Source organism: Eulemur rufifrons, chromosome 1 (assembly GCF_041146395.1).
Source record: "Eulemur rufifrons isolate Redbay chromosome 1, OSU_ERuf_1, whole genome shotgun sequence".
NCBI lineage: Eukaryota > Metazoa > Chordata > Mammalia > Primates > Lemuridae > Eulemur > Eulemur rufifrons.
Genome location: NC_090983.1, coordinates 68,981,210 through 69,269,567, shown reverse-complemented (window position 1 = coordinate 69,269,567; position 288,358 = coordinate 68,981,210). Strand labels below are relative to the sequence as shown.

The 288,358-nt window shown below is 34.5% G+C and overlaps 1 protein-coding gene across 1 annotated transcript; it reads left to right on the top strand.

Annotated features, from left to right (window-relative positions):
* Positions 1-91,829: 91,829 nt before the first annotated feature.
* KCNJ3 (potassium inwardly rectifying channel subfamily J member 3) lies at positions 91,830-242,907 on the top strand. Its single transcript, XM_069472509.1, has 3 exons — positions 91,830-92,531; positions 102,555-102,771; positions 242,321-242,907. Exons 1-3 carry the CDS (start codon positions 91,830-91,832, stop codon positions 242,905-242,907), a joined length of 1,506 nt encoding a protein of 501 aa, XP_069328610.1.
* The last annotated feature ends 45,451 nt before the right edge of the window (positions 242,908-288,358 follow it).

Below are 288,358 nucleotides of genomic sequence, written 5' to 3'. Positions count from 1 at the left end.
TTGCAATTTTAAAATTCAATTGGCTTAGGTATATCAGAGATCGCCATGCCAAGGGAGGAGACTGATTTTTTAACCAATTGTCTTTTAAGAAAGTGAAAGAGCAAAGAAATAACCTTTGGCTTGCAAACTGTAGACATGGAATATTTGTTTCAAAAATAACAAAATAGCAACAACAGTAACTAGAAAGCTCAGCCTTGACTTAGGAAAAAGTATATTGAGATCTGTCTAAACAAACTATTAGGCTTTGTTAGAAAATTATTAGAGGATAACTGAGGCTAAGATAATATTGTTTCTGTGGCAAAAAGATGAAGGGTTGGGTATTTACTCAGTTATTCACATGTATACTCATTTCTTTATTTACTCATTAGTAAACATGTATTAAGTATTAATCCTTAGAACTAGTTATAAAATGTAAAACAGATTACTAGCAATCAATTGCATCAGGTGGCTAGTACCTAAAATGGTGAGAATCATATAATAATCACAGAGTAGAGAATAACTTTTAAAAAATTTACAGAACAGTTTCTATGAATTGCTTTTCATTAAATATATGTAGACATATCCATTCATATCAGTATAGAGATATAATAACACTTGGTTAGTTTTTTTAAATATTAAAATTTTACATTTCACTTAGATAGAAATTGCTTCTAAAATATGCTCAGAATCCTTCAGCACCAAATGACATCACCTCTGTCCAGGACCCTAGAAGTGTGGATTGAAACACTGTAAGTAAAATATATCGAGCTTTTCTTTTTCTTTTCCCCAAGTCATGAGCATCCTCATACTCTTTCAAACTGAGTGGTACTATTTCAGAAGACAGTATATATTGCCTCTTCAAAATCTCTTGATCTTTCATGAAATATTTAAATAATTCTAGAGCAGTTTGGTATTTCTCAAGTCAATGTATTGCTTCTATTCTACTTCACAGTCTTCCTGAAATCTTGTCGATTTGTACTGTATGATCAACTCACTACACATTCAAACGAGCAGGTATGATATCCCTGCTGCCTAAATTATTCTGTGTCCTTCATATATAGATAAGTAACTCTCATTAAAGGCTTCACTGTTATGTCCCTTGTTTGTATGCATCATTAAAAAAGGAGCAACTCTGTTCCCCAAAAAATGGTTTCACTGACAACTTTAGGGAAATTAGAATGCAGCAGGCAATATTACTGTAGGAAGGGGAGTGACTTTACAATATATGTATTTCTTTCTTTATTTCCTAAGCCATAAAAGTATATCAAGTGTCAATTTGATATTTGATTTTTACTGCATTGAAAAATTTCAGAAGTTATTTTCGCCAATAATGTTTTATTCTTCCTAATGCATGCTGGTTGAAAGTGAAGTTAATCAAATTCTACCTTTATATGGATCTCCAGACTTAATGAAATAAGTGTTTGGCAACTTGTGTCTTGCCTTTAATTCTTTTTCTCCCTTTTTTATCTACCTCAGGAACATTAGACTTCTCTATAGTTGATTTTTTTAATTTTAAATTTATGAGTAATACATTTCCCTATTATATTTCTTACTGAATTATATTCTATGCTGCTTTTATGAGTTGAGATGGTCAAGTATCATTGGTGGGGCACCAAATTGCTGCTCTATGAGGCCATTTTAACAAATTACCTTCACCTAGAAAAGCTTATACCACCAGAGACATTCATACTTTTGTCCTTCAGCAACATGATGTCAAAATAAGCTATTAGTATATCCAAATGATTCATCAAACACTAAATTATCAAATTACTTGGCTTTACTGGCTAGGCAATTAAATGTTTAATTCTTTAGCATCTCACTTTTGTCCCCTGGAGTTTAAATTTTTGCCCAGGTTTTGGCAGTATGACTTCAAGCAGTCTCTTGATGGCTGCCAAAAATTACAGCTCTTTATTGTGTTGCCGTTTGAATCACCTAAAACAATGGCTGTCTTCCTCTTTTGAGGAAAAAAAAATTCAGCTTCTGAATGCTTAGCTATATCTGCCTTTAAATAAACATAGTAATGATAGCCTTCAGTGTTTAAGTAATTCAGCAATACAATTATGTTCTTATGTCATCTAAGTCAACATGTTTAAGAATGGAAAGGGTGGTAGTTTTGAATTTAACTGTATGGAAACTGTTCTTATTATGTTTAACCATTTAGCTTTGATGCTAGCCTATTATGGTTTTCAATAATATCTAGGATCTGCTCTACCTATTAAAAATTTAGTGTGTCTTAATGAGCCACCTGAAACTTTTGTAGGAATTGGAGGGCTTAGGAAAGAAAAACTTTGACTCTTCACTTGCATGACTTTCTGTCAGAAATTCTTCCTTCCAGTAAAAGCATACTTTGAAAAGCTGGTTACTGCTCAAATCAGGTTTCTCTGGGAACTCATTAGATAAAGGATATTTGTGACAACAGTTGAAAGAATAATAAAAAAGAATAAAAAAAGAAAAAGAAAACAGTAGTTTACACAAAAAGCAAAAATAATGATTATAAAATATATGCTTTGTTTTTAAGGAAAAAAGGACTCCCTCCAAGTTAAATGTGATTTCTGTTCTCTGTGAGAGTATTGAAAAGTTTAACATTTTTATCTCTGAAGTTTTTATGTTCTACTCACAGTATTTCCAAGTTAAAAGTTCAAAGAAAGCCTTTTAAGACAAAGCACGCATATCATTTAGTTTAAAGATGACTGTTTTAGCTAAGAAACAAAAAAATGATATTTATTGAAGAATTTTAATGATCTTATCCTCAGATAACTTGTGATAACATGCCAGAATCAAATAAATAACATTTTTAAAGAGCCTGAAACAGTACACTTAATTCTACCAGAACTGTAAGAAAATGCTATTCAATATATTTGTCCTTCATACGTAAGGTGCCCTGAATCAGTATATTTCTAATTAAGGAGGTTGTTCAGAAAGGCCAATGTATGTACTGTGTTTCCCAATTTCCAAGTACATACTCTGCCCTGCACTAGCATTAGAATACTGAGGTCCATTCCTCCTAACCATTTCCCAAAAATCTTTTTGAGGATAACGTGCATCCATTCATTTTTTCATTCATCCAACAAATATTTATTGAGTTCTGACTATGTTCTTTGTTCTGTGTTGGGGATATAGCAATAAACAAGAAAGGCAAAGTCAGTTTTTCCCTCAAGAAATTTATACTCTAACTAGGGAAATCAACAATAAGCATATAAACAAACTAATAATTAAAATAATTTTAGATATTGAAAAAAATCCTAGGTGATATTAGCTAGGGTGACTTGGCAAGGCCTTTTCAAGACAGATACACTTGAGCTGAGTCATGAGTGAGAAAATGAGCCAGCCAAGCAAATGTCTGACGTAAGAAGTCCCCAGGTGGAGGAAACTACAAGAACTAAAGCTCTGAGACTGGTGTGAGGTAGTTTCAGAAGTAGGCAGCAGTGGCCAGACTGGAAAAGATCTTATAGGCCTTGGAAGGAAGGAGGGTTTTTGTTATTTTTGTTTATTTTCTATTCTAATAATATTATAAGGATTTTTATTACAGGAAACACAGAATCTGATTTATACTTCTAAAAGATCATGAACAAAGAATGGACTCAAACTATGTGGAGTGTGGACTAGCCCTGGTCAGGTATAGATTTGCCTGTGTGATTCTATCCTAGCATTGCCTCTATTTAAAAGACAATATGTTGTGATAGTGGAATTCTTTGTAGAATCTTTCATATTAGAGGTAAAAAAAAAATGTTCTAGTCTGTTTCAGGAAAATCCTGAGACAGTATAGAAACACCACTCTCTGAACTGAGATGGTGTTGAGAGAACAAAGAATGACTCAGACAAGTCCAGCTTGGTGAGTTAAATGAGTTTATTAGGGTTTATGTACCCAGGGTGCTCACTCCTGGGTGGCCCAGGATTTATCCAGAGAGTAAAATTCGCACAGCCTCCCCCTTGTGTGAGTGACACACTGTTCTTTCATTGTGTCATTGCGTATTTACATGTAAAACAGATTAAGCATGCATAGTCTTATAATTATGTGTACTTCATATAACCCATGTTATATTAATGACATTGTAATTTTCTATTAGGTGGAGATTTTAGTATTACAATTAGCTAAAGGGTACCATGGGATAGTTAAAGCACTTAGGGCTGGTTTAAGCTGGTCACTTCAAGTAAGTGCTGAGGCATATCTCTTGTGCCTTATAGTTATCTTTGGTATTTGCTTAATCTGTTTTGTAACAATATTGACCACTCCCGGTTAACACAGTATTTTTCCCTGTGTGGTGGGGAACTTATATTTTTCCCTCGCAGTCAGAAGCCTATAAGGTTGTTTCTTATCCCTACCCTTTACTAAGATAGGCTTTTCATTTCTCTCCAGCCTTTCATGCTGGAGTAGGGAGAAGCTTCCACCCAATGACCCGGAGACCAGTTAGTTGGTCCACGACTCTAGTAATATCTCTTCTTACTCTATCAATCCCAATCAACAAGTTGGGAATATGCAGGCATAGCGTTCAAAGAGCTCACAGTTGCATTCGCAGTCAAAAATATTTCAGAGGATACTCTGCAACAAGAGCTCTACCATAGTGTGAACACATTACAAGGACAGACAGAAAGGAGAGAACAATTCTGGTTAGGGAAGGTTTTAGAAAGGATGTTGTATTTGAGCAAAGCCTAAAGATGACTGCAATATTTTAGGCAGGAAAAGTATGAATATAAAATTTTATCCAAATTACAAGGAGAAGCAGCAGCATGATTTAAAGCATGTATGATCATATATGATTTAAAAAATAAAATGAAAAGCCCAGGACATCATCAGAGTAAAGTATATATTTTTAAGTCACTGGCAGTGGTATGAAATGAAATTGAAAAACTTGACATTTGTAGCCGTGGTAAGGAATTCGATCATTAATTTTTAAGCCCCAAATGGAGAATCAGGGAATAATTTTTGAGCAGGATATTGACTTTACCAATTTTTGTTTAAAAAGAATAGTGCTAAGAAAGAGTGTGGAGAATAGATTGAAGAAGCAAAAGAGCAAAAGATTAGCAGCAGAGAAACCAGTTAGAAGTCTTTGAAATTTTCTAGATTAGATATTAAGGGCCTGGACAATGGGAGATGGAATACAAATAGGAAACAAAGATGGATTTGAGAATTATGTTGGTATAGAAATGATAGGGATAATAATTGACTCAGGTTTACTTGTGAGGATAAGGGAGGTTAGGAAGGTTTATAAAGCTTCAGACTTAGACTACTTGCAGGATGGAGATGCTAGTAACCAAATCATCTAGCACCTGACTCACCCAGGAGAGGTCTTCCAAAGATTATAGTCACCTGATAGTCTAGAATTTCCTACAAATCTCCCCATACTCAGTCTAACTTTTGTTTTGCATTTGAATAATGAATGATTTTAAGGTACAATATACTTTGTGCTTTGAGTTGGAAGTATCTCCTGCCTATTAGTTTTGTCAGTATATTTAATACTTGTTGTCTCCTTTGTAGATGAATTAATTTTGATTATGCTATTGCTTCTAATAGGCTATAGAGTCACATGTTGTTTTAGGTCCTGCTTTATAAAGCAGGCATATTTTTCACTTATGGCTGATTCACATCATCTACTCATGAGTTTAGTTTTCTTCCATTTACAGCACCTATCTAAATGAAGATGATATGGAGTTGCAATATTATATCAGTGATATAAATTGGCTGCTATATAAAGTTAAGATGTGCTCAGTTACAAATAGCAAAAGAATAAACACAACTATTTTTTAAATGAGAGATTTTTTTCTCTCATATTTTAAAAAATAGGGCAACTCCCAGTTTGATTAATTAAAAGGCTAAATAACAAGGATACAGTTTCTTTCAATCTTTTTGCACTGCCATTTTCATCATTACTGGATTGTCTTTTTAGACTAACTACCCTTACAGTCCCAAGATGATTCTCAGTTCTGGATATCATAGAAAAACTAATAGTTCTTGTACTGTGTCCCTTTACAAGAGTTAGGAAACTTTCCTAGGTGGTGTCAACTAGACTCCCCCTCACATGTTATTGGTCACATTGGTTATTGAAACCCTTGCTCTATCTAAGCCAGTCAAGTATAATGGCAAGAATAATAAGACTACCATGATTGGCTTAGACTCATTCTCCTCTGAAATGCATGGTCATGTAATTCCTGAACAAAATCAAGGTTCCATTTGCAAAGATGGAGCAGCATGGAGGATGGTCTTATAAGAAGGCAACCAACAATATTCACCACTGCAGTATTCAGGAAGGATGTTTCTTTTGGAATATGTTGAGGTTTGTTAATTATACAGCATGATCTCTGGGTAGATAACCCTTCCTCAATACCTGCTCCAACCTTGTATCTTCCAGTATCAATTGGTTACTTGTTTGGTGAAGTGAGGGGAGATCAGACATCAGGGCTGCAACCTAATGGGACACAATCTCAGGAATCTGAACTGTGCATTGGCAAATTTCCATATTAGTCCTTGTTCAACTCCTCTACTATGCCATCGATTTTGCTATTTTGAATCTGGTACATGCATGCTATTTTGTGGTTGCTCAGAGACTTCCCCAAAGCACTTCATTTAAGCATTTTCTTCCAATTTTAGTACCTTTGTGTTTCAAATTTATCTCTTTCATCAAAGTGTAACAGTCTTCTATTCTTAGAACTATTTTTGATTAACCCAAGAAAGTGAACTCTATCTTTGTATTCACTGGGAGTAGTGGGTTAAAATAAAAACCACGTCTCTCAAGCAATGAAAGTCTACTTTGATGATGGTCTGAAGCTTCCAAATATTATCCAAAAGAGGACACTGACTGAAGCAGAATTTTCTAGTTTGCTGCCTATTTGACATTTGATCATGCACTGGTAATATCAAGTCTCAAAATTAACACTCGCCTACCTCCATCTCTGTAATCCCCAAGTGAAAGAACATGTGTGAGAGGGTACTGCCACTGTGAGGAGCTGCCCCCAGGAAGTTCTTGGGACCTGGGGCAGAAGCTGCAATGCAGAAGCCCATGACCATGACGAATGGTACTTCAGGCACTAGCTAGCTTCGTTTTCTAACAGAACTGAAGTATGGAAACACATGGTGGAAAATCTTTGATTTATGGAGTGATCATCCTCCTCACATCTCTGGGAGACCATGGAGTAACTATTTTACAAACATTGATGTCCATTTACCTAAGAATGGATCTGACTAATTTCCATGATTGATGAGCAGATGTAGTATAGTGATACCAGCCAGTAAATGAGTACTATAGCAATTACTGCAAATGTAGTCTCTTCATGTAGGAATACAGCATTAAAACAATTAGAGATCACCAGCTCTTTATGTATGTAGAGACAGAAGGAAATTCTGATGAAATCGCACACTGATACAATAACTATTATAAGCTTTTCAGTCTATGTATTTCCTGAAGTTCAACAGAAAGTGTCAACTGAAGTGTCATCAGCATTTAAAACAAGAAAACTTTATTTAAAAGATTTTGATGGCAGAAAGATGAGTTAGGGTTTCCATTTATTTTATCTGTTTTTCTCTTTTAGTTTTTCTGGACTTCATATCTATCTTTCTACTTGGAATACCAACAAAAAAAAATTGCTGTTAACTTGATAGAGTCTTAAAAATGATTTGAATTTTTAAAATGTATCTCCTGCAGTTATAAAGAGTTCATCTATGCCACTTTGTTCTTCACTATTTCAGAATGACTTCCTGCCCTCCTACCCACGGTGTGGCCTTCTCCGCTTGTCTGAACACAAGTGACATCTTTTATGTATAAAGACTAAAGTGAAGTGCCATGAATCATTTCTTTTTTAATGTTTCCCAACAGAGCATTTCCTCTCCCTGTCAAATAGAAATCTACATCATTCTTTTTTAGACTTATACCTTAATGTATTTTCTTTTTGCTCAGAGTATTTTTCTATTTTACTTGGTTTCTGCATTGCTTCCTACATCTGGCTTCTTTGCTCCATGACTCTACGTGCCCACATTATTTCTTTGTAACCTGGCCTTGTGCAGGGATACAAGTGTGCAGGGATAAAGCCCTAAGTGTCTAAAAACATGACTATTTATGATGGAGTGGCATAGTGTAGAGGGTCTAATAACACAGGATTGTGAATTATAAAGTTTTATAAAATTTAATAAATGAAATTTGAGAAGTAACCATTATAATTGCCAAGAACAAAATAAAAGTTTCATTTCTTTTCCAACCATGTGTGCAGTGTTATAGAACGAACACTAACCCTGGAGACAGAAGATGCTGCTAGCAAGCTCTATGAACTTATACAAGCCACTTTCTCAACCTGGTCCTCTGCTTCCACGTTTATCAATATGTGAATCTTAAGCTAGATGATCACTATGACCCAATCAAATGACCTCTGATTATGGAAATAATAGTAGGTTATTTTATTTTTGGCTTATTTTATTTTTATCTTAATTGGAAATGGACTTTTTAATGGAAACATTCTTACATGGAATGTTTCTTTTTCTTACATGGAAACAATTTCTAAAGCACAAATTTGTGATTATGTTACAGGAGAGTATTATCACAGGCTGTAGATTTTTAGGCAGTTTTCTGTAATGAGTTAGAAATTATCTTAGGAGAGCTTAGGGTAGGGGCAGTTACTTATGATGTTTATTTTGTTAGAGAATATAGTATACATATTGAGGAAATTAAAGCAATTTGGGGGGAGGATATCACCCTATTCTCTCATTCAACTTTTCAGAAGTCTTTCATTTTATATTTACTGTCTGAGTCTTAATATCAAAATTTGCTAGTCATGCAGAAAATTTGATAACCGTCCATTTGCTCTACCCAGTCTGGGTAATATTATAGAAGAGGTTCATTCTCCATACTGTATCCCTCTCTATCCAATCAATTTGTCTTTAGTTCGAACAATGAACACTTAGATAATTTGGATAGAAATGAACATCACTAAATTTATTCAGTTCTGGAATTTTGGATAGTGAGAGTTGGAATGTGAGGGAGGGGGAGAGGGGACTACATGCTTGAGAAAGTACAAAACCTTAATGAAAAGAGTACGAGAATTCATGTGAGGAGAGGTGGGTTCATTCAAGTCCTTTTTCTGCCATTTACCATCTGTGTGACCTTGCAAAAATGAATTAACATGATATAATATGTTAGGATTCATATTTGTAGGTAATGGAAACAAATTCTGCCTAACTAATGAAACTTGTTTTACTGGAAGGATTTATATAAAGCAAGAGATGTAGGAGAAAAATGGACTGGAACCAATGACAATTCTGGAGGACCAGAAAGCAAGAAACACAGAAACTATTTGAAAGCTGTGACAGCTGAAGGTATAAGACACAAGACACAATGAGCTACTGCAGCCATGTCCCCATGGGATAAATTACCTCTAAGTACTTTCCCATTTTTGCCAGATGCTCAAGAGAGAATGTCCTGGAAGAGAGAAATGAATAGATTATGACGTACATGAGACCCAGGTGTACTGAGAGGGGAGGTGGCCCCTTTGGCATTCACAAATGTCAGTTGTTCAGTCCCTCCAAGAAGACTGAATGGAGAAGTGCATCCTTAACAGAAAATTGAGGTGTTACAAAAAAGCAGGATCCTTGGCAGATAGAAATTGACTAATGTCCATTGCACAGCAAACTAACATACACAAATTAATTTCTCTTCATCTTAAAAGTTAGGTATTCAGAATAATAATTATAGTATCCTATATTTAGCTCTAGAGTTCTAGAAGTTCTATTGTAAATTGCATAAATTGTTAATAGTAATTATGATACTATCTATACTCACCAATGAAGATATTTTATAGAAAAAGATAGACTATAACTTATTGAATTAAAAATTATATATTTTTTCTGAAACCTTAAATAAATAACAGAGAGCTTGTTAATGGTTTATGCGAGGTGTCATAAGGTTATTGTAGTAGGGAGGAAGGTTTCCCAAAAGTTCTATAATTTTCCCGGATTAACAAATAGACATAGACCAAAAAACATAACAAGAAAATGATTCCAATGTATAATTTTATTCTTACCTCTTAACAGTAGTCCCATGTTGGAATCTACATTGCATGGCAGTTAGGTTCATTGACTTTAGACCAGGTCTGAATCATCCTACCTTGGTGGCTTATTATATGTATAACCCTGAGCAAGCTCTTTAACTTCTCTGTGCCTTAATTTTGCTCATATGAAAAATGGGGATGACAATAGTTATGCATACTTCAAAGGCTACTATGAAGATTATGTAAATTAGTGTGTGTAAGCACTATGTAAATGTAAAGTTAAAATGGACTTAGATGCTATTCTTCCAAATGTAGACTCTTACAAATTCACAAAGATGATGATATATAAGATTATTGTTTCTTTTTTCAATTTCGTGAGTATTTAGTATAAATCTCCATGTTTAGTAGATGCTTAATAAATGTAGATGAAAAGTGAATGGGTATGTAAGTGAAAAAAAATGAATTTCTTACTGCTTGCATTTTCATTGTAATAACATGCAATAGTAGTAATAGTCGGTGGTAAATATACAAATTTTGAAGCTGGTATTATACTATTTGACAACTAGTACTAATTCTCTGTTAAATGGCTATTTGATAAGAACATGAAGAACTTCATTTGGTCATTAGGTAGTGACTGACTAGAAATCTTACCAGAATCTGTTCATTTAATTTTGTCTTGTTCTTTCAAAAAATGAATCTATAATTTATAGCCCTCAGGTGAGAAAACAATGTTGAAATCTTCATGTAACTCTATTGAATCAAATTCCATTTAGGGGATATAGATGTTAAAACATCCTCATAATAAAATTATCCCACCCCTAAGACAGATACAAGAGATAAATATTTCATTAACTCTTTATTAGTTTATTTGTTTTATCTTTTCCTCTTAGTTTTTTACCAATCTCTAATTGCCTATCTACAGACATCTTATTCAGTTTTGTCTACACACATTTACTCAGAATCCCATAAGAAAATTAGGTTATGTAATACATGGTTGATTTCCCTTTATGTGAGCTTGACAAATAGCAAGTGACAGGATTAGCCATCCAGGAACCCACAATTAAAGGATATGGTTCAATCATAACCATATTAATCCGACTGGCAGAAGTTTTTGTCCAGTCTTCTGATAAACCAGTCACCAAATTACCAAAGTCTTCTTTGGTATGAAGAGAGGCGAGACTAATTTTTTAAAATGATAGCTCTGGCTTGAAGGATGTAGATGTTTGCCTATTATGTTTTCTAAAATGTTTGTAATAATATTTTACATCATGCAATGACTAATCATCACATTGATATAAATTCTTTGAATTCTTGTATTTTAAATACAAGAATAAAAGAGAAATAGATTAGGGTGTGAGATTTGGGCTTCAGAATTTTTCAAATATGTAACTGCTTTCAATCAAAATGAAGCATTTATTATACACAGTCCTGTTGGGTATGATAGTTTTATCTGATGATAAAGAAAAAGGGAAAGTTCTTTTTTTTAATGAAGTTGGAGTATGTTGATGATGATGTCATAACTAGAGTGAATAGGAGTCAACTTTAATATTAATATGCTTTATCTGCTTGCTAAAAATGCATATTTCTGGGTGCTACTTCCAAAGGTTCTAATTTGGTAGATTTTCAAAACCATCTTTAGGAGATTCTGGTGCAGAAGCTCAAGGACCACAGTGGAAAACAGCGTCTTAGTGTCAAGGGTACTCATATGAGACATTTTTCTTGATGTATTTCATCCCTTTTGGTAATTGTAACTGGGTGGGCAACCCATCACCTGACATGTAGCTTTCACTTCAGCCTCACTCTTGGGAGAAATTCATCTTGTTAACAGGATTTTGACTATAATAGCAGATAGCATTCTCCTCTGGCATTTTTGTCCAAACAATGACAGCGAGTGCTTTAAGTGATGATCCTTGGCACTACCCAAGACCTATGAAGCTGCTATTATTGTCAGTGAAAGGATGAAGAAAATCAAGTGAATGTGGAAAATAGTAACCACATACCTTTAGTCACCCACACTTCCTCGTGATAAGATGATCTGTCAGTGGCTGTACTTATTATCTCAGTGTAAATGACAGTGTCTTGATTTATTCAGACTCTAAGTTGCAAATGTGCAAATTGGAGAAGGCTACTAGCTAGCATTCTTTTTCACCCAAACTGCAGAGGAGAGATGTATTGGCTCTATTTCTTATATTACTACTTTGCTGAGACCATTTAACACTTATGTGTGCTTTTTATCTTCATTCATCTTTTTGCTTTTATTCTGCTAGCATAGAGCCAGTTCAGTTACCCTCCTCCTCGGGTGTCTCAGCCTTGCTATTAGAGCCATTCACTGCACTGATGTATTCTCTATTTCCCTAGGAAACAGACATGTACAAGTTTAATGATACTTTATGATATAGCAAAAAAAAAAAAAAAAAAAAAAAAAGCCCTGTATAGACTTCTAAACAATCCTTTAAAAGCACATAAGAATGACATGTCACATTAGATGATAAGAATAGTTAATGATGTGACACAATTAATGGTCTTTGATAGAATTGTCATTAGTGAGGCTTGTTATACTTTTCTAGTCACCAGTCAGTGACTATATATTAATATAGCTGTATTAGTCAGAGTTATCCAGAAACACAGAGCCCATAGCCTAGGTGGAGATTTAAAGAAAGAGGCTCTTGGCTCATAAGATTTTGGAGCCTGAGAAGGCCCATGATCTGCTGTCTGCAGGCTGGAGGCTCAGGGAAGAGGTGGGATAGTTCCAGTCAAAACCTGAAGGCCTGAGAATCAGTGGAGCTACTGATGTAACTCCCAGTTCAAGGCAAAGTCCTGAGAACGAGGGAACTGCTGGTGTAAGTCCTGGAGTCTGAAAGCCCAAGAACTAAGAGCATCAATGTTAGAGGGCAGGAGAAGATGGATGTTCCAGTTCAAGCAGAGTGAGCAAATTCACCCTTTCTCTGCCTTTTTATTCTGTTTGGACCCTCAGTGGATTAACTGATGCTCATTTACATTGGTGAGGGTGATCTTCACTCAGTCTACCTATTCAAATGGTAATCTCTTCCAGAAACACCCTCACAGACGCACCCCAAAATAACGTTTACCAGCTTGTGAGAATTCCTTAGCCCAGCCAAGTTGACATATAAAATTAACTATCACACCATCCCATCTCTTTCCTTCTTTACACACTATTATCTGTAGAGTCCAAAAATAAAAGTCATAATCAAGTATTTTGGCAGAGAGAATATTCTAAATTTGGACGGACCTATGTTTGAATCCCGACCCCTTCTGTTACTAGCTTGTTTACTTAGCCTCTATGAAATGGATTCTAACTTGTGAGATTATTCTGAGGATGTGATAAATTGATAAGCTTAAAGTGGCAAATTGAGTCTCACTAAATCTGTGTCCCCTTCTTAAGTATGTAGAGGTGAGAAATAAGCTGCTTGCTGATGCTCTGATGCAGATATGTTTAAGCTGTAGACTCCCTGTAGAGGTAACTTATATTGCCAGGATAAGGGTGCTTGGTGGCAAAGACAGATCAGTGACTTTGATGCCATGGGGTTAGCATCAAAGGGCCAATTAGGGCAAGTGGCTTCATTCTGTATATAGCCACAGACAGGAGGAGATGGATATTCCTTTGGATGCTTATATTTTGTCATTTTTTAAAAAATTACATTGCTACAGAAATTATTTTTATTTCAGAATTTATACTTCTTTTTCTATTAAGGAACTTTAGGCACATACAACAAAATTCACAATGATAATGATAATAAAAATAGTTAGAAAATCATATTCAAGTAAATACAGCAAATGGCCAATATGGTAAATGAAAAAAAAATTGACCTTATGTTTGTTTCCAAGCTCCTTTTATCTGGGGTAGTGCTGCAAAAGAAAGTTGCAGTATTTTATCAGAGGAGAGGATACATATCATTTCTTCAGTTAAAATGAGAAAATTTTTCACGTGGGACTTACATAGGATGATATAATGGCAATATCATCTATGATAAATTCATGACAAATATAGAAGCAAATTGATTATGACTGTTTTAGATACTTAATAAAATCTGAAAATACAAGTGTACATAATTCAGTGAAAATTGTCATGTGATCCAGGCATATGTCTTTCTGCTTGTCCAAGTAAGAATTGGATCCAAATGAGAAGATATTCATAGACGTGAATGGAGGATGGAAAGTATTTCCATTAAACAACTCTTCCTGAATATTACTTCCTTCAGCTGAGATTTTAAGAGTGGTGGTTTGATGTGGGCTAGTAGTATCAGTGTTCTGCAGTGCTTACTGAAAGTAAGATCAGATTCTTTAGAGACAAGCTAAATGTGTTATAAGACTGATATGATATTAGGAAAGTCAAGAAGTATGAGTCCATTGTTTCCTCTCCATTACTATCTCCCAACCTCTATACTCACGGTCCAAGAGACTCTCAAAATTATGTTTGATAATTAAAGATTTTATAAATTGCTTTTCTGCACTCTCTATTTCAACACTAAGTATAATTTAAAAAAAAACACTGTGTTTGATTGTCTCCCTTTCCTGTTCCTGGAGCTTCTCTCTCTGAACTCTCTCTCCTCTGACCCTCAGTGATTATCTACTTCATCAGAAGATGGGCCCATATTCTTTATTTCATCAACTGCTTATACTTCTACCTACAGATTTACCTATTTCTCAACTATCTCTATCTCTTTTCCTCTAAATCACAAACAATGCAGGGTAGTTCTCTTTTTTCTAGTCAAACCAGGTCAACCCAGATCAATCCTCTGTGTCCCCAACTTCTGTCTCTGACTAGACTGAAAGCTCTTCAATGCTGGTTATTGTGTCCTAACCACTTTGGGTGTTCTCCAGCAGATGGACCGGTGGCCTACTTATACCCTCTGGTCCTTAACATTTTAGTGCACTAAACTCCACACCCTTTGCCTGGGCTCGCTTTTGCAGAGATCCTAGATCCACCAACCTAGGTTCAGGCCTCTGCTGGTAACTTATAAAAGCTAATGTATAAATAGTCCAGCTCTCTTGCTTCTCAGGTAGGATAAATATAATGAACATGCTCTATATTGGCTCCCAGAGTTCACCAGCCCAATTAAATTCTATTAACCCACTGTGGTAACTGGCTTAATCCTCCCTTCATTGGCTGCCATCTTTTCTCTGTCTTACTCTACTTTCCTCTTCTCCTACCTTGGCGCTTCCCAGGATCAGGGTTTGCTTTTGAGGAAATGTGGAAACAGTGTGCTCTATACCCAATTCTGAACCTATCACATAGTCAGAATGTTATATGTGTTTGTTGAATGAATGAATGAGATTAGCAAACCATGAATCTTTCCATTTTACTTGAATTCATAAGAGCTTAACTGTATTTTAAGGTTTTAAATAACTCAGCCACTACTCTTGCCATATTTTTGCACTACAAATAATTCAGAATCTTGTCTACATTGCAGTAAACTTAGATTATCTTTGCTATAAATTGCTTTATCATGTCAGTACATATTCTCTCATGTTGGTATTTTTTGAGATTGTAAAAGGTTCCCAGAAGAACAAAGTATGTGCAGTCTACGTACCGGGAATGGTTCACAAATAGCAGAAATTTAAGATAGTGATGCCAGCTCTATCTTCAAAATGGATCATGATGGCAATTGCAAGCTGTTGATGTTGAAAACATATCTTTGCAGTGTCTCCTAAATAAAAACCAAAAACCTTGTGAGAGAAGGCACATCTTCACTAGGGAAAGGCCTCATTGGAATCCTTAATTATTTCTGGGCTCTCTGGTGCCATCATGTCCTTGAAGTTTTTTGTGATCATTGTCTCTCTCAATTTCTCAATACTTGTAAAGAAAGTTTGGTACCATGTCAAACTTCAGGATTTAAAGATGCTTTTCTCTCTGTCCTCCACAGTCCAGCAGAGGGAGCAGTGTGTCACCCAGAAAAGCTTCAGTCACATACACACCTGAGCATTGAATTCTGTGAGCTAGACAGATGCTAGGATTTCAGGGAGAGGCTATCCTTCACAGAAGCTAGGAGCAGAGATTTAAACAAAAATGCTGGTGAAAATGGAAAAGACAGTCACTTATGTGGTGGAATTTTAGAGACAGAGTCAAAGTTAATCTGAAATCTCATTTATAATCAATTCTTTCTATCAATACAGTAAAGATTCCTCTGAGAAAAGGAAGTATTGGTCAGGAGAAGAGAAATACATTGTAGAGTGTTATAGCTCATAGACATCTTCATGTGGGTTAGTCGTAAACCCAGGACTTATGCTGTGGGCTCAGTTCCTGACTCTTTCACTTATTAGCCATGTAACCTTTATTCAAGTGATAGAGCACCTTGAACATGTAGACTCTTCGCCTTAAAAATGGGAATGATATTAATAATATCGACTTCATAGTACAGTCATAAGTACTAAATGAGATAATGCCCATAAATGGCTTAGCCCAGGTATATTGATAGTATTCCAGTAAATGTTAACCCTTGTTATTAGACTGATTACAGTTATTTACCATGACCCTCAGGAAAAGAGACAGGTTAATGTGAATTTCAGAGTAAATAAAGAATAAGGGGAAATTGCAAAGGAAGGAAATTCTAGAGAGTAGATGAAATGATAAGTATTAAATTTTGAAGGCTACCCATTATGTCCACTGGTATTAGGCACCTGACAACTGAAGTACGAAGGTAGGAGAGGTCACCAGAAGAAGCAGGGACGTAATACTATTTAAGTCAAGCACTGCCTCCTTTATATGTTCAACTGGCTTGATTCTGGCAAGAAATTCTCTTTTCACTAGAACCAAAGGGTTCGAGAAGAGTATGAAATAGCTAAACTCAATACTGAACTTTCTTCAAGTCGATTTTTCTTTAGAGCATACAAAGCATGAAAATGTTGGCAAAGGCATATGAATACTTGGCATCAAAGGCAGCTGGGAGTAAATGTAGACTGAGCTTCCTGTTTTGTGTATCAATCTCACTTTAGCTCTGTTTAGCTATAGGCCAGCCCTTGAGACATAATTTGTCCCCCTGCTCCTACCTCAAGAAGCATCTTTGTTTCCATTCTCTTTACTCATCTCTCAGGAGCAATATCCTTCTGTGCAAGGTTTTCTGTACATATATCCAGAGCTGTGTGAGACCAGAGATGACCAATGCCAAAATAATTTGCACGTTCTGCAGTCTGATCCTTTCTCTTTTTTCCATCTCCACTGGATATCTTATTCCTCCCTTGAAAATCAACTATATTACATTCCATGGTCCATTGCATGTCACCTGTATTTTTCCCTTCAATTTCATGCATGTATGTCGAAGGATTGTTGCTGTGGCAACCTTCTGCGAGGAAGCTTTCGAGCTGTTCTATTACTATATATTAAGGTAGATTATTGCAGAGAGGATCATTTTGAAAACAGAAATTTAACCAAATTTATGTCTAAAAATTTTAAAGCACCAGGACTCTGAGTATAAAAATATTCTGTAATTGAGTTCATCATTTACAAATATTATTAGTGTTATTACTCTTTGTGTTAATTTTTAACTTAACTTTGGAAAATTATTTTTGGTGTTTTTTTTTTTTTTCCTTTTTACCCTAGAGCACACTGCAAATTGGCATCTGGTACAATTGTTCTCAAGTGTATTTCTCAGTGTGTGCTATAATAAGTGCCTCTCTTTTTATTTTCCTTGGTTTTAAATAAATAGTAGCTCATAATTTTCCATTTCCTCTTCTGAATTACTCTTTGTGAAGCAAAAATCCCATCTATAGAAGGTGAATTTCATCCTCTGTTAGGTGAGTCTGTTGTGTTCCAGTCCTTCCTGGACTCAGTGAGTTGAGGAAAATCTATGATTTCTAACTGTGACTCCCAAATGGGTATCAAGAAATAGGAATGTTGGAAGTGAAGTCTAATCTTCCATTGTATTGTCTTTTCCTTTGTTTCCATAGCGTTTACTCATGAACAGGTGTTCTCATGTTCTTCCAAGAGCAGTGTCTATAGCACATGCACAGACACTCATATATACACCACTCATCAAAGAATTGCAGAGCACATTAAAGAAATTACACATTGTTTTCAGTGCCAAAAGTTTAAAGTGACTCTTACTCATGGTTTCTTTTCTATGGCTCTCTTTCGCCCTCACAATCCACATGTTTTGAATCTGTGTTTTTTGATTCTCATAATTTTTAGGTGACTAGACTGAGAACTCCTGAGAGGAGACATTATCACTTGCTCATTTTCATATTCTATACACAGGATCTGGCACATTAAAGGCACCTAATAAATGATTTATTGTGTAACATAATGAATGCCATATAGACACTATGTCCCATAATACATATATACATTATTATTAAGGATCATGGCCATTGTATTATAATCCACTGGAATTAACAATGTACAATATAGTGTGCACCTTACATAGAGTGGAATCAAATATATGGAGGTTAATTTGTTTTGTCTTAATAGTTGCTTCACATTTCTGGGCTGATTGGATATCGTAAATAATTTATTTTGTGCTAATTTCTATTCACTGGCATTTTTATATAGATTTATATCACTACTGAAATGTGTTTAAGTGGTCTGGAGCTTCAAAGAATATTGCATGAATTCTAAGGAGTAAGGCCATTATCCTACCTGGCGTATTTGTTTGGTACAGATGTTTCAATCTCTAAAGAATAAAACTTATTAAGTTTTTCCTTTAGTTTATGGCTATATTAGAAACTTCACTTTCTCAATTCTTGGAGTTTAATGAAAAATATGGCTTCAAAATATCCCAAATTTAATAAACCCCAAATTTTATATTGATGTTCTAATTTTAATTTACCGTTTTAATTCTAGAGTTAACCATTTTCCTACAGAATTCATCAATATCAGAATCATATAATTGCTATTTTGGAAAATATAGATTTATTGCATATTCATAAATATCTTTCCTTGTAATATTCTTGTTGTGCTGGACAATGTGCAATATTGTCCTATGTGCCGGCAATATGCAGCTAGTGGGAAAATGAGTTGTATAATTCTATGATTTAAATTTTTTATTTCTCCTCTATTCATTTTTCAATAATTAATTACCTAATTTATGGTCATGATGATTGTTTCCCATTACACTCTTTTTCCCCTAGGTAGTTATACAATTTTACCAATATCTGGGCTGCGTCCTTTACAATATTTTTGAGAACATCAAGCAGAAATCTTCCATTTTTTCTATTTAATTCACATAAGTAGTTTTCAAACCACTAGCCTCGACACCCGGGAACCACTATCAATCCGTGGTTAAGAAAGAGATGATCTTCAAGGTCAAATAATTAAAACATGACCTCTGACTCTTCCTAATTATTCTGAGTTGAATCAAATCTCTTACTTCCTATTTCTTAATTTTCATACCTGAAAGTAGAAATAATACTTACCTGTTTGGGGCCATTAAAAAATTCTTCTTTTTAAGTTTGTTCATAAACTGAGCATAAGTCAGAATATTCTTCCCACTTTCTTTTTGTCTGTCTGTGATAGTGAGCCTCAAACTTTAGCAGGCATGAGAAAATCCCTAGAGGGCTTGTTAGAGCCCCTGATTGCTGGGCTCCACCAACAGAGTTCTAATTTAGTAGGTTCGAGGTAGGGCCTGTGAATTTGCTGAATTTACATTTCTGACAAGTTCTCAGGAAATGCTGCTGCTGCTGGTCCCTCCTGGTTCCAGGACCACATTCTGAGAACCTTTGCAATATGATTTTTGGTTATTGTTGGGATTTTTTGTTTGTTTCCAAAAGATAGAGCACATAATGCATAATTAAAACTTCTGCCTCCTAATAAATTATGAGCAATAATACAGTTAGTGAACTTTCTTCTGCCTATTGACATATGATTTTAATTTTATCTTTTGTTCCAGTGATATTATTTGGTTTTGCCTTTTTGAATTTATTCATAGACATAGTACAGAAAGTATGGAGGACAGGTATTAAAGCTAGAAAACCTTGTTACCATATTAACTAGGGATGTTTATATTTCTGTACAAAATTTCATCATATGTGAAAAGTTATTTTGTCTCTTCTGATCATAAGTTCACTGTTACAAAAGCCATGTCTTAGATCCAGGTAATGATGTATTGTAACTTAATGCTGACAAATAGTAACCAAAAGTAATTTAAAAAAATATTTTACATAGCATTTGATAGTTTACAAGTTGGTTTCACACATGAAATCTCATTTTATCTTCATCACAAACTTGTTATTTTGGTTTTATTTTCCATATTTAAAAGTAAAATTACTAGGTTGATAAATAGTAGCACATTGCAAAGCCAAGCATATGTCCATATTTTCTGATTCTAATCCAATGCTCTTTCAACCACAGAGTAGGTAGTGTATTACAGAGTCCATATAAAGACTGTGGGTGGAATAATCCCATTGAAAAATTAATTAACAAGTTATGCCATGCTGGGGTACAGAAATAGATGGGGTGCAAAATAGCAGGGTGCAGAACTTATATTTGCTACATCACATTTGGCTCTGTCCCCAAGAGCTTTCACAGCACGGAGCCTCCATGTAGTCTTTTGTTACTGTGTAAGCCAATTTAAACTTGAAGGTTATATTTATGGTGATGGGCACTATAAAACCTGAAAACCATACTGAACAACTTATATGACTTCCAAAATGTCAGTTAAGACTATGTGGACTATTTGTGTGTGCATATAAAATTTATACATATTACTTTTGTAGGTATATATGTTATGTGTATATGTGTGTGTGTGTGTATGTGTGTGTGTTTCTTTTCTTTACTTCTGAACAAACAAGCCCAGATTGTCCTTTTGGTGGTTTAGCTCAGTGGTCCGAAACCTTTTTGGCACTACAGACCAGTTTCATGGGAGACAATTTTTCCGCAGAAGTGGGGGGCATTGGGGGCATGGGAGATAGTTTGGGGATGATTCAAGTGCATTATATTTATTGCACACTTTATTTATATTATTATTACATTGTAATACATAATGAAATAATTATATAACTCATCATAACGCAGAATCTAATGCTGCCACTCATCTGGCAGGAGGCGGGGCCCAGGTGGTGATGTGAGCGATGGGAGCAGCTGTAAATATGGATGAAGCTTCACTCCCTCACCTGCCACTTACCTCCTGCCATGTGGCCCAGTTCCTAACAGGTCACAGAGCAGCACCAGTCTGCAGTCCAGGGGTTAGGGAGCACAGGTTTAGCCAAATCAAAGAGGAGGCATTATAGCATATTAATCAGGTTTAAGATTTGTCTCTATTTTCCTTAATCTTCCTTGGACCTAGTTCAGTTTCTGTGGTGGAGGGCCTTCTCCTCTTTCTCACCGTGTCAGTGTGGAAATTCCATTTCTAGCCTTTCTTTTTCTTTTGTATTGAGCTTTGTACTGTGTAAACATTTCATTCTCTTCCTCAGCATGACTCATAAAAAGAGCTTTTCCCTACCTAATATATTAAGTGAAGGTGGAAGTTGGACTTGATAAATTATGAAAGGAGAGCATTAAGGGTTGGATTTCTGATCGTGTTTTTGCTGATAAATGGAAATTTCAAGCTTTAATGGCATGTTTTCTATCTTAAGCTCCTGGGATTCTCACTATTTAGCTTTTGCGATTGGATGAGAATATGTAGTTTTTATTTGCTAACGAAAGATTAATTTTGTTGCTATGAGGTTGATATCATTCTGCTTCTTGAGCATATTTTACTTCTCAGCTCCTGTAGGAAGTAGAAAACTGGATAGCATCCCCTCTCGTGGTGAGTTGGCAAGGATCCCTTAACTTGATATGGTGATATTCTAGCAGTGAAAGCAAAGTGTTTTAATTCATATCCCCCTAAGCTGAAATTTTCTGCCTACTTCTCAGAGTTACCTCTCCATTGCTCATATAGGGGCAAGCTGGTCCTTAAAATCCATTAATTATAATTTCAATTAGATGATTCAATTGCACATAAGCCATTACAGACTCTTTTTGGGGGTGACTGTATAGCATATTCCTCTCTTCTCTGAGAACTGTTCCTGTAGTCTCATTTGTACCACACAATATTGTCCACCTGATCATGACTTATTAAGTTAGGCTTCTGCTGGACTTTGAAATAACTTTGAATAACTTGCTGATTTACTTTTTTTAAGAAAGTGTTCAAATTAGTTGTTTGAAATATTCAGGCCTTTGTTTGTTTTGGTGTATTTTCTGGATTAGTTTCACATATATAATTCAATGATTAGATCTAGTTAAATTAATAGTGATTAGTCATTTACATGTAAACAACTCTTGAATATTTATGACTTGGTTATGCACAAGTGTAAATGGTATGATTAAAAGCTAAAATAAATTTTATAATTGGACACTATGTCTTGACTTCAGCAATGTGCAATCAATTTTTTCAACTTTTTCAGAAAGTTAATAAGTTCTTGGACGATAGTAAAATACAGGCAATTTGCATAGTGGTCAGATCTGTAGGCTGTGAAGCCAAACAGAATACTATCGCTAGTTCTGCTATGTCCTACCTGTGTGCCCTTGGACAAGTCGCTTTTATACCCTATAGCAACTTCTCTAAAATGGGTATAATAGTAGTATTAATACCTTCTTAAAATTCTTGTGACATTTAAATGCATTCAAACATTCAAAGTGCTTAAAATAGTATAGTACCTGACACATAGAAAATTTATTATTACTATTACTATTATCATTATTATGAACATAGAATTATTTAGCCTAGATTTTCCCAATTGTTTTTCTTAATAAAAGTATTTAGAATTTGGCTACAATTTATAAATATGCCACATATAGACTATGAAAATTTACAGCTTTCTTCCAGCGTAGATTCATGAAGGAACATGTGTTTTACTCAGAATTATCTCATGATAACACTTTCAGTTCCATTTCAATCTAGTTAATTTAATCATTTTCATAAATGTGCCAGGGCTACATGAAACCGCAAAATTATATTCTCATAAACCATAAAAAGCTTCCTGATCCATGTGCCAAGACCTTCATGCAAGAAAGGGCAAAGCAACACTTTAAAAGAATTTAGCACCATTACAAAGCTACTTAGAAGTACAGCAAGTGATATTTGGCTGCAAACCATCATCTCTGTTAGGAAGCTTGGAAGCAGAATATCACTGTGTCCCACAAAGTGTTATAGCACATATGGTGAACTGTTCTTTATGAAGCTCCTGAGAGGTGATCTGTGTTTGGGTCAAGATAAGTTTGGCTCTGTATTTTCTACTCTGCTCTGGCAAACAGCCCCCCTGCCCTTATTTCAAAAGGATTTTACACTGGGAAAAAAAAAAAAAATCCCAGTAAAGCTGTAACAGAGGGACATAAAAGGCATTATATAAATTTGTGTCTCAATTGATTTTATTTCAACCCTCATTACATTTTGTGGATGTGCGTATCATTCATTTTTTTCACCTCTAACAGCCTTAGGATGTGATAGGTTGTTTATTAGAAATGAATTCATGATTATCTTTATTTTTCCCTTTAGATCTAGGAGATAACTATACACTTTTTCAGCTTTTGGCTGAAACAGCAGTTTCCTAGTTATGTGTCCTTGAGGATAACCTGGAGGGTGAAGTGAGACTGCCAGTGATAAAGTGATGATGAAATATGAGTGTAGTCCACAAACTACAGTCAATACAAAATCTAAACCATTCCTGAGAAAGCATGGGTCTCCCACTGCATGGAGCCCTGAGAGATCCTGCAGTTCTTTTCTTCTACAGACTTTTATTGAAACACTATTACATGCCAGACATTGTGTGGACTGGTCTGAAAGATCCATGGGTGAATCATGCATGCTCTTTTTTTCAGAGTGTTCATGGTTTAAGAACAGATCTAGACTCACAAAATATAAATAAGAGTATGACGTGAGAAATGCTACATAAGAGGTTATTTAGAACTTGTAATTTCAGTACAGAGCAAGGAGAGATTACTTCTGCCTGAGAGTTCAAGTTGCTGATAAGAAGAGGTTTTCAGAGGACTTACTGAGCTAGATGTTGGGGAATAAATAATAGTTTTCAAGGCAGAGGAATGGGGTCAGGACAATTGAAGCAGAGGAAGAAACGTATAACTTCATGAAGTCAAGAGGAAGCATGGCATGCTTGGAGAAAAGTGAGACATTCAAAGTGGTCAGAACCTTAGAAATATGTGAAAAAATGGTAGTAGAGGAAAATCAGCTCAGAGAGATGGATTAGGGTCTGGTCATGAAGAGCTGCAGAAGATGTACTGAACATTGTGATTGTCCTGTTGGCAAAGTGAGTGAATAACTTTTTGACTTAGAAAGATAACTCTGGCAATTGTATCTCAAGAATAGCTAGAAGGGGAAGAAATTCATGGCTGCATGTTCAAACAAGAGGCGATCGTAATACTCCTTGCAATTGATGACAAAGATCTTGGTGTACAAAGTTACATAATACAAGGCAAAGAGGAAATGAATTCAGAGATATTCTAGGAAGTAGAAAAGATATATATGCATCACCAATTGGATAACAGCTGGAAAGAAAAGTTGAGAATAAAACTTTCAAGTTTCAAGCTAAGTAGATCACAATACAATTAATGAGAATGTCGACAGAGAAAGACATAATACTAACATACTGAGAATTTCAATATTAAATTGTTAGTTTGGATAAGCTTGTTGTTGACTCAGAAGGAGATGACTAATGGCATTTAGAAATAACAGTTTGGGGCTTAATAGTGAAGTCCGACATGGATATGTCAACACATAGAAGATCATTAAAGTCTTAAGAATGAATGAAATCAACCAAGGAGGTATGTAGATTAAGAACACAAAAATGACTGATCAGAGTGATCTGGTCTGATCAGATGATTGGAAAAAAATTCAGAGAATGGTTTTGTTAGTTGAGATGCTTTTGTATGCAGTGCACAAAAAAACTGATTTAAACGGGCTGAATCAGGAGAGGAATTATCTCAAATGGGAGAAAGTCTAGACCTTAACTTCCCAATTCTGGTCACAATGATTTTTCAGCTTTAAACTCTTCCCCATTTGGCTTCCCTTATCAGCACCAAATCGCTACCAGTAGCAATTGTGGTTTTATGCACAAGGAGAGAGAGAGGGAGAGAAACATTCCCTTCACCATGAAAATAAAAGCTTCCCCCCAGACTGATGGGTCCAACCAAACTATGTGCTCATCCCTGGTCAAATAATCACTAGGAAAAGGCCATTTCAGCTCATAGACATGTGGTATAGGATTACCATAATTGGCCGCAAATAATTAGGATCTACTGGATATGACCTATACTAGAGCCGAAAATGCTGTCAACTTCCTCTAGTCACATAGCCTGAACCGGGAGAGGTACACAGCTGGAAAAAATGCTGATTACATTAGTAAGGAGTGATAAAGGGGATGGTTTCTAGATAAGCAAGCAATAGTCTCTGTCACTCTGGTATTCTAAAGGACAGAACGTGACACTTTATGTTTATTGACAATTACCAAAATTCAAGTTTCTTGGTTTTTATTTTAATACAAGATTAGGTATTTTTAAGGGATTTTTTTAAAAAAGTTTTAGGGCAGAAAGGAAATGGGGCAGCATGTGGGACAACATTATGACACCACATTACTTTTCTGAGAGCAGGACTTCAGGCAGTATTTGTAGATAATATCTAACATTTGTTAAATACTTTCTCAACCCTAAGTACCTTGCAAAGTTCTTTACGTGAGTTATCACAATCTCTCAACATTCCAATGCAATAGATACTCAGTGTGTCACAGGATCATGTCACCAGCATGTGGTGGAATCAGGGCTCAAACTCAGCCCATATAATTCTGTAGATCAAAAACTCAGGGTCTATTCTCACTTCTGACATTACTGCCATCATGCACCACCACCATCCACCAACCACACACAAAACAGGGGTTTGAAACCTATGTGAGTTATCTGGTACCCTGACAAATGGGTTGGAGTTCAAGATAGTTGGGACTGAACTCCAGCTGAAAAAAGAAGCAACAGCCAACCTGGCTGGGGTTAAGAGAAGGCTACTGCTTGATAGGCACAGAGGTTCCCAGGGCTTAGCCTCACATCTGAGACCAATAGTTGTTAAGACTAATGCCAAATCCTCCTGCTGAGGGATGGAAGTTCTTATTTGAACTTGGATTGGCTCAAGGACTTGGAAAGAACTTTTCATGTAAAGAACATAAAAGCCTATAGTTGAGGTCTAGAGAAGGTGAGTTTTGATAATACACTCAGTCACCAGTTGCTAAGCATCTCCAACACTGACTAACTGCCAACTACCAGCCTTTGTCCTCCCCTATTGAAGGGGTTTACTGATAATCTCACCTATAGGTTGAAAACCATGCCAGTTCCCAAATCAAATCTTTTAAAGCACTGTTTATGTTTTTTTGGCATCTTTACTTCCTTGCTTCTGGTAAGACTTTAATATTTTATTCACAAGCCCTATTTAGATCCTATAGTGTAAGGCAGATTTTATTTTGGTATAATTATGACTTGGAACTTAAGATACTAATGCTGAGTCCTCCATTGTTCCCTGAGTTGCAACTCCATTGCCTTCAGAGAAAGCCTCTTCTGATATCTTGGCCCCTGCTTCATGTTCCTAAGCCTGAATTTTCCTATGTTCTCTAGTTCATGATTCAGACTATATTTGGAGCTTATGTTCCAAAAACTTATAGTGTTCCTCAATCTCCTCTTCAGAACTAGGCTTTTTCTGGATCTCACCAATACTCTCCCTAGGAACTTGAACCCTGACTCCTACTATAGTCACATGTCACTTTAATGATAGGGATACACTCTAAAAAAGGTATCTTTAGGCAATTTTGTCATTGTGCAAAGATCATGGAATGTACTTACACAAACCTAGATGGTATAGCCTACTCCACACCTAGGCTATATGGTCTAGCATATTGCTCCTAAACCCCTGCAGCATGTTACTGTACTGAATACTGTAGGCAATTGTAACGCTATGGTAATTGTGTATCTATACATATCTAAACATAGGATAGTGCAGTAAAAATACAGTATTATAATCTTATGGGACCACTGTCTTATATGAAATCCATCATGAATGAAAAGATAGCTATGAATGTATAACTGTATTTCTGCTTGCCCTGGGTCTGCATAGTGAATGGAGGTTACCAAACAGCTCATCTGTTGTGTTGAATATTCATTATCCCACAGGCCTTTTCTGAGTACCCATCCTAGCTCAGTGTGCAATTCTAAGGCTAAGCCTGGGCTTTTCCTTGTACCTGAGATATCTGACAATAAATAAACTGCTCTGCCTCATTTCATTGTCAACTCCACTGCCTCTGTATACTTAAATAGTTTTTCAAATAGTTCTAATAGATCCAAAAGAGTGTATGTATCACTAATCATAAAGAATGCATATTGTTTAACATATATTAGTGGTTTAATATTTTATTTATTTATTTGCATAGAATTGAATCAACTTTTAAATCAAAGGCAAAAAATAACTTGTGGAAGGAATTCAGACCTTCCTTGGAGTTAGTCTATAAGTTTATTTTATATGATTGAAAGTGGAGTAATTATGCAATTTATAGAGCCAACACAAAATTCAGCCTTGCTTATACTCTTGAAGAATCATGACTATTGATATCTATCAGATAGATAATCTTAACAACAAGATTATCTTGCAAACTAAAAACTCTAGAGCCCATCAATAGGATATAAAGAAAAAGATACATTTCCCAAACCACTCTGATATTTCCGCTCTGCAATCTGAATTGGTGTCACTAATTTGGTTGCAGATGAATTTGTATTACTTCTGGCTTGTCAGGAACTCAGACTGCAATAACTTCAGCTCTTTGGGGATTCTGATGTTGTCAGGAGGCCAATTTTTGTGAAACATTTTAGAGAAGTAATGCTTATATATAATGGGGACATTGTTCATGAGATTGATTGTACTTGATTTATGTTCCTGTCTTTTAAGTCAGGTAAATGTCTGAAACTGAATATTGTGAATAATTTTCATCTCCCTAGTCCCCATTATATATAGGATAATTCAAAAAGAATCAAACACTTTAAAAAATATATTAGTGAGTAAGTTGGTCACATATGAATATGTAGTCAAAACCAATTTGAAAAGAACTGACATGCATATTGTTACACATGTTCAATGCGTCCTTCATTTCACAGGGCATACATCAATTTTATGATCTAATTCTTCCCATATCCCTTTATTACACATTGCCTTCCATTGCTGAATTAAGATCCACCATATATCCCTTCTGTTCTTTAAAGCGATGAGAAAAAAGTGTTACAACATCAAGTTATTTATTTATCCCTCTCAGAAAGTCTTGTGGTTTGCTATCTGAGGATCTGGGTGGCTACTCTTCAAGTATTTATTACATAGAGATAGTATATATGTATTTTTATTTTTCAGGTATATTATTTATCATAATTAGAGATGATTCTATTTTATTAAAGTAAAATAAAATTGAAAATTTTTATATTTCTTGATTAATGTGAGAAGATATTGAAAAAATGTTTATCTTTCTGATTTAGCATACAAGGTAAGTAATTCGTTGCATATTGAAAGCAGATAATAAAACTCTAATTATAAATGTGCTACATATAGCAAGAATAAGGAAAATAGGAAAGCTATAAAAAGTAATGATTTCTGAGACGGTATGAGAAATTAGCACTTTTTCATTATATGTTGATGAACCTAGGACATCTCAAATATGACCTTTCTCAATAAGCAGTCCTGATCCAAAAAGTGCATTGTAAATATGAATTTAAAAACTAGTAAGTGAAAAAAGCAGATCATTTTATATCACATAGATCTTTAGTTTGTCACCCACCAACATAATGTAGATGAAAAATAGAAGTTAGCAATGCAAAGATGACTAGGAGGAAAATCAAATTTGTTATTAAAATGCAAAAGAGAAGTATATATACTGTACCATGATTTATAAAGAAGACTTGATTAATGGAAACCCCTCAAAATTATAATTTCATATAACCAAGCGCTATACTATATTTTGGAATCAGTGTTTTGGTATAGTAGATAAACACATGGATTGTTGTATTAAAGTCATGAGAAAAGATGTCTTTGAATCAACTTCAACTTCACAATGTAATCACTAATTATTATATATAATTTATTTTTTATTTGATGATTTTCTTAAAGCAATATAAAATCTAGACTTTGTCTTTGAAGTACCCTAATATCTTAACATTGGAAATCTTAAAATTATTTTACCTAAGGTTTATATTTACATAATAACATTTACTTATAAAATATGATTGATTTCTGTTTAATGTCATAATACAGAAGCCGTTATGAGATAACTTTAAAAAATTATAATGTATACGGTAAAAGATTCCAGCTGTAAAGTCAGAATAGTCTCTGAAAGTCAAATGAATGGATTTAGCTTTTCATCATGCTTCATGGAAGGTGCTCATTTTTAAAGGTTCTTTTCTAGGATATGAAATTCAGTGTGCTGTTAGAGAACAGAGGGAAGAGGCACATTAATATTTAGAAATGGGTTTTAAACACACATGAGGTAATTATTATGAGCCAAAGCTATCAACCTTGGAAAACTTGGAAAATCTAAAATGTTCTCTGGAAGATCAGAATAAGTGGATGGTTATTGAAGTGTTATGGTAAATGAAAATATGTTATGAAAGTGAAAATATGTTATGAAAGTGAAAATATTATTTTAGTTTGCTAGAAAGAGAGTAATAAGAAAAATTACAGTTATTGAAATGAAAACTAGTGCTACATGCTTGCAGAATTACATTTTCTGTCATTTCTCCTCTTCTAGGGATAGATTCCAAGTATAAGCTGTATATAGGGTTACCTAAAATTATCATATAAACCAGGACACATCTGAACATGAATGGAAGTGCTAGTAACAATTACTACAGGCAAACTGAGAAGTGTTCATCCCCAGAAGGTAAAGGTATGTTCAAAGATTGCCTATCTGTTCTAGCTCTTAATAAAGGTATAATCTCTTTGGATATGTTCTTATTCTCTGTATGCCTGAGTTTTCTCCCCAGTGTAATAGAAATAAAAATAACATCTGGGGTTGTTGTGTGGAGGTCTTCTAAAGTTACTATCTAGTTTCCAATATTACTTTGTTTTGTTGTTGCATAGTATTCCATCAATAAATGCACATAACTTATTTAACCAGTTTAGATTATTTCCAATATTTTACTATCATAATGCACCAATGTCATTGCATTTATGTCATTTCACATATGTGAAATACATATATCTATAAATTCCTAGATTTGGCATTGAGGGTCAAAGGATATATATATTAAAGGTGTGTAATTAACAAACCCTCAAAAGTTTGTTCTTTGTTTTGGAACACATAAAAATACATATTTAATTGTGTGAGAGGTAATCTATTCCAAGAAACACATCATGTACATATCCATTTCTGAAAATTCCCTGTAATAATGATTATTGAATTTCTTACATGCAGAGAATTTCTCCATGGCTTTCATATTGCATTGCTAACTGGTGAGTTCTCATTACATATTTCCCCAGATTTTTTTTTTCACTCGTTAAACCATCATTTTAAGCTTTTATTTTAAAGAAGTATCAAATAGAATTTTGTGTTTGGAATAGGGAAAAAGGAACAGAAAAGGAAGGTAAAAGAACGTAGCAAATTGGTTGTAGTAGAAGAAAAATGATTTGATGGTAACAGTAACTACCTTTTTAATTCACATCTTTGAGATGGAGCTCAGGAACAATTCATTTTTTTGTGCCTGGAAGAATCCTTTACATTTATTAAGTGGTGTCTGGAGCCTTGCTCATATCACTCCTAAGATGGCACTCTCATCCCAAAGGTGTGCTCTTCCTGCAAAGTACCAATTTTCAGCAGATCATAGTAATTAATGCTTGTTACTATTTAAAAGGAAGCAAATATACTGAAACAAAAATCAATAAATCATTATAATTACTTAAATAAACTTTAATTAGCTGGGCAAACTGAGGCTCTGGGTGGACCTGAGTCCATTCACATACATGTCCTTTCTGGTTGAATTCTTTGTTAAGAATGTCAATGCATTCAAGCCTTGTTTTGTTTTTGTTTTGTTTTTAATTTTTTTTATTTCAGCATGTTATGGGGGTACAAATATTTAGATTATATAATTGGCTTTGCCCCATGCCTTGTTTTTAAACTTTCTTAGTGAGGCCTAGAGTAGCTTTTACCCTAAGGCTGGTTTAAGTACTAAGATATGACTCTAATTGGATTTTTACTGAATGTTCCATATGTTCAACAAGGTCTCTCCACTTTGGTGGGAATTCAAGTGCCTACTGATCCTATGTGAGCTCTTGAAATTATCAGACTTCCAGTGGCCTGGTAATGTTTCTTTCTCTTGAAGTTCTTTTCAAGCCAGACTTGTGAGCTTTCACTTTATACATGTGCAGATTAACATTTGTCCATGAACTGTAGAAAATTCTGTGACCCTGATGATACTTACTTCTTGGTATTAAGCCCTATATAATTCTTTCTTGAATGGGAGCAGGACTTGTGATTGGCTTCTAGCCAATAGAATATGGCAAAGGTGATGAGATGTCAAACCCATAAATATTTACATTACATAAGACTCCCTCTCAGGAGGCTAGAGAAGAGACTCACTCTTTGACTGGTCTTGAAGAAAGAAACAGCCATTTTGGGAACTGCTTATCAAGAGGGCCATGCAGCAGGGAGCTATGATGGCTTCTAGGGTCCAAGGGCAACCTCTAGCAAACATTCAGTAAGAAGCCAGGGCCTTCAGTTCCATGGCCACAAGGAAATGAATTCTGCCAACAACCTGAGGAACATTTAAAGCAGATCTTTCCCCAGTTGAGCTTCAGATGAAACCACAGCCCCAAGTAGTTCCCTAGATTGCAAGCTCGTGACACTATGAAGCAAAAAAATCCAGCTAAGCTGTGCCTATACTTCTGATTTACAAAAGCTGTGAGATAATAAAAGTGTACAGTTTTCAGCCACTAGGTTTGCAGTAATTTATTATGTAGCATAGAAAATGAATACAAACCCTAATGTAGACTTGTGGAGCCCTATATCTGCATAGTTACCTCCTTTCTTACACACTGCGCTGCAAATTCTAGCCACCTCAGGTACTCCAACCTCCAATCTGTGTCTCTGCAAATCATCAAGATCGCCTAGCTTTATTTTGGTTCCCCTTGACTATTCTGCATGCCAGAAATTGTCTCCAAGTAGAAAACATAAGCAAATATAGGTAGGGTTCACTGTATTTGCTTCTCTTCCTGCAGGGGTCATAGTTCTATGCTGCTTGTTGTACTGTGTTTAAAAATAGTTGTTTATGGGCTGGTCATGGTGGCTTATGCCTGTAATCCTAGCACTTTGGGAGACCAAGATGGGAGAATTGTTCGAGGTCAGGAGTTCGAGACCAGCCTGAGCAAGAGCAAGACCCCATCTCTACAAAAAATATGAAAATTAGCCAAGCATGATGGTGCGCACGTGTAGTCCCAGCTACTCATGAGGCTGAGGCAGGAGGATCACTTGATCCCAGGAATTTGAGGTTCTAGTGTTCTATGATGATGCCATTGTACTTCAGCCTAGACAATAGAGTGAAACCCTGTCCCAAAAAATTGTTTATGTATTTTGCTCTTATTTTTGTTTATATCAAAGTTTTAAGTTCTGGTTCTATTACTCCTTCATGTCACAAAGCAGAACTTATCTTCATTTTTGGAAAATACATTCTCTGAATATTAAATTCTAGGTTGAAAGTATTTTTCTGTCCAGTGCTTTTAAAGTCTATATATTTTATCTTCTATTTTATCTACTGACACTTCAGCTATCACTTTTTGTGGTTGCCCCTTTGAAAACGGTGTCTCTCTTTCTAAATACAGTTGTTATTAACATTCTCCCTTTGTAGATATAAGATTATATCGTCAGCAAAGATAGATAGTTTGAACTCTTCTTTTCACAACCAAGAGACTCTTGGAATTGATAAATGAATTCAGCAAAGTCGCAGGCTAAAAAATCAGTGCATGCAAATCAGCAGCTTTCATATATGCCAATGATGTTCAAACTGAGGATAAACGACACAATGCCTTTCACAATAGCAACAAAGAAAATAAAATACTTAGGAATTCATTTAACTAAGGAGGTGAAAGACCTCTATAGGGAGAACTATGAAACACTGAGGAAAGCAATTGCAGAGGATGTAAACAGATGGAAAAACATATCATGCTCATGGATCAGCAGAATAAATATTGTTAAAATGTCTATATTACCCAAAGTGATTTACAGATTCAACACAATTCCCATTAAAATTCCATCATTATTTTTTTCAGTTCTCAAAAAAATAGTTCTACACTTCGTATGGAACCAGAAAAGACCCCAAATAGCTAAAGCAATTTTACATAATAAGAAGAAGTTAGGAGGCATCACTTTATCACACTTCAAGCTATAGTACAAGGCTATAGTAACCAAAACAGTGTGGTACTGGCATATAGATCTATGGATCAGAACAGAGAACACAGATATGAATCCATCTTTGTATAGCCATCTAATCTCTGACAAAGTAGAACAAACATACGCTGGGTAAATAATCCTTATTTAATAAATGCTGCTGGGAAAATTGGATAGCCACATGTAGAAGACTGAAACAGGATCCCCACCTTTCACCTCTCACAAAAATTACTTCACAATGGATAGCAGACTTAAACCTAAAGCATAAAACTATAAGAATTCTAGAAGAAAATGTTTGGAAAACTCTTATAGATACTGAAGTAGGCAAAGAATTTATGAAGAAGATCAAAAAAGCAATCACACCAACAATAAAAATAAATAAATTGGACCTGATCAAACTAAAAAGCTTCTGCAAGCCAAAGATACAATCAATAGAGCAAATAGACAACCTACAGAATAGGAGAAAATATTTGCATGCTATACATCTGATAAAGGGCTGATAACCAGAATGTACAAAGAACTCAAGCAAATCTGCAAGAAAAAAAGTCAACCTCATTAAAAAGTGGGCAAAATACATGAACAGAAACTTTTCAAAAGAAGATAAGATAGACCAATGGCCAAGAAACACATGAAAAAATTTGCTCAATGTCCCTAATCAACAAGGAAATGCAAATCAAAACCACAATGAGGTATCACCTAACTCCAGTGAGAATGGCTTTTATCAAAAAGTTCTAAAACAACAGATGCTGGCAAGGATGCACAGAGAAAGATACACTTATACACTATTGGTGGGACTGTAGACTAATACAACCTCTATGGAAAGTAGCATGGAGATACCTCAAAGAATTAAAAGTAGACCTACCATTTGATCCAGCCATCTCATTACTAGATATTTACCCAAAGGGAAAAAAGATTTTTATAAAAAAGAGATCTGTGCTTGAATGTTTATAGAAGCACAATTCACAATCGTGATGTGCAATCAATCCAAGTGCCCATCAATACATGAGTGGATTAATAAAATATGGTATATGTATACCATGGAGCACTACACAGCCATAAAATAAATGGTGATCTAGTATCTTTTGTAACAACCTGGATGGAATTGGAGGCCATCCTTCTTAGTGAAGTTTCACAAGAATTGAAAAACAAATACCACATATACTCAATACTAAAGTGGAAGTAATTGATCAACACTTATGTGCACATATAGAAGTAAAACTCAAGGGAACGCAAATAGGTGGGAGAGCTGACGAGAGAGTGGGTGAATTTACACCTAACTGGTACAATGCACACTAATTGGGTAAAGGACACACTTACAACTTTGAATCAAACTGTACAAAAGCAAAATAGGTAACCAAAATATGTGTACCCCGTAAAATTCTGAAATAAAAAAAAAAATTCTCCCTTTGGGATTTGTTTTCAGTGATTTTCCTCTGATGTTATTAATGTGATTTTTCTTTGTATTTATTGTGCTTATTGTTTGTATTGCTTCTTAAGTCTGTGCCTTCGTGTCTTTCCTGAATGAGGAAATTATCAGCCATTATCTCTTCAATTATTTTCCCAGTCTTGTGTTTTCTCTCCTCTCTTTCTGGGATTTCAGTTATGTTTATGCTAGACATTTTCACTGAATCCCATGCTTTATATATGCTTTTTTTGTATATTTTTATATTTTATATTTTTTTTTGTATATTTTCTGTCCTTTTTGTCACTTTAAGCATCATTATGGATATTTTCTTCCAATTTATATTCTAGTTCACTAAATCTGTTTTTAGCTGTATGGAATTTACTGGTAAACCAATACTTTAAGAGTTTAATTTCAGTTACTGTGTTTTTTTTTTAAGTTGTGGAGTTTGCATTTGGTTATGTTTTATGGTCCAGTTGTCTTTTATTTCCTTGAGCAAATTAAATACAGTTGTGTTTAAATCCATGTCTGACAACTCCATTATATGTGTTTTCTGTGTAAACAATGCTAGCAGTGTTCTGCCCATATCTACTAGGCATTTATCTCTACATATCCAAGTACTCTTCTTCAAGCATTATTTTCTTCCTTTTGTTTTTCTCTCTTTCCTTTTCACTATTGTTTTGTCTGTGTGTGGGTATATGTTTGACTTATGCACAGTGCAAGCTGGAAATGTTGAATAGGGAATGTCTACAGAAGTAGCCCTCATCCAATGATTGTTGGGAGGCTGATGGGTAAGTATACCATTTTTCTCCTTTGTTGGGATAATTCCGAGACATATTTTACAACATCTCCTTAAGTTCCCCAAGGAGATTAAACTTCAGTTATCCTCAGAAGTAATTCGTTCAATAATTCATCCTTTTTAAGTTTTCTCCCCTTATCCTTCTTTTTTACCTCTCTACTCCTCTAATAAAGTTTTCTGGGAATATGTTTTCTCAAAAATATTTGTACTTGATGTCATTTCTCAGGGTTTGCTGCTGGGAGGAACTCATTTCATGTTGCTTTCTTTCTTCCTTTGTGCATCGTCAATGTTGATTGAGAATTAGACATTGTGCATAAAAATTTATAGAATAAAATAACTGAGGCTGTGTGAATGACATCATCTTTCTTTAAGGATAATTTAAGTTATTTGCTAGCAAGGAACACTTGTCTAGAATAGGGATTGATAAACTTTTCAGTACAGGTTAAGATAGTAAATATTTTAGGTTTTAAGAGTCATGTGCTTTTTGAAACCACTCAATTCTGCTGCCACTGTAGCAAGAATACAACTATAGACAATATACAAATAATTGAATGTGGCTGTTTTCTAATGAAATATAATTTACAAGTATAGGTAGAAGGCCAGAATAGACCTATAGTCAAATCAGTTGTAGTTTGCTGACCTCTAGTTTACAGGAACTTGAAATCCCGGATAATTTTAATCAAATCAGGGATTGAGATAATTTCAGGGTGAGCTTCTGTTTCTGTGAGGGTCAGTGTACTTCAGATTTACTTCTGTTAGACTTTGGAGCCTCTTATCCAAAGCATGGGAATTTTTTTTGGTACCTCTCCCAATTTTTGATAGAATTTGAATTTTAAATTTGTAATTTTAGCTTCAGGAATATTATAAAATCTTTACTTACCTGCTTGAGCTACCTTTTCAAATATTGGTAGGCTTCTCTTTGGGAAAAGCAATCCCAAATTCTGGGGTAACCTCACTGGGTTTTCTTCTTATCCCTAGTGGTCTTGGCTCATAATTTGTCACTGCCTTGATAGCTCTCTAATTCATTTAAAGAAGTTTATTTTGTTGTTGTTTTTAAATATTTTATAAAGTTCTAGCACTTCTCAGTGGGAGAATTAATCCAAATTACTGAATCTTCCATTATTGCCATTGGAACTCCTGTACCCTACTTGTAGTCATCTGTGGTCAATATGATATAGGGGGTGTCCCAGTGAAGGAAGGAAAGCCCTGTGAACTCGACAAGTGGGTTCTTGGCTTCATGTGGGAAAGAATTCAAGAGTAAGGCAACTGGCTACAGGAAAGTTTTATTGAGACAGAGACAGACATTAGATCCTACTCCATTGAGTAGGGGTCCTTTCCTGAGCAGGAGGGGAACTGCTTATGGGGAAATGGTAAATTTTTAAGTGTTTAAAAAGTTCCGTTGGGAAACAACCATACATGACCAGCATTTTCATGTGGTCTGGCCATAAAGGTTAATCATAAACTGCTGTCACAGAAAGGTAAGAACAAACAGTTTGTAAGGCATCTGGATTAGTAATTCATCTCTCCTTGGGTGGTCCCAGGCTGGAGACTTGCTGGTGACTTCCTTGTTCAGGGTGGTTTGGGTCTGGTATCAATCAAAATGGCTGCACTAAGGCTCTCTCAACCTTCCTTTTCTGCCTTATCCTTAGATTACATATCTCTTATTCTTGAAGATTTCCTGGCTCTCTGTCATTAATTCTTGGACTTCAAAATTCATATATATGATTTTTCCAATATGCTGGCCTCTCAGACAATTGACCTTGATTCTGCCAGTGATCATGCTCTCTACTATGAATCCACTGCTCATTTTCATGGTTACAGCTCACCTAGATTTTGTCATTATTAATAACTACATTTCAACTCCAGGCTAACATCTTTCTTTCTAGTTTATTGTGTCTGGAACCCCTTTTTGACCTTTAGTTAATCTGGTTCTTCCTTATTTCCTATACCTGTAAGCACTCTACTGTCTCAGATTTCAGTGCCTTCTTCTCTGTCTACACTCACCTTTATGATAATTTCCAATCCTTTGCTTTCCCTTTAAGGCAAGGCAGAAATCCACGGGAAAGGCATTCAGAGCAAGTCAAGGAAAGTTTCCACAATTCAGGAGCTGGATATTATTAATAATTTTGGAGTTGTGGGTTTAATTCTAAACCAAAAAAAAAAAAAAAAAAAATGCTCAGGAGACAGCAAAGAAAAGAGAAGCCTTGAAACTGGAGGAATTCCTGCCTCAGAAAGCAAGCTTTCTAGATACTCTTTGTTTCTGTGGGAGCAAATTACTGAAATCTTAGGGCATTATTCCAGAATAGCAATCATTTAAATGTATTGGGAAAATAATGAATAGACTTAAGTAACATAAAAGTACTTCTAATTGTTGGCAAACAAATATTTTTCCCCCGACGCTTAAAAACAACGACTAATTAGGAAGAATCCTCTTCTGTAGTTTCAGTTCTTGGAATTTCCAGCATATCATACTGAAGACAAATAAAAACATTGCAGATATTACCTCCATGAAGCCATTTAGCTACATTGGAGCAGGTGCTGAGTCTTCTAAAAGTTCTAAAAAATTTTTCACTGTAACATTTGAAAACTTTTGTTCTAGTTGAGTCCATTTCCACTACCATAATAATAAAACAAAACCAATCTATAACAGTTACTGTCTAGAGAAAAATAAGAATTAAGTTCTCCATGTCACTTTGTACCATCAAGGTATATACCCTTGTAGTTCTCAATGAAGAATCTTGCCTTATTCTTGTGAAATTTTGAAGTATTATGGCACCCAGTACCATTCCTTCCACCCTGGAAAAGTTCTGGATCCATCTAGGCACTCCAACACTTTGGCTTCAGTACTCCTAGAGTTTTTCCCAGGAATATCAAAGTATTAATTTCTATATGTCAAGTTGAAGATTCTCAAAATGGAGTGTAGATTATCATCTTTTAATTCTATTTATTGGAATACAGGGTTATACAGAAATGTATACATTCTTATTTCTACAAAGATAGGTGAAAATACTAATGAAATCACATTTGACATCACAAATTCTTCCCCCAGCCCACCCCCTCAGATTCTAATGAATAATTACCTCTTTCTCATCTCCACAGCAAGTTTTCATTATTTAGAAAATTATGATACAACAGCTTGCAGAATCTACCTGGTATAAAGGCCTGGTTTCATCACAGAACAGCATGCTTGAGTAAATATTTAAAGTCTCTGCCCAGATAAACCCATCTGCAAATTAGTTGTGAGGATTAAAAAAGATAAACACTACAAAATGTTTCCAACAGTGCCAGGAACACGAGAAGCTCTCAATTGATGTAATCAATCACCATCTTCATGATCATAATTTTTTATAATCATTGCATTATCACCAAATTTTATAAAAAGTAGGCAAAAAATTACAAAAACATTCCTAATATGTTAACTAGGAGAAATCAAAATATAGTCTACTTAATGCAACTACATAAAACATATTAGCAGGTGGGGAATAACTACATAGCTATTTGAAAGAGTAAAAATAGTTATGTTACCATGAATTTTTTCCTAACAATATTTGTTTTTTTATATTATTATCTGAATTAAAAATCACAGAGTCTCTCCTTACTTTTAAACTTATCTTCCTCGCCTGCCAATTAATTTTGCTGCATTTCATTCTCAGTTTGATCAGTGAAAATGTGCAGTAAAATTCCTTTTTGAAAACCTCTAGATTACTGCTACTGCACTAATCCTCTATTGACTATCCTTGCAAGATAGTTCTATCTCCAGGTGAATACTTCCAAGTTACACATCCTAGGACAGAGAGTTCTAATTGTTGGAAAATGTCTCCTTATGCTGAGCTTAAATCTCTCCGCCAGTTTTGGGCATTGATTGCCTTTTGCTTTATGAAGCTGTACCAATAATTCTAACATGTTCTGAGAAAAATATCCCTTCACTTTTCTAGTAGGGGATTTGAAGCAAGCCTAATCAAACAACATGTCTGTGGATGAGCATGTGTCTGTTTTATTCTGAACTTCAATAGTGAGAAAATAATAGAGCATTAAAATAAAATGTTGTGGCTACTTTTTATTCATTTTAGGATTCTAATTTTAATGTGATTCATAACATTAATGATATAAATAAATTATTTCTTTGGACGCTCTTGGCAAATACATTTTTTTCTGTTGTTAAATGTAAATTCAAAATGAAACTTAGATCTGTAGTTGAAATATTTTGAAAGCATTTCCTGTTATTGATTATGCATGATGTTCATATTAAGGTGTGTGTTACAAGTTTCCAGTTTATAGAGAATGAGGTTTTTAATCTTAATGTCTGGGTTTGTAAAAAATGTGTTTAAATTTTTTTTTTAGCTTTTGAAAGGAGAAATATTTTTTGGTACACCAACCTTGCAAATGTCAGCCCAGCAGGAGAATTTTTGGAGAGCTCTGAATAATATAAAACACAGCTTACTAATCATAGTTATCTTGCTATTAGGTTTTTCTTTTGCAAACACTGTTATACACAGTTGTTCCAAAGATTACTAAATTGCCAAAAAGGGTCATATATTGGAACTGAAGTATTTCTTCTCAATTTTTGGCAGTTTATCTTTAACCTGATTTTTATTTTGGAATATACTAAAATTGTAACACTATCTGAACTTAAAATACCTATTGTTAAATACAGTGTTTAGCAGGCGCTTAGTGCATTTGTCATTTTAGACAAAGGACATTTTATTTAGTTATCCATTTTTTTTATTTTTTTTAAATTTCAGCATATTGCAGGGGTACAAATGTTTAGGTTATGTATATTGCCCTTGCCCCACCCAAGTCAAAGCTTCAAGTGTGTCCAACCCCCAGACGGTGCACACTGCACTCATTAGAAATGTATATACCCATCTTCTCCTCCCCTCTCCCATCTGCCTGACACCTGATGAATGCTATTACTATATGTGCACTTAAGTGTTGATCAGTTAAAACCAATTTGATGGTGAGTACATGTGGTGCTTGTTTTTCCATTCTTGGGATACTTCACTTAGTAGAATGGACTCCAGCTCTATCCAGGATAATATAAGAGGTCCTAGATCACTATTGTTTTTCGTGGCTGAGTAGAACTCCATGGTGTACATATACCACATTAATCCACTCACGTATTGATGGGCACTTAGGTTGTTTTCACATCTCTGCAATTGTGAATTGTGCTGATGTAAACATTTTAGTGCAGCTGTCTTTTTTATAGAATGTCTTTTTTTTCTTTGGGTAGATGCCCAGTAATGGGATTGCTGGATCAAATGGTAGTTCTACTTGTATCTCTTTGAGGTATCTCCATATTGCTTTCAACAGAGGTTGTACTAGTTTGCCATCCCACCAGCAGCGTATAAGTATTCCTATCTCTCCTCAACCATGCCAACATTTATTGTTTTGGGACTTTTTGATAAAGGCCATTCTCACTGGAGATAAGTGATATCTCAAAAGAATTTATGAAAAGACCCCAAAGGCAATCACAGCATCAACAAAAATAAATAAATGGGACCTGATCAAATTAAAAAGCTTCTGCACAGCCAAGAAAACTATCATGACAGCAAACAGACAATCTACAGAAAGGGATAAAATATTAGTATGTCACACATCCAATAAAGGGCTGTTAAGTAGATATATATAGAACTCAGGAAAATCAGCAAGAAAAAAATCAAACAATCCTATCAAAAAGTGGGCAAAGGACATGAACAGAAACTTTTCGAAAGAAGATATACTAATTGGTAATAAACATATGGAAAAATGCTCAACATATCTAATCATCGGGGAAATGCACACCATTTTTAAACTTTTTAAAATTTAAATAAGTAGTAAAACGATAAGCCTACAGCATTGTGATTTTACTTCTTGGCAAGATTCTATGACCCTTACGTCCTATTTAAAGATTTAGGAATTTTTTCTTCCTTGAATATATATTAGATGAAGCAGTGTGGAGAAAAGAACTTTAAGAGTCTCTCAGAGCTTCTCCTGTCCTCCTTCACTGTTTGAAGAATCTTGACAATTTTGTGTAACTACCATGTACCTTTACATAGAGACCTCTCTCTCTCTCTCTCCCTCTCTCTCTCTCTCTCTCTCACACACACACACATGAGTTTTCTTGACTTCATAACTTGGATTTGGACATGGTACCAGGCTGTATTAGTTTTGGTAAGAAACTGTAGTGGATGTGTAGAATTTCTTCTTTAGAAGTTGTTTAAATTATTTATGGAAAGGTCTATAAGCAAATTTGATATTTATTGTGGTTGGTATTTCAACCTTCAACTTGTGTGACCACACACACTTTTAAAAATTCATCATAATTTTCTTAAATCAATATAAACTCAAAGTAATTTGCCATGGATTTATTTTTATAGATAAATACAAAAAGATAACTGTAAGTGTTTAGAGATATTATGGCTTGAGTAGTTATTGTTCAATTATTCTCCTTTTGGATATGTTAATAGATTTGAATTTGGACACCTCAGCCACAATATGACCCTGACGTAATGTTTGATGGAGAAGGGCATTTGGCCAACAGATCCAAGAGCCTTGAAACAAAACTGGAAAGCACTTAAAAAGTATTCCTTCTTTTACCTTCATAAATAAACAGTGGAATGCAAAATGACAATCATGCCTTAGGTATAATTTTGAAATTTTCTTTCTTTCCCCCAAAACTATTTTTGCCACCCACCCGCCAGAACTATTTTTCTGAGTATGCATTCCCAGCAAATATCCTGCCCTTGTAGACATGGCTGAGCAATTCAGATTTTTATTTGGTTGGGTAATTCCCTAAAATGCTTCTATATTTCAAATGTAAGTTTCAGTATGGCTTATTTCAGGGCCAGTGAGCCTCAGGATATCATCCAGGAATGAGTGGAATTTAGTATATTCTGATACACAGAGCCCACAATATTCTAGTTATAATAGACATAAAGAATTTCATATTGCTTTATTGACTTTTAAAATTACACTCAAGCAAGCACTACCAGCTCATCATTTCCTCACCTGTTCTTAATATTCTGAGAGCAGAATATTAAGATTGAAAAGTGGAGTGAGCCCTATTTTTTTGAGTGTCAAGAAATACAGGCAAAATGACTGGTCAAAGACAATGCTCAAATAACAGTGACGCATATAACTTTTTCATGGTACCTGGACTTTTTTGTCTATTGGAGTAAAAATAAGAGAATCATATTGTACGTGTGGATTTTAAACCACATTTAAAATATTGATTTTTTTCATGAGAAATTACTCATTAGATTAACAAATATTTAGCAGGCACCTTCTACGTTCAATACATTGCATTCATCTTTATGAGAATGCAAATATAAGTACTAATGAGTTTAAGAGGAAAACTTAGCAAATATTAATGTCATGAGTTTTGCAAATAGGTAATCTTTTGAATGTCTTTGGTAAAATGGGATAAAAATTATAATAAATGACGAAATAAATTCTGAAAATCCAATGTCTTCATTTTAGTTATGCAAAGTCTTCTTTTTCAAATAAATGTTTACTAGATCTGCTATAAGGCAACACATATATTTGATATGAATTTCAAATTTTGTGCACCTTCTCATGAATATTAATGTAAATATTGCTTAAAAAATTCCAGAATGAGCAGTGTAGAAAAAAAGAAAAGTTGTTACTGGCTTGAATAAATCTTAGTTTTACTGATAGAGTGAAACAAAAGTAAGACTGATTTGTGATGTAGGCTATCAAGGAGTTCACAAACCAATGATGAAAAAGGAAATGAGAGAGATAGTCTAAAATTTTTTTGTAGTATAATAATACATCAGAAACTTTACTGGAGCCTTGACTCTCAAAGGTCCAACAGGCAAACTGGGAGAAAAAGAAAGGGAAGGGTTTTTCTTGTTTCTTTCTTTTCATTTTATTTTAATTTTTAAATTGACAGATAAAGTACATATTTATTATATAGAACATGCTATTTTGAAGTATATATGCATTGTGGAATGGTTAAATCTGGCTAACTAACAAATGTATTGTCTCACATAGCTATTCTTTTTGTGATGAGAACACAATATCCACTCTTTTCATTTCTGAATACAATACATCATCATTAACGATGGTCACCATGCCGTACAACAGATTACTTGAATTTATTCCTCCTACCTAACTGTAATTATATATGCTTTGACCAATATCTCCACAACCCCTTTCCCCCAACTGTCCCCTCCTCTAATAACCACGATTCTACTCTCTATTTCTATGAGATCAACTTTCTTAGATTCCACATATGAGTGAGATTATACACTATTTGTCTTCTGTGCATGACTTGTTTCACTCAACATAATGTCTCCCAGATCCATCCATGTTGTTGCAAATGACATAATTTTGCTTTGTTTTATGGATGAATAGTATTCCAGTGTGCTTGTGTGTGTGTGTGTGTGTGTGTACACACACTACATTTTTTTATCCAATTATTCATTGATAATCATCCATTGAGGATTCCATATTTTGCTATTTCAAATAAAGGAAAAGATTTTTCAAGCAGACATTAGGGATAGGTCATTGGGGATTGTGGGAGTGGGGCTAGAAATTGGGTCTTGTTAATCAGATAATCCTCGGCATTTGGCATTATCTTCTCTAAAGGTTTCTGTAATGAAGAGGAACCAGTGGAGGGGAAATTTTGCTCCTTTACCCCCATCTTCACTACTTTGACAATCTACTCTAATCCTATAACTGGAAACCACAGTTACACAGCATGGTACCACTCCTGTAGAAAACAAGATCTGGGGATTATAATTCTGTTTGTTGCTGTAGTACTTTTGCTTTAATTCTGCTTCACTTCTGCTTCTGATAATCCTTTGCTCTATTCTCGTGTATAACTGAATGCTGCACCTAAGACTTTGTATCCCATTCTTCACCTATGCTCACCATAAAATCGCTTTTCTGGTTTTAATCTATTAAACTTTGTTTCTAAGATGGTGCAGCATTGGCTCCTGGCAACTTCATGTAGTCATCATTAGGGGATGAAAACCCACTATTTTGCATCAAATCCCACTTGTCTGGCATTCTCAGCAACCCATCCCAACCTCAGGAACCTGTCACCTTCCTCTTCCATTTTGCCTACACAAATGCCACCTAAAAATAATCACATACACAACCCAGCAATCTCTCGTAAGTCCAGCTTCCCAAAATAGGATGAACTGGAACGTGGTGGGATATCAACACTTTTGGGTATGTAACTGAAAAGCGACAGGTTTTCAAAGCAGCAGGCAGAATGTGATATGATTGGGGAAAGTTCTTACAGAGTGAAGTAAAGCTTTCCAGGTATATATGTGTATATGTGTGTGCACAGAATTTAGGGACAATTAGAAGGACTATATTCTACAAAAAGCCAGGCCATTACATTAGATGATGTTGGAGGTGATAAAGAATTAGACTAAATATATGACTGAAGAATTGGAGACTAATCTAAATAATTTGAACTCTGAAAGAGTTTTTATGTTTTATTCTAGCCACCTATTACTTTTCTCTATTTACTATTAAAGCATTCATTGCTTAACTGGCAGAAAGGAGTCATTTACATTTAATCCCAAACTGTTTTTGCAAAGTATATACCAGGCAGTTTTGGATGTTCAATCTATCGCACATTTAAAACAAGGATTTTATTTCTATTGTAATTGTAGTTTAAGTTGCTAGAAGTTCACAGTCAAATGACTTTTGTATTAACTGTTGAAGTCAATTTTGATTTTATCCAAATTGATTTGAAAAGGATATTGCATAGAGAAATATACACTTATGAGTCACCAATTATTTCATTTTTATATACCACATTTTATTTTTGCATTTTCTTCCCCTAAATTATCTTTATAACTCTGTAAATATGTGGTTTTACTTTTGTAAATGAGTGTCTGGAAGTAGTAAAGTTGTCAGGATCTCATATTCAATAAACCTTGCCAAAATAGAAAAAGTAGGATTCAGTGTTTTTTGGTAAGATCCAAGATTTTGTAGATGAAAAAGTTGAACTATTCACTGGCAGGGTAACTTAGGGCATTTTGGGAAAACTCTCCTTTGTAACATACATGACTCCTGGGTCTCTTAGATAATCTTGTCAGTAAGAATAGTCACCGATAATATTTGATATAAAAATTAAAAATATGAAGGTGAAATTTATGCATACACTAATTGACATATTATGAAAATTTTTAGAATTGAGTATATATTTAATAAAATGAAAATATAATATTCATTTTAAGATGTCATCTATTTCAAAAGTCTAATTGTTATATATAAATGAATCCTATTGATTTAATATTGTTAAATAAGTCCTGGTATTTACAATACATACTACACATTTGGGAAAAGGATGGCCTTTAAAACAAATAGATTCTGTGCTACCCAAGAAAAACAGGCCCAAAAGATAATTATCAGAATTCAATATATTTCTGAATACTTATTTGATTTTCAAAATATTTGGCAATATATTAACAAAACTTGTGCCTTTAAAGAATTGTGTAAGTGAATTAAAACATTTTCAAAATTAACCCAATTTGATAACCTAAATTATCTCTTGTCACATTATCACATCAGTTATCTCTTATCACATCAACTTTCATAATTCCATGACTTCGCTCACACTATTTTACATAACTTCTAATGACCCTTCGACTTTTTTCAGGGTTTGTAAAACCTACATATCTTTCAAAGAGTAGTGCAGATGCCAGTTCTTCCTGCAGACACTTTGTGATCCATCCTAAAAGACAATATTTGTATTTACTTTTAATTTCAAGAAAATCATGATATAATATCCTTTGTAAAGTTAAAACATCACACATGTGACCTCTGTTTTCTAGAAGGATGTAGTGGGTTGCAGCAAACCAATGTTCACTTTATATCAACTAAAAATAGCCCAGACACATTATAAAAAATATTTTTAAAAAATCAGAGAGCTGTGGAAACAATGGAGACTATGTGAACAAAAGTTCTGGATAGGGGAGAACTTTTCTGAGGTCAGCTGACGATTGCCAGCCAGGTTGCCTTTGAGAATATTGGAGATTACATAGGGCAAGGACCTCTGCTGAGAAAAAGAGAAAACAGAAAAGTGATAATATTATACAAGGTTTAAGTGAAAACTTTGTTATAGGAAGAGTTGCAAATACCCCAAATACATGGCTGATTTTCATCACTGAATACTTGCTTTTTCAAAAAGCTACTAGAGAATTTGGGAAGTTAGACTGAATGCTTCCAAAAGACAGAGGAAATATCTTGTGGTTCTATGGTATTCAAGAAAAATTGTTTGGGGGAACATAAGTTGGTTCAAGGACATGATAATGTTCTCACTCAAAATATGTGCCAGATTTCTAAATTGTATGGGCCAGCAGGTAGAAGAGCTGGACTGGAAAAATCTGAACTAGATAGCTAGACTTCTGGTACTCTTTCAGGCCTGGAAAAAGCTCAGAAGAGTTACACCCTAGGAACTAAAGCAAACTATAGGTAGACAGAAACTTACTGGAATATATCACAACCCCTTCTCAGCTTAATTACTGATAGTGTTCAGCTGATGATCTTACCTGCTTAAAAACACAAAGGAATAATCTCATTTGTGGAAGATAATATCACAAAGAGCCTCTTTAATTTTACTACACACAATACCTGGTATAAAAATTTTACTAGACATATAAGAAAACATGATAAAATAATCAACATAAATATACAGGAAATAGTAAACTCAGATGATTCTGATGTTGGAATAAATGGAATAGATATTAAAATAATTGTGTTCATAAAGCAAAGGAGGAAAAGATGCACAAGACAAAAGAATGAAAAAATTTACTGGTTAAATTAAATTTATAAAAAAATGAACCAATGTACATTCTAGGAAAATAGTACATTATTGGGAGTTAGTAACAATATATGTGTTTAATTGCAGATTGGATACAGCAACAGACAGGGTTAATAAAGTAGAAGAGAAGTAAGTAGATATAATCCAACTGAAGCAGAGAGAGAGAGAGAGAGAGAGAGAGAGAAAGAAATAAACAAATTCCACAGTGTAAGAGACATTTGGGATCTGTTCAAAGATTTTATATATAAAATTGGATTCTTGGAAGGAGAGCAGAGAGAAAATGGGGCAGAAGCAATATTTAAAATGTAAATGATTAAGAATTTTCCCCAAATGATAAATCACATATGTCAACAGATTGAATAATCTTAGTGAACCCCAAGCAAAATAAATACAAAGAAAACCACACCTAATTACATCATAGTAAAATTGCTAAAAACCAAAGACAAAGAGAAAATCTCAGAATCAGCCAGAGAAGACAAATGATCTTAAAGAGTAATAATAAACAGCTGGCTTCTCAAGAAGAACACTAAAAGCCAAGAAAAAATGGAATGGTATCTTCAAAAGGCTACAGTAAATCAACTTTGAATTAATTACTTAGTAAAAATATCAAAAATAAAGGTAAAATAAAGCTTTTTTTAAATAAGAGAAAAACTGAGAAAACTGCCAGATTCCTGAATGAAAAAGAATTCTTCGGAGAACAAAAAAAATAATCTCATTCAGAAATTCCAAATGAAATGAAAGGGTAAATATGTAGGTAAATATAAATGAATATTGATAGTATAAACAATTATTGTAATAGCTTCTCAAATTTAAAATATATACAGAAGTAAAATGCATACTAATAATAATGTAAAGTGAAGAGAATAAGTTTCTAGTGATAACAGGGAAGTATTAAAGTAATATTTTGTTTGAGACAGTAAGTGATTAATTGCAGTTGTCAACTGACTAGGCTAAAGGATACCTGAATAGCTGGTAAAGCATTATTTCTGGGTATGTTTGTTGCAGGTGTTTCCAGAAGAGACTGACATTTGAATTAATGGACTAAGAAAGATCCACCTTCACCCAATGTGGATGGGCACCATCAAATAGGTTGTAGTCACAGATAGAACAAAAAGGCAGAGAAAAGGCAAATTTGCGTTTTCTGTTCTGGAACTAGGACACCCATCTTTTCCTGTTCTTGGACATCAGAACTCCAGGTTCTCAGGCTTTCAGCCTCAGATTGAGAGAAATACCTGGTTCTCAGGCCTTCCAACTTGGAGTGAGTGATGCTTCTAACTTCCCTTTCTCCAGCTTGAAGGCATCATATTGTAGGACTTCTTAGCCTCCAGAATTGCATGAGCCAGTTTCCATGAGGAATTTCCTTTCATATATTTAGACCTATATCTATGTATCTATATCTGTCTATGTCTATCTCTATGTCTACTATTGGTTCCATTTCTCTGGAGAACTCTAATGCACTGTAGTACAATAAGGCTGCATTCCTGGGTATGGTAGTGGTGCTCATAGTCCCTAGACCAGCAGCAACAGCATACATAGAAAATTTACTAGAAATGTATATTCATGACTCCATCCCAGACCTCCTGTATATGAAACTCTGGGGAAGGGCTTAGCAAACCTCTATTTTAACAGCTCTCCAGATGATTCTGATGCATGCTAATATTTGATATCAAATCAAATATATTGTATATAAATAAAATACGTATAATGTATAATATGTAATAATGTATAACTAAAAAGTTAATAGAAATAAAAAATAGAATAAAAATAATGTATCCAAATGAAATAATATAAAAAAAGGAAAAGGATGCAACCCAGATCGACCAAATTAAAATTAGATGCTAATATGGTAGTAAAATCTAAAATGTATTATTATATTAAATATAAGTTTAACAAAAATACTGTAAGTCAGAGAGATTAGACTGGATTAGAAAATAAAACTGAACTATATGTTGCTTACAAAAGCCAAACTTTAAATATAGGACACAAAAAATTTGAAAGCAAATGAATTGAAATAGATATGGTATCTAAACATTAACCAAAAAGAAGTTGACATTTCTATTCTAATACCAGACTAAGTGGCCTTTCAATCAAGAGACATTACTAGGTATCAAAAGAGACATTTTATAATGATAGAAATTCAACTCAAAAGATATATATCATACACCTAAATCTATATGCATGAAATAACAGATCTTGAATATACAGAGAGAAATAAATAGACAAAGCTATAATAATAGTGGGAAACTTTAATATACATCTCTCAGTAGCTGATTGAACAGACAGTAAGATATAGAAGATACGAAAAAATTAACATACTTGACCTAAATGGCATATATAGAACAATGTATTCAAATATATTCAACATCTTCAGAATATACATACATACGTACATACATATATGACATTTACCAAAATAGACCATATGCTATATGTTAGGGTACAAGAAAAGCCTCAAAAGATTAAAAATATTCAATGTATGTTCTCTTAGTGCACTGAAATTAACCTAGAAATAAATAACAAAAAGAGGACTTAGAAAACTGAAACTACCAGGAAATTAAACAGTATACTTAAATAATCCATTGATTGCACATAACATCAAAACAGAATTAGAAAATATTTTGAACTGAAAGTTAATGAAGGCACAAGATATTGAACTATTGAGGTGCAGCTAAAGCAGGCATTACAGGGAAATGTATAAGCTTCAATTAATCTATTAGAAAGCAGAAACTGACACTGCTATGAAGTTTGCAAAATAATAAAACATCTAAGGAAAGTAGAAAAAAGTAATGCAGATAAGTTCAGAAATCAATAAAATAAAAAATATATGTCTTATAGTGAAAATTAAAAAAGACAGTTGATTATTGGAAAAAAAATAGATAAACCCCAGTGAGTCTGGATAACAACAACAACATAAAAGATAATAATACACAAAGCATCAATATCTAGAATAAAAAGGTTAATTTTTTGCAAATTTTAGAGACTTTAAAAAGAAAATGTTAATAACATCTTTATATTAATGAATTTAAACAAATGTATAATGAAGACAAGTTTCTTAAAAAAATACAAATTTCCAAAGTAGATAAAGAATAATGTCTTAGGAGGTTTGTATTTATTAAAGAAACTGAATTCATTATTTAAGAAATTCTAACAAAGGGAAACATAAGCCTGGCCTCACCAGTAATGTATTCTAAAATTTTAGGAAAGAAATAACAAAAATTTTGTTCCTAATATTTCAGAGAAAAGAAAAATTTGGAACACTGCCTCTTTTTAAGAGAATAGCAATAACTTTTATTCAAAACCTAGCAAAGATGTTAAAAGAAATAAAAATTATAGATTAAATTCTTAACTAAATAGATTTAAATATTTGATCTAACTAAATCTAGGAATACATAAAAGAGGAAACTATACCATAACCAGATAGCTTATATTCTAAGAATTTAAGATTGGTTTAACATTCAAGAATCAATCAATGAATTTCACCCTATTAAGAGAAAAATCAGAAAAGCATATTATCATGTTGATCGATGCAAAAAATATGTTTTGATAGAATTCAACATAAAGTCATAATAATAATGGAACCATTTTTAACAAATATATACAAATATCTTCCAAATAAATCTACAATATGATATGCAATATTCAGGTATTGAATTCTTTCTCCTCAGAGACTTAGAACAAAATAAGTAAGCCCACTATCACTCACGTTGTCAATATTGTACTAGAAGTCCTAGCCAGAGCAAAAAAACAAGTAAAAGAAATAATGTATAAACCAGAAATTTAGAAATAAAACCATTATTATTATAAAATGATATGTTTGTATATGTAGTTGTTTGCAAACTATTAGGGTTATTAAGTGAAGTTAGCAAATTTGCTGATACAAGGTCAATGTTTCATAATCAATTGCATTTGTATATGCTAGTCTCAAACAAATAACAGTATAATTTAAAATAGTAACTAAAACCATAAACACGTAGGAATAAATAAAACATGTGGAAGATCTTTATATTAAAGTATATATTGAGACAAACTACAGAAAACCTAATTAGAGAAGGTATATACCTTATTTATGGATTGGAGGATTCAATATTTTGGAGAAGCCAAATCTCCCTAAATTATCAATGCATTTAATATTGTCCCAATAGAAATTACAGCAGATATTTTCAAGGAAATTCTAAAACTCACATGGAAATGCAAAGATCAAGAATAGCTAAGGCAATCCTGCAGAAGTACAACAAACCTGGAAGATTTATATAATCAGGATCCAAGCACACTGGAAAGCTATTAAGAATATTTGGTTTGGGTTCAAGTTGGAGAGGGGGAAATAGCCAATAGAAAAAAATGAATCTAGAAAGACACCTACTATTGTCTGAATGTTTGTGTCCCCCTCCCACACCCCGCAAATTCATACATTGAAATCTATTCCCCAATGCAATAGTATAAGAGGTGGGGACAATGAAATGAATAGTGCCCTTATCAAAGAGACCTGAAGGAAATTGTTTGCTCCGTTTGCCATGTGAGATGGCAGTAAAAAGATGTCAGTCTATATGGAAGAGGGCCCACCCCAGACAGAATTGTCTAGTGCCTTGATCTTGTATTTCCCAACTTCCAGAACTGTGAAAAACAAATTTTGGTTATTTATAAGCCACTCATTTACTGTATTTTTGTTATAGCAGCCTGATACCTTCATGTGCAATTACTTGATTTATGACAATGCAGTGTTTTTGATGTGCTAAATCAATTGGACATTCATATGGGAAAAAAAGAATGTTGACTCTTTCTTCGTATCATATGCAAAATTTAATTCCAGATAGATTACAGATTGGATTACAGGTTTAAATGTAAAAGATAAAACAATAAAGATGACATAAAGGAAAACATAGCAAACTATGTCTGTGACCTTAAAACAGGCAAAGACTTATTATGTAGTGCCTACAAACCACTAACTATAAAAGAAAAAGTATTAATACATCAGATTATATCAAAATTAAGAACTTCTGTCATCAAAAGTCACAATTAAGAGTGAATTTGTAACCCCAGAGTAGCAGATATTTGCTATTTCTGATGAAGGGCTCAAATCCAGAATATACAGATTAGCCTCAAAAACCAATAACAAAAAGAAGGAACACACAAGAGAAAAGTGACCAAAGACCCAAAGAGACACTTCACAAAAGAGTATTTTGAAATGTCCAATAAGTCTATGAAAAAATGATCAACTTCATTACTCATCAGAGGAATGCAAGTTGAAACTATAATAAGATGCAATACACACCCACAAGAATGAATAGAATGAAAAGTCTGAAAATACCAAATGTTGGTGAGGATGTGGAGCAATCAGAACTCTTATACACTGTTGATTGGAATGCTAATTGATTGAACAAATATATGACAGTGTCTACTACAGCTGAACACACACATACATACACCGTCAACCAGCCATTCCAGTACTTGTTATATGCCCCCTCCTCAAATGCATGCATTTTTTTATTAACCAAAAGATATGTTCTAAAATGTTCATAGAAGTACTGTATGTAATAATCTCAAACTGAAACCTATACAGGTGTTCAACACTACAATGGATACATAGTGACAGATTTACACATGGAATAGCATCTATTCAGCAAAGAGAATGGAAAATATGCAACTACATGTACCCTTGTGGGTAAACATTACAAACATAATGTTGAGAAAAAGAAGACAGACAGAAAAAAGAACATTTTTTACAATTCCATTTAATTGAAATAAAAATTAGACAAAGTTATCTATGCTGCTAGAAGGCCACATGACTAGAATGGGACATGAGATGGATTTTTCTAGTGTTAATATCACATAGGTGTGTTCAGTTTATGAAAATTCATCAAGCTGTACACCATGGAATGCTCTTTACCTATGTGCATTATGCCTCAATAATGTGTTAAATATCAGAGATAAAGCTAAACTCTAACTTTACCACCACCTCTCATAGTGATGTCTTCCCTTCCTTTCTCTGGGTAAACTATTTAAGCAGAACAATTTCTTTGCAGTTAGATACAGGTGTATGTACTCCTAGAAAAAATATATATTATTTCTAAGTATGTAGATCTTTATTTTATATAAATGATATAAAACTTTGTCATTTATATATATATATTTTAGAAATATGTTTTAATATATAGAGATCTACTTCATTCTTGGATAATTTAGTCATTCACATCCTGATGGATATTTAGTGAGTAAATATTTACTCTTTTAAAAAAGTCTGGACCAAACACCCTTATACATTCTTTTCTGTGCTAATATAGGGCTGTTTTGCCAAGGTAAACGTCTAGAAGCCAAATTGCTATATAATAGGATATGTTTATTTTCAATTATGATATATTAAATATATTAACAATTTCACCACACTCAATTTATACTCACAATAGTAGTATTTAAGAGTACCAGTTTCTTCACACCTTATTAGCCTTTTTTTTCCTTTTTTGGGTGGGGAGGTTATAGCATATTTATTTTAATTTGAATTTCCATATGCATGCTGAGTAGCTTTTTATTTGTTGGCCTTCTAATTTCAAGACTGAGTCTATACTGGAATCTTCTACATTATATACTAAATCTATAAAAATGATAGAAAAGAATATATAAATACTTAAAGAGCTGAGATACAAAATGAGAAGAGGGATTCTTAGCAGACCAGAGGCTAAAATATACAAACCAGATTTAATCCTCCACTCATGTTCCTTCTTCCAGCACATTGCTTGAGCCTATATTTTGGCACCAATTTAATTCTGCTTACAACTGTAGTTGGCTAGTTTTAAGTCTATCTGGTCCCACTGGTTGGTAAGCAGAACATGAAAAACAGTTTTGCATTATTCTCTTCAGGAATTATTGAATATACAATAAGGCTTTGCCCATTTCAGACATTTAGCAGAAGTGTTGAATAATGTAACATGAAGATTGGGAGGATACCTTTCCAACTGGATATACTAGTTTTAAAGTTCTCTGAATTTACTTGCCAAAGCCTATTAATATTTTTATAATTTAAAACCAGAGCTATTGTTCTTGAAAAGACCACACAAAGTAGTTGCATGGAAACATATTATGTTGTTTCATAATACTAAAATGATAGTTTTCTGAGTGTGTAATCCATAAGACAAAGGAAAACATAAGAAAAATAACCCTGTTTCAAATAGGCTCTGTGAATTCACTTTTCCTGAACAAAATTTGCTGAAAAAATTTAAATGTTTCATTTGTGATGTTAGTCTATGGCAGAAATACCTGAAGAATTTTCAGAGGACTTCTCCACTATAGACATTTCCAATAAATATTTTCATAAAATACTTACCAAACGCACACCACAATTGAGATATGGTGAAACTTTGCACTAAAAGGGAAGGCATATGTTGAGGTGACTAAATTGGATGAACATCTGTCTTTGAAAATTATTATCTAATAATTATGTTACCTTTTTTTGGTCCCCAAATTGTGACCTAAAAATAAATTGCTTTTTTATCAGTAATAGTCCAAGCATAACTAAAAATGTTGACCCTAAAGTGTTTATTAACATATCACACAAGTAGTTGTTTATTTTAGAAGTTATTTTAAAAGCATGAAAGGACAGAAAAAGTTTTCAGTCCAAATAAACATTATATTTTCAGCACCATAATTATTGTCATTTACAGTGCTGTAAAGCTTTAATCCAGGGGAAACTCATCAGTGGAATATGACTCAGTTTGATCTAAAAGTCCTTGAGAAGAGAACTATCTGCAGATGGTTGCTCATCTGCATCTCGTAATTACAGTATATGTTCACACTCTAATAAACCTAAAAATGTATAAAGACCAATATAGCCAATCTTCTGAATAGGCAATAACTAATGAACATCTGGAAATGGCTACATGACTTATAACTGAGCAGATAATTTGCAAATCAATCAATGAAGTGCTGTCTGTTAATCTCCTAGTATAAGTACTATAGTACCACCTAGACGTTTAAAAATCACTAGGCCCATTCAAAACATTTATTTGTGTAAATGATAATCTCTAATTCTAAAGTCTGTATGGAAGGGTAGTTTTTGAAGATAGACAACCACATGATTTGATGAGTGACTGGAAACACTGGTAAAATAATTCTGGGAAAACAGACTAGTTAGTGGGAAGACAAGTAAGTTCTGTTCATACGCTTCCTAGAGCTGCAGCTGAGCCATAGTGAGAAGCATCCCCAGAAATAAAAGCTCAGATAGGGCCACTCGGGGATAGCCTCACTTCCAAGGACACCTCACTTTCTGGTGCCTTTCTAATTGGGTTGCACTCAACATTATTGTAGCCTTTGGGTAAAATGAATTGTTAAACTTATTCACTGGGAAACCTGACATTCTTAGGTAATGGTTTTCTAAATTTGCTATTTTGGCTTAGTGCTGTGGGCTCCTGGCTTTCTGACCCTGCTTCAGGTAGCTCTGCTTTTACTTGTTTTGTATTTTCAACTGCCATTAGTGCTTTGTGTTAATAAGGCATTAGAAAAAGGCTTGAAACCTACTCATATATTTATATATTAAGGAAGGTAGATAAATGCTGGAAACCAACTGATGAATACTTAAATATAAAATTACAGGAAAATAATACAACAAGCCTTAAGTGTAGCTGGTATATTTTGAAAGAAGACTTTTCTAGTACTCCAATGAGTTTTACATTGGAGACAAACTTTTTAACCTACAGGAAACATTGGGATGGCTCTTATATAAAGAAAAGGCAGTATGTAGAGTCTTTGAAAAAATCAAAATAGGACTACCATATAATCTAGCAGTGCCTCTTCTGAATATAGCCAAATTCAGCCAAATAAAATCAGTACCTTGAAGAGTTATCTGCACTAACATGTTCATTGGAGTAATTTTCACAGTAGTGAATATATGAAAAAATGTAAATGTCCATCAATGAATAAATGAATAAAGAAATTGTGTTCTCTCTCTCTCTCTGTGTATATATGTGTGTGTGTGTATGTGTATACATATATGTGTGTATACACACACAGTAGAATAGTGTTTAGCCTTGAAAAGGGAGATACTGCCATTTGTAGCAGTATTTATGAACCTGGAGGACATTATGCTAAATGAAATGTCATGAAATAAAAATACTACACAATATCACTTATATGTGAAATCTTAAAAAAAAATTACAAACTCAAGTACATAGAAACAGAGAGTAGAATGGTGGTTTCCAAACATGGAAAGGGGGAGGAAATGGAGAGAGGCAGGTCACAGGGTACAAGCTTTCAGTTATGTAGGATAGAAAAGTCTAGAGATCTATGGTATAGTGGGAGGACTATAATTAATATCATATTTTATATTAAAATTTGCTAAGTGAGTAGATTTTAGGGGCTCTTACCTACCTATACACACACACAGAGCACACACAGATAACTATGGAAAGTGATAAATACGTTAAATTGCTTATTTGTAATAATCTTTTCACTATGGATATACATATCAACATATTATGTCTTGTACCTTAAATATGTTACATTTAAAAAGGCACAAATATACCACATTTTGTTAATACACTAATGAATTGATGAGCACTTGGGTTGATTCCACATCTTTGCAGTTGTTAATTGTGCTGCAATAAACATTCTAGTGCTGTTGTCTTTTTAATAAAATAACTTCTTTTCCTTTGGGTAAATACCCAGTAGAGGGAGTGCTGGATTAAATGGTAGGTCTACTTTTAGTTCTTTGAGGAATCTCCATACTATTTTCCATAGAGGTTTTACTAATTTGCAGTCCCAACAACAACGTATAAGCATTCCTTTCTCTCTGCATCCACGCCAGCATCTGTTTACTATTTTTGGACTTTTTAATAAAAGCCATTCTGACTGAGGTAAGGTGATATCTCACTGTGGTTTTATTTTGTATTTCTCTGATGATTAGTGATGTTGAGAATTTTTTCATATGTTTATTTTCCATTTGTCTATCTTCTTTTTAAAACTTCTGTTCATGTTTTTTGATCACTTTTTAATGGGGTTGTTTGTTTTTTCTTGATGATTTGCTTGAGTTCTTTGTAGATTCTTGTTATTAGCACTTTGTTGGATATAGAGCTTGTGAATGTTTTCTCCCATTCTCTAGGTTGTCTATTTACTCTGTTGATTATTTCCTTAGCCCTGAAGAAGTTTTTTAATTTAATCAAGTTTCATTTATTTATTTTTGTTGTTGCTGTGATTTCCACTGGGGTCTTCTCTGTAAATTCTTTGCCTAGGCCAATATCTAGAAGAGTTTTTACAACATTTTCTTCTAGAATACTTATGATTTCATGGCTTACATTTAAATCTTTTATCCATCTTGAATTAATTTTTATGAGTGGTAAGAGATATGGATCCTGTTTCATTCTTTTGCATGTGGCTATCCAATTTTCCCAGCATCATTTATTGAATAGGGCTCCTTTCTCTAGTGTATATTGTTGACTGCTTCATCAAAGATCAATTAGCTTTATGTGGATCATTTTATATGTAGGTTTTCTGTTCTGTTCCATTGTTCTATGTCTCTATTTTTGTAGCAATATCGTGTTTTGGTTACTATAGCCTTGTAGTATAATTTAAAATCTGGGAATGTGATGTCTCCAGATTTATTCTTTTTGCTTATGATTGCTTTGGCTATTTGGGCTCTTTTCTGTTCCACATGAAGCATAGAATTATTTTTTCTTTTTTTTGAGACAGAGTCTCACTCTGTTGCCCGGGCTAGAGTGAGTGCCGTGGCGTCAGTCTAGCTCACAGCAACCTCAAACTCCTGGACTTAAGCGATCCTACTGCCTCAGCCTCCCGAGTAGCTGGGACTACAGGCATGCGCCACCATGCCCGGCTAATTTTTTTTTTGTATATATATATTTTAGTTGTCCATATAATTTCTTTCTAATTTTAGTAGAGACGGGGTCTCACTCTTGCTCAGGCTGGTCTCGAACTCCTGACCTCGAGCGATCCACCCGCCTCGGCCTCCCAGAGTGCTAGGATTACAGGCGTGAGCCACCGCGCCCGGCCGAATTATTTTTTCTAAACCTGTGAAATATGCCATTGGTATTTTGATGGGTATTGCATTGAATCTGTAAATCACTTTGGGTAGTATGAACATTTTAATAATGTTGATTCTACCACTCCATGAGTACATGATTTTCCACTTGTTTGTGTCATCTATGATTTCTTTTCTCAGTGTTTCATAGTTCTCTTTGTAGGTGTGTGTGGAGATCTTTCACCTCCTTGGTTAAGTATATTCTTAAGTATTTTATTTTCTTTGTAGTAATTGTGAATGGTATTGAGTTTTTGACTGAATGCTCAGCTTGACTGTTATTGGTGTATAGGAATGCTACCGATTTATGTACATTGACTTTGTAACCTGAGACTTTGCTGAACTTACTTATTTATTCTAGAAGTCTCTTGGTGGAATCTTTAGAGTTTTCTAAATATAAGATCATATTGTGGGGGAATAGGGGCGGGGGGAGGGGATGGGGTATAAACTACATGATGAGTGCAATGCACACTGTCTGGGGAATGGACATGCTTGAAGCTCTGACTCGGGGGGATGGGCCGTACATGCGCAATATATATAACCTGAACTTTTGTACCCCCATCATAAGCTGAAATTAAAAAAAAAAAAAATCATATTGTCTGCAAAAGTGACAGTTTGACCTCCTCTTTCCTGATTTGGATACCCTTAATATTTTTCTCTTGTCTGATTGCTATGGCTAGGACTTCCAGCACTGGTGACAGTGGGCATCCTTATCTTGTTCTAGTTCGAGTGGGATATGCTTTCAACTTTTCCCCATTCAGTATGATGCTGGCTGTGGGTTTATCACGTATGGCTTTTATAATTTTTAGATATGTTTCTTCTATGCCTAGTTTGTTAAGGGTTTTTTATCATGAAAGGGTGCTGAATTTTGTTGAATGCTTTTTCAGCATCTGTTGAGATGATCATATGATCTTTGTTTTTGCTTCTGTTTAAGTGGTGAATCGCATTTATTGATTTATGTATGTTTAACCATTTTTGCATCCCTGGGATGAAGCTCACTTGGTCATAGTGAATTATTTTTTGATAAGCCACTGAATTTTGTTTGCTAGTATTTTATACTACTCAGCCATAAAAAAGTATGAATTAGTGGCATTGCAATAATTTGGATAGAACTAAAGGCCATTATCCTAATTGAAGTATCTAAAGAATGGAAAAAGAAATACTACATGTACTCAGTATAAAATTGGAACTAACTGATGAACACACATGTGCACAGAGAGAAATAAAATTCAGTGGAAATTAAGCATGGGGGTGGGGGAGTAAGGGATTGGCAAAAAACCTATATAACAGGTACAACAAACACTATCTGGGTAATAGGCACACTTATCGCCCTTACTCAAGCATTACAAAAGCAATCCACATAACTGAAAACATTTGTACCCCCATAATATTTTGAAATTAAATAAATAAACAAAAAAGTCTGTTTAAAGGTTTACATTTTTAAAAAATAATAAAGGCACACAATGAAAATCATAATGAAAATGGTAATAGTAATTATTTTGGACTTGGATATGATTACCACATTGTTGGTTTTACAAACTTGAAATCTTACCTGTCCCCTAGTTTTTGGACAAAAAAGGAGAATGTGAAGAAATTAAAGGACACATTGCCCTTTTTATAAATTCAGTTGTAGACGTGTTTATCACTTAATAGGCATTATCTTATTTAGACTTTACAGCAACTTGTTTAATCTTCATAAAAATAGTAGGTAATATTTCTATCCCAATTTAATAAATAGAAAAAGTTGGCCTGGACAACTAGATCCTTCAAAACCTATGAGCAATGTCATCTTGGTTCTAAAATCATCTCTTTTTGCCTTCTCTTTATAAGCAGATGATACTTTAAAAGGATTAAGGATGTGGCACTATGTGAATAGACTATGCCTGTTCAATCTTATGTTCATATTATTTTTAGGAATATGAAGAGCAGCAAAACTCTGCTGCTCTTATAGTGAATTCAAAACTAAAGTACCTTTTACTTTAGATATATAAATATGACCGAGAAAAATCTTTTTAACTAACATGGTGGTCAATGCTTATGTTTTTTTCCAAGTAGGCAGTTCTCGCTGCATCATTTATTTTGTTGTAATAGATGATGCAAAAGGCAAAACATGCCTTTTTCCTTAAAAATTAGTATGAGCTTTAAATTCCATACTTTAGGTTTTTATTTATTATGAATTTTAATTTAATTTTAATATTCACCTATTTTCTAATCTATCAACTAGTTGCTAAGAAATAAAAATATTTGGCTTTATTTGTTTAGAAATAGGTGATTTTATTTCCTTCACCAGATGTGGTTATCATTTGGGTCTTTACAACAATTTCCCTAGTCCTAAATCTAATAAATTAGCTTTGGATGTTATTTAAAAGTAATTTTTTTACCTGATAAGAGCAAATATTAACAGCCTTCATCTAACATTTTAGACTTGATACTCAAAATATCATGCTTGGTTTCTATAATTACATATATTCTCCTGGCCAAGTGGTGCTGCCTCAATTTCATGAAATTGAAATAAATAACTTCTCTCGTAAGTTATAGTTTACACAGTGCATTAGAATGGCTATTGTTATAAACTGAATTGTGTCCCCTTTAAATTCATATGGTGAAGCCCTGACCCCTCAGTGCCTTAGCATGTGACTGTATTTGGAGATAGGGCCTTTACAGAGGTAATTAAGGTCAAATGAGGTGAATGACATCATGAGACTGGGTCCCTGATCCACTATGATTTGTGTCCATCTATATGAGAAGTTGAAGTGACACCAGGGACATGTGTGCATGCACAGCACAAACGTCATGTGAGGACACAGTGAGAAGGCAGCAATCCGCAAGCCAAGTGGAGACCTCAGAAGAAAACAAACCTGACAATACCTTGATATTGGGCTTCTGGCCTCCAGAACTATAAGAAAATAAATTTCTGTTTTGAAATCCACCCAGTCTGCAGTGATTTGTTATGGCCACCCCAGCATACTAATACAGCTATACATGGCTTATTAAAATTCTTATTTGTATAAGTAAGTCTAAATATATAAGAACAACCTGCATTTGGACAAAACAAATTAACAGCTTAGTTCTCTGCGGTTCCTCACCCAACAACTTTTAAGGCAATGTTTAAGCACTATGGAAAGATATCCAAATAAAAGAGTGCTCTTCATCTATAAAATGTGTATTTTATTTTTTTTTCTATTCTATTTTAGAGGAGATCATCATGATAAACATTATGTTCAATTACTGAGTGCCTGAATTATGTGACATTAAATTTGTTAGACTCCAAATCCTAAACATATAAAATCATCAAACATTTAAAAAAACACCTAATAATGCGTGGTATGCACTATAGTCCCAAATAAGACAAAACCAATCTCACCCCTACATTCCCTCCAATCCATTTTTCTCATTCAGATTTTTCCAAAATGCATTTAATCATGTCATTTCTTTGCTTACAATCCTTTCACTTGTTTCCCCATCTATTCCAGATAAACTACAAACTCTTGAGCATGGCACAGAGTCTACAGTAACTCACCACCTTTCCATCCTCCCTCTCAGTGCTGTTCAACTCATGCTCTGCAGTCTAGCCATGCTGAATTCCCTGCACCTCCGACTCTGCTATGTTCCTGGGTTCTCCCATTTGCCATTTTGCCACTTCTCTCTCTGTTTGAAGTTGTTTTTCCCTAACCACATCATGCTTAATGAACATATGTAGTGGCTAAGATTATGGACTCTAGGGCTTAGACTTTTTGGGTTTAAATCCTATTCTGCCACTTATTACCTGGAGGACCTCTCTCTGCTTCTGCTTTCTCTTCTGTATGATAATAAAATATCAAAATTAACATCTTAGGATTGTTAACATAATAAATAAGTTCATGCCTGTGAAAAGAACACTAAACCATTATAAGCACTCAGTGTTAGTCATCAAGTTCCTGCACAGGGGTCTCCCTTTAGGGAATTCTCCCTGATCCCTTCCCTCAGCCTGGGTTAGGTGCCCTGCGTGTGTTTCCATGTTTCCATGTACATACCACATTCTATTTCATTACAATAGTCTCTGTGATACAAACTATAAAGAGAAAAATAAGTTCTTATTTTTCATTGCATTCCCAGAGCTTACCATTGTACCAGACATATAGTAAGTGCTCTATAAACGTTTGTGATAATTGCGGATAAACAAATAAATCAATGGAAGAGAAATATTTGATGCAAAGATTGAAAATGCTTAAAATAAATATTAAGAGAGATGTGTTTATATAATGTGTTACATAATTTATCTAGAGTGATCATGTCCAATTCTGCTACCCACCAGTGTTTTTAAATATTGGCCAACAGACAGTAATTTCCCATTATGAAACCAATACAAAGTTTATTAGTAGAAAGTTTGAAAATATAAAACAGCAAAAATAAATGGTAAAAACACCCATAATCACCCAAAGATAGCCATTATTGAAAATTTAAGGCCGGGCGCGGTGGCTCACGCCTGTAATCCTAGCTCTCTGGGAGGCCGAGGTGGGCGGATCGTTTGAGCTCAGGAGTTCGAGACCAGCCTGAGCAAGAGCGAGACCCCATCTCTACTAAAAATAGAAAGAAATTATATGGACAGCTAAAAATATATAGAGAAAAAATTAGCCGGGCATGGTGGTGCATGCCTGTAGTCCCAGCTACTCGGGAGGCTGAGACAGGAGGATCACTTGAGCCCAGGAGTTTGAGGTTGCTGTGAGCTAGGCTGACGCCACGGCACTCACTCTAGCCCGGGCAACAAAGTGAGACTCTGTCTCAAAAAAAAAAAAAAAAAAAAAAAAAGAAAATTTAATATACTTATTTTTCTTAAATAGGAATTTAATGTATGTCTTTAATCAAATTATACCTATAATTTTTGTCCCTTTATTCATTTAAAAAACTAATGTAAATATATTAATATAATATCTTTGTAAGCATTGTTTCATAGTCCATTTACAGATGAACCATTGTAATCTTAAATATTTTCTTACTGTAGATCCTTTGAATTTGACCAATTTTGTTAGATTATAAGTAAAGACCTTAATAACAACATTTAAAAAGGAACCTTGTTTCTGAATATAGAATTATTCCTTATAATGCTGAGTAACTAAATTTCCAGTCCAAAGTTGGTGAACATTTTTCAGAAACTTCAAACCTACTCATAAATTTATTTCCAAGAGATTTCTACTAATATATATTTCTATTAGAAATGTATCTTCATTTTCATGTACATTCACTAGAGCTGGATTGTACATTTAATGCAAATTTGAAAAATGAAAGCAAAATTTATCATTGCTTCTATTTTTCATATTTTAGATCCTCCTCTCATTGTTTTGTGAATTTTTCTAGTATTTCAAATTTTCTTTACTTATCAAATGTATACTTTCCTTTGAATCAGTAACTTTACCCCTCCTTTCCTAGTCTACTGTGCTGTTTACTTACATCTTTCTAGTAAAGAATTAATAATTTTCTTGTATATTATGCCTTCTTAAGACAGTTATGAATTAACAAGAATGGCATTTAATTCCATTATTGATAATGATTTTTCCTTTGGTAAATTGGATGGGAGAGTAAAGAAAATCAGAAAACCAAAGGTACAAAGGAAGAGAATGGAACGCTACCTCAGAAGGATGTCTTGCTGCCTCATTCCAGTGTCTGTCCCTTCTTTTACCAGGATTAGAAAGTAAGTGAAATTTAGCAAAAATAAGATTGTGGGGAACAGTCTCCTGCTAAATACATTCACAAGGAGCTGTGTAATGATTAATAATTGATAAGAATAATTATATTCACTGCTATAGGAAATTCTATGTGAGAAGCCAAATTATTGTAAAAAGTTGCAGAGTTACCATGAAGTTAGAAAATGCAGAGGTAATTGTAACATCTTTATGGTCAGTGTTATTGAGCCATGAATAGAATGAAGCCTTCTCTTCTGTACATACAGAACCTATGATCCTGTTCATGGAGTGGTCTATTGTTATCTCGACAGTTGCCCCTTTATTCTTACTTTTTTCCTACATTCACAGAAGAGAAATCCACTTCCTGATAACGCATTCTCACATTAGGTAACTTGATATTTACAAGTTGTAGAACGTAGTTCAGCTCTCTGACAATCACTTTGTCTTAGGATAAAGATAATGATCATGATAATGATGATGCTTTGGGGGCTAAAATGATGATGATGAGCTAGTGCTTTGTGTTTTTCTGTTTTGATCCTCATAAGGTATATTTATAGTTTAACTCAATAATGACAATCTGGTTTTCTTTATGAATTCATGGCTAGAATCAAGAGGGAGGCAAGGCACCTCACATTGCTACCATGAACTTTTTAAAAAAGTCCATGGATATTAACTTTTTTGATCAATGTAATACTGATATGATATGATATATAATAAATGCCTCTTGTTTTGAATTACAGAAAATTAAGACTCTATAGTTGAGATCATTTTTTTTTTCTTTTGCCTAGTTAAAGGATAAATACAGGTTCTGTCTTCAGAACTCTTGTACCAGCACCAACTGTTGATTGTTAGTGAGTGACTTTCCTTGACATCTCTCAGATTCTACTGCAGACAATTTCAGTTGCTAACTCAATATGTCTGTAACTGAAGCCACCCAAAACGCCTCTCCCATCATTAAACTTTCTCTTTCTACCTTTATCTCTGGCTGCTTTGGCTGGAATGGATTTATCTTTCCATTGTGTCATAATTCCTGTTTCTAAGTTGTTGCTGATGATGAGCCTGTCAGTCGGCGCCACACATCTTTGCAGCAGAAAGCAGTGTGCCGACGCAAGTCATTACCCTGGCAGCATGTGTCAGTGAGCACTTTTAGGAACAGCCTCACTACAGTTGTTCTGACTACAGGGATAAGCTAATGATGCATCTCCAAGAATTTTTCTCAGAGAAAGCAATTCTCTATAGGGATTGAATAACAGCTGATCGTGCCACTCTTTATATTAATTTTTAAATTCTATGCAGACATCCAATAATATGGGCAAGATCTTATTTGGTCAATTTGTTTTTGTGTACCCACTGGATCCTAGGTCAATAAAAATGCTGTAGCAAATTCTTCTTTTTAATTTTTTTAATTCAGCATATTATGTGGGTACAAATGTTTAGTTTATGTATATTGCTTTTGCCCCATCTGAGTCAGAGCTTCAAGTGTGTCCATCCCCCAGATTGTGTGCACTAACCCACTAGGTGTGAATATACCCAGCCCCTCCTCCCCCCTCCCATCTGCCCAACACTCAATGAATGTTATGTTATATGTTATATGTTCACTTAAATGTTGATCAATTAAAACCAACCTGCCAGTGAATACATGTGGTGCCTGTTTCTCCATTCTTGTGATACTTCACTTAGTAGAATGGCCTCCAGCTCTATCCAGGATAATACAAGAGGTGCTATACCACCATTGTTTTTTGGCTGAGTAGAACTCCATGGTACACATATACCACATTTTATTAATCCACTCATGTATTGATGGGCACTTAGGTTGTTTCCACATCTTTGCAATTGTGAATTGTGCTGCTAAACATTCTAGTGCAGATTTCTTTATTATAGAGTGTCTTTTGTTCTTTTGGGTAGATGCCCAGTAATGGGATTGCTGGATCAAATGGTAGTTCTACTTGTATCTCTTTGAAGTATCTCTATATTACTTTCCACAGAGGTTATATAGTTTGCACTCCCACCAGCAGTGTATGAGTGTTCCTATCTCTCTGTATCCATGCCAACATTTATTGTTTTGGGAGTTTTTGTTAAAGGCCATTCTCACTGGGGATAAGTGATATTTCATTGTGGTTTTGATTTGCATTTCCCTGATGATTAGGGATGTTGAGCATTTTTTCATGTTTGTTGGCCATTACTCTATCCTCTTTTGAAAAGTTTCTGTTCATGTCCCCCCTTTTTGATAGGGTAGCATACTGTAGCAAAATTTTGGACTTATTGTATATTTATACTTACCATCATATTCTAAAAAAGTGACAAAACATTATTTTTATTCCATTAATTTTTCTAACTATTGACTGCTCTTATTTTTGCCTTTAGTTTTAACATACATAAGAAAATTGTTGTGTAACATAACAAAATAAATACCTGTAAAGAACATAAGGCTCTTTCTTCTGAATATTTCAAAATATTGACAAGGATGGCATATCAATATGAGGATTATGATTACATAAAAATAAGTCTAACAGCACTTGATTTCTTATTTTCATTTACCACTAATGTCATTTCTGGTCCTTCTTCTAATCAAAATTTGTTTATTTCTTTGTGCAAAAAGATAAAATCTACTTCTGAATAAAGAATAGAATCTTAATCTACTAGAACTTTTGAGGCTGAACATCCTGATATCTGGTATACATTGGCTTTCTTACTGGCTACTCTTCCAGGATCAAGTGGACCTTAGCTCATAACACAGAGATCATTTTTGTATCTACTTGTATATTTTCTTTGAAATATACTGCTCAACTGAATTAAAGTATAGCATACTATATATTGATGGTATGTGTGTGTGTACACATGCACATGCCGAGAGAGATGGGGTGCAAATGTGTCTATCAACTTGTGATTGGCTGAGCGCAATGGGTCATGCCTGTAATCCTAGCATTCTGGGAGGCTGAGGTGGGAGGATCGCTTAAGGTCAGGAGTTTGAGACCAGCCTGAGCAAGAGCAAGACCCTGTCTCTACTGAAAATAGAAAAATTAGCCAGGTGTGGTGTTGTGGACCTATAATCCCAGCTACTTCGGAGGTTGAGGCAAGAGGATCACTTGAGCTCAGGATTTTGAGGTTGCTGTGAGCTTGGTTGATGCCATGGCACTCTAGCCCAGGTGACAGAGTGAGACTCTGTCCCAAAGGAAAAAAAAAAAAAACTTGTGATTATCCATGGTGAAATTTTCTTTCATATTAATTAGCAGCATTTATATTTTAACATAATTGACAGTTCCTAATCTGTTCAATTACCTGTTGGTTGACTTAATGTTTTAACTAGGAAGCCTTAAATTGCAAAAAACATAAAACCCAACTTTAATTGGTTTAAAAAATGAAGGAAATTTTTGGTTGAGTGTGTGTATTTGTGGAAGGGGAAGGACTCAGGTATGACTTCATTCAAAGGTTTACAACATTATGAGGCATCCAGCTCTGTATCTCTCAGCTCTGTACCTCTTTATATATTGGTTTGTCCTCATGATGACTATATTAAAATGATTTCAGCAGGCCTAAGCCTCATATCCATGTATGACATCACCCAAAGAAACCTTAGATGTAACACTTTAATAATTCTGAGATTTACAGTTATTAGGCCAGCTTAGATGAATATTTGGATCTGAACCCAATGACTGTAGTAAAGGGAATGGGATGTACTGAACAAAGGTCATACTTCTCACACTTGAAGCTTGAAGAACACCTAGGTCACCTTATCCATACCTGAAGCTGAGCTGAGCCAATTTTCCTGAAAGCATTAGGATCTCTAAATAAGACCAGAGATGGTTGCAAAAGGATGAAAGTAAAATGCATACTAAAGATATAATCAACAAAAATAGATTATAGGTACTTTTAAAAAATGTGCATTGCAAAAAGAGGGGGGGAGGTCTGTAGTACTCAAATTCCTCTCTTTTATTCTATAAGGAAGACTGACATTATTCTAAAAGACATTTTAGCTATTTCTTATGGTGTCAGAGAATGGGTCTCAAAGAGGAGTTCAGCAGGGAAGCAGAATGAAGAAAAAGCTGGACAATTTCCCAGTTCTCCTGAGTCAGGTCTTCACAGCGTGGCTTCATTAATCTCTTTGAAGTTATTTCTCAGAACATCAGACATACATTCAAATATTAGTACAAAAATACCTTTCAAAGCCAAATATGAATACTTTTTATACCATGTATCATTTTGGATTGACCATATCCTTTTGGTTAAGGTATACCTAATCTTCCAGGTTTTAACCAATAACAGCGTTAGGTAAGCTGAAGAGAGATATTAAAAACATTTAACAATTGTTATGTCGTGAACTTCTGCCAATCGTAATGCCCTCAACCAGGCAGAAAGATGGGTTGCCAGCTGATGTTGCTAACCTGTGAGTCCTGAGTGAATGACAGCCCTGGTTAGGTACTTTCACTCTCTTGAGTTGTTACAGTGAAGTCTAAAATGATTTATTATTTTAAAAAATGCAAATCTAGTGGTAAAAGTGACTGTCAAATGACTTGATATTTGTAAATAAGAGGTTTTCCTTTTGGTCTTGTCTAATCATTCTGGGGTTACCTGCTCTCACTGTTGGTCTTTATTGATGTCTGAACTTTTCTATTACAATCAGTAACTAGAATTTGCTGATTTTTAACGAGATGGTTATCAAACATGCTTGTTGACCTGTAAGAACAGATAAATAAACTTCTCAATTACAAATTATTTCTCTTACAGTCATAACCAATTTTTCATTTTGGTTTGTTTTGCTTTTTATTTTATTTTATTTTATTTATTTATTTTTTGAGACAGTCTCACTCTATTGCCCAGGCTAGAGTGCTGTGGCATCAGCCTAGCTCACAGCAACCTCAAACTCCTGGGCTCAAGCAATCCTCCTGCCTCAGCCTCCCGAGTAGCTGGGAGTACAGGCATGTGCCAGCATGCCCGGCTAATTTTTATATATATATATATTTTTAGTTGTCCAGCTAATTTCTTTCTATTTTTTTAGTAGAAACAGGGTCTCACTCTTGCTCAGGCTGGTCTTGAACTCCTGAGCTCAAACGATCCGCCTGCCTTGGCCTCCCAGAGTGCTAGGATTACAGGTGTGAGCCACCACCGTGCCTGGCCTGTTTTGCTTTTAATCTGTTGCTTCTATAGCAATAATCTTTCAATAGACTTTCTTTTATCTTTTAGGAGAATGTATTTGCTGAAAGAAAGCCACCATATCTTCTTTGTTTACCATTCACCAATCATTTGCCTGCATTTATAGCTCTGTCAGCTTCCTAGATAAGTGATTATAGGTCCCATACCTGGTATCTACCAAGCCATAAGCAAATGTTGATTTTGTTGGGAAACAACTTTTCTAGGAGACGCACTGGTGATAACTTCTGGAAAACTCTTGGTGACTACCGTTTTCCAATCATCCATAGTTCCTGGAACTTTAGTCACTGTTTTCAGATTCACCACAGAAGTAAAACCTTAGAGTCATGAAAACTAGTACTCTTAATAGATCAATGACATTTAGAAATATTCATCTAATACATTAAGAATAAATCATAGTAGTACATGGAGATCTATTGTTATCTTTAATAATAAATTTTTTGCTGAAATGATTGAAGCTGGATTATTATTGACGTTAAGTATTACTAGGAAGTGCTTATTAATTGTGACTGCCCTTAAGTTCTGAGCAAAATAAAAAACAAACAAACAAAAAAAAAAACATTGCTTTGAAGGTTTGTCACAAAATTTTTTTGATCTCTTCTTTTTTTCCTTCTCAGACCAGGCAATGCACTATTGCTAGGGTTTGAATGTGTCTCCCAAATTTCATTTATTGGAAACTTAATCCCCAAATTCATATATTGATGGCATTTACAGGTGGGCCTTTGGGGATAATTAGGATTAGACCAAGTTATCAGGGTGCAGCCCCCATGATGGGGATGGTGTTATGAGAAGAGGAAGAGAGACCTGAGCTGGCATGCTCTACTCTTGGCCTCTCACCATTAAATGCCATCTGCTATGTTGTGATGCAGGAAAAAGGCCCTCACAAAATGATAGCAGCATGCTCTTGGACTTCTCAGCCTCCAGCACCATGAGCTAAATAAACTTCTTTTCTTTATAAATTGCCCAGTCTGTGGTATTCTGGTATAACAATAAAAAATGGACTGACACAACTACCTTAAGTATAGTTAAAAGAGGTATATCTTGACCTTATTTATTTATTTATTTAATTTTGAGACAGAATTTTGCTCTGTTGCCTCGCCTAGAGTGTAGTGGCATCACCATAGCTCACTGCAATCTCAAACGCCTGGGCTCAAGCGATCCTCCTGCTTCAGCCTCCCAAGTAGCTGGTACTGTAGGCACGTGCCACCACACCCAGCTATTTTTTTCTATTTTTAGTAGAGATAGGGTCTCACTCCTACTCAGGCTTGTCTTTAACTCCTTACCTCAAGCAATCTTCCTGTCTTAGCCTCCCAGAGTGCTAGGATTACAAGCGTGAGCCCCTGCACCAAGCAGACCATGTTTTAAATGAGTAAACACACACACACCCCTCTTACCACTGAACACCTCACACTCTTTTTCTAATTCAGCCCTTATATTAGGTTATTAAGTATGAAATTTCCGATTTCCTTAAGTACTAAGTTTGGCAGTTTGATACCTCTGACATTTCACTTTGACACTTCTTGTTTTATTTTTATTGCGAAGGTACACCCTCATTCTTTCAAATGCATGGCTCAGCTTGTGATTATCTGTCAGAACTTTTTAGAACAATTTTTGTGAAAACATAGATAAGTCAAAAATTCATATTATTTTCAAATATGAGTTCTGTGATGGAACCAGTGCAGTGCAGACAGTTCACAATATCAATGAAGTGTTTGGGAAGGATGTGGCTAATGAACACACAGTATGTCAATGGTTTGAAAAGTTCCATTCTGGTGATTTTAATCTTAAAAATGAGCCACATGGGTGACCTGACACCAAGGTGGATAATGATGAGCTGAAAGCTGTAGTGGAAGAAAATCCATCTCAACCTACATGTGAATTAACAGCAAGGTTTGATATTACTATTCCAACAATATTGGACCATTTCAAACAAACTAGCAAGGTGAAGAAGCTGGATAGATGGGTTATGCATGAATTAAATGAGCATCAAAAGAGAAATTGTCTCGAAGTTTGCCTTTCTGTGATGTCGTTACATATAGGTGAACCATTTCTACACTGTATTGTTATGTGTGATGAAAAATGGATTCTCTTTGACAATTGCAAGTGTTTGGCACAATGGTTGGATAAAGATGAGCCAAAAGACATTCCAAAACCAAATATTCATCAAAAAAAGCTAATGGTGTCTGTTTGGTAGTCCAGCACTGATGTTATCTACTACAACTTCATGAAACCTGGTTAATTGATTACAGCATATGTCTACTGCAACCTACTGGATGAAGTTATGAGGATGCTTGTGATTAAGCAGCTGAGATGGTCAATAGAGACAGGCCAATCCTCCTGCAAGACCACATGTACTACAAACAATGGTGCTGAAACTATAGCAGCTGGACTTGGAAACTCTTTGTCATCACCATATTCACCAGACCTTACACCAACTGACTACCACTTCTTCCAGGCGTTGGACCACTTGTTGCAAGGAAAAATACTCAATTCTCAACAAGATGTGGAAAAACGCCTTTCATGATTTTATCGCCACTCACTCTCTAGGCTTCTTCATTGCTGGCATATACCAGCTACCATTAAGATGGCAAAACTGTGTGGATAGTTTAAGTACATACTTTGATTAATTACACTGCTTCTTGTTTGAGATATAATGAACTACACTTTTGATTTGAAATCGAACATTTCATATTTAATGACCTAATATCATCTCTGTGATAATTCATTGTTCCTGGAACCAGTGTAAGTGTTATCAAAGAAGAGAGAGTACTGAACTTATCAGTTTGATACTGACTGCCAAATTTATATCTGTATTCTAGACATACCTACTCAAACATATTGCACTTCAAACTCATATACCCAAAATGGACTTCAAAATTTGATCTTCTTCATTGTTTGCTGTTTAGTAAATGCAAGCATCTTGTTGCCATCATCTATTGCTTATAGAAATGTAAGACTCTGACCTCCTGTCTCTTTCTAATGACCACATTCAGAAAATCACTTGGTAACTTCCTGTCAGTTCTATTTCCTAATGTACCTTGAATCCATATACTTTTCATTCTTTACATATACTTCCCACATCCAAGTCACTTAATCTTTTTATATCCACACTTGTCCCCTTTGCCCAATTCATTCTCCCCTAGTTGCCAGAATGAACATATCAAAAAACTCAATCCTGATAAGGATAACTTTTTTATTTAAGAACTTTTAGTGGTTTCCCATAGCTCTTAGAACTAAATACAAAACAAAACAACAAACCACAAAAAATCACTGACCTCGACATGGCACACAAGGTCCTATGTAAGTGGTTTCAAGTCCGAGCTTCATATTATAAATAGATGGGATTCTTTTAGAATATCCAGGTGCCCCAAAGGAGACTGACTTCAATTTCTCAGTTTTATTTATGATGTTCTAGGGGAAAAGTCTGGAATAGACATATAGGGTAGAGTGAACAAGCAGAGGAATAAATGGGATGGGAGTTCCCAGAAAATTTCTGATGGGAGAGCCCAGGAGGTTGGAGACTCAGGAAAGAGTTAGAGTTTAGGTCCAAAGTCAGTCTGTTGGCAAACCAGGAAAAGCCAGTATTGCAGGTGAAGTCCAAAGGAGGTTTGCAGAAGAATTTCTTCTTGCTCAGGGAAGAAATTCAAGAAATTTTATTCAGCCTTCAGCTAATTGGATAAGGCCCAACCACATTATGAAGTGCAATTTTCTTGACTCAAAATTCACCAATTTAAATGTGAATTCAGTTAAAAAACATCCTCACAGAAACATCCAGAATAATATCTGACCAAATATCTGGACACTGTGGCCCAACCAAGTCGACACATAAAATTTAACCATCCTACTCTGTTCTCTTTTCTCTGTAGAGCCTTTTAATAGACTGTTAGAATTGAAAGCAGATGTGTACTTGTTACAATGTTGTCTGTGAATACATATCAATGTATTTGTACAACCAATATGGATTGATGGAATTAGAACTCGCCTCTTTCAAAAAGCACAGTAAATCATTTTTCTACCTAGTGACATTTGAGAATGGTTTGTGTTCATTCTGTAAGAACCTAATCACATAATAGTTATAATTATTTCCTTGGCTTGTTTGTTTTACTACATGCGTAGTAATAATCAGTATCCTGCTTTCTGTTATCAGCTTTACCCTGGGTTCTCAATGACTGGAACCAAAATTTTCATTGATGGCATGAATAAAATTCAAAAACAATATTATACGGTCTTTTATTTATATATTATTGTTGTATGGAATAGGAAATCCATAGTATTTGCTTGGAAAGGCATAGGAAAAGTAACCTTGCCTAAGTTGCTTTCACCTGCCTTGCATAATATTCTAAATTTAATTAGAAGAAAACTGTACCTTTGGGTCATACTAAAGATGATCCTGAAGAATAAAGATATATGTGAGAGGAAACTATCCTTATTACCTTTGTACGTAAATTTGTTTATAAAAGCATTTCCAAAATCATTTTCTTAAAGCACTGCTCATTTCAAAACTGGTCCAGTGGTCAAAAAGTTCAGTTAATGTTGTATTCTACATTGTTTTTTTAAGAGACATACACATTAAAGAATATGAATGATTCTGAGAAGTACTCCAGTTAAAACTTTATTTCATATTTTTCCCAAAACACCTCAAACTCGCTTGTCTATAAAATAATATTTTTATATTACATTGTTTAACATACTTGTTTAACATATCTTAGAAGATTCTTCTTTAATTATTAATTTATTTAATAGTGGCCATTTTTAGCTCCCACCCTGGTCTAGGCAATGTCTCATGCTCTGAGACATAAAAATATGAATATTATCGAGTTCTGATTGTGAGTGAAGCCACAGTTTGGACTTTCCAACACAGAAATGGATAAATTGCAAAACTATGATCTAGATGTTTAATAGAAGCCCACATAACATGGTCCAAGGGATTGAGAGCTATATATTTGTCTCCTAGGTAAACTTGAGGTTAAAAACAAATCATTGTTTTAAAAACCCATAATCCTACTGTGAGGAGTAGAAATAAGAAGAGGTTTTAAAGCATGGTCAGGACACATTCAATTAAAAATGTTTTTAGAAAGATTACTTGGCAGGAATGGGTGGAGAGACTATAGTGAGGAGAATCTGGTAAGAGAAAGAACAGACAGAAAGCTATTACAATAGATGAGTGATCTCGAGTTTCGGAACCAAGGCAGTTGGGGTGGAATTGGAGAAAGGCCAGATTTCAGAGACTTTCTGAGAAAGAACCTATAAGAGAGGCTGACTTCTTGAATATGGGAAAGGAAGGGAGGGGGAAGGGGGTGTCTTTGCTTACCCAAGATTTCTACCATAGAACATGTCATGGATTGTAATTCCAATAACACTTCAGGACAGAGAGGAAGGAACGATGATGTATCCTTGGAAAGGGGGTATTGATTTCAGATTTGAGCCTTCAAAGTCTGATATGCCTGTAAGGCATCAAGACAGACATATTCAGTTACAGGTAGAAATATTGATATAGAACTCAAAAAAGGTCAGGGTTGACAAAACAGGTTTGGAGCTCATGAACCTATAGATAATTGAATTCTGGAGTATGGACAAGAACTTTAGAGAGCGTAAGAGTGAGACCTCCCACAGAGTGAGACCTCTCCACTCCCACAGAAACAAAGCAGGGATTTGGCTAAGAGTAACACATATAGCACAAACTACTGAGAGAGAACCCTTGAAGGAGACCAGGAAAAAGCAATTCAAAAATATATAAGGAGAATCAGGAGAGAATAGTGTTCTGGATGATAGCAAAGGAGTTTCAAGAAATGCGTTAATGCATGCCTAAGTGCTGCACAGAGATTGTACTTCCCTTTCATTTTCTTTTACAGTCTCTTCTGTTGCTGGTATGCTTACAATCTCTTCTCTAGACACATTAAATATGAATCAATTGCAAATTGCAAAGGTGTAATTTACCACCTTTCTATTTAATAGTTTCATTTTTCTATATTTAATTCTTCAGGCCACTGGCATTTAATTTGGTAAAATGTCACATATAGGTTTAAATTGATACCCTTCTCCCACCCAAAAGTCCATTTATCCACTTCAGATATGCATCACTGCATAATGGTTCTGCCTCAACTGTTCTCTCTAAACTGTTTTATTTGTTCCAGCCCCAGTGACTAGTGTCAGGACCAATTGGGGATAGATTATGACTAACATCACAACACAGGCATCATGCCTACTACCCTAATCCTTCCCTATTGATGCAGAGGAGTGGGGAGGTCACCATTCCTGCTGTGTAACAGTATATTTGTCAGTTGGTATCTGGAGTAATTAATCACCTTGTGGAATACTGTTGACTAACCACTGACAAACAGGGAGGCCTGATGATCAATTCTTTTGCCTCTGACCTCAGATAGAGAGATGTGAGAAGCTTTTATTGCCTCTTAGAAAGTGGTCTTCTGAGATCAAGCAGTCAGTCAACCTAATGCATTCCTGTGCCCTCCATTGGCTTTCTCCCTTCCTGGCCTCATTTCCCTCTCCTTCACTTTTGCTGTCTGGAATTAGGCTCTCTAATAAAGGGGCATTCCATAAGGTTTTGCCTCAGGATCGGCTTTCCATGGATCTAAAGATAAGACATTACTCAACACTGACAGCAACAGCAGCATTTATTAAGAACACATTATTTTCTCACTGGTTTGTAATTTGTTTATGCAATAATAGGTTAGCAAGTGGGATTCTGGGTTTATAATCTGTTCAGGTGACATCTCTTTAGCCTGCTTACTATAATAATACAACATATTTTAATATCATGTATACCAATTCTCTCCACGTTATCTTTCATTTTATAGGGGAGGAAGGTTTCCTCAACCCTCTTAGCGTCCCTGGCTAGACCTAAAAATAAAACTGACAAAGTCAGATTAACAGGAGAAAAACATACAAATTTGTTTAATATAAGTTTTACGTGACACAGGAGTCTTCAGAAATGAAAACCCAAAGACCCAGGGAAAGCTGTACTTTTATGCTAAGTTTGATGAAAGAAATGAATACTATGGAGAAACATAATTGGACAAAAAGGGGCACGATATAATGGAAATAAACTAGAGGGAACTCAGCAAGACCTATTTGTTCAGAATTTTTTCTGCATCTCTGTGTGACATTCCTTCCCCCCTGGGTATAGAGTAGGACATCTGTCATATTATGGTCTTACAGGAAGAAGGGAGGGAGGAAGTCTGAGAATGACCTTCCTAGTTTTATGGCTTGCTTCAGGGAGGAGGAATTCTTGTTTCTGTGATTCCCCTCGATGGCGAGGAATTCCAGTTTATATAACCCATTTTAGTGGGCAAGACAAAGTCAGGCCTTCCTACTTCTGTTTTTTCAATTTCCTTCAGTTTAAAATACTCAGTCTTCTAAAGTGCTATATCTTGGGTTATCATGTTCTGAGCCATCACAATTTTTCAAACGTTCTTACTTATTTCCATCAATGTACAATGTTTTCATTATAACATGGTCAATATATGTGCCATGATTTGAATGTGCCCCCCCAAAGTTCATTTGTTGCAATCTTAATCCCCAATGCAACAGTGTTAGGAGGTGGGGCCTAATAAGAGATGATTAGGTCATCAGGGCTCTGCCCTTGTGAATGAATTAATATTATCATGGGAGCGGGTTAGTTATCAAGAGAGTGAGTTTGTTATAAAATCAAGTTCAGCCTCCTCTTGCTCTCCTGCCCTCTCTTATCCTTTCACCTATTGCCATGGGATGACACACTACAAAGGCCCTCACCAAATGCCAGTGCCATGCTCTTGGACTTCCCAGCCAAATAAACTTCTATTGTTTATAAATTATCCAGTCTATGATATTATATTATAGCAACAAAAATGGACTAAGAGAATATGTAATCAATATAATCTGTATAGTAATATAATGTGATGAATATATAATGTGATCAATGTATAATGTGATACATATGTAATATTATCAAAGTTGTATCTGCATTTCATTCACTATAGGCTTCAAAAGCCATGGACAATGTACCAACTGTCAAGTTCCTATATTTATAAAAAATGAGGTGCCAGAACTCTTTGAAACAAGCTCAGAGATTATGAAATTGGCTCAACCAACATTACTTCATGAGCCATTGCAAGCTGGATATAAGAAAACAAAACATTATTTGAAGTTAAAAATTCTATAGTGAAAATTGCTTTGCAGAGTTCACAGATTACTACAGGTCCTCCTTACAACTGCTCATGGGGAAAGTGGAAGAAAAAATCAAATGGAAGAAACTTCCAGAGAATATTTTGGAGCTCTTAATATTGGTCCACTGGAGCTTGAAGGACACTGGAACAAGAACTTGAATAACACCTGAAAAGTGTGAAGAGAAAGGGCTGTGCCTGGATACGGTGGCTGAGAAAGCCAGGTCAAAAGGCTCTCATGGGGACAAGCTGTACTTGGTGGGGAAAGTATTTGTGAGGAATGGAACTGGCTGTGTAACATTTCAGGAAGGACCCCCACAGGTGCTCCTGCTAGGAAAGCAAAGGGGGCAGAAGATGATACTCTCAGAGGCAGGAGGCCGAGGGGGGAGTTACAGGCAGTCAGCTTGGTGTAGCAGAATTGGAGGTCACCAGCAGTGGACCCTAAGGGCACTCAAAGTGGAAAAGCTTCCATCAAAGAGGCTAATGCCCTTGAGGTTCAAGTCCTTTTAATTCTCTATCACTTCATGCATATGAGACAGTGAGACACAGGCTCTGGTGGATGCTCGCAGTGGGGCACGTTGGAGCAGCTGAGGGGAGACAAGGTGGCTCAAAGGGAGGCATTGCCTGAACCAGCGTCTGGAGTACACCTGGGAGACTATTTTCTCTGCGCAGTGTTCCAGTCCTGGTGACTAAGACTATCTTATTATTCATATGAACTCAGAATAAAACCTGGCTTCTGCTGCCCCATCTGTCATCCTCGTGGGGCCACAACCTTTACCAAACCATGGCTAGGGCCTCTTGGCCACTCCTAAGGAAAGTAACTGCCAGTTGCTTGAGGCCAACAAGGATTTCCCTTCTAAATCATTCTATCCTCAGTTATTTCATTGTAACTTTCCATCTTTATTTAATCTATAATGTAGTACCAGTACCAGCTTTTCCCACTAAAGAAGAAAGGGGAGGGAACCCACACATTCAATCTCTTGCTAGACAACAGGGCTGAAAAGGCACCCACTACATGTGTGCTCCAGAGGGCCATGGCTCTCTATCTAGCAAAATTTGGAATAACTGAAAAATTCCAGGAGGGGCAAAGACAGAGTGTGTCAATGAATAGAGGAGGACTATGGACAATTCGTTTCTTGAAACTTGAAAGAGTAAAGTTTATAGTAGTACAATCGTGTTGTGTACGGCTAACTTCTTTTTTATTGTCACGTGGTCCCCACATTTTCTCTTTCAATTAATACAGCTTCCACCATCCATCACATTCTTTTGTGAATCTTCCGGTGGCCAATCCTTATTGTTAATGTGTAAGTTGATGTCAGGTTCAGTAACACAGACTTGTTTTTTTTCTTTTTCTTGCCCTGATTCCTCAGGGAAGGGATGGTGCCACACAGAGAAGAAACCTCTGTACGCTGCCAGCTCTGTCGCTTCTCTGGGGTCCGGCCTAGGGAATTAAGCGTGGAGCTGCTGCTACTGGCATCACTTGCTCCAGCTGTGACTTATTCCCTTGTTGAAACTGAAATCAAGTCCATTCCCTCCCACAGCAGCTAGGCTAGGCATTCTTTGGATACCCCAAGTGACCAGACACCAAGCTTTTTCTAAACAACTCTCTCCTTTACAGTGTTATACTTTTCTACAGGGGTACCAAAGTGTGCTGCTTATATGTAAACTTTTTTTTAAAGAGATCTTAATGAAACAGCCTTTTCCCTTTTAGAATCCCACCAACCCTTTCCCACACCTGTACATTTGCAAGATTCATGCATTCATTATAGTAGACCATTAGTGACTGGATGAGAGAATTTTCATGTGACAGGCAGAATTGCTCATCCCTCCAGTGACTAAGTCTTGTTTACTAGATTCTCTGCCTCATTTCCTCTTGCCTTCGAAGGAATGAGTTGGTCTTTCATGAGACTTTCAAGAGCCTCAGGCAGTTCACTTTTGTCAGGTCTGTCTCATCGTTCATCCAACTGTGAGAGAATTCCAGAAGTGAGCATAGCTTGGGATAAAGTTGGTATCTCTCCCTCATCCCACCCTACTTCCATGGCACCTACTAAATTATAGGAAGTGATGAAAAATGAACTTTGCCCTTCAGAACCCTGGAGTTTCCTCAGCTTTTCCATGGTGACCACCATGAAAAAGGAGGAAGGGTCTAAGTTGGTGAGTTTTGTGCCCCAGCTTCAGCAGTAGTAGTAGCTCTGCGTTTATCTGCTTTATTTTTCCTCCCTCAGAACCTTTATTTTAAAGAAAGAATTCAAAAAATTTTATTCTTCTCAAAGTTCTAGAAGGTGGCTGGAGTCATAAGTTATTTTGGATTGGTGGCGATTAGCAGTAATCTTGGTAGTAGTGTAGTTAACCCTAAATTCTTTGAAATAGATGGTGAATGAAAGGCCATTCTGGAGGACATGCTTCCAGGATAAAAGTTCTCTTGCCCTGACACTTTCATCATAACAGTTGCATGAAACCAGTTTATTACTTGTAAGTGTCCTTGCTTTTGAAAATTAAATTCTCTTGCTCTAGAATGTATGTATAAAGATGTTTCTCAGGAGATTGTATGTATTAATATTTATCACTGCTATAAGTCTTTGCTTTTTTGAGGCATACACTGATGTTACAGTTTTTCATACTGTTTGAAAGGCATGTAGAATTGATATATCAGTGACACTTTATATTTATAGTACAGCTATTTTGCCTTTAAATAGCACCGATTTAAATGTTCATTATTATGTTAGGTGGGTTTAGTTTCTAAAGTCATTGTTTGAAATACTCTGCAAGTGTTGCTAGATTATCGGCACAGCTATTTTAATATCCTGACCTACGCTTATCTCTAAATTTCAAAATGCTCTTTTTCCAGTTGTGCATTTTGTAAGACACACAAAGTACGGTGAAAGATGAATGGTGAAAATGCTGATTTGGTGCAGCCCCTGTTCTCTTTGACTTGGTGAGGAAAATATTTTTAAATTAACCAAAAAAAAAATAAATAAATAAAATAAAATCAAGATTATAAAGCAAGAGTAATCTTGGAGGCTCCTTGCCCTTCAGAGAACTATTCCAACTTGTCTTGAACCTATGACCTTATCCAATCCAAAGCCCTCTAAGAGATTTCTTTGTTTTTAAGAATTATCTCTTCCTGGATGTCTTTACCTTTAAGCCCTTGTACCTGCAAGTGCTGCTTTGGCTTTGCCTTATATCAAGGTGACTGTGAAGCCCAGGCACTTCATTGGCTTCAAAAACAATCACGACTTAGTGATTATTGAAGACTATCACCACCCCGAGGCGATTGGCCCCCTGTCCTAGTGCTGACACTACTCCCAACGCTTCCTCTCTTCTTCTTGACTTCCTTCTTCCTTGCAGAAATACAAAACAATTCTTGAGGTCTCACTCTGAGATTATTCTATTTAGTTTCAGATGTCCCAGAGTCTGATAGGTTCCCTTCTTCAGAAGTGTTCTGGTGAATAAATCTTTTACCATTTTATTACAGGAAAAACTTAAGGGAGGTTTTTGTTTGTTGGTTTTTTTTTTTTTTTAAATTTATTGTTTTTTCTTTTTTTTTAATTTCAGCATATTACAGAAGTATAAATGTTTAGGTTATCTATATTGCCCTTGCCCCACCCAAGTCAGAGCTTCAAGCCTGTCCATCCCCCAGATGGTTTTGCTTCTTGTAGTAGTTTCGTTGTTATTGAGAGTAGGAGGGGGTTATAGTTTGGTTGGACTGCTAAAAAGCCAGTATTTTTTCTTATATAAAAGCAAAAATTTCCTAGAAGGTGGAATAAGGTGGTATGTGGATTTCTCCTCCCATCCATACGCAAAGGTCTTATGAATAAGAATCAATGAAGGCACCTATTAGACCAGAGACAGTAGAGTCAGCGTAAGGTAATTTCAGATACAGCCCACACTGAGAGAGTAACAGGAATATGGGAGCACCTAGGGAGTAAAAGCAAGCACATTCTTATTTCTATTGAGTTGAGTTGAGAAAACACAGTTTGCAATTTATAAACCTGCAATGTTATAAAGGAGGGAAAAATCAGAACTCTTTTGCATTTGGTTATTGCTTTAATTTCAGTTTATTTCTGTGGCTACAAAATCATTATAGGCTAATTAGCAAATTAGAAGTTCTCTGTGTGGATTTTATTTTAAAGTAATGATAACTTTTGAATTTATTTGTTTTTCACTGACTTTGGAAATATTTTGTGCCAGATCTTAGGGTTTATGCTTTATGTAGATTTTTCTCATTTAATCCTTTCATCAAACTACCTCACAGAGGCAGGTGCTATTTGTATTTCATTTTAACAATGAGAAAATTCACGAACAGAGAGGTTAGTAGCTTGCCTAAGTTTACACAGCCAAAAAGTACAAAGTAGGATTCACACTGTAATAATTCCAGGGCAGTATCAGAGGTCTTTTTCAAGATCCTGAAGTTATACTGATTAAGGGAGCTTCAAATTGTGTTTTGAGCATCAAATATTTCAATATGATTACTAAAACAATACCTTTATATATTCTTTAATAATTTAAAATCTGTGATAACAAATTCATAATTACTTTACAAATTTTACAGATTGACTTGATAAAATATTTTTACGATACATGTTTTTTTACCATTGACTAATGCTATACCCCTTATTCCTCATTAGTGGAGTTGGAACAGGAAACAATATGGAATTTAGGAATAACAAAGGCGTTAACCATCTTAGTTACTTTGTGTACATTTCGCTAAGACATTATCATTCCAGGTTTTGTTAGTAATTGCAGTATCCTCTAAAAATGTAGACTTCAAATTCAATTCCAGAAGAAAGAACACTGTGAAACAATGAACAATTAAAGAATAAAAATAAATGACACTTCCCTTTCAGAATGAATGTCTACTTGATAGCAGAGATTCAGAAATGCATGTTAATTATTAAATATTTTGCATTAAATGGTTTAGGCAATATTTTTCTTTCAGGGGAATCACAGTAGTGTTACTGTGATGACCACTGGTAACATATCTAATTTGATGATATAGTTTAAATGAATTCTGATGACCACATTGTCCTTCATCTATGTTACTTCTAACAATTGGTATGCAACCTTTCCCAGCCGTGGAGGCAGCCTTGTCATTCACTGGTGTTGTCAAGAAGCATAAATAATCACTATGTGACATTTTGATACGAGGGTTTATTTAGTGATGTTTGCATCCTGACATTGACAGAATATGTGAGGACATTTTATCAGCAGCAACTCCAGCCTCACAGAATGCAAAAAAGAATGTGCACTTCACTTATAACTAGAACTGGGAGGTGACCTCCCTCTCTCAGCTTTCTCCTTTTCTTTTCCCCACATTCTCAAAATGTTTTTATTTGTTTTTTGATATGTCAGCTTGATGCAAAACAAAAACAATACAGAATGTAAGTGTTAAATAGCAGGTTTCTTCTTTACATTACGTGTATAATGGAGTGCTAACACCCATTCACTCTCTAACAGAGAAATTCTCTTATTTTTTTAAATACTGTCAATCATCTAAGCTCTGTTTGGAGAACAGCCTTTCTAATTAGTAGAGATGAGAGAAGGAAAGGAGTAGCTTTAAAGAATCATTACATTTAATTATTACTTTAATACCAAGATACTTATAGAGCCACAGCATCACCTATGGGGTCATAATAAATAGGTAGATGCTCCCTATAAATGATTTGGGTACAATTTTTATTTTCAGATTAGTTTTAAACAATTGCTACTTACTCAAGCTGATATTTGAGTTGCTTAAGCATGCACTTTGTAAGTTGGAGGAAGGATTACACTTTTTTCTTCTCTCTCTCTCTCTTTTTTTTTTTTAGTAGAGATGGAGTCTCACTCTTGCTCACAGCTCCTCTCAAACTCCTGATCTCAAGCCTCCCAGAGTGCTGGGATTACAGGTGGGAGCCACCATGCCCAGCCTGGAGGAGGGACTACATAACAATGAAGTTGAGAGTTTTAATGTCTTCCTACTCCACCCTTAAAATAATCCCCAAGGCCTTGTCCCTTATTGCCTGGAGAATCATGAAGATGATCTGGAGACTGCTGGGCAAGCACGAATGTGGGTGAGTTTATGCTGCCATTTTACCAGGTAAATTTAGAATTGTTTATCTTTCCCCAAGTGAAAAGTTTAATGAAAATTACTGTGAGGCTTCTCTGGGTAAAAACTGAAAGAAATTCTACTTGTGATTGTGTAAAAATGATATCCTACTTTCTCGTAGTTATTGTTTTTATTTCTGTAATTCTTCTGTACCCCTCTGTCTCTAAATAATCACACTCTGTAAAGCAAATGACCAGCATAACTGATCCCAGCTTGACTGTCATTGTGGCCACACAGTGATGTGCTCTTCACTGTCTTATTGGTAGTCTTGGTGAGAATTTTAATTTTTGTGTCCTTCCTTCCTTCCTTGGCCAATGCAGGAAAGTATGATGCATAGTGGTGAGAAGGATTATAAAGATAGAACATTTACCTACACATACATGGAAAGCAAAAACATTATTAATGGAAAAACTTTAAAAATTTATGAGCTTTACAATTCAGCAGCTCCAGATTCCCCCATTCATGTTCATTATTTATGGCTGTGTGGGTGGGAGGACTGGATGAGCCTGCAGTCAAGGCATAGCGTGTCCTGCTTTGCCCACGTGCTTTTCCACTGATGGGAAGATCCTCCTGTCACCAAAAGTTTATGTCCACACATATTGGACTCTTCTGATTTATGACAAAGCAGGAACCAGGGTTTACTAATCCCAACTCTCTTTGGTGCCAAAGGATGAGGGCTCTTAGGAACAGGGAAGGAAGATTAATGGTACTTCTGTGCGTGATATTTCCCAGGGAAGCTCTTCTACTAATAGGCATGCAGCTCCCATAGATCAGTGTTTCTCAATCCTAGCTGTGCTGTCAGAATCACCAGAGGAGCTTTTGAAAAATACCGATGCCTGGGTCCTACCCCCAGAGAGTCTGATACAACTGATCTGAAGTCCCGAGGTGATTCTAATGCACAGCTCAAAACCATAAACGTGGTAATTCGATTTCAGAAAATTCTATTCATCATTCTCCCTTCCTGTCGAACCTGGTTTACGTGCCATGAAATGTTTGAGTTCTCCTCCCCAATTCTTTGTCACCAAGGGTCTTTCTTGCCTCACTGGCTTCTCCTTTATTCCTCTCTCTGTCCTATTGTCCATCTGTTCCATTACTCTCTACTCTCCTTCCCCTTCATGCAGTCTTACTGTAGCCTCAGTGTTGGAGGATGCTACAGGAAGTTAAACAGATATATTCCTATCCTCCAGCCAACTATAGTCAAAGTGTAGATGAACGTGGTCATCGGCTATATCCTCTCTTCAACCGCCCCCCCAAAAAAAGTGGGATTCACGTGACTCTACCAGGAAAAAACTGAAGATATGCCTACATTCATAATCAGTGAGTTAGACTATAGAAGCATTTCTGGATATTTGGAACAAAACTTCCGAAGAGACACTCATAAATTCTTTTTCTTCTCTGTCTGGCAGCCATGGGGGTGTGACACTGGATCTCTCTTCAGGAAGAACTTGCCCTTCAGCTGGAAGAAGTGTATAGTGAGCTTAGGACCTCCAGCCACAGCACCTTTCTAGATCTGATGCAGCATTCAGCTGAAGCCATGCTCTTCCAAGGACAGCCTCCAGCCAATGACAGCTCAGTGGGCCATTAAGGCCAGTCTATCTCTGTCCAATGTGGTACTCTTCTAACAGGCAACTTTTGTTCTGGAGATCCCCACTGGGCTGATCAAAATTTTATCTGATTTACATCAAAGCCTGAGTCTCTCTTTACTCAATTGTTTCCTCAAATTTCCTTTCATGGGTGTCAGCTCAGCATCAGCGTTGAAGGCTCTCTCTGCTTCATTCTGTTCCTTCTTCCCCTTGTATCTTTCACAGGGCTTGCCCCCTAAGATAACTTTTGCCCTAACTTTCTCTCAGCATCTGCTCCCCAGATGAGCTGTACTGATATGATCTGCCTTAATCTTCGTAAGCATTTTAAAAAATTACAAAACTTGTATTACTACTTTCCAATTATTGAAAAAATAATTTTAATCTTTTCTATATACTAACACAGAAGATTAGAGTGAAAAATTTACTTTACCACCTTTAAAATACTACTGTTTGTATTTTTTCTCCCAGTGTTTTATTAATAATACGTGTTTGTAAGGTTCTATTATATGGTTATGATTTATTTCTTATCTTATTCTAATTATGTAAAAATATTACCTGCTAAAAATCTTGCCATTAAAAATCTTTCTCAGAGTTTTCAAATAAAGTAGTTTGGGAAGAGGTAATTTAATGCTAAACAAAATGTAATGAGTCCAATTTGATAGGTTTGAAAAACTCCCATTAGCTAGAGCAATAATTCCTAAATGGGCTTCTTCTGACTGCTAATAAAGCAGGCCTCTTCCTTTAAGTGCTTACCATATTGTATTATTATTATTTTGATATAATATATATTATAATATATAATCATAAGATATTTTGTTTGCATAATGTCTTCATCACTTCTGACCCACACAACCTTTGGTATAGTGCTAGGTACATGGTTTGTAGATACTAGCTAGGTGTCTACTGTATTGAATTAAGCAACATTTATACATATTTTAACATCTGGGACTTCATTGATGTTCTTAGAAAAGAAATCCTCAGAAGTATATTTTTCATGGACATGGATAAGGATAAGAAATTGTTATTTTTCCTTGAGGGCTGACAAAATAGTTATTTCTTTTAAAACAAACATTGAGTTCTGGAAGACTTTTTAAAAGGCCTTATTCTTTCATAAACCAGAATACTCCAATGTATAGCTTTGCAATGAAGAGAGGGTTTAAGTCAGGAAAACCTTGCTAAATAAATGGCCTACAAGTTACAATGGTGTGTTGCCTTTCTCTGAATCCTCAGGCAGAGGCCAGGGTTTGCAGCCAAGATTAAAGGCGGGATGAGTCATCTGCCATGGTATGGCAATGCCTCTGTTCTCACGTCTGCGCAATCAAATCTCAAACTGATTTCTCCTTCTCATTTTTTTCTTCTCTTTTTGGCAAGAGAGAAAATAACTCCAGTATTCTTTTTTAGGAGGGTAAAAAAAAGGAACACCATTCTATTTCCCAAAATTGCATATAGAATTTCAAAGAGTGACCTCTTCCCAGATATAGCAAAACTTATGGTGGCAATGGGAATGTGTCACCTTTTGAAGCAGGAAAGCTTTAGATCCCCAGGCCTGCCCATCTCTTCATTGTACTTTTGGAGAATGGTAGGATTAGGAGTAAAGGAGTATTAAATATAATACCATTTTCCCCAGAGAGTAATTAATATTTCTGACCATGCAGACTGTCACATGGTGTGTCACAGTGGCAATAAGTGAATGACGAGAAGACAGACTCCAGGGATACTGAGATGTTCAAAGCCTTGCTTTTGTCACAGTCGGCCGATTAAGTCATTTTTAGAATTTAGACTTCTCAGGGGCAGAGGTTTTTTCTTTTATATTAGACGTACTCTTTTCCCCACACTGTTCAGTTACATAATGGGATAAGTACATGTACAAAGTCATACCTTTTTAGTATAAACACAGAATCATATCCTTCATTTTTGAAGTTACAGTTATTCATGATATTACTAATTTTGGACACAGCAAATAAGACATTGCCAGAAGTACTTTCCAGGCAGTATAAATATGTAGCCTTGCTTTTAGCTGAGTTTGTTGTTAAATATAGCTTTGATCCCCCTGCCCCCGCAAACTGTATGGTACTTTGCGTATAATCTACCACCCTATCTTTCAGTGTTAAAGTCCAAATGATAGTGTATTCTGCAGTTACATTTTCCAGATTTTTCTGGCTTTGTGGCCTTGCCTGAGATTGTGTCTCTGCCTCCTTTGACCCATTCTGCCTGCAGTGTTTCACTTCAGTTCATCAGACGGCACCTGATTAGGTGGCCTTCTATCATCCGCTCCCCACACATCTGCTTGGCCTCCATGCTGTGGGGCTGGCTGCCCTCCAGAACCTCACCCTGGAAGCAGCTGTCCTCACAGGGAAAGATGAGTGTGGTTCATCTGTAAATGTTTTCAAGGAGGAGGACTCAATGTCACAAATAGGTCAAAGCCTTAGTCACCTGTAAAGTGTGGCAGAATGGCATCCTGAAAAAATATTTAACTTCTCAGGCAGGACTGTGTCTGTAAAAGAACAGAGACTTTGAAAATGGGCAGATGTGTTTTGGAATCCCTGTTCCACTGTCTTTCTTGTTATATAATACAAATGCTAACCTTGAAGTTCTAAGTACATTGCCTGGCACATTTAAGTTGCCTTTTAATAAATTCTAGTTTTCTCTGAAACTCTATCAAATGTTTATCATAGGCAAGGCTAGGTTGGATCGCTGGAGTTCTGGATGACATCAAAATATTAAGAGGTAGGTGCTTGGGGTGCTTGCCCTTTCATAGAGGGAGTCTTGGTGAACGCTAAGCTGCAATACAAAGTAGAACATGAAAAATGCCACATTGGAAATATAAGGAAATGAGAGTGGGGAGGGAGTAGATTATTGTTAGTCGGACTATAAGGAAAATTTTCACGTGGAAGTGATGGCAATTGAAACAAAATATGAAGAAATTCTTCCCTTCCCTTACATACTATTGACTGTGATTTGGACTTTACAGGGATAGTAAAAGGATATGTTAAATGGTGAGAAATAAATGAGCAAATTTATTTCTCATAAATAAATGAAGTCAATATAAGGCATGGTTGGGGAATTGCTAACAGTCAAAGTTGGCTAGAGCAGAGCCCTATTAAAGGGAAGGTAGGCGATAATTTGGAAAGCTAGGTTAGGCCATATTTTGGAGAGTGTTAGCTCCCAACCTAAATGAGAAGTATGGCTTACAGAGGAAGAAAGTCCTGGCTATGATCAGGAATCTTAGACTCCTTTCTCCTTTCTTACTCTGCCACTACCTGGTAAGAGATGGCAGATCACCCAGGTTCTGGAGACATATTGTTTTATGGTCAAATCTGTTTCCACTTAGCTCTGTGACACTGAGCAAATTATTTCGTCTTTCTAGCCTCAGTTTGCTCATTTGTAAAACGAGAGGATTAGACTAGATCATGTCTCTTGAGGTACAATATTATTTGCTTATAAATTTGGTGTTGGAAAATGGCAAGTTTTTCATGGAAAAATGCTCTTTAAAAAGTGAGACTGTTTTAAAAGCTTGGAAATGAAATAATTGTTGTCTATTCCAATGCTAATCTTACATGATTCCAAGGTGATAGATCTAGCAATACTATCTAGAACAGTTTGAAGGAAAGAAAGACTAAATAAAGAGAAGGAAATCATTTGCGTTTGGGCATAAATTGAAATGGGGATTTGAAAAAGGTTAGTGATTGTTTTTAAAGAGATAGGGGGAACTATATGAGAGATATTATAGCAATACAATCAAATGATTTGGAACCGGATTGAATATCGGTTCCAAAGCTAACAAACACAGGAAGTACTGTTCTCTTTTAAAAATTTACATGTTCTTTTATATGAAGTCATATAGGTGATCTGGTTTAGTGATGGCTTTTAATTTTGTAGTACTCAGAGTTTCAGTGCATGTAGACTTTCTGGTGACATAGATTGGCACATGTTATTGATCCAACCAGCATTTATTGCAGACCAAGTATGTGACAGATACTTTTCCAGGTAATGGAGACATAACAGGGAATAAGACACAGTTCTTGATCTCATAGAGCTTACATTCTACAACTGGTAATGGCGGAGGAGGGAGACAACAAACAGGTGAAGAAAATAACAGTTAGAAAAAAGTGCTATGAAGAAGATGAACCAGGTTGATGTGACAGGGAGCACCTGGGATGTGAAGCAAGTCTTCCCTGAGAAGGATGCGTTCAGGTTGAGAGCTGCATGATTGAAGGAATGGCAGGGCAAGAACATTCTAGCTGGAGGGAATGGATAGTGCAAAGGCTCAGGGATGTGGTTATTGTCTTGGAGTGTTTTAGAAAGTGAAAGAAGCCAGCCTGGCAAGGGTAGTATGCTGGGGAAGAGTAGTCCGTGATGAGATAGTCTACAGGTGTTAGTTCACAGCATGGTGCCAATTCCAAAAACTCATCTGTAATTTCTTCTTGGCCTTGTTGCCACTTTAGAGTCCAGTATATATCATCCTTTACAGCAGAAATAATAAAACCACATTCACTCCTTTTTTTTTCATTCCAGCACTGGGAAAATCTTAAAACTCCCAGTTTTTCAGTGGAGGAAATTGGGGCTCAAAGTTGTTCAACTACTTGCTCAAGGTCACACAGCTTGTAAATGGCACAAACAGGACTCAAATCAGGTCTTATGATTCCAGGACCAGAGCAGTTTCCACAGTGTCACTTTCCCTTCTTATGTAATCCTGAAAAGAATAAACAGAGTTACTGACCTCTTGTCAGAGGGCCTGCAGGAGAAGCATCTGCAACTAGGGATAGATGTTTTACCCAACTGACAGCAAAAGAGTCATATGCTTATGGTTGACAAGCTGGCATGTGCTTGCCTGCACTAAGGTTTGCAAGGCAATACCTGTTGGCAGAGAACTGATAGAGTGATTATGTACTTACTTTACTTTGCATGGTAGTCTTACAGCAGCCCCTTGCTTTTATAATGCCACGATTTGGTAATTTTCCAACAAAATCAGCTTTATGTATTTGAACTGAATGGAATATGCTGTAAGATACCATGGCAATTTAAAACAAACATGAAATGTGGTAAACAAGCTGGTATTTACTCATGGGCACTCTATTAGCTATTTCTGCACTTTGCCCCTCATTAAGTTAACTGTCAGGCCGCGGCCATTAAAATGCAGGCTTCTTCCTTCAATTACAACCGCACATTAACTCTAGATATTCTGAACCTTTCTAATAGAACCATTTTTAGGAAGGATTGGGAGCTTTTCTATTAGTGTCTCCCCTCCTCTCCGTGCTCATCCTAAGACTCCCTCTGCTTCATGCAACTTTGAGTTCTGAATATACCTATCTCATAGCCAGTTGGGATCTCTGTTTATGATGCAACCCCAAATCCAGGCATCCGTTTAAAATGAGAGCCCTAGTTATAGAGACATATTGTACTTCTCTCCTTTCAGAGAGCAGCGTTTGCGGCTTGCTGGGGGCTTTCTGACTGATGCAGGGGGCGAGGAAGGAGAGTTGGCGGGCGTTTGGGAGCAGATTTAGAGCCGCTTCTCATTGGAGGGGCTAGCTTTTCCTGAGCTGCCAGACACTGCAGGCTCAACTGAGGCTCGGAGGTGCAATTCAGGCTGGTGGAGCAGCGGGGGAAGGCAGGGACAGGCGGGGCTAGCGCGGCTCTGCAGCTGATCACACGCACCACCACACACACCACATTCCTGCCGCCCCGGCTTGCGCCTCGCATCCTCCACCCCGGGCCACCGCGGCGCGGACAGGGAGTGGGAAACCAAGGAAGGAAGAGGCAGAGGTTTCCACCGCGAGGCAGAGGAAAAGCTAGAGAGGCGCTAGTGTTTAACCTGAAAGTCTGACCGGCAGCCCGAGGCTCCAACACCGTCCAGCAGCACCGCTGTCTCTTGGAAGGCGGGCACAGCGCCAAGGAACCCACGATTCCCCCGCTCGAGTCAGTCTGTGCTCGGTGCGCCAGGATCCTTCTGGAGGGACAGAGTGGTGCCCTTAGGGAGGTGCAGATCTTGGGGGACCTGGATTGGCGCCCATCGTGGTACACCAGGAAAAGTGAGAACCAGGAAAACAGCCGTGAGCGCAGAGTGCGAGGCCAGGCTGCCGCTGCCGCCCGCTGCGCCGCCTCCTGCCCTTTCCCGCTGGGTGAGTGCCCAGGCTTCGCGCGCTGCCGCGTCGCTGCTGAGCGCAGGGGTGGCCTGCGGGCCCTTGAGGGTCCGCCGGAGGGCCCTGGTGGCGACCGCGGGCACTCGGCGGCCGGAGGACGCCAGGCGGACAGGTCTCTGGAGTCCGGCACCCGGGACCCTGAACCCAGAGGGCTTGGGTAGGGGGCGTTGCACCAGTGCCGGGCAGACATGCCTTTGGGTGGGATTTTGGCTAAAAGATAGGAGGCGGGAGCGGCGGGGGGAGCCGGGAGCCGTCTGGGGGGGCGGGAGACTGGGGAGCGGCGGGGAGGGGGGAGGGTCTGGTCCAAGCAGGTAGAGGCAGCTTCGCCAGCCTGCGAGTTGGCAGGTGGGGTGGAACTCGCTTGTCAACTCATTAATTTTAAACGGTCAATTTGGGGGTATTGCAAGATAGTCAGAAGGGCTGTGGGAAGGCAAGAGGTGGCCCGGGATGCCGTTGGAGGGGGAAGAAAGGAGAAGCCTCGAAAAGCTTGGAGGCAAAATTGCGCTTGGGTTTCTGGTCCTTGCATCCCTCCTGCCTTGAGTGTGGGGGAACACTTTTTTAAGACTCACCTTGGAAAGAAAGCCTCGATCTCAGGGGAGAAGAAGAGGTGTCTGCAGGGGGCAGAGACGGCAGCTACCTGCCGGGTGCGCCCCCCACCCCAGAGCACTCGCTTTGCCCCCCCTTTCTCCCCCGCCCCCACCTCCTTATTGGTGCTAGTTTGCAGCGCCCAGCTCCTGCGCCTTCGCTTCCGTTTGAATCTGGCTCGCCCCTCCGTATTATGTCTGCACTCCGAAGGAAATTTGGGGACGATTACCAGGTAGTGACCACCTCGTCCAGCGGCTCAGGCTTGCAGCCCCAGGGGCCGGGCCAGGACCTGCAGCAGCAGCTTGTGCCCAAGAAGAAGCGGCAGCGGTTCGTGGACAAGAACGGCCGGTGCAATGTTCAGCACGGCAACCTGGGCAGCGAGACGAGCCGCTACCTCTCGGACCTCTTCACCACGCTGGTGGACCTCAAGTGGCGCTGGAACCTCTTCATCTTCATTCTCACCTATACCGTGGCCTGGCTCTTCATGGCGTCCATGTGGTGGGTGATCGCCTACACTCGGGGCGACCTGAACAAAGCCCACGTCGGCAACTACACGCCCTGCGTGGCCAATGTCTATAACTTCCCCTCCGCCTTCCTCTTCTTTATCGAGACCGAGGCCACCATCGGCTATGGCTACCGATACATCACCGACAAGTGCCCCGAGGGCATCATTCTCTTCCTCTTCCAGTCCATCCTCGGCTCCATCGTGGATGCCTTCCTCATCGGTTGCATGTTCATCAAGATGTCCCAGCCCAAGAAGCGCGCCGAAACCCTCATGTTTAGCGAGCATGCGGTGATCTCCATGAGGGACGGAAAACTCACGCTCATGTTCCGGGTGGGCAACCTGCGCAACAGCCACATGGTCTCTGCGCAGATCCGCTGCAAGCTGCTCAAAGTAAGTGCTACCCGCCCCTTCCCCACCGGGCGACCTCTCTCCCCGAAGCCAGGCAATTAACTCATCTGAGAACCACCCCAGCCCCCCTCCTGGGTCTTACCTATTGCCACAGGTAAACTTCCTTTTGCGGGGGAGGGGGGAGTTTGGGCAAAGAGCACAGTTGACAGTTCTGTTCTTTTTCACTCACTCTCGTGCTCTTATTTATATTCACCATTTCGGATGTGCTTGTATCACTTTCTGGACTAGTAACACTTAAGGATCGGTGTTGGCTTATGGAGCCTTAAGGGAAATTTGTGCTCTGTTCCCTTCCTTACCCTTGCTGCTTTGCTCTTCAGAACGCTTCTGATTATTGTCCACACAAACACACTGCTCCCTTCAGTGTGAGGTACTAGATAGAGCTGAGCAAAACAGCTTTTATTTTGAAGAAATAGGTGCTGAACTTGCCTCAACTTTCGCTTTGGGCTTTCCCCCCCCCCCTAATCATATTAGCAGGTGGGTTATTTCTCTACACCCAATAACTTTAACTCTATCGTAATCATTTCAAGAAGCATAAAGATACAGGAAGCAGTTAATAAAGTGGAAGGAACCACACTTAGTTCTTTAAATTTTTATTTTTACTAAATATTTTCCTAGAGAAGTTTTCGTGAAAGCTTGAGTGCTTTTCCTGTAGAGCCTCTTGTTAATTTTATTCTTAATTGCCTGTTTCTATGAAGCCTTTGTCAATTACAGATTTCACTTGAAGCTTTTCAACATCCATTAAAGAAGATTGCTTCCTACCATCAGCGGTGTAAATGCTAAAACAAATTGCGCATGGAGTGGTTATTAAAGCAAGGTCCATCTAGTCCTTAGAGGGCACCACCACAAACAAGAGAAGTCCTCCCTAAGGCTCATCCAATTAGAGACTGGGAATGACAGAGTAAAATCCAGTGCTCTTGCTGTGTGCCATTTACAATTCATTTTTTTTTTTTCTGGAGGAATTCTCCTTAGTAATTTTCAAATTTTTAAAAATTGAAAAAGATGAGCTCAAATAAATAGTTCATAAGTTGAAAAATACTGATCTGAGATTGCATAGAGAACTATAGCCAGATTCAGAATTTAGTATTAATAAAACGAGGATCTGATAAATATCTAAGTGGAGATTTTGCCTTCAAAATTTCAATTTCCATCCTATAATTATATGTTGTGTTATACAGCTCCAACTTAAGTTATAATTAAAAGTAATCCAATGTGCTTTTAAAAAGTTTTGCTCTCATGTAATTTTCATTATTCACTTATAAGATCTTACCCTAATTACTCTTGACCAAGTTGCTCAGTGAAGTGTTTGAATTAAAGCAGTTCACTTGTCCTGTCACTTCACATTATATGCATATTTACAATGCCATATACAGTACATAGACTAAATTTTGTAGACCATAGTGGAAAATTATCAGCCTGGCTCTGATGTATATGTTCATTAAGATTACTATGAACAAAGAATTTGAGTAGATTATATTCTTTTATAATTAACTTCAATGAACTGCATACAATTTCTAAAATTTAACTTAGCATATTTTTATATGGACCACTGTTTGAACTAAGTGGATTATTGGATCAAGCTGAGCAGTTGTTTTAAACATGCTTATTGCAGTGGTAATTATGTGTCCCTGTTTCTATGCATATTCCACAATACATCATCTTTCTTTAGGTTAGGCCCACTGGACAGATATGAGCACTTTAATTGTTAATACAGTGCCCAGGTTTCTGTGAGGGAATCCATGTTTATGTATCACTTTGAGACTCTTATTGAAGAGTCATTTATGACAATGATTGGCGTAATGGAAATGAAAAGTTAGACGTTAAAGGTTATTTATTGCCATTCTCTAATTTTGAAAACATATAAGATTATTATTTATTAAAGCAGATATCTTTTCCAGCCAACATATTTTCAATGTTTTTAGACATTATCAATTTTATTTTAACAAAGCCAGACATAAATAGAATTAATCTACATATCAGTTTTTTTTTTTTTTTTTTTTTATACAAAGTTGCAATGAATCTGAAGCACCTAGTCTCTGTAGTGGTGCAGAGTACTGATAATGATTTTTCTGTATAAGGTCATGTACTACATATACCATAAAGAATGTCCTGATTAAAAAAAATACAAGATTTATACTGTTGACAAATTTGGAGCAAGGTGCTATATTAACACAAGGTGATAAAAACGTCTAATTAAAATATTACGTAATATATTCCTATAAAGTTCTTTACTTTTGATTTGTTAGGAAGATAGTTCTAGAAGTAAAAATGATTGACATGTAGCATCAATTTATATTTAAACAAAATTATGGTGAAATTCTTTCCTGTTTTTTGTGAAGGGAGAGAATTGATCAGTGGCAGTGCTTCAGACAGCCAGTTAGTGTAGTTTGTTTAAAGTTGATTTTTTTCCTGTGGCCATGGTAATTAAAATGGATTCTTATAGTTCTTATCATTTCATAGAGTTCATTGAAAAGTAGTCATGTTTTATTGGGGAACTAATAACATTCAGAAAAATTACAGGGAAGATTTGCCTTTAACAAGTTGCTCTCATTTTCTCTTAGGGACAGAGATGAAGTGACCTAAAACAGTCAACTATATTTTTAAAGAGAAGCTATACCAAAATCTTAAAGTAATAATATTTCCCTATCAGTTTTTATACATCTTTCTTATTAAATATTACACACTTTCCTCTTTTAATCTCCATTTAACATTTTAAATGTAAAATTTACATCTTTAATACAAAATATATAGAATTTTTAAGATAACAAAATTCAACATAATAATGATAGTAATTACAGTGCATGTATGTTCTTCCTATTACCTAATTAAATTTACTAATATTTTTATATTGCTGTTTTCTTAGTTGCTGAATAAAAGCTTCTTTTCCATATAAATATAAAGTTTTATTTAATAATTATAAGGAATTTTCAATTCTCGGGAAGACATTAAGAACATGGATATGGCTTTCTAATGATTGTTACTATAAAATTTCCATCCGTGATAGTTTAGAGTTGTCTAACTTTTGAAGAAGGTTTTTTTTTAACTTCTCTACCTAATTTTTAGCTATGCTTTTCTCTTATATGAAAGCAAATTTTATTTCATCTCTATTCCTGTCTTCCCACCTTAAAAATACTGAAATTTCTTATAGTGATCAAATATAGATCTTCTAACTTTATGCGTGGAGGGGTCAGTCCTTTTTCTACTCAGATAAAAAGAAAATAGATTAAGTAAAAAGCAAAGGAAATACTTTGAAGTTCTTTGTTAAAATCTATGTTTTAATTGTAAATATAGCTATAGAAACCTCTTTTAAGATGAATATTCTTTCTCTTTTCTTATTCTCACTCCCACATTGAAATTTTACTTTAATTACCAATTGATTTTAATTGTCTTCTTTTTTTTCAACCTAGAGAATAGGGACTAACTAATATGATGGCTATGATAATTTAATATCCAGTTGAATGTTTTTATAAAAATGCCTGAATTAGGGAGTTGAGACCAAAGGCTGTTAACGCTGGATCTTATAGTTTAGCGCTGAGTTTAAAGGATCTGGAAATCTTTTTTGCTCCTTTTTATCAACATGATGCTAATGAGTGACTGAATTAGACATATAACTTGTTAGGGCAAGAATTAAATTATATTCTTTGATATACCATTCAAGAGTTTATAAATTTATTATGTAAATGCCATTATATATGTACATCATATGTATGTTTATATTCATCTAGTCAGCACACAATTTTTTGCATAAAGTAAAAAATAAAATTAATTATTGGATTCATATTTTGAAACAAAGAGATAAGGATAATATTTTTTATGGAAGCATAACCTTATTTCTTCATATTCCTATTTGTTGCCAATAGTCATCATCTTTCTGTCCTAAGAGGTCAGCTATGCAACCCTTAACTTTCACTTGTTGAAAAGTAATGGAATGCATTCTTTTCCTCTTCTATCATTACAGATATTATTTATCTGTAATGTACTCACTTTTTAAAAATTCTCCGTTTATATGAATACTCAGAATTGGATGTTGTCTGGTTTCCCATGTGAATATGATCAAGTGTAGATGCAATGAAAAAATTGTGGTTGAAAACCATTAAGCTTTTTATCCTTCTCCTATGTCCTAACATTTTATTACTTTTTTAACCACAATGATTTCTGGACCAGGATTCCTAGATTTTTCTCACGTATTTAGTGGTTTGTCCTCATTCCATATCTTGCACTTAAATGCTTTTAACGTTTTTGACTCTATATGATCTTAGTTTGTATGACTGACTCTTTTTACCACTTGACCTTGGCCAATTCGAACTTTACTTTTAATCTTAAGACAATCATTTACCTTCCTTTAAAAAATTAAATCCACAAATGAATATCTATAAAAAATACTGTTCTGCTGAACACCTTCTAAGCTGTTAGTAAAAATATTCAAGGAGTTTAAGAGTGAGCACCTCAGAACTCTCAAGGGCTAGGTCCCGTATTCATTGGTGAGTTCTTTAGGTGAATTCATTATATCTAAAAATTAGCACAGTTCCTATTTAGTCTAGTTTTGCTTTCTTTGACACAAGTACAATAATTCTCCAGTGAGTATAGAACTTATGTTCTTTTTAAAATCTATAATTACTATTCTTTTTTTCAATAGCTTAGTAATATGTTTTGTTTGTTTTGTTTTTTTATTTTTAATATGGTTACTTCAAAGTACAGGGTGGCTTGTGCTTAGGGAATAAAGAGTAAACAGAAATAAGGGACATAAAGACCCACAAATAAACAGCAGTAGGTAGGAACAAATGAGAAAGAGAAGCAGAAAAAAGCATTTGATGGATGGAAGAGTGTTTGGTGAGTAGGAGGGGAATGTGGAACTAGGGTTACAAATCCTGTCCACAGTTATTATAAACTCCATAAAGGGACCTCTAGGAATTATAAAGCTGCTCTTTCATTTGAGTGGTACTAAAGCCTCACATAATCTTTTACAAGATAAGTTACATTTCATTCTATAAGGATTGTTCTTTTCATAAAAATGAGTATATTTTTATGGGTTGATTAGCATAGCATTAAAAATCTTTATTTTAAACTTGATGTCTGTTGTAGTTTTTCCTCCTGAGTATTAAATGGAATTTCAAGCTTAAGAAGTCTAAATAAATGTACAATGTAATTGTAGATGATCCAGGTAAAATTCTAGGTCTATACACTCCTTCATCTGACTTGAATTTTGGTCTGAGTGTCAAAGCCATTGTCATTGCTGTTTTGAGTCACAGGCATTTTTGTTCCTGATCCTGGTACCTGCTTTGGGCTCATTTCCTAATGTTAACTTCTAGGTGGTATTCTGACCTCACTCCATGTAATTTTCTTTCTGATTTCAACATATATTCAGCACACAAACACACAGACAAACACACACGCACACACACGTTTGAAGATGAAAAGTGAAATTACAGATAAAGTGGTGGGGAGGTGGTAGGCAAAACTGGCTTGCACTCCCCCCTGAGCTCCCTTTCCTCCCTTTCCCTCTGCTCCCCTCTCCTCCTCTCCTCTCCTCTTCCGTTCCCTTTCTTCTGGCCCTGAGAGCCCTTTTCCAGTGAGGACCTGTGGAAGGTGCTGAGGTGTGAATCAAGGCTTGAAATATGGTAGGGGCAAATCTCTAGTGTCAGATGGTAGTGATTAAATATTTTATTCAAAATTCCCTGAGCCTCACTCTGAGCTAGGAAAGAACACAGTTACTGGTTAGAGAGATGGGAGAAAGGCAGCAAAGATGTGGATTCTGTTGGTGAAATGTGGCCCTGCAGAAGGAATGTGGCACTTGGCCACATATCCCCCCAGAAGGATGGCCAAATGTGGATCTGCTTATGCCATAACGTGCTAAATGTGTATCCCAGGGTTATGCGTATGTGTGTGTGCCTATTTATTTGTCTTTGGATAGCACTCAATAGTCTTATCATATGTAATCTGAAGCTATTTTTAGGTAAAGTTCATGACCCTGATGGTCCCTTCCAGTACTCTGTGACTTCTTTTTCTACCTGTAGTCAGAATTGTAGTTGATTTTCTTGTAGGCCTTTTCTGGAGGGGGTTCAAAGTCATTTGACATTAACTGCTTCTTTGAAACTAGTAAATATGACTATAAAATATGGCATAAGCCTTAAATTCCACACATAGACCATTTGCATATAATGAAAATGTGTATAATTGAAATATTATAATTAAATAGCATATGTTTCCTTGTGAAGACTAATTTCAAAATTATTGCCAATATCTAAATTACACAAAATCATTTCAAAAATCCATGATGTTCAAATTATAAATTTTTGGACAGTAAGTTTAAACAAATTTTAAGCTTTAGATTTCTTCAATTATTATAACTCCCAGATGGAAGTCAATCTCAGGTCATAGTTTTTTCAAATTATGTTCTAAATTTTTAAGAATTACCAATTTTCTATCCACTGTCTTTCCTTCCACTCTTTCTTACTTTCTTGTTTGTTCCACAGATTTTTTTGATTCCAAAGGATTTTTTCATAAAATATGAGTCAATGTTAGTAATCAGCTTTTTAGAAATTTAAATAGTTTACTGCATTGATCTTAACTTTTAGCATTTGTTTTGAATTTGAAAACAATTTAAATTTTGTTGATCCAAACTGTATCTATTTACACATTTTTATCTAGGAAATGATCATGGTCTTGTGTTCCCTTTGGAATTAGGAAGTTTATAGAGCTAAAGGAGCTAATTGGACCACCAACAAATTGCTCTATCAATGGAAGGTTTCTTCTTATATCATAATTCTTAAGAAAGATTAAATTGGTTTTTATCTCTCAAAATATTCTGCCTATTACCAAATATTTCTGGATGAAATATTATAATTGATATCTAAATAAGACAATATGAAACTGATGAAATGTCAGTACTACTGAATTATTATATATTGAAGTTACAGATCAAAATTAATTTTATAAAGGAACATGCATGGTTCCTCTTTTTCCTCTGTATTTTTCCCTTTAATGTGCATATCACAGTTCCTTGAACAAATGTTCTCTCATTCCATTTATACAAGTTGAGAGACCTAAAACTAACATAGGCTTTTTTTTTTTTCTTTGCTCCAGTTAATCTCCAGAATTGCACCAGAATTAGGATGGCCTAGATTAGAATTATTTACAAGACTAGAGTAGAATGTGTATGCTTCTAAAAATGTATTTGGTAGGTATATGTAGGTTTCTGGAACACCAAAAATATTTGAGTACCCTTAAGATAACTTGGCTCTAGTCAAGAGTTCAGGCTTCAAACAATTCCAGCATTCCAAGCACCTGCCATTCTAGAACCACACCCTTCACTGTTGACCTGAGCCAAAGCCTCCTATTTAATCCCAGTAATTAATAGGCTTCCTGGTCTATTTCAGAGTCAAAGAAGCCAACAGCTAGGGAGGTGAGCATATTCATAGTTGAAATATTTGATGGCCTAACATAAAGGAAGAGGACCTGGACATTAAAATGTAGATATGTGTAGGATCTCAGTCATTTAAATAAAGGTTAAATTATGTAGTATCCACTGGAAAATAATTTTTAGTGTATATGTAGGAGATTTCACTTATCTGAAAATATGTAAGCATGAAAAGCAAAATGAATGATAAATACTTTTCCTATAGTGTCACATAATAGGAAGACCTGGATAGGATACAAAGCAAGCATGGGGGTTAGAAGCACATAAGTGTAATTTTGAGTATATGGAACAAACATTTAAAATCAGAAGGTATATTGTGTGTGAGTAGAACAGATTCATGTATATTTAAATCTAAATTTCTTATATCTGAATAAACTAATTTGGTAAAAATAAAATATTTCTTCTTCCAAATTGGCATTCTCCTGATAGCCTCCCTGTTTCTAGGCCACTTCTTTTCATGGGTTGTTGAGTGATTAGGGAACACAAAATTTCATAGCTTACTGTAAAGCCTTTTAGAATGAGGCACAGGTATAAATAACAAATACATAAAAAAGGAAGACAAATTTTAGTATTGTTGTATATCTGTAAGAAAAATGTATCTTGTTTGGGAAGATTATGTTAAAAGGGATATTGAATTTATAAAGAATTATCATTGTTGATATTGCCGTATAATGCAGGAAAAGCAGAGCTTAGAATAGTCATAAAAGGACCTAAATTCTGGTCATTAATTATAAATATCATAATACCACCTTGTGTTTATATAGCACCTGTTTCTTCGTAGGTGAAAGACCAATGATACAGGGTTTTTGTTTTTATTTATTTTGTTTTGTGTTTGGCTTTTGTTACATTAATCAATAGTAGTTATATAACAGTGTAGTTGGAAGGTTGTTGGTCTCATTAATATTTTACTGATTTGAGAATAGGTTTAGAAATATAGGTGATTTAACAAAAGCTCCAGAGCTTTTTCATGCTGGCTTGGAAATGCTGAGTTTTTCTCCAACATGGGTTGCTAGAGCTGCTGTTTTTATTTTTGCACCATCAGGTTTTTCCATGAAATTCTTTTTTTCAGTAATCATTTCTTCTTCTTCTTCTCCTTTTTTTTAAGCTACCCACAAGGTAGAGAATAAAAATAGTCTCAAAGTTTTCATTAGATATTTTTTCTACACAAATACCATTCCTGAGTATCCCTATCTACAAAGTAGCCTCTCTAATTGACTAATTCTGCTGTTGAAACTCTTTGCAGCAATTGCTTCCATAACAAACCACCACCAATTTGAAACCCTTCATTTTGTTTTGCCTCAAAGGACGTGTTACTAAACTGCATTTCTCAATATTTTCAGACTCATTTGCTCCACATAAAAAGCGAATGTATTTTTTTGAACTCTAAGAATAAGAATTTTATCTTCAAACTACCATTTAATTGGACAGACTAGTGTTATAAATTCTGTTTTGTTTATTAAATTATTATTATTTGTAAGCATTCTGTTAAAATATGTTGGATTCACCAAAGTCCCATCTAACTAGCAGTAGGGTCCCTCTTTCACCCCATTTTTTTCTGTATTTAACTCGTCACTACTCAGCTCTTATTTTACTACCATAATTATATAATTAAACATATGTTTGCTTGTACATGATTATTATATGTGACAGATATGGAATATAAAATTAAAATATAGAGTGAAGGAAGATGAGTAAGTTTACTCTTATGGCTTGCTGATTTTTAATAGTCATATTTAATTTTCTTTTACAGTCTTTACATGCAAACAGTTTATTGAATTAATTTTTACAGTGATTTATACTGAAACTAAATGACCACTACCTTATGAAAGTTTTACTAAACTATGTTTCTCAAATATAGATTTTTAAAATTGCATTTGGATTAAGGAAAGTTCAATTTAGCACCAGTTTTCACTATGTTTTAAAATTAATAAGATAAACAGAGAGTAAACATTTATAATACAGTTTATTATTAGGAATTTGAAAGCCACTAGCTAACAGCATTTGCCTTTTATTTTTATTATGTGAGCTCTTGTGTACGAAACATGATTTAATACGATGGCATCTTCACTCTCCTATTCTACCTTATATCTGTTTGTTACTTTTCAAAAGTCTGGAAAAATAAATTGTTGTGTTTTGTTTTTTGATAATAAATCTTTCTAAATGATGGTCAACCTTTCCCAGCTTTAACAAATACCCTAAGAATGCCTACTTTATTTGCTTCATGAGGAAAAAAAAAATCTGGTGTGCAATGAGTTATCATGCAGTGATTTATGTCAAGCAGTTGCACATGTACTCAGTTCCATGGTTTGTGCTAACAACCATTGTTGGACCAGGCATTTCTCCAAAGCTCATGAGTTAGGGAATGGTAATTATAGCAAGTTGTATATTATAAATAATGCATGTATGTTCTGCATGAGCTATGTGGGATTTTGGCCCATTTGCTAGAACATAGTTGCATAATGATTTGTTTGGATTTTGTTGCAGATGATTGATAGTGCAGAATGTTGGCAATGATGTAAATTACTGTTGGGCTGCCTTGAAAATTTCAGTACAAGTGGTGATTTCTTCTCTTTTTCTGTGTGCTTGTCTAGTCTCGGCAGACACCTGAGGGTGAGTTCCTTCCCCTTGACCAACTTGAACTGGATGTAGGTTTTAGTACAGGGGCAGATCAACTTTTTCTTGTGTCCCCCCTCACAATTTGCCACGTGATCGATGCCAAAAGCCCCTTTTATGACCTATCCCAACGAAGCATGCAAACTGAACAGTTCGAGATTGTCGTCATCCTAGAAGGCATTGTGGAAACAACTGGTGAGTAAAAACATAGATATGTCATCAAGTTTCTTTATTCCATAATGACATTTTATGATATGCACAATACCTGTTATGAACTGGGCTAAATGACTCAGAGTGCACAGTAATGAAAGGAATGATTTGCCTCTTATTTCTTTGTAACATTCAATTGATACTACTTGAAGTTCAAGATTTACTGTTTTGATGGTTATATACGTAATATTAACTCAGGAATACTCTGTAAAAAAACAAAGGAAACTGAGATGACTCTTAAAAATGATTATAATGTTCTATTTTAATTACAAACTTGACTTTCGTATAATCATGATTTTCCTTTAAAAATTTAAAGTTAAAAAAATTAGAGTAATTTAGTGAGCAACCTGTACTAAGCATGCATATTCTTGCCTTGGAGATGGTGATTTGGGGAGTCATTGATAAAACTTTGATATCTACTATGTGCAGCCTCAGTGGAAAATTCCCTGTGTGTGTGCTCGTGTGTGCTGTGTGCGCTAAAGCAGTAGTTTAATTTCAAAGTGGGTCAGTAGATTTCCCCAGCTGAACCTTGACTGAAATTTTCTTTTTTAAAAAAAGATTTTTCTTCTTTTTCTGCTTCGGTATAGCTATGAGCTATATGTTCTTACTTAAAATGCACTATAAGGTAGATATGCCCCAAATACTTAAAATTTGCTACTTTCTGAGGAGAGAGGTTGGCAAGGGAAAGAAGCAATAAATATGAGCATATTATTTAGGGCCAAACATTGGCAGTTGGTTTAGAATCTGCTGGGTGTTTGAGACTAATGATGTAGTATCCATATAATTTTATATATATATATATATATATATATACATGTATACGTATCTTTATATACATGTATACATGAGTGTATATTGAGTTTTACATTTTCTATGAGTAATGAGAAAATAAGAATATATTAACTTTTAGTTTTTTGTTTACCAATATCATCTGAATGTTAAAATGCTAATTATTATGAATAAACTATAGTAGTATTGAAGTTAACATTAGCAGTAACATAGATGAATTCAAGCTTTATACCAAAGTGGAAGATCTTTTATGATGTAATAGTCACTTTTGTCCAAGGAGCAAGGGTAGGCAAGCCATTGTCATTTAAACACATCTGTCACATAACACCTATCTGAAATTTAGGGAAGATATTTAATCTCTAAAAGCTTCTTTCCTTCTCTTTAAGGTGAGGATGATATAATAACTACCTCGAATCTGCTTGTAGCATTACTATTATTTAATTATTACTGCTTCAAAAGTAAGATTTTAAGGACAGCAAGAAAAGATTTAATGCATCTATATATTAAATTTTATTTCTGTCTACTAATTTATGATTTAAGTCCCTCATCCAATTTTTCAACTTGAAATTGAAATGTTGTAGTATTTTTTTTTTTAAAATAACGTATTGGTAAAGAATACAAATAATTTATAAAGGAAATCTTTAAATTTCAATTTTCATTTTTATCCATCCCATTTGTTAAAGTAATAATGTATTATTAGAGCTTAAAAGCAGATGTTGACACATTTACTTATTTATTTATTATGGTATATGGTTCTTTCTTTTACACACCTGCTTATAGTTTACCAATTGCTTATTATCATTCTAATCACTGACATAAGAGAATCTTTGTTTCACTTGACAGCCTTAAAAATCTGTTATTAGATCTATTAGATCCATCTACCTACCTATCTAGCTAGCTATGCACTCATTTTTTTCCTGTTTTTCCCTAAATACTAAATGTATTTCTTAAGAGTGAAAACATTTTCCTATAAAATCACAGTCTAAAGATGGAATAGAGCTATTCCACTTTTTTTGGAGACAGAGTCTCTCTCTGTTGCTTGGGCTAGAGTGCTGTGGCATCAGCCTAGCTCACAGAAACCTCAGACTCCCGGGCTCAAGCAATCCTTCTGTCTCAGCCTCCCAAATAGCTGGGACTATAGGCATGTGCCATCATGCCCAGCTAAATTTTTTTATATATATTTTTAGTTGTCCAGATAATTTCTTTTATTTTTTTAGTAGAGACGGGGTCTCGCTTTTGCTTAGGCTGGTCTACGAACTCCTGACCTCAAGTAATCCTCCTGCCTCGGTTTCCCAGAGTGCTAGGATTACAGGCGTGAGCCACCACACCCGGCCAGCTATTCCACTATAACTTACATTGTGTTTTTCAACCTTTATGTACTTGAAGAACATAGGCCAGGTATTTTGTGGAATGTCTCTCAATTTGGATATGTTTGAGGTTTCCTTATTCATTAATTCTTTTGATTTGGGGCTTCTACATGGGTATCTGAAGAGAATATTGAAGCAGATTATTTTTAAATTTTCCCTATATTTCAGAAGATCATGGTTAGTAAATAATGTCCTACATAAGGTCATGAGGAGTTTTCTAACATAAATTATGTGTTAGATTTTCATACTTCCTCCTTCCTACCTTTTTTTTTTTTTTTTTAAATAATCAACTGGCAGAGAATACTCTCCACAGAAAATGTGAAAACTTGGCTGGAGACTGAATTTCTTATTTAGAAGTTGCCTTTAATGGAGATGAGATTAAAGTCTGCTTCCTCTTAACCTCTTTATATAGCCTGTTTTCTAGATCTAGTATAGCAAGACAAACAACACAACATTGCTCACGATTTATAGAATTTATTTCGTGGAAAATTTATCTGACACTTTGTGTGTATGCCCTAACCAAATCCTACACTGTTCAAACTCTGTAAAATCTCTCTATATTTTCAGCCCTCCCTGAGTCTGGTAAAAATAACATGGACATTTTTATGTCCATTTGATCATTTAAAATTTTACTGAGATTTATTTAGATTCATCTTTAAGGATGTTTCCTCCTTTATCCTTTCATTCCCAATAACTTTTACTTTCTCATAACATTTATTGCTTGGAATAAGACAGATATGTTCTTTGGGGATTGTTTGAGGCAGTAAAAATACTGTATTTTCTTTTTATTTCTCATTACTTTGTGAATAAACCTTTGCTCTATGTAACTTTTTTAGCATTAAAATACTAACTTTTTGTCATTCATTCATTTATTTGATAAACTATTTATTGAATATATTTTATGTGCTTGAAAGTATGTGAGATGCTCGAGATATAGTGATGACCTGGATAGACAGAACTTCTTTCCTCATGGGGGTCTCAGGAATATTCTATTTGGTGGAGGAAAAACTACAAACATAAATGGATAATGAAGATATTATCAGGTAATAAGGTGTCAGGGATAAAAAACAAAAGAAAACAGGTGAGTACATGCAGGCTATTTTAGGTTGATGGTCAGGGAAGGTCTCTCTGAGGAGGGGATGCTTGAACTGAGGCCTGGCTGTCCAGAAGGCCCTCCTGGGCCAGTCCAGGGCAGGATCATGGCAGGCATTGTGGAACAGCTGGTGCAAGGGCTCTGAGTTGGGAATGAGCTTGGTTTATTCTAGGAACTAAATGAAGGAGGAGGTGGTTGGAGCAGAGTGAGCAATGTGGAGAGTGGGGTGAAATGTTGGCAGGAAGGGGCCACCTCTGCACTATAGATGATTTTATGCACCCACGGGAAGCATTAGGATGTCATTAAAAAACAGAGCCTATATTTATATGAAAGAGTAATAATTTAGTAATCTCAAACTGTATTTAACAAAAAAAAAAAAACACCCACTTTTTTTTAAGTGGGTTGCATGTCGTTTGTTTAAAAATTAGTCACTCTAATGTCTCTCATGTCTTGGAAATGCATACAATTTTAGACAGTTCGCACTTTTGTATTAATTGCGTTCCTTCCTCTACATCCCTACCCTGGCACACACACCCAGTTGCTCCCTTCACAGCAGTGCTCTGTTAAGAATCTTCTCATTTCATTTAGTTTTTGCTTAGTCCTATTCCCATGGGCTCAGCAGGAGTGGTTGGGGGAGGGAAGTGAGAAATGAGAAGCTTTCTAATTTCCTTGAAAGTTTCAGCTTTCATCCCAGGACTCACAATTATTACTTTCCCTGATTCCTTGGAAATATTCCTCAGTGATCAGACTCGGAGATTGTTCCCTTCCTTGCTTCAGATGAGTTGGATTTTCACTCCCAAGCTTTGCCTCTTCATTTGATAACCTTTGCATTCTAGCTCATCTAGCAGATTTCTAAACGTAGGTTACCTCTAACTCTTGCTCTCTTTGCTTCTTCTCCCAGGAGAGAGAGCACTACCAGAGGCAAACAAAGCATTGCAGATTTGGCTCATTAGAACTCATGCTCTCAAACTTCAATCTGGTTTCTGCTGCTATTTGGCAGTCTTTTTAATTGTCTTTTCTGTACTCTCAGGCTTGCTCCCCATGGGATCTATTTTAGACCTTTTCTCTCTTTCCATGCCCCCAGTTCCAGCTGTCCCGTTCCTTCCTTGGCATGTCATCTCTCCACCTATTCTATCAAAAAAAAGTGACACTTCAATTTTTATACATGTATTTATCTTCTTATCTTTACCCTCTAGATATCTTCTCTTTCTTTTTCCTGGTGTCTGTGGGGGAAAGTGTCTTTATTCTTTTCTCCACAACATCTCTCTTTTTTTTCTTTTCCAGCCAGAGTCTCCCTCTGTTGCCCTGACTAGAGTGCAGTGGCATCATCATAGCTCATTGCAACCTCAGACTCCTGGGCTCAGGTGATCCTCCTGTCTCAACCTTCCGAGTAGCTGAGACTACAGGTGCATGCCACTACACCCAGCTAATTTTTTTCTGTTTTTAGTAGAGATGGGATGTCCTTGCTCAGGCTGGTCCAGAACTCCTGACCTCAAGCAATCAACCTGCCTTGGCTTCCCAAAGTGCTAAGATTATAGGCATCACCCATGGTGCCTGGCCTCAAACCATCTCTTTTATAGCAAGTAGTGTTTTTCATGCATTGCTTCCCACCATCTATGACTCAAGCTCCAATTCTTACCATCCCTGACATGTGAAATCCCTTTAACTCCTTTCTATTTGCTCTGAACTATTTTCGGGTCTAAGTGGAAAAAAAATAAAATCCCATTATTTGTCCCTTTATACTTCCAAGGTTCCTCCTGGGATTCAGAGGCAGCCCCTTCCCGCTGACTTTTCCCTCCACTCTCCAAAGAAGGAACCACATTCTCCCTCACCCTTTCTTTTCTTCCTTATCTTCTTTGTCTTTATATTTTTCAGTTGTTCCTTATATCCTGCATTACTGCCCCTTCCTACTCCTTTGCTTTCCTGTAAATAGTTCCGAGCTCTCTGCCCTTGCCTTTTTTCTTTCTAGTCCAGATATTTGCCTTTTTAGTGAATTCACAAGGTACTCACAAAACTGCCATTCCTTTTATCTTCAGCTATGAAACCTTCCCCCCAGCTATGGTCTTATATTTGTTTTTCGTTTCTAGGCCATTTTCCCACTTGGATGTCACTATTTTAATTCAGAGTCACCTTGTCCAAATACCACGTCATCATCTTGTGATAGCTATTTTATTCCAGCCCTTCTTTTCCTTTTATATCCATCTAATTTGTTCATTTCACAAATACCTATCAAGCACCTATCACAGGCCAGATACTATTCTAGACCCTAGAGGATGCATTAGTTAGCAAAACAGAATTCTTGCCCTGTGGGTAATTATATTCTTATGTGGGAAACAGACAATAAGCAGAATTTAAACATATCACCTAGACTGTTAGAAAGTGATAAGTACTGTAAAAAAATAAAATAAAACAAGACAAGAGCGACGGTAAGTGTAGGGAAGTCGGGAAAGGCTGAGTAAGAAAGCGATGGCTGAGCTCAATATCTTGAGCAAAGGAGATAACTAGAAGGAGGTCATTCCAGGTAAAGATACCAGCATTGCAGATGCTGCAAGGGGGCAGGGTACCTGGCTGCCGTTCCTTCTTAGTGATGTGTTTCAATTCAATTCTTCCTCTTTAAGCCTACATAATGCTACTTCTAACTCACAGTAGTTTTCTCAGAAATGGATTTAGTACCTGCAAGATCTCTGTTTACATATAGATAGCACAGTAAGCCTATTAAATTTGCTTTCAACACCAATTGAATGATACAGTGGTGCTCAAAAGTCCCTAATGACTGCCACGTCAAAGTACATGCATTTCTTCTTGAGAAAATTAGGCTGCTCTTTTGTAATGCTCATACACTGATGCATAGTCTTGCCTCCCATATCTGTGCTCATGCCGTTTTCCCTGCCTAGGATATATTTCTGACTTCTCTCACATAGCACAAGAGCAGCCACATTTGTTGAATCTTTCCTGGGCATCTCAGTTCCTAGTTTTTCTTTAATACTTCATCAGAACAAATTTTTTTACTATGCAACTGCTGTTAAGTACATGCCCACTAAAAAAAAAAAAATATGCAAAATGTAAAAACTTTAACAATAAATGAATCCACCATACTGTTAACACAGTTGTGATTAACCTTTCAGGTGTCTGTATTCAGATATATTGTTTTTATGCTACATGTGCTATTTCATAACTTGCTTTATTGTATAATCTATTGTTAACATCTTTCATGTCAAATTATAAATCTACATCATTACTTTTAATGGTTTTCCTATTTGCTAATTATTTATTAATATGTATCTTAATTTTTATTACCTATTTCCTAGTCTTGAATCTTGAGGCATTTCCTTTTTAATAAGGTTAAATACTTTTATAGTCTATAGTTTCAACTTATTTATCACCAACTTTATTATTTTAGATAAATTCCTACCAATAAAATTCCTAAGTAAAGGGGCATATAAATGTGTTGGTTTATAATACATATTTCAAGGTTGCTATCCAGAAAGTTAGTACCAGTTTACAGCTGTATATGAAGGTGTCCATTTCCTCATACCCTTGTCAACAATGGACATAATTGTTTTTATTTTTGCCATTATTCCCTTCTCTTTGATTAGTAGTAAGGTTGAAATTATTGTACCTGTCTATTGGCTATGAGTTTTATTTTTCAAATCATTAGTTAATATTGGTCATTTGCTTGTAACTCTTTTTATGTATAAATTGCTTATATAATTAGCGCATTATTATGTAAAATCATATTCCTTGTAGTCTGCATACTTTTATCAAAATACTTCCTTAACAGATATGTTTATAATTGTCTTAAATTTGTTTCATATGTGCTTTATTACATCTCTAAATAAACTGTAAACTTCCAATATTGATTAAAGACTTTATCTATGGCTATTTATTTTGTATGCCTTAGATCCCAGAAAGTGGTAGATCCCGGTTAGTGCTATTTGTTTTTCTATTTAACTGATTTTAATAGAGTTGCACTCTTTGTAAGCTTGTTTTCATGAATTATTTTTTATAGTGGATCAATCAATAAATGCTTGTTGATTAGTCATGTTATATTAGGTTCAAGATATTAATAGTACAAGACTGATTAGGGAAGAAGTACACAGTCCAGAGGGAGAAAGGAGTTGAGCTAAATCAAGTGTTAGCACTACATGCTCAAATAAGTACAAATTGGGCTACAGTGGAGGCCTACAAGAGAGCTCCCTCATGGATTTCTTCTTAAGGAGGTCTGAGAAGACCCCTCTGAAGACATGGCCTGAGCTGAAACCTAAAAGGGAAGCAGAAGCCCATAGGAGGGTGAAGGGAATGGGGCCTTCTGGCCAGAGAGGCAGTTAAGTGCAGGCATTGAAGATTCATCTTGTTAGGGGCATCATAAATAATTTGGTATGGTGAGACTGTAGAATACGTGGAGGGGAACTGACTGGACATGGGCCTAGAATTGTCCCTGGTTAATAGTTTGGATCTAATTCTGTAGGCGATAAAGCCCTTGAAGGATTTTAAGCAAGGGAAAGCGATGATCATATTTGCATGCTAGAAAGAGTTCTCCGGCTGCAGGTGGAGGATGGACTGAGTGGGACTGAGACAGACCAGTTATTAAGATGTTACAATAGACTCGACCAGAGGTAACTGGGTCTTGCATGAAATTCTCTCTCTGAGGCAACTATGTGATTGTTGAAAATAACGAAAAGGGCCTCTGGTTCCCAACCAATTACTTGTGATTGAATGGGGATGGGAAAAAGGACCCCAGAATCCTTCCTGCTAAGTTCTGTAGGCTACTTAAAAGTAGCCAAGACACCCAAAGAAATAAAAACAATAAATTGGTAAGTAAAACAGAATTAGCTATCCATTGACTCTTCTTACTAGTGAAAAATAGCTAGAAATTTTCTAATGAATATATGACAGAACAGAAGCTCAGCTTGTGAATAATTGAGATGTGCCGATACTTTTTTCTCTCTTAATGATCCTGAAATATTTAGCTCTATTAATTGTAATTAATTATTACTCTTAATCCATCAGAAAACAGTGATCAGCAAACCACCTAGTGTTATTGTAAATGAAGTAGCATTGTACTGATCATTGGAAATGTTATTTATGCCTCCTAATTGCAGTTTCTGAATCATTAGCCTGTGAGCTCTGCATACCTGTTGTAGCCAGAATCTCAATCAGGCTGTCTTGTTTACCTCTCCAGTTTCCCTGTTTCGGCCCAGATTGCTGTTACCTTTCAAAGTAATTGCTGGCATTTTAGAAGACTTACCTTATCAGGTAGAAATCAATGACACATGGATCTATATAAATTGGTTATCTCAAAGTAGCCTCTTCTCAGAAACTTGCATGAGTATATATTTCTTAAATATTTTTTACCTCCTAATTGTGATTTTTTTCTCATTTAAAGTCACCTTATCAATAATTTATGGAGTCAAAATAAAATTCAAAATTTTAGGGGCCCATAGATTCTTTTTTTAAAACTTTATTTTATCTTCTTTTCTTTTTCTTTTTTTAATTATATATTTCAAAATATTAGGAGGGTGCAAGTGTTTTTGACATGGATGCCTTGTATAATGCTTAAGTTGGGGTAATACATATGCCATACCACCAGAATAGTATTCATTGTATCCCATAGGTAAATTTTTACCCCTTTCTCCCTCCCATCCTCCCTCGTTCTTGGTTTCTAATATCCTTTACATCTCTTTGTGCCTGTGCATGCCCATATCATTGAGCTCACAATTATTAGAGAGTACATGTGGTGTTTGTTTTTCCATTGCTGAAATACTTCACTTAGGATAATAGTCTCTAGTTCCATCCAAGTTGCTGCATTATTTCAATCCTTTTTATGACTGGGTAGTACTCCATGGTATATAAATACCACATTTTCTTTATCCACTCATGAATTGATGGCCACTTAGGTTGATTCTACATCATTGCAATTGTGAATTGTGTTGCATTAAACATTCAAGTGCAGGTGTCTTTTTGATAAAATTTCTTTTCCTTTGGGTAGATACTGAATAGTGGGATTGGTGGATTGAATGGTAGGTCTACATTTATTTCTTTGAGGAATCACCATACTGTTTTCAATAGAGGTTGTACTAATTTTCAGTTCTACCAATAGCATATAAGTGTTAGTTTTTCTCTGTATCAATGCCAGCATCTATTGTTTTTTTTAACTTTTTAGTAATGGCCATTCTGATAGGAGTAAAATGCTATCTCATTATGGTTTTACTTTGCATTTCCCTGCAAATGATTAGTGATGTTGGGCATTTCTTCATATGTCTGTTGGCCATTTGTCTATCTTCTTTGAAAACCATCTGTTCATGTCTTTTCCCAAATTTTTAATGGGGTTGTTGGTTTTTTCTTGCTGATTTGTTTGAGTTCTTTGTAGATTTTGGATATTAGCCCTTTGTCAATGTATAATTTGAGAATACTTTCTCAAATTCTGTAAGTTGTCTATTTACTCTGCTGGTTATATCCTTTCCTGTGCAGAAGCTTTTTAATTTAATTAAGTCCCATTGATTTATTTTTGTTATTGCTGTATTTGCCTTTGAGGCCTTAGTCATAAATTCTTTGCCTAGGTAGATGTCAAGAAGAGTTTTTCCTATGTTTTCCTTTAAAATTCTTATGGTTTCATGCTTTACGTTTAAGTCTTCTGCATGTTGCTATGCAGTTTTCCAAGCATTTATTGAATAGAGCTGCCTTTCCCAGTCTATGTTTTTGTCTGCTTTGTTGAAGTTGGTTGTATGTAGATGGTTTTATTTCTAGGCTTTCTATTCCATTCCATTGGTCTATGTTTCTACTTTTATACCAGTACCATGTTGTTTTGGTTACTATAGCCTTGTATTGTAATATAATTTGAAGTCAGGTAATGTGTGCCTCTAAATTTGTGCTTTTGCTTATGATTGCTTTGGCTAGTCAGGTTGGTTTTTTTTTGTTGTTGTTGTTGTTGTTTTTTTTTTTTTTTTTTTTGGTGGGGGGGTCCAAATGAGGCATAGAATTATTTTTTCTAGATCTGTGAAATATGACGTTGATATTTTGATGGGAATTGCATTGAAATTGTAAATCACTTTGGACAGTATGGCCATTTTAACAATGCTGATTCTACTAATTCATGAGTGTGGGATGTTTTTCTATTTGTTTGCATCATCTATGATTTCTTTCCTTAGTGTTTTGTATTTCTCCTTGTGGAGATTTTTCACCTCCTTGGTTAAATATTCTCCTCTCCTAGGTATTTTATTTTTCATTGTAGCTATTTTAAATGACATTTAATCTTTGATTTGACTCTCATCTTGACTGGTAGTATGTAGAAATGCTACTGATTTGTGTACATTAATTTTGTAACCTGAGACTTTGCTGAATTTATTTAACAATTCTAGGAGTCCCTTGTTGGAGTCTTTAGGGTTTTCTAGATACAAAATCATATCGTCAGTGAACAGGGGAAGTTTGGCCTCTCCTTTCCTTATTTGAATACCCTATATTTCTTTCTCTTGCCTGATTGTTCTGGCTAGGACTTCCAGTACTTGTTGAATAGAAGTGCTGACAGGGGGCACCCTTGTTCAGGTTCTTAGGAGGAATGCTTTCAACTTTTCCTCATTCAGTATAATGTTGACTGTGGGTTTGCCATACATGGCTTTTATAATTTTGAGATATGTTCCTTCTATGCCTAGTGTATTGAGTGTTTTTTATCATGAAAGGGTGCTGAATTTTGTTGAATGCTTTTTCTGCATCTGTTGAGATGATAATATCGTCTTTGTTTTTGCTTCTTTTTATGTGGTGAATCACATTTATTGATTAGTATATGTTAAATGATCCTTGCATCCCTGGGATGAAACCCCCTTGATCATGGTGAATTATATTTTGATGTGCTGTTGAATTCAGTTTGCTAGTATTTTGTTGAGGAATTTTGCATCTATGTTCATTGTGATATTAGGCTGTAGTTTTTGTTGTTGTTGTGTCCTTTCCTGGCCTTGTTATCAAAGTAATACTAGTTTCATACAGTTAGTTGGGGGAGGATTCTCTTCTACTCAATGATATGGAAAAATTTCTGTAGGATAGGTATCAGGTCTTCTTTTTAGGTCTGGTAGAATTTGGGTGTGAATCCATCTGGTTCCGGGATTTTTTTGTCAGTAGATTTTTATTACCACTTCAACCTAACTGCTCATTATTGGTCTCTTCATTGTTTCTATTTCTTCCTGATTCAGGCTCGGGAGATTGTGTGTTTCCAGGAATTTATCCATTTCCTCTACATTTTCAAGTTTGTGTGCATAGAGATTTATGTAGTATTCATAGGTGATATTTTGTATTTCTGTGATATCAGTTGTAATGTCTCCTGTTTAATTTCTGACTGAGCTTATTTGGATCCTTTATCTTCTATTTCTGGTTAATCTAGCTAAAAGTCTATCAATTTTGTTTCTTTTGAAAGAACCAATGTTTTGCTTCATTGATCCTTTATATTTTGTTTCTGGTTTCCATTTGTTTAGTTCTGCTCTGAGCTTTCTTGTTTCTTTACTTCTTTTAGCTTTGGGTTTGATTTGTTCTTTTTCTAGTTTTTTGAGATGTGACTTTATGTTGTTAATTTCTGATCTTTCTATCTTTTTGATGTGAGCATTTAAGGCTATGAATTTCCCTCTCACCATGGCTTTTTCTGTATCCCATGGAGTTTGGATGCTTGTGTCATAATTGTCATTCATTTCTAAAAATCTTTTGATTTTCATCATAATTTCATCATTGACCCAAAGATCATTCTTGGAATGTTCTTCTTGGAATTGATTTCTAGCTTTATTCCACTATGGTGTGAGAGGATACATGTAATGATTTTGATTTTTCTGAATTTGCTGAGACTTGTTTTGTGGGCTAACATATGATCTATTTTGGAAAATGTCCCATGTGCTGATGAGTAGAGTGTATATTCTGTAGTTTAGGGGTACAATGTTCTGTAGATGTGTATTGGGTCCATTTGTTCCAGAATCTTGTTTAAGTCCAGTGTTTCTTTGTTGATTATCTGTCTTGATGATCTGTCCAATTCTTTCAGTGGAGTGTTGAAGTCTCCAGCAATTGCAATATTGCTGTTTATTTCTTTGCTTAGATATAGTAGTATTTCATTTATCAATCTGGGTGCTCCTGTGTTAGGTACATATGTACTAAGATTGTTATATTTTCTTGCTAAATTGATCCCTTTATCATCATATAATGACTGTTTTTCTTAACTATTCTTAAAATCTATTTTATTTGATATGAGAATAGCTACTCCGGCTTGCTTTTGGTTTCCATTCACATGGAATATTTTTTTCCATCTCTTTACCTTGAGTTTATGTGTATCCTTGCAAGTTACATGATTTTTTTGAAGATAGAAACTCAGGGTATGTTTTTTTGGTCCATTTAGACAGTCTATATCTTTTAAAAAGAGTACTAAGACCATTTACTTACAATGTTAGAATTGATATGTGAGATACTGTTCTGTTCATCATGTTAAATTATACCTAGTTGCTTTGTTTTCTCCCTTGTGTTACTGTTTTGTGAGAGTTGTGAGCTTTAACTTTCAGATGTTTTTACATTGGTGGTTATCTATTGTTCTATTCCATTTATAGAGCACATGTAAGCATTTCCTGTAGGGCAGATCTGGTGCTGACAAATTCTCTTAGTGTTTACTTGTCTGGTATTTCTCCTTCATTCATGAAACTTACTTTTGCAGGGTACAGAATTCATAGCTGTCAGTTACTCTGTTTAAGAAGACTAAAATGGGACCCCAAACCCTTCTGGCTTTAATGGTCTGTCCTGAGAGGTCTGTTGTTAGTCTGGTGGATTTTCCTTTGTAAGTAACTTGTTGCTTTCATCTCATAGTTCGTAGGATTTTCTCCTTCACTTTGACTTTGATCAGCTGGCGATTATATGTGTTGGAGATGTCCTGTTTGTTATGAATCTTCCAGGTGTTCAATGACAATCTTGTATCTGGATAGCTAAACCTCTAGTGATACCAAGGAAGTTTTCCTTTTTTATTTTCTCAAATAGTTTTTCCATGCTTATTGCCTTTTTTTCTTTTCCCTTAGGGATACCTGTAATTCTTACATTAGGTTGCTTTGAATAATCTCATATTTCTTTCAGTGATTGTTCATTTTCTTTGTTCTCTTTTCTCCACTTTTTACTGACTGGGTTGCTTTGAAATTCTTGTCTTCAAGCTCTGAAATTCTTTCTTCTGCTTGGTCTAGTCTGTTATTAAAGCTTTCTGATGTACTTTGCAATTCCCTAAGTGACTCTTTCATTTCTTTATGTTTTGTTACCCCTTTTTAATGTTATCTGTCTCTTTAGTGAAATTTTGTTCATATCCTGAATCCTTTTTTTTATTTCTTTGAGATGGTCTTGTACCTTCTCCTCAATTCCCCTTACTTGCCATCCATACTCTGAATTTCACATCTGTCCTTTCAATAATTTTGTTTTGGTTGGAGCTCATTACTGGAGAACTATTGTGATCCCTTTTTTCTTATTTCAGCATCTTATGGGGTACAAAACTTTAGGTTATGTATATTGCCCTTGCCCCCGCCCTCAGTCAGTCAGAGCTTCAAGCATGTCCATCCTCCAGACGGTGCGCATTGCACTCATTATGAATGTGTACATCCATCTCCTCCCCCCTCACCAGCCCAATACCTGATTAATGTTATTCCTATATGTACTCTTAGGTGTTGATCAGTGAAACCAATGTGATGGTGAGTACATGTGGTGCTTATTTTTCCATTCTTGGGATACTTCACTTAGTAAAATGGGTTCCAGTTCTATCCAGGAAAATACAAGAGGTGTTCTATCACCATTGTTTCTTATAGCTGAGTAGTGATCCTTTTGGGTGGTAAGACAGCCTGTTTTTTCATGTTGCTAGAGTTTTTATGCTGGTGCCTTCTCATCTGAGGCCACTTTTCTGAACTCAAAACAGATAGCAGATATGTTACACAGCTCATGCATGGAGCAGGACTGCCGGACCCATGGGGCAGGACACCTACTTGGGGTGGAGCAGGTCCATGTGGCATGATGTTCATGTGTGCGGGCAGAGTGACTGTGGGCCAGGGTGTGTGCAGGCAGGGCAGGGTGCCCATAGGGCACAGTGCCCAGGATGCTTGTGTAGGATGATGCAGGTCCATGGGTGTGCGGACCATCCAGATCCAAAGACTGTGGCTATGCTGCCTTTTGTCTTACTTGGGGCCTTTCAGGCAGTGGCAGCTGTGGCAACAGTCCATCTGCCCCTGCAGTGGGAAGTGGGCACTGAGGGCTATGGGCACATGCTCCGCCTGGGTCCCATGGGAAGTGTGGTTGAACCGGATCACCCAGGCCATGACAGCGGGTGCCTTAATCTCATGCTCTCTCCAGGGCTCACTGTGGTGGCATCAGATGGAGGTGTTGCATGTCACCTGCTTACATATGCCCAGATTTCTTGCTTTCCCCCAACCTGGCAGGAGCAAGGGAGAGGTTGCAGTCACAGATCTGACCCCTGGACAAAAGTAGTGTTCTGGGGTTCCCAACATTACAATGGCACCAGCCACAGCACCCAGGGCTTGCAAGCCAGCTTTCCCTTCCTCCTCTCACTGCACAGCCTCCAACAGGTCTCTTTATCAGTCTGAGGCCTGCTGCAGTGGAAGGGCCCTCCTGCCACTCTGGTTGCCGTATCCTCAGGGGAAACCTGGAGTCTGGGCTTTTCTCCTCTTTCCCTTTCCCACGTGTGGGCACCTTTCCTAATTACTTTCGGTCCTGCCGAGCAGCTCGTCCCACTTCTATCTTCTTCACTTCACTCTCACCTCCTCTCCGTGGATGCTCAGTGCTCTCGCTCAGGCAATCCATCCAAAGGTGGGCATCTTTCACCATTTTCCATCTTCTCCATGAGAGCTGCATTGTACAGGCTGCTTCTAGTCCACCATCTTGCTTCCTCAATCCATGGATTCCTTTTTAATCTAAGGCAACTGTTTATGAGCAATTCCTAAATAAAATTCCACTTTATCATTTTCTTTTGATAGATCATTGTAAACATTTTCCACAGGCTTTAAAAAATTAATACCTATATATTGAAGTGTGAAATAGGGTGACCAGCTATCCAGGTTTGTCTGTGACTGAAAGGTTTTCTGGAACATGAGAATTTCAGTGCTAAAACCAAGGAAGTCCTGTGCAAATAGGCATGGTTGGTCACCTTACTTAGCAGTTTGAGAATGTTAGTTCAGCCTGCTTCAATTTAATTGAGAAGTTTACTTTCTTGATAGTGGAATAAGCCTTTTTTACACTCATGATTGGTACATTCTACCATTTTCCTTACTCTACCTTTGTTAACACTGAAGTCTCAAAAATACATAAAAAGGATATGTGTACATATATTATTTTTCTCTATGATTTTCATTGCTATCTTTTATAGACAATTAATACAGTACTTACCATCTTAGGATACAAGTTTCTCAGTTGCTGTGCAGAAGGTTAGTATAAGTCAATCACTGGGATGAGGGGTTGAGGTAGGGTTGACAGTACATTTGTCACTATCTGGGCTGACATGGATAAAAGAAGTCAGCAAACATTATGGATAATTTAGTTAATTGTTAAATATAAGCACAAGGGAGTTTTAATTGGGGAAAAGCAGTTTTGGTTAAGATGTGGCATGGTGCAGTAACAAGGAACTTCTCAATTTACACTAACTCATTTCCAGAGTTTTTCAAGGTGAGATCTTGGGACTAACTGCATTACAATCTCATGGGATTCTCATTAAAATAAAGACTTAACAGTGTTAAAATGTCTGGGGCTTTTTAAAAAAGCACACAGGTAATTCTTATTTAGAGCATTAAAGTATGAGAACTCCCCCATCCAGCAACTAGGAAAGCCACTAATATTTATTGAATTAACTACTGAAATGAAATATATCTGACCTAACCTATGACATTAACATGTGTTAAAACTTGAGAACATAGCCCTTTAAATTTCTGAAGTCTTCAGAGATGAAGCTTTGTGTTGATTCAGACTGTGCTAATCAATCTAACCAAATGCAAATTAATGTGGGTAGAAAACAGTGAAAATCAGGGATATGAATTAAAATGCATTGCTATTTATCATCATAACCAAGTACAAGATGTGATATCTATTGTGGAACATTGTGTGAAGATGTAATATTATGTAAATGCCAAAAAAGATGTTAGTGCTACTCACTAATGTAGAGAATTCTGATCACTGAAATTGCTACACACTCATTAGACCAGAACACTGTGTATAGTTATTTACTGGGTCATAGGAGGGAATATCATTGTGCATACAGCAAAGTTCAAAAGGATAATTTGCATAATTTTACACTAAAACTAATTCTGGCTATTAGTCATAAAAGCTAAACCATTTGAGGGCATTCTTTTCTGGGGAAAATTTTGCACAGATAACAGATTAAGTAGAAATATGCTTTTAAATAGGTAATGATAATGAATGGATACGATTTGTGATCCAGATAGATTGACTCTATCTTAACAAATAGGATTCTAGGTCCAGTTTGACATTGCCTCACTTTGATTAGTTTTTACTTTGTTATTTCTGTGCCCCAGGCTCAGTCTGAAAAAGAGCTAAGATCATCGACCTATTCAGCTCATGGCAGTGACCCTGGCACTGAAATTCAAGTGGGAAATCACTGCTGCTGCTGTTATTGTTGCTGTTGAAAAGAAATGTTGAATGAGATAAAATAATATGAAGTTTATTTTATAAACTGAGACGAGACATCTTAACATTTATTAGTGGCAGTGGCAGAGTGCCATCAGAATATTGAGAAGATATCTACATGTGGCAGGCTGGGGAGGGAAGGAAGGACAATCAATTCTTTGTTGTCCAAGGGTGACTTACCCTTGGAGCATAATTTTATTTATGTTGCTTATATATGGAGTGTATTCACTTAACCTCTTATGCCAAAAATGTACTCATAAGCCTAGGAGTAGCTGTAGTTTTGATCTATTCCTGCTGTCTACCTTCGAGAAGAGCTGTCTAGACTATTTTAGAGAGATGATTAGATCTTAAAGGCTTTTGAGGAAAGAGCATCTTAGTCTCCCTTAAATTACTGTCAACCAATTTTTCCATATGTCTCTAAATTAATTTTTAATATGATTTAAGTCCTTTATTTTATTTTGTTCAATTTTATTTTCATTTTAAATTCCTTGTCGTTTAAGTTGGAAGATGTCCCTTTGGTTTTCAGAGCCATTTCTAGTCACATACAGTACCAGTTCTGTGCTGTACCTTAGCATTTAGATGCAGATAAAATCTGCTTCTTTGGAAACCAAATGTTCTTCCAAATATACATAAATATGGGAGAGTATGTGTGGGAGGGGACGAGCGCATCGTGCTTTGATGACCAGGGAAGGCTTGGACCTTGTGAACTGAATGTACATGTCTGTCTGTGTATGAACTTTCAGCACTTTTTTTAGTACTTTTTCTTCGCTAAGGGTTTACTTTCTGACTCATGCTCCTGATTCAGCAGTTCTCCAGAAATGGCTTCAATCCTTCTGTATTTGGCAGCACTACTTAGAGAATGTAGAGGGAAAATGATGTAGTCTCTTTGTGTGTGTGTGTGTATTTATTCAGATTAGCATTATCGGCTCCAAAAATGTTTTAGCATGTGTTATCTGGTTTCTTTTCCCTTGATTTTGCTTTGCCATACATTTTTTCCCAGTGGTCTTTTTTTCAAATGTGCTTCCTTACCCTCTATTTTAATTTCTATACATTAAATGTAAAGCTTTGTTAAACTTATATGACTTACTCTATTCAATTATTTGAGATTTTTAAAATTTCATGGCCTCTAAATTGTAGGATGGTAGTGTCTCACAATAGTTCTTTATGAAAAAGTACAGGTATCTTAAGTTTTTAAGGCCAATTTGCTAAAATTGAGGGCAGACTTTGGGTTTTGAACTTTTTATGTCTTATGCTGGGCAGTACACTGATGATTGGTTTTAGTTTAGTTATTGAATATTGTTTAAATTCAGTCTAACAAGAGGAATTTAGCTTATCTTTTAAATACATGTAAATGTTACTAAAGGAAGAGATGTAATCTTTACAGAGAGCCCTGCAATGTTCCAGGTTCTACCGCGTTGTTTCTTATTTGAACTGATCATTTAGTTATACTTGCCTGATAGGATGTCTTTCTCTGGCTTGGATATGCTTGGTAAAATCTAATATGCCACTTTCCACTTTGAAGAAGCATATTTCTTACTCCTTTTTTATAGTGGAATCCAGAAAATTATTGGAATCAGAAAAGATTGAGAAGTAGAAAAAAAGGCACATTTATGAATTTTGAATCTTAGCTGTCACCTAGTAGAATAGTAGAATTGGGATGGTAGAATTATAAATAAAGAATGCACCTTAGTGATAATCTAATTAAATCCCCCCCCCCTTTTTTTTTTTTTTTTTCTTTTGAGACAGAGTCTCACTCTGTTGCCCGGGCTAGAGTGAGTGCCGTGGCGTCAGCCTAGCTCACAGCAACCTCAAACTCCTGGGCTTAAGCGATCCTACTGCCTCAGCCTCCCGAGTAGCTGGGACTACAGGCATGTGCCACCATGCCCGGCTAATTTTTTCTATATATATTTTTTAGTTGTCCATATAATTTCTTTCTAATTTTAGTAGAGACGGGGTCTCACTCTTGCTCAGGCTGGTCTCGGACTCCTGACCTCGAGCGATCCACCCGCCTTGGCCTCCCAGAGTGCTAGGATTACAGGCGTGAGCCACCGCGCCCGGCCAAAATCCCCCCATTTTTTACAAAAATGGATACTATGAGTGAAGTGAAACCACCTGCCTATCAGAGTTCATTACTGGAATAGCTGGAATATGCTTTTGTGCTTTGAGTCTCATTTCAGTATTCTTCTCATTACCAATAATGTTTCAATTATTTACATAAGCATTTCTTGCTTACCTACTTTAAAATATTTTATAATGTCATGGAGACTATATTTTGTTATGATTTTTCAATGATCTCTCTATTTTTAGGCTCTAAGTTTTAGATCAGATTAGTTGGTTACCTAGGTTAGTAGAGGGGAAGGCAAGTTAACATAATAGGTTATGTCTTATATATAGGCTTGATTTTGAACAAAATTGCAAAGTCCTTTTTTGGGGGCAAATACACTAAAAGTGATAGCTATTGAGACATCCATATTTTCATTAACTGTGCATTAAGCAATCTCTACATATTAAGCACTGTGCCAGGCACTGGATATACAATGGTGACAAAGAAAGTTCAAGGGTCCCAGCCAGGATAACTCATAATCCAGTGAGAGATAAAAACACTTGCACCGGCAGTAATAAGTAGTGTAATTTGGGAAATGTACCATGCTATTAGGGGATGTATGAGGCCACAACTGAGGCTTGGGAAGGATAAGTTGGAGTTAGGAAGAAAGAGTATTGTCTAAAGAGTGAGGAAAGTTGGGAGACATCAAGTTAAAGAGAAGGGGGAAAAAGTTGCTGTATTTATATTACTGAATGACATTCATATGGTTAGAGGTAGAGTGTGTGTGAGGTGATAGGCAAAAGAAGGAGTTTCAGGAGATGGTAGTGGAAGAGTAAAGGCTGAAAAATGGAGCACTTTTAGGTAATTTATACATTTGCACTTAATTCTAATGAGTAATGGGGAACCACAGATATAATCACAATTGTACTTCAGGAAAAAAAATTACTCTGTATGACCTTGGAGAAGGTATTCTGTGGGGCAAAACAGGAGGTAAGTAGACCCATTAGAGTCTATGGCAGTAATTCAGATGAGAGATGATTATCTATTGCTAGTGGAAGTTTGAAGAAGCATCCACTTTTGTCTACAATATTGGGGAAGACTTGTTGAAAACTTTAAGTATGTAAGATTTCGGGTCACCCTTGATGAAGTTTGATATCTGAAGATGGAGGAGAAGACATTTAAGACGGTGAAACAGTGCAGGCTTTGGAATGTGAAAATGCAGGGAATATGTAGTGAAAGAGTTTCTAAATTCAGATTTGGACCGAAGGATGAGATGTGTGAGGTAGAATAAGGCTAGATGGTAAGGCTAGAAAGGTGTTGGGAGAAGGTTGTGAATAGCTTGGAGTGCCAGATCTTCAGTTTATTAGACAAAAAAGAAGTTATCACAGGTTCTTGTGCATGAAAGTGCAGTGATCAGATCTGTACTTAAAGATCTCTGGGTAACAATGAATAAAATAAGTAACAATAGTATATATAACATTATCTTTCTCATGTTCTGTGTTCATTCAGTGCCTTCTATGGGAGGATGAATGGATATAATTTGAATTCATTTAGCTTTGTGAATAATGCTTTACATCAATATGATAGGTACATTTTAAAAATCAGATGAGATATATATTCTCAGTACTTCTTCAGTACAAATAAATGGTCCAAATTATCATTTTTATTCTTTTAAATAAGTACTTAGATACCTAGAACAAGTTTATCTTCAAAACACAATATTTTAAAGATCAACTTCACAGTAATATGAAAAATAAAGTATAACTTATAATTTAATTATAATTTCAAATTATAATTGGAATTAAACTTTTTTTAGAGGAAATCTGTGAAAGTATTTGAGTTCACTCCATTATACATTTGTATTCTATAATTTAAAATTAAATTTGAGAGAGAACTTTTGAATAATGCTCCTTTTGCCTTTCGGAATTCTTTAAGAAAGAAAATTATGACTCTATGAAGAAGAAAAAAATAAGATTTCAAAAATTTGATGTGTGTTAAATTAGATGAATGGTTTGCGTGAATATAAAAGGACAAATTTTGTAGTTATGGAGTTTGGTCTCGTGATAATGTCCAATTAATAAAATACCAGGAGTATCTAAGATTATAAAATGTTAGAGAGAGAGAGAGAGAGTGTGTGTGTGTGTGTGTATGTGTATATATGTGTGTGTGCATGTGCACTTGCATGCCTTCTGGCTTCTGATGCACACAAAGTTAACCAAGGACTACTACTGTTATTATTGTTATTTTATTTGTGCTTTTATAAGGATAACTTGGTTCAGTGAGTGCTGACTATAGATAAATCCTGCCCTATTTTTAAGCAAAATATATTTTAAACTGATTTAGAGAAGAAAAGGTATAGTTAAGTCAACTTTTCCTACAGCTCAAGAATTTTCTTTTGATGTTTTGCCAAGGTCAAAGTTGTTATACATTTCCTGCTCATGCAGTAGTTTTTACTCTGCAAGCAAAAGTGAGAATAGATCATAACCTGTTCAAGAATGCTTTCCTTGACACATTTCATTTCATGGAATTGTGCCAGTAATTATATACTGTAGGAATGGTTTATTGTCTTTTAGCATTAACTTTGCCATCCTCTGATAAGTGTGGTATCAAATTAGAAAATGAAGATTTTAACTGCTTGCGAGAATAAAAATCTGATGTAGTGGGTGAAAGTGAACTCTATATTAGTGTAACATTAGACATGTAATATTTTATTTTAATTATTTATAAATATAAGTAAAATATTATATTTTATTACTATATGTGTGTATGCTTTTGATGCTGACTTGAGACATGAAGAAATGCTATTTTACTCTGAAGAGTCTTTAATGACTCATCCATGCCTTAGTGTTTCCCTTGTGAGATTCTTCTGTTGCTTAATGGTGTATGTTTCAAAAATAGTTTTCTTAGACATTCAAAAATCTCCTCCAAGAAATATAATTTAATTGGTATAATGTCAACTACAACCTTTTGTTTGTTGTATTGAAAATAAAATCTTTCAAATTGTTACTGGTTTTAATCACACTCCCATCTGTCATTCTCTAGTCAGACAATGGATGCTTATTTTCTGTTTATTTTTTTCTCCAAAATTATCTTCTGGAGACTTATCCTCTACTACTTTCTACTTTTTATATCTCGTATCCTCCACCAACTACCTGGATATTTTGGGAAGATATCTTTTCTTTGAGAGTTTCCTTTTGTAGAAAATAGTAGTAATAATACCTTCTTCACCTAACTGTCAATGCTATTCTGAGAATTCAAAGAGATGATGTCTAGAACATGCATTGCAAGTTGAAGTCCCATAGAGGAAAACATTTTCAAACTCAGTGTCATTTGTCTTCCGTTTTTCATCGCCTCTTCCTGATCCTCCACTGCTGCCACTTATCTGAAAACATAAATTTTTGTGATTTCACTTCCAGTATTTTTCCTTAATGATATCTGATAGTTTTCCTGTGTTAAACTTTATTTCACTAGTTCTTGTTGATACTCCTCACTTTCTATTTTTATTAACTTATTTGGTGTAATCTCTATGGATCTTCCAATAACCTGAAATTTATTTTAATTTATGGAAAGAGCATGAATTACATTTATTTAAAAATTGTGCTTTTTAATGTTTTCTGAATATTTTTGGTCTTTTTATATTATTTCTCACATTAAAAGTTTGCTTAGATTGAAAAGTTCTAGGGTACAAAGGTTATACATGGTGTTACCTTTTGACAAATGACATTTAGAATAGTGTTATACCTGCATGGTCAGCTGCTATGATAGAATGTTGGGTTGGAATCCACTTCTGCCCTTAACTGGTCATGTTACCTTTGCTGACTGAAATAATATTCTTGAGTAAAATTTTCTTTATTTGTAACATATGAATAATATTGCTTGTCTTGGTTTTTGCTAAAGCAAAGAAAAATTAGTATTTTATAAAATTATGAAGTCCCATACTGTGAAAACCATAATGATTTTGATGAATGAAAATAACTTAAATATCATTTTTTCATGTCATCTTGTTTTGTTATTAATAGTATTTCATTTCTGCCATTATTTCTTTTAATTATATTTATTTAGTTCTGAGTATATCAAAATTATAATAGTATTTTATGTCATACTACATGTGTGTTTAGTAAAGATAGATGCGTGGTTATTTATTGTGACCTCATTATTTTTAATGATAGTCTAGTTATAGCCAGTAAAACTACTGATGCCCTTGGCATTGCTTTTTATTTATAGAAATAGCCTTGTGGCTTACTTTTATCTACTTGCATGTTATATGCTTGTCTTTCTGTATTTTTGCAATGCTTTGCTCTGGTGCTCTGATAGTGGTAACTATAGACGTCTGCACTACTTTTTATTGATGTCAGTTTGGAAGGGGAATACCTAAACAATTATATATTTGCAAAGCTTTTGTGATATTACAATAAACCCCTTCTCTGTTAATATATTACAAGTTCAATCTCACTTTCTGGGAATTTATGTGGTTGGGTCCTGGAAACACTCGAAAAAATATGCCATCCTTAGTCAAAAGAATCAATGTCTGCAGAGTTGTTTGAATTTCTTGTAGAAGAATGTGGAACAGAATATTTCAAATTACTGATTTAAAAATATGTCAGGTGTTAGAGGAGATCAGGCTGTGGTATTTGGAAGAATTAGCACATGCGATGATTATGTGTGTAGACTTTGGGGTTGGAGTGTCTGGTTTTAGTCTCTATATGTCATGTCTTTATTTTCATGATTCTGGGCAAGTTGATTAACTTCCCCTTGCCTTGATATTCTCATGTGTAAAATGGAGGTAGAAATAGACCTATGTCAATTTCTTTGTAGGGAGTTAGGGAAGGATTAAATTAACTAGTAAGATAAGACATTATAGTTAGTGTGCTTAACACATTCTGGTACTTAGGGGCCACCCAGTAAATTTTAGTAATTGTTATTATCATCAAAATCATTAATAATACAGAGTTCTTAGTTTAATTCAGATTTGAGGACTAATAATGTATTAACATCTGTAATATATACCCATTTTCTTAAACTAATTCTCTAGAACTGTTAAGAATGCAAATGGTGTGGAATTACAACAAATTTTCAAACAAAATTTTGTTAATAAGTACCAAAAATGAAGCCTTCCTAAGTTTCAGCATGTTTTTCATTGACAAGTACAGGTTTAGCATGACTAGAATAAATTAAAACTTGCATTCATTTATGCCTGTTTGGGAGGATTACATCCAGAATTTATACTTTTCACAATTAGCTTTGCCAGCCAGATCATCATAGAAGAATTTCACCTATCCTTTAATTTTTAGTGGTAAGAGGAGTGATTTTAACTGATTAAGCCATGGACATTTAATTAAATTCCTTTTGAACTAGACCATGAACCTGAATGTAGTAGTCAGTGTTCACAATATCCCTTGTAATTTTATCAACAACCGTATGTGTCACTCCTAAGTGACTCAGGACTTTCATTTTTTGTTCTTGTTACACAGTATTTTTGAAAGAGTTTACCAATAGTTTAATCGTTATATAAGCCATCACCAGTAAAGCAGTATATTGGCTTATAATGTCTGACAAAAAATGTTAATTATCATGACTTTTCATCATCAATGAGAAGCAAAGACTGGGGACTGAGTCTACATATCTGGAGCAATACAGATCATATTAATCTGTATTTTAAATTAATAATGTTTTATTATAAAGCCAATTGTAATGAAATCAGAATAACTTTACATCAGAAAGCTTGATTTATACTTTCAGTATGTTTTCTTCTAAATAATAGTGTATATGTTAGGAATTCATTTTGTCCCAAATTATAAAAAAATCCAACTAACTGTGGTTTAAACAGCTAGGTGTTTATTTTTCACATGTAAGGAGATGTTCAGAAGCAGGCAGTCAGGCTGGTCTCCTGCTCAAAGCTGCAGTTCCCAACGCTCGCTCGGGCTGCAGACCTGTACCGGTCTGCAGCCGGATTTCAGACTCCTCCACCCACCGGCTGTGGAAAAATTATCTTCCTTGGTGCCAAAAAGGTTGGGTTGGGGACCACTGGCTCAAAGAGTCCTTAAGACCCAGACTTCATCCTGCCCTCCTTTGCTGTCTTTAACACTTGCCTTTCCTTCTTGGAGTCATAAGACAGCCCGCTGCACCTTTAGGCATCATTTCAGAATTATAAGCAGAAAAAAAGGGGAAGAAGAAAGGTCAACAGGGCTTTTTTTCTGGAAAGGCATTGCCATTTTATTCAAGTAAGGACATTTCCTAGGAAATTCTCTCTCCATTGCATTGGTCAGAGCTATCTCCTCCCCACCTCTGACTCCAACTGAAAGAGTTTTAGGAATTGAGTATTTTGAGTTGTGCATTTTTTAACATTGTTAAGTAAGGGTTGTCTTAGTAAGGAATAATGGAATCAAGGAATAGATACTCTGAGAAAAAAAGAAATCTTTGCTCAGCCAAGCTTTAAAAGTCATGTTAATTGTTAACAAAGCAATATAATGAAAAAAGTATTATTTTTATATGAAATTTCCCCAGCTTAATAATTTAAAAATGCGAATAAGAAAATTAAAGAGTTTTATATTTTTTCCCATAAAAGCTAATTTATGTAGGAAAAATTAGTGGTAGGGAAGTCATAAAAATTTTCAGTTTAGTGAATTAGTTTTAACCTATATTTCTTTTTAATATGATGTAAGGCTAAGGTCAAAGTAAATAAAAGTAGCACCAACTTTTTCACTGCCCCGGGAATTTTGTACATATAAATGTTAAAGCCACATAAAATATTACAGAAACGTCAAATTTTATTGTATCCTTAATTGTACATTCATATGAGGAGATCTTTTCCCCTAAACATATTTTAGTTTGCATCCCACTACAGATTAAAAATGTACTTTCTGTAGATGGATCTTTATCTATAGCATATTGTTAAATCACACCTTCCACTAATCTACAATTATTCCCTACTTGAAGTAAGGTGCAATAAGCCTACCAAAAACTGAAATCACATTGAAAAAGTAATTTAGCATTTTTTTTTCTAAAAAGAGTTAAGAATATAATTCATTTAAATTCTATGGTGTGATTCTTATAATAATAGCAGGATGTGGAATGAAGTATCATTTAGAGAAGAGTATGATTAAATGCCCTTAAGAGTCTGAGGTTAAGGTAGTCTATTCAGATGAAGTGTCACTTCACTAGAATTTTAAAAGATGAATAGAATTTTAGCACCAAGTGAAAATCTTTGAAGGAATGATACAGCATGGTATGATTTGGATAATGTTATCTACCCTTCTACAAGAGACATAGAATAAGAGATGAGGTTGCCAGATCATTAAGATATTGGAATATCTTCTTTGGGATTAGCAAAATTCTGAATGGCTTTGAAAACCTATATTTAAGTGGTAAAATTTTTATGTCAAAATTGCTAGCTTCATTTGCCTGTCTTTTTTGTATTTTTTTTTGCCAAAGGACCTATTCTTGTTTACCTGTTTTGTAAATAAGAAAATTTATCAAAAAAAAAAAAAAGAAAATTTATCTAGTTAATTCAAGGAAAATCTTTTTCCTACAACACATATGAGATATATATATATATATACACACACACATATATATATATTTGAGTGGTTCTGAATAAGCCAAATAACTTCTTTGGGTGTCTCTTTAATATAGATAACTGGTGCTTTTTGTTTTTAAAAAAATGATGATATCTATAGATATCTATGATATCCATCTATTGCTATCTTATATATTTGTTCTATGAAACAAGTTGGTGCTAGGTGAACAGCTCTTGCTCTGTAAAAACAAGTTCGTGTTTCAGTACTTTTTCAAATATAACTATTTGATTCACTTTTCTTTTTATAGTGAAGGGACTTCTAGGGTCAGCCCATGCATTCTCAGGGAATCAACATTTTTCTAACAAATGAGTTTGTCAAGATGAAAATGCTAATTCATTTCAGTAGGTTCTTCATATGGTAAAAACAAAATCATAATGTTCTGTTATGTATTGCTAGTATAGCAATGATGTATTGATTTCAGTGTGCCAAGAAAGAGGCTAAACATGTTAAAATACACCTTTTATTTACTTACACCCTCCCCATGAGTTAGGCGCTAATTCCCATATTTGTGGATGAGGAAATGTCTGAGACTAACTTGCCTTTTATTTGTCAAAGTCTCAGTTTGAACTTTGGCCTGTGTGAGATGTTAAGATACCTATCTTAGGTTAAAAAGCTCTAGAAATATAATTCATTAATTTTTTCTTTCATTATAAAACTCAATTTGTATAGGAATGGATTGTTAAGAAGTGAGTTTTTCACCTGGTTTGATTTCATATACTTGTATATTTTATATCTCTAAATGTATTATTTATCCCAGGACAGTTTTGTTGCTATAGAATTTGTCATTGTTTCCCACTTACAATAGCATTTATGAGTTTTTCTGTTTCTTACTCTTTACTTCCTTTTCTTCATGGCAATTGATACTTTTCTTACCTACTCATGTTTGAATAAATGAAGGACAATTGTAGACTTCAATGGATTCTTTAGAAACATAAAAACATCTTACAGGCTCATATAAAAAGATTTGTGGCTTCAATCAGTTTTTTTCCATTGTGTCACCACTTGGTTTGAAGTTTTGTGTGGACAAAATGCCACGATGACATCCCAATAGCTCATTGACTTCTCATTTCTGCCTTCTGTGCATTGTTTCTCTAACTCCCTTTCAAAATTCAATGCGTAGCTTTGGGCCTACTGAAAACAATCTGGCAAGATATCATTCAAAAGGATGTATTACTTACAGAGCACTTGAAAGTACTAGGGACTGATCAGGGATGGAAAGCACAAAAACACGTTTAGCTTTTATCAGTGATTTATTTTAAAAGTGAAAAATAAATAAGATGTTTAGTGCATTTCTAGAAAATAGAGGCCAAGTCTGCCTGGCATAACATTGGAAAAAGCAAACAAATAAAATCTTTAGTGTTGATTTTTGGTTAACCTATTGGTACATATATATTTTTCTTTTCAAAATATACTTTCTTTTATACAAACATACAAATTAAGTGACCATTTACATATAAGAACACATTTTGGGTGCTGAAACAGATTTTATCTCTAACAGATTGTTTTACTTTTTTTTTTTTTTTTTCTTTTAGTGGCTCTGTTTGAACTGGCCATCTACCCTTAAACATAATTCTCAAGTGAATGCTTTTTTATTACTCCATAGTAATTATACGTTTGATTTAAAAATCATAGATTTCCACCTTCTGCAAAATTAATCTATAATATTTTGCTCTTCATTGAGATATAATAAACATTTATAATAAACAGTGAATTCTCATCTCTGTTTCCATTTTTGCCTTGCAGAGCAAAAATGTGTTTTCCTAGGAAAATAAAATAAGATATAAAATAATTTTATCCTGAATATTTTCATTAGTTTCAAATTGAGGCCCTCTTTTGGGTGGAGAAGGAAGCCTGAGTCAGCGATATCCACCTCCGTTGTCTCAGGGGAATAAATAGAAACGTCTATGAAAAATCCCTTGTCTTAAGTTTTAAGGGAGAAGCTCAAAAGCTGAAATTGCTAGATTATAAGTGCCTCACATCATAAGATGGTACTAGATACATTTGTGTAGAATTTTCAAAAAGATTGAAAATCAGGTTCAATGACTATTATCCCCTCTTGCCAACCTCCATTTGAAAGGATATTGAGGGGAATTACCAATGTAGAGTGTGTCAGCCTATTGGGGACTTTGTTGTCCTGGGGAGTTTCCTCACCCTTATCCCACAGAAATTGAACAGGAAAAATCCCAGTGAGAGTTCGTAGAGAACTGACATGTATTTGTCCCTGTTGGGATCTGGCATGTCTAAGTGAATATAGACAACGTCAGAAGCAGACAGATCCAAGTTCTGTGGGTCTCGAAGCTTACACAATACAGGGAACTCTCTTTATATTACGTTTGCAAATTTTATAAATGTTGACTATGTAATCATATTTCTAAGGCCCTTTTCAGGGATTTGGAAGGGTCTTATACAAGAGACCCTAAAGTTTAAACGTTCTTAATTTCATGGTACATCTACTTCCAATATAAACTTATATTTGCTTTCTACTTGCTAAATTCAGAAGCATGAAAATTTGCTGGGGATACTCGAGAAGACAGAATTCTGCAAGACTGAAAGAAGCGAATGCATCTAGCATTTTCTATGTCAAGGATGCTTTAGTTTGCCATAAGCTAACTGTATACTGGAGGAAGTAGCTGGACTTCACTGTCCTAAGAGGAGTTCTGCCCAAGAGCATTGTTTGTGGAGGGGAACACACCCTAACATTAAGAAAATCTGGGATGATTTTACATGGTTAGGATCTAAGGAAGAAATCATTACAATTACAGTCCCCTGCTCCCACACCCCCTGCAAAGAATGTAAATTAGTGAAGAAATTGTGTAGTGCCTCGAAAACAAAACACAGTAAAACAACCACCAACCCATATGTGTCCTGTAAAAGAACCAGCATCTGATGATTGTTAGAATGGAACAACCAGTCTGCATTCAACAAGACAGAACAAGAAAGGAGCCTGTATTTCACCCCTCTGTCATCAATCCCACTGCTAAACCCTGTCCAATTTTGCAAGAGCTGGCAGATAGAAAGAGGATGAGGGAGATGAGAAAGTAAAAATCAGATCACATGTCCCTACTGATTTGGAGTGAAAAAATCTTAAATTTGAGATTGAAGTTTGTTTTTTGACAAGACTGAACCATTTAGTAGTAAAAGTTACCTGGAAGATTGAGATATTTTCAGAGTATTCAAGAATGAAGATCCAACAGAGCGAATTGAAAGGCAGAAGACAGAGAAAAAGGAAACCATTTTTTTTTCTTTCCACATCAAGTTCAGGCTGCTCAGTAAACAAGATCTATTTATGTTCAGTCAAGTAATAGTGATGGCTTTAGCTAGCTGGACTTTGCACTTCCCTTGTGGACCCGTTTCCAGGCACTGAGTATCTTAATCTATGTTCCTGTGAACATAAACTGCCTGAGATTGCAAGACAACCAAACTTATAGGGTAAGAATAGGTTTAATTATGTGGCAGCTTTCCTCCAAACATGACGGGAAACATTGGAAGTACATTTCATAAAATCTTACATTATTTTGCTGTTTCATTTGCAATGTAGTTAATTAAATTTGCTTGACTTACTGATGTTAGTACAAAATGTTTTTGAGTATTAAGTCCAGAATATAATTTAATAGTAGAGCTAGACATGCATAGAGATATTTCCAATTATTCTGAAAAATTAGTTTTTCTTTTATGTTATCATAGATGGCTTTATTTAATATTTTAATATTTATTACTTATAGAATATTCAAAAATTTTGAAGATAGACATGGTATATCTTTCACTTCTCCCACAAAAGAAAACTGACAAATTTTGATTTTTTTTTTTATTGAAAAAAATCAGTTTTTTTTTCCAGGTCTAAGGAAAGAACAAAATATATATGGAATCCAAGTCTTGGAGGACATTGGAAAGGGAATTTTTAAGTCCTTTCTTGTACAGCATAGCTGTTCAAGTTAGCATACAATCATTTTAGCCCAATAAAGATGGTTTTAAAAAGAAAGTTGCAAGAAATGAAGAAAAGAAAACTAGATATAATAAAAGTGGGAGATAAGGTGACAAGTTTTCTGTGCTTAACTTTTATTTGTTATCAAAAGTTTACCAAGGTTTTTTTTTTACCTAGTGGTCAGTTATTTATTGGTGGGTTAAAAAAAAACCAAACCAGAAATTAGTGGCTTAAAATTATAGGTCTGTATTTGCTCACAATTCTTTTGGTTATATGCCTTATACTGTTTTATAGAAAAATACTATGGTTTGAATTTTAAAAAATAGCTCTATCCTTCTAATTTGACACATTAAAATCTATGATAAATTCAATTTTTGAGTTTTAAGTTATCTTTACTATTTATTACAGAGTGGCTACTATGTCTCTATTAAAGTCATAGGGCAGTGTGTAAAATTTATTGTGGCTTTACTTTTTGGAATCTTGCTGTGTCTTCTCAATCATCCTTGGAGTTTTTTTCTGTGTTCCTCTTTTCTCTCTAGTTATTATAAATCATATACAATTTTCCTGAGCTTATACCTTGGTTGGCATAATAAATCATAAGCTTAATTATTGCATCTCTTGATGCAGTTCACATTAATGTCTAGAACCTGAGCTTATTTAAAACTAACAACTCAAGCCCAGAAGAAATATTTACCTTTTTGCCATTGTATCTTGCCCTTTTAGAGTGGAAGAAAGCGACAGGAGTCACTAGTCCTAAGTTAAAAATCAAAAAAAATAAAACAAAATAACCTGACACTGGATTCTGCTTATGGCCACCCTGGATTAATTTATTCTAGTACCATTTACCAACTCTGAGGGTTTACACTATTTGTATTCAGTGGACCAACAGAAATTTTAGAGTAATGAATGTGGGGAGAACGGAACACTCTTACTCTTAAAAGTATATATATGAACGAAAAAAATTTCAAAGTTCCAGGCCCTAAAAGATGGAGTTACAGGGAAAAGGTACACTATGCGATCCCACCAGAAACAACTAAAAAAAAGTATGAAACACCAATTTTCAGGACATTGTACATCAGACGACGAAGGACAATGATTCCTGAGAGGCAAGAAACAAATGGGGTGAGACCTAAGACTGCCCCAGCTTACTGCCTGCACTTTTTCCAGACTGTGGTGCAGTGAGGGGGGACCCAGGTGGACCTTGGAGGTTTCCCTGAGTTGAGGAGAACTGGGAATCCAGAGATGTCAAAGTGGCTAGAGTTCACGTGGCAAAACACCAGAGAGGAGAAAGCTGCAACAAAGAAAGAACTTTGGAGATCTGCAGAGGTCTACAGTTCTCAGCCCAGTGCTGATCAGCTCATGTCCGTGAGAAAACTACCTGATGCCCGGGAAAGAAACACTCAAAAGGATTAGAGGTGACAGTGGCTGGAAATCACAGAAGGCCAGAGTGAGTTCTTGTTCACACCAGCCAGTGAGGAAAACCTCATAATTCACAGGACATTGCATGGAATATTCAGAAACTTTTTCTCAGTATTAAGGTACAATGAGCTCAGGATTGAAATTTGTTCTAGATCTGCCAACCAAGGTTTAAAAGCAAGATTTAAAAAGGCAAAACTCTTTCCAAGTAATTTAATGATGCTCAGAACAAAACTCATAAATATGTATAAGAGTACAAGAATATTTAGTGCCCAATAATATAAAAATTCACAGTTTCTGGCATCCAAGAAGGTAAATCTCACAATTTCTGGCATCCAATCAAAAGTAACCAGGCATTCAAAGAAGCAAGATGATATATCCATAACAAGAGGAAAAAACAATCAGGGACATTAAGACAGTTATTAAAACTATATTCTTTAAGTATAAAAAGCTGGAGGAAGAACTGAACCAGTGGAGATATGACAATATTAAAGAGATTCCCAACCAAGATTATAGACACAAAATCTATAATTTTTTTTAACTTGGTCACTGTTTTCTTTTTTTATTTCAATAGATTTAGGGGGTACAAGTTGAATTTCATTACATTTATATATTGCATAGTGGTGAAATGTGGGATTTTAGTGTACCCATCATTGTACCCAATAAGTAATTTTTAATCCCTCACCCCCTCTTATCCTCCCCTCTTTCAAGTTTGCAGTGTCCATTTATACCACTTTGTGTGTCCTTGTGTAGCCATAGCTTAGCTCTCACTTACAAGTGGTAACATGTGGTGTTTATTTTTCTGTTCCTGAGTTACTTCACTTAGGCTAGTGGCCTCCAGTTCCATTTAAGTTGCTGCAAAAGACATTAATTTATTATTTCTTACGGCTAAGTAGTACTCCATGGTGTGTTTGTGTGTGTGTGTGTGTGTGTATACACACACACACATTTTCTTTATCCACCCATCAGTTGATGGACACTTATGTTGATTCCAAAGCTGTGCAATTGTGAATTGTGCTGCAATAAACATACAAGTGCAGGTATCTTTTTGATATAATGATTCATTTTCCTTTGATTGGATACCCAGTAGTGGGATTGCAGGATTGAATGTTAGAACTACTTTTAGTTCTTTGAGAAATCTCCATACTGATTTCCATAGAGGTTGTATTAATTTACATTCTCACCAACAGTGAAAAGTGTTTGCTTTTACAACATCCTTGCCAACATCTATGGCTTTTTTGACCATTTATTAATGGTCATTCTAATTGGAGTAAGATGCTGTCTCATTGTGGTTTTGATTTGCATTTCTCTGATGATTAGGGATGTTGACCATCTTTTTATATTTGTTAGCCATGTGTATGTCTTCTTTTGAAAAATGCCCGTTCATTTCATTTGCACACTTTTTAATGAGTCTTTTTGTTTTTTTCTTGCTGAGTTGTTCGAGTTCCTTGTAGATTATGGATATTAGTCCTTTATTGAATATATAGTTTGTAAATATTTTCTCCCATTCTGTCAATTGTCTATTTACTTTTTCATTATTTCTTTTGCTGTGTAGAAGCTTTTTATTTTAAGTCCCATTTCTCTATTTGTGTTTTTGTTGCATTTGCTTTTGGGGTCTTAATCATGAATTCTTTGCTTAAGCCAATGTCCAGAAGAGTTTTTTCCTAGATATTCTTCTAGAACTTTTATGCATTCAGGCCTTACATTTAAGTCTTTAATCCTTGTTCAGTTAATTTTTACATATGGTGAAAGATAGTGGTCTAGTTTCATTCTTCTGATTATGGCAATCCAATTTTCCCAGCACCATTTATTGAAGAGTGTGTCATTTCCCCAGTGTAGGTTTTTGTCTGTTTTGTTAAAGAAAAGTTGGTTGTAGGTATATGGTTTTATTTCTGGATTCTCTATTCTATTTCATTGATCTACATGTCTACTTTTATGCCAGTACACTGTTTGGGTTACATAGTTTTGTAGTATAATTTGAAGTCAGGTAATGTGATGCCTCCAGTTTTGTTCATTTTACTTAGGATCACTTTGGCTACTTGGACTCTATTTTGGTTCTATGCTAATTTCAGGATATATATATATATATATTTTCTGTGAAAAATGGCATTGTTATTTTGATAGGAATTGATTTAATCTGTAGATTGCTTTGGGCAGTATGGTCATTTTAAGAATAGTGATTCTTCCAAGAAAACTATAATTTTTGAAATGACAAATATACTTGATGGAGTTATTGGTAGTTTAAACATTGCAGAATAGTGAATTTGAAGACATAGTAGTGGAAACTATCCAAAATAAAATATAGAAAAACAGTTTTTTATAAAGAACATCACTTAGGTGAGGAGAATCTTAAAGGTGAAATGAGGGACAAAAATAGTTGAAGAAATAATAGACACAAATTTTCCAAATTTGATGAAAACTATAACCCCCTGTACCCACACATCCAAGAAGCTCAATGAATCCCAAGGGGGAGAAAACAAAGAAAGCTATAGTAATGTAGCATATTGTAATTAAATTAATTAAAATCACTGATAAAGAGACAATTTTAAAAGTAGCCAGAGAAAAAAGATACATACGTGTAAAAGAATAAAAATAAAGATGTCAGCAGATTTTCTGTCAGAATTAATGCAAACCAGAAGATAGTGAAGCAATGTCTTTAAAATACTGAAAGAAAAAAAAAAGTTAAGCTGGAACGCTGTAAGCAGCAAAGACTATCTTTCAAAAAAAAAGGTAAAATCAAGCCTTTTTTGATATATACAATAGCTAAAATAATTCATCACCAGAAGATCCACACTGCAAAAATAAATAAATAAATAAATAAATAATTGTTAAAGGAAGTCCTTCAGGAGAAGAAAAATAGGACCAGATGGAGATCTGGATCTACACAAATAAGTGTAGAACATAGGAAATGATAAGTACATTAATAAATATTTTAAAAACTCACCTAATGTATCTACTACATTACTTCACTAGTGTTAATGCAGTACATATCAAGAAACTAGACAGCATAAATCATAGATTATAACATTAAGAGAAAACATCACTTTCAGACTTCTAGAACTCCTAAAGTTACTTTTTTTGGGGTGGAACAGTTAGACATTGGTTTTGTACTTTTCAATAGAGTTGCATTTGTTAAAATCTGTAGCATGAAGGAGTATTAGTCTGTTAAACTACTTGTTATGCAAAAAGAGGTCTTAAATTACTGCTAATAACAACTAAGCTTTACTTTTTATATGATATCCATTGCACCAGCTCCTGAGAAAATTTCCAACTAGTTCTGTAAAATTCCATGTTAAAGAGAGCATAAGATTTCTTTCTTTCATATTCCCATTCCCACACAAAGAGTTCAAGTTCCCAATCTCTATTTAAGGGTCTTAGAATAAGTGGCAAGTTGGATTTTTCATGGATGATGAGTTGGTGTCCTCACTCAATAGTACTTAGTCATTATCTTTTCCTCTACTTGTCTTCTGCCATTGATCCTTCTCCTTGCCAATTTGAGGAAGATCCATTATACTTTTCTATTTTCCTCTCCTGTAGCCATCATGTCCTACTCCTCAGAGACTTCCAACCTTCATCCTGTCTTGTCTCTTGGAATAGAACGACTCAAGTATGCTTCTGAGTCTTTCAAGTACTTCCTTTATGCCCAAAGATATGAGGCTTCTTTGAGTCCTTGTTTTAATGTGGGAAGAGGAAAAGAAAATTAGCTCACACAACGGGTTCTCTTCAGATTACAGAATGTGAAGAGTGTACAAAAAATATATGGAAGAGTACTCAGGCTTATTCTTCAAGATATAACCTGGCAGATATGTTTTGAAAAATGTGCTTTGTTTTGCCTTTATTTTACCATTTGGGAAATAACTTGGTATTCTCATGTGATTGGCAACTGACTAATATGGCTTTGTGTCATAAAAATACACATTATATATATCTGTCTATATATAGAGAAGAGAGTGTGTGTGTGTTCTTTGTAAATAGAAATAAGAAACAGTGAGATGGAAAGGACTAGCTGATGAGAAGAAAATCTCTTTTATCAATTTGCCTTAGAATAAAATAAAATGAAAGTGGTTAGTAAAAGTTTCCTAGGGTGAAGTAGAAGTTTATAAAATATGCACATGTGGTACTTCTTTTATTCAGTTTTCTCTCTGGAATTTTTTATTGTTGTTTTTGTTCATATATTCAAAAGGAGAAAGTAGTCTATATTTATTTGAGTCTTTTTGATCAAATTTGTCTTTTGTGGTTCCTATCTTATTAAAACATAGTCCTTATTAATGAATTTCCTCTCAAACACTGAGTAAGCCAATAACTAGACAGAGTTACCTTGATGCTTCTTCTGACACAAAGCACAAACGGAATTTCATATTGTTTTTTTACCTTTTAGAAGTAAGCAAATAACTGCTGGATTTTTTTTCTCATTTTTATTTTTATTTCTTGGGAAATTTAGTATTACTTCTTATGTTGGCAGGGGGCTTTATAAAGTTTTATAATCCAGTTTTTCTTAGCCAGTTTAAATCTCTTGTATACAAAACTAAATAGAATTTGCAAATTACAGCCTTTCTTTTCATATAAAAGTGTTATGATTTTTGGCATGCATGGGTAAATCATCATACCCCCCAAATAAAGCAAAACAAACAAAACAGTCATTCTTATGAGGTTTAATTGTATTGGAGAACCTGCAGAAATTACAATTTGGTAACCTTTGGGTTGTATTTAGTTTATCGATATATGTGGCACCCGTGGTTTTTAAATAATGTTTGATTATATATTTATATATATGCATATATATACATATATTATGAATACTTATATAACTTGGAAATATCAAATACAAAAATTAATTCAAGATGGATAAAAGACATAAATGAGCCTGGGCCATAGCAAGACCTTTTCTCTACAAAAAAATAAAAAAAAAAAAATAGCCAGGCATGGTGGTGCACAACTATATTCCCAGCTATTCAGGAGGCTGAGGCAGGAGGATTATTTGAGCCTAGGAGTTTTTGAGGCTGCAGTGAGTTATGATGCTGTCACTGCACTCTAGCCCAGGCAACAGAGGGAGACCCTGTCAAAAAAAAAGAAAAAGAAAAAAGAAAAAAAGACTTCTGTGGAATACTACTCAGCCATAAAAAATATGGTGAACCTATTGTATTATCCTAGATAGAGCTGGAGTCCATTCTTCTAAGTGAAATATCACAAGAATGCAAAAACAAACACCACATGTACTCACTATTAAATTGGAACTAATCAATCAACACTAATGTGCACATATGGGAAGTAACATTCATAGGGTGTTGGGCAGGTGGGAAGAGGGAGAAGGGAATAGGTAGATTCACACCTAATATATGCAGTACGCTCTCTCTGGGGGATGGGCATGCTTATAGCTCTGACTTAGGCAGTGCAATGGCAATATTTGTACCCCTGTAATACTCCAAATTTAAAAAAAAAAGTCTTAAATGTAAGGCATGAAATCATGCAAATTCTAAAAGGAAATGCAGGAAAACTCTTCTTCATATCAGCCTATGCAAAGAATTTATGACTAAGATCACAAAGGCAAATACAGCAACAACAAAAATAAATAAATAGGATTTGATTAAATTAAAAAGCTTCTGCACAGCAAAAGAAGTAGTCAGATTAAATAGACAATTTACAGAATGGGAGAAAACAATTCTCAAATTTTACATCTGATAAAGGGCAAATAGAAATATAGATTATTTTTTCCATCTCTCTTCAAAAATGAGACTTAAAATCTGCTTGCTTTCTAGCGTGAAGTTGAATAGCATCCATCTCGTGTACCTGTGGCATTTGCTCTCTGGTTTCCCACACTCCCCACACAGTCTGCCCTCATTCAAGTTACCTGCTTGGGCCGTCTATTTGAGATTGCAGCCTTTGCTTTAGAAACTACAGCCACAGTCTGCAGGTACACTCTCTGATTCAGACTGGTTGTAAAACACATTTTGCAGCTGAAGACTATGAATTCTTAAAAGTCAAATATCTTCTGACAGAAGTAAAAATCTAGTGGGAGTAAAAATCCAAATTTAACAGTTCTTGAATGAGCATGAAATATGTTTTAGTGAAGGATATGCATGTTTTTGGACCATAAACTCCCCAGGTAATAATAATAGCATTAATTATAGATTATTTCTCATTTTTAATGCCAGATGTTACCTTTGAGTTATGAGTTTTCATTATCACATGCTTGTCAGTGTACTGTTTAAACACAGAGAGAGGTTTCTTTATTGTTTTTCTTCAACTCTGCACTGTGATAGGAAACTATTTTTAGTAATGGCTTCTGTTATTATATTCCTGATTGATCATATGTTCCCTGTTGTTGCCAGTGTTAAAAAAAAAAAAAAATACCTCCTGGTTGCTTGGATTCTTGTTCAGTACAGATTTTACCTCCCATCCCACAAACCAGTATGTTCATTTTTGTTAATAGAATTTTAGTAGTGTAACTATTTAACGGAAGCCATTTTTCATTAAAGAGAGTGCAGTGCTTTTGTTTTCTCATTAATGCTTCGTTGCCATTGTGGTGACTGAGGCTTTTTAAGAGAGAAATTATAGGACTCTGATGTCACGCCCTAGATGAGACTTTCCAGTTTTAGCATCTGTCCTCTTGGCACATTTCCTGGTGTTGACAGTTGGGTAAGAAGACACCCCTGGGTTTTATGAAGTCCTCCTGCTACAGATGGTAGGATTTTGCTTTTAAAGAGTCTGTTTTAGCACTGACTCTTTTTAATCTCCTTTCTATATTTTTTGGTGAAAGTTTTATATAATCAAAAAATGACAAGTCTCGCATATAAAAGCAGTACAAAATCATTTTAATGTGGCAAATGATATGAAACCAAAACCACAGATTTTGGATTGGCAGAATCTACAAGTCCTGGCTCTATATACGACTTGTGAGACAGAAAATAATGCACATGGCAAATTAGATCAGGGCAAAGCACTTTAGTCACTTTTCATGAAAGTTTGTACTGGTTACCAAATAGCTGAATATTTCACTCGCTACAACATAGATTCCCAGAGAATCTTATAAGTAGAATTAATGTCAAGAGGATATTTAGTCTGTAGGCAGTAGAAAATATTTGAGTAATTGAGTAAGTATTATTGAGTAATTGTTAGGTACTAGTTCTTATCTTAAATGTTTATATATATTATTTAAGCCTCTCATCACCTTATGAAGTATACACTGTTATCACATTTTACACATAATGAATCTGATTGTAAGAGCAGTTAAATAACTTCTTCAAAGCCACACAGCTAGCTAATGGTGCATCTGGGACATGAACCCTTGCAGTCTGACTGCAGGCCACATCCTGTAAACTGGTATGCATGTCATTGCTTGATTATCTCCAGGATAGACTACAAACCCGTTTTGCCCTCATTTCCCTGATAAATTTAATTCAAACTCTTTTACAGAGAGATAAAAATATGTTTTTGTTTAGCTTAGCTGAATCATTTTCTACTGTTAAATTTTTATGAACTTTTTTTTACCCCCATTTAGCCTTTTTTAGTTTGGGTCTTCCTTAAATGAGTGACAGAGAATCATTGTGCTAAAAATTGTCAGAATCAAATTGTTTTATGGATGTTGGGGTATGGTCAAATCTTCTGCTTACAGAAGTTGGTAGAATTGTATTAAAATTTGAGTAGAATGCATTTACAATAATCATGTGGAGAATCATAGCTGAAAACAGAATTTAGAAGTTTGAATTGAGGTTTATGATGGCTGTTTAACCCATAAGTTTAGCTCCCTTCATTCCCCAAATTTCATTGAAATAACAGAAAAATATATGTGCAAAGAATTGAGTCCATAACAATTCTGGGAAGCAGAAAAGAATATAATTGGTAGATAAGAAATTTTGGTTCATATACAAATCCTGTGTATTTTTATTGTGGTTAAATACACATATTTTTATTTAAACTATTTTTAAATATACAATTTAGTAGTAGTATTAAATACATTCATAACATTGTGCAGCCATCACTATCATCCACCTCCATAATTCTTTTCATCTTGTAAAACTGAAATTCTGTACCTATTAAACAATAACTTTTCATCCCCCCACTAAATCCCCAGCCTCTGGCAACCGCCAATCTACTCTCTGTCTCTGTTATTCTGAGTACTCTAAGTAATTCATGTAGGTAGAATCATACAACATTTGTCTTTTTGTGATTAACTTATTTCACTTACCATAACGTCCTCAAGATTCATCCATGTTGTAGTGTGTGTCAGAATTGTCTTCCTTTTTACGGCTGAGCAATATTCCATTGTGCGTGTATACCACACTTTGCTTATCCTTTCGTCTGTTAATAGGCTCTTGTGTGGCTTCCATGTTTTAGCTATTGGGAATAGTGCTGCTGTGAACATGGGTGTAGAAATATCTCTTTAGGACCCTGCTTTCAATTCTTTTGGGTATATATTCAGAAGTGGAATTGCTGGATAATATGGTAATTCTATTTTAAATTTTGGAGGATCCACCCTACTGTTTTCCACACTGGCTGCGCCATTTTACATTCCCACCAATAGTGCACAAGTGTTCCAATTTCTCTACATCCTCACCAACACTTGTTATTTTCTGTTTTTTGATACTAGCTATCTTAATGGGTGACAGGTAGTATTTCATTGTAGTTTTGATTTGCATTTCCCTGATGTTTAGTGATATTGAACATCTTTTTATGTGCATGTTGACCATTTGAGTATCTTCTTTGGAGAAATGTCTATTCAAGTTCTTTGCCCACTTTTGAACTGGGTTGTTTACTTTTTTATTGTTGAGTTTTAGAATTCTCTCTATATACGTTGATGTCAATCCTTCATCAGATATATGATTTGCAAATATTTTTTCCATTCTGTAGGTTGCCTTTTTACTCCATTGATAATGTCTTTTGATGCACAAAATCTTTCAATTTTAATGAAGTCCAATTTGTCTGTTTTTTCTTTTATTTCTAAACCTTTGGTGTCATATCCAGAAAGTCACTGCCAAATCCAATGTCGTGACCTTTTCCATAAGTTTTATTCTAAGATTTTTACATTTTTAAGTCTTACATTTAGGTCTTTGATCCATTTTGAATTAATTTTTGTATATAGTGTTAGGTAAAAGTTCAACTTCATTCTTTTACATGTGGCTATCAGGTTTTCCCAGCACCATTTGTAGCAAAGATTATCCTTTCTCCATTGAATGGTCTTGGTATTCTTGTCAAAAATTATTTGGCCATATACATGAGAGTTAATTTCTTCCTATCTCTTCTATTCCAATTGTCTATATGTCTCCTTTATGCCACTATTTTGATTACTATAACTTTATAGTAAGTTTTGAAATCAGGATATGTGAGTCCATCATTTTTCTTTTCTTCAAGGTAATTTTGGTTATATGGGGTACCTTGAGATTCCACATGAATTTTAATACGGGTTTTTCTATTTCCGCAAAAAAATTCAGATTTTGGTAGAGATTGCATTGAATTTGTTGATTGTTTTGGGTGGTATTGACATCTTAACAGTATTAAGTTTTCCAGTCCATGAACATGGGATGTGCTTTCATTTATTTATGTTTTCTTTAGTTTCTTTCAGCCATGTCTTATAATTGTATATGTTTTGCTATATTTACTTTTATGTATTTTTTTGAGTGATTGTACATGGTGTATTTTTTGAATGTCTGTGTTCATTCATTCATTGCAAGTATACAGAAATAAAACTGATTTTTATATATTTAGCTTATATCTGTAATCTTGCTGCACTCACATACTATTCTAGGAGGTTGCTTTTTAAGGTTTGTCAAAATTTTTTACACAGAAAATCATATCATCTCTGAAAAAGCACAGTTTTATTTCTCCTTCCAATGTAAATACATTTTCCTTTTTTGTCTTACCCATGCAGATTTGAACTTTCAACAGTACATTGAATAAGAGTAACGATGTGGACATTTTTGCCTTATTCTCCATCTTAAAGAGCAGAATTCAATCTTTCAATAGTAAATATACTATTATGTGTAATTTTGGTAGATATTCTTTATAAAGTAGAGGAAGTACCCTACTCTTCCTATTTTTCTGATTTTTTTTATTATGAATGGGTATTGAATTTTATCAAGTGCTGTTTTCTGCATCAGCTGATATGATTCAGTGATTTTTCTCTTTAGTTAATATTATGGATTACAATGATTGATTTTGAATATTGAACTAGGTTTGCATCCCTGGAATAAATCCTACTTGGTTATGGTATACAATTCTTTTAATATGTCACTGAATTCTATTTGCTTTTATTTGTTAGAGATTTTTATATCTAAATTCATGAAGAATATTGGTGTGTTTTCTTTTTTTGTATGACTTTGCCTGCTTTTGGTATCAGGGTAATACTTAGTAGCTTCATAAAATGAATCAGATAGTCTTCCTCTCATTTTTTTTTTTTTTTGGAAGGGATTATGTAGAATTGATGTTAATTCTTTAAATGTTTGTAGAATTCTGCAGTGAAATCAGCCTGAAGATTTCTATTTGAGGAGTTTTTAATGAGGAATCCAATTTCTTTGTGGCTATAAGACTATTCAAATTTTCTATTTCATATTGTGTTCTGGTAGTTCATTTTTTTTAAAAAAAGAAATTAGTCCATCTCATCTAAGTTGTCAAACATATGTAGATAGATTTGTTCATTATATTAATACTTCTTTATTAGCTTTCTGATGTCTGCAGTGTCTATAGCAATATCCCCTGTTTCATTACTGATATTGGCAATTTGCATGTTCTCTCTTCATGTAGTCTGTTAGACTTTTGCTAAAGGATTACCAATTTTATTGATCATTTCCAACAACCAGGTATTTGTAACATTAGTTTTTTATTGTTTTTCTGTTTTAATTTTCATTGGTTTTGCTCTTAACTTTATTATTTCCTTTCTTCTTCTTGTTTTGGATTTATGTAGTGCTATAAGTTTCCATCTCAGCACTTCCCTAGCTGTGGTGCACCAATTTAGATATGTTGTATTTTCATTTTAATGCAGTTTAATATATTTTTGATTTCCCTTGAGACTTCCTCTTTGACCCATTGACTATTTAGAAGTGTGTTGTTTGGTTTCCAACTGTTTGGAAATTTCCCTATGATCTTTCTGTCACTGATTTCTACTTTTGTTCCACTGAGGTCAGGGAACACACTTTGCCTCATTTGAAATCTGTTAAATTTGCTGAGGCTTATTCTATGTATGGCTCATTGTATGTCATATTGGTATACGTTCTATGCGTAGTCAAATGTATACACGTTCTGTGTATTCTGGTGTTGATGGATGGAATATTTTCAAATGTCAGTTAGGTCCTGGTTGTTGATGATGTTTGAGCTTTTCTGTATTCTTGCTAGTTTTCCATGTAATTGTTCTATCAATTATGGAAAGAGGAGCGATGAGCTCTCCAACTAAAGCTGCCAATTTGTTTATTTCTTCTTTCATTTCTATTAGATTTTATTTCACACATTTTTCATCTCTGCTGTTTGGTGCACATGTTTAGGATTGCTATGTATTCTTGGTGGATTGACTCTTTCATCATTATTTAATGTCCTTCTCTGTTATTGGTAATTTTTATTTCAGTTATTGTGTTTTTGGTTCTGGAATTTCCATTTGGTTCATTTTTATATCTTCTATTTCTTTGCTGTCACAATTTTTTTCATTGTTTCAAGTATGATTACAATTGCTCTTTAAAGCGTTTTTAGAATGTCTGTTTTAAAATCTTTCCCACACAATTTTAGCATCTTTGTCATCTTCCTTTGGGTATCTATTGGTTGTCTTTAACATTCAGTATGAGAGCCTCCTGGTTCTTGGAATAACTAGTGATTTTCACTTGAAACCTGGACATTATATGAGACTCGGTCTTATTTAACACTTTGCCACGCTAGAAAAAATGTTTTTCTTGGGGCCATGATGTTTCATTACAAAAACAGAATAAAAACTTCGAAAACAAAATGATCCTTTCTAATTTAATGAAAAATTTGTTTTTTATTGTTTTCTGTGTATGAGTTATATGCAACTTGAAAAATAGTTCGCGTGGCTCAAGGTAAAGAAACATGTGAGTTACATATGCTTCATGAGGCTCTGGCTTCAAAACGAGTTAAATACAACTCACATGGCAGTTAATGTGTTACATTTTCTAGTTTAGCTATCTTCATTTTGGCAGAGGAAGGTGAGGCACCACCTCATAACTGCCAGGTGGGGGTAGATATTCAGCCTCCACTGATATCCCAGTTTTCTTATTGCTAGGCCAGGGTGGAGTTCTGGCCCCTTACTAGGTCTCCACTGGTCTCTATAGGAATGCCACACTGCTGTAGCCCCCACTGATTCTAGGGACAGAGGGAGTAGTGTGGTTCTGAGGAAAGTTCTGTCTCTCTACTAAGCCTCTTCTGATACTATCTCAATGGGAGTGGGAAGGGTGTCTTGTTACAGCTGTGTGAGAGTGGAGCTTCAGGATCCCCATGTGGTCTCCAGCGACACAGCAGGAGTGGGGATGGGAGGGTAGAGGTCGTTACTGCCTGGCATAAGTGAAAATCCTGGCTTTCTACTCAGTATTCCTCAAGACTGTTCTGGTAGGGGAGTTGAGGCCTCTCATCACAGCTAGATAAGGGTGGAAATCTAGGTTCCCCATTTGGCCTTTGCTGGTGTGGATGGAGTAGGGTCATTTGTGTGGTGTTTGACTGGGGTAGAGTGATTATTGTCTACACATTTTCATTCCTGCTAGGCTATCCTTTTCCTTGCCCTTTGGCTAGAGAGAGCATGGTTTTGTTTTGTTGTTGTTGTTTGTTTGTTTGTTTGTTTCTTTTCTTTTCTTTTTTTTTGTCTGTGGCTGCTGGCATTCCTCAGTTGCTAGTTTCTTTGCTCTACATCTGACCCCAGACGTGTATATAAGGCAAACAGAAAACTCAATGAATTCATGACCAAGCCCTTGGGTCCTGAAGCACATTGCTAGCTTAGTCTATTTGGGCTGCTCTAACAAAATACAATAAACCGAGTAGCTTATAAACAACAGAAAATGTATTTCTCATAGTTCTAGTGGCTGGGAAGACCAAGGCTGCAGCCAGATTTGGTGTCTGCTGAGGGCCTGCCTTCTGGTTTATAGATAGAGGATTTTGCTATTGTTTCCTCACATGGTGGAAGGGTCAAGGCATCTCTCTCAAGGTCTCTTTTATTAGAATACTAATCCATAAGGGCTCCACTCCATAACCTAATCACCTCCCAAAAGGCCCCATTTCCCAATACCATCATTTTGGGAGTTAGAATTTCAACATATGCATTTTGCAGAGACATAAACTTTCTGTCCATTGCAATCACTATTTTTTACGATAGTTTTGATTTGAGGTTGGTTGAATCCATGTTTGTGGAACCTGTAGAGAGAGACAACTATATATGCACATATATATATGATATACATGCTTTATATATATATGTATGTAAATATATGTATTTTTCAAATATTTCAAAATATTTGAATTTCAGAATTTATTTATTTGGAAAAAGAATCACAGGGAGTGCAAGAGCATACATAAAGGCTTTTAAAACTACCTAGGAAATTAAATAGGCCCCACACTTTTCCACTTAGATATTTTCTTGCTATTACTTCCTGAAAAATTCTTTGTGAAATATATCTCCTAAGTTATTACGTCATAATAATGTAGAAAATGTTATTATCTAAATTAGCAATAACAATGTGTTGCTTAGATCTTAGCAATACAATCCGGTCTACCTCTTGTAACATGACGCTAAGAACTTCTAACAGGAAAATACTTCCTGCTGCGGAATTGAAAGAAGAGGGAAGTCCCAGAACATTACTTTTGTGAAATAGGTGGTGCTCACAAAACTTACAGTATTTTTTAATTGTACAAACCACTTTGGAGTTTTACTGTATAGTTACTAAGAACTGAATTGAAAATAATGCCTTTCTCAGGAAGTCAGTATTGTCTTTTGAGCTATTATTAACAATACTTCTTTTGCCCATGTATCTATGGGATTAAAGCATGGTCCCTAGTTCTTATAGAATTATTTGTCAAATGAAAGAGTTGTGAGAGATAAGACTAATGAATTTTTGAGGGGGAGATTGAGAAAGTTTAATTAATATTCTTCACTTTTTATCTTTTTGCATATGTATACATATATATGTATAAAACTTATATAAGATATATTTTTAAGGAAAAAAACCTAGTGTCCCAGATTTTTTGTTACTGTGGATGGGCTGGGGAAGAGTGACACTAATCTGTTTTCTACCCTCATTTCAGGAAAGCAGAGGTAAGGAATAGCATAATGTTTTAAAAAGTCTGAGCTCACCTTGCACTACCCCCCATCTGTTCTCCATTACAAGTAAACAGCTTTACAATTTCATGCCTGACAAAAGAGAGGTTATTGCTTTAATTTGAAAAGGATAAATAGCCCAACATGAAGGTAATTTCCAAAGAGAAATGGGCTTAGAGTTGTAGGTTTGGGGAGTGGAAAAACATTGAGCTCAGAACCCTATAGAACCCCAGATAGAGTTCAGATAATTTGATGGGTAACGTGTGGCTCCTGGGAGTACCAGAGACCTTGGCTTTGGGAAATAAGGTGAAAGATTCCAGTGTCCAAGGCAGGAAAACAGTCCCTCTTTGAGAGAACTACATGGGCTTGGTTAGGGAGCATCTCTGTAGTGACCAAGTCTCACCAAACCCAAGGTTCTTTCGCAAGTTTTCTGAACAATCTTTGCCTCTCTGGGACTCTAGCAAAACCCCTAGACATTGTTGAGGGTTTCTGTCCCCATCTCCCACCCCCAAATATAACACATGACTAAATTAGAATTTCCTGTCAACCTTGTGTTACAGGAAGCAATAAACCATGTTAGATTATTTTTATTTTTTTGAAAAGTTATGAAATAAGACTTTTCTTCCATTTGAATATCATTCACTGACCAAACTCATACCTGAGTAAACTGAGTAAATAATACTGGATTTTTAAAAAAATGTGACTTCTGTTTTTAGGTCAACTTAAAATCATTTGGTTGATTGCCTTTTTTTCCCTCTTTCTCTTCCATATACCAGAAATATAACGGCCTTTCAAATGAAACTTGTATGAAAGCATAAAAAATATTTTGTCATCTTGAAGGTATGATGGTTTACCATGATTGTTCTCTGTAAGAACTGAAAAGTAGAAAATTATATGTGGGTTCTCTGTTAAAGGCTGGTTTTTCCTTTCAAATTCTTATACAGTGTGATGTCATCTAGTGAGAGCAAGTGAGGACGCAACTCTACATAACATTTCTAGAATGTCTGCTACCCTTCATCCTATGCCTTGGACCCAAACTCACCCAATTGTAAGATATTTAGTTTAAAATAAATATGAATGAATTGAGCACTCTCAGTTATACATCAGTTGACAAATTGCTTAGAAACCTATAGGCCTGTCTTCAGTTGTATTCAGAAAATAGAATAAGTAATGACTTACATTCTCGAGAAATAGTGGTAACATTAAAATTTTTCTTTTAACTACAACTATCAGTAAGAAGGAAGATCAACATACTGTAAAACACAAATTGTTTCATATAATCTTTGGATATTAGACATTTGGTGTATGTACCACAGATATGAACACAGTAACAATTATTTATCAGCTACTGGATTTTCCCCTCACTTGACAGTGAAAAATGAAGTGGCTTGCAAGGCATTTTGCAAATTTCAGCTAACCAGACTCTTTGCAATAGAGATCTATCAGTATTTTTATTCTCCAACATCAGCAGGAATCATTCCCATTTAATTTTTAGAAGTTAACCGAATACACTTGCATAATGAGAATCACTGCTTTCATTTTCGGTTAGAATGAGCAGTGGTGGGGCAAATAGTGTACACGCAGAAGTCAAGCTGTTCATATAGAAGCCATTACTTGGGTAGACATTATCACTTAGGAATTTAGCCACATGACATTAAATAGTAGATTCAGTGACAAGTAAGAGACCTTTCAAAGGCATTTAGTTAATACTAAGTGACCCCTCAAAATTAATTAAAGCTTTCTGATATATCTACATTTATAGCAGGCTCATCTACATGTCCATGGGAAAGTTGGGTATTCTTAAAAGTTTCACCCAATCTGCTTTATTATGGTTTATGAAGGTAATTAGCTTGCCAGCCCCAGCATTCTGCAGGTATGTTTTGGACAAATAAGCAAAACCATTTTTTGTTGCATCTGATTGAGATAATGTTGAATAGATATAACTTGAACTGCTGAACTCTATGAGTAGGTCTTATGTCAGAGGGTGGTACCTCAGGATATTGCCTTTTTTGCTTTTCTTTAAAATGTGTTTTGTTCTTGGTTTTATCACATAGTTTTATGGCCTTGCCAAAGTAACATAACTTTCCTCATTCTCATTTCCCCTTATCTGTAAAGTGAGAAAAGATTATTTCTGAGGGAGTAGTAGTGAGTATATATTAACCACTAAATAAATGTTCATTCACATACTTTTGTAAGAACACAAAACTGTGAAAATCATGCTTAAAATATTAGTACACTGTAAGTGTCTTGTGGAAGAAAGCCGAGTGATTTGGAAGAAAGCAATTATGTCCTCTAATTAAGATGCTTCATTTCCAGAAGTTATCTTTTTCTCATATTTCTCCTACTGAACCATATTAAAGAGTAGACTGTATAAACATCATGTGCAACATATAATCAAATAGGAGCTTCTTTATATTTTATTTGAACACAATTAAGTTACTCGCAAAAAGTCCCAAAACAGTAAATGTTGGCGTGGATGCGGAGAGATAGGAACACTCATGCACTGCTGGTGGGAGTGCAAACTATACAACCTCTGTGGAAAGTAATATGGAGATACCTCAAAGAGATACAAGTGGAAGTACCATTTGATCCAACAAACCCATTACTGGGCATCTACCCAAAGGAAAAAAAGACATTCTATAAAAAAGACATCTGCGCTAGAAAGTTTATAGCAGCACAATTCACAATTGCAAAGATGTGGAAACAACCTAAGTGCCCATCAGTACATGAGTGGATTAATGTGGTATATGTATACCATGGAGTTCTACTCAGCCACGGAAAACAATGGTGATCTAGGACCTCTGATATTAAGCTGGATAGAGCTGAAGCCCATTCTACTAAGTGAAGTATCACAAGAGTGGAAAAACAGACAGCACATGTACTCACCATCAAATTGGTATTAACTGATCAACACTTATGGACACATATGGTAGTAACATTCTTTGGGTGTCGGGCAGGTAGCGGGGATGGGTATATTCACAGCTAATGGGTACGGTCCTCACCGTCTGGAGGGTGGACATGCCTGAAGTTCTGACTTGGGTGGGGCAAAGGCAATATAAGTAACCTAAACCTTTGCACCCTTGTAATATGCTGAAATAAAAAATAAAAAATTATACTGCTATAATTAATTAGATGATTAATTGACAAAGGCTTCATTTTAGAATTATATTTCTATAAGTCTCTATGAATAACTTCTGTAACTTTCTATGAATTCTTAAAATGATATTATTTATTGGGATAGGTTCTGAACTGCAGTATACTTTCAATGCTTTATTTCAGGCAAGCATAAACAAATAGACAAACATATATGCAACAACAACAAAAACCCTACATTATTGATTTAGCCTCAATGTTAGCTGCTTGTGCCTTTTATACAACTTTTTCATGGGCCAGAACTAATTAAATCTATGGCTTGGATTTGCCCTTGTGGATTCTTTTTATCAACAAGGGGCCTTTGCTGTTTTGGCTTCCTTGCAATTCTTACTCCATAGATTATGAATACAATGAAAAAAGGTGTAAGTTGTAAGCCTCAAGCAACAACAAAAATCCTCATGATTGTTTATATTTTCTAGTAAAAAATGAGTATTTTCACTTTTTCCCTTCATAATTATTTTCTCTCAAATAAACTTAGCAAATTTGTATTTGGGATTTGTAAAAATTGACCTTGGTTATTATCATTATACTGATAAAAAAAAAAAAAACCTTGGTTATCCATATTGATTTAAAATAATAATAATTAGATGAATTTCTTTTACTGCTGTTTTCCCAATTTGACATTGTCATACATTTTTAATATATGCTATAAATTTCCCTCTAAGAGATAAATTTTTCTCTAAGGAAAGCTTTAGCTGTATCCCAAAAGTTTCGATAATATAGTTTTTCATTAAATATCAAAATATTTTCTAATTTTTATTTATATTTAATTTATTTTATTTAATACTTAGAACTGTATTTTATAATTTGCCAAAATATGTGATATTTCAAATGAAACCTTATTAATTTAATTGCTAGTATAATTGCTTTACAAAGAATATGTCCTATATGATTTGCATCTATTGATCCATTAAGTTATATGTCTTTATTATGTGTTCCTTTCTGTGTATTTATTACATTTTACTTAAAAAGTTGAAATATTAAAATGGTCTCTCATAATATGTAATAAAATTATACAATTATATCCTGTAGAAAAAACATTATTGTTTGTTTCTATTATAGTAGTTTGCTAGGGCTGTCTTAATAAAATACTGGAATAGGGAGCTTAAAAAACAGAAACTTATTTTTTCACAGTTCTGGAGCCTAGAAGTCCAAGATCAAGGTGTCAGCAAGGCTGATTTATTCTAAGACCTTTCTCCTTGGCTTGTAGATGGGCATCTCGTGCCTGTGTCTTCATATGGTCTTTCTTCTGTGTCTGTGTGTGTCCTAATCTCTTCTTATAAAGACATCAGCTATATTGGATTATGGCGTCATAATGACTTCATTTTAACTTAATTACCTCTTTAAGGACCCATCTCCAATACAGTCACATTTTGAGTAATTGGGGTTAGGACCTTCAACACATAAATGGTGGAGGGACACAAGTTAGACCATAACGTCAATTAAAATTGTACTCATTTAAAGCAATATAATTTCCTTTATTTTCATTTTGGAGTAATTCCTTCTTATAAATCTCTATGCAAGTAAAATAGTTTGATGTTATCTTAAGTATTGAGCAGAAAATATTCTTTTTTTTATTCTTATTTCAGCATCTTGTGGGGTACAAAAGTTTAGGTTACATATATTGCCCTTGCCCACCCCACCCCGAGTCAGAGGTTCTAACGTGTCCATCCCCTAGACAGTGCGCCTCGCACTCATTATGTATGTATACATCCATCCCCTCCCCACCCACATCTGCCTGATTCCCAATCAATGTTATTCCTAAATATGCTCTTAGGTGATGATCAATGAAACCAATTTGAGGGTAACTACATGTGGTGCTTATTTTTCCATTCTTGGGATACTTCACTTAGTAGAATGGGTTCCAACTCTTTCCAGGAAAATACAAGAGGTGCTATATCACCATTGTTTCTTATAGCTGAGTAGTACTCCATGGTATACATATACCACATTTTATTAATCCACTCGTGTACTGCTGGGCACTTGGATTGTTTCCACATCTTCGCAATTGTGAATTGTGCTGCTATAAACATTCGGGTGCAAATATCTTTGTCAACCTCTGTGGAAAGCAATATGGAGATACTTTAAACAGATACAAGTAGACCTACCCAAAAGAACAAAAGACATTCTATAAAAAAATAACATATTCTTGAATACAGAAACATTTTGTTATACTTAAGACTGCTTTTCTTTGAAAAGTACTATGTCATAGTAGTAATGCAACAAATATTAGTTTTCCTTATAAGTAGCAACAGCCAACTAGGAAATGTGATGAGAAAAATCAAATCCAATTCATAATAACAAAATAAATTGCCACATAAACTTTAAAATGCATATGAATAAATCTAAGGAAAAATGTAGAAAATACACAAAAAGTATGGAGCTTTATATAGAAGTATATAACAAAAACTTGAAGAAATGGAAAGAGACATGTTTCTGGTTAACACAAAACTTTATGATGTAAAATATTGATTTAGAAGAAATTATTTATTTTGCACATACTTAACTATAGAAATAGGAAATATTATGAAATTGTATTTGATGATTGTAATGTCAAAGCCAGTAATAGCTTACCACTAACCTTTTCTGAATATTTACTATTCAGCCTTGAATAAACATTTCTTTAATAAGACTTTTACACATGGCAAACTATCCTTTATATATACCAATGAATTTGATTTTGCGCTATTTAATTTATGGCTTTTTGCATCTATTTTTATGAGATATTGGCTTACAGAGGTTTTTGGGGGGGATGAAAACTATATATAGTGTCCTTGTCAAATTTGTCATGAGGTTATACCAGCCTAATGAAACCAGTTGGTAAAATTTTTCTCGATTTGTCAGAATTTGTGTAAGATTGATATTATTTCTGCCTTAAATATTTAAAAGAATTTACTTGGGAAGGTATTGGAGTTTTTATTGTGGCCGGTTTTAATTGCAAGCCTATTTTTTTTTCAGGTATAACACTATTCATGTTGTCTACTTTTCCTTGTATTGATTTTGGTCTGTTATGTTTCCAAGGGATTTGTCTTTTATTCTAAGTTGTCAAATTTATTGATGTAAAGTTGTTTGATATCTTTATGTTATTTTTGTAATATCTGCAGGATCGGTAGTACTATCTCTCTTTTCATTTCTGTAATTGGTAATGTGTAATTTCTCTCTTTCTCCTATCATTCTTGCTAGAGGTTTTTCCACATTTTTAAAGCTTTTCAAAGAATAAACTTTTGAATTTTTTGAGGTTCTCCATTGTATGTCTGCCATATTTATTATTAATTTTTTCTATTAACATTCTTTTTTTCTTTCTTGTACTTCTTCTTGAGGTTGATTTACCAAATTTTCTTAGCTTTTTGAGATGAAAGATTATATTATTCTTGATTTTTCAATAAATTCAAAATACGAGTATTCTCTGGCTCTCATTCTGAGTTTTGTCTTGTGAGGTTTTCTTAGAGTTTTGTTGCTAAATTTCCAATTATTTGAATATTTTACTTAATCTGATATTTTATGCATTTGCAAACATTATTCTGCCTAAGGAATCAATGCCACAAAAAAGGTTAAGAATTCCTGTCAATGCATATAGTTATAGGGGGTACTCAAATTCAAGTAACTTTGTTTTTTATTGTAGCGTACTAGATTGTTTCTGACCATGGTCAGCATTTTGTGTTCATAAAATCTGTGAGGGCAAAGTCAGATATTTTGTCCTAAGGTTCTCATTCACATTTTTCTCACAAACCTGCTTTTGTTTGTGCCTTGAAATTGTATGTAGACGCATACATTTTTTATTTCTTCTTAAGTTTGCTTAGAAATGAAGTTATACAAAAGAAATGTAGAAAATGTAACAAAAATTTTCATCTAAAGTCTAATGTGGTAGATTGGACAGTTTAGATTTGCCTCTGGTTTGTTTTAACTTTCTGATATTAGGTAAATTAATTAATTTTTTCTTGAGTTTCTTCATCTGTCAATTAGGGATAATTAATGTATATAGAACTATCTGGATGACATTGTCACATATTCTGTTGTATTTTAAATATGCTATTTTTTTCCCCATACCATCTACCCCTAAAGATGTCACTTTAGGGACATCCCTTTTTTACTTTCATTCTTCAGCATCTTTACATTATGGCTGCTGGATATCCAGATACGTTTCTATCTTTATGTAAACAACATACCTGTTACATGCTTTCTTACTAGTGACATTTGATCAACCTTTCTCACATTCTTATGTTTTTCGTTTTGTACACATAAACAGTAAAACTTGATACCAGTATCAGAAGGAGTTTATATTGCCTATGAATATAAATAATAGTGATAGTGGTAGTAGCAATTGTCATATGTATTATCTCCTAAATGTAAGGTTCTAGCTAATCATTTTACACCTGTTATTTTATTTTTGAAAACAACACTATATTATGTACTCATACTCTGATGTCCCTTAGTTTAATTGTGGCTCATCTTTGGTAATTCAGTAAATATCAAATGAGTTAGTATTTTTAATAGTGGGAATCCACTTATTAGATTTTTATAAAATTGGTGCTACAAACAATATTTTCATAGTTCCACTGCATTAAAAGTGTTATGTGGTGTAAGACAGCAAAGCCCTTAGTTTTCATTCTAATTTGCTATTTAAGAGAAAAGTAAAGTTATGAATTTCAACACCCAAGAAATTGATAGTAGAAAGAACCAAAGATTTATGTGAGAGGATTTTGACTGAAATTCACCCTTGGGAACTATATAATCTTGGGAAAAATTATAGAATTTATATGTAAGCTCTTGTATCCTTCTAAGTAAAATGGGTAAAAAAAAAAAAAAAATGAGGATAACAATAAGACATTAGAAATAAATTAATAACAAATTTAAAAGGTACTTTTAAATGTCAAAGCATTATATAAATATTTTCACAGCAAGTATGGATTTTTCAAAGTGGAATAAGGTGTATTAGCAGATAAAAATATTATAAATCAAAATATAAATCAAGACACTTGAATGTAGCAGCATGTCTTTTTCATGCCTCCTTTTTAGGGGGGGCGGTGATAAGGAAAGCTGCTGATTTTGTATTTGTGAGCAATAGAGCAGTGTAATAAGTGAGGTGAATATTTTGGAGAGGAGCCTTTAGTATTGTAACACCTGGTTCAGGCTATTCCCTTATCAGAAATAACACTTCTAGAGCATCAATAGTAGAAATAGGAGCTTAAAATACAATTTTAAGTTAGAAAATTTTTTGCTCTTTTTCCTTCTTTAAATTTCTCTCTATATCTCCCAACTTTATATATGTGCATATTTTGTTTTTGTCTTTGTTTTTCCTCCACGTGAGATCTTACCATGCAATAGGAACAAAAAAAAAGGGATTTGCATGCTTCCCTCTTTGTAAATTTATTTTTAATCTCTGATTTTGATAGTGTCTTAGTCCATTCAGGCTGCTATAACAAGATACCTTAAACTGGGTAATTGGTAAATAATAGAAATTTATTTCTTAAAGTTCTGGAGGCTAGGAAGTCCAAGATCAAGGTGCCACCAGATTTGGTGTCTGGTGAGGACTTGCTGTCAGCTTCAAAGATAGTACCTTATAGCTGCACCCTCACATGGTGGAAAGGGGCAAGGGAGCTCACTGGAACCTCTTTTATAAGGACACTAATTCCATTCATGAAGATGGAGCCCTCATGACATAATCATTTCCCAAAGACCCCACCTCTTAATGCTATCAAATTGGGTATTCGGTTCCAACACCTGAATTTTGAGGGGACACCAATATTCTGATCATAGCAGATGGCATTTTTAAAAATTATATACTTAATGTGGGGGAAATACTCAGCATTTTAAATTTATTGGACATAATATCAACTAAGTAAGTTTCCTTCTTTTCAGGCATTTTATAAATCTCTTAACAATAGAGAATCTCTTGACAGTTGTCTCCTATGTTTAAGCTGAGTGCATTTGCTTGGCTTTTGTGGGGAATCTTGGAATTACAGAGTAAGGATTGTTTTTAGTATGGCAAATGTGGTATTTGGTCAGCAGCATTGTTTAGAATTTATACTTAGTGTTGCCTTCTAGAGAAATGATACTTTAAATGCAATTTACAAAAATTAAAGACATAAAGCATACAACACAGTAGAATCATCCCTCCATATCCATGGAGTTTGGTTCCAGGGCCTCTGTGGATAAAAAATTCTGCGAATGCTCAAGTCCCTGATATGAAATGGCATACAATTTGCATATAACCTATGCTTACACTTCTGTATATTTAAATCATCTCTAGATTATTTATAATACCTAATACAATGTAAATGCTATGGAAATAGTTGTTATACTATATTGCTTAGGGAATAATGACAAGAATAAAAAAGGTCTGTACATGTTCAGTATGGATGCAACGTTTTTTTTTTTTTTTTTTTCTTTTTTGAATATTTTTGGCCCCTGTTGGTTGAACCCATAGATGTGGAACCTGTGGATAGGGAGGGCCTACTATATTGTAAGAGCTGTGCCTAATCAAATACATTTGCTTATTAGTGCTGGCTCTCTCTGGACAAATTGCAATCTTGGACTTCAGATGAGATGTGTTAAGGGAGAAAGCTTCTTCTTTTGTTGACTTGAAGCAAATGCTGATGCTTTTCTTGGATTACATTAAACTGAATACATAGCAGGACAGTATAAGCAGTCAGGAACCCAGTTTTAAGGAAAGGGGTGCTTTTAAAGTATTTATCTTGACAGCTCTTTTTTTTTTTTAGCTTTTTCTTCAGGGCATTATGTTTAGTGATTTTAAGTTTGTGTCTTACACTGTTGATTGGACTCTTAAATTTGTCCTAGAGGCCTCTGAGAACAGAAAAACAAATTTCATAAGCATAGAAATAAAAAAGGTTGATGGAAATTCTCTGTTTCTGCTGACTCAGGAACAGATGGTGCTCCTAATCCTTCTATTAAATGTCCATTTATAATGTTCATGTCTGTAGCCAACCCAGAGCAAATCTCATGGCTGTTAAACACAGGATTGTGTGGAATTGGATTGAACTCTGGAACAAACTCCTAGTGCTGGGACACTGATGTTTATTCTTATTCCTTTGTGTAGTTGAACTAATACTTCAGTCTAATGTTTGGACTGAGAATGGTTTTCAGGTATACTGCAAGGATTTTGCATTTTTTATATTGATGTGGTTATAGAAGTCTGAAAATGGCTTATTTACCATTTGAGCTGGTTATTTTTGCAATATACATAATGGGCCTTCATATTGGTTTTAATTCAACCTAATTTTATTTATATTTCAAACATTTGGTAAGAAGAACCATTTGTTTATCTACCATCCAGATTTAACATTTGTTTACATTTTGAAATATCTGTTTCATGTTGCTTGCAATATCTATTGGTTTTCTTTTTTAAAAATATGCATCTATAGAAAGATATCTATATTTTATAGCTAGATATCTGTATATACAATCACTAAGACCTATCTTTTTTTTCTACTTCCTCCTTTCCCCAAGGAAATTCAATACCATGCATTGTTTTTTTATTTTCCTCCTATTCATATGTACTCATAAAAATAAGTATTGATTATCTTATTTTTAAAAATAGGTAAATCATATAATTTGCAACTTGCTTTTAAAAAAAATTCACTGTCTATTTTAAAACCTAAGGGTTTTGTTCATGTGTGTTAACAGCTCTATAGTCTCCATGGTATGAACCAGTGTTTAATCATCAGTATTTTATTAATGGCTCATTTGTTTTCCAATTTTACATATTACCAGCCTTGCTGAACTGAATATCATTTTAGGAGTTCCTTTAGTTAAGACAGAGTTTTATGAGGCTGTAGAACTATTCGAAGAAGTGCTGAGTGGCAGGGAATATATATCAACAGATTTTCTAAATACTATAACACATCGCCAAGTTGCTCTACAAAGTGATTGGCCCAATTTGCAGTCTTACCAGCTATTCATGAACTCTATAACCAACACATCCTAACCAGTACCTGGTGTTACTAGACTTTTAAAATTTTGGGGCAGTCGAGCAACTATAAAATGATACCATGTCATTGTTTCAATTTACGTTTTCATGATTCTAGTGAAGTTTAACTTTTATTTATAGATTATTAGTCATTTGATTTTCTACTGAATTATCTATTATTTGTTGATTTGTAGGAGTTATTTGATTATGTTGGTTATAACCTTTTATGACGTGTGTGTTATAATTATTTTTTCCCAATTTTTGGCTTTAAAACATTTTTGTAAGAGTTTTTATTGTATAGTAGCTTTCAGTTTATTAAATTTATTCATCCCTTTTTAAAAAAAATTAGTTATTTTTATTTATAGAATCTATTTTTAATCTAAATACTATGAGAGAATTCTCTTATTTTTCTAAATGTTGTAAAGTTTTGCTGTTTGCTTTTTGGTCTGCAATCCCTTTTGAATTCATTTATCAATATTGTATGAGATAATGATTTAACTTCATCTTTTTCCATATAGATAGTTGACTCCTAATAGAAGAAATGGAGCAGATTTTCTCCACGAAATTGTAATGACACTTCCACCTTCACAAATTGCTGTTTATATTCACATCTATTTTTAGGCTTTAATTTCATCTCAGAGAAACGTGTATCTATCCCTGTACCAAGCCCCACTGTTTTAATTACTACAGTTGTAAAATAAGTCATTATATCTTGTGGGCATGTGTCCCCATCGTTATTTTTGGTCATTTGATCTTTTGTATAGTTATAGGATCAGCTTATCAAGTTCTAGAAAAAGACATACTGTAATGCTGGCTGGAATTTTATTGTACTTTTAGATTTATTTAGGGAGACTTACCATCATCATAATATTGGATTTTTGTATCCTTCTATGTCTTTTAATTGCTTCTTGCTTTATCATGCTTTCTAGGACACACATTTTTCCAATATTGAATTAAATCGATGATCTTACTTGACTTTATCCTATTCTGTACCTTAAAGGGTGTACTTTAATTTTTACCATTACATATGAATCAAATTTTTTTTTAACTTCTGGAAATGGCTATATAGGGCTATTGATATATCAGAGCCTTTCAGAACTATGTAAAAATGCAATTATTTAGTGTGCTTGCTTTTAAAAATTTATGTTTTGTAGTAAACAGAATAATGGACCCTTAAAGATGTTGATGCCACAATCCTCAGAACCTGTGAATATATTAATTTACATGGCAAAAGAAACTGCAGATGTGCTTAATTTAAGGATCACGAGATGGGGAGATTATCTTGGATTATCCATGTGTACGCAATGACAGCACAGTGTTTTTATAAGTGAAACAGAGAGGTAGAAGGGTCAGAGAAGGGGATATGATGGAAGTAGAGGCTAGATTGTTGTTGCCACTAGTCAAGAAATATAGGCATCCTCGAAAGGCTGGAATAGTCAGAAATGGATTCTCCCCTGGAGCCTCTAGCAGGAACACAGCCCTACCAGTATCTTGATGTTATACTTCTAATTTCTAAATGTGTAAGGTAATAAATTTGTATTGAATTACACCATTAAATTTGTGGTAACTTGTTATGGCAACAATAGGAAGCAAATACATCTCTGATGAAGTTGTTTTTCAAGGCTCTGATCTGATTCAGTATAATAAAAAATACTTTTAATATTATGTCTCCAATGACAAATGCTGTATCATTTGAAAAATTTGTTCTTTTAGTGAGGTTGATCTAGAAGTAGAGGCATTTAGAGGAGGTTCAGTTTTACCAGTTATACACGCATGATATAGACACAGGCCCCAGGAAAGTGGGTCAGAACTTAAGCCCAGCTGGAGATAAGGGAGGTACCCAGTTCTAATAAGGAAGTTCTGGACCAGAACTTTGAAGAACTGATAGTTATGTTTTTTTGTTTGTTTGTTTTTTTAACAAAAGTGCTCCCAGCAAAGCCAGTTCCCTCCTCAGAAAGTTGGTGCCCTATTTTTGTGCAATAGGATTTATTAATGTATTATCTTCTATCTCTAGGAGTTGTTGGGAGAAACAAAAATAAGATCCTGTAAATAAACTCTCAAGTGATACCCAAAAGGATATGGTAAGAGGGACTTCACTCCCTGGGGCCCACACAAAGGAACATAGTGTTAGAAAGAGGAAATAAATTGGTAGTGAAAATGGATGAGACGCTTTTAATGTGACCATTACATTACATTAGATATTTACTTGAAAAAGCTGTAAGTAGCCTCCAGTGGTTATTGAGAGGACTGAGAAACTTTAAGCTATTTGGCTAAGAGGAATACACAGGTGAAATAAAAAAATGTCCCACAGGTAGTCTCCTGGAAAGCACAGAGAAATCTCCATTCTACCATGAATCATTTGCTTAGGTTAGTAATTTAATTTCTCCAAGCCTCAGTCTCTTCAACTGTTAACATGAGAATAATTCCAAGGTTTTGGAGAATTGTTGTGATAATCAATGAAATAATATAATGAAAATACCCAATCCAGTATATTTGTATTTGTAACTTTGGAATTCACATTTCTGACAGTGAATTTTATGAGAAATTTACCTAGTTGTTAAAAGTTTAACTATGTTAGAGAGCACCTTTTTAATTTGTTTTATATGCTGCTACCAGAATGAATCTAGTCTCTTGTCTGTGGCTAATAAGGCTTAGATGCTAATGTGTCAAGAAGAAATAAATGGAATCTTTGTCTTCTTCATTGTGTTTCCTCTGTGTGCCCTCTAGTTTTCACTCTTTGCAGGTGGTTCTGCACAGGTCTAGGCTACTGGGAGTACCAGTGTTTCTTGCTAACATGGATGCTTATTCCTTTCAGACACTTCTTTTTTCTGCATTAATATTAGTGGCCTAATAGCTATGCGATAATGGTGACCTATGTCGCCATTGATCATCTACTTTGGGGCACAGAGTGGGACAGACTTTCCTTATGAGAGTAAGAGCAAAAGATTTGAAAGTAGGTGTTCACTTTAGGGTCTGCCCAGAAGCTACTAGAAAGCACCAAGAGGCTAGAGGAAGCATCAGTTACAGAGAAGAGGAAAAACAGTTATTTTTCTCCTTTCTGCTGAAGGAAAGTGTGGTATGGTAGGAACCTGCATACTGGGAGACCCTGAGAATCAGACTACAGCTGGCTCTATCTTATAGATGCTGGATCTGGGCATGTTATGTCTCCTTGTATGGCCTTAGTTTTCTTTGCCTTAAAATTAGGATGTTTGAGAGGCTGAATATAAATAAGTGAAAAGGTTTCATTCTGAACCCGGCACATATAAATTCAGTATTTAATAAATATCACATCCCTTCTCTTTCTCTCTATCATACAACTGCTAGTATGAAGAAGAATTGTTTTAAGTCTATGCTGCTTCTCTTAGCCTCTGTCTGATGGTGAGTAGATTAGGATGTAGTTGATGTATGTGTGTCCCACCTGAATTATCCAATGTTACCGTTCAAACCATGAGATATTCCCTCTCTTCTCAATTGTGGCACCAATGTTTACTGTCAGCTTACTGCATCATTGAATTGCTTAAGCATGAAAAATACTAGAACTACCTCAATTAAATTATGGACTATAAGAAATAGTATTATTAAGAACAGTGAAAGTAATCATTTCTAATGAAAGCTAAGAGGTGAAAACAACTCTGATTATAAAAGGTCCTCCTTGCTTTTCCCTTTTGGGTGTTTTGGTTTGATTGGGTTATGCTTGAGCAACCTTCCAAATATCGTGGCTGACTTGTCGCCAACACAACCATGTGGGCATGTAATGACTGTGTAAGTCTTTATATAGATCACTTGCCTTTTATAGTGTGTCACATTTCACAACAGAAGAAAAATTTTGAATGTTTTATACAGCCTGGCATTTGCCTGAATAATTAAAATAATAGCCATGCCTCTTTCTTTTACTGCAAAGATTATTCAGGCAGAATCATTTTTTTTATTACATTTTCTTGTAACTTTCCTGAGTGAACTTTGACAATTATTGTAATTGTCTACACTAGCCTTCATCTACACTAATTCCCTCTTAGTTCCTTGAATGCCCCAGGCTCATCTTTGCAAGCCACGTTTTTGACAGTTGCTGTGATGAAAAGCAATTACCAGGAAAAAAAAAAAATCCATGTGGAACAGAAAATGAGGGTGGCGAGGTTTAGTCTGATTTCAGGATGTCAGAAATAGTGTGGTGCTAAACAGGTGCACAGATGCCATTAGAGAGTAACTGTGGTTATTTAAGAATTAAATAAAGTGCTATTTTTCTTTCAATTTATGTGTACTACTTTGTTAAATGACTATCAAGTTGTTAAGAACATAAGTAGTGGGTTGTTTGAATTTAAATACTTAATGAATAGAACAAGTAGGTATTTCTTTTGGCTAAGGGGCATAATGAAAAAATTACTGAGACGGTAAAGGGTTGATGAAACTAGGAAGTTTGAATCTCTGCATTAGCCAGTTTAACCACTTTAATTATAAACACTTTCTTCTTATAGATGCTATTTTGCAGCTTCTTATATAAGCAGTAATATATTTTAACAGATCTGATTGTGTACTATGCCATGATATGTCATTATGATTTGTAAAAGAATATATGGCAAGAAACTTAAAATTGATATGGGTTGCAGGTTTTCTTCTGCCAAGATGCTGAAGGTCAATATTCAGAGAAACTGATAGTGATTTTAGAGGATTTTTCAGGTTACTAGAAATAGATACAAGAAATTTTGATAAAAATGATCCGTCATTATTTATATATTTTTATTTGCATTGAGTCTATCTATCTGTTAATGCTCAAACTAAACTATTATCTTAAGTAGATGTTAGACCTTGTCATTATACTTACTGGAGAGTTCCTAAGTTACTCACAGGTTTTAATGTCTTGGCTGTGTTAGCTTTTATAAGAATTTATTTGGAATAAGGCTTAACTATCATTTTTCATTAAACCATAGATCCCTTTGCTTTCTGCTTTTTCCATAATTTTCATTCAATTGTACCACAAATTCCATAAATGAAACTGTAATTAAATCAAATTTATTCCAGCTGAAAATCCAAATCCTATTTAATTACTGGGACATTTTTAACTTTTTCTTGGACTCTATAAATATATCCCAACATCCTGTGGTTATATGAATTACTGCAGAAATGGTAGAAGGAAAGCTTTATGAATCCTGAAACTAGTAATGAACTTTGCTTATTGGTATCACTCCTCCATTAATAGTTTCAATGCAGAAAACTTCAGTCAATTCAGAAATTTAAAGTCAAGCTTCTTAAAAGACTTTTTTAATAAGGTGATTATATCTTCACTCTTATATTATCATTAGTTCTGGAAAGGTATTACACTGATAGATTAAATTTCAGAGTGAATTGCACACCTTAACTGAGGAGACCAGTATGTCATTGAAAGGTAATTTAGCAATCTACAATTCCTAGTATTAAACATGTTTTTTAAAAATATATAATCATGAGCTTTCTTTTGCTTCCTCATACCGTCTCCTTGGTATATATCTTTGCATATGGCCTCTGAACAATCCTCTTTGAAATTCCAGATATTGTGCACCAAACTAATTTGTTAAGAATTTGTATTACTGAGACTTCTTGGAAAGATGAATAGAATTCATGTTGGTGAAAATCTTCATGGTCCTAAATTCTGTTCCAGCACGGCTCTTGGAAACTGTGAGCAGTATACCTGGCAGCTTCAAGCAGCTGAGAAATAGGATTTTTTTCCCTTTATATTTTTTTCTTTTTCTCTTTCTTCCTTGCATGTAATCCTTTAAGGATATATTATTGTAGAGTATCTTGATCATTTCATGCCATTGCTAATTAGATAATTTTCTGACTTGAATAAGTTATCTTATTATTTTTAAAGTACTATTTTTGTTGTTGTTTTGGGGTATTGGGAGGTAGTGAAATAGGAGTAGGTTAGGAATCATAAGGATTCATATGGATCCTGGGATTTTCATTCACTAGAAGCAGTTTTGTTATTCTCTACTCTAGTCTGTGGATGACACCTCTCTTAGAGCAAAATTCTAAAACCATCAGTTTGAAGATGCCAAAAGAATTCGATTTATGTGATAAATTAGTGATAATAAAAATATTAAATTTCCTTTCACAGGCAGTAAATCTCAAGAAGATAATTTTTAAAGGTTATTTGTTAAAAATAATTTGTTCAGAAGAGGAAGGAAAAAAGTATTAACTCCATTCCCTGTGTAAAATAGGGCTTTTCAATAAATGATGTTGGGACATGTGACCAGTCTTCTGAAAAAGAAAATAAATTTGGATCCATACCTCACATGCATAAGATAAATTGCAAACATTTCAAATATTTAAATATAAAGAAATGAAAGCATGAAAATTCTAGGTGAAAATATTGCAGAATTGGTTTATAACATGGAGTGGTACTGTGAAAAACTAATTTGATTGCGGTGGGTAGGAATATAGGGGAAAGTTTGGAGCTACTAGAATATGGCAGTTGAAGGGATAAGCGTGAGTAGGTAGAATAGGGCAGACCCAAGCAGGAGTTGGGAGATAGCATTTTCCTTTTACCATAGGCCAGTTACCAAGCAGTTGTGTTTTATTATAGTTGGTATCAGCTATGTCCAACATGGTTAGGGTGTTTTGAGCATTCAGTAGAAAAGGAACGTTCAACACTGTTCAAGAGCCGAGTAGACTCTAGGAACTAGATAATATTGTTGATAGATGGCAAGACCTTCCCATAAATTGGGGTCATGGGTTGGATTCCTCTAAACCTTAGGGGAGGAATTGATACTACTATAGCAAGGTAGCACTATACAAGTTACTAAATAGAGACCTTTGAACCCTAGAATAGTGGCTTCACGAAAAAAGGGACTTGTTACTAAATATCAGAGTAATATGCTAGCTTGAATTCCCCATGTTTATGTTTGGGATTATTGTAATGAGAGAAACAACACCCGGTTGTGGATATTTAGCGCCACCAGTGCTGGAAACATACAGAGACAGAAGTGAAAGATCTGTTGTCAAGATGCTGAAAATACATAAATTGATACTGAAAAAGATGACTGATTTTGAGTGAAGCCATAAACCAACATTGACACTAACCAATCATCTGTAATAAAAATTTGAATTTGGGGAAAATTCTAAGTAGGGATAAATGTTTTTCTAATTGTTTCAATAATTAAGATATTTTTGTATTTTATATATTGAATATTGTCCTTAGGTCAGTCTCATTCCCCTGTCCCCATCTCCTTGTATTTATTTTCTTCATAGAATAATACATTAAGAAAAAGAGCGAGAACAAGAGATAAAAGCTGAGAATGATTATGGCTAAAGGATTGTTTCCTGTCTCAGTTCATTTTTAAAATTTGTTGCATACCACTGGAATATATGGAAATTCTAATGTGCAATTCATGGGTATTAAAAATTCATCATGGAATTTGGAATGGTTGAAATACAAGTGATATAAAATCTATTTTAACTGTTGTTTTTGTTCTTGAAATGTGATTTTTGACAGCACAATGCTGCATGGTCATGTTAACTTTCTACTTTCCTTGCTACTTTCCCTCAAATTGGTGGAAAAGAAAATGTACTGTAGCAAATGTAAAAATGCTTACAATATTTGATTGAGTTTAAACATTAACTGAGAAAATGAGAATAATCTGAAGGCTAAGAGTTATTCTTAATTATTATTCTTAAAGTTCTATATTCAAAGGCCATTTCTTATAAGCCTGATCAGGAGTAGTCTTAGTGTCTTTACTAATCTTAGTGTCCAAAAATCACAGAAAGCTTTAAAATCATTCGAACTATGCAGTTAACCAAGTGTTAGGATATTTTTTCTCAAAAGTAATTTTATTAACTCAATTTTGTATTAAAATGGTATTTCCAAGTTTAAATTTACCTTATTCTGCAAAGATCATTGAAGTATTTAGTGCCATGTGACGGGCAATCCATGAGTTGTTAAGCAGTGGGATGGCAAATTCCCCTTAATAGACTGAGATACAGTAGTAAAGTGAATTAAGAAAGAGATATAAAAGAGACCCTTGATGAAAAGTTACCACACCTGATGGGGGAAAGAAGTACATTTTTACTATTGAAAGTAACTTTTAACTAATATGAAATTTGTTACACTTTAATTATTTTAATGTATTTTGTCTTTGCTTTTATTATGTAAACAGTTCCTTGAATGATTCATTCACTGTATTTCCTCTAAGCATCACATCATGAGATTGCTTTCTTTTTTATTACGGGCTGAGATTAGCACCAAATATGAATTTTAAGAGTATGTGTGTGTGTATGTATGTGAGTGTACATGTATATGTGTGTGGTGGTTAAGCATGGCATGTTTTTGGGACACAGGCTATTTTATTAGATGGTGGGATTAAGTGTGATTCTGAAAATAGGAATTTGGGGGGTAGACTAAATTCAGTATTAGAGTATTAGGTACCTAGTGTTTAGGATGAGATTTCATGATCCTGAGATGAACTTTGCCTTTGGAGTACTTTTTGGTTTTATTCAGATCCATGATGTTGCCAAATTCACTTTTTCTCCCCCATGCCAAGAACCATTAAGTTGGAGTCATGTGAAGTAGTGTTTCAATTAATGCCTTTTTATTCTGACTTTGATATCACTAGTATTCTGTATTTTAATGAGCTTTTAATAATTCAGACCTATCCTTTTTTTAGGTTGCACATTTTTTATTTATACATTTTCAGAAGTTTTGAAGGGTTATTAAATTGATTGACTGTCTAATATCCACACTTGAAGCATGTCGTAAAATGTAAATTATATCTACTAAAAACATTTGTGCAGTTATTATGAGATGTTAAATTTCTGTAATACTGTGTCAGAGAATGATTTTTTGATACAAATTCATTAGTCTCCAGCTATTTTTAGACTTACTATACAACTATTTATACCACCAATGCATAATTGCCTGATTTCTTAAATAATATCCTTTTCTTGGAGTTCATTTTTCCATATATAGCATCCCAGTGAGCTGCAGAGGTCATCAAATGCGATTCTGACATGTTAAGTTGACCAAAGATGGACATTGCTCTCCTATTTTATTAATTCTTAAAAATTTGTATTAAAACATCATATGTACCCTATAAAAATATATACAACTATTATGTACCCATAATAATTAAAAATCATTTTAAAAAACCCTAAAATTTATTCAGTAATACTTTACTATTTTAATAACTTCCAACTAGACTGACTATCATTTGGCAGTCGGAATTTGCCTCTAGCACATGAGTTTTGAAATGACACATATTCTCAAATGAAACATGTCACTAGTCCAGGACAAATACTTTGAAGGAAATGTTATAGAGTAGAACCTGTTCCCTCAAATAGAAGCTAATTTTCCTGACTGTAAAACTCTGCTTCATTTTTCCTCTAAGACTGGTTTTACCACATTTGGGTAAAGAAGGCTCTGCTTATTTACCTCTTAATCATTTGCATTGCTTCAGAGTTTTAATACAGTGATTTATTGTCAGACAGGTAAATTCAACATATTACATAAAATATTTATATACATTAACATTTTTATTATACTCCAGTAATAAAATATTCAAAGAAAGATAGTCAATTGACTAACTCTTATATTTACAAATGATTAATATCATTTCTTGCAATATGTTTGGCTTATTTTAGGATTTAATTATTTAAATTAATCATCATGGGAAAACATTTATAGACTTTAGAGGAGTAATGAGTTTTCATTGGTTCAAAGACTAACTGCAGTTGTAAAGGGGCAAAAAATATCTTGATGAAATGGTTAAATCAGGTAGGAAAACTATAATTAACAGTTGATGGAAGCCAAGCACATCACTTACAATTATAAGGTTTACTTAAGTACTGTGTGGAAGCAATTCTGAATACTCGGAAAAAATTGAAAATTCTTAAGATATTAGAAAAGTAGAAAAGGCAAATGCAAAGTTATTTTTTAAAAATCATGGTTAGCCATTTAGATTGTCACTATTTTTAAGCATTTATAATGATAATAGCTGGACAATTTTTATGTTTAAAATTCGGATAAACAAACCCTATAGCTAGTCCCCTTTCTTTCTTTTTTGACATTTCCACTGAATTTTATTTTTGTTAACTTTTCTTTTTTGTAAAACAAAATAATTGCTTTCATAATATTTAATGAGTATCACAAAAAATTGTAAGCTACATATCTTTTCAGTTGGATAAAATTTTTAAAATCATTTCAGAGAAGCTTGGTTAATTTATTTAGCTATTTAGGAATCGATATTTTGCAGAAAAGTTTTGTTAAGCTACTCATCTATTTTATTGCTGTATTCTAGTGATGTTGGCTTCACAAAATCAGGCATTTATCTTTTTCTGCTGGATGTTTTCTTGATATGTACATTTCTTAATGTTTTCCTCTCCTAAATGTCACAGACTGCTAAAAAATAAAAGATTGGGTTATAACACATTTTATGAGATAAGTAAACATCAAAAACAATCAAATAATACCATTACATTAAATATTTTAATTGAATTTAGAACACATTTTCATTTTTATAATGTCACTGCGTACCATAGCATTCATTTCGGAATCAAGGGAATTCAGTATATTCCTTTTTGGAACTTTATAGAACTTCTCTACTAAAACATCTGGGCACAAGTAATTGTATGAAATATCGAAAGACAAGACCTTAGACCAGGGCAATCTTGGGAGATGGAAAACATACCAGGATGGGTATGGTGGTAGATATAATATAATGAAAGTTTAAGGTAAACTTTATGAAGCAGACAGAAATTTCTTTCAATTTTTGCTTGATTTTTTTATATTTTATTTTATAATGCATATTAGGATCTTTATTTTTCATGAGCATTTGTAAAAGGAATTCAGGAGAAGGGATTCTTAGTGCATCTGCTCTTCCCCTCTCCCATTGTTCCCTCCCACCCTTCCTGTCTGTCCAGAGGTTTGGAGAATAGCTGGGGAAGAGAATAGTTGTTCACTGTTGGTCATGACAGAGACATGAGGGTACACATAATATATTGATGTACATATTAATGAATCAATTTACAGACCCTGTAATTAAATGTAGTGGATTTGAAACTAAAGATTTCAGCCATTTTATGTTAATTTTCAAACCACATTATTTTGTAAAACAGGTCCTTTCCATTCTTGAAATTGTCACATATATGCTATAGGAATCATTTTTTCAATTATATGACTGTACCTCTACAATACAATTCAGAAAGGACAGATAAGTACTTCAAAAACATTCTTATGATTATATTGAATTAATACCCTAGTTTCACTGAAGAAAAGATATATAACTACAGTCTCAGTTAAAAAATCATTGTAGTTAAATGATAATAATGACAGTACTAGACATTTGGCAATGTTCTACAAGATGTTGAAATTTTATTATTTTTGATCTTGTATTTTTAAGTGTCTTAGCAATCCATTGGCAATAAATAGGAAAATAAAACCCTCCATATTTACAAAAAGGAATTTAAGGAGAGTGGAATTATGTTCCAGTGTTCTATTTTAAAATGACATCACATGTACCAGTCACTCCATTTCTAAATGTTTCAAGGAAATCTTGTGCTAATTTTTCCAGAAATCTCTTCAACCAGTTTTCACACATGTGCGTGTGCGCGCGCACGCACACATACACACACACAGAGTCATAAAATAGGAAAGATTCAGCTAAATTTGTCCGATGGATCAAAATAGTAAATTCAGTCTTCAAACGTCTCTTCATACATAATGCACACATATGAAAACATTTTCTATAACTAGAGTCTTTTCAAAGAGTTTTCATTGAGAATGTATGGATTGCACTGCAATAGGCCTCATAATTTTTCCTGTGACTACATCTTATCTGCCGACTTTGTGAATATGTTTATGTGTGTTTGTGTATGTTTGCCTGTATGTGTTTCAAACTTAAGCAAATGTTCTTTTAAATTTTCCTTTTTTAGTGAACACCGTGTGCATTTCTTGGATTAGCCAGGTTGACTTTCTCTGCTGTCAGAAATTACTGACCCAGTGCGAACCATACAACCATTGACAGTCCTGTGAAATTCATAACTTATCTTCTTTTCCTGTCACTTTGACAAGTGCTATTTATCTTTTCTTTTTACTTCACTTTTCCCCCCTTCTTCATTTTCTGTCAGTAAACTGATAGATATTTTTTTCTAGCTCTTCATGATGTAGGATATTGGAAATGGTTATATTATTAGTTCAATCAGTAGCAGCCCTTCCCTCCACCGCCATAGTGTGGTATATCCTGTTTAAATATATAGGACTTTGAGAGTGTTTTAACTTATATTTTTTTTCTTTTGAAATGTATTCCTTTATGTATATGCTTTTTCAAAGGCTTAAATGATTTTTTGCATAAACTTGCTGAATTTTTCAACTTTAGCTACTCTGAGTCAGTTGTCCCAATTTAATTTGCAGACTTGGTTGGCAAAAAAAAAAAACTGAAGAGAAAAAGGAGATTGGCTTTATAGTAGCCATTAGGAAATAAAACATGGACATAAATATGGAGCTTTAATGTGGAACTTTAATGACAAATAACCAAAAATTAACTCAATACACCACTTTGTCCACAATCTCTGTTTCCTGCCATGCCAAGTAGTGGATATTCCCTAGCTTGGTCCTTGATTTGTTCTCATTTAATTCTTCTTCACAAAGAAAAGGAATAACCAGAAATCGTAAAGGAGAGATAAAATAGTAGCTGTGATACCTATGAAATTGTGTTGTCTTCTAAATCTTTATTGAAGAATTCTTATGTCTGTCTACCCAATTTGATGATTTAAATGCTAAAGATTTCTTCAAAGTTTTCATAACCAAAGGCTTATTTGTATTTTCACTGTTGAAACTAATATTTTGAAAAAAAAAATGTCTAAAACAAGTATTAAGTAATACTTCATCATGTTCTTTTATTAAACAGAGAATTAATGAGCAGTCTTAGTTTCTGATTAGTATGCTCTTACCAACATTACTATGGGGAACTGAGATATTTAAAGGCCAAGAAAAACAACAGATCAAATTGTCCTTTGAAACTCAAAAATAGAGTGACAGATTTCCATTTGTTAATTTTTGTCTGGTAGATGAAAATCCCTAGGACAGGAAGTATTTTCTGTTGTATCAGTCAGAGATTGTTGTTTCTGATTGAAAACATTAATCTCCTTTCAAACTTTTAGCCTATTACATTATAATGGGATTTGTCTTTGACATGGATAGATTTCCTTAAGACAATTAAGCACCATGTAAATGATGCAGTAGCTTTAAAAACTGAGATAATTTTTATTTAGTTATTTTTATCAATTTATTTAATTATCATAATATGTATGCATATAACTGCTGGAGAGCAATTATCTTTCTATAAAATTATAATTGAGATTGGGAATATTTTCCTTTCTCCTCCTTTCCCATCATCAGAGGAAAGGTTAATCACTTAAATATTTCTTCCCCTCGGGTTCATGGGGAAGTAGAAAAGTTTAGGGCATAGGCTGAGTTGTTGGAGGTGGTAAAACGTTGTGTCTTCATTACCAAAGGGTTAGTGTAATACCCTAAATTTTAGTTTTATTCTGTGTGAAATAGAGATAATAATATATTCCTCAGTGAGATGTCATAGGATTCAATATGTCTAAATCCCATAGGAGAGTGTTTGACAAATAGTTGGTACCTGATAAAACCTAGCAATACTTCTTATTATGAAATTAAAGAAAAAATATTGATAATTTATTAATAGTGTATTCTTGAGTGATAACGGAAAACCACAGTGTATTTGGAGATTGGTTGGAGAATTATTTGAGAAGTTTAACTATGTTGGTTTGGAATTATTATACTTACCTCGAGGCTGGAAGTGGGTTCTGCAGATCTTGTGCAAAGGAATTATTGATAAAAAGAGACCACATGAGAAGGCACTTAGAAATTGGAAGTTGCTCAGGCTTCTCTAGCATGAGACCTCTCCTAGTAACACTATGGACTCAAATAGTTGGTGATTTATCAGGTCAGTTATTAGGTTTCATATCATGAATGTGATATTTGAATAATGCACTGGTTAGGATACCTCCCAATGTCAAACTTTCACGTGCTCTTCTAGTTTTTAAAATGTGTGACCCTTCCATGTGCTCTTCTAGTTTAGCAGTATGATAAGATGTTGTACTTTCATTTTCTATGGCTTAAAGATAAACCTCCATTAATACTATTGTAAGGAAAAGTCAGTTTTCTTATGGTAGGGTTAATATATAGTAATTGTTCTTTTATTTCACAAACATTTATTAAGTCCTGATATGCTCTAGTTATATTATATATTGAATATACTCAAAGATACTGATTTTATAGCCCTTGCCCTTGAAAGAATCAAATTTCAGTCAGAAAAGAAGACAAAGGAGAGAAAAGAGCAAGAGAGGAACAGAGGGTCTATATGTGCATGTGGGGTTAGAACATATATTCAAGGGTAATGTGATAAACCTCTAATAGAGCAGTATGTCATGCTCTGTGGGAATACAGAGGAGAAATATCCTACCTTGGAAAGGTCATTGAAGAATTTACTCATGAGGAAATAACCTGAATTAGATTATGAAGAAGAGTATTTGAGGCACCCAAGGAAGGGATTTCAGCAAAGAAAAAATAGGGACAAATGTAGAACATAGCCTGTCACATTCTAGATACAATAAGTATTTCGATATGGGTAGAGAGGGATGCGTGTGTGTGTGTGTGTGTGTGTGTGTGCGCGCGCGCGCGCGCACGCATTCATATTGTAAGAGAGAGGATTGTGTGTTTCAGGTGCTATGACTGCTAGATGTTCAGACAGGTACCTTTCTTGAATGGCTTAAGTTTATCCTGTGGGTGATAAAGAACGATGCAACCATTTTAAGCAAAGGGGACATATGAGGATTTACGTAATACAAAATGACTCTTTCATCAGTATGAAGGATGTTAGAAGAGGGAAAGGCTGGTAACAGTCAGTAGGCATCATGTAGGCAAAAAGTGGATGGTGGGTGGGGTTCAGACCAAGGGAATATCACTGGGGATAGAGAAAAGGAAGCTAATTATTGGGTTGGCTGGAATGAGAGGGGCTGGGCCCAGTGGGGACACCTGAGTTCCTTTTTGCACAGTCTCTCAGATATGTGGTACAGGAAGTTTGTGGTTTTGATTTTCTTATCTTATACATATATTTTATACATATATGTTACACATGTATGTTGTACACATGCATTTAAAAACTATCCCAGGCTATCCTATTTATTGAACAAAAGAGTCAATATAAATAATTTTTGAATAGCAGAGAAACAATGGTCCCTTATGGTAGACAGAATAATGGCCCCCCCAAAATGTTCACATACTATCCTCAGAACCTCTGAATATATCACATTACACAGCGAAAGGGAATTCAGATAGCAGATGGAATTGAAGTTGTTAGTTAGCTGGCTATAAAATAGGGAGATTATCCTGAATAAGCTCGGAGGGGAGTGTTGGCGTCTCACTGTCATCACAGGTGATCCTTAAATGTGGAAGAAAAAAGCAAGAGTCAACATCACAGTGATGAGATGTGAGAAAGACCACCAGCCACTGCTTGTTTTAAAGATGGACAGGGGTCATGAGTGAAGAAATGAAGACATTCTTTAGAAGGTGGAAAGGCAAGGAAATGGATTCTCCCCGGGAAGCCCCAAAAAGGAATGCAGCCCAGCCAATGCCTTGATTTTAGCCCAGTGAGACCCAGTTTGGACTTTTGATTTACAGAACTATAAAATAATATATTTGTTTTAAACTACTAAGTTTGTGGTAATTGTTACAACCACAACAAGAAATTAATTCACCCATGGAAAATGAATGAGCCTTATCACTATAACTTTTTCCCTGCCATCTTGTGCTCAATTATTTACATGAAGATTGCAAATGACACCTGAATATTAAATCGTCATCCTTAACCTTCCCAAGAAAGGCTTACCATTCAATTTTAGTATTTGGCTCAAAGATAAAACAGTCTCAGAGAGAAAAAAGAAGCAGCACACAATGAAACAAAAGTGCAGATGCAAGAATTAGTTATGAGAAATCTGTTTTGAAAATTGTACTTAAGTCATGTGCATTTTAATTGCTGAAATGACAGCAGAATTCAATAGCATGCAAGATCTTGGCTTCTGATTTGTTTGCTTCTTGGCTACTGATGATATAGTAGGTGGAAGGATCTTAAAGAAGAAATATCAATATTTGGGTACTTCTTACCTGAACTATTTAATAATTTAATAATAACTATTTAATAATTTATTTACAATAACTATATCTAATGCATATAGAGATTATGATGTACATATGTCATGTATCTGTGACTTATTTCTCCCACAATGCTTACCTGACACTAGGCACTCAAGATAGCCTTCATGAATAGAATTATATTTAGTAAGTGTTTTGTTTAGGTCAATCTGACATGGTCTAGTCTAGTCTTTACAGCTGGACATAATGTTCAGTGGCTTTGAGTGCTGAGAAATGTTCTTAAGTGAGTAAATAATTCTTTGTGCCTTTTAATCTGTCTTTGTGATTATTTTGCCTGTCAGTGATATTGAGGTATGTAAAAGTATTGTTTTTAGTTTTGGATATTTTCAGAGCTTCATCATGCTCATGAACACAATACGGACTTGGGAAGTCTTATTGAACAGGATCCTTTTCTTATTGAATAGGATCCTTTAAAGAGGCATTGTAATAGTTGAGAAGAAGAAATATGGAGCCATAATACGTGGTTAAACTTGGTTCTGCTACTTGCTAACCATGTAATTCTGGGAGAGTTCCTCATCCTTTCTATACATCAGTTTTTTAGTGCAAAATGGGGATAATAACAGTGCCTATTTCATAGAGATTAGAAAAGATGAATTGAGTTAATACATTTAAGGTAGTCAGAACAGTGAGTGGCCCATAAGAGTTGCTAAATAAATGTTAGCTATAATTATTTACTTAAACATGTGATTGAAATAGGTGAAATATACATTTTAAACTGTTATGAAACATAGCATAATTATACCATACGTATGCATATTCCTACAACACACAGACTCTTTCACATCCAACATCCATTTTATAGATCTGAAAATGAAAGCAAATGACATGATAAAATACCAGCTAATAAATCTGTGTCTTCAGCTGCCTTCTGGTCCCATGCATGAGAATAATAAAGTGTTTCCTCCTAATCTGCCTTGGTAAAAAGATTTGGTAGAGAGATGTGGTTACCTCACAGTGTTCTACTCAGATTATCAAAACACAGAGAACCCGATGCCTATTTTGTTTATTTTTTCAGTTGACCAGGGTGTGCTAAGATACAAAAACAGAATAAAGGTTACAATTAAATTACTTTAGATAAAATTTCATATTTGCTTTTGAATGAATATCTCTGCATTTAAATCATAAAAGAGTACTTTTATTATGTTTTGGTGAAGAAATACCCAGAGGAAACAATGGAACAACAAGAAATGGCTTGGATTTTGATAGTGTTGGAATAGTCAGGGCTATTAAAGAATTTTAATCTGCATCTTCAGTGAATTTTACATAATTCTGTTTTTTTAATGAGCTTTAATGATGTTCGCAGATCTGTTCCTTGTTTGTTGTATTCTTCATTTTGCTCTAGATGACACAGAGAAAAGGAAACATCAGAATATGTTTTCACATGATATAGTAAAAGAAGAGCTCCTTAGCATATGTTTTGCTGCCAGTACTAACATCCTGGATTCATCACAAAATTATAATACATGTCTTTTTGAAAAACACATATAAAAGTTAATATGTCCAAATTATACTTTAAGTGCCTTATAGATATTAATTTATTAAATCCTCATAAAAATTCTATGAGGTAGGCATTTTAATCATTCCCATTTTATAGAAGAGAAACTGAGGCACCAAGAGGCTAAATACCTTGCCCAAGGCGGCATAGTTCCTAAGTGCTAGAGTCAGATTTGAACCTAAGTAACCTTATACTCTACCTCTTTAGCTACAAGAGATGGTGTTTCTTCTCCATACAAAAATTTCAGTGGTAACTATTTCCATTATTCTATTTTATTTTAAATTTCCCAGTTTGAATTCTATATATGCTGCAACTTTAGAATGCATTTAAATTACTAATATTGTTGATTGGATTAGATGAAAAAAAAACAATTTCTTTTTCACATTTTATAATAAAATCATACAGCATTGATTCATAAAGGAATGATAGAAGAGTACAGTACTCTTTTTATTTTATAACTTTTAAATAAAAATCCAGTTATTAAAATCTTCTTGCTGGGTGATGAAATTTGAGGTTTTTAATATGCCCCTATTAGATTTGAAGATATTACTTTAATGATATATCAATAATTGTGACAAGGATAAATTTGGTCTGCCAGTTGATAATGTTAAGGTAAGGATTTTCAAACAATGTTTAATATTTAAAATTTCTTATTTATCACAGAAATATTGCTTTTGACCAATGCAATATTGGACAAAATTTAGATTTAGCTTATCTATCTGAGTCAAGAAGATATTTGTATTATATAAAAGAGAAAAAATCTTTGAGTGGAAATTAGACATACATGACTTTTGTAACAAAGATTTAGACTATCAAAGAAGGGTAACTGGGCTAAAATGGAAGACAGTTTAACATTATAAAAGTCAGAATAGTATTTTGGAAATCCTATAACATAATGGTTAAAGAATGTTCCCAGGGTTAGACTATTCACATTGTGTTTGTATCCCACCTCTGTGGCTTTGGCCAAGTTACTTAACTTTTCTGTGTCTGTTTCCAAATTGACAAAGTAAACAAAGTAATAGTACCTACCTTATAGAATCCTTGTGAGGTGTAAATGATTTAATATGCAAAGTGTTTAGAACATTGACCAACATACTATATGTATATGCTCAATAAAAGTTAGGTTTTGTTGTGATGGTGGTGAGGATGAGGAGGAAGAGAAGGGGGTTTTACTGAATTGTCATGTAAATGTGTTAAATAGCAGATAAGACATGGCAACATTATGTAAGTAAAGTATTACCCCAAGTGTTGGTGCTATAAACTGTTCTCATATTGAGAATATATAAATAAAATGTGTAATTTCATTTGAATAGCAAAGATTTTCAGTAAAGTCATTGTATTAATTCGCTAGGGCTGGGATAATAAAATTCCACAGACTGGATATCTTAAATAACAACATAAATTTATTTCTCACAGTTCAAGAGGCTCCTAGTCTAAGATCAAGGTGTTGGCAGATTAGTTTCTTCTGAGGACCCTCTTCCTGGATTACAGATATCCACCTTCTTGCTGCGACCTCACATGATCATTCTCTGAGCACATGCTATGGTTTGAATATTTGTCCTCTCCAAAATGCCTGTTGAAGTGTAATTGCCATTGTAATGGTATTAAGAGGTGGAGCCTTTAGATCATGAGGGTTCCATCCTCAAAAATGGATTAATACTGTTAATCATGGAAGTGGGTTAGTTATCATGGGAATTGACTCCTGAAAAAAAGGTAAGTTTGCCCCCCGAATTCCCTCTCTGTCTATGGCTCACAGGCTCACTTGCCATGGGATAACGCTCCTCAGATGCAAGCACAATGCTTTTGGACTTCCCAACCTCCAGAAACTGTGGGAAATAAATTTATTTGCTTTATAAATTACTCAGTCTGTGGTATGTTGTTAGAGCAGAAGAAAATAGACTAAGAAGGTATCCCTGGTATCTCTCTATGTTCTCAAATTTCCTCTTCTTATAAGGACAGCATTCAGATTGGATTAGAGCCCACTGTAATAGTCTCATTTTAACTTAATTACCTATTTAATGGTCTTATTTCCAAATATAGTGACATTCTGATGTACTAGGGTTAGGGCTTCAACATATGAATTTGGGGAGGAGAGAACACAATTTATAATTCATAATGGTCACTTTTCAGGCACATGAATTAAGACCTGTGGCTAAATGTCTGGACTACCTTTAAAATATTATCATCTCTTTCCAAAATTTTAATCAAGACTTTGATGGATATCTGTTTTTTAGTACTACTGTTGTGATATGAACTTCATCTCCTAAGGAAATGAATTGATTATGTTAACAAAAGACCAATAGATGTTTGAAGGCAAATGAACTTTATTTTCTAACAGAAATTTGCAGATTGGGGAGATGCAACTTTTGTGGTCAAATGAAAGTGCACTCTAAGGTGGGGGTTGGAGAGTTAGAAATTATAAAGGCAAAATTTGCAGAGCAGAGAAAAGAAGTCAGGCTCTTGATTGGATGACCTTCAAGCCCCAAATCACCAGTCTCTCCTAATTGACTAGTTCCTGGTGGTTGCTGCTTGTTAGTAGGTGGTCTGTTGGTGGTCAGTTGGCAATTTCCAGCTGCAGTCTATCTTAGCATCAACGACAGGAACTGGTTTGGCTTGATCGTAGAAAGGGAGGTCCAGTGACACTTGTGCAACATCTTTCTGAGAACACGGAGTATGTGAATACTCCCTTACCCAGTCATGGCTTCCTTTATAACTGTGGGAGAAAGTTATGAAAGTTTCCCTCTATAGACCCTTAGGAACCAAGGAGTCATTGAACACCAAGCATTTTATGGAAAAATAGGTACTCAAGTTTATATTTCCCTCATTTTCAAGGCATTTGGAGAAGAGAAATATTTAGGATCAATGATATTATCCACTAATGTTGTATAATGAACACTTGATTATTGGACACCATTTAGGCAAAAAATGAAATGTCATTCCCTATGTTATTTTCAGTCAGTAAAATTGCTTCTTAGTGCTTAATGCTATTATATTAATATTTTGTACCATTGAGATGCGTTCACACATACACACATTCAAGACTTCTCTGTTATTTATTACCCTGGCCAAAACATTTTCTGATTACATCGTAGATTGCTATGCAGTACTAATAAAGCTGTTACCGTGAAAAGGATTTTATTTTAGTTGGGTGAAAAAATCAAGAAAGGATATATATATACTCCTTTGTTTAGTATAATAATTGCCAAAATTGAATTATAAAATTTATTATTTTTCATTGAAGAACAAACCAAAAATGAATTAGCCATGGAATATCAGAGGATAATGTCCATTTGTACAGGGAAAGCAGAAGATTTAGTAGCTATGATTGCAAATATAAGCCAGAAAATATTAATTTGTTAATATAAAATTTAACTTACTATATAACTTAAAAGGAATCTTGAGATACCGAGTGGGAACACGCTGTTAACAATGATAGTGGTTGGCTTATTTGTTGGAATCTCCCAATAAGTGTTTTTTTCTGCCACTAGGAAGAATGTGTGTCATTTTAAAAATTATATTAGAAAGTATATTGAAAAATAAGATATTTTTAGTATTTGAGAAATGGAGGAAAATAATATTTAATATTCTGTTTTAAAATTAAGATTCTTTTTTATCTTCATTGCCTTTTCAAATAACACTTTCTATTATTGATATTGCATTGTCTTATTCATTGCTTTTCAAGCTCCATTGTTAACTAATGGCTCTTTCTTCTAGCATTCTCTTGGAAAGATTGATTTTCAGTCTTTTTTTTTTTTTTTTTTTTTTGCCTTTTTCAACTTCTTTTCGAATTAGCAGAATTTCACCATATCTCTATGCGGCTGCTCTGCACCAGGGACTGACTCAACCTTGTGTGCTCCTGTCTCCTTTTCCCTCCTCCTCCCCCACTTCAGCAACCATTGGGTGCCCTTTGAAACACTAGGGCACCAGGAGCAAAGTGTGAATGTGACTGCTCCAAGCATTACAAAGCTGTCTATTTCCACATTCTTATTCTTTCTGTTTTTTCAAATTACCCAAGTCCCATTCTCATAACAAGTAGCAGTTCATACACGGAAAAGCCATAGGTGGATTTTTTTTTAATTTTTAATTATTATGAATATATAATAGTTATATATGTTTATAGGGTACATGTGATGTTTGATACAGGCATACTATGTGTATTAACCAAACCAGGGAAATTGTGGAATCCATAATCTCAGGCATTTAACATTTCTTTGTGTTAGGAACATTCCAATACCACTCTTTTAGTTGTTTTAAAGTATATACTCTTATTGTTGATTATAGTCACTTTATTGTGCCATCAAATATTGTTCATTCCATTTTACTATTTTCACACCCATTAACAATATACACTTTATCTCCTCTCCCTGCTACAATTCCCAGCCTCTGTTAACCATCATTCTACACTCTGTCTCCATGAGATTAATTGCATTAATATTTAGCTCCAACATGTGAGTGAGAACATGTGAGATTTGTCTTTCTGTGCTTGGCTTATTTCACTTAACATAATGTTCTCCAGTTCCATTCATGTTGTTGCAAATGGCAGGATTTCATTCATTTTTATGGCTATATAATATTCCATTGTGTATATGTATCACAATTGCTTTATCCATTCATCCATTGATGGACACTTAGATTGATTCCAAATCTTGGCTATTGTGAATAGTGCTGCAATAAATATGGGAGCATAGATATCTTTTTGATATACTGGTTTCCTTTCTTTTGGATCTATACCTAGAGTGGTGGGATTGCTGTCTCATATGGTAGTTCTATTTTTAGTTTTTTGAAGTACCACCATACCATTCTCCATAATGGTTGCATTAATTTACATTCCCAACAATAGTCTACGGGGTTCCCCTTTCTCCACATCCTTGCCAGTATTTGTTATTGCCTGTCTTTTTGATAAAAGCCATTTTAACTAAGGTGAGGTGATATCTTATTGTAGCTTTGATTTGCATTTCTCTGATGATTAATGATGTTGCGTGTTTTCTCATATACCTGTTGGCCATTTTTATGTCTTCCCTTGAGAATGTCTATTGAGATCTTTTGCCCATTTTTATTAGATTATTTGATTTTTTTTCCTATTGAGTTCTTGGAGCTCCTTATATATTCTAGTTATTAATCTCTTGCCAGATGGATAGTTTGCAAATATTTTCTCCCATTCTGTGGGTTGACTCTTCACTTTGTTGATTGTTTTCTTTGCTGTGTAGCTTTTTAGTTTGATGAGATGCCACTTGTCCAATTTTGCTTTGGTTGACTATATTTTGGGAGTATTAGTCAAGAAGTCCTTGCTCAGACCAATGTCCTGTAGCATTTCCCCAATGTTTTTTTTTTTTTTTAGTGGTTTTATAGTTTCAGTTCTGAGATTAAAGTCTTTAATACATTTTGATTTGATTTTTGTATATGGTGAGAGATAAGGATCTAGTTTCATTCTGCATATGGATATCCAATTTTCCCTGCACGATTTACTGAAGAAACTGTCCTTTCCCCACTGTATGTTCTTGGCACCTTTGTTGAAAATAGGTTCACTATATAAGTGTGGATTTATTTCTGGGTTCTCTATTCTGTTCCATTAGTCTAAATGTCTGTTCTTATGTCAGTACCATGCTGTTTCGGTTGCTACAGCTCTGTAGAATAATTTGAAGTCAAGTAATATGATTCCTCTGGTTTTGTTCCTTTTGCTCAGGATGGCTTTGGCTACCCTGGGTCTTTTGTGGTTCCATATAAATTTTAGGATTATTTTTTCTATTTCTGTGAAGAATGTCATTGATATTTTGATGGGGATTGCATTGATTCTGTAAATTGCTTTGGGCAGTATGGGCATGTTAACAACACTGATTCTTCCAACCCACAGACATGGCATATCATTCCTTTTTTTGTGTCTTCTTCAATTTCTTTCATAAATGTTTTATAGTTTTCATTGTAGAGATCTTTCATTTCTTTGGTTAAGTTTATTTCTAAATATGTTATTTTATTTGTAGCTTTTATAGATGGGATAACTGTCTTAATTTTTTTAATTGTTTGCTGTTACCATCTAGAAATGCTACTGATTTTTGTATGTTTTTATATCTTGCAACTGTACTGAATTTATCAGTTCTAATAGTATTTTAGTGGATTCCTTATGTTTCTTCGGATATAAAATTGTATCATCTGCAAACAAGGATAATTTGACTTTTTCATTTCCAATTTGGATGTTTTCTATTTCTTTCTCTTATCTGATTGCTCTAGCTAGAATTTCTAGTACTATGTTGAATAATAGTGGCTAAAGTGAGCATCTTTGTCTTATTCTAGATCTTAAAGGGAAAGCTTTCAGTTTTTCCCATTCAGTATGATACTAGCTATGGGTCTGTCATATATGGCTTTTATAGTGTTAAGGTATGTTCCTGCTATACCCAGTTTTGGGGGGTTTTTATGATGAAGGGATAGTGAATTTTATCAAATGCTTTTTTTTAGCATGAATTGAAATGATCATATGTTTTTTGTCCTTCATTCTGTTGATATGATGTATCACATCGATTGATTTGCACATGTTGAAACATCCTTGCATCCCTGGGGTAAATCCCACTTGATCATCATGAGTAATCTTTTTAATCTGTTGTTGAATTTGGTTTGCTATAATAGTATTTTGTTGAGGATTTTTTGCATCTGTGTTCATCAGACATATTGGCCTATAGTTTTTTTTCTTTTTGTTGTGTCTTTGCCTGGTTTTGGTATCAGGGTGATATAGGCCGTGTACAATGAGTTTCAGAATAATTCCTCCTCTCTGATTTTTTGGAATGGTTTAAGTAAGATTGGTATTAATTCTTCTCTGAGTGCTTGGTAGAATTTAGCGGTGAAGCCATCAGGTCCTGGGCTTTTCTTTGATGGGAGACTTTTCATTACAGCTTCTATTTTATTACTTGTTATTGGTTTCTTTTGTTTTTGGATTTCTATCTGGTTCAATCTTGGTAGGTTGTAGATGTTTAGGAATTTATCCATTTCTTCTAGGAGTTTTAATTTATTGGCATATAGTTGCTCATAGTAGTCTCTAATGAGCCTTTGAATTTCTGCAGTATGAGTTATAATGTCTTCTTTTTCATCTCTGATTTTATTTATTCGGGTCTTTTCTCTTTTTCGTAGTCTGGCTAAAGGTTTGTCAATTTTGTTTATCTTTTTAAAAAACAAGTTTCATTTTATTAATTTTTTGTATTCTTTTTGTTTCAATCTCATTTATTTTTGCTCCAATCTTTATTATTTCTCTTCTACTAATTTTGGGTTTGGTTTGCTCTTGTTTTTCTAGTTCTTTAGGATATATTGTTACGTTTTATTTATTTGAAGCTTTTCTACTTTTTGGTGTAGGTAGGCACTTATTGCTATAAACTTTCCTCTTAATACTGCTTCTTCTATATCCCTTAGGTTTTGATATGTTGTGTTTTCATTTTCATTTGTATTGAGAATTTTAAAAATTTCCTTCTTAATCTCTTCATTGACCCACAAGTCATTCAGAACCAAATTGTTTAATTTCCATGTGTTTGTGTAATTTCCAACATTTCTCCTGTTACTGATTTCTAGTTTTATTCCACTGTTATCAGAGGAAATACTTGCCATGATTTCAATTCTTTTGAATTTTTAAAGACTTGCTATGTGGCCTAACATATGGTATATCCTTGATAATGATCCATGAGGTGAAGAGAAAACATGTATTCTGCAGCTATTGGATGAAAAATTCTATGAATATCTATTAGGTCCATTTGGTCTATAGTGCAGATTAAATCCAATGTTTCTTTGTTGATTATCTGTCTGGATGATCTGTACAATGCTTGAAGGTGGGTGGTGAGATCTCTAACAATTATTGTATTAGTGTGTCTCTTTAGCTCTGATAATATGTGCTTTATATATCTGGGTGCTTCAGTGTTTAGAATTGTTATATCCTCTTGCTGAATTGACCCTTTTATTATTAAAGAGACCTTCTTTGTCTCTTTTTTATAGTTTTTTTCTTGAAATCTATTTTATGTAATAGAAGTATAGCTATTCCTGCTCTGTTTTGGTTTCCATTTGCATGGAATATCTTTTTCCATCTCTTTGTTTTCAGTCTATGTGTATTCCTGTAGACAACATGCAGTGGGTTTTATATTTTTATCCATTCACCCACTCTGTGTCTTTTGATGGGAGAGTTTAGTCCATTTACAGTCAATGTTATTACTGATTGGTAAGAACTTACTATTGCCACGTTGTTATTTGATTTCTGGTTGTTTTGCGCTTTTCTCTTTTTTTCTTCTTTTCTTCCTGTCCTCCCTTAAAAGTGATTTTCTCTGTTTGTGTGTTTTAATTTCTAGCTTTTTATTGTTTTGGTTTTTTTTTTGTATCTGTTGTAGGTTTTTTTTTTTTGATGTTACTATGAGGCTTGCAAAAAACATAACCAATTATTTTAAACATATGACAGCTTAATTCTGCTTATAAACAAACAAACAAATAAACAAACACAAATAAATCTAAAATAAATTTCAAGGTGAATTTAGATGTAACTAAGTTGGCATTCCTTACCCAAAATTCAACCTGTATTGTACAGGTTCCTTGAAACTACCCTGTGTCCTTTTATATTCAAACATTTTTTCATGATTTTTATTCAAATTGGAATGCAAGTTTTTCCATCTCTTTCTTTTATGAAAACCTGTACATCATTTGATAGTCACCTCAAGTATTCCATATATCATTCCCTGGTACTGTCCAACTAAATGAGGTTCAGTACTTTTTTATGATGATTATTTTACCCTTCTTTGTAATATAATCCAACATACATTTGTGTAAATTGGTCAGAAACTTCTTGATGGGAGAGAAGAATATTCAGGAAGACACATAGGCATTCATCCACACTCATTTATTCAGTATGGAAAATTAAGAAATGGAATAGCTGATATTGCCATTAAATGCATGAAAACTGAGATGAGAAGATGTGCTTGTACAGAGCATTAAAACATAACCATGTTTAAGATACAGAAAAGGAGTTTATCAGTGAGAGTGTGAAGAAGTACACACATCACATGTCTAAATTCATTATTGTTACATAGGTAAATACAATGTATATATGATATATCCAAAATATGCAGCTGGCAAATGGAAATATTGAGACGTTATGACAAAGAATTTTTTAAATTATTGCAAATTATTGTATCCAGTTGCCTTTTGGAAGATAGAAGTTTCTGGAATGTAAACTAATGAGATAAGCAAGTGTTCTTCATGTATATTATAGACTGCTGGTATTCTAGAATTTGTTTTTTTTTTAATTTCAAAATATTAAGGGGGTACAAATATTTTAGATTACATGGATTGCTTTTGTAATGCTTGAGTTCCAGCTATAGGTGTGCCCATCAGCCAAATAATGTTCATTGTACCCATTAGGTAGGCTTTTGCCCTTTCCTTTCTCCCCTTCCTCCGGTTGGTTTATACTGAGTTTTACTTCCCTCTGGTGCTCATTGGTTAGTTCCAGTTTAATAGTGAGTACATATGGTATTTGTTTTTCCATTCTTGAGATACTTCACTTAGGAGAATGGTGTCCAGTTCCATCCAGATTGTTGCAAAAGGTATTAATTCATCTTTTTTATGGATGAATAGTGCTCCGTGGTATACATATACCACGTTTTATTAATCCACTCTTGAATTGATGAGCACTTGGGTTGACTCCACATCTTAGCAATTGTGAATTGTGCTGCAATAAACATTTGAGTACAGGTATCTTTTTGATGAAAAGTCTTCTTTACCTTTGGATAGATACCCAGTAGTGAAATTGATGAATCAAATGGTAGGTCTACTTTTAGTTCTTTGAGGAATCTCCATATTGTTTCCCATAGGGGTTGTACTAATTTGCAGTCTCACCAACAGTGTTCCTTTCTGTCTGAATCCACACTAGCACCTATTGTTTTGGGATTTTTTAGTCAAGCCATTCTAACTGGGATAAGGTGATATCTTCTTGTGGTTTTAATTTGCATTTCCCTGATGATTAGTGACATTGAACATTTTTTCATATGTTTATTGGCCATTTGTCTTTCTTCTTTTGACAAGCTTCTGTTCATGTCTTTTGCCCACTTATTGGGGGGTTGTTTTTTTCTTGCTGGTTTGCTTGAGTTCTTTGGAAATCCTGCATATTAGCCCTTTATCAGATGTGTAGCTTACAAATATTTTCTCCCATTCTGTAGGTTGTCTATTTGCTCTGTTGATTGTTTCCTTAGCTATACAGAAGCTTTTCAGCATTTGAATCAAGGTGCTATAATGCCACCATTGACAAAAAATGGTAGTCTATTCACATTTTGCAGAAGGACCAATTTACCAGATTGTTTTCCTGTGTCTCAAAATATGTTTTATCATTCTCTTATATTTTTTGATACTCACTACTCCCTGTCTGCTAGCAAAAGTAGTCTTTTAAATGAATATTGATGGAAAAAGTTGAGATGGCTAGTAACACTTATTATAGGCGTGTGTTTTGCATGGCTACACATTCTTTCTCATTTTTAAAAGGTGATTTTAAATACATTTATGTTTTCTGCTGTTACTATTTCTATAATTTTTAAGATAGATGGAATAATATCAGTATGTGAGTTTGAGGTTTTTTTTTTTAACTCAGGTGAGAGATTTACTAGTAAAAGATATTTGAAATGATGATAATATTCAAGAAGTGAGGCAATATATTACATGAAAAAAAATGAGGATATGCTGGAGAAAAGGTTACTGAAAATTTGCCTCAGTGTGGCTATGAGAGTTCTAAAAAAAACCTCTATTATCTGCTTCTGATTCAAAATGGCTTAGGATTCTCACTCCTAATTTCAGTTTTAAAGTTTGAGAAACCTTTAAAAGGTGGTTGAGAATTTGTTGGTATGAATGTTATCTTTTGCTATAATAGCTTTTCCTGTGTTATACTTGTTCCATAACTTTTAATTTCTTGAAGGTAAAGAGATTTGGTGGCTGATATTTTTCTTGGCTGCATAATATTGCAAGGAGGGATAGTACAAGGATCTTTGAGTATTAGATTTCTTTCTAACCAAGAAGCCCAAGACTTACCATGTACCCAGAGCCTAATAACAATCAGGTTAAACTTAAAGAAGATAGTGGCCACAGGGGAAATTAAACCCACTATCTCTTTAAATGTACTCTGTTTGTTGGAGTATCACATGACTTTTATATGAGGAAAATGCTAAGAATATTTATTTAAGAACCTGAATTGTGTAAGTTTGCTTTATGGAAGGCTTTATTAGGAACTAGAAGAGCAAAGGGAGTTTGAGAGTTGCCGCCTTTGGAAAACTCTACCTGTTGTGCCCTTAATATAGTTAACAGAATAGTTGTAGAAGTGAACTTGATTATTGGGATAATTCATTCAAATGTGCCTTGAGATACACAAAATGCCATTCTATCTAGTGGATGATAGATACACTAATGATTGGCTATCTTGCTTTTCTCTCATTTCTCACTGAAGTTTCATGGTACGGTTAAATGCTTTGAAGAAGGTTCCCCCACAAAAGAAAAACTAAATAGGCTTATAAAGTGTAGATTATCATAAGATATAAGAGTATTTCCTTATTTTTAATGACTAAGATTTTGGGATTTTTTATCTCCCACTTAGAAGGCCTATGTTTTCAAACCCAGGTATCATCAATTGGTGTGATGATCCTAGCAGAAAGAATGTGTGTGGAATGTTCAGCAGAAGTTGAGTGGGAGTCCTGAGAGGTCATCCAGAGAGGCTTTGCCACCTTGAAAAGGATTTTGGTAGTGGGGGGACCCCAGCAAGGGGAGAGAGTGATCTTTGAATAACTCAGAAAAGAATTCCAAGATATTACCAATGTCTGTATTTCAACAATCTTAGTTCAGTAAGACTTTGATCTTATCATCATATTCCTCCTCTTTCCCACCAGCATGGGATCCAGAATCTGTTTAAAGAATAGAAGTTGAATCTGGAAGAAAACAGGAAGAACACAGGGAAGAATACTGGGAAAGGAGAGAAGCCCCACCCCAGTTCTGAAAAGTGGGATTTGTTGCTTATGCCTGAGCTAGGAAAGTGTTGAAATTTTAATTGGTTAAGATTAAAGTTTTAGTAGCTGAAAATATGTAAGAACTGCTTATTAACTAATTTCTGAAAGTGATTAAAAAGCTAAAGAGTATACCCAAAATTTGGTCCAGTGACGAGGAAGAAGGGGGCTCCAAAGTTGATTCTGGAAGGAGCTTGTGTTAGAAAATTAAGTAAAATTTCTTATTCTTTGTTAAAACTTTCTGAGTCTAGCCTTTTCTGCACACTGGTTGTAGGTGCTTACTTCATTTAATCCTTGTGGAGTGGATTCTATTATTATTGCCATTTGAGGAATGGTAGTTCAAGAGAGGTTGCAAAACCTAAGTTTATACAACTAGTATATAGCTAGGCCAGATTTTGAAGCTAGACACTCTGACTTAGAAATCTGTCCTTTTATCCAATATGAGTAGGTGTCAGAACTGGTAAAATAGGAGATAAGATTGCATGACTGCAGAGAGCAGAAATAGGCTGGTGGTATAAAAGCTCTGAAGTGGATAAAGGATAGGAGAGTTAAAGCAAGGACTTGGGAAACAGAGCATCAAAGCAGAGACTAGAAAGTCTTTTGTATTAACGTATAGGAACAAGCCAAATTTTGATACAGCCAAGGATGGTGATTAAAGCAGAAAATACACAAGATATAAGTAGTTAATCAGCAGAAAGTCCAACAGAATGTGATAGGTGCACTAGCAAACAAAATGCATTTATTTATTCAAGAAATGTATTAAGAACCTTACCATAGGCCAGATTTTATGTTAGGCCCTGAGGTTATATTAGTCAGCAAAGCAAATGAGAATGCCTGTCCTTATGTGGCTTCTGTAGGAGGCAAAGTAGAAGTAGTGGTTTGTCTTTTAACTGCTTTTATATTTCTAGTTCTGAGCACATGACTTCCTGACCTTCGGTACATACAAAACAATTTTCAGATCTTCTGGAAGGCAGTCTACCACAGTCTTCTTATGCTTCTACTTGTCTTCTTGAGTTTGCCAAAATCAAAAATCACAAAATCACAATCCTGTGCTCCTTCTCGGGACTGTTTATGCAGCAAGCAATTCTGAAACGAGAGGCAATGGATCCTAGGAGCACATCATGTAGTCCTCAGCTGTACTTGGTGGCTCAGTGGGCAGAACAGAGACTGCCTTACTGCTTGTTGTAAAAGTAGTTAGATTCTCTAAGTTGAGGGCTTCTCTCTGGTAACACACCCCATTGTACAGGCAAGTTCCACCTCTCTTTTTGGGTTGCCCTGTGGGATTTGTGGATTGGGGAACAAGTACAACTGTACTGATACTTCTGCTTCTTTGACCCAAGAGTCCTGTGTCTTCTGTCAGAATCCATGGGGCTTGACAGGCTAACTTACTAGCTATTAGAGCTGTTTCAGTGTAAATTGCCCTGCTACTAGCTCTCCTTCCCACAATCACACTTATTTAAGTAGAGTAAGAGTCCAAAAAAATTCTATTAGGAGCAATGCAGATTACTCAATCAGTCATCACTAGTAAGTAATTGTATTTACCTGGAGAATCATTCTCTATTTTCATCATAGCCAAACTCAAAGGCAGAGAGATCTGTGTCTTCACAGAATGATTGCCTTTTTTTTCTGTTTTAGTTATTTGTGTGTGTTTTTAGAGAAATAACTATTCTACCTAAAAATATTAGCTTAGTTTGTCATACTGTTGACCATACTTCAACCCACTTGGGAAAACATATTCTGAACAAAGTTGTCTCTTATGTTTATAAATAAAGACCACAGAGGTAAGAAAAAGATAAAGCTTTACCACAAACCCCTAGCATGAATCTTCAGAAGTGGATTTTTAAAAAAAGATTTCTAAAACAGTTTTATTTAAAATGAAAGCCTGGAGTTGTACTGAATTGCACTTTGGAAATTGCTTCTTAAAATGGTCAGTTTTATGGGAACAGAATAAACTTAGGCCATGAGCTGATTCAAGATTTTTTTTTCCCAGAATATAGTGTAGTTTCTAAAGATTCATATCATGACATTTGAAAGTAAACGACTTCAAGATTTGGGGGAAACAAGTGAGTAAACAAAAAAATACAAACCTGGGCCATAAGAATTATATTGGTGAGTTTTTACTACATTTTTCTTCTCTTTGAGGCAGTTCAATACCGGCAGTCTTCTTTTCACTACTTCTCTTTGCTCATCGGAAAATATTCACTGATGACATTGAATCATTTTGAATAATCAAAGACAACAGCATAAACTCTATCAAGTTTGTGCCTTTCAGGCACATGCTTATCGATTGACGATTGATGGTGAGAGCTGGAAACTGCAGGCATTTATCCAAACAAATGAAAACAAGGACCACCACATGAGTGCTCTGCCTTTTAACATCTTTTTTTCTAAGAAACATGATTTCCAGGACTACATTACATCAGAAAAATGTGATTACCTGAGTTTACCATTACTGCTTGGTCCTCAGTCCTTTTATATATTCCTTACATTGAATTTTTTGAAGTGTTTTCATAAAGCTTTATTTGTAATTTAGAACATATAAGTCTCAAAGATTTTAGGTTTCCAAGTATTTGCTGTTCTTGTAAATACACACACACATACATACATACACACAGAAGCTGGACTGGGATTTAAGTTTTCAGAGAATGGGGACTAACCTTTAATATGTCTCTCTCTGTAAGCTCTGCAACCAGTACAGGAAGGGTGGCATTTAGATATTTGCTGGTTGAATGAATAAGTGAGTGAACAGGATCAGAAGGAAATGTTATGGATTCAATATATGTAATTGGATTTAATGCCTTTAGGAGCTCATACTATAGATTCTGAGCCAAAACATTATGGTAATTTTTTGTTTTTCCTGAAGCAAATGCCTTGCTATTTTCAGGGACTATTATGTGTTCATTTTCAGCAACATAAAGTGGAGGTGTCTGGAATCTCCTCAAAACCAATCTATGAGGAAAGTTTGGTTTTGCTGAATTGGGAGTTGACATTTCAAATCTAACTGAAAGAATCAGATTAATATGTTCTATTATTTTCTGTATTGGGCTATGGAGTAATAATTTATATTGCTTTATTGTTAGGAAACTGTTCAGGTAAAGTTTTTGTCAGATATAAAGTGATACATATTTTGTTGTCATTTCCTTTTGATGTTTTTATTTCTATTAAGAGAACTTATTTTACTTTAGAAACTTTTGTTCTTATTCAGTATCTCCTCTCAATGTTCTTTAAAATATATCTGCCAAGAAAAATAATTCACCTTCTTGCAAAATGTTAACATTTTCAATTTTAAGTGAAAGCCACCTTGCCAACAGTGTTATTTCAAAACGTTTGATTTGTCATGATATGTTCAGTCTATTTTTAAGATTCTCCAATTTGAATTTTGAGGTTGGTGCTTGTTCCAAGTTAGAGCAGTGTGCAATATGTTGCAGTATGACTGAGTGGAGGAGAGAATGAGATTCAGGAATAAATATATCTAGAAGAGTGCTCGCAGCAAAATTTTCTTTTCATTTCCCCAGCAAAGGGGATTAACCTGCCAAATGGCATCTTGCCCTCAAAGTCATAATGAATCTCATTTATGAACAAGTGTGATCATTCCTTTTGATGAATTATTTCTGTTTATGTGAAGCAGTAAATATTCTTGAATAATAAATGAATTATCTGACCCCTCATTATTTTCATCACAGGTGTTTAGTGCTTAGTCATATTGACTATGTCCTATTGAGATATTTGTGCACTGTGCTTGGTAGGTATTTAATAAATAATAGCGAATGAGGAAATATTGAACATCCTTAAAAAGTGGCTTATTCCTCTTCCTATCAAAGAACAATGTTCTTTCCTAATGCCATATGCCAAGCACTGTGTAATTGGATATAAAAATGAATATAAGATTCCAGTCATTAGGAAACTCATAGTGAAGTGAGGGACACAGATCTGTAATTTATCTTCTATAGGAAGCTGATATTTTAAGTTTAGCAAACAAGTATGCATTGTTGAACAGCAACATACATATCCCTTGGCACGAATCAGTGCTCCACAGTAAATAATTTTGATTGACAGCATACATTTTTACTAGTTTAGATTTAGATTTATAATATTTTTAGAAATGTTGACTTTATCTATGCAGAATCTTAGTTTTAATTTTTTCTTCTTATATTTATGCCTTAAAGAAGCATACTATGTTGACCCTCTTGTTACTCCTTTCGTTGGGCTTGGTGCATAATTATGATGTATTAATATTTTCCACAGTTTTAGAGGAAAATTTGTGTTTTATGAAATTGGAGATTCTAAACCTATAACCTTTCACCTAGAAAAATAAAAGTAAAGCTAAATTATCTCTTTGCAGAATGAAATTATACTTTATTGCCTATTATGTATGTGAAATATATATATATGTATATATACATGTGTATACATACACATGCACATAAAGTGCTTTTCCTTTAGTTGCAATCAATATTTCAAATTAATTTCCTGTATTGATTTAACTATTCTAATATAATATTCTTTAGTATACTTTTTATAAATATTTCAAGATGCTTTTACTGTCAAAATGCATTTATTTGCTTGCTTTTTAAAAAATATTTTCATGCGTAACTTTTTTCCTATTTAAGAATTTTGAAGCCTTGTAGCTTATAAAGGGTATTTTTATGCAATATTCCAGAGTCAAGCTAATAGGCTAAAAGTTTTTCTTTTTAATGCTTCAGATTTATTTGGTAGCTGTACAGATTAAATATATTATGAGTGCTTTTTTTTTCTTATAAACACTTGCAAAGCAGGCCTCTTTTGAATCACAAAAGAATACCTGGTGCTTTATTTTTTGCATTTCTTTGTAAGGTGTTTTCCTTTTTATCTTCTCTATTAAATCAGTGTGGAGCCAAAAGGATCATTGCACAGTAAGGAAAGACTTAGACAATTGAATTTCTACTTGGGAAATTGGATTTTGAGAAGTTGAATTTCTACAGTGGAGTGTGAATGACAGGAACTCAAACTCTAAGAGAAGGGCATCCTTTGGAATATCTTTGCAGACTAGTTCTCAAAGCCCTGGACCACACTTAAATTCTCTTTTTTTTTTTTTTTTTACTAGATTGCAGATTTTTTCATTGGCCTTTCTTCGACTATCACTTACGTGATGTGGGTGATGGATTAAACAGCAAACTGTATTGAGTGTCTTAACAAAGATTGTGATGCAGTGCTAACATACATAATCGTGTGAGGTTATCTGAGGGATTGAAGGAATTGAAGTCTGTCGTTGAGGTACAATATCGATTTGTACAATAGAAAAAGTCATTCTGGGAATGACACTTAGGGGATACAGTCACAAAAGAAGACAAGCCAAGCCAGGTGGACATTGAAAGGCTTCTGTGGATTTCTGTGGATATAAAATACATCTTCATACAAAAGTGAAAAATGTAATTTTTGCAGTTATGTTGTCCAGGCAGTGTTGAAGTATTCCAATTACCTACCTTTATTATTACATTTTCTTTCAGTGATTTCACTGATACAGTGACATAATTATTGGTTTTGTGTCTTTTAAACACTAACCACCTTGGTAAATGAAGTGACACCTTTTGCTCATTACTCAGTTGAAGATCCTAGGTCATGTTTTTCCACCAAATGCAGATGAAGCATTTAACATTTGACAAGGTAATACAGAAGTTTATGCTGCTTATTAATTTTTGAGTCACTGAATTCAAATCATATTTTAAAGTTTACTTTGTGATAATAATTATGAAAAAATATATAACAGTTGAATGGCTTGATGTGGACAACATTTAAAGTAGGTTACTCCCTCATAATATCCTGAAATAAAAATAAATAAAAAAAAATAAAGTAGGTTACCTAGGTTAACAACTGATTACCTTGTTAGTTTTATTGCTATGTAGTACTTTAAATCTGTTAGGGGACATAACAATCACAGAATATATTTACTAGAAGCAGCTCTGAAATTCAACTGTGTAAAATATTCTTTTAAGGATAAAAATACAGTTAATTACAAAAGTAAATACAAAATCTGTTTCTTATATAAAATATCTAAGAAATTAGAACTCTATAAAATAAAAAGTGAAATCCCTCTTTCCCAAACCGTGCAGTTTACAGTTTAGTGTGATATCTGATGTTTTTAGCTGTGGTCATACATGCAAGCAAATACATTTAGTTTTGCTGTTGTTGCTGTTTTCAGTGTTATTTTATAAAAATCAGAACATGTTTTATATGTATCTATAGATACACATGTAAACATATACATATACAAATGTATCCTACTATAATTTGCTTTCTTCCTAAAAGTTATATTGTGCACACTCTTCCTTATACATAGTATTTTATGGAATATATAATGATTAACCATTCTTCTTAGATTGAATGTTTAGGTTGCCTCTACTTTTTATTATTATTATTTTATATTATTATGATAAGAGCACTTAACATGATATTTGCCCTCAACAGATTTTTAAGGGTAGAACACAGGATTATTATGTATAGGCACAATGTTGTACGCAGATCTCTAGAGCACATTCATCTGTCATAATTAAAACTTTATATCCATTGAACAACTCTTCATTTCCCCCTCTTCCCAGCCCCTGACAGTCATTATCAGCACCATGTATAATAGCCATGGTGTGGAAACAATGTTAATAGATAAATAGATGAAAAATGTGGTTTTATATATATATATATATATAAAATGAAAAATATATATATATGTTTATATATATATATAAATAAAATGAAATATTCAGCCTTATAAAAGAAGGTAACTTTGCAATATACAACAACATGGATAAACCTTAAGGATATTATACTAAGTGAAATAAGCCAGTCACAGAAGAGCGAACGCTACCTTTTTTTAATACTAAATGTAGTTGTAGCAAATATCACGGCTTATCTATTCTAATGCTCAGGTCCCAGTATTCATGGACTCTCTTCTTTGTCATTGATATATCCCTGCACCAAAACTGCACTATATTAATCACTGTAACCTTTTATATGTTTTGATCACAAGAAAGGCTAGTCTTCCCTTATTATTATACTTTTCTTCAGAAATATCTTGGCTGTTCTTACAGTTTGTCTTCCAGATGGACTTTATAATCAACTTGACAAGTTCTCAAAAAAAAAAAAAAAAAAAAAACCTGTTGAGATTCTGATTAAAATTGCCCTGAGTTTTAGATGTATTTGGGAAGAGTTGACATATTTAAAGTATTGAACGTTTTGTCTAGTAAACTTTTAAGTTTAACTATATATCTTACATTTGGGGTTGTGGTGAGCATGAATGCTGTTGGAGAACAAACTGTGTGTCCATTTGTGTGTGCAGTGTGTGTGCACTTAGTGTGTATGTGTGCATGGTGTGTGTGGTATGTATGAGAGTGGTGCATATGTGTAGTGTGTGTGTACATGATGCATATGCATGTGGATGTGTGTGGTATGTGTACATGATGTGTATGTGTGTTGTGCTCATGGTGTGGGGGGTGTGTGTGTTGGGGTGGGAGAGGAACAAAGCTGAGTAAATAAGATTGTGAATCTGTGAGAATTATGTATGTCATTTTATGAATTTGACAGACTCCACAGTCAAAAGAAAAGAAATCATAAGATTTTGAAGCAATTCATGGGAAAAGGTTGAGGAAGGAATGTGTGGTGATAGGGAGAAGAGGATGGAGACAGCAATGGTTTAATCAAGTCCCAGGTGTCTCCAAGGCTCTGCATGTTGGATTCAACCACCCCTCCTTTTACCTTATATAGCTCAAAACTTCAATCCATTGCCGCCAGACCATCTCCAGACTTAGAATAAAAATCTTTCTTCCTGTTTGACCCCAGTCTACCATTGCAACCACCTTTCTGCTTCTTCTCTCAGTGTAAGTGCTTGAGGCCCCCTATTTCCTACTGTGTATGCAGCCTCCCTCCACCCCCTTTCTGGTGACTTCAATCCATAATAAAATGAGCACTTATTGACACCCTAATATTTTTCGGGCACTGTTATCTGTTCTTGGGATTTGTCCATGAACAGCATAAAAAAAGTCTTATCTTGCGTGGAGTGGAGTTTACCTTCTAGTCATGATACATAAGAAATTATGTAATACAGAAGCACATGGTGAGTGCTAAGGATAAATAAAAGTAGAGCAGAGTGGGATCGAGTTGAGGAGTGGGTTGTAATTTTAAATAGGATGGGCACGACAGAGGCAATGGTGTGGAGACATTTGTTCAGAGTCTCAAAAGAGGCTGGCAGAATTAGCAGTGAAGACATCTAGACTCTACACTAAATAGCTTGTTTTCATTATCCCTCAAACTCAACAAACGTACATATTGGTTCATTTCCACTATGTTTATCTGATCTTCATTGACTTATTTTGATCTATAGGTTTAGGTCCTCCCTTCCTTCAGCTCTGGAAAGTTTACTATTAAAATCTTTGAATATAGCTTAGGCTGTTCTAGTTTCTTTTACAGGACCACTTACAATTCCACTAAAATTCAAGCAAATTGAGTGGAAGAGTTCTGCTTTTTTCAATTTATGAATTCTATAAAAATATGGACTTGATTTTAGAGGCAAGAGGTTTTAGATTTTGACCAGTCCTCGGTAAACACTTGAAAAGCCCTTGTTGAATGGAGGAATGAATGCAGAGGTTTGCCCTCCATCCTCTTTCCCCACATCTGTCATATTTCTTGTTAGCTTTCCTTTCTGTGACTTTCTTCTCTATTTTCAGAGCACTTATTATGTTTTTTTCCTTCACATCACTGCTTTTATGTCTTTAATTCTGTTTTTTACTGCCTTCGATATGAATTTTAATTGAGCTTTAGTATTTAGGATTTTTTGCATTTTTTTCTTATTTCTGCCAACTTCTTTACACGTCCTCATTCATCCTTGCTTGTCTTCTCCTTATGGCCCATTTTTTCCGTTTCATAGAGCTTGACACTTTTTGATGACATCAAACAATTATTTTCAAAATTGCATTTTGAATCTCATTTAAAAAATATTTTTCACTGCTGTGTTTTGAGGAAGCTTCTGCTTTCTGTAGAAATTTTAAGATATTTTAAGGAAAATATATAAAAGCATAACTGGAAGATGGCCATGCAATGCAGAATACTTGGCGGCATCATCACTATCAGAGGAGCAAGCTCCAGAGTCTTCCTTATCCCTAGGAGCCTTCTGCCTCTCTGGCTCCCACCTGACTTGGAGGAGACAAGCATTAGTTGTTTTAGAATCTGTCTTAGACATTCTCACTTTTTCTTAAGCCTTGGATATGAAAGGAATAGTGTAGTATTAAGCCTGTGTACTCTGAAGCCAGATGCCTGAGTTTAAATCCCACTTTTACTGACTCCTGTCAACTGCATGACTCAGGGAAAGTTACTTACCTTAATTCCTTTGGTCTTCCTTTTCCTGATCTATAAAGTAGAAATAAAAATGTTACTGACCTTAGGGGGTTATTGTTAGGATTAAATGAGTAGATGTACCCATCATGATGAGTGCAATGTGCACTGTCTAGGGAATGGACACTCTTGAAGCTCAGACTCAGGGGGATGGGGGGGCATGGGGAATATATATAACCTGAACTTTTGTACCCCCATAATGAGCTGAAATAAAAATAAAAAAAAAATAAAAAATAAATGAATAGATGTATGCAAAATATTTAAAAGAATGATTAGTAAATAGCACTGCAAGAGTGTTAGAAAATTTATTCTTAATTTTGTTTGCTATTATTTATAGATCCCATAGTTTTTAATTATTTGTTTCTGTTTCCTTATCTTTAAAAGAGAACATGTGTATCAGTTGTTAGCTTTTGGTACCTGGAAGGAATTGTTTCTACCTACTGCAATTTTCCCAGGCTGCAGGAAGGCCCCCTTTCATGTTATACCCAGAATTAAAACAAAACAGCACAACAACAAAAATAATTAGCCTTACTCCCATTTTATTAGTATTAATATTGTTTGAATCTATAGAATTGCTGCTTTGGGATTTTCTCCTGCTCTGGTTACTTGATTTTAACTGCAGTTCTGAGTCAGGAGTAATGCATAACTGTTTATATCAGTCTTTAACAAAAAAACCTGCTACCCATTATATGATGTTTTCAGGGTTTTTTTGTTTGTTTGTTTCATTTTTTTTTTTTAAACAACTTTTCTCTTATACTGTGCCTGTATTCTTGTCTCCCAGTTGTCTACAGGGATGTAGAAAGTGCGGATGGGGACAGAGAAGTGGTCATGGGAGGGGGAGGAGGCATGGTTCAGTGTGGCTTGGGTTAGGGACCTTAAGCAGGATTATGGTTACCTGGTGCCCTGGTCCTTGCCCTGACTTGATTCTGTATCTCATGTATGTTTTGGTGCATATTGCCAGTTTTTATAGTTATGTATCTTCTTAGTGTTTTTGAGTAAATAGAGAACTTCAGAGAAGGGCTAAGAAAAACTGGATTGCATACTTTTAATCATAAATTTTATCTTTTCTGTATATCAATAATTTTGACTGAAAGTTTAAATGTGTGCTTACATGATATATATGCATGACTACTTTTTTCTATCAATAAAATGATCCACATTCCTATTTCACTCCCACAAACAAGTAACTCAAGGCTATAAAACATTAATTCCATCTCATTCAGTCTCATAGTGTTCATATATATATGTATATGTTGTTTAATAGTTTTATAGTACAGCTTTTTTGTAAAGTAACAAACTGAAGATGATATTGATAGGTTATTGACTTTTCAGTGGCTTTGACAATGCATTGAATTTTTTTTTTTTTTTTTTTTTTTTTGAGGGGAAGGAGGAATTACCAGCTTGGATTGAGTAAAAATAATTTATAGATTATAGTTTAAATCATTGTACTCACCTTCTAATGGTAAATCCAATAATATTTTAAAGGCTCTAAAATCAAACTAATGTAACATAATTCCACTATTGGAACTAATGATGAAAGGAAAGATAAAGGGAGTAGCTGAGACCAATGTTAAATTGTAACTTCCTGGTGCTCAAGGTTATTTAAGAGAAGCTTTCCATTACACAGAGGAAACAAACTTGGAGATTTCTTAAAGTTTGCAGATTATATCAATAAAGAATGTTTTGTCATTTAATTTAAATGGATTTTTCATATTCAAAAAGCCAAAAAGGAAATTATTTTTTAGTAAATAATCTATTCTTCACGTGCTATATTTTTCTAGTAAATTATAAAACATGAGTGTGGTGAGTCATGAAATTAGAATTGAATTAAATGAGTACCTGTCTTTAAAAATATGATTATGAATAATTTTAAAATCATCCTCAAGACTTAGTCTTGTATAAAGTGATTCTAAATCAAAATGGTTCACCCACACAAACACATACAAATTGAGAAAGATTCAGTATATTAATTTATCAGATATCTAGTGCCAATTCGAAGTAAGATGGCAAAAGAATGAAGATTGATAAGTCACATTCTTTCCCACACAGAGTTAAGAATCTACTGTATTTATTCTTAAACTAAATTAGTATATCTCTTTAATTATTACTTCTAAAACCTAGAATTTAAATTCTGACTTCTAAAATACATATTTTTACATGGGTGTATGCTGACATTTATTTTCTCTCTGATGGATTTGAAATGAAAATAAAAATAAACAGAGCATCTCACTGACAAGGTGTATATAAAAATAAAAATATATCATGACCTGGAAATGAAATGTGGTCTAGACTAATACTCAACTTGAGTGGAAGTGTAATATAAATTGAGTAAGTAATGCTGATTAGGCTTTAGGTGAATAATAACATTGTTCTGGATACAGAAAATTATGACATTTTTAAGTATAATTTTTGAACTGCATTTCTCTGATGATTAGTGATGTTGAGCATTTTTTCATATATTTATTGGTCATTTGTCTATCTTCTTTTGAAAAACTTCTGTTCATGTCCTTTGCCCGCTTTTTGATGGGGTTTTTTTTTCCTTACTGATTTGCTTGAGTTCTATGTAGATTCTGGTTAAATTTGCCTTTCTCTCTTCCTGGTTAATTACTGAATGGTAATGCGGGGGTAAATTCAAAGTCAGCACATCATAAAAATTACAATTAGAAGCAAAGGAACTAAAAGATTGTGTTTTTACCTAACAAACTCTTTGCATCTAGATTTCTGGAACTTTTCAATTAAAGGACTATGATATAACTAGATTTAAATTATTTTTAATGTTGTATTAACCTCCTTTAGCTGTTCATTATATTCAAATGATAGATTATGATATGTAATGTGGGCATGTTACAATTAAATAATTGATCTAAGAATGTATATTTATTATATACAAACTAAAGAAAATAATGATTATATTTATCATTACATAAGGTGATTAATTTAGAAAGTAGGACATTAAAAATTTCATATTTAGAAAATTATAAACAGAATTACATAAAGCAGACATGAGAAATTTAGTAAATAAAATACAAAATATTCCAATGTTTTTAAACTATATTAACATATAGAGAAGTATAGGGTAATAGTTAAAAACATGCTCTGCATTCATATCACTTACTAGCCAAAGTACTTCATAACTAGTGTACCTTTTGTCAGATTATAAGGATATATTCAATGTATTTTATAAATGATTAAGATGCTTAAGTAGAATACAATTATATCCCATTCAAAATGTATGTTGTTTCTCTCAAGAACTGTGAAATTTCTGAGATTTAATTTTACCTTACCTGTAAGCTAACAAGTCAGCCTTCCACCATTACATGGATGCTGGCAGAAGACACAAGACTCTTGGGTCACAAATAAAGGACTTTATTACTATGGCACAGCAAGCAGCATGAGCATCAGCAGATTTGTGTCTGCACGCCTTGCCTCCCAGGTACGATTAGGGCAATGTGATGGAACCAGATAGATGCTACGTAAGCAGTGGGTTGGCTTTACAGCTGAGTAATTTAGGGCCGTGGGCCCAGCACTTTTTGAGCAAGCATCAAATTTGTAGCAAATGGCAAATAAGCAGATTCCCTTCCCACTGGATGGCAAGCAGTTCATGGTTGTCATACTATGGTAGACTTGACCTATTTAGTTGCTTTTGTGACTGGCTAGAAAAACTGCTGAGTATCAGGAGACAGATAAGCCTTGCAGACTGGCATACTCTGCAAAAACATACAGGATGCTTAGCTCCCTAGAAGACTGCCTCTTCTAAAAAATACCCCTTGGCCATATGCATTCGTAGCTGAACTCAAATTTTCACATGAGTATGCCACTATTAATCTTATCAACAGAAACTGGACCAATATAGGTTCAATCTGTCTCATGTAACATTTAATTAAGACTACTGTCAACATGACTCTTAACCATGCATTAATGCTGCTAACCTGCACTATTGACTTCAACTATGCATCACCCCCCCACCCCCCACCAGGGTCTTACATTCAGCTAGCTAAACAAATTCACTAAACATTAGAATATACCTTAGAAAGACACACGACTTTCTCTTTAAGTCTCTGTATTGACCTTTCCTCTTGTCCAGGGGAATTAATCCAGGTACACCAGGATATATTAGTGATCACACAGGTTCCACCTTGGCCTCAAAGAGGGATATACAGGACAATACTATATTCCATAATAGCCATTGAGTTGAAGCTAATCTAAATGCCTTCTGTGTCCAAAATTGTATCACTGATAACTTAGATAAAGTCAAGGACACTGGGATATTTATTACCACTTTTTCTAAGTGGATGGTTCCCAGCTCCCATTGTAGAGATAACCACTCAAGGAGTACACATAAACAATGAGTCATTTTTAGCACCCCTCCCCCCCACTGGAAGTCCCTGAGAAGCTAAGGGTGGCTCATTCCAGAGAGATCTGCACAGTCATCTGAGGGCTCCATGACCTATTGGTAGTGTTTATTAAACATCTGAAGGGTTCTTATAGCCACACTTTAGGTACAGATTATAGCAGGCTTAGAGTGAAGACAAGTTATTGTCTGGCTTCCACAGAAATTATATAGTCTTGGAGGTACACATAGTTCCCCTAGAAGGGAAGTATTAATTACAATTATTGATCACTCCAAGTGTGATCTACATCAGTCAGGGGAAATAGGTTAACAGTGCCTCCAATGTGGCTTCGTGGCTAGCTGGTAAGCCTTAGGGGTCCCAATTCAGTTAAGCCTGTGTCTTTGAGGGATTACCTGAGAGGAAGACAGTCTAACCTATAATATTTGTGTACACCATCTATAAAGAAGCATTCAACTCTCCTGTGGGCTGGCCCTGTGATAAAGATGGGCATGGGATTGGGAAGACATCTAGAGGTGGTGACAGGCGTCACCTGGTAGGATCTATAGGAACTGGAGCTGCCTCTGAATGTTTCTGGTTGACTTCTTTGTAAATTTGTAGAGACTAGTGATCAAATTGTAGTGACCACCATTTGATAGGAGATGGCAGACCTAAGAATCATTTAAATTTAGGCAGCTTGCTACCCTTTCGGATAGCTGCACTGAGATATTTTTCTTTTTGAGGAAGGCTCCATGGGTGGTTCTGAAAGATAAAAGATCATTAATTTCCCTCCCTGCTCTATCTCTCCTGGGTCCTAACGTATTTCTTTCCCAAGTCTTGGAATTGTTGCTCTTCCTATAATCCCCAACAACAATGTGTCCCATTCCCCATTCTAGTAGCTGTAAATTCAACTTTTTTTCAGTCATCATCTACATGCACCCAGACCTCTCATCTGCAGTATCAGATACAAGAGGGATAAGGGCCTTTTAATAAAATGTATCAAGATGCATTTAGCATTATACCCCTCACTGTGCTCCATGTGGACCTCTGTCATGGACTTGGGGATAAGTATATTAAATCTAGTGATTATTATCTTTATGACCTGAGGACCATAACAGCCCAACAAGAGAATTCAGATGACTGAACAAGAATTAAGTTTGGATTCCTTAGACCACCTTTTCGCCAAGCTGCCACCTAGCCTGAGAACCTACCAGGCTGGCTTTGAGGTTGCCATTAAAGACGAAAAAGAATAGCAGAGTTGAATCCCAAATTTTTTAAATAGATTTATGTAACTCCTACACCTTTCATCCTGATCATTACCCAGGAGATGATCAAGGAAAAAATGAACCATTTGGAGAAACTGCCACATTCAGTGACCAAACTCCCTTTTCCAAGGTATGTGGATCAGGAGAAGGTGAGGGAGGTGGAGTCAGAAATCTTTTTCAGTATATTTTTTAAAGACCATGACACTTTTTAATGATTCCAGAATTTAAGAATGAACAGGGGCATGGAATGTCCATCGAATACCTCTATTGTTGGCCCCCTATTGGGTGACCTTTGAGACAAAAGTTGCTCCATTGTCAAACAATAAATGGTCTGGAGAGCTAAAAACATGACACAGTTTAGTTTCATGAGCCACATGATGTAGCTGGGTTTGTCTGATCAGCCTGGAATAGTAACAGTTTCATTTCATCCTCCCCTCCCCAGGCTGCCAGCTTAATCCCTCATATATAATTAGCCTTAGACAGCTTCAGGTAGCCCTGCCCAGCAGTGGGCACCTTACCACATAGTAGAGGAAGAGAAGGAGGATAAATCACCAAGTTCTTTCCCATACCTCACCAGGATTTGGGGGAAGAGGGATTTTCCCATCACCTCTGAGAGATTAGAATTTTATAGGCAGAAAACTGAGACGAGGATCTCACGTTCTCACCTACCACAGCGCTGTGAAAATGACTGGGATAGTTAGCTAATTTATGAGATACTCAGGTTAATTACCAAACTGAGAGGCAAAGTGAATTGTTTATAAAAGCAATTATCAAAAATACTCCATATAAGGCAGAAGATAAGTAATGCTGGACTGTCAAAGAGTAGTCAGGTTTTTTGTTTTGGCTCCTTCAACCACAGAAATATTTGGCTCAATGTTTTCCTTTATTCACCAGTTTTCTATCAGACTCAGAGGAGTTCACTGTTTCTGTTTGTTTGTGAGCTTTAACCCAAAACTTAAAGCTGTCTTGATTGTGTACTCATATAGAGCAATAACATACTTTGTAGAGTGGTATCCTATTCATAAATTTTTTGGGGGGCTAATACTCAAAAAGCCAACATAGCATATCTAGTTTATACACATTTTTAATTTTATATTATTGTTTTAAACTTCAGAATATTATGGGTTTATACAAGTTTTTATACCTGTGTGTGAATGCTTATTAAAAAATAACATTATCTATTTCACATATTGCATGTGGAAGTCTATGTCATAGAAACTTATATATGTATACACATAAATATGTATGCATATGGATATATATAACATCTGTATATACACATACATGTATACACACATTTGTTTTACTTACAGTTTTCAAAGGTCTAATTCAGTATTATATATATGGAATATATTTATATGCAGGGCACTAAATATGGTTTTAAAGATGATTAAGACCGTTCTCCACATTTAGGTTAAGGAATAAGAAAGCAGACAAGATAAGGCAAGGGGACATAAAAAAAAAAAAGCATATCCTACTAGATAGGATATCATAAGGGCCAACTTAGGAAAATTTAAGCAATTTATAAATGTTAAGCGATGCAATACTTAAAATAATACTATCTTGAGAATAGATAGAGCAGTTTATCAAAGCAAAGACTCAGCAACAGATTTGGCCTATCTTCAACCTAGCATTTTAAACCAATTTTTATTTTTAAAACTCATGAAGTGGTAGTATAATAATTGGTTTGCTATTTGAAAATATAGTAAAAACTATACCAAATTAAAGTCTAGATAAATTAAAAATGAAAATTAAAACAAAATTAACTAGCTGAAAATATAATTTAAATATGTATTTGAGCTTAATGTAACTAAGCTATTTCTTAGGCCACAAAAAGAAAGTATAATAGCTACAGACTGAGGTCTAAATACATAAAATTTTCTTTTCTGGCAAGTGTTTGGTCTCAAATTCTTATAAACTTTGACAGAATAAAGACATTTTATTTGCCACTGCTCCTGGGCGAACCTTTCACTATTCTATGTGAAAGGTTATTTTAGAGCAAGTTGTTGTAAGAGGTCTCTTGTATGCTCTTGTCCAAAGTGGAAATAGGATGACTAGGTTTGTTCTTGTGTGGAATAAAGCCTGGACAACTTTCTCCACTTTTACATATTTGTTACATTTATTGTGTACTTAATATATATCAAGCACCACTCTGGGAATGATTAGGGTGTGCTCATCCAGAATCTTGTGGGAGAGAAGTGTGGTTTGGGGACATCTCCTCCTCCACCCCTTTAAAATCTTCTGACATGCGTAGTCAGAAGAGATAGGGAATTTGGTAGATGTCAGGTGACAGGTTATGTTAAATGTGATAGGGACCGGAGGATGGTGGCTCAAAACTGTTTCTGTATGTTCCTGGAGTCTCTGCCAATGATGTGGTTTCTCAGAAAAGATAAATGTTTTTCTGGGGCAGTTTTCAACTTTATTCCACCCCCTGCCATCACTTCCTTGGAGAGGGGCAGATTTGTCCTTTGTCCATCGGTTCCATCACCCCACAACACCATTGTCCCTTCTTGTCCTACTCCCATGAGTTGCTCTAGCAAGTCTTCTGTCTCCGGACACATACAGTGAAGAAGCAAATTTGAGTGTGCTTCTCGGCCATCTTAGTGAAATGGGATGGGGGAAGAAGATTGCAGGCACATAGCAGAGACTGGTGGTGTTTTACCTAATTCTGTACAGGTAATAAGCCTGGAAGGAAGGGTCTGCTCCTGTTGCTTGAGGTTCTCTTTAGAATAAAAAATGCGGAAAGCCTCCTGTGTTCTTAGGTTGTTCCCCAGTTTTCAATAGTTGGACTAAGAAAAAAGTCCCACTCAGCATCCTTTCCTACTAAATCATGAGAACTAAACACAGTTCTATAAGAGGAAAGAAAATTTTGTACATTTTTATACATTTACCAAAAGTACAAAATAACGTGGAATAACTTTGAAAAGAAATCTTTGGGACCTATTTTAGAAGCATTAAAAAGAATAATTAGGTGACATTTACTTGTTCCTTTGATAAATGCTTATTTGACTGATTTTTGTACAAAAAAATGAATTCCATTGTCTTGGACAAGAACAATCAATATTAGAAAGGTAAAACTTTGCTCCAATTGATCTCTAAAAGTAATGCAATTTTAATCAAAAGCCCAGTAGGATCACAGAAGTACTTATATAATCTAGGAAATTTTAAGAAACTGCCTTGTTATGGTGTGTGGGACACAGAATGTATACAAATTGTTAGATGAGAGAGGACAAAAATTATAAATGTATAATATATATTTAAAAAATGTATATGTACACTTTTAATTTCAAAACAATCTTTTAAAAATCTCTATCCAAGCTTTTCTAGTCTATCATTACTAATTCATGATTGTTCTATTGTGAAAACTGCAAAATCTTTTTAAATTCTGTCGAGAAGACAAACTTTTTAAGTTGTTTGGTATTTCATTTAGGGCATTTATCGACGGTGGTTCTGATCTACAGAGGAACTCCTTTCTTTTAGACTAAAGAATTTTTAAAAAAATACCTGGGGATCTTTTTGTTTTCTCATTCTTATAGGTATAATACAATATTGAAAGATGTTGGGAGCATTATAAAAGTTTGTTTTGATTTACTTTGATTATCCTATAACCAGGTGAAGAAATATGAAAATAGTTTGTCTATAATTTTCTTTGTCAGGTCATATATAGAATTGCGAGTGAAGTTGGAAAAAGGGCATTATGGATATGGTGTATAATAATCTTAGCTAACATTCATTGAGCACTTCCTGTGTGTCTCATATATGATAGTGCTTTACATTTAGTATCTCCACCAATCCAGGCAGTATCCATAGATACTTATTGTTATTAACCTTGTTTTTCAAATGCAGGAATTGATGCTGATGTTAATAAGGATAACTTATTAACCCAGGTTACATAGCTAATAAGTAACTAGAACTCACACTACTAATCACTGTGTGGATGGCGAAAGCATTTCTTTCATATCCTTAGTAGTCAGCAGAGGCAATCTTATCTTTTTTCCTAGCCTATTTGCCCTCACTAATAACTACTTGCTGCAGTGTCTACTTTCTGGCTGGCACAGGGGTCTTTTCCAAGTGCAAACCATAGGATGCCCTGTGAAGCATCTATTCAAAACGTTGCTGATAGGAACCCACCACCCATGAGCTCTCCAAGATAGAGCATGTTGTTCATGGCCCCCTGAGTTCTGCTCCACTTGTTTCCCAAACAAACTTTTTCATCATGCATGGAGTCCTGGATGAGAGTGGCCTTTCCATCCTCTGGTTCTTTCTACACTCTATTTAGCAGAAATTACTTCTATTAAGATCCAAAGTTTAACTCTTTTTATTCCTTTTTTCTTATATATTTTTGCCTAATTCAATGAATTCTAGTAGAAGATAGGTTTAGATATATATGCTAATTTGCCACTTTTCAAGATAAATTTGTTATTGTTTGGGATAAGTTTTATAATTAGCTCAGCAAAATATGAAATAATATGTATTTGATCATGATGTCATCCAGTGAGCTGAAGGAAATTTCAGATGTAGAAATTGAAGTATGTAACTCTTGTTATTGATCTTATAAATTCAACCCTTTTGCCCTAAGGACAAAATGTTAAGATTTTGTGAGGGCTTGAGTTACAGACTGTGATGTTGTCACCTGGCATCTTCCTCACATAGAAAGAACAATGTATTACACGGAGTCAGAGATAAATGCATTATCCCTATAATTTATGTTCCAAAATTGGGTTTATATGCCGCAGATAAATAGTCACAATTTGTAGCTCTTTTAAATGTGTATGTTAATCATCTTGTTAGGTCTGTCTCAATGTTCCCTGCTGTTCCCTGGTCCTCAGTTCCCAGTGTCAGGAATGAGTACTGGCATCCAGTCGAGCTGGTGAGGGAGTGATCACAAATACAAAGCCATCTCACACACGCAGCATTTATTGCAAAGCAAAATTACATCTCGAAGAGATGGGTCATTTTCCGTGAGTGGAGAAGACCCCAGAATCTTAGCACACACTGTCTTCTATATTCTCACGAGTTTGTCCCGCCTCTCTCCTGGGCGGGATTGGTTGCCATTTCCCACCTTTGGGTGACTGACAGGCTGGGGTTATATAACAGGTTACATAACAGGTTGGAGTTATATAATTATATGAGTTTCCTTTTTACGCATGCATCTTCCCAGAATCCTTCATAAAAACCCTACTGAGGGCTCAAAGTCATAATGCTAGTTAGATGGTAATTAGCCCCAGGTCCATTAAGGTCACTAGGAGCTCCTCACTGTGTATGCTCCATCCAGGGAAATATCTCTAGCCACACATATCTATCTGATTTTGCAGTTTCTTTTCTGCATTTTCATTGGTTCCCACTCTCCACCTTTAGCTGCTCCCTCTACCTGCCTTGCCACCCCTTTGCCCTCCATTCAGACCTAACAAACTGGCTGTGCTGTCTACATATTTGCCACTTACTGAGCACTTACTACATTTCTCCCTTACTGTGTCTCCCAATCTCCTCTCATCACATTCTCTCCTACCGTGTCATTACTTCCTCAAAAGTTCTGTCAAAATTATTGCTTAAAACACATTTTTTAAAAGGTTTAACTTTCATCTTTTTAACCAAATTTAGTGATTTCTTTTGTCTTTTACTTAACCGTGTGACTTTTGACATAAGATGACACAGTTCCATTCCCAGGGGACATATAATGCTATAAATTACTAGCAAAGCTTTCAAATATATGTCTAATACAATGTAGAGCTATAATAATAGTATAATTCTCAAAGCATTTGTAGGGTATAAAACGAAGTATGTAAAGGGATGAAATCTCTCAATACATAAAATTGATAAAAATCATTTTTGCTCACCTTTCAATCTTCTCTTTTATACTTATCTCAGGAGAAATGGAACGTTTTGTAAGCTTTGTTAAGTTCTAAGAATAAAGTAGTAACCAAAGGAATTATTGTATGATAGGAAATGTAACAAATAATACTTTCAGAGCCAGAAAGCAATTCTGGAAAAGATCACAGCCATAAATAGGTAAGGCAGTTAAAACAGGCACCATGACTTGCACAAAAGCAAGACTTGTGTATTTATGGTATGTTGAATGTACCAGAATAGCTGCTGCTGTCTCCAGGAGTCAAGCATATATGAAAGTTGCTTTGCCTAATTTGTTTGACTTCTACTCAATATATACATTTCCTCATTTCCTTTAAAGCCATATTTCTACATAAATTATTTTTTCTGTATCTTTTTTCTTCTTAAGCAAGAGGTTTCTCAGCTTCTTCAATATGTTTCAAATTTGACTCCTTTTGAAAAAGTAAATGTACATGGTTATTAATTCAACCATAAAGAACACCCAGGAATTTAAAAATCTCACAGCTAATTCTGCTCCAAAGATCTATATTAATAATTGTTAATAACAAACAGGTTCTGCTATCTTTTGTTCAGTTCTTTATTTTGCTGCTGCTTTTTTCTTTTAAAACTGCATTAGACATAATATTGATTGTGTAGTCAGCTCTCAATGCTGTCCTTTGTAATCTGTTTATAAGTTTATTATACATGTCCATGTTCACCAGAAAAAAAATCGATGGACTAGATAGATGGAAAATGCAGGAGTTAACCCAGTATTGACTGTGTGTGCTCTTACTCATGGGCATATGTGAAGAGCTTATGCATTTTAACTAGAGAGAGAGATTCCCTTTCTAACTGTCTTCTTTATACCTTATATTTCCTTCTATCAATTCACAAGGCCTACATGAGAAAACTCCTTATGAGTGCACTGATTCGATTCTTAATATTCATTGCTTTACTCTTATTCTCTCAATCATTTTGGACTGCCTACTGCTGCTCATACTTGCTGGTCTTGTACCCACCTCAGGGCCTTTGCATTTATTGTCTGTTTGCTGAAACCCTCTTCTATCAGATATTTTCATGGCTTCCTTTGCTCACTGTATCCACACATCTGTTCATCAGGGAAGTGTTTCTTGGCACTCAATAAACAAATGCATGTTCCACCATATTGCTTTATTTTTCTTCAGAGAGCTGATTACTGCCTGTCATGATGTTATTAAGTTATTTGTTTGCTTGTTTAATTCTTGTTGTTTTTCCCATTAGAATGCACATTTTATTAGGTTATTACTTTGCCTGGCATATAGAAGATTTACAAAACTATAGAAAACAATGACAGCAACCTTTATTTCAAATGCAGAACATTTTAAAATACAAGGGAGCAAATTAGTTAACATGATTAAACATTAAAAAACATCTTATAAAAGTAGCTGTAGTAAATAAGTAAAAATTGCTGTTTCCCATATTATTTGAAAAGGAGTATTGATTGTTATAATTTGATCAAAGTTTTTAAAACGTTTTACATTTAAAAAATAGTTTCTACACTACAGTGTGGATGTCACCGATTAAGAAGGAAAAAAAGTATTATAGTTTTGTTTTTGTTTTTAACTTTTCCTTTCATGTAGCATAGATTTTGGAATGCTGCTATGTGTTACACAACATAGTATAAAAATAAGTGAGACTCCAAAGCTGAAGGAGGTCATTTCCTAAATGAAAATAAAAGCATATCCACAAATACTATTAAACGTATGTAAATTGTTGAAAACATAAAAGAACTAACAATTGACTATAATTAATTATACACATGGTATTAAATAAATGCAAATAATGATGTACTGGTAAGCTCTATAAGCAGTATCCTTTATAACCTTGGGGCTATAAAATAATGGATAGAAAAGATTTTAATACATCAGCAAATATCATAACTAATAACTTTCACCATTAAACTTTCAGTTTATGTAAGGCTTAGGAAAAACAAATTTTCCTGGGATGATGTTTTTATGCAAGTGTTAATAATTATTCTATAGAAATGTTCTGAAATATGAATTTAAATTATAGTTCTGTGTTAGCCCTTTTATCTTTATTGCAATTTCTCATTGGCCTTTACCTTACTCACAAATATTAGTTTCATATCTTCCCTGTGAGTAATTTTAGGACTGTGTTTTGTTCTGGAAAGTCATTTGGCCCAGAGGCATTATGTCATATCTATGCCAGTCCTCAGTTATAAAAGTGATTAATGTGAGGAAACAAGAGAATATCACAATAATTTCAGTGCATTCAGTGCATTCAAGATACAATCTTTTTTCTTCCCCCTAATAACAAGAACCTATGTTTGGTTTTCTTTCCATTAATTTAATATTCCTTTTTCATTCTAATAATAATCTGCAATCTGCAGGCTTAATCATGATAAGCAGTCTCAAATCACTTTATCTCATCACAGTGTTGGATAAACACTTCTGATTTAAATTTCAATAATTCTACATTACTAGTGCTGATATGAGCCTTAGATGTCTGATGGAAATTCTGCACAGGGATTACTTAGTAATTATTGGTTTCATTGAGGTTTATGTTAGAGCTGTAGTTAGCTCTGTGCCAGAAATCCAAGCCCCAGAGAGCAAGTCAGGACAAGCTTGCAGGATCACTGCTGTTCACCTATTAGATGTGTCATAAAAAATGAAATTAAAGTCTCTCTAGTGAGTGATCAAACTGTCTGAAAATCTCATAGAATTTTAGAATCATGGAAATTTAAAGATGAGACAGCTCTATTACATTATCTAATCAACCTCCCACCCTCCTCTTTCTCTGGAGGGACTGCTCTCTTAATGCCATTTTTGATTATTTTGTCTAGTCTATTGAAATGACTTGGTCCATAAGATTTCTATACTTCCCCCAGGAGAACTTTCTCTGCTCTAATAGATTTCATTGTTGGGAAGTGCTTCCTAATTGCTAAATCTTCCCCCACCCTTTAATTTCTTGCTGTTCTCTTATTTTAACCTTTGTTTTATTGTCCATTTCTTTCTATACCTCATATGCAACCCATTTCCCAAGTAAGATTTGCATTTATCTCATTGAGATTCAAAACATGAACAATAAGAAAACTTATGAAAGGCAAAAATTTGGTCAACCAAAGTTATATTTATTAATCAACCAAAGGCAATATATGTAACCTAAACATTTGTATCCCCATAATATTCTGAAATTAAAAAAAAAAAGAGAAAAAAAAGAAATTCTCTTATTTCATATGTCTTGTAGAAATGGATATACCCTTTTTTTAATAAAATTATTTCTTCCTCCATGTTCTTATATGAAAATCAGGAGCCAGACTTGATCATTCAAAGATTATTTGCACCCCCTTTTTGGTGGAAGGAAGATTAGAACAAATATTCCATTGACAAGTGTCAGGAAATGAAGTATGATTTTATCATACCATATATTACCTCGGGCTCCACTAGGTTATGGGGAGACAACATATCCTTCCTCAATCTGCAATCCTCCTGAAGCATGGGTCTTGGATTAGAGTTTGAAACTATTTTCCCACAGAAATGGCTAGTAAGTGAAACTAGATAACTTTTTTAATTGTACATAAATTAGTTGTTTATGTTCTATTTCTCAGAATTCTAACTATTATTAGCTCCTTTTATCAAATGGGGAAACTGAAGCTTAGAGAGAGGCTTAGAAAAGTCATGCATCTGGTAAAAATGTCTGATTCTAAATCCTAACTTTAACTGTGTTGCTATGCTGCCATTCTACACTTATTTTCTTATTTTTTAATTTATTTTTTAATTTCAGAATATTACAGGGATGCAAACACTTTGGTTATATATATTGCCTTTGCACCACCTGAGTCAGAGCTACAAGTGTGACCATCACCCAGACAGTGCACATGGCACTGATTAGGTGTGGTCTCACCCATCCCCTCCTCCCCCCTCGCAGCTGCCTGACACCCAATGAATGTTACTTCCACACGTGCACATAAGTGTTGATGAATTAGTACCAATTTAATGGTATATACATGTGGTACTTGTTTTTCCATTTTTGTGATACTTCAGTTAGAAGAATGGGCTCCAGCTCCATCCAGGCTAGTACAAGAGGTATTACTTCACCATTGTTTTTTTTTTATGGCTGAGTAGTACTCCATGGTATACATATACCACATTTTATTAATCTACTCAGTATCGATGGGCACTTGGGTTATTTCCACATCTTTGCAATTGTGAATTGTGCTGCTATAAACATTCAAGTGCAAATGTCTTTTTTATAGGATGTCTTTTTTTCCTTTGGGTAGATGCCCAGTAATGGGATTGTTGGAGCAAACGGTAGTTCTACTTTGAATTCTTTGAAATATTTCCATATTAATTTCCATAGAGGTTATAGTTCTTCTCATCAGCTCATGGAACTTTCTCCAAAACTGATCACATCCTGGGCCACAAAACAGATCTCAACAAATTAAAAAATATAGAAATTATACCGTGTATCTTCTCAGATCACAGTACAATAAAATTAGAAATTAATGCCCATGGAAGCACTCATCTCTACAGAAAGTCATGGAAATTAAACAATCTATTGCTGAATGATTGTTGGGTCAAGCAGATTAAGATGGAAATCAAAAGATTCTTTGAATTAAATGATAATGGGGACACAAGTTATCAAAATCTGTGGGATAGAGCAAAAGCAATCCTGAGAGGAAAACTCAGAGCCTTAAATGCCCACATCCAAAAGACGGAAAGATCACAAATCAACAAAATAATGAATTGTCTCAAGAAATGTGAAAAGAAAGAGAAAACTAATCCTAAACCCAGCAGAAGAAAAGAAATACACTTATTTTTAAGCTGTTTTTTAAATAATTACCAGCTGTGTAGATGTTTAAGAAACTATACTTTTTTATCTAATTACTCTGTGATTAGCTGCATATAGCTTCCAAAACTTCTAAAAATCTTAATTATGGACAAAACACAACTGACACATTTGACATTTTGTCTGTTTTGTTACAATTCAGTAGCCTGCTAAACAGAATATAAATTCTATAGCACTTAAGCTTTATTTGCCAAAGCCTTTATTGTGAATTTCTCCTGCAGGCCCTCAGAGTAGGCATAGGGATTGCCAGGCAGTGCTCGCAACAGCAAGATCAAGAGGCAAGGCCAGGTACAGTGGCTATACCAGGCTGTACAGCTGTACCTGTAGTCCCAGCTACTCAGGGGGCTGAGGTGGATCTCTTGAGCCCAGGAGCTTGAGACCAGGCTGGGCAATGTAACAAGACAATAGAATACTACTCAGCCAGAAAAAAAGAACAAAATAATGTCTTTTGAAGCAACTTGGATGGAACTGGAGGCCATTATCCTGAGTGAAGTAACTCAGGAACAGAAAACCAAATACCACATGTTCTTACTTATGAATGGGAGATAATCTCTGGTTATGCATGGTCACATAGAGTGGTATAATAGACATTGAAGACTCAAAATGGGGGAGTCTGAGAGGGAGTGAGGGATGAAAAATTACCTATTGGGTACAATGTACACTATTCAGGTGATGGGTACACTAGAAGCTCAGGCTTCACTACTATACAATATATCTATCTAATGAAACTCCACTTGTACCCCCTAAATCTATTAAAATGAAAAAAATTATGAAGTAGCAGTTGCACCAAACAGCATATAGTGAGTGAAAGTTGTGGGCAGAGGCTTAGATGGATCCAGAACTTTGTTCTAGTCATATAGCCAAGCTAAAGTTATGGAATGTAAACTTTTTAATAACTTTTTTCTTGTTAAGAGTTTGCAAACACACACACATTTGGAGAGGATGTCCCATATACTGATCCTCAGATTCAACCAATACCAGTGAAAAATTATCAAGTCATAATTTTCCTTCTTTCTTTTGAATTTTTAAGTCAAGTCCTTGAAATAGAATACTTTACCACTAAATACTTCTATATATTTTTTCAAAATAATGAGATTTTCTTCCCTAACCACAATATCATCATACTTAAAAAAATTAAGCACATTTAATGCCAAATTCATATTTAAATTTCCCAGATTGTCTAACAAAAGTCCTTTTATAGCTGATATGTTCAAATTTGGAACCAAACAAGCTGTGCACTTTGCATTTGTTGTGTCCCTATTTTTTAACTTTTTAATTGGAAATAATTTTAGAATTATGGAAACACTGCAAAAATAATACAGCATTGCAGAGTTCTCTTCAGATTCCCCTAGTATTAACATCTCACTTGACCCTAATGCAATAATCAGAATCAAGAAATTAACATTGGCCACAATTATTAACTAACCTACTGGTAAAATTCACATTTCACCAGTTTTTTCACTAATGCTTTTTGTTTTCTTCCAGGATTCAATCCAGGACCCTTGTTGCATATATATCCCACTTCCCCCCACCCAAAGTCATTGAGTTATTGAAAAAGCAAAATAATTGATGGATAGGATGTTGTACATTCTGAACTTGTCTGTTTCCTCACAGTGTTACTCAGTATGTACCTTGATTCAGTGTATATCCTGAGAATTGAAAGATAGATCAAATGGCTCGATTAAGTTTAGTTTCATCATTTTTTGACAAAAATACTTCAAATGTGATGCTGTTTACGTAATACTGTATCACATCAGGAGACACATAATATTTGCTTGTCCCATTTTAGTGATGGATATAGATTGGAGGCTACAGGTGCTTGCAGCCAGGTTCTTTTATCGTAAAATTTTCCATCAGTTTTTCTCCTTATGGTTTTAGTATTCATTGATAATCATTGCCTGAATCACATATTTCATTTTGGGTTGCAAAATGGTGGTAATCCTCTAATTTTATTGTTTCTTTTGAAATTTATTATCTGGAATTGCTCTGTAAAGAAAAAAATTTACCCTTAAAAACTAGAGTTATTTAGTTGCCATGAATTTTAATTTTCTCCCTTCAATTACTAACTCTTAGATTAAAGTGTTGGTGCTGTAGCTACCTCCAGTGAAAACTAGAGATTTACTTTTCTCTTTTATTCTATTTGAGTAATTTGTTCATCTACATATATGTTTTTAAGTATTGTTATGAGCTCCTGGATTTTTTATACATTTACTTTTTCTGTTCATTGTATTGGTTATTCTTTTTCACGCTCAAATTCCTCATCTTTTATCATTACTAGCCCTATCAAGCTGGCTCTTGTGTCCTTTGGACAAAACCCCATTAGACATTGACAGTTTCCTTGTTTATAAGCACAAGTTAGCAGTCTCATCTTGTGCATTTCTTGCCTTAGATCTGGAATAAGCCAATTCTTCCAAAAGCCCAAGTTCCTCTTCTTGTGAAATGGTATTAAGAGATCATAGCCAGGACACAAGTTTCAAAACATAGGCACTATTTCTTTGAAATGCATTATTTTCATGAGCCCATTACTAGGCATTTAACTGTTAAAAAATAATCTACTGCAAAGTTTTAGAGATTGGAAATTTTGTTTAAAAAAGATTTTTCTGTATCTCCTCAAAGCCAACCTATCTACAAATTATTTTCTGCACAGCAATTTCAATAAGATTCCATTAGTTATATCTTGTACCTTCCTTGGGATGACTTTCTAATTTAAAGAAAGCTTACAGTGAGTGAATGGAAATGCTCTCGCCAAAACCTTTCCAAAAAAGAAAAAAAGAATATGTGAATTTTTTGAGATCAATATTCATCTGTGTAACAGTAGAACTATACCAAAAATGTGCTCATGCTACTTTCTTATTTCTGGACTTATAACACGTAAGCATGTCATTGTTACTGTTCACAACTTATACGGTAGTACACTTGTCAAACTTAATGATGTTCTCCACAAAAACAGTAAAAACAAGGTAGCTGCATAATATTTTGATGACTCCAGTAATTAGTTTTGGAGTTCATTTGCAGATGTTTACAAATGAACCTGAGCAGATTTTCAAACATTAGAGGTGAAATAAGTCAAATATACATGATCACTTAATTTTTTAATATGTGATATTAAAACTATAATACTAAAAGGGGTATTCATAATAATTTCATTTCTGATCTGTATGCCTTATAATTATCTTGAGCCACTGGGGCATTTTAACAGCAATAAATGACCTAGGATGACATTTACATATATTTTATTCAGTTTCTTTCATTGACAAAATGAAATAGTGGTATGGCAAATACTAGAAGAATTAGATTCATGAAAATCTATTCATTCATTATTACAAAGAAAAAAGGTATCTTTCCACTTTCCTTTATTTTGTTGACAAGATGAGCTGTAACTAGTTTATCCAGTGTAGCTAATACTTAATTTAGCAGTTGCTGAACATTTGCTGTGTAATGAATATTATGTTTGAATGAGAGCAGAACATACCTATTAGATTACAAGAGCAAGGTTCTGATTTCTCCAAGTAAATGAGCCATTATTTTAACTAATATGCTAATATAATATTTTAAAATATGTATTTTAAAAATTCTCAAATGATTAAAATAAAATATATTTTCTAATATTATCAGCAATCGAGTTCACAGAATATCAAAGAAGAGCTGGATAAAATAAGCTGGTATTACAAAAATACAATTTGTGACACTATAATTATAAATATTTTTAGCTTGATTGAGTAGTAGTTTAATCTTGAAGTTAAATTTGGCATTGAACATTTTATGAAAACAGTAATACAATTATATGAATGCTATGTATTAATCATATATAATTAATATTTAATACATCAATATATTTCTTATAATATGTATTAATATAATGTTAATATTTAGCATTTTGCTAACATGAAGGATATTATTTTTAATGGAGTTCATGATATCATGATATCCATTTTTTGACTGCTGGGAACCTTAACAGATGTTTCTAATAATTTACATTGCCAAGTAATATTGATATGGCACTAACAAAAAGTATGGCATATACAATCATGCATATGCAACATTAACTTGAGTTTTAACCATTTCTTACGGTACTGCACATTAATGTAATTATATTAGAAATAATTGCAAGAAAACACTGCTGAAACAAGGAGCAGTTCATGTTGAAACAGAACATTGAAGTGCAGGAGGAGAAGGAGGAGGAGGAAAGAAAGGAAGGAAGAAGGGAGGAAGGAAGGAAGGGGGGAGGAGAGGAAGGGAGGAAGGAAGGATGGAAGGAAGGAAGAGAGAGAGGGAGAATCGGAGGTGGGGAGGGCCAGGGAAAAGTAAGGAGGACTGAGGTATCATAGAATCTTCCCATATCCAGTCAGTGACCAAAGTCCAGCAATAATTCATGGTTTTATTTATTCAGTCTTTTATCTCCTCAAATAATAAGTATTTTTTAAGCATTTTCCATACTATAAGCACATAGATCTGAGTGCCTACATCTCTCAAATATAATCTCTTATCTGATCTCACTGCCTTCATTGACCTTGAATATACCAATTCCTTGTCCTTTATTGCTTTTCTCAATTATGTAATTTGTATCTGTATTGCAAAGTCAGTTCATATATTGCATCTTCTTAAGTGGTGTCTCCCGTCCCACCCAGCATGCCCTATATCAGCTAGTTCCTTTTCTGTTATCTCAGTATTTATACATACATATCTTGTTTTATTTATATTGCTTTTTGTGAGGTATTTGTTTATATTTTTGTCTTCTATAGAAGACTGTGATCCCCATGGAGTCAGTGGTTTTTTGTTATTTATTCAACTTTGATCTCCTGATCTTTTAGTGTCTGGCATAAGGGAAGTACTTGTCATATAATGGTTGAATGAATGAAGAATGAATGAATGAAAAGTATACTCTCCTGGTGTGTACTGTTTAATTCCTTTGCTTTGGTCTTAAGGAACGTGAATTTGGGAAAAGTGTATTTGGCCTTAAATTACTCTACTCTTGGTGCTGACTCAGGAAGGGGGGGGTGCAGGGGGAGGGACATATACCTACCTGATGGGTGCAATGCGCACTACCTGGGGAACGGACATGCCTGGAGCTCTGACTTGGGGGGAAAGGTGGTACATGGGCAACGTATGTAACCTGCAATTCTGTATCCCCCATAACAATAAGATGAAATTAAAAAAAAAAAGAAAAAAAAAGACATAGTCATAATAGAGAAAAGGTTAAATGAAAGCTCTAGTCTTGAATTGGAAAAAAAAAATTACTCTACTCTTGAGAATATATCACCGTAATTTTATTTTTACTAGTATTTATTCTTAATACATTCATGCCAGTCTCCTTAAATATTAAATATCAGCTCTTCATTTTAACAAAGATTTAAATGCCTAGAATAGGTCAGATTTCAAAGTCCCACTGCACAAAATTTTAGTGTTTTCAAAGTCATTTAAAAGTCAAGCATTTATTGAGGCTCTACAACTGAAATGAAACTGGTGAGTAATCTATAAGAAACGTAAGATCTACCTCTTGCTTGTAATGGTATTCTTTGTATTTAGAAAAATATAAATGCATTTAGAAAATAGGAAGATAAAACAGTGTTTATTTCTAAATCATATAACACAGGCCATTTTCATGTATGGAAATCAGGAAGCAGAATCCATCCCACAAGAAAAGGATGTTGCAGAGACCAGATGAGTAGTCGTGTCACTAGACGATGGCTTATATTAAAAACACATTTATAGCTAACCTTGCAGGGGTGCAGGCCTAAGCAACTACTGTGCATTAATAACTGCACTGGGGCCTTCTCCAAAGGGGATACAAAAAAGCACGTATGAAGTCCTTTTATGGGAAAATAGTCATGTGAATGATTTGATCAAACAGTCTTATGCAATCTGCTTGAGTATTCCTCTTAAAGTACAATTTGTTTACTATGGCTTCATGGTTCTCTGTGACCTGGCCACTGCTTACTTATTTGGGGTCTCACCCTTTCTTTCTTTTTGGTAGTCCATGTTTTGTCTATAGCTGGTTTTCTTTATCATATTCAAGGTGCTTTCTGGCTTCCTTTCTGGGCATTCTAGTAGACAGATCTCTTGTCCTGAACAGTTGTCCTCCCAACTTACTCTTTGTTTATTATCCTTCAGTGTTTTACCTCCCTTGGGAAGCCTTCTCACTTTCCTTGACCACTAATACTCAGGGTGAATGCCCCAGCTCTGGGTTCTAAAAGTGCCTGGGATAGAATTTATCACACTTTGCTGAAATGTTATGTTAAAAAATCGATTCTTTGCTAAACCCTTAGGGCCATAGGAGTGAGGATCAAACCTGTTTGCTTTCCAATTTATCTTCGGTGCCTAGTACAATGCTCAATACCTAATGCATAAATGAATGTATTAATGACCTAACTGAAATATCAGGAGAAATGTTAAGTAGTAAGTGGCAATTTTGAAGAGCTAGTCCCAGCAATGAAGGCTCAGGGCCCTGAGGACTTGTGTGAAATTTTTCATTAGTGATCACCTATTACAAACAAGCTTTTAATTGTACATGGACACTCCACGAAGGATACAGGGCTTCAGTGGAAATTTTAGTAGTCAAAAGATCTGTGGAAGACTTACCTAATAAGAACTCGCAATTTGTTTTGTTGAAACAAATCCTCAATGATACTTCTGTCCCATTTATTGGTCTTATAGAGTAGGCATGTGATAAATTTATTTAACTTAGAGGGGAGAGTGAGAGAGAAAGAGATTGATAGAGGCTCTAACTTCTCCCTGGCATCTTTGGTCACATGGTTTCAAGATTCATGAATTGTTTATTGAGGACTAGGTATACCCTAGACTGAACTAATCATTAGAAAGGGCATGGATGAATAAGAGTAGTCTTTCCCCAACAGGATATGTGAAAATGTTCATTAAAAAATGGTTCAGAAGATATAGCATTTTGGCCAATAGCTTTTTTTTGTTAATTGTTAACCTTGTCATCTGAAAATTTCCATGCACTTGTAAACTGTTTAAAGAATTTCAGACCCGGCCGGGCGCGGTGGCTCACGCCTGTAATCCTAGCACTCTGGGAGGCCGAGGTGGGCGGATCGTTTGAGCTCAGGAGTTCGAGACCAGCCTGAGCAAGAGCGAGACCCCATCTCTACTAAAAATAGAAAGAAATTATAGGGACAGCTAAAAATATATATAGAAAAAATTAGCCGGGCATGGTGGTGCATGCCTGTAGTCCCAGCTACTCAGGAGGCTGAGACAGGAGGATCCCTTGAGCTCAGGAGTTTGAGGTTGCTGTGAGCTAGGCTGACGCCACAGCAGTCACTCTAGCCTGGGCAACAGAGTGAGACTCTGTCTAAAAAAAAAAAAAAAAAAAGAATTTCAGACCCATATGTTGTTTTTCTTTTATTTGTATGAAAGGGAAGTTGATGAAGACAGTCATTTGCAGTATCAGTTCATGGAGTTTTGCTAATTTAATGTGAGAAAAACCTTTACTACTTCCACATAGATAATTTATTAAGAATTGTTACTAAAATTTGCTTTTTAGATGTAATGTTAAAACTAATTTTATATTGAACTAGTAATAAACACATGCAGATACTTTTGAAGTGTTTTTCTTTAACAAGAGCACCCTGATAATCAGGGTACTAAAATTGGATATGAGGAGTTTGGACAAGACTCCTCACTACAAAATGCTGCACAATGAATTCAGAAAGTACCAATTCTGTCATGCATATTTAGACTAGACATTTTATTTTGGAAATAAACATACCTGTGTGTGCATACATGTGTATGTGTGGGGAGGTTGGGCGGGAGGATGTTTTCTGCAATTTCATTTTAATTTAAAGCAGGTATACTTCATGTAACAGAATTGTGAACTTAATAAATTTGCATATATTTATTATAGTTATTGTTCAAAACAGCATATGTGATTTGGGGGCCTCTAGGCATCTTGTACAATTTCATTTTCCAGAGCAGGTCATCGTGTATGTCTCTCCATTTCCTTTTATGTGTCTGTTTAGCTGAGCCTCCAAGATCCCTGTTTCCCTTTCTGATTGGTACCTCCTGTTCTCTCAGATCACAACCCTTTGCCAAATCAAATCCTTCACTCTTCCAGCTTAATAAATCTGCCTTTATTTTCCTTTCATTTTCCCATTCTGGTGGTTTAACATCAGCATGTCTTTTAATCAGTTTAGATCCTCTTTGTTTTGCTGAGAAACTCTAACTCTTAAAATGTTTTAGGCATAGGCTTTTTTATTTGTCTTTTTTACTTTTTTGGTTTGCTATAATTTTGTGGGTTTTTTTCCTACTTTAATCAAAGAAGTTCTGAAAAAGGCCCTCATTCCTTTTTACGTATATGTTGACAAAATCCATCATCATTCTGTGGCTTAGTGCTCTAACCTAGAAATTTCCCCTAAGACCTCTGAAAGGTGATATTTTTCCTAAATCAGCTTAACAGATGTTCTGCTAAATAGGCTGCCTCATGGTAATAAGACTGTTTCTGCTTGGCAAGTATGATGAGATTGGTGCCCCTTTCCAGCAACGACTCCTGCTTGAAATGCAATTTACAAGAGGCTCTAAAGCTCTATGAGTCTCACAGTCTAATGATGTTTGGAGGACACAGGAGGGAAAGGGATGCGTAAGTAAATTGAAGACAGACTTATATAGGTGCTTCTTACAAATGTTCAGAAAATTATCAATTTTCTTTAAGCAGGTACATTTAAAAGATTTCGTTCTTAACTAGGCTTTTACTATATCAGCTATACCCAGTGTAATATTCTGTAATAATCTATTGCATCTTAATAGACAGTAATAAATATAAACACATTTTATAGTCATATAGTTCACTGTAAACATAATAAGCAATTTTGTTCTTCAGTATAACTCTTAGCAATTCAATCATCAGATTCTGGAAAGACCAATACATTTTCTGTAACTAACTTAAACTTTAGAAAATATAAACAGATTCTGTCAGGTATCTATTCTTGTGTTAGACTAAAGTGCACAATTTTTGATTGCATCTCTATACTTGATTATCTTCAATTTAATTACCCTCATATTAAATGGGTGACAAGTTTGACATTTACATTGTAGTCATGCTAAAATTAAGTCTTAGAGAACAAATAAACACCAAGACTACAATGACTCAATTCCGAAAAACACAACTAATTACTAATCTGTTATTTTCTACATTTAAAAATTATAAAACATGGTTATCCCAAGATCACTGCGTGAGCAGTTTCACTGATGAGAGCCATCATATGAAAACCACATGCACGTGAACCTTAGAAAACCTATTCATGTGTTTTAAGTAGACATTAAAAGTGTTAGATATCCTATTGGGGCTCCCAGTAATCCTACAGTCCCCAACCCCCAGGCCACGGACCACTACTGGTCCGTGGCCTGTTAGGAACCAGGCTGCATGGCAGGAGGTGAGTGGCGGGTGAACAAGTGAAGCTTTATCTGTATTTATAGCCGCTCTGCATCACTTGCATCACCGCCTGAGCTCCGCCTCCTCTCAGATCAGCGGTGGCATTAGATTCTGCATTATGGTGAGTTGTATATGTAATAATAATAGAAATAAAGTACACAATAAATATAATGTGCTAGAGTCATCCCAAGACCATTCCCTGGTCCCCTGGGTCTGTTGAAAAATTGTCTTCCATGAAACCAGTCCCTGGTGCCAAAAAGCCTGGTGACTGCTGCAGTAATGCCAGCCCTGCCCACATACCGCATGCAGGGGCAACCAAGGCAGGGAAGGATGGGAGTTCCCAAGTGCTGGGAGGGGGAATGTCGAGTTAGAAATTTCTAAAATGTTTAGGATCATCACTTTGCTGAATGGGGGACAAGTGTTGGCATTTTGGGGTGGTGATTTGTCAAGACTCATCAAGGAGGTTGAAATAATCAGTGGATTTAGCAACGTCTGGGTTAAAAGATGTCAACATGGAATGGGAATGAGAACAACAGCTAGCTAAACTCTTAGCTCAGGCCAGACAGGGCTATTTTAGACTAGTGTGAAGCACAAGCTTGGGCATCGCCTCAGCTCCCAAGCTGCTCCCTTGAGTGCTCCTCCCTCTGGCAGAGGTGGGAAATCTCATATTACTAATTCTCTCTTCTGCCTGTGCGATATGTAAAATCTTATATCCTTTCAAAATCAAGAGCTTTTGTTCCTTATTTCTAAATAGATTTAGGGACAAAATATTTGAGTTTTTCAAACAAAAGCCACATATGTACTCTTGCAGTATATATTAATAACTGATTTTATATAATGTTTAGGTCTGAAGTAAAAAACTTAAAAATTACTCAATAGTGACTATATCTTTTCTTCTGTCATACCATCTTGCTTCTGTTACTTGCCTCTTTGCCCTGGTGAAGTAGAGGTTGAAAATAGCTGATGAGACCTCAAAATAGGTATAACAAGGACTGAATCCCAAATATTATTTATAAATGGCAGTAGAGAACAAGACAGATGGCTGTTTCCTTTGCATATTCTAATAGAACTAGAACTGTTAATTAAAATAAGAGGTAACTCAGAATGGAAGTAAACCTCTACAGAGAATTAAATTAAACCGAATAATGCAGACAAGATCACAATTCTCTTCATTTTAAAGCAAGAATTTAGATTGTGTTTAAATTAACTGGTCATTGAGGCCAAGGACCCATTTCACCTTGTTACTGTTGACATCACCTATAAACGAAATTGTGTTATAAAAAGTAAAAATAGGTAACGCTAGCACATACACAGGAGAGATTATTCCTCTATACCTCAGTTTCACTGTATGATGCAAGCTAGTGTTTTAGGTTACATTTAATAAGGCCTCTCCAATACAGAATAGTCTGGGTTTATTTCTTTAGTTGCACTCTTCAGGCAATAAGGTTATTCACTTACAAAAGACATAATTTTTATCTCATCAGAGCTCTTAACAAAGCACATTTTCTTTGCCTATTTTGCTATCATATTCCTGGAAAAGCAGCAGGGAATTGTGGCTGTATTCCAGCAGATTCCTGTTGACTATAGGGAAGGAAGTTAATAACTTTCATTAAAATATATTTTAACACCACTAAATCACTATAAGATTATTGATACCTAATTGTCCAGCAAAGAGCTTTGGAAAGACAACTGCATTAAGATGCACAACGTGTATTTCAGATTTCATGTATTTAATCTGATTAGTTGGCTGAGACCCAGCCAGTGCTCTGTCAGCAGATCGGGAGTAAAACAAAGAGTCTGTAATTAATGAAATTAATGCCAGATATAGAAACTTGAGACTTGAGGTGACATTTCGGTCATAACATTTCCTTTGAGCTTAGCAGAATGGAGAGACAGTTTAGTTGGAAGTAATTGTTCTTAGTTTAATGGCACATGATTAGATGAGGCTGGTTATTTTTCTCATGCTACTGGCTGCTAAGACTGATGACAGGTGTGATGCTACAAAACTGTCAGACATATTTGATCAGAAAGTTCAGAAAATGAAAAGACGTGATTTCTTTTACTATTTTTATATTCTCTTTCCTACAAGAAGTATAAGTAAAATTTCAAGCTATGTCCATCTTCATCATTCCAATAATAAGAAATTGTTGGTAGCCAGTTTTCCTCACCTTATAAATCCGATCAGTTGTCAAGTCTTGTTGAATTTGCCTCCTAAATACCTTTGTGATCTAGCTCTGCAGCTACTTACTTGGCCTTGTCTTTTACTACAGCTTCCCAGTTGGTCTACCTGCTTCAGTCTTGATCTCATCAGGTATTTTCTCCAAAGAGCAGTCGAAGTGATCTCTGCAAAACACTATCAGACTGTGTCATAGCCTTTGATAAAATGCATCAGTTACCCCCCACTGACTGGAGTAACACATTATTTCAGGTGATAAGTACAAATTCCCTTCAGTATAAGACACCAAATATTCCTTATCTGATAGAGGTTTGTCAACATTCGAAGGAAATAGAAAAGTCTAACCATTTATTGTAGAAATAGTTTTGTATAAGTGCTTGGGTCCTAAAAGTAAATATTAAAATATTAATAATAGTAGTAGTAATAGTCAATATTTATTGAGTAGCACCCTCAAAAAAGAAGAATGGAGTTTGTGAGGGAGAGTTTTTAAGTCAGGGTAATGGCCAGGTCTTGCTGTCAGTGGCTATTGTCAAGACCAGCTTTGGCATGGGGAAGCATACTAGCAGGTTAAGAATGGTGTCCAATGGGCTGTTTATATGAATGAGATGTGTAATGGAGGTGAAATAGGCAATGCCTGTAAATGATAGGCAAAATGTGTACTCTGCTTTCAATGTTCATAAATATTAAGAATAGAAAATTTATGACATAATATCATCAGGGTACTGGTAAATCTTTTCAACTGCGCATGCAGTCTACATCAGGGACCCTTGTTTTGATTCCATGTTATACCCCTTTGCAGGAGCAAATCCAGGTGAGGATGTGTCTTAGTCTGTTTGTGTTGCTGTACAGGAATACTGAAGCTGGGTAATTTATAAAGAAAAGTTTATTGGGCTCAGAGTTTTTTTGCAGGCTATACAAGAACTGTGGCACCATCATCTGCTGCTGGTAGGGGACTCAGGAGGAAGGGCAGGAAGAGCTAGCGTGCAGTGGTTATACAGTGAGAGAGGAAGTAAGAGAGAAAATGGGAGATGCCAGATCATTTTAACAACCAGCTCTCCCAAGAACTAATAGAGAGATAATTCACTTACCACTGGAAGAACAGCACCAAGCCATTCATGAGGGGTCCTTTCCCCTTGACCCAATCACCTCCCATTAGGCCCCACCTCCAAAATTGGGAATTAAACTTCAACATGAGCTTGGGATGGGTCAAATATCTTAACCATAGCAGGATAGACATTTACATAATTTGGGGAGATTTTCTTTAAGAAAAACTGAATATAAAATTATTGAATCATATGTATGAAAATAGAAAGGACTTGTGCTAGTGAGAGTCCCTGAAGCTTACACTTCATATGTATCATGTTACATCTACCTGTGGACAATTGAAGTTTTGAATGTTCACTTTCTGTTCCTCTTGAAAAATCATCTATGCATGCTTCTTTTTGTCTGATGGTTATGGGAACACCTCTCCGTTAAGAATCTAGCATATTCTCATAACAATCTTAGATTTGGATATTATATGATACTACTTTACAGGAAGCTCTACTTCTTCCACCATTAGATGTTTTAGGTGCTTAAAGAATTGATGGCTGAAGAAATATTAATAAATAGATATTGCTGGAGGGAATAAACAGATCAAAAAGAGTTTGATAGCAGCCTATAAATAACTACGGAGGGAATGAGCCCTTGTGGATAGTATAAGCAATAATGTTGGCTTCAAATTATACAGGAAAAATTTCCTTTATATTACAAAGAATGATCACATAATTTTTTCTTGGTTCATGGAAACTTTGACATTAGACTTAGGTTTTGGAAAGTAGCTTATAATAGAAATTACAGAAAACATTCCTGTTCTTTCCTTCATTCATATGTGGAGATATACTATAGGCAAATAAAACAGATATGCCTATTTACACTTATGCAAATAATCAAGATATAGTCTAATGTGGTGAGCTGAGTATTTGGCATATACAAATGTAAGAACAAAATGGCATTTGACAATGTGACTTCTTGTTCCATCCTTAAAAGTAATTTTTAAAAAGTCCTTAAAATCCCTTTAATCATAGCTTTATGAATTATATAATCAAAATTTAGAAATTGTTAAACAAGAAAACAGATTGGGTGGTAAATCTTTATGTCAATGTTTTTTTTCCACCATATATATCATGATACATAGGTTCTCCAGTGAAATGGTTGAAATGTAGCACATAATCTTAGTTAAAGGCTCTGAGGAATAGTTAACTCAAAGAATAGAAGTAACGTGGCTATACCACTTGTACGCTGTGAAGCCTTGAGCAAGTTGTATAACCTCTCTTAGGTACAGGGTTTTTTTTTTTTTTTTTTTTTTAGTTTTAAACTTTTAAAGCTTTGACTTTTTAAAATTAATAGACTGTATTTTTTAGAGCAGTTTTAGGCTCACAGCAAAATTTTGCAGGAAGTACAGAGAGTTTCTATGCATGTCTCCCCAACCCCACCCCTGCCTCAGCTTCTCCCACCATCAACATCTACCGCATTATGGTACATCTGTTGAAATCAACGAATTAACACTGACACATCATTAGCAACCCAAGTTCATAGTTTACATCAGGGTTTATTCTTTGTGTTTTATATTCTGAATCTTGATAAATATATAATGGTATGTATCCACCACTGTAGTATCAAACAGAATAGTTTCACTGTCCTAAAAATCACTGATTTTCCAACTAAACCTCTCCTTCCTAAACCTCTGGCAATTATTAATCTTTGTATTGTCTCCATAGTTACATTTTCCAGAATGTTATATAATTGACATAGTATGTAGCCTTTTCAATTGGCTTCTTTCAATTAGTAATATGCATTTGAGGTTCCTTCATGTCTTTTTGTGGCTTAATAGCTCATTTCTTTTTATCACTAAATAATATTCCATTGTATGGATGTGCCACAGTTTCCCCATTCATCTACTGAAAGACATCTTTATTGCTTCAAGTTTTAGCAATTATGAATAAAGCTGCTACAAACATTCCTGTACAGATTTTTGCATCGACATGAGAATGCTCTGTTCGTTTGAGTGAATATCAAGGAGTATGATTGTTGGCTCATATGGCAAGAATATGTTTAGTTTTATAAGAATCTGGCAAACTGTCTCCCAGAGTGGCTATGCCATTTTGCATTCCTACTGGCAATGAATAAGAGTTTCTGTTATTCTACATTCTTTTCTTTTTTTTTTTTTTTTTTTTTGGAATTAAATCAGTGAAATTTATTAACAGAGTGACTTTAGAGGGTTAAAAATCAAAATATAAATTCAAATAAATTAAGGAAACAAAGGTATAAAGCAAATTTGCAATTTCAGTTATATAATTTTTCAAATTAAAAAAACATGAATGATTAAAATTTATTAAATTAAGTTAGACATTAACATTCTTACCAGTATTTGGTGTTGTCAATAGTTTGGATTTTAGCCATCCTAAAAGGTATGTAGTGGTATCTCACTGGTATTTTATTTACTAACTATGTTGAACAGCTTTGCATATGCTTACTTGTTATCTGTATATCTTCTTTGGTAAGGTGTCTATTGATGTCTTTTGCCGACTTATTTTTAGGTATAGGTTTTTCATTTGAAAAAGAAAATTGTAAGTATATTACTGGGATTTTGAAAATAAGTAATTTAAATTTTTTATCATAGAAGCTAGAATATAATATGTATGCAGTAAACATTAGATGAAATTGTTATGGATTATCTACATCACTTCTTAATAACACATCTATTAATAAAACTATTAATAAAACAGAACTCACTCCTCTCCAGTCCCTCAACCAGCTTCCCTTCCAATCTTTTAAAAATATCAATACCTCCAATATTCTTTCTTTTTATTTGGCTTAAATATTTTTATTATTCTTTATTTATCTCCTAAATGCAAACAAATTTCTGTCATTGTTCTTTCCTTTGGAACTTCTGTTAAGCAAAATGTGAGCTAGGGAAAGAAATAGTCTTATAATAATTTTGATACTTATGTCAAGGTATTTATTATGTATAAGAGAGGGTTTAATCATACACAGTTCATTTTTCAGGTTAATTGGCATATTACCTTGTTAACTTTTTAAATGTTTATTAGGCAGAGTAAAATATTACTTGAAATAAAATAGCTGCATGGCATTAAATTATTTTCTAATTCTTTTTTGTTGTTGTTCAATAAGTGATATATTTAATGGTATATACCACTAGCTCAAGGGACATTAAAATTGTCAGAATGTATAAGAATTTAGTTTCTGATTCTGAATGACACAAAATTTAGTATCTGTGGATATGTCTGGCTATAACATAAACCTTTTCTTCTCCTATTATTATTTCTATCTAATAATTTCTAAGTTGAGATATGGCCAGAGAGCTTAATTTCCAATATTGCAGGTGGATTAAATTCCCGGACCTTCTACTTTTCTCTCTCCCTTCTTTGTTTAGACCTTATTGTTTTGTAATATTAACAAGCCTTTGAATATTTTATATATTGCATATATTAGCATCATTTATATAACATGGATAATTCTATTCATAAATGTCAAAACATTCTGCAAAGATATATATGATAAAATTCCCCTAAAAGGTCCCCAGACTATTTGAGAATTTTACCTCTAGTACCCTTCGCTCGCTACATTAACAAAATGCTTGTAGACAGATCATTTTTTCACTTTAAAACCTGGGAGAAAATGTAGCCTGCCATAGGACTTAAACTACATTTTAGCATAAACTTAAAGTTCATTTATGATTTCTTTTCTGAAAATATCAATTTTAAGGAAGTCACTGTACCTTATATTTGTATCTTATTTGTCTCAGCATTTTTATATCTTTGACTTTTTAGTCACTTTTGTATCATATGCTATGTGTCTCAGTATTTTTATATCTTTAACTTCTTTAAGTGATTTTCTATTTTTTTCCTGAAATTAAAGTGAATTATAGTAGTATCTAAGGAGATGAGAAACCATGTAGTTTAGGGAAACACTTAATAATTTGACTTTAAGTGTATGTCATGGCAGAAAATTAAATTTCTTCATAAGACTTGTATATACATGTTCAAACCAAACATTCATTTTTCTTTGAAAATATATGTGCTAAAATATCATATATTTGTGATTATTAGTGTGATATGGCATTTTCACAACCAAAATAAAAGGCGCTCAGAAATAGTTCCCATAACATTATGGGAAATTTATTTTTCACTTAGTTTCTATAAATAGCATAACAGCAAAATTAGAAGCAAAATTCTATGACCTTTTACTGCAAAGCATAGAACCAGAACAACTGCTGAATTGCAAATATTTATTCAAGCTCTGTTCTAAGCCTGCAAGCAAACACAATGTATTTGAATTTCTGCCAAAGGAAATGTTAAAAAATAGCTATAGTTTGTGATTTAAAAAGACGTGGCAGCCTATATAAAAAGTAAGATTCGTGGGTTTGGGGAAAACAATTTTTAAATTGTCAGGTAAAAATATATATGTACTGCATTTTATAAGGTGATCAATTACAGTTTCATGAGGCATAAAAATTTCACCAAAACTTTAAATTCAATAGAGGTCAAGTGTATCAGAAATATCCAATTAATGTAATTATCCTACAGTTTAATGGTTAAATGCAGATAAGGCCGAGCTCTCCACTAAATGTATCTAGATACACATGCATCTATGTTTAATTTTATAAGGTGTAAAGAAAAAACCAACTGGTTATCATTGAATGTGATTTATCAGCAAGTATATCTTATTTCTTTGTGCATGGGTGATTCATAATTTGAATAATGATTATATATAATTTATTTTGATGTTATTAACCCCACTTATCAATGTAAGAAGCTCTTAGTATAGATGTTTCAAAGTCAATTTTTGAGTTCATGAGTTAAACTGATTAATATTGTCATCACTTTAAAAACATAGAAAATAATCCAGGCTGGCATATTGCATATATCTATTTCATTAATAATTATATCCCTTGCATTTTTGTTAGTGGCATTCTGTATTGGTTGTGAAGTAGAATAGTATAGTGATGGGAAAGGAAGATCTGTTTCATTCAAAAAGTTGACTTCACCTCTGGTAACATTTTTAACCATCCCATTCTTCCTCTTCCTCTTTTCCTCTTGCTATTTCTCCTCAGGAATGCATTGATCATCTAATACCTGGCACAATGTTGAGTAAGGAGATGGATAAGGCATATAAGTGCTCTCTTAAGAAGCTTACTCTAATCTGAAATGTGTCTGTAACTGCAATGAATTACCAAATAGGAACTGTATCGTAGAACAGGTAGAACTGGTTAGGCCTTTGCATGTGCTCTTTCCTCACCCCAGACCGGGTTTTTTTAACTTTGTGGACATGAACCTTTAGCAAACTATGATTCATCTTTCAAGACTAGATTTAAAATGGAAGTTGAGCAGGTTGATCCTGCCTCCATTGCCAAAAGCACCGTTAATTGAGCACCTAGAAGAGTGCCCGGCAGAAAGGAGATGCTTAATAAATTAATAGATGTTAAATATTACTGATTAAACTTAATTATGTATGTTATTGAGACGTTTACATTACCTAGCAGGCAAGGATGTGTGTATGCATGTGCATGTGTGTGTGACAATATGACATATGTAAAATACAATAAATTAAAATAGAGAAATCAAGAAAGACTTCATAGATTAAAAGCATTTGATCTGAGCTTTGAATGTGAGGAATTATGTCAGCAAGTGGAGAGAGGGAAAAGGACCTGCCAAGCAGTTGAAACAGCATCGATCCAGTCATATGACTGGGGACAGTATAAAGCAGAGCTTTTTTTTGTAATTCGTATGTAACATTTAGAAAAAGTTGACATAAATGTTCTTGCTTCGTATAATTTTTTCAAAAGCTTTTCTTCCCTATGACTTGGGGTAATGTTTTCTAAAATAATAAAATTTCAGCATCCCCTGAAAGATGTTCCATTTGTTTTTCTTTAAGCTAGAAATTTGTTAAATTTTCCTTTTGAAAAATATCTTTTCTGATGTTAGTCTTACAATATGAAGTATCCTCCAACAGCAACTGGATTTATTATACCTACATAGATAAGACATTTTGGAAGCTAACAATGAATGGATTTAGGTAGCTATTGTTTTCATTGTATAATTTGCAATGCAATGAAACATGATTTAATAGGTATCATAAAGAGAAAGCAGAAAAAGGTGTGCTAAGACTGGAACATTTCCATTGGGTTAGATTGAAGGAATGATAATCAGTTGGAAGTGAATTTGGCAAATTCAGTTAATATTTCTATGTAAAGTAAAAATGAGGAGATGAAAATAGTGCTTTGTCAACCCAGTAGAGAAATTAACTGTATTTTGGGGAAAATAGTTGCTACTACAAAGTTAAGTCATACTTGTTTAGGGCAGGCCAGGTTGAGAGTGATAGTGAATTTGACTCAGTTCCTTATACGCCCTTCTTCATAGTCCAGATACCAAAGGCAACATAGTCTATATCAAATTGCCAGAAATAAACAAGGTGAAAATTATTTCATTTGCTTAGAGCTGTTTCTGAGAAATGAGGTAATTATTAAAGAATCACTTAAAATATATCTAAACTGACCTTCTAATTAATTGGAACCTTAATAATTGATATTTGCCACCGACGATTAAACTTTTATTATTTGCCAGGTAATATGGTAGGCCCATAAATAGGTTATATCATTTATAGTCACAAAAAACTTATAAATTAGATAATATTATCCCTCATTATTATCCATATTTTATAGCAATCATGGTTCAGATAAATAACGTGCCCAATGCCTTACTTATAGTGGATGGTTCAAACAAGAACAATCTCAAGTTTATATTCAAAGCCCATTGTTCTTTTGCTTAATATTCCCTGTCATTGATCCTTAGCATCTGTACTTACCTTCTTTTTTGAAGATCTAATATTTTGTTCTATTGGTCATTGTTAAAAATCTATTTTTTTCTTTTGTTCTGGGAACTTAGAAACCTGAAGTATTATATTTGAAATATTTTTTGCTAAATGTCTTACTGAAACTTTATTTTCTAACAAATATAATTGGGCTTTTCTTCTTTTTTCATTTTTATTTTTTTACAATTCTTTGACCTACCTTGAACAATAATGGCAAACTGATGTCTGAGAACACATTTTAAGACCAAGTGCTTGTAAATAATAGAGGATAATACTGGGTTGAATGCATACCAGAAACTTCTGCTTCCCCCTAAAAGTCTATCTTGAGCAGAATATGTTAAGCTTTAAAGGGATTCCATCTATTTGAAAACTGCAGTTTCTGGAAACAATTTATGTATTCTTAATGGTTTTGTAACCTATATCCCAGAAGAGCCTGAGGCCAGTAACCTTAGTATTATTGAACAATGGTGTACACAGTGTCTTTATGTTTTATAAACAAGATAAGGAAAAAAAACATAATAAACTTCCTCAGAAGTTTATAGTTTAAATCTGGGTTCAGCTCAGTGCAACACAATAGAGTGTGTGCAAAGAATGCCAAGCAAGGCTTATAGTTATTACATCTCGGGGGATGGGTGAAATTTTAGAAGTACTCTAGAGAAGAAACAGCTACAGTCCTTATTCAATAATTCTCAGAGCAATATTTAGGGCGGACTAGGAAATTACTTTGTGATATAGAACATGCTTTGCATACTAAGCTACTAGCTGATTCATTTATAAAAACAGCTGCCAATTTGAAGAAAAAATAGACAAAATGGATAGATTTAAGGAAAAATGTGTTATTTGGTTAAATTTTTCAGCCTGTGTGTGTGTGTGTGTGTGTGTGTGTGTGAGAAAGCTGTAGTCATATAGCCTATATTCCAAGGACTCACCTGGGAGAAAATGACCAATATTTATTGTGCAGGCAGTTTACATATGTCACTTACTTTCATTTAATTCTCACAATATCCTTGTGAAATCAGCAGAGTGGGACTCAATTTACAGATAACGAAATTAAAGCTTAAAGAGATTTAGTAATTTTTTTAAGGTCACACATTAATTAGTGGTGGAGTTGGGATTCAGTGTTTGATTTTAGGTGAGTTTGGCCTTAAAACCTATGTTTTATCCTCTATGAAAATGGTCTCCAGGGCTGACATGACCTGCTTACCTTGGACAACAGAATATCAACTAGGATTGTCCAGCTGACCAAGAAGCTGAATGGTTCAGTTGTTTTAGTGATACTTAAAGGTTTTGTTTATTTAAGAAGATATCTGAGAAATATAGATCTCATACTACAAATGAACAATATACAATTTACTGAACCAATAAACTCAAATATGTATGTATATATACACATACACATATATCTATACCCACATACATATATATGTATAAATGATACTAATTTTTAATTCTGAGATTAGATATTAATATGCTCTTACTAAGGATTTCATGAAATAGTGAAGTTATTGGTTAAGAGCTTAGGTTGGGGAATCAGTGTGGGTTCTGGACTTAGCTCTGTGCTTACTCTCTGTTCCTTGACTTTTCAAGTTCCAGAGTTCTCCCTGAAATGTAGAAATAATAAAATCTGATTTACAGTGTTGTTGTGATGATTAATGAGATAGAATATATAATATCTATATAGCACGTTTTACATACTCTTAAGTACCTAATATGTAATTAACTTTGTCACTATTATCTTTACTGTTAATAATTAACGATTTTAACCAACAGTCAGGGGAACATAAGAAATTTTTTTTTCCCTGTCCAGTAGGAAGATGACTCATTCATTATTTCGTAAAAGTCCATGACTCCTTTTGATTTCCCATACTTTTTCCACATATAATAATAGCTACAATAAATATAATAGCTAATATTTATTGACATTGATAAATACGTTGCATACAATATCTCATAAAATTATTCCAAAGATCACGGAACATATGTACTATAATTATTATTATTTTAAGGATTAGAAGAACTGAAGTTTAGAGAGACAAAGACACCTCCCCAAAGTTAAACAGCATAGGTGATAGAGCTGGGACGCATCCCCAGGGTTGTCTGGCACCAGAGTACTTACCTCAAGGAGTTGTGCCAAGTGCCTTTGGTATTCATCCCTGTAAAAATGGTCATTTCTTTCATGCGTTGTTTTTGTCTTAACTGTAGCAAATCTGGTCACCCTGACCACAAAAAATCACAGACTTGATGCTCTTGTACCCAAAAGTTGATACTTTTAAGTTAGTATTGATTAACTATATTTCTAATGCTAAACTCCCTCTTGTTCCTTCTTTTGACTGTATAGTTACAACTTTATAGAGAGGCGGTATATAGGCCAGGCATTAAGAGCATGAATTCTCAAGCCAAATTTCTTGAATTCAAATTCCAGCTTCTTCACCTCTGTGTGATCTTACTATCTTGTAGCCCTCTGTGACTCAGTTTCTACCTCTAGAAAATAGGAAGAGGGATAACAGCATCTTCCTCAGAGAGTTGTGAGGATTAAAACCAACATGTAAAAAGTGCTCAGAGAGATTCTTGCCACAGAGCCTTATATAGATAATTATTACATGGCTTAACTGAAGGAGATTTGCTTTTTTGTTTGTTTTTGTTTAATGCGTGTATGATAAGACACAGCAACCACTACAGGAGAGTGCTCTGCCCCTCCCCTTCCCTCTCCCTCCCTCCTTCTCTCTCTGGATCTTCCCTCTCCCTCTCCTTCCCCTTCTCTCTTTTCCTCTCTCTGGTTCTCCTCCTCCCTCTCCCTCTCCCTCTGTCTATTCTCTCCCTTTCTCCTCATCCACCCCCTCAAAGCAACTTCTATATTTGATAAGGTTTAGATAAAGCTTCTGCTGTGCTGAAGTTATTGATTGTGTGATATTTTCTGTGTCACAGCATCCAGACATTGCCCTTGGCCTGTGGTTATATTGTTTTTAACCATATCATGCCCACTTTGTGTGAGTGACACTGCCACCACCTCTGGTCAGGAGAAATAATGGAAAATAACTGATTTAGAGGTATTCTGAAAGTTGAATTAAGGTCTTGTCAAATAACAACTCACTTTGTCATTTTCATTTAAAACCTTTTCAGACCCGTTCTTTGAATGAACATTCAATTCAGTTAAAAGGATGAACTCAGGGTGATGTAAAGGCAGAATCAGGAAAGGGAAATGTCAAAAATAAAGAGGTCAGACTACATTTCCTCTACCATTTTAAATAGACATACTGACACTGGAATAAATTACATTAAACAATAATATATACCCTTTTAAAATCTATGAATCAATGCACAGAATAAATCTTTATTTTTTTTTCACAAAATGTTTTTTTATCTAAAGATTCAAAAGTTCCAGCTATTTCCAGTAGCAGCATCTGTTGCTTTGCCAGTTTCCACAGAGATGAGCTCCTGTTGATCTTCACCACATTTGTTCAAGCCCAGAATCTGGTTAAAACATGCAAACAGTCCTGTTGCTGGCTAAGGGGTGCAATCGCATAGTACCCTTTGAATAATGCTATTCATTTGCATTTATTTTAATTCAGATGGCATTTGCAATTCAAGCATGGATTATTTTAAAATAATTTGAATTAGAGGAAGAAAATTAGAGGAAGAGAAGATAAAGCATTATAGAAGGAAGAATGCTGTGATACATGCATGTTCTTAGAAAACATAATTATATCTACTTTAAAGCTTCTCAATTGAAATTTGCATTTTTATTTTTTTCAACACCATTTTGGGATAACTTTTGCAAAACGAAGTAGTCTCTCAATTATATCTTATCTTGGTTCATTGTCTAAGCTGCAGATTAGCAATCATAGACATTTTCCTGTATCCAATTTATAAATCATCCATATCATTATCCATATATTTCTTGTTAATTAATGAGATCCTGAGGTGAAACCAGATTTTAAAACTATGATGTTTGTGGATTAGAAATATTTGTTGTGTAACTACATTTTAGGAATGTGTGAAAGGAAAAACAGAAGAACAAACAAGGGTTAAAGTGCTGACAAATGTTCTCAGCACAATTAACACAGTACTCTAAAATATTATAATTGGTTTTAGCCATCCAGCTTGCTGCAAGCCTTTTTTCCAAGTTTCTACACTTAGGCCGTCTGCTATTAGGGATACTGAGGTGGAGAATGTGGAGAAATCCTCAAAGTTGGGAATATGAAGAATGTAACCTTTTGTATATTTTTAAATATTTTGAATATTTGTCTGACAATATTTAAAAAGAATTATCTGATATTCAGTGACTTTTATTTTTAATTTTTTATATTACTAACATGGAATAAATGACTAATGTGTAAAAGTTCCCCCCTTATATTAATGTATTCTCACTAATTTTCAGGAAGGTCAGGAAATGCAGGTGGTAACTATGGAACAATAAGAACAGCAGTCATGAAGCGACATTGCCTAAACACCAAACAGGGTTCTGTGCCTTTACTTTCAAACTCCCAGCAGGTTTATAAAAGAGGGGATGTTCTCTATAGTTTATAAAAGAGAAAACAGGCCCAGAGAGCTCCAGGTAATTTTCACAAGCTATTTAGTAGAGGTATTGACAGCCACATTCATAAACTTTGTAATTATATAATGATTTTGCCTCATGTATATTAGTTTGCTGTGAAAAGAAGGAAAGTTAATGTTATATAGTGGAGTAGAGTCCCCACCTTCCTTTTCAGTCAAAATCATGCACTGACATTTCAATAACAATATTTACAGGTATTTTAATGTGAACAAACAATTGAATGCCTCTTTCCACTATAGATGTAATAGCACCTGAAGTGCCTTAATAATTGATGGCCTGATTCTTCAAAGTTAAAATTGTATAAGATTTTGTTCCCCTCCATTTTTTCTCCATTTAAGTGTCACTAGTTCTTTTGCATGGCTTCCGGTAACCCAGTAGGAAACAACTCAAGGGATCAGCAATGTGGTATGTTATAATGGTTAAAGTGGGGGACAGAATTTTGATTTTATGTTTTATATTCTATTTCTATTGTAAAAAAAATCAACAAAATGAAATGGGCTAAGATGATGATAGTCACCAAATTTTTTTTCAATATTTATTGTGCTAGAAATTATTGAACAAAGTTCATGATCTGAATTTATTTTAACTCAGTATATACATGCATTTATATTAATCAAAGGACAAGCCAACAAACTTACCTTACATTTCAAAACATTGAATTATATTGAGTGTGTACTCGCTTAGGATATTCTGCCTGCCATCAATTTTCAATACTATAAGTTTTTTTTTTTAACTAAAATAAGGTTATAAGGAAGTACTGCCTCTTAATAAAACATACATTTTTGGTCTTTTAAATTAAGGTCCTGGACTGGAAAGATACAGAGAATTTATGAGAGTGGTTGCTTTTAGGAAGAAATTAAAGGATACTTTAATATTATTTATTTTATTATTTCGTATCTTAATGGATATGAACATGGAATATTTGCTTTCTATTCTAGATATTTTTCAATATCTTTAAATTTCTCAAAATAAAATGAAGTAAGTATAACAGGAAATGCATTTTGATCTTTTCTGATTAAATGATAATCTGCAAATTTCTCTTATGAAATATTTAGAGACTAGGAAATTATTGGAAAATACAAAATGCTGCTATGGGTGTGTCTATATAACTTACAAATTAATTTTTAAAGTAATTTCATTATCTTCATATATAAATGTTTCTGGGGGCTTTTCCTGACAGAAGATTGATTATAAACACTGATATTTTGGTCACTGTCACAGTTGCATCATTACAGAGATAAAGTGATAAATTGTTTGGAATGGGGTTCCTAACTATTAGGGGCATCATTGCAAAGCAAAACAACAGCAAAACAAATCACACACACAGAAATTAGAATGATACTTACATCTTTTCTCTACAGCTTACTAGATTAATACTTATAGCTTTGATAGATACACTTTCAAGAGACTTAACCTCTCTCAGCACTAGATTCCTTATCTTTAAAATGGACATAAGAATATCTTCTTAACAGGACCATATTGGGGATTAGGAAAAAAAGAGAGACAGAGCGCCTAACCCAGCGCTTGTCATATGATAGGCATTTATTTCCTATGTAAGCTTCTTTGAAAACTGTCTTGAAAAAGATGGTATATAGTGATAACTAATTCCCTAGTAGTATATAAGTGATATTATTCGTAAGGCAAGATTTTGGAAGGACTCAGTGAAGGATTTAATTTATCTTCAATGTGGCTTTTTAATTATGCATTTTATCCTAATTCTCTGTACATATCGTATGTGTGATTACTAGTCAGAGAGAAAAAAGGCAGAATATTCCTTTAACTGAACTATGCTAGGTTTAAAAACAATAGAAATTACTTAGAATGTGATGGGGGAGAATTGAAATGAATGAAGAAAGATTGTCATTACCTTTCTAAATGATACTTAATTATTGAAGGGACGATTTTTTTAAATTCGTCATTTTATATTTTAATAGCCTTTAATAGAAGTCTGATAGTAAAGGTAGAGGAAAGTGGTGAATTTTGCTACTTAAAGAAAATTGTATCTTTTGACTAATATAAGACAGAAACTTGATATATGGTTTTAATTTATTCATGTACTTCCAGTCTTCACAAAATGAATATTCAGAGCTTGACTGATTTGACAGGAACTCAATCAAAATAAATGACTAATGAAGAGAACAAATTTGAGTAAATCAGAGTATCTTGAGGCAAATGACATCCAAGCAACATAATATATAAATTGCAAAATTTTACGTCTCATATACAGCATCCAGTTCCAGATATTCCTAGAGCAAGAATGGAACTTGATATATCACATGGCCCAAATTACTGATTGTAGCATGTGGATTTCTAAAACTTGAGCAAATTTTATTCTGATCTTATAGGTCCAAAAGGATAGAATTATGATGCTGACCTTCTATAACCCAACATAGAAATATTTTCACCTTTTATTCTTCAGCAAATACTTGGGAGAATTATCATTGGTCCTCCCACCTCCTATAGCAAGCCTTCACTGTATGAAGAGAAAAAAGTGAACTCTCAGTTTGTTAAGAGCCAACTATCTGTAGAAATTATATGACCCATTTCATATTTCCATTTATGTTATTTTATTTCATGCTCACAATAATCTTATGAGACAAATGTTGTTTTCCATGCTTTACAGAAGAGGAAAGTGATAGTTAAGTATCTGTCCTAACCTTACACATTGGTAAAGTTTGGATTGAAAGTCAGGTTTGTTTCATATATGATATTGCTTTTTAAATGATAGGAAATAATTACATAATTTCTCCACTTACCTCCTTATAAGGACACATAATTCTGAAATAATTATGTGCCATTTTTACTTTTGGTTTATGGATAATAATTATATTATGATACATTAGCCTTCAAACATAAACAGTATCAGCACTCTGTTGTTTTTTTTTTTTTTTTTGGAAGAAAATATATGTATCAAAACTATTAACCTATAGTAAATCTTTTAAACTGTTCTATTATTCAGTCTACTCAGATAAATAGTCCAAAACTGATTCAAGAAAGCAAGATGAATTCTTTACATCAAACTGGCCTTATATTTGCTTCCACTATGCAAAATTTATTAAGGGTTTTCTTTTTGCTTATAGGGATGACTTGTCAAGCTCGGACATCATACACAGAAGATGAAGTTCTCTGGGGTCATCGTTTTTTTCCTGTAATTTCCTTAGAAGAAGGATTCTTTAAAGTTGATTACTCCCAGTTCCATGCAACATTTGAAGTCCCCACCCCACCTTACAGTGTGAAGGAGCAGGAGGAAATGCTTCTTATGTCATCCCCTTTAATAGCACCAGCCATAACTAACAGCAAAGAAAGACATAATTCTGTGGAATGCTTAGATGGTCTAGATGACATTAGTACAAAACTTCCATCTAAGCTGCAGAAAATTACTGGAAGAGAAGACTTTCCCAAAAAACTCTTGAGGATGAGTTCTACAACTTCAGAAAAAGCCTACAGCTTGGGAGATTTGCCCATGAAACTTCAACGAATAAGTTCAGTTCCTGGCAACTCAGAAGAAAAACTGGTTTCTAAAACCACCAAGATGTTGTCTGATCCCATGAGCCAGTCTGTGGCTGATCTGCCACCAAAGCTTCAAAAGATGGCTGGAGGAGCAGCTAGAATGGAAGGGAATCTCCCAGCCAAATTAAGAAAAATGAACTCTGATCGCTTCACATAACAAAACACCCCCTTAGGCATTATTTAATGTTTGATTTAGTAATAGTCCAATATTTGGCTGATGAGGTAATCCTCCCCAAGGAATCTGAAGGTACATTTTTCTCCTGGTCCTATAAGCATATTTGAAAACCCTTCCTTCCCAAACATCACTTAATAGACAGAAAACAAAGGCTATGAAGGGAGGATATTATAAGGAAGTTATTAATGGGCATGTATTATCACATCAAGCATGCAATAATGTGCAAATTTTGCATTTAGTTTTATGGCATGATTTATATATGGCATATTTATATTGTATATTCTGGAAAAAATATATATATATATATTTAAAGGGAGGTATTCTCCCCAACATTTCTAACATATGTATTAAGCCAAACATGAGTGGATAGCTTTCAGGGCGATAAAACTACATATATGTGTGTGTGTGTGTATGTATACACACATATACATATACATATATACATACACACACATACATACATAAATATCTGATAAAATTGTGATGTTTTGTTCAAAGTTGTAGTTCTTGTGCATGTTTACTTTATTAGAATAGAGAGGCTACTGGCATTAATTATTAATACCAAATATTTTAGCCTTAAATTATTTGTCATTTTAAAATCTGATTTATGTTTTCTGCTGTTAAGGTCCTGGGAGGTTTTCACTTGTATTTTCTATGAGAGTCACACAAGTTTGTGCTATTTATGGCCCTGCAAAAATATACCCATTATATGTTTAACTTGTAAATTCTGGATCATACCAGTCATGGTATATCATTAAATTTTTTTTTATGATTTTTAAAAGTTGCTAGTACTGGGGGCGGGGGGAATAAATGTTGATTAATTTGAGAGTTGGTCCTTTCCTGGACTAATTAAAATCTGGAAATTTGTTTTGTATACAATCTAATACAAATGTGAGCTCTGAACAAATGCTGAATCATTGTAATAGTCAGTAGCCAAGTTATATTGAATATATCAGAATCTGTGTGAAATTACATAATCAATGGTCCCTGTTTCAAACTGAGTCAATTGGAAACATTTTCATTATTTTTCTGGAAGCTTTGTCCATTTTAAAAAACCAATCATTTATCTTTCAGAAGACATGACAATACAGTGAAACAGATGATAAATAATTATGCTTAAAATATGTATGTCTAACTGAGTCTCTTTTTTATTCTGTTTTCTTGTTTATGGCATTTGTTGTAACAGCATAGACTTTTTCCTCACCTGGGGTACCTATCTCATGCTTGTCATTCATAGTTCAGGAGGATTGTTTTGAAAAGACTTGAGAGAAATTAAAACTAGATGAATTGAAGATACCTTACACACAGTTGTTTTTGTTGAAAACTGATTTTATTGGTCTTGGATCCCTGGCTTACTCAAATAATTTTTGCAGTATGGTTTTCTAACCCCAAAGTCTGATATTTATGACTCATTAGCAGTAATCAAAAGTGATCAGTAGATGACCTTCAAAATAAAGATTTGGAATGATGAGATTTTTAAGAACATTTAGAAGTGTTCCTTATCAGAATATTGTGGAGTTTCCTATAAAACTTCTTTGGGCATTACTAAGTCTGCCCAGAATTAAAATATTTCTCATTAATATGTAAATAATGAATCATTGGTTTGGGCTGCCATTGTTGCCTGTTTTTTTCAGAATCCTGTGATGATTTTATTATTGGCAAATTATTGCATTCACAATTCTATCATTTACTATACTAATACCTTCTGGCTACCTCTATATCAACCAAATTCTGTAGGTGCAAACATATACCAGGGAATTGTTACTGGCAAAATGATCAAACTGGAGCATCCATCCACTGCGAAGAGAGTGAGCTGCCCTTTCCTTTGATTACCAAACTCTCTTACTTGCTAGATGTAGGAAGGAAAATAGTGACAGAGAGAGAAAGGGGTCCAGAGGGCACGGTATGTTTATTAGCAGTGGAAAAAGCTGCATGGATCATTTAGTCCAACAACTTAAATATAAACAGAGCCATAATTTACTTTGGAGAGTCATTTTCATTTGTCTTTGGTGCCAAGGAGAAGATGGAACCAAAAACAAACTCTCCAAACGTAGTCACACGTTCAACACAATTTTTTGCCGGCCTTCTATGTCGTAGGCATTTTCTAGTTCCCCAGGGATTTGGATTTAACTAAGTCAGAGGAGGTCACTGCTCACCATGAACACTGCACACCAGAGGAGAGTCGGAGGAGACAGACAAAAAAGAAATGAGCCCATTTCAGGTAGTCAAAATATCAATTAAGAGAATGAAAACAGGGTAACATGATGCAAAATGACTGTGGAGTAAGAATAGATTATTTTAGAAGATGTAACTAGCTTAGGGAGAGTGAAATTTCAACAGAAACCTGAATGATGAGAAAGAGCTACTGTTGCCAAAATTAACTTGTCTGAGTGAATGGTATTCTTCTGTCTTTTCCACATATGTGTGGGAAAGGTATGATTTCTGCATGTAATTGCAGTTTAACCCTTATTCCTAGGTTTTTCATAGGTCCCAGTTGACCCAGAAATATTACAGTTTATACCTGTTGTACTTGTGTAATATTAGTAGCACTCTTATAATGTCCTGGTTTGAATGATAAATGGTGAAGCTTTTGTTGAAACTAAATTATAAAGTCTGATATATTTGGATAAAAATAAAGAATTGCTTTTCTTCTCCTTTTGCTGATTTTTCTGACATTGATCATTATAAGAAAAACCATCTCAGTTTCATATATTTCAGCCTGGAGGACTTCTTACTTAAATGACTTTGTGTAATATTTGTTCAATATGTACATGACATGTCTCTCAGCAATGAAAAGTTATGCATTTTATTGAATAAATAAAAAAATAAAACTCTGCTATTTCCACTTCTGGAAGTTGTAAGAGCTCAAAACAAAGAGACTAAACATCAATTTAAGCCAAGATAATTTTCACCCCACCGATGTGGTGGTTATTGAAAAGGAAAACATTATACGATCTTTGAACTGAATAACTTAACCACTGGAAACTAGTCCCTTTTTATAGGATTTTCACGACATAGCTCTTGTTATAGTAAAATATTTCATTCTATTTATCAAAACGATGTAAATAAAAGAAATACAATTATTTTGATAATATTATCTTCAATTTAAATATTTATTCTTTTCAGCAATATGTGTATACACTTTTGTAAATATATACCAAATGAAAAATAAGGATATTTTATCATTAATCATTTCTGAAAAAAAATCTTATGCTGTTTTAAATTCATCCATATATGGCTTAAAGTATTATAAAGAGTATTCAGTAGTGTCAGTACTCAAGAACCTTTTTGTCTGGACCGAATGGGCTCATAATGCATCATTTCTGTGGGAGGAAAACTGAGGTCATGGGAAGATGACTTACATTCTATTTGTATTATGAAAATTTCTGCCATTCCATATGATGAAGAGGGTTCCGCTTGACTGCACAGCATGTCTGTGAGCTCTACTTCAGAATTTATGCTTGAATTTCATTGTACATATTTAAATTAGTATCAAACTAATTGCATTTTCTGGCATGCAATCTATAATTATTTAAATGTACAAGGTCATTTAGGTTACAAAAATATAAAATCATGTATTCAACACTGCAAGTTCAGTTTTATAAAAGCTATATTAAACTTTTGAAACATGATTGGGTTTAATTTTTACAGTGTGCTCATCATTTTTCTACTTTTCAACAGTTAATTATTCACATTCCTTGATTCAGTTTGTTTATCATAAGACTCAATTCCTGATAGACTCTGATTCAATCCATCACCAGTCATTCCTTGAGAATTCCTATTATTTTGGCTCCTTGTTGGTGAGATGCTTGAACAGCATGGAACCTGAACTTAATAATGCAGATAATTGAGACCTGCATTTCTTGGAGGAAGTTACATGACCATCATATTCTTTGCTGAACTCTGTTTTAGAAGCCACAGTAAGTAAAGCATACAAGTGCATAGTTTTCTTAATTTTGTTTAAATATCAAATCATCTTTTAATAAAGTGTTCAGTTGCTTCACCTGAAAGTGTTTCATAGAAAAATGTGTTCCTAATCTTGGATCAGATGAGTTCTGTGATATGTAATGCGCCGAACTCCCAGGCACCTCACAGAATTAATTTAAAAAGCTAAGGTGCTGCAGCTTCTGGCCTGGTGCAGTTCAGAGAGAATGGTCCTCATCATTTAGTAAAATTGTTCATTTTGGTTTTTTTCCAAGTTGGAAATTTTTCTTTCCTTGTAAGATTTTCTTGAAATCATGTCTGTTTTAGAATACCTGGGCTGTGTATGACCAATAAGTTCTATAGAGAAGAAATATGGTAGGGCCCACTACCATGAGCAAGGATATCCTCCTTGCTTATTAAAAATCACATATGTATTCCTATTTATCCTTTCCTAGTTCTGGATGTGTCGGTCACTTGCATATCAATCACATGTGCATGGGGCTATGGAAGGAGAAAAAGATATCCTAGGAGAAGTTGAAACTCCAAACCTAACATCATGCAATTGTGGGTATCTTCTCCAAGATATCCTACAGGGAGACATTTTTTTACCTGTCTTCTGACTAATGAAATCATGATGAAACTGAAGAATGTTTAACACAAAGAGAATATGAACCCACTATTGGATTCCTCAGAACTTTCACACATTATTTGAATCCTCAGAACAACTGTGCATAGTAGAGATTCATCCCCATTTTACACTTGAAGAAACTGATTCTCAAAGAGGCTGTTTAGTGGGTTTTTTTAATTAAATCCACAAACATGAGATGTAGTCTGTGCCCCCTGGGAGTCTAAAATCTATGGAGAATCTTTGTCTTTTACAACAACTGTGTATCCCAAGCAATTTGGATGCATAAACATAAATATTCAATGAGTGTGTGCAATAGTTTCAAACCTGCAGGATGCCTCGTGCAGTGGGCATCCTTGCTGTGATTTGGAGAACTGGTGGGTGGAAGATGATAGGTGCATGAGGAATAGCTGTGGTCAGCATTGTGAAGACAAGGACAAATTAAAATGAAGGAAGTATGGAGGAAGGTGGAAACTTGAAGTGGTGCACAGAGAAATACATGAATGGCAAAATGGTGAAATGAAAGCCAAACTAAAAAAATTAGAAGTCCACTGGACACTTGAAAAAAAAAATTATTAATATAAAATATTTCAAATACATAGGAAATGTCCTCATACAGAGGTACTACAGACCTAGATATTAAAACAAATGATATAGTAACATTTTGCTGCATATGCCTCATGAATTGCTAAAGAAATAAAGTGTGATAGAAATAGCTAAAACAGCCACCTCTTGTCTTCTAAACTCTACACTATTCCCAGCCATCACTATCTGGAAATTTGTCCATATGCTTCTCATGAGCATGTGTGTGTGTATAAAAATGAGTATGTGTATATATACTGTAAGCATATTTAAATATTTATATAGAAATATTTCATATGTTATGTAGATGTAACAAACCATATATACATACACACACCCTTAATGATAACTTTTTTTTTCCTGCCTTCTCTTGGATTTTGTATTTTCTTTCCTTTTTTAAAAATATTTCATGTCTAATATTTTAGTAATCATTAATATTTGTTTGCATACATGACCTAAAGAAATCTAAAGTTAATTAACATTTCTACTCTTCTTTCAAACAACATAAATATCTTAGAGCATGTTAAAGTCAGCACATCTTCTGTTGTCTGTGCTATTTTTATATAGTATTATGTTTTTTTAATGTTCTAACAAATAATTGTTATTAAGTCAATGCATATTTATAGTTAACTATAAATTTACTTATTTCTTTGTTCACCATAGCTTCTTGCATTTAACTCCTTCATTCTTCTTTCTCCTTTATTATTAAGTCTATTTCCCAATAGTTTTCTAGGCAAACATCTGTGGTGGAAAAATCTCGGTTCTTGATCATCTGAAATATTTTTTCTTTCTTTTATAATTGTCTTCTGGACTTTCATATTGATTAAAAGTCTATTATGTATCTAATTGCTGTGTTTTGAGGAGAAGAGTATTTGCATTTTCTCTTTGATTTAAACATTCTTCAGTTTCACCATGATTTCATTACTCAGAAGCCAGGTTAAAACAAATTTCTTCCTGTATTATATCTTAGAGAAGATACCCATAACTGCATGATGTTAGGTTTAGAGTTTCAACTTCTCCCAGGATATCTTTTTCTCTGTCCATAGCCCCATGCACAGCCAAGCTTCATGGTCACTGGGGCATAGGTGTAAAATTTTGGCCCTGATAAGACTTCACAGGGCCCTAGAGTTATACAGGGTCTTCAGTTCTTGTTATCTGCTTTACAAGTGTCTTAACAAGCATATTCCCATCATGAATGTTAAAATCTCAGTCCCCCAAATTAAGACCTTCATCTAAGTTTAATTCTACTGAAGTTATACACACACATGTACACACACGCTCTCATATATGGAAGAAATTCCTTCTGAATTTCAAAGACATTGCTTCCTGTATGTATATATATGTGCACATATATGTATATACATATATACACACACAAATATATGTGGGTGTATACATATATAGTAGAAAACCATACATACATATAGATTAAAGTCATGAAGTTTCTGCAAGGCTTGTTACAATAAACAGCAGTCCCCACTACCTACTCTTTCCTCACTCTCTCCCCAGAGACAAAGATTTTCAATATTTCTGAACGATTCTATTGTTATTTACATGCAAATTTCTTACCATTCTTTTATTGCTTCTTGATTTTCAATTTTGTGGCATTATCTGTTTGCTTTCCACTGTGGTAGAATAAGATTTAGTTTTATTTCAGCCTTTGCTACCCATTATGTATCTATAAAATTCGCTTTATTATATAGTTAAATTTCTAATATATATGATAGTTTAATAGATTAATTATCAATCAATGTTTTCATTAAGTTCTATCACAATTGGACTCCATGCATTTTGATCTATTTTCTCACCCTTCAAAGCTTCTTCTTTCTAGAGTTGATGATTGTCTTGTTTTTGCCTTGCTCATTTATATATGTACTTATCACAAATTTAGCCATAGAGAATTTCCAAATTATGTAAATACTTTCCTGTTAATTTGTCAAACTGATTAGATATTCTATAAATTTTATGTTCTTGAAGAAATCTCTACCGAGGCCTTCTGAGCTGCTGTACTATGTAAAGTTCTTTAAGTCTGCTGTCCAGCTGTTGTCTTGGGAGCTCCCTTAATCAACATTCTAGGGATTCTGTTCACCTTGTTCTTGGTGTAGAAACCTTGTTTCATGGAACATATGTTTTCTTCTTTCTGTATTTTCCCTTTTTTTTGATAAAGTACGTTTTCTAGGAGTTTCTGAGAAGGACAATATGGTGATAATCTTTTTGAGACCTTGCATATCTTTAAATAAATCTTTCTCCCATAATTAATTGTTTGATTGCTTGCAGAAATTATTTTCCTTCTGAATTTCAGTGGCATTGTTTTTCTTTCTATTAAATAATTTCCAGTGTTGCTATTGAGACGTCTGATGGCATTATAAATTTTAATCCCTTGTATGAAACTAATGTGTCCTTAAAACCCTTAAGATATTCTCTTCTTCCCCAGTGTTCTAAAATTTAAAAATAATCTGCCTAAGTATGGGTTTGTTTTAATCCCTTTTGCTTGGCCTTTTCAATTTGGATTCTCATATTCTTCAGAAAATTTTCTTGTTATTTCATTTACTTCCCTCCACTTTCTTCGATTTTCATTTCATTATTCTGAATGTTGGACCAGAATAGTGGAATTTTATTTCTGCAGTTCTCATTTTTATTATTTGGATGTCAGGCTTCTTGGACTGATTCTCTAATATTCTCATATTTCCTCTTTTACTTGCTATCTGTGTATTTTTTCTCCACTTTCTTTGGGATCTTCTTGACTTTATCCTCAATTGACTTTCATTTATGTCCATTTATTTCATTTTATGTCATTTATCTTCCAAGATTTTAATTTCTGCTCTACTAATTTTAATTTTCAAGACTATTTTTCCCTCTAAATTTTTAAAGATTCCTTTTATTGTTTCATGAATGCATGATTTTAGCTCTGTCAAATTATAAATGATAGTATGTTTTACATATTTCTTCTCTCTTTGTTATACTTGTTTCTAGTTTCTTTTTATATGTATGATTTTGAGTCTATATTTCATATGAAATGATTTTCTCATATATCTGGTGATTGTTAAGTCTTTGCTCATATTTATTAGTGGGGCAATTACAAATATTAATGAGGTTTTGTGCAAATGTAAGTCGAACCATGGATTTCACTGTTCATTGACATAAACTCTTTTCCTGAATTTAATATCTTTAGGCTTCCTCTTTAAGGTCAGTAACATTTCCCAGATAAGAATCTCCTCTTGCAGGCTATGCAGTGTAGGTACCTGGCCACCAATGTTCTAAGAGCAGAGTGGGTTCAGGAAAAGTCTTTATTTATCCCCAGTTTTCGGAACAGTACTTCCTCCTCATGTGGGCTTATATTCTAGTTTTACCTTCATCCAAAAATAAACCTTCAGTTTTCTGCCAGGATGTGAGAGCAGCAATCAACAAGTTGAACTGATTAGGTTCAACTGTGACTTTTTGCACCTTCCCTCCATCATCAGAACTACAAAAATGGCATCTCTTTGTGCCTTTTTCCATAGTCACATATTGCTCAGATAGAAGACTATCTTGCTCTTACACTTCTGGGAAACATTGTGATTACATTGGGGAAGAAATCCAAGATAGTATCCCCATTTCAAGATCCTAAACCTAATCACACCTGCCAGTCCCGTTTGCAAAGTAAGGTAATATATTCACAGGTGCCAGAGATAAGGATACAGACCTCTTTATGGGCCATTATTCTGCCTATCTCACTAAACTCTCTTTTTTCTTCCTTTTATAAAAAGAGAATTTTAAAAAAATGTTTCTTCCCCAAATCTATGTAACATCTTTTTGAAAATTAAAAAATAAGAGCAGGCACTCATTTTCATTAATGGCATCCTTCCTTGTGAAGAAACATATTTAACAGTACATTATTTAATTATTCTCTTAAAAATCTATTTTTATCATAGTCTGTGAGCAAATAAATGTCTAACCAGGTTTTATTTTACACTTCTTCCTAGAAGAGAAAACAAAACAAAGCAAAGTATATTAAAATAGATTGGAAATAACATCCATAACTTCAGTGTTCTGAATCTAAGCTTCTATATCAAGTCCACTTTTTCTTACCTCATCCTATGATCTTAAAACAGTATAAAGAGTAAATTTACATTTTAGCAAATCAACCTCAGAGCTGGAGACAGTATTTGTTGGCAGAAAAATATTACTGTGCCACACAGACACTTAAAATGTATAAAAGCTTGTGACCTAGATATTAATTTTAGAAATAAATTTCAATGTACCCTTCATTTCCTTCTCTTTCCTGATTTCTCTGGCAAGGACTCCCAGCAGTATGTTGAATAGAAGTGGCAATAGTGGGCAACCTTATCTGGTTCCAGTTCTAAGCAGGAACAATTTTAATTTTTCCCAGTTCAGTATGATGTTGGCTGTGGGTTTGTCATCTATGGCTTTAATAATTTAGAAGTATGTCCCATCTATGCTTATTTTATTAAGAGTTCTTATCATAAAAGGGTGATGGATTTTGTCAAATGCCTTTTCTGCATCTATTGAGAGGATCATGTGGTGTTTGTTCTTGCTTTTATTTATATGGTGAATCAAGTTTATAAATTTGTGTATGTTGAACCATCCTTTCATCTCTGGGATGAAGCCCACTGTTCATAATGAATTATTTTTTTGATGTGCAGTTGAATTTGGTTTGCTAGAGTTTTATTGAGAATTTTTGCATCTATATTCATAAGGGATATTGGTCTGTAATTTTCTTTTTTGTTGTGTCCTTTCCTGGCTTTGGTATCAAGGTAACATTGGCTTCATAGAATCAGTTGGGGAGGACTCCATCCTTCCCAATGTTGTGGAATGATTTATGCAGTATAGATACCAGTTCTTCTTTATAGTTTTGGTTAAATTAAGGTGTGAACCTGTCTGATTTGGGATTTTGTTTTTAGGAAGATTTTTGATTGCTGCTTCAATTTTGTTGCTTGATATTGGTGTGTTCAGGAATTCTATTTCTTCCCAATTAAGCCTAGGGAGGTTGTGTGTTTCAAAGAATTTGTCCATTTCCTCCATGTTTTCATGTTTATTGGCATAGAGACTTTTATAGTATTCAAGGATGGTGTTTTGTGTTTCTGTGATATCAGTTGTGACTTCTTTTTCAATTCTAATTGAGCTTATTACAGTCCTTTCCTTTCTGCATCTGGTCAATCTAGCAAGAGGCCTACCAATTTTGTTTACCTTTTTCCAAGAATACATTTTTTTTGTTTCATTAATCTTCTGTGTAGTTCTTTCTTCTTGATTGTATTTAGTTCTTTTTGGATCTTGGTTATTTCTTTTCTTCTGCTGTGTTTAAGATTGGTTTGCTCTTCCTTTTCCAGTTCCTTGAGATGTTTTATCAGGTTTTTGTTTGTTTGTTTGTTTGTTTTCATGGTCTTTCTGTCTTTTGGATGTGGACATTTAAGGTCATGAGTTTTTCTTTCAGGACTGATTTTGTTTTATCCCACAGATTTTGTACACAAATCAGTAGCTTACAAAAATACCAATAACAGTCAAGCTGAGAATCAAATTGGAGATGCCATACCTTTCACAATAGCACCAAAGCAAATAAAATATTTAGGAATATATTTTACTAGGAGGTGAGAGACCTATATAGGGAGAACTATGAAATACTGAGAAAAGAAATTCCAGAGGGTGTAAACAGATGGAAATCCATACCAGGCTCATGGATCAATATTGTTAACATGTCTATATTACCGAAAGTGATCTACAGATTCATGGCAATCCCTGTTAAAATACCAACATCATTTTTCACAAATCTAGAAAAAATAATTGTACACTTCGTATGAAACCAGAGAAGACTTCATATAGCCAAAGCAGTCTTAATCAAAAAGAACAAATTGGGAGACATCAATCTACCAGACTTCAAGCTATACTACAAGGCTATAATAAAAGCCAAAACAACATGATACTAGCAAAAGAACAGAGACATGGGCCAATGTAACAGGCCTGAGAACCCAGGTATAAAACCATCCTTGTATTGTCACCTCATCTTTGATAAAGCAGACAAAAACATACACTTGGGAAAAGAATATATTCAACAAATGGTACTGGGAAAATTGGATAGCCACATGTAGAAAACTGTCACAAAAATCTCACCTATCACAAAAATCAACTCACAACAGATAATAGACTCAAACCTAAGGAATGAAACCGTAAGAATTCTAGAAAAAAATGTTGTAAAAACTCTCATAGACATTGGCCTAGGCAAAGAATTTATGAAGAAGGCCCCAAAGGCAATCAGAGCAACAACAAAAATAAGTAAATGGGACCTAATCAAATTAAAAAGTTTCTGCACAGCCAAGGAAACTATCACAAGAGCAAACAGACAACCTACAGAATGGGAGAAAATATTTGCATGCTACACATCTGATAAAGGGCCAATAACTAGAATCTATATAGAACTCAGGAAAATCAGCAAGAAAAAATCAACCCCATTAAAAAAATGGGCAATGAATATGAACAGAAACTTTTCAAAAGAAGACAGACTAATGGCCAACAGACATATGAAAAATTGTTCAACATCTCTAATTATCAGGGAAATGCAAATCAAAACCACAATGAGATATCACTTAACTTCAGTGAGATTGGCTTTTATCAAAAATTAATCAAAACAACAAATGTTGGTGTGGATGCAGAGAGATAGGAACATTCATACACCGCAAATTAGTACAATCTCTATGTAAAGTAATATGGAGGTACCTCAATTGCTAAAATTAGAACTACCATTTGATCCAGCATTCCCACTACTGGGTATTTACCCAAAGGATAAAAAGATGTTCTATAATAAAGACATCTGCATTTGCATGTGTATAGCAGCACAATTCACAATTGCAAAGATGTGGAAATAACCCAAGTGCTCCTCAACACATGAATGGATTAATAAAATGTGGTATATGTATACATGGAGTACTACTCAGCCATAAAAAACAATGCTGAACTAATACTTCTTGTATTATCCTGGATGAAGCTGGAGCCCATTCTTTGAAGGGAAGTATCACAAGAATAGAAAAAGAAGCACCACATGTACTCACCATTAAATTGGTACTAATCGATCAACACTTATGTGCATATATGAAAGTAACATTCATTGGATGTTGGGCAGGTGGGAAGGGGGAGGGGGGAATGGGTGAATTGACACCTAATGGATGCAAACACACTGTCTGGAAGATGAGCATGCTTGTAGTTCTGACTCAGGTGTTGCAAAGGCAATATATGTAACCAAAGTGTTTGCACCCCTGTAATATTCTGAAATTAAATAGATAAGGAATAAATAAATATATAAATGTCAATGTACTTTAACTGGACGATCAATGAACTGAATGAAGAGACTCTGTAGAGGTACATGGGAGTTGGTGCTGTTTTCAAGGTTTAAGTTTCAGTGATTCAATGAGAAGAGTAAATCAGAAAATATCATGTAGGTGCAAGTTTAGTTTTATATGTGAAAGCTACTAGCATGTCCTCTATCAGTTGCCCATTGTTATAAAGAAGACTTGTGAAGTCTGATGAGATTTACAACTTCCTTTCTTAGCAAAAATTCCTAAGTTAATGATTTATCTTTTGTTACCAATTTTGATCACTTCCTCCTTCACACTGCTAAAGTGAGTTCGTAGTTTCATAAAGCAGGCAATATTAAAAGGGAAAATGGGCACACAATAAGGTAATTAATTATATTATGGTCTGATATTTTTGTAAACCTGTATAGGTTTCACTTCACTGGCTCTCTCTTTCTCTATACGTAACATTTATAGATAAATTTATATTCCTTTCCTGTTCATTCTGAGATTCATATTTCACATTTACAACTTCCTTACAGTATCTAGATTTGGACATGTGAATGAACTCTCTCATCTAACCATTGCGTTTTGATTAAATATATGAATCATGCATATACCAGTCACTTGCTATTCTGGCTGACTTACAGAGTTGATATTCAACTGTAAAAAAGACATTAAGAGGAAGATATTTGGTAAACTGAGTTATACACCATGGTAAGGACATACAGTGTTTTAAGGAAAAAAAGATTAATCACATACTTTTGGCTTATTAAATAATAATTATTGACAACTAAGTTGGGGGAGAAAATTTGCTTTGGAAATTATGGATTATACTTAGTCTTGAAGAAGGTAGTAGTCTACCTTGAAGAGAGTCCCAGATGACAACCAAAGTGTTGGAATGCAGCAAAAACTTTGAGTGACCAGTACTCAAACCAATATTCTATTATTCTGAATCAGTAAGTTAGTATGTAGTCATTTGTTATGTATTTATTTGGTTTATTTTCCCAAAACTCTGCTATGACTTTCAAAATTGTTAAATATGCCTTTTCTAAAGGGGAAGCTCTTACTTGAGAATTATGGAATCAATTTTTAGCATGTATAGAATTTGCATCACCTCTTGTCCATTAACATGAACTTTCTGGGTATTCATGTACAGTTTGAAATTAAGTACAGGATTCCAATCTCTACAGAGACCCATCAAATTAAAAGCTTTAAATCAATAATCACTTGTTTGGTCAATTTTGTGTACTTATATAGTAGATGTGATATACACTGGTGTTATAGAAAATAATAGAGAAAGAAGTTCCAAACTTACTAGAAATGACTGCTAATTAAAATTCAGTGTTCCAAATGTTTTAAAACATAACTGCACAGGATATTTTGGGAAAACTTAAAGAAAAAGGTTATCCAACTTATATATGATATGGAATTGGGATGGGATTGAAGGAGGCAGGAAGATCGTGTGAAGTATTTTATAGTAAAGAATACCACAATTTTGTTTTAAGAGATTTGAAGAAATTATATAGATAATGAAAAGGAGGAAAAGTAAAGGAAGTAGCCTGTACAGATTCATAGAATTTGGAAAGCGGATTATGTTTTACAAATACAAGTAGTTCAGGAAGACTAGAACTTGGGGGTGAGAAGTGGATTGATAGGGGACATAAACAGAGAGGTAAGTAGAGGCCTATTCACAATGGTTTATAACTCAAAAAAAATAGTTGGGTTTTTATGTTGAAGACAGCTTTTAAAGATTTTAAAGGGATAGTAGGATCAGATATGTATTTTAGGAAATGTACTTTACCAATATACACCAAGGATAAATAAATTCCACAATTATAATTTCATTGGAACCAATATATTTTTCATTAAACTTTATTTATAGTAAACATCCTTCATAAAAAGAATTTGCAAGCCCTAAAAAATGTCATATGAGAAGATGAATGAAATAAAAATGAGGAAAAAGAGCAAAACTATATTCTAACTGGAAAAGTTAATATAGATGCTATTAATGAATATAATATTTTATTCCTGTCATTTAAGGTAAAAAAAAGGAGAGGGGATCATTTTATTTGGTTTTCCTTATGTAAAAGGGGGATGCCAACAATTCCCCAAAGACTAATAATTTTAGACATTTTTAGTCTCTTTAGACTTCTCTCTTAAAATCTAGGAGTTCAGAATAGTGACTGATCAATGTAGTCCACATGTGGACTGATATTCATTCATAAATTACGTACATTTACATAGTGAAAGTTGTATGAGCTTTGATAAAATAAAAATCAGAGTTTCTGCTTTAAAATTTTAATTTACGGATAATTACCAAATCTAGGAAAAGAGAAATGAAAACACAGCCAATCGGTGGTATTATCTTGGTGTCTCCAAAAATCATAGACCATTTTAGAATATCAATAAATACTGAATTGACGTGACCACCTTAATCAATATTTGGTATGGTGGACATGAATACAGTATATTTTCTGAAGAGTTTGGTTGAATTAGGGATATGCCAGTCTCCATTCAGTCTTATTAATACAATATAATTCTGTATCTAATGAAAAATTATTACACAAATATGGCAGATATTTTTGGCATTACTAAATACAGGTTTATTTTCAATTAAGAGAGTGTTCTCTTAGAAGAAATTCATTCCTGGACTTACCTGAGTACCCAAAATGATGACTGGCAGCTGACTTGGCAAAAATCAAAAGGGAAACAATACCAAGATGTCTGACAAGAAGAAGAAACAAGTCAACCAAATTCCATCTCAAATCAGTTTTGAAAAAAAATCTAAATTGCCAGACCACTAAGCCAAGTACTTACTTTAATTAGTGTTAGAATTCATGCCTGTTTAATGCATAAAAATAACTAGATTATAGTTTTACAACAATAAGTGACCTCATGTATTTTGGCATAGATATATTTATACACATCACATTCTTAGAAAGTTTGAAATGTGGAAATTATGCTATCTTTATTAGGGAAGAATGAGGCTACATTTATTTTAGATGCTTGCACTCACATATATAAATGATTTCAAAATAAATACACAAGTGGCAAGAAAATATGGAAAATACCTAAAATACTCAGACAACTATTTAGCACATCAGGAGAACTACGTTTGCTTTTAACTATAAATGAGCTGCTCAGGTCATAAAATATTTCATTTGGGTCTTGAGGCGGGAACTAACCAAAAATGGAGAAAATTCAGTGCCTCTAACCAGCACCAGGCCTTCATATGAACAATCTGGATGGTTCACACAATTTGCTTCATGCTGTGGCTTGACTGTGTGTCAGTAATTATTTTCAGCAAACTTAGGACACCTTATTTGCCAAACTGCAGAAACTTTTTACTTTTCATAGGCATCTTCCAAATATTAATAGCAGTCTCATGCCAGTGAGACTATATTTGGTATTGAATTACATCAGGTTCTCTTCTATAGCTATAGCACAAGGGAACGCATTCCTCAGCTAATAATGGGTGTGTAATTACCATTACAACTGTCCTCCCAGAAAGTTTTAGATACAAGCCTATTGAACTCATACTTAATCTGCATTTTTTCACATCCAACACAATGGTAGCTTCTAACATAAAATATGCAATATAGTTTCTGAGTGCTATTTTCCTGAGAAAGTCTAATTAAAATGACTCTTTTGATCTCCCACCATTGGGTGAGAAATATATGGGCCTGCTTATCTCTGAGTAATAATTAAGTGAAGCGTTTTAGTAACCCTACTACTCAGAAGCAATATGATCAGGATAAGTAAGGAAAATTCCTTTCCTTATGGCCGTAGGATTCCTGGCAGCATGTTTCTTCAAAGCGAGCAAGGGAGACAGAGAGACAGAGACCTTCCCTACGGTAAAGCTGTTGCTATATTTTTATGTATCATGTACATGAAATCATCTAGATCCCACGACCATTGCCACATTCATTTCATTTTAGCAATCCACAGGTCCTGCCCACACTCAAGGAGAGGGGATTACATAAAGGTATTAATCTCAGGGGATGGGAATCATATGAGGAATTTTTTCCATGTGCCCTGGAGACTCTGATAATTTTAAATAGAGTTTAACAATCAGAACATTTGGTATAGATAAATTCCCAAGATTCTAGGTCAATAGGTAATTGCCAGAAAATGTCCTCTGCTATTCTCTCCATCTTTAAAAATTATCAAATATGTACTTCTACACACAAACCTCCCTTAGCTCACCAATTATACTTTTATTTAGTCCTATATAAGTTTCAAGATTTCTTAAAAGTACTTGAAGAAAAGATATATACCTATGAGTCAGATGTGAAGTTAGATTTTATGAGGAAAAAAAATTTGTGTAGCCATAATTAGGAAAGATAATTTATTATTTATTCTTAAATTCATATTTTTCTTCATTGATACTAATTATAAATATGTACCTACTCTATTTACTTGTGAATTTATTCATTATTTATTTTATTCTTTTTTCTGCTTTTTAGATCCTTATCCATGAAGGAATCTAAGGTAGATTTTAAATTATAATAAAATTGAAAAATTTAAACAAAATTATTTTTAAAATTCGAACATAAGAGCCTTCCCAAATCCAAATTAAACAGAAATATGTGATTTATAAGGTCTTACATTTTGTTTTAATTGGGTTGAAAATTTTGACAGAATTTGCTGCCAAAGTGAAATGAAGAACATTTATTTTTTTTAATATGGAAAAACTCACAGGAAAACAATAAAAAAATGGCAATACTACAATAAAAATGCAAATTCAAAAAATACAGTATAGTAACTATTTAAATAGCGTTATAATTAATCTGGAGATGATTTAAAGTATACGGGAGGATGTGCATAGATCATATGTAAATACTACATTTCAGGTAAGGGACTTGAGCATCTGCAGATATTTTGATATGAGCGGGGAACCTGAAACCATAGTCCCTGAAGATACAGAGGGACAACTGTATCTTCAGGCACATTTTCCCCAGGCACATTTTCCCCAGGATACATGTAAAAGAGTATTCACAATAGCCTTGTCCATAATATTGAAAAGCAAAAAGATCCAAAATGTCATTCTACAGTAGAAAGGAAAAACAAATTGTGACAAGTCCATTTGATTAAATGTTATAAAGCAATGAAAATAAAGAAACTAGACTACAGATAATAATGTGGATTAATTTTGCAAGCATAATATTGTATAAAAGAGAAAATTTTTAAAAATTAATTTTTCAGGTGTATTTTCACAAAGGACACCTTGATTGATACCATAGATGATGTTATCAATCAAATTCTATCAGGACCTGGTTACTGAAATAACCAGGCTGGTATAGTTTTATTCTGTAGTGTTCCTCTGTTGAGTAATAAAGCATAACAATCGCCCACCACCACCACAAGAAAACTCTGCAAGCTGTAATTTGAAACTTTCAACACACTTATTTGGATAACAATTTATAAAATCTCAGCAAGAAATGTGATAGTATGTTTTCCATGAACATGGCCAATAAGATGACAGTTTCTGAACATGTTCATAGACTAAATATTATCCTGTTTCCAAAAGCATAATGTCATTTATCTCCTAAGTCTTAATTTTTTTTTGGTATTCTCTATGTATTAATATCTAGATTATATTAATGTATTTTTAAAGGTGAATAATTTATTGACCAATTATTTCTTTGCTAATTAGGCTTTTCATTTCCCCTTAAAATCTTTCCTTACAGAAGTAACTTCAGTGTGAATACAAACTTTTGTGTACAAGTCCACTCGATCATTGGATTCAACAATTATTTTCAACCAGTAAGTACTTTTAAAACTGAACTACCTACAAACACATCTCCTTGTGGTGAGGTCAAAGTACAATTACAATATAAAAGTACAAATAAGAGCAATGTTTATTTCACCAGATTTTAAAAAATATAAGCAGAATAATCTTTGATAGTGGCCTTAAAACTCTTCAGTTTTCTGGGTAAAAAACAAAAAAGGTGAGTTTTTGTGTGTGTATATATGTAAAACGTGTTGGGCATACAGTAATTTTTTTAAATATTTCACCTTCTGAGGTCAGTTCTCAAATCTGATACTGAAATTTTAATTTGCAATATTCAATACAAAAATTCTTATAGAATGTATTTAAGACAATGTCTTTTATATTATATCTTAAAAACAGTATGATTTTTAGAGCTGATTACAGAATACTAAAATACTTAATCATTTTGTCATTTGCATTCTTAAAGCCTTTGGATGAAGCAATGATAGTATAACTCACTTGCTGGTATGACTGTATCTAGTTCTCCAGGGAATGATGTTTTAGGCAATGCAGCAAAATGAGTAAAAGCATAAAATTGAAGATGACAAGAAGAATGAGTGGAGAGATAAAAGTAATGCCCCAATAAGTGGAAGGGAAAGTGGTTTGTTATGCAGCTGAAATGGAAGCCATGTAAATAGAAGTCATATTAATAAATGAACTGATTTGGTAAACAGGGGCCAGAGGCTGCAATTGTCTCTGAGAATTAAAGCCTTGGGAAGATCAAATGTTTGCTTGTATGTTTTAACCTGCACAGCTTGAGTAATAAACAGGTGAAAGGAGAATCCTTTGCTTCAAAATATGTTTTGATTTGACAATATGTATAGGAAGGAGATTTATGATAAAGTGAAGTAGCAAGATGGAGAAGATGAAATTATAGAATGGAAATGCAGTGACTTATACGGTTGGTGTAGGATGGCAGGCAAATGCAAATAATCTTCTGAGAATATGAATCTTCTCTAGCTATGAGCTTTCAGTTGTGTGTGCTTTTTAAGGAATAAGGTGCAGAGTTTTTGCTCTATTTTTTGTGTTTCTAAGGAACTAAATCTTACCAAGTATTTCCTGAACCATGCAGCAAATCATTATTATTAATCATCATTATCATAATGATTATTTATGGAGCCCTAACTGTGTGCCCGGCATAGTGCCAACTCTTTATGTGCATTTTGTTCTTTTTTTAAATCTTCACTGGCATTCAATGGGATAAATTCAATTATTACCCTCATGTTAAAAATGAAGATATTGACACACAGCCATGTTAAGTAGCTTGACCAATGTTTTTCTAAGGCAGGGAAGTGCACACTCAATGACTGGAATGCATGTACTTCATAAACAAATATATATTACAAAAGAAAACAAAGCAAACAAAAACATTTTCTCATGGGGCTTATATTGCAGTGTTGTAAGTGTAAGCAATAAACAACACAAATAGGTAAAATATATAATTGGTAGACAGTGACAAACACTATGCAGAGAAATGTAGGAAGGTTGACAAAAAAGTTCTAGAGTAGGGACACAGGAAGGCTTTGACGAGATAGCAACATCTGAATAAAGACGGAAAGGAGATCCCAGAAGCTCTGTGGGAAGAGAAAATTCCAGAAAGTGAGAATATTCAAGGCAGGAGTCTATTTAGTAATTCTATTTTAAAAACAGCAAGAACAATTTAGCTAGGAATGATTGAGAAGGGTCAGATTAAGTAAGTGAAGTAGTAGCAGGTGGTGATAAATAGAAGATATGTAAAGATGTGTGGAATAATTTGATTCAAATAGATTGGTGAGTGGCATGAACAACTCAGGGAGATTATTTAGGAGGCTTTTGCAATGATCCACACAAGAGATGCTGACAAAAGAACCAGGGAGATAGCTATGCATTCAGTAAGAAGTTGTTGTATTCCGAATATTTTTGAAGATAGCTGGTGGAATTTTCTGGCAAAATAGAATGCAATTGCCCTTACATTTTAACACAACACATTACACATCCAACTTTCCAGGTATTTTGTAAATCTAGCACACCCATCAAAACTCCTTTTATAATATTCAGACATCAAAGAATTTAGAAGGGAAAAGAATGTTCACTTTCAAAAAGTCTTGTGAGGGAGACCAGGGGTACTGGCTCACCAAATAAGAATATTTCAGTTACTTCAAGGAAAAACAAAACAAAATAAAACACAAGAATAGCAAGGTTGCTGATGGAAATTTGTTGATGGAAAACTGCAATTTCCTCCCATGATTTTCATATTTGCCAGGCTGCTCACAGATTTTCAGAAATCGGCACTACAAAATCAGGGGGGAAAATGGTTTTCTTGGGGGAGAGTTTACAAAAAGCTCAAGGTTTCATATATTGGTAGGATAGAAACTAGATGGAGAGGGGGTGACTGTGTTTGAGGGGGAAGGTAATTTTTATTCATCTTGACTTATCAGAAGGAACAAAGTTTTCGTGATTTTTCCTTTTCTCTGACATGGTTACTGATATACTGCTCACTCTTAGCACGGGCAGGGCAAAGTGTTAGTTCCTTTCAATATAACTGACTGCTGCTATTAAGTGGACTATCAGTCCTAGCTATCCCTGCCTGTAGTTTGTCTCCTCCTTAGACTGGCCAAGGTCGCCCTGCTGCATGTTGTTGGGCGGTTTGTGCTTTGGCTGAAGGGCTGGTATCCATCTGTATCTGTACACTGACCAAACTGTATACTGTGGTGCTCACCAGACAGGGATCCTTTTTGCCTATTGCTCAGTCAGAGAGGAGATTTTTCTTTCATGTTTTCTTCCAGAGAGAACTCCTTTTTCCGATTTTCACAAAATGCTGCATTCTTAATCTAGGTTTTTGAAGGCAGTATTGTATACCCCAGTATGCCTGATCCTAGGTAAGAGAATAATATTCTTGTCTTCAAATTTTCTTCAACAGTCAATGAGAGAAAAAAAGTGTTATACCCATGACATTCTTAAAAATACTAATAATTAAAAGAAGCAGAAATACTAGTTTTTCTAATATGTAGTTAATATTAACACAGTTATATACAGGTAATGGCTTTAATCAAAAACAAGAGAGTAAGTAGTAGATAGAGACTCCCTGGTGGCCAACTCAGATAATAACATCAGTAAACATATGTTCTCTTTGAAAGGGTATTTAACTAATGTTAATCACAGATAGATGGAGACCTATGGTTGGAGAAAAAATTTTAGGGTATGAAGACTAAAGTTCTGTTCTAAAGTAGAGGAATAATGTTATTTTCAGTAATATAAATGCTCATTTTAATATCTGAGCTGCTAGGAGAGAGCATGATGGGCAGTATAAATAAGATGAAAAAGGATTTCTTAGTTGTTAGCAAAAACTATTGTTATTTATTTATAATTATTACAAAATACCTAGAATTATTAAAAGAAATTCCAGAAAATCTAAATACTTTAATATCGCATATTGGATTTAGGGAAATCATTTGTCCTTCTCCGGCTGATCAAGTAAATGTAATTATTATGACATGTTTTACATAAACTTAGGTTCTTAATATTTTTAGATTTTAATGTTATTTTTCAAATAATACATGCTCGTAGTATAAAATTCAGAATATACAATAGTCTTCTTAGTGAAAAATGAATCTTCTATGCTTTTCTCACTGAGCCATTTTGTTTCCATCCCTAGAGGCAAAGATTATTGACTGCTCCTTTTGCATATATCCAGAAATGTTCCCTGGAGGTATAAATATATAAGTTAAAGAATATTTCAGAGACATTTTATGCAGCTCTAAACATAGAATTCATAGAAAATTATACACACATACTTATGTTTTCATAGTTCGTATAACTAACTATATATAGAGAGCTATGTTTTTAAAATTTGTTTCCTCCCACACATTGGAGCATACTACAAACATACATTCAGTGGTCCCAACCTTTCTTTTATTCACTTTGTAAGTCTTGAAATATATCTCTAAGATATAAAGCTGGCAGTGGAATTGCTGGGTCAAGAGAAGTATATAAATTTAAAATTTTGGTAGACAATGCCTATTGCTCTGCCTAGAGTTGGCACCCATTTGAATTCTCACCTTCAATGTTCACCAGCCTATTGGCCCACACCCTCATTTACACAGTTGGTTACCAATTTTATGTTACATTTTTGAAACTTGCAGATGAAATATAATATGCAATTTTAGGTTGCATTTCTTTCATTATGTGAGAGATTAGGCACATTTTCATATTGCATTTATTTTGGTTAATAACCTTTACCCATTTTTCTGCCAAGTTGTCTTTTTCTTAACTCTCAATATTTACCTCCTCCTGTGTAAACAGGTATGATTGTGTAGATGACAGAGCCTCCTGTTTTTCTTAGAGTTCTGCTGTGGAACTTCCATTTGAGCTTACCCTATTTTGCACAAAACACACTTACATTTTTTCCCTGTGGCTTACATGAACATACATGGTGTCGCGGGCTGGATTCTTGGGGAAGCATTTAGTGTGAGATGTCTATTAAGGAGTGACCTGGGCATCAAAGTCTATCGAAGGGAGGGGGCGGAAGTAGCATGGGGCAAAAGAAGTCAAGCTATGATGCCCGTCCCATGACAGCTCTGCTGACCATACAGAGAGCTCCAGAATTCATATGTCCCTGAGATGCCAGGACTGTGTGTGCCTTCACTGATCAAACACTGGATGCAATTCCCTGCAAAGGGAAATGACCTTGAGACACTCTGGAACTGGCAACCCTTGAAAAGGCAGGTGGGTGAAAGCGTGTGCCCACAGCACCCCAGGCAGTGAGGGTGACAAGTCTGTCACTGATGGGAGATTGGGTGGGTACACATCACATTGTCCACAACAGGTGGGGGCAGAGCCCTGATGAAAATATGAACATGTGATTGCTTCTGTCATTAATTCTCTTTAAAAGTGTTTATATTTAATACTTGGCATTGCATAACATTTGAATCACATGGATATAATTTTTAGGTATTTCACTAGGCTTAATTTGGTTCTTGAAGAGATTTCGTCAGTCTTTTTTTCTCAACATATTAGCAATACTGTTATGAATCTGGAGTTCTTTGTAGTTATCATAAAAGTAAAAAGTTGCTTTGTTTAGCTTGGACGTAATACAAATACAAATTGTATTGAAGATAACTCCATTTAGCAAATTTCAATCAGCAATATTCAGTTATCTCAAACTTATGGAGAGAATATCTTCTCAATTAAAATGTTATAATGCATTAAAAATTAAAGTTATTTCATAACATTGAATGAGTGCATATTTTTAAAAATTAAAAAATAATAAGGCCAAATTAAAAACATTTCAAAAGATAAACCAATGACATGGTATTAGAGACAGATATGATTAAGAAACTGATTAAAATATGTGGTTAATCCATTCACTATTCAGGCGATGGGGATGGGCACATATATAGCCGTGGCTCAAGCCATGTATCAAAAAAATCTGCACTCCTTTAATATTTTGAAAGAATAAAAAGAAAACCTTAAAATATATGTGATTATATACCAAATATAATTATTTTCCTTACATTATTTTTAAATTATAAATTAAAATAAAGACTTTTTATTTTGCCTTATTGTTTACAGGAATATGTAATTTGGGTTTTTAAATATCTTTTTTTTCTGAGACAGAGTCTCACTCTGTTGCCCGGGCTAGAGTGCCATGGCGTCAGCCTAGCTCACAGCAACCTCAAACGCCTGGGCTCAAGCAATCCTTCTACCTCAGCCTCCCAAGTAGCTGGGACTACAGGCATGTACCACCATGCCTGGCTAATTTTTCTATATATATTTTAGCTGTCCATATAATTTCTTTCTATTTTTAGTAGAGACGGGATCTCGCTCTTGTTAAGGTTGGTCTTGAACTCCTGAGCTCAAACAATCTGCCTGCCTCAGCCTCCCAGAGTGCCAGGATTATAGGCATGAGCCACCATGCCCGGCCTTTAAATAATTTTAGTTTTAAATTAGTTCACCATTTTTAAGGTTTACCAAAATAATATTTCATATTTATTGTTTAAGAGAAGAATGCTTAAAATGATATAATTGTAATTATTTAAATGGTAACTTTTCTTAGCAAAATTCCCCAGACTGGTTAATAATGTTTGAGGCTATGAGGATCTGAATCAGAAAGGCACTAAGTATAACAACTTCCTAATCTTGTGAGTGCTATACAGGCCTCCAATTTCTCAACAATATTATTAGTAGATATAGAAAAAAAGTATGGTACACTCTTGCTTGGAATGATTAGATGTGTGACTGTATTTCTGAAACATTTATTTGTACATATGTTATAATAATACAGATCAGAATAGGGTTTAGAAACTAAATCAAAATTGCCTGCAAATTACAAACCAACTATATGAGAAGAAAGACAAAGCAATTTCTAGAATTATCACAGTTGGTAGTCAGTAAAAAGGGTAAGTCGTTAGAATACAGAACTAGAACAAGATACATTTTGAAAGAAATGTGATTTGTTGGAAAGTGAAAAAATGAAACTTGGTTTCAAAAGCACTTCTACAGGTATCATTTTTGGATTGACATTTTTCTTTCTTAGGTTAACTAAATTAAGTCTATTATTCTTGCAAATCAATATTTCACACAGTACAGATAAAAGTGCTATGGAATTTCACAGCCAAGAGAGAACAAGAGTTGTAAAACTGGTGAATTAGCTTCTGAAAATAGGCCTTAGAAATAGCTTTGGTGAACAATGTATTGCATTTTATTACAAAGGGCAATTTAAACATTTTTTGATGTAACTCATGCTTCCATAACTCAGGAATTGCTTGGCAGGTGTCATAATTCCATTGTGGTTAAAATTACAAACCGTAAAAGTGATGGAATTTGCCAACCAATTCTATTGGATGATTGAATAGTAATTAGCATTCGATTCTATGATTTTTTTTTTAAGAGACATAAGTCAAGGATAAAAATATAAATTGAAAATGCTATCCCAAATACACCTGGGATAGGTACATTAATAACAGGCAATATAGACTTGAAGGCAAAAAACGTTACCAAAGATAATAAAAGGAACACATCACAAGAATATATAACAATTTCCAGTTGCAATGACCTAAAAATATAAACATAAGATTTATAAGGAAATATTAATAAACTAAAAGGTTATATTGACAAGTCTACAATGATAATGGAATACTTTAACATGCCTCTTTCAGTAATTGATTGAAAAACTGGTTAAAAAATTATTAACAATAATGGAAAAACAGTGTTCATAGCAAATTTAATGACATTCAAATAGAACATTATACTGAAAAAAAGAATAATATTCAAGTTTTTGAAGTGCACCTGGAACATTCACAAAAACTGATCATACACTGGGCCATGAAGCATATCAATAAATTTCAGATTAAAAAGTCACAAAATCTGCTCTCTGGCCATAACACAATTTTGCTGTTAATTAATAGGACCAAAAGTAACCAGAAAAAAAAATCCATGTATTTAAACATTAGCAAACCACTTTAAATAGTCCTTGGTTTAAAGAATAAATAAAAATGGAAATTAGTTAATGTTTGAATAAAATGGTGGTAAAAATGCTAATTATCAATATTTGTAGAAAGTAATTGAAGAGAATTCTTTATCTTAAATGCTTCCAAATATTAGAAAAAAAAGAATTAAATTTTAATGAGCTGAGTATCTCTCTCCGAAAGTCAAAAAAGAGCAAAATAAACTTAAAGAAAACAAGATGTATAAAGTAATAGAGATAATAACAAGAATGAATGAATCAGAAAGCAAATAACAAATGGAGATGATCAACATATATATTTAAAAGTTTGATAAGGTTTATCAAGAGGAAGAAACACTAAAACAACATCAGGAATAAAAAAAGTAAGCATCATTACAGATGCTGCAGTCAATAAAAAGACAAGAATAAAATATTATAGTCCATTCTATGTTGATGCCTTTGAGAATTTAGATGAAATAGAAATTTTTCCTAGAAAATGTCAATTACCAAAATAGACATAGAAATATAGAAAATTATAAATATTTCAACAAACATTATAGAAATTGAATCAGTAAATAAAAATCTTATGGCAAAGAAAACTTCATGAATAGTTTCTCTAGTAAATTCTATCAGTCATGAAATATATTATTAAAATATTAAACACTTCCAGAGAATAGAGCATGAGGCACTGTCTTCAAATTAATTTACAAGACCAGCATAATCTTAACCAAAACCTAAATAGGATCTTTTATGAATAAAAATTATAGTCTAGTATTACTTATAAATAGAGAAAAAAAGTCTTTGAAAAATGAGTATGACCAAACCTTATCCAAAAACATTTAAAAAGAATAATACAACACAACCAAGTTGGATTTATTCCACACATGCACGGTTAGGGATATTAAAGGTACTCAGTATAATTTACCACATCAAAGAGTAAATGAGAAAAGTGATAGTTGTAGAAAATAATTTTGGATAAAATCACCAGCCATTCATTTTAAAAAATAACTAAAAACTGTTATGACTTTAAGAATTGAATAAAAATTCTTCAAATGATTAAACATTACCACAAAAATTCTACAGCAATGTATGGCACTTAAGAATGAAACACAGAAAGCTTTCCCTTCCTATTCCCACTTCTATTAATCATTCCACAGGATGATTACAGAGAGAGAGAGAGAGAGAGAGAGAGAGAAACTTGGGAAAACACCCAAATTTGTGATTATTCATAGACAAAGTGATTGTATATAGAGAAAATTCAACAAATCAACTTAAGATTTAATAAGAATAGTTTGCAGAATTACTGGATTCAGAGTCAACATACAATAATCAAATGTAAAAGTGTATTTCACCAAGAAATATTAAATACTGACCAAAAGTAGTGCCATTTATAATACCATCAAGAATATCAAGTGCATAGACATAAATCTAATAAAAAAAGTACAAGACTAGCATAGGGAAAATTATAAAACATTATTAACATTTCAGAAGACCCAAATAAGTGGAGTTATATGCTATGTTCATGGATTTGAAGACTCAATAGTGCAGAGATGTCAACTCTCTCAAATTCATACATGTAAGCAACGCAATGCACTCAGAATCTCATCATTTTTTTTTAAGTTGACAAGCTGATGCTGACATTTCCCAGGAAATATAGAGTGCCAATAATAGCCAAGTCATTCTTATAGAGGATAAGTGTACCCTTAAACCAGGGACTTTAGCAAATATTAAGGCTTACTATAGGAAGATCAAAAACAAAACATTAAGGGATACAAATGAAACAAAATAATAAACATCGCAGAAATAGACATGTACATTTATGGCAACAGGACTTCTCTAACAGAAGGCATTAGAGAAAAAGGTAAGTTTCAGTTTATGGAGCTGATGTGCCTCATAAGGGAAGACTTTTCCCCTGATTCTTTCAAAATTATATTGGTATGTCGAGGCCTTTATTCTTCCAACTTTTATGACTTTCATGATCAGATTTTTAAATTCCATGAAAAGCTCTCACAAAATTTTGATGAAAATTACATTATACTTTGGTATAATTGAGACAAATTTACCAAACCGGCTCTCTACATTAATAGAGTATTCAACTTTCCATTTGCCTGAGTCTTGTTTGATGTTCTTTAAGAAATGTGTATAATTTTCCTCATACATGCTTTACACATCATTTGTTAATTTAATACCTTGATAATTCTTGATGTTGCTGCTTTAGTGAATTATATTTTTAAAAATACATTTTCTTATTAAATATTAGTTTTGAGTAGGAATGCTCTGATATGCATCTGAAAGTCTGAGTTTATTGCATTTTCTATGTAGCTAGTAATGTATTTTTCAAATAATGATATGTTTTCTTTTCAATCTTTATGTGATTTTTGTGGATTTTCTAAGTATAAAATCAAATTATCTGATAAAAAAATTTTAGTTCTTACTTTTCATTCCTTATATATCTTCTTTGTTTTAATATTTTTCTTAAACTGAGACCTTGAGCAAGATTATGAATACAGGTAATGTTATCAGGCACCATTGTCTCCTCCCTGATTTTAAATTCCTGATTCTATCTTTAATATTAAATGAGTACTCAAGAAAAAAGTCACTTCACCTGCAAGATTCACCAGATATTTATGAATAAATAACTAATTCCAATCTTACCAAATTCTTGAAGAATGTAGAAAAGGAAGTAAAACTCTTTTAATTGTATAAATTTAACCAATTTTTCAAAGAAAAAAAAACTTGGTAGAGGCAGAATAGAACATGCAAAAATATAAGTTAATAACACTTACTACCACAGATGCAATAATTCTAAACAAAATATTACTGAAGAAAGTCCACCAGTACATAAAAATGAGAATAAAACTTACCAAGATGGTTTTCATTAGACAATAAATTACTGCAAACCATAATTATTGCAATTATTGCAAACCACACCATGAACAGATTTTATAATAATTCAAGTAATTAAAAATGCATTGTGTAAAATTCATATCCATTAATGATGAAAACCTGTGGCAAACAGAATAAAAAAGGACATCAATAAACCAGGAAATTGTACCTACCAAAACTTAAAATAAATCTAGTATAGGTCATGAAATGTTGAAAACATTTCCTCTGAGTTAGGGAACAAAAGGCCTCATGCCATCACTACTGGTCATGAGAGTTCTTGAGGGCCTGGTGAATACAGTAAGATGGAAGAAATGAATGCAATGTACAAGGATTGGAAAACCCTAGTCCTTTGAACCGTTCCCCTGATTGCCTAACAAACCCAAGTCCTGTTATCAGTTTTTTCAATACTCTCTTACTGAAATATCTGACCATTTCCCATGCTGTACATTCTCCTTGCTGCAATAAATGATAAACCCAACTTGTTCAACTACATGTGTATTCCTGGTGATGTCTGAATAAAGGACATTGACAGAACTCATCCAGTTGTTAAGTGAGATTTGCGAAGTGGTATGTAGGGATAAAATTATTCTTGGTTATATGAACAGTACAGGAAGATATATAGGTACAGAAAAGGGGAAGATATGTCAGAAGAAATCAGAAAATTGTCTAACATAACTCAAATATCAAGTGTGTGAAGATTCATTGAATAGAGAATGAATGTCATAACAAATTGCACAATCAATTTTAGGTGATGCATAAGAAAGGAATACCAATTATATAAGTAAATGGGACCAATGTATTTTTATGAGTTGTCTAGAGCAGATACATTTATGATGGTTGAAATATTAGTGAATATGTTAATAATAAGGAGTAAGATGAATGGGTCTAGTTCTGTAAAAGAATATCTACACACATACATGCATGTATGTGATTTAATTACCTTTTTAATATATGTGGTTTTCTGCATCCAATTTAACAAAATGATCAGAGACATTGTCAGCTTTAATATCATACTTCTTATTCCAGAGATACAGTACATCTTTTTGAACCAATTCAAAAGTGAGAACAACATTATAAATGGGGAAAAATCGTGTGTTCTTTGCTTATTTTCTAAACTTCTCCATCATAGTATACATTTTAATTCTTTTTTAGGGCTAATAACATTTTCAACTTAATAAAATGTTTCTTGCTTTCTTCAGAAGTTAATGCTGGGACACAGCAGACAAAAGTCTTGCAATTTGGTTTTTAAAGTCTCTTATGTTGGCTCAACTTTCAATCTTCACAATCTTTGCTGAAACTTAGAAACAGACTGTGTTTATGAACATATTTCACTTTCAGACACCATAGAGGGAAGGTGGAGACCTAATCAAGTTGTAGTCACTTTGAGCTAATGTTCTTTAAGTTTCCTGTCTCTCTGCAACTTTATGACTTCTGTTAAATAAATATACTACCCAGTGGTAAAGAGAGACTGGTTGCCAAAGACAAAATATGTACTTTACTTAACACATTTCATTTTTACTGGAATATTTTGGCAACAAGAAGATGTTAAAGTAATGGCAACAAAAAATACCAATATACATGATTAGATCTCTTGGTGTTCCTAGAAGTATTGTGTGTGTATGCGTACATATGTGTGTGTGTGTATGTATATGACAAACCTAAAAGAATTCTTTTAAAATCTGATAGAGCACCCCAATATCTGTGCATGAGAGCACCTTATATAGGGGATTAATTTCTTTTTCAGCCTTCTAAACAAAGGGCTGATTGTCCTAGTGGCCAAAAGAATATGTATCAGTGGCTAAAACCTCCCATCACAAGAAACAAGTTCACCAAGGTACAGATATTTTAGGTCTATGGTATTTCAAAAAGGTTTACAGATAACCACTATGTATATGTTATATACTAAATTGAAGGAGGATACCTAGAAGATAAGTAAAACAACCAGGTCCTCTCTCTCTCCTCCAAAAAAGTGAAAAAAGGGAGACTATAGCTAATACTGCCAATAATGGACAATTTTCTCTATACTTTAAGTCTATTTTGTATATGCATATATGTATATATGCATCTTTTTTTCCCAGTATATTTCATTAGAGCTTTATCTGCTTTTTCTAGGCCAAAGTCTAAATGACAAATATATAATAATAAATCTATTGAGAAGATGCGTTTCTTGAAATACACTTAGGGTATTATGGGAAACTCTGTCAAATGCCTTACAGAAATATGAATGTATTTTATGCGGTATTTCCGAGATACATAAGCAGCTCCTTTTTGGTCACTTACAGGAATTATAATCTCCCTTTATATGCCTTTTAAATTATTACTTTAATGATATATTAAAGGATACATAAAGGATTAAAGCGTATATAAGACTAATGTCCAATGGAAGAGTAACTCTGGTAATTAAAATTCTTTATAGACAAATTAATACATTCATTTAAATTCTCTCTTATGGTAGCGCAGTCCTCAGTGAATTGACTAGAGCCCAGCTTGCAATTTTCGACTTCTCTTCCCATCTTCTCATCCCACTCAGCAGGCAATTAAAATATATTTTTGAATGGAAATAAATCATAAGCTAATAACAGTAAACTTGCATAGAAAACAAAAATTTAACTAGGCATGAATTTGTTGGAGAATGGAGTCATGTTCAGGTATAAACCTCAAAGATATAGCAAGATCATCTATAATTGATTTAACTCATGTACAATCATGATTATGAAACAATCACACAGTCATGACATTACACAACACAGTGTGTTTCTGTGCTGAATTCAATAATAATGCTCTGTGTTACACATAAAATTTGTTTTCTAACAGTTTTGTTGAGGTATAATTTATACACATAAAAGTCACTCATTTTAAAAGTTCATTTCAATGACTTTCAGTAAATGTACAAAGTTGTGCAACAATTACCTCATCCAATTTTAGAACATTTATATTAACCCCAAAAGATCTTTCATGTCCATTTGCAGTCACTACTTTTTCCTGCCCCCAGCTGTGGTGAACGTGTAATTTCCTTTCTGTCTATACAGATTTGCCTTTTTCTGGATATTTCATATGGTTTGAATCATAAATCATGCAGTCTTTTATGTCTGGCTTCTTTCAGTTAGCCTAATGTTTTTGAGGGTCATCTGTGGTGTAGCATGGTGAGTCAGTAGTTTCTTCCTTTTTTGATTAATAGTATTCCATCATATGAATATTTCACATTGTGTCTATTCAGAATTCTGTTGATGGACATTTTGGTTGTTTCCACTTTTTGGCTATTATGAACAATTTTGCTATAAACATTTTCATATAAGTCTTTTTGTGGTCCTGTGTTTTCATTTCTTTTGGACAGAATCCTAGAAGTAGATTTTTCTGGTTTCTATGTAAATCTTTGTTTAACATTTTGAGAATTACCAAACAACTTTTAAAAAACTGATTCCACCATTTGACATTCCTACCAGCAATTTCTCCACATCCTCACTACTCTTTTTATTGCCTATTTGACTATTGCCATTGTAGAAAGTGTAGAATCATATGTTACTGTGGTTTAATGTGCATTTTCCTAAGTACTAATGATAGTGAGCATATTTACATGTGTTCAGTGACCAATCATGTATTTTCTTTGATGAAATATCAATTCCATTTTTTCTCACTTTTATTGGGCTAAATTTTTCTTTGCACATTTAAGAAACAAGTATTTTTTATATCTGAATTGCAAATATTTTCCCCCCAGTAGATGATTTGCTTTTCATTTTCTTCCTGGTTTCTTTTGAAAGTCTTTAATTTTTATAAAGCCCAGTTTATCATTGAATTCTTCAATGGATCCTGGTTTTAGTGTCATATCTTAGAAATCTTGAACTTGAAGTCATGAAAATTTTCTTTTATGTTTTCTTATAGAAGTTTCATAATTTTAGCTCTTTCATTGAGGGTTATCATCTAGTTAAGCTAATTTTGATGCATGTTGTGAGGTAAGGATAAAGATCTGCACGTTGGCCGGGTGTGGTGGTTCACAACTGTAATCCTAGCACTCTGGGAGGCCAAGGCAGGAGGATCGCTTGAAGTCAGGAGTTTGAGACCAGCCTGAGCAAGAGTGAGACCCTGTCTCTACTAAAAAAAACAGAAAGAAATTAGCTGGACAACTAAAAATATATATACAAAAAATTAGCCAGGCATGGTGGCACATGCCTGTAGTCCCAGCTACTCGGGAGGCTGAGGCCGTAGGATTGCTTGAGCCCAGGAGTTTGAGATTGCTGGGAGCTAGGCTGATGCCACGGCACTCTAGTCCAGGCAACAGAGTAAGACTCTGTCTCAAAAAAACCAAAAAGAGTGTTGGAACCCATTATATTAAGTGAAGTATCCCAAGAATGGAAAAACAAGCATTACATGTACTCACCAGAAAATTGGTTTGCCTGATCATCACCTAAATACACATCTGGGAACGACACCAATCGGATATCAGACTGAGGTGGGGGGTGGGGGAGGGGATGGGGGTATGCCTACACAATGAGTGCATTGCGCACCGTTTGGGGAGTGGTAACGCTTGAAGGTGCTGACTCGGGAAGGGGGGGTGGGGAAGGGAGGGATATATACCTACATGATGGGTGCAACGCGCACTATCTGGGGAACAGACACGCCTGGAGCTCTGACTTGGGGGGAAAGGCGGTACATGGGCAACGTATGTAACCTGCAATTCTGTATCCCCCATAACAATAAGATGAAATAAAAAAAAAAAAGAAAAGAAAAGAGAAGATCTGCATGTTCATAATTGTCTCAGAACCATTTTTTGAGAAGTCCATCTTTTCCCCATTGGATTGCCCTAGCACCTTTGTGAAAAATCAATATACCACCAATGTATGAGTTTAGTTTGTATTATCAAATCTATTCTATTGATCTACATATCCATTTGTATGCCCTGATCAGACTGTCTAAATTATTGTAGCTTTAAAGTTAGCAAATCATCAAAGTAGGTGAGTAATTCTACACAAAACAGACAGACAGTATCATCACATGAACATAGATAATTTTACTAGCATTGGAAAAAATGTAAATCAAAAGAATGCTAAGATTCAAATAAACTCTTATTAAACTAGAACAATGAATTAATAAGAATTATAAAATCAAGTATAAATTTAGACGTTACAAGTTCATGTTTGTCTATACCTTGAAGAAAAAAATATAGGCATTTTTTTAAGCAATGAACACAGTACTGTATACTATATGAAAGAAAAAAAGATTCTCAAATAATCAACAAATAAATCATATGGCATGCCACAATATCAATAAAGTGAGATAAATGCACACTCTTTCAGCAATGGAAATACAGCATAAGAAAGTATATTAGGTGCATAAGCAGAACTGAAATTAAAAAAAAACAGTTATAAGGGTATTTTATCATATTGCTTTGGATAAATGACAAAGATGAGATGTAAATTTGGTGTGATTAAATAGCTTCATCAGCCTCATATTTTTTTATTTTAGCAACACAATTTTTTTCTACAAAATTTTCTAAATTAGTAATTATCACACACAAATATCTATATTTTAAAAGCCACATAATTTTGTAAAAAATTCTCCTCTTTTTTTCCTCCGTGTGTGTGTGTGTGTGTGTGTGTGTGTGTATGGCAACCAATAATAATGTGAGAGCAATGAAAACAATAATTGGAATACTTCCTAATCTTATTGGGTAATAAACCTACAGATCTCAGCATTTGTGGAACAAGAGTTCAAGAGTTTTAGATCAGAAGTATAGATTTCAGGTGATAGCTGAGATTAATTGACTCAAAAAGACAAATCAATAGCCACAAGGTCCTGGAGAATCTTTCTTTAACAGTAGCCTATACATTTTAATGGTTCTATAATTTTTTAATCTTCCATTTTTTATACTTTATATCACTTCATTTCTTTCATTTCAATTACCCTCACCTGTGCCTCATTTCCACCACATCTCTTCTAAATTTCTCATTCTCTCCTTCCTCCTATTGTCTCAAGACTATAATTACTTGGAGTCTAGTTATTTTTAAGGGGTAAGATGCTTCCACAGTTTAAGGGCTCAGTACTACAGAGCAGCTATTGGCAAGACACTCAGGAGACACATAGCAAATGAGTGAAATGAATGGCATATCTTATCTATCCTCAGAGGCAAAGATATCACTGTTAGCATTTTTTCATACTGTGAAAAGAAAGACCAAAGGCCAAGCTGTGACCTGGAACAAGAGATGCCAGATAAAGACATCTGCAGCCACAGTTTACTCCCCAGTATCCCAGCACATAGCACATTCTGAGATGCTCTGCGCAAAAATCCAGCTGTCTGATATCAGAAGTGTTCAGAGATAAGCACTGAAATATAAAATCTGATGATATTTTACTGTCTAATGTGAATATCTGTATTCCTCTCCTAATAATGTTACTGCTGTGAGAGAGAGTAGAAATATTTATTAGCTACTCATTAGACGACCATATTTTAAACAGTCTTGTACAAGCGTATGTGGTAATTATGATTTACTATGGCAATTATGATGTGTTTTCTTTTCTTATATATCTTCTTTTTTTCCAGCTGGCAGAGTGCTATGCTTAATGCCTGACATTTGCCATAGTCTTCTGCATTGTTCTAGCGGTTGAATGTAACCTGTACTCCTTTTCCATTTAAGTCATGGAGGTTAATTGATGGTGTGCCTACTGACCTATTAAAAATAGCTGGTCTTGGGGCTCAGAAAACAATAGCCCAAATTGAATGCTTCAGAAATGACCTCAGAAGCAAAAGTTTTTCTCTGTCCTTCTCTTGCCCTCCTGTCTCTTAATCCTATTTTCCCCTGAGGCCAGCCATAGAAACAAGAATCTCTCTTCTCCAAGTTCGGTCACAGAAACCAGAGTCTCCTTTCCCCCAAAGCCAGCCATAAAACAACAACAAAAAAATTCTTAACTTACCCTCTGCACTATCTGTTTAAAAACTGGCCATAAAGAAATTAGCTGACCTACCTTGTTTAAGCATAGTTCATAAGACCCCCATTCCAGAGAGGATCCTGCCCCACACCCAGAAGGAAAGAATGCATGCTCAGAGAAGCCAAGAAGAATCTAAACAGACAGGCCTTGCTGAGTCTCCCCACTAATTCTATTAGCATTAGATCATATTCTTTTTGTCCAATCATATTTCTACACGATTGTCTATATTTTGTTGAACCTAAGCATAAAAATGGACAATTTCTCCTATATCTTTGGATCTTCATTCTGAAGGCTCCCATGTATACACATTAAATATATTTATATGCTTTGTCTCCTATTAATCTGCTTTCTGTGAGATGATTTTTCAGGGAACCTTTGGAGGGCCAAGGGGACCCCCACCCCCTTCACCCATATGCTACTGCACAGAGGAATCTGTGTCACATCATATACTGCATTCAATTCACAATGTCCCTGGCTCATGATGGCATTGCAAAGTTATAATTTTAAGAAGAGAGTATTTACCATCTTTGTTTAGCAAAACAAAAAACTACTGTCTCACTTCATTATGTCAATAATAAAAAGAGAAAAGTATAATGAGTGTTCCAAATGTGGAGCTTCACAAGATAGTTGCAAATAATTTTATCTCTAAATCAGTGCCTCTGTCCAAAAGAAATCACAATTGCCTTCTACAAGTAAACTTAACGATAACCAATGTATAGTAAATATTTTAAAATTTTCTGTATATTATGATGTTTTGACATCTTAAAAAAAACTTTCCTAGCTGTGAAGAGACTGCCCCTTTTAGGGTTAGCTAATTCTCAGAGATAGCAAATGGCTCAGCTGGGAGCATGTCTTTAATGTGCAAATTAACCAATCAGGAGCTCACCTCTTCCATCTGGCTCAACACCCAGCAGGCAATATTCCATGCCCTCATCATCCCAGGTGCAAGACAACTAGGGGCCATCCTGTAGCTGAAAGCCCTTCTCAATTACTCAAACTAGCCATTCATCACTGCCTTGCCTTTCCAAGGAAACCCCAATAAAGTGAGTGGGCTCAATCTTCCCTTCTCTCCTGTCTTCTGACTCCTGACCAACCTGGTGTCTTTTTTCCATATGAGCCTGAGTGGTATGCCATGCCTGCGAGACCTGCGAGTATTAACAATTTTGTTTTCCTGGGCCTCTCCTGTGTCTTCGCTTGTGGCCACAACTAACTGAGCATCCCAGAAAAGAATACGAAACAACAAACAACTTTCATTTTTGGTTGTCACACCAAAAAATATCTCTTAAGCTGCAATTCTGTAGTTATCTCAGTGATCTGGATGTTTAGTTTCATAAAATATTTTTAGATTTATGAAAGTTCTAGTTTTATTGACTGTTGCTGTAACTGGTACAGCCAGTTTCCCAGCTTATTTTAGAAAATAACCTCTCCCTTGTTTTGTTCCTTGCTACATATATTAATATAACTTATTACCTGTTTGCTTGAGAATTCTAAGGGCTAATCTTGAAGTAATCCAAGTGTGAAACAGAGAGGGCGGTTGCAATTATCTCCGATATAAAATTAACACACAGTTAATCTATAACTTGACCCCTACCAAGGTGCTGGCAACCAGACTTCCGGTGGCCCATTACTCAGGATAGCCATCAGAAGGTGACGAGCAGATCCATGCCCTACATCACTCCTGCACGTGGTTTACATGGCACTTTCCTTCTTAAGATCCTTGTTGCCAGCCTAAGAAATTGAGATGGTTCTTTTAGACGTGAGTCCAGCTGTCTTCTCAAACTGCTGGCACTTGAACCAAGGGTGCTTTCCTTGAACAAGCCCTCACTTCCGGTGTCTGGCGTTTTGGGCGGCGAGCAGCCAAACATGATTTTCGTTACACTCTTGCTGATTAGCTGGGGATGAATTCACTGTTTTGAGAGAAGGGACATTTGATAAAGAGGCTTATTTTTCCATTTCTATATCAATTTTGCTGAGTCAAAGGGAATAGCCATTAAAAAGAATTAATTATAGCTGCAGGAGATTATATACAGGAATTCTTATGATATATTGTTGAATGAAGAAAGCAGGTCACAGAAAATCTCCAGCCTCCTTTCTTCTGTACATGTGTATGTGATACACACATATGTATGTGTGTATGTGATAGACACATGCCCCTATTAGGTTTCCATTAATACAAAGAATTATAGAGAAACACATTCACTTGTTTCTTAACAAGCAGAATTGGAATAGGGACTCAAAATATAGGGTGAAAAGGAGAAGAGAAATGAGGAGGCATCAACCAAAGAAGAAAAAGAAAAATACTGTCCTAAAATAAAACAATTTAGTATCTGGTCACATTTATTCATTCATATAAAATTAAATATGTATGAGCACACATGTAAAAAATTAAAATAATTGTTTTTTTTTAAAATTTACAATGTTGGCTAAGATCAATAAATTTAAAAACACACACAAACTAATTAAACTGATTTTAAAGACTTTGTGAGAGATAACTTCTATGTAAATAATTAGAGAAGGTAGAATTCGTCTTTGTAAACCTCCATGGCATGCATAGTAGTGTACATTTGATAATCAATACAGAATATGTATTTATAGGTGGTTAGCTGAGAATTTTTAACTGCTGCCACCTGAAGCTCTATAAGAAATAATTTTTTAAAAATTTACTTATTTTTAATTTGGGGGAGGGTACTTTGATAGGCTGCCCTAGGAGGGGAAGTCTGGGCCTTTGAGGGCTTAATCTATGTGAAACAAAGTAAGAACCACACTGTTGTTCATAAAACATTCAAAGAATGGGATTTGGTGCAAACAGGGAGAAATAGGATGTGAGAAGGGAAGTAGCCATGCAACAAGAAAGATGAGGCTGAGTTCTGTGAGGAAAGGTGGCCAGATAAAAATAATTAGGCTAAAGAATGTATTCTTTCCTGCTGTATAAACATCCTTCACCACGCAAAAGCTTTACTAAAATTTACTGTGTGTTAAAACCTTTAGATGGAATGGTATTTGATAAATGATTTGGGGAAAAAATGAGGGAGAGTGACTCAGTTGTTCTTCTAGATGAGTGTGCTAAAGCAAAGAGCAAGTATCCCTGGGAGGAAAGATTCAAATAAGAATGAGGGTAGCAGCAGCCACTGGTCTTGGTGTGTTGGCAGTCCAAAATTGCTGTGAAAACATAAACCATTATGTTTTAAGGGGAACCTCCTACTGCTTTTGAATAACAGAGGAAATGTAGATCACCTCAAAGCTTCAACCAGATAATTCAGGATTCTCAGTTATTTCCATGATCTTCTGCAAATGGCCCTACCATATTGTTGGGGTTTTTATGTTTGGTTGGTTGTTGTTTTGTTCTACCTCCCTTGTTGCCGGCTGGAGCCCACAAAATTATTTTCCCTAAAGGCTTTCCTACTTTGAGAGTGTAATCTATGGGTTAGATGCATTAATACTTTGGGAGCTTTTGAGAAATGTGAAGTATCAGGCCCATTCTAGACCTACTGAATCAGAATCTGCATGTTAGTGACTTCCCAAGTGTTTCCTATGTACATTAAAGTTTTAGAAGCACAGCCCTAAAGCACTGATATGCCAAATCCATGCTGTGCTCTGTGCAGAAGTGACATAAATACTAACTTCCTCCTGATTTGTCATCTGTAGTTCTGAAGGCTGTTTATGCCTTGTGCCTCTAAGATTCTCTTGTAAAAGCAGCTTTTTATTTCAGCATAGAGTTCTTTGCTCCATGAGACTCGAGTACAAGTTCATTGCCCCAGCTGGGGAACTCTTACCCAAGACAGGCAGCATGCTATCTTCTGTGATCTTTCCTAATTCTCCCAGGCACCTGCACAGAAATCTTTTCCCTATTTTTTTTCAGGTTCAAAAAAATCCTTCTTGCAAATAACTCCTGGTGGACTCACCAACTGTTCACAGACAAGCCTAGAAACAGGCTGAGTCAAAATCTTGTGACACTCCAGTCAAGTATAAAGTGACAAAATGTGGCAGTTGAGAACATAGACCTCTAAAGCTACACTGCTTGGGTTTGAATCCCTGCTCCTTCAATTGATTTCTGTATGACCTCGGGCAAGCTATGTAACCTCTCTGTCTCAGTTTCTTCCTATATAAAATGAAGATAATTACAACACCTATAGATCAAATGTATTAACCTACATAAATTTTTTAGAAAATTTCCAAGGATACAGAGCAGTAGCTAATATTAAAGTACTTTAAAAACTTATGTATTAGAAAATATCAAATGATAAACATTAGATAATATTAATGTTTCTCTATCACAGTAATATGATTTAGTCAATAACAGCAACCCTGATTTCCTTTCCACCTTCGCTCTTTGTGGTGCTTCATACTAATGGTGTAGGAGCTAGAGGGTGTCTGCTTATAGGGAAAAACAAGGTAGTGTATTTGACTTTTTCCCTCAGATCCCTACATGTTAAAAAACAATCACGTGGGTTGATTGGAAATGAGCTACACAGTAGAGTACCCAAATAGGATGTTAATGGTAGCCCAGTGCCCTCATGTGCTCATGTATTCAATAAACATGGAGCTCCTAACATGTGCTACAACTCTGCTGGAGTCTGGGAACACAGTGATGGCAATAATTAATTCCCACATCCAAGAAATACATTGCTTAGTAGGAAGATAGGCATACAGATTTAAAATTATAAAGGCACTAATAATAGTGTACATAATTACAAGGTAAGGTGGGAAAATAGTTGAAGAAGATAGTCAGTTGATTTGTAAGAGCCATGTAGAATGTCACACAGAAGACACAACATTTATCTAAAACTTAAAAGAAGAGTAAAAATTTTTTGATAAATAAGTCAAATGAGTATTTCAGAGAAATGAGCAAGTGCAAAGATGGTGCTTCAAGTGTGAATTGTGCTTTGGAGACTGCAAATAATTCAATATTTCTGTAGCACAGATTTGGGGACAGGGGTGGCGGGAAGGGAGCCAGATGGCAAAGGCACCACATGTCATGTAATAAACATAAAAATTTGTCTTTCTGGTAATGGGCACCATTGAAGAGTTTTGAACAAGGACATTGTATAATGCGACTTGCTTGATGGGTCTCCCAGACAGAAGTGATAAACAGAAGGATTCAGATGCCAGGAGTCAGTGAGACAGCAATCGAGATGACAAGTTGATTAGTTAGAGAGAAACTTGTGGGATAAGAGCAGAGGGAGTCAAGAGGTATGTAAGTGGGAGAAATGTTTCGACCTTGTGATTGCCTGGCGGCATATATGACATTATCACTAATTGTCACAAAAATGGTTCCAAGCAGGTTTTCTTTTGCCTTTTACAGATATCTAAAAGGAAGATTAAAAAGGTAATAGCTTGTCATGATCATATGCCGGGAAAGGGTGGGTGGAGTCAGGATTCCGTTCCTGTGCTGGCTGACCTTGCTTACAATTTCATGAGCCACATTTCACTCACTAGTCCCTGAAATTATTTTTTGAAACATAGTGAAATAAAGGCACCTTATAGATCTAAAATTTATTTTCTAGGATTATCTAAATAAATTCTATAAAATCCATTCACTAAGATAGCTATATCCACCCAAAGTAAAGAATAATGTACATTCTGGATTGCTTATCAAAAAATTATCTCCTGCCCTTGAGGAATCAAAGGCTTTGTCTTGATGACATTTTTTTAGAAGTTCAGGAGCTTCTTTTCGGTGTCTTTCAGTCTTCAGTGGAATTTGATGATCTACGATAAATCCGTCCCTGTCATAATCTCTTGGCTTTCAGAAAAGGCCTCCTCTGTAACGTGGGGCAAAGCAGAACATCAGCCCTACAGCTACAGGTAGACGTCTCTGGAAGGAATGAAGAGAGCCTGTGTAAACTGGGGAGCTGACGATCAATTGGCATTTTGACTAAATTCATGCAATATGTTCCCCCAAATATGGGCTGAAAATGTGTGACACACTGCTAACTTGAGACAATAACATGCAGATAATTTTTTTGTTATAATACTTCATCTGAAGTGATCTAATCACATGTTGTTTGCAGAAATTATATTGATGTTACCCCATTTTGACTTGAATTCCTTCTTAGATCTTTAGACAGTGTAAATTTTCTCTTTCTCTGTGTTTCACTGTATTATTCAAACTTGAATAACTGTTTTCACTACTTGAGTATATCTTTTTGTATAGCTTTTCAGTGGTTCTATCTATATTATATTTATTTTCCTATCACATTCTACAGGTGTTGGCATTTTACCACTTCATGTCAAGTACAGAATGTTTACCTATATTAATGTCCCTTTGCCCCCTCTTATTTATAATTGTTTCAAATATTTTCTCTAAAAATAGTTCAGTCCACTCTAGACGTTATAATTTTCACTTCAATCATCAAACATAATTTAGGACACTCAAGAGAACAAAGATAATATTTTATTTTACCTGTATTTTCACTCTACCTTTTGTTCTTTCTGTCTTTCTGACATTCCAACATTCCTTCTTCTATTATTTTTTTTTCAGTACAAAGAACTTCCTTATTCTTCTAAGGTACATCTACAGGTGGCATACTCTCCCAGTGTTCCTTTGTCTGAGAATATTTTGATTTCTGCTTCTTTTTTGAAGGATATTTTTGCTGCCTATACGATTCAGGTTTGAAAGTTGTTTTCTTTCAGAACTCAAAAAATGTTATGCCACTTCTGCAGGACTTTGTGGCTTCTGATAAGAAAGTCACTGTAATTTGAATTACATTTCCCCTATAGGTACAATGTCATTTTTATGTAGTTTTTAAGATTGTTTTTTTTTTTCTTTTTTTTTTGAGACAGTCTCACTCTGTTGCCCTGGCTAGAGTGCCGTGGTGTCAGCCTAGCTCACAGCAACCTCAAACTCCTGGGCTCAAGCAATCATTCTGCCTCAGCCTCCCAAGTAGCTGGGACTACAGGCATGTGCCACCATCCCCGGCTAATTTTTTCTATATATTTTTAGTTGTCCAGCTAATTTCTTTCTATTTTTTTGGTAGAGACGGGGTCTTGCTCTTGCTCAAGTTGGTCTCGAACTCCTGAGCTCAAACGATCCTCCTGCCTCAGCCTCCCAGAGTGCTAGGATTACAGGCGTGAGCCACCACGCCCAGCCAAGATTGTTTCTTCATCTTTAGTTTTCAGAATTTTGACTAAGATGTGTCTTGGTGTGTACTTCTTTGAGTTTATCTTCGAGTTTTCTGAGTTTCCTCAATTTGTAGAATTATGTCTTTTTTCAAATTTGGGACACTTCAACCATGATTTCTTTGGGCACTTTTTCTGTTATTGTATTTGTATTGTATTGTGTTTTTTCAGTATTTTTTAAGTTCTAAAATATCCATATATTTTTTATTTATATCTTCTCTTTGCTGAGACTTTCTATTTATTTGCTGAGATTGTACTTTTTATTTTATTCATGCAAGTTTACATTTACTCACTAAGCATTTTTATGATAACTGCTTTAAAATCTTTGTCAAATAATTCTGACATCTCTGTCATCTTGTTGGCATATGTTGATTGCCATTTATTATTCAATTCGGGATCTTTATGATTTTGATATGATGAGTGATTTTCAATTGACAGCTATACACTTGGGTGTTATGTTATGAGATTCTGAATATTATTTAAAACTTGTGTTTTAGCCGGCTTTCCCTGACACTGCTGGGCAGGGCATGGAGAACTGCCTTGGTACTGCCAACTGGAGACAGAAGTTTGAGTCTCAATTTGACCTCAATTGACAACTGAGTGGAGTTTATTCATTAGTGATAGGTGGAAGTGGTAGTTCTGGCCCACCACTAGGTCTCCACTGATCCCTTTCTGACTAGGAAGTACAGAAGTGTCTCATTACTGCTCTCCATTTGCCCTCATGAACATCACAGGGGAAGGTGGCCTCGTTACCATGTATCAAGCTGAAAGTCCTGACCCTCTGCTAGTATTCATCTGACACCATCCCACTGAAGAGGAGCAAAGGAATCTCATTACTACCAGCTGAGGCTGGACGCCCACATTCCCTATGTGGTTTTTACTGACACTAAAGGTCCTTATTTCCACCCAATGTGGATAAAAGTCCCACCTTTCTACTCAGCCTTCTCTCCTATCACTGTAGCAAGGGGATTAGGTTGCCTCATAAGAGCCTTCTGAAATTGGCAGTGTAGGTTTCCTCCCCAGCCTCTGCTGATATGTGTGGGGATTGGGCCATGGTTTTTCCTATGTTATCTGGTTGAAGTGGAATTGTTATTCAATTATTGTCTGAAAGTTTTCTGTCTTGCTAGGCTTCCCCTTTTATGTTCCTTTGGCTAGGGAGAGAAGGGATTTTTTTTTTTTTCCTTTTCTTTATTCTTTGGCATTTCTGTGCAGCCAGCTTTGTCATTTCCATGTCTGATATATAAGAAGCAAAATACAAAAAATCCAGTTAGCTTGCCACCATGTCATTCTTTAGTCTCAATTTCCCTTTCCTGTCTACTTTCTTCTCTTTGTCTTTCAGAGCTTTCTTATGTCTGTTTCCTATATAATGCCTCTTTGTTTCAGTGGTACTTAGTGGAAAGAATAGGGAAAAGTATGTTCAGTCCATCTTCCTGGAAGCTGAAGTCCTAAGAGTTATTATATTAATATATTTCAGAAAGAATTCATAAGTTAAAAAAATTATCATCTTCATGACTAAGCATTGCTCATTAGTTTGTCTTACAGAGATTTTCCAACATATGCAAAAGTATAGAGAAATCTATAATATTAATGATACTCCCCATCATCAAACATTTGCTTACTTGATATGTAGCTAAAGTAGGAAAGTTAAGATGAATACTTGAGTTTTCCCCTATTTTACAAATTTTAAATATGATGAAATGTTTATCTAGCATTCTCCAAAAGAAAAAAAAATAAAAGCTTTGAAATTTTTTTTTAGTATCACTACCATATGGATTTAAACATATTTGAAATGATTCAACTCATTGCAGTTATCTTTCTTACTGCAGCTCAAATATCCTATCTTTGAATAGTGGAAGCCAATTCAATTTGGTTTCTTAGTCCTCTTGACGTATCCTACTACTTTTTACTGTATTGATAACTGCTCCAAAACTTAGTAGCTTTAAACAACAAAAACCTTCACCATCTTGCAAAGTTTCTGTGGATGAGAAATTCTGGAGCAGCTCAGCTGAGTGGGTCTGGATCGAGGTCTGTTATGAAGTTTCAGTCAAGATGTTTGTTTAAGCGGCAGTCACCTGAAGGCTTGAAGGAAATGAAGGATCCACTTTTGAGCTGTTTTGCTTACATGGTTGTCAAGCTTGTTATGCTGGTTGACAGGACACCTCGATTTCTTGCCACATGGACCTCTCCAGAGGCTGTTTTAGTGTTCTTATGACATGGCAGATGGCTTCCTCCAGAGAAAGTCATCTCAGTAAGAACAAGGCACAAAAAACAATGTATTTTGTGACTTAACATCAACACACACACACACACACACAGTTATTTACAAATATTCTGTTGGTTACATAGGTCTTCATTTTTCAATGTAGAGGAGCTACACAAGCCCACGAATACCAGAAGATGAGGGTCACTGGTGGCTGTTTTGGAGGTAGGCTACTACATATGTCTTCGGTAGTCGTTGAAAGCATCTTTATTTCTCGGTGTATCAAGATCTTTCTGACTCACTTTCTTTGTTTCTTTCCCCAAACATGGAATAATTGATTTTGATTTCTTTTGATAGAAAAAAGGTATGTAAACTATATGTTTGGATCTAGGGATGTTCATTCTATGAGACTGGCCTTGGTTTCTAAGTCTCATCATTTATATAGAGCTGGAAATATGTATATATGTTTGCATGCACACATATATGTGCATGTGTGTACACATATATTTTAAAATAAAATCATCCTTAATACACACTCTTTGACTTCATAGTGAAGATACAGACCTTTACTTTTAACATACGTACCTTATTCATTTTATTCAGTTTATCTTTTATCACAAGTAAAAAAATAAATCCCATTTATCAAAGACACCAAAATAATTATTCCTTTGCTTTATCTGATAACACACACACACACACA

Coding starts and splice junctions, on each gene's coding strand:
- KCNJ3 (XM_069472509.1), top strand. CDS start 91,830: ATGTCTGCACTCCGAAGGAAATTTGGGGACGATTACCAGGTAGTGACC. Junction 92,532..102,554: donor TCCGCTGCAAGCTGCTCAAA/GTAAGTGCTACC, acceptor GTGCTTGTCTAG/TCTCGGCAGACACCTGAGGG. Junction 102,772..242,320: donor AGGCATTGTGGAAACAACTG/GTGAGTAAAAAC, acceptor TTTTGCTTATAG/GGATGACTTGTCAAGCTCGG.